This window comes from Haemaphysalis longicornis, unplaced genomic scaffold, assembly GCF_048455015.1.
Source record: "Haemaphysalis longicornis isolate Haplotype H1 unplaced genomic scaffold, Haemaphysalis longicornis Haplotype H1 scaffold_10, whole genome shotgun sequence".
Lineage (NCBI taxonomy): Eukaryota > Metazoa > Arthropoda > Arachnida > Ixodida > Ixodidae > Haemaphysalis > Haemaphysalis longicornis.
In genome coordinates this window covers 74,966,325-75,213,949 of record NW_027526204.1, presented here as the reverse complement: position 1 = coordinate 75,213,949, position 247,625 = coordinate 74,966,325, and the positions used below count along the sequence as shown (strand labels likewise).

Here is a 247,625-nt window from a genome sequence, read left to right as displayed (position 1 = left end):
AACGAAAGCCTTAACGGTCTAGTTTTCTTATTTTTGAAATATATCACTTCTGCACTGAAAAAATAAAACTCGAAGCAAGCACCATCTAATGCAAACTGGCTGAACTAAAGTGTGTTTCTTGTTTCACTACAAATGGGCTATATTTAAAAAAAGCAAGTTAGGCAGTTGGGGACATTGTCATGTCATAAATCTAACGTTTTGGATTGGCACACGATGGTTTTTAAGTCCTATATGGATGCGGGGAGATGAGTCCCCCTTAATCAAGAAAATTGAGAGATTACGGTTTTGTACTTGTGCATCCTACCAGTCAGAAACAACTCTGGTAGATAAGCATGAATCCACACACCCTGAAAAAATACAAATGCAAGAACAGAAGATAAAAAGCAGAAGAGACTACTTGGCAAGGTCCCATGCATGCCATGACTATTCATTCTGATTTTGATGTGGACTTTTTTCTTATATTTGTGTACAAGCAACTTATTTGCCTGCATGTATGGGTGTCCTAACATCTCTTCCTAAATGCCAGTCCTTTCAAGGGACATGGTTTGGAAATTTTTTCTTGTGTAGTTTTGAAGGGGCCATGCAGACAAAACACAAGTTTGGTTCGCTCAAAAAGTTGCCTCTTTAGAATCATACTGACACCACTTTAAACGCACACTTTGCTAAAATAAGATGTATAATTAGGAGAAAAGGGGAATGGCCATGCGACCCATTAGCTCATTTCCTGCAACAGAACCTATGATGTAATATGTACCCAGCTGTACGGTTGGTTGAGGCTGGCAAAAGCATACACAAACTAGGCAAGGCTTATTTATAAGCTTGCCTAACGAGTTATTTCCACTTAAATGTAATGCATATTCATTTTACAGAAGTAAGAAAGGTGGGATAAACAAGGAAAGTTATGAAAATATATGTAAACATAGTACCGATGCGCTCTGCTATTGGTACTGGGTGTGCTATGCTTGTTTTAGCAGCCCAGCAGCACGGCCGCTGGATGAGAGCGCACGCAAGGTGCGGCCTGCCGCGTCGCCCGGATTTCAACGGGCGAGGGCGTGAGTGGCGGTGGTTACGTTTGCCGCCGCTTGACTCCCTCGCGGCGCTAGCGTTCGGGGACTGGTTTCGGGACGGAGCGGGGCGGTCCCCGTAGGCGAGCGCTTGCACCGCCTGAGAGAGACAGCCAGCGCACGGGTTTTAAAGATGTGGTTGTCCTTCCTGGGCTACTCAACCGCGAAAACTGTCTGTCCGTATGTATGTAAGTGTGCCAGTCTGTCGCTCGATCCAGCCGCCCGGCCGTGACTGAAGCAGCCAGAAGCTAAAATAATTCTTGAATGAGATATAGGCAATACATTTTAAATCTAACAAATCTATAAAGATGCTCCATATTCGACAACATTGTTAAAAAAAGATAATATTCAACAAAAAGATAATAACCACCGGTTAGCTTTGTACAAAGCGTCTCACACACAGCACGTAAACCGCGTTGCACAGTTTAAAGCCGCAAGTTGATTAGTTACAGTTCAAGCGGCAGGTATTTGGTGGGACTTTATTCGTCCGAAATTTCAAAAATGTCACCTTTTCTCGGGAAACGCGGTGTCGACACACGGGAGAGCGATGAATATTTGCCGGCGACGGATTAAAGATTGCCTAAAGACACTTCTTTGCAAAAACATGTTGGCCTGGCGGAATGCGCACCTCATAAAACGAGGACAGGTGATAGGATGGTCGAAAAAGGATTTGAAAAGACTAGACATTTTGCTATGCGTGTCTTTTTTTTTTTTTTATACTCTTATACTGGCCCGATCATGTCTTGCCGCGCATAGAGATTTGGGTTGTTTTATTTTCGCAGGCACGACAATGCCTTTAAACGCGCTATGAAAACTTGATTACAGCTCGAGGTTGTATAGAAAGAAAAATAAATGCACCGTGCTGTGTTCAAGAAACAGTGCGTACGCGGTTCACGTTGCTAAGCATTTTTCAAACTTTGCGATGAGAACAAGCGCTATATCCTCCGTTATTTCACCGCCGATTTAAACCCATACGCATTTATCCCTGAAGCTAACGGCCGGCCTCCTGGAGCAGCACCAGTATGCGCTCAAATTAGCGCGCTCTAAAGACGTTGCGCTAGTTTTGATCTGTGAACATATTGCGCTTCAATTCGAATTAATTTTCGTAGCGTAAGAAAATTTTCACATACGTTGTTATTACGTCAGCTTTCTTTTTTGAGTACCCTAGCATAATCTCTACGTAATGCAACAAGTGCAATGCCTTGTATCTGCACAAATAATGTGTAATTCACGCAGTTAGAACAATTAATAATTATGATATTCAAGATGTACAATTGCTGGTTTGAAATAGCAAAGAAAACAAGAAAACGTGAAGTGGAAAAGCGGTGTTCGAATGCTTACGCATTATTAGGCAATTTTAGGAATTTCTGTACCATTTCGCTTTTTTCTTTCGTGTCCGGGCAAAAATTTAGCTTGCCAAGCTCGCCAAATATTTTTTTTAAGTTTTTTGTCGACCCGAAAATCCCATCTGCTCTTCTTAATTTTTTTGGAGGCTACAGGGAAGAAGTAAAAATATCAGGTAGAAACTGGAATCGCTTTTCATTCAACTGTATATATATATATATATATATATATATTATCAAAATAAAAAAGGGCCGACATGATATTAGTATTACTTCATAACTAAATAACGTGTAATCAAGTCATATGTGCCGTGAGATTAATACGAATTGGGGTGTTTTATTTAGTGCACGAGGAAAAACCTACATAAAAGTTGGTTACGTCTTAAACATTGAGAAGTGTTGGCACTCATAAATAACAAGCGCCGCCACAAAAACATTGTTTCTGCTTGTCGGGAATTTTAATATATTCTCTGCAGTCGCAGCTTGCAGACAAAACGTAAATCTCTGCCGTGCGTGAGGTCACAAAGAGCATGCCGGGCGACGTGAGACACAACGACACAGCAATGCAAGACAGAAGGCACACTATCAACGCGTAATGCTGCTGCTGTGAACGGAATTTAACTTCCACCTTGACCAAATTAAGCTCGGCCGCCGCTAATCGTCTTTGTCTTTTAACAGGCGTAACATTAGTGCTGGTAAATGCCTTATGCGGAGCGTGGAACGCCGATGATAAGCCCACACTTCGAAATAAGCGGCCCAAGAGCCGGCGTCCCGCGGGCTGCGCTCACCGCAACCAGTCCCGGAACGGTGGCGCCGCCGCGGCAGCGATGGGTACTAGGCACCCTCACGCACGGCCGGACTGGAGCAGCGGCGAGCGCGCACTTTCATACGGCCTGCGCACCCAAGAAGGAACCAATACAGCAGATTCTTTACAGTGGGGGCGCTTCGAACCAACCCTCTGCCCTTCCATCCCGCCTTTCTGTTAGTCGACGCATCGCCTCTGGCCGAGCAGCTGTGTGTTTTTGACAGTGCGCTTCGCTGCCGGCGGGCCGCTCAGCCCGACCGGAGCGTGAATAGCAGAATCACGCTTAGCTAAGCGATAACCCTATCTCCCTCGACGGGAAATCATTCGCGTCACTGGTCGTGTCCTGTGCGTGTGCAAACCAAGACATCATCCGAAAGGAAAAATAAAAAATAAGAAATGATATTTCAGTCACGGAAAGTGCCGTGTTTATTTGCCTGTCTCACCATTTTCATATAATACAGTCGCTGATAAGATATGAAGGCCTCGCATATTTTTCTTCATGTGCCCCGAGTTAAAATGTTTCTTTCAATTTTTTGATTAGGCGCTTCCGAGTGATAATGTTAGGCTGTTTGACCCAATTAGACCGAAAATTCAGAAGGGGGGAGGAGTCGCCTATTTTAATGACGCACATGTAAATTTACACGGACAGGTATCGCGTGTAGCCACGGCAGGGCTAGAGCTGTGGCAAGTGCGCGCGCGCCGCCGCTCTACCTACCCCGCGCGTGCTGTAGGTCAACCGGCGAGGGTTGGTCCGCAGCGACACGAACTAGCGGCGGTCAAAGGTGGGAACTATACCCGAAGCGCAGGCCGTATGAAAGTGCGCGCCCGCCGCTCCTCCAGCCCGGCCGTGCCTCACGCCGGTTTGGGAGCACGCGGCAGGCCGCACGTCAGTGCGCCTCTCATCCAGCGGCCGTGCCAGCAGTCCGCCGCTTTGAAGTTGTCTTACACAACACTGGCAGATTGGCGCAAGCAGTGTCTTGCGGGACCCTGAAACGGTTATTTTCTACCATAGCAAAAACAAGCCAGGTGTGAATACGGTCAAACAGCAACGACGGACAATGGTTCGCGGCTGACTATGGTAGCGCCATCTGGGAGGACTGACGGTAAGCAAGGCTGTAGAGCCACGGCCTCCGCGATCGGCTGCCGGCGGCGCGCCGTTGCTCCGGCCGTCCCATTCGGCGCGTCCCCCAGCAAAAACATGTAATGCGGCTAACGCCTGAACGCGCCGCGAGATGGCGGTGTTAGCCGATGGTTGGGAAGCTTGCACCGGCTCCCCTGGACGACTTTGCGGAGCCTTTGTTGCTGCGTTTCTTCGCTGCCGGGATCAGGCAGAACTGTGTAGCAGCTTTATTTTTGTTAAGCTGACCAACCGAACGACCAGGTCATGAAGTCCGCTTGTCTAGGAGCTTCGAGGAACAGCACTGAAACCCAGGTATGTCACTGTGCCGTGAAAAGTTAATCGCGCTGTGATTTTTGCGCTGTGATCAGTGCATGACATTTCGGTGCGGGGACATTTGGGGACGAGAACTTTTCGGCGAGCGAATTATCGGGTGCCTGCCTGCTGGAATAGCCGTTATATTTTTATTTCCGCGTAGGGTGGGTTATGGACAACAATCAAGCGCAGTGATTGCATTTTTATACAGGTGCCGTGTTTGATTTTCGGCAGTTATTTTTAGAAATTTAATTTTTGTATATTTCGTGTTTGAAGCCTCGTTCACGGAACACGTGTGCTTTTTTTTTATTTACGACAAGATATTTATATTCGTTGTTTGCGGCATGCAGCTATTTGCGGCGCGTTGTAAGTCATTTGAAGAACCCGCGCATGTAAGCAGCTGTAAAGGCTGGCCTGAATATTACACTGCTGAAATGGCGTGCAAAATATTGTGAAGCTTTCGGCGCTCTAGCCTGCGAGCACTCGTTGCTCGCAGGCTGGAGCGTGATCTAGATTTATGTGATCGAGAAAAACGACAGCGATGGGCTGAGAAAAAGCTTCGAATAGCTTTCGAATATCCCGAATAGCATTCATTGAAGCGCCGCATCCGACTTTAAAAAAAGGATTCAATGCAACTGGCGTTGGTGCAAAATATGGATTTTTTTTTTACCGAAATCTCGGCATAAACCATCGTTTGACTTTTACACTTTTTTTTCAGCCACTGCTTGCCAATGTTGGTGCAACTGTCACGGACAAAGCCGCGTACCGCAAAAAAACTGGTGCCCAAGCCCCTGCATCGCAAAGTGCTTCGTGTGTGAACTGTTCCGTTTTTGAAGACATGCAGATGCCTTGAAAGTGTAGATTTGTGAATGTAAGTGCAATATAGTTTGTAAATAACTGTTTAATAAACTATGCAGCTCTTGAACGAGTGTGCAGTACACATTTGGTTTTCAACTTTTAGTGTGTACATAAGTGGCAATGTCCAAAACAAACATGAAAGCTGTCATCATTGCTTAGCACATAGACGTGCTTTGAAATCAGTAATTGAAAATTTAAATGTGCCGGGTATTCATTCCAAAATAGGAAAAATGGGCTTGCCTGTGGCCACCGAAATACGTTTAAGAATACAATTAAATCAGAGTGCACCTGACTAAGTTTTTTAAATTTGTTGCGACTGAAATTGAAGCCATTACTTGCTTAACGCGCATGTGTAGAGCAGATTGCCGCATCCTTGAGGCTCTCGCTCAACGTAATCTCCTTAAACGCGTTAATTCTAAAAATAAGACGGGTGCTTTTCTGCCAAACAGGCATTAATTCGAAGGCTAGATAAGAGCACAGCCATCTGTCGTGGGTACGACGCGATCGCGCCCCACGCTCTATTGAACTGCATTATCCATGCAGGCTATATAAAATGCATAAGCCGGGATAAGAAATACCCGAAAAAATAATGACATTTTAGCGAACCGAACGTTATTTCGGCGCCAGAAATTTCCCATCGGTGGTAGCGAATATTGTCCGTGCGTCGTGGGCATAAAGCGGCACAGCCCATGTTAAATAAGTCGCATTGCTGCCATCGCAGCTAAAATAAATGCATTTTCAGGTTCTATGAGCCGCTTTGCACCCATAAAATCAGCTATGCTTTCTTTTTATTGTGATAGGAAGCGCGAAAGTTGACGAAAAGCCATTTCGATGAGCGTTCCAGCATACATGGCTTTCGTTCCAACCATCGGCTGCGCGCGCCGCGGTGCGGCCGCATACGCGGCCACGCCCCCTTTTCAACTTACGCTCTCTCCGGGCGATTGGGACGGCCGGAGCAACGGCGCGCCGCCGGACGCCGATCGCGGAGGCCGTGGTAGAGCCACGGCCTCCGCGATCGGCGTCCGGCGGCGCGCCGGACGGCAGCCGATCGCGGAGGCCGTGGTAGAGCCTAATGACGCACTGGAAGTTCGTTTGAATACCCGCCTTTGTGACTTCATAGCAGGCATCGTGAAAACGCGCGATTTGGTGGTAGAATCAAAATTTGAACCTAAATTGATTAATTTCCTAGTAAATACGGCATCTTTTGCTGCTGTACAAGCGTTGGGGGCACTTATAACACAAGAAAACTTTTGAATGAAACGAACTTGTATTTTGTCTGCAAGGCCCCTTTGAGTACAGACTGCCGAGTCCAGCCATCCGATTTCTGTTTGTGCTTGTGTAGATGTGATATTAATGCAGGAGCATTAACTATGTTGGTTGAAAATTTGGTATCCACAGTGCACAAAATGGCTGACTGCTCAAAGGATAAAAAACGATCAATAAACACTCGGTGTGATGCCACATTTCCCAGATAAGCTCCTGTAAACAAATTAATTTGAAAAGAAAAGTACATTTTTGGCTAGATGGGATTCAAACCAGGGTCCCCTGGAATGGGTGACAAGCATAGAACCTCAAAACCGCTGCTGCTTTTTTTGTCTTTATTGCCTGTTTTCACGTACAAGTCACGGGAAGGGTGTATTAACAACCGTCATCCGAACTTAGGCTGGTGCAAAAGCTTAAACATCAAACATAAATATGTCTTCTAGTACTGGTAACCATTCCAAATCAGGGTTTTGCGACTTAAAGACTTATGAGAGCAAACTGATACTGTGTGTCAGTGGTGCACCCACGGGAGGGGCTTTGGGGGTTGTAACCCCCCCCCCCCCCCCAAATGTCCATCGACCCAAACCCCATCCGCACGCCTCTCCCACCAAACCGAAACCAAAGTTCACCGATCGAAGTGTGTAGTTTCGGAAGCTTTTATTATTGGACATTCGCATTTAAATCTCGAAGAAGAATATTGTATGACCGGCAATAAAACTAGAGCACGAGTTTTTAGGTTTGTGTTTTTAAGACTGTGCGGACCAACTTGCGTACAATGGGAACGAGAAAGAACGAGAAGACATTTTTCGCGTCTGCTTCTGACATACACGAACTGTATGTAATAATGCAGTCGTATCTGAATACTTTAGATTCCTGGTTAGACAGCATCTCTCTCACTATATGCCAGGAAATGCTCTGTGCTAGCTTTTCAGTCCACTTTTTCCTTTAATATCACTCTGTTACCGTCAGCACATCATACCCCAGGTTGATTCTTTAAAATACCTTGGTGTAGTATACACCAGCCAACTTGACTGGAGTCCACATATAGAGCGTATAGCTACTAAAGAAGCACGTGCTGTTGGCATATTGAGGCGCCTCAGTCATAGAAAGAGGGGAATGCGCCGTGAATCTCTTCTGATGATATACCATATGTACGTGCGGCCTATTTTAGAGTTCGGGTGTGCTCTATTCTCGGGTGCTGCTACGTATAAGCTCCATCGCCTAGTTCTTCTGGAACGCCAGGCTCTGCGCTGCTGTTTAGGGCTACCTAAACATGCAGCTAATGTGTTACTTTATTTGGAAGCCCGAGTTCCCCCTCTGATACACCGATTTTGAATACTTACTGTGGAGACTTTCTTGAGAGCCTATGGCGCGGGGGTTAGCAGGGCACAATTTATCTTTTTAGCTGAGCCAGCTGTGTTTCTGGCAGCCCAGTGGCCCAGGTCCTATCGACCGCAAGTTACTCTAGCACAAAGCTTGGTGTCTCCATTAGGGGTTGCGCTCAATAACATACTTCCATCTCTTGATAGGGCTCATACGATAACGGCCAACTTTCGGAACATCTTTCCCCAAAATGCTCAAATGCTACCTGCCAGACTGCTCAATGGTATACTAGAAGATCATTTGGCCTCAATTCAGCAAGGTACTATCATTTATACAGATGCTTCTCAACGAGATGAAAAATCCGGAATAGGTATAGTTTCCCCTTCCCTAAATTGGTACTTTTCGGTTCGTCTGGTGGATTTTACCCCAATATTCTATGCGGAATTCTTGGCAGTTGTGTTGGCACTACGGAAGCTTGACATATCGGTATCGTCTCCACTCATAATTACAGATTCCCTATCCGTAGGCTTAGCCCTTTCTTCTCCGACAGACTCACCTCTTCTACGGACGTTTCGATCACTTCTGCCACCTCATATTACTGAAGTTGACCTTCTTTGGGTCCCTGGGCATGCGGGAATCACCTTTAATGAAACCGCAGATTCTCTGGCAAGGGTAGCACTCTCCGGGCCTGTTGTCGATGTCATTGAGACAACGCCTCTATTAGCTGCCGCAAGGTTCCGTAGATTGTTGAAACTGCAAAGGCAGCACGAATCAGTCCTATTGTCGTTGCGAGATTTTTGTCATCTAAAATTCTCCTGGAAACCGAATTGGTACCCCTCACGCGACCTGGAGGTGATAGTAACGAGCCTTCGATGTCGTGTGCCCCAGTTGAATTAGATACCTCCACAGGTCTCGTCTGGCGCAGTCTGCCATGTGCAGTTACTGTAATGAAGAAGTCTGTCGACCATTTCCTTTTGTCCTGTCGACGATTTTCAAACCTCAGACGTCAGCTCCTTGAGGTGCCGCTTCATCGCCTGGGGTTGGAATTATCAGTGCCGGCTCTTTTATCATTTGGGGCTTCAGAAACTGGATAAGGCCGCCGGGATGTTTGTTCTGCTCTTCTGCGCTTCATAGAAAATTCCAAAAGATTCACAACCTGATTCGTATCTTATTCTGGAACCTCACCAGACCCCTCCAAACGTATCCATTGCCGTTTTTTTTTTGTTATTATTACTATTCTCCCCCTCCTCCTACTCCTCCTTCTTCTTCTTTCTTTCTTTCTTTATTTATTTATTTTGTTTCAATATTGACTAATTTCCAATCTCGATTCCTCAAACACAAGGAGAAAAAAGCTTCCAAAATTTTCTAACTTTTCCTCGAATCATCCACCTAGGCAGCAATCTCATTCGAATTAGCGACTGATGTTTGGCCGATCCCCTGATTGGGTATGCGCCAATATAGTGAAGGAACAACAACAACAACAAAGCTGCGAAGAGGAGGGCGTGTACATTGCCCTCAGCCGGTGCACCAATGTCAACAACCTTTACCTCACCAAAGCTGACGGAGACTACCGATTCTACCACAGAGACAACATCGACAAGAACATGATGGACGGGTTTCGGCGCCTCGAGAACCACCGCCTACTCACCGTAACACAACAGCACTTGCGTGCCTTTGCCACCGGTGTGGACCCGGACGCGGAATTCCCTCTGGCGCTAGTAAAAACCAGCTCACTCAACATAACGGCAACACAATGGAACCACACGGAACCGCCACGATGCTTCGCATCCTCATCAGGGTTCCCCACGGGAAGATGGTGTAATTTTTTTTTTTTTTTCAGCATGTGCCCAGCGCTTTAATTTTTATGCACCGTCACAAACGTCTTATTAGGAGTGCTGGGGATGGTTGGGAGGCTCACAAAGTTCGTGCATGTGAATATTTTCTTCTGGCTTTATGTCATAACTTCTCTTTTTCACAAATTAACTGTTGTTATGGCTACGTGCAAGAAGGGGCATATCCGCAGCGTGCGTTGTTTATTCACATGCAAATACACCAGGAAGGTTTGTGCTATACCACCGTGAAACGGCGCAGATAACGTCCAGAGTACTCGAAGGCGGCTTTTGTTCTCCAAAATTCTATCGTTACCATCGCTATCATAACATACTGACTATCAACCCGAACGGTGATGACATGATTGTATACGGTATTGAACGATTTATATGCTTGCTAACGAATACAATAAATAGTATACGTGCCGGTTTCCAGTACAACATGAATCGAAACCGATGAATATGTCCAAGCAGCTCTTTACTGTTTTCTAACCCCTTCAGGAATAAAGAACAAATCCTGGCCTACTCAAGATGACGTTGAATTGAAGAAAATTGTTCTTGCTCTCTTCAGTGCAGTTTTGCTATAACGCATATCTGAATATGATGGAGATGTACCGTAACGCATATCGGATAGGGTAAATGTACCGTAAATATAATTTCAGGTAGGAACAAGCGTAGTATTTATTTATTTATTTATTTATTTATTTATTTATTTATTTATTTATTTATTTATTTATTATTTGTGTTACTGTATTTTAACAGCGGAGCTGTTTAGGCCGACACGAATCCGTCCGGCGGAGACAGAAAACCCCGAGCGTAAGTGAACAACGTACCTCGCGGCGACGGCCCGGCGTCGTCCAGGCTTGCGCGTGGCATACCTCGGCAAAACTGGCCGCCACTCAGGGAGGTGAGAAGATCAAAATCACAGACTGGGACCAGTTCAGGAAGCTTAGAGCAGCCGAAAGGGATTCGCACGAAGATAGAGCGGAGACGCACGAAATCGAGGGCATTAAATCTTGGATCGAACAGCTTCACACCCGTGTGGAGAAAGCTACAAAGACAGAGGAAGCCGGAATGCATCAGGCAGACTCGAAACTCCTACACATGTGGGAAGCGAAGCGTAGCTTGGAGAAACGACTCGGCTAACAAAAACTCAACCGTCCACTCCGTCCACTCTCAATAAGCCAATAGTGGCAAAACTGGCGCCAAAACTGGCACAACACCTGCGATGGCATGGAACGACAGATAGGCCTGGCTAAAACGTGGAATATCCTTCGATACCTCATTTACCCAACCGGCAGCAAGACTGAGCAAAGGCAAAACCTAAGCAACATTTTGCACACTTACAAGGGCACGGGCGATGCCCTAATCAAAGAAATCCGGGACTGACATATCGGGACAAATCCTAAAGAAAAAATTGGGCCCATCTCCCCGCGAGGGGGACTCGAGTAAATGCGTCGCATAGGGGGTGGGTGTATTGCGTTAACGTTTAGTGTTTGGGGAGTTGGTGGTAATGAATGCGTTGTATCAGCAGCTTCTTGACGTAGTTTGAATGAGTCAAGGATATAAGGCGCGTTTGTAGCCTCCCATTCTGTGTCGGCTTTGTGGCGCAGTGGGTAGAGCACCGTGTTCATTGCGTTCCGCCCGCAGGGTCGAGGGATCGAAACCAGGCGCCGGATAGTATTTTTTTTATATAGTGTAGGGGGAGGGGTGCGGACAACGACGGTGCGGACTACGACGGACGTCAACGCGGGTGACATCGTGAGTTACTGAAATGCTCTGCATTTAAAATCTTAAACCGTACGCTGGAGCTACAAACCCAACTCTGGACCGCCTCTTCACGACGGCGGAGGTGCGGGGGGCCATACACGATCTCCGTACCAGGTCTGCCCCGGGACCGGACGGTGTTACAAATAAAATGTTGAGAAATGTTGAGCACATGGTTTGGTCGTGTCCCATCAAAAACAGGTCTATCAGAAAGGACGCCCTTTCTTAGACATTAGAACCATGGAGCAGTGGGAGACCGCGCTGCTCAGCTCCGATCCAGAAGTGCAAGTGGAACTCGCCCGTCCAGATGGCTGAAGACGCCGCCGGGGTCCAAGGACTCCTAGCTGCCGCCTAAAAGGGGAAAGAGGACCGAGGAGGATCTCCAACCGCTTCCTTTTCCAACCAGGCACACAATAAAGATATCTCTCTTTCTCTCTCTGGGCGCCACTCACTCAGACTCACACAGAAAAAATATTTTCCCTTGCGCACTCACTCACACTTACGCTCACCAGTCGCCCTCATCACTAGCACTCACTCGCACTCACGCTCATTAACCGCCCTCAAACATTAGCACCCACCCGCGCTCACGCTCACCACTCGCCGTAACTACTCGCACTCACTCGCACTCGCCACTCGTCGTCTCCCTTCGCATTCGGGTGTATGCAGCAGACCCTCCATGAGGGATGAAACCGAACAGTATTAGTGCATTACGGCGTCAGAAGGGCATCCAAATCATATTCCTAAATCAACACGTCACCAGAGAATTCATTCTAGGGAGCCCCATGGCAGGAACTTAGTGACAACATGTTTCCGAAGCTAAAAGCAATCCCGCCATTAACACCCATCACAGCTAGCGGCTCCTGCGACGAATAGCCAACAGCAAGTACAAGCGCAATAGTGGCTCTCACCGCAGTAAGCCCCGCAAATGGCGCAAGTAGCGCAAGTGCACTCGCGAGGGGCTCGCACTCTGTCGCACTCACACTCGCCAGTCCAAAACGATGGCGAGACTCAGTCATCACTCACCCATGAGTGGTGAGCGGGGGGTGTGTGAGTGCACTCGTGAGTGAGCCTGCCTACCTATGGCGCGTGGGCTTACGCCCCATGAGGAGCTCCCGCCTCCGCCGTCGTCGTCGTGTAGCGACCAGTGCGCCACGGGTCCGCCGCGACAAAGACGACGACAACGAATGTGTCAAGCCATCCCTTCACAATCCACACGCGGAGGCGGCCACCGGACCAGCTGACGAGGTGGAGGTCTACGGGGGCGAGGACGCGCTACAAGAGGATTTGCCCTGCGCGGCTGTGCCGTCGGAAGACGACGACGAAAGGGATGACGACGATTGCTACTGAATGGAACACCGTACATACTTTAATGGTATTTGCTTTACAGAGCGCTGTCCAAAAGGTCATTACACTGCTGTGGTCCGGCTGTCTGGTATCCGATGTCATTGTTGGTAAGCTACGGCGACCACCAGCTCTGCTGTTTCTCCAGCCTTGCAGCAGGAATGTTAGCTGCGCCAATTTGTGTGTGTGCGTGCGTGCGTGTGTGTTAATGCGGCGCACCTACAGAAATGATGGAAGCCGACTGGCACTGGTTCCTAACCGCACTGACTTTTTATAAGGGCAGAAAAGCAGTAGCAAAAATGGGTGTGTCATTCGTAAGACTCTCTGATTTGGTTTACACCTGCAAATATCAGATGAGGTTGACACCACGATTTGTATCGTGAATGAAGCGGTTATGACGCCGTGCCTGTATACGAGCACAGCCTCCGAGCTTCAAACGATTGGTATCGTGCTCAGTTGCTAACGTTTTGCTAAATAAAGCTCCGGCCGTATACTGGTTAGAAGCCTGGTATAAAACCAGCAGGTTCTTATTCATGCAGTGGGTTATTTGGAAATCAACCTACAGTATTGCGCTCATCCCAAGCAACCACGGGCGTCCGAAATACAGCCGAACATCCAATGCCCAGTTTGGACGGCCACTACGTCTATGTTTGGATGTACATTTTCGGACGTGCAGTGGACATCAAGAAACGAATGTACACGTCCGAATGACATCCGTCAGTGGACGTACAAAGTTACTACGAAGCATCAAATAATGACTTAAATTAACTACAAAAGCAAAAACGAAACAGCTACTTCGCTTTTCAATTCAAAAGATTTTGTACATCAACTTGCAACTTGCAAACTTGCAATATGCAGATGAAACTTGCATATTGCAAGTTTCATCTGCATATTTCTAAAATTAAGCGTAATGTTTTTTACTGTCCTAACGCACCTCACCGTCTCCAATTATGATATCTTTGGGGAAGGATATATAAGAATTGAGAACCGTTAACAAAATATGTGATTGAAGTTCACTGTGTTTGCCTGTCTGCTCGGTAGTGCGTTGATATTGGGCGTTGTAGTATTAGTTGTAGGAACATAAGCGTCCCGTTATGTGATTCTGGAAATTTTCGCTGAACATCCAAAATACATCCAATTTCGGACGTCCGACTGGACGTACGAAAGTGTTAAATTCGGACTTCCCACGAACGTACAAGGTGCGTCTATCGGCCCTGAAACGGACATCCTATGGACGTCCGCTAGAGCCGGAATGGACGAACGGTGGACAGCCGACGGACGTCCGATGGTTGCTTGGGATATTGCATGTCGGCACATTATCATGCCATGACAGCGTAAAGCGATGTGAAACAATACTTTCAAGCGCTCGGAAAGGTCAAATCGTAATACCTTCTGCCAAAGGCGACAGCCGCTATGGCCTGGAATCTGTTTTTGTCTTGCATTTTCGCTGTTGTCGTTTTTAGCAGCTGGCTGTTTCCTTTGTTCGAAAGATTACTTGATGCAGAGGCTGGCGCCTAGCTCCGACTCTTCGCCCTCCGCAAAGAGCCGTCTTCGAAATGATTGGGGCAATGCCGGCTGTTTCTTACGGAGCGGTATCAAAAACTGCACTTTAAATCACGCCTTGAGCTAGTGTATGTGATTCTAAGTTTGTTATTATAATCAGTTATGCACACGCAAAATCTTGTGCGGGCAAGCATCAAGTCAACCCAACGCAAATAAACAGCAGAGATAGCGAGCCCGAGTGAAGCAGACGAGAAATTCGAGAGTCCCTAAACCGACTTCACGAAGACGTAATACGGAGACAGGGTTCGCAGCGCCACCCGTGGTCGCGCTCAGCGCCAACTTGGGTGGAAAAGCACGGTCCCGCTGGCGCCACATGATCATCGTTATACTGTCCTTTGGAATCTGATGAGTTAACACTTCAAATAAAAAGGTTTGGTGCGATGCACACTGTTCTGCTTTTCTGCTCGCGTGGGCTTGGCAGGACACGGCGGATACAACAGGCTGTTCCCTGACTTTTGTCTTGCACAACTTTGCACTCGCATGCCACGACCCAAATCAACGAGTCGCACGGTACAGGCCGAAGCAGAGTGGAAAGCCGAGCTAGTTAAAAATGGTTCATGACTGGAACTGCGCACACACACAAAAAAAAAACGGGACCAGGGAAGAGAACACACACAACGCCGGTTATTGTGTGTGTGTGTGTGTGTGTGTGTGTGTGTGTGTGTGTGTGTGTGTGTGTGTGTGCGTGTGTGTGCGTGCTTGTGCGCGCACGTGTGTGTGTGCGCGTGTGTGGGCGTGTGTGTGCGCGTGTGTGCGTGTGTGTGCGCGTGTGTGCGTGTGTGAGCGCGTTGTGTGCGTTCTCTTCCCTGGTCCCGTTTTTTTTGTGCGTGGTTCCAGTGAAGGTACAGGTCGGGTTGGGATTTGGTCTCGGCTACAAAGCGAATGCCACTACCATTAGTGCAAAGTACTTTTAAAACACTGCATGTCTCCATGAGCAGGTGCAGTGGATTTGCAACAACTTCTCTGGACATCCACTTTTGCAGTATAGGGATGACATATCAGCTCTTGTAGGAGGTTTGGGAATGGCCTATAAAAGCACCGTTCAGACCACAGCACGGTGTGTAACCTTTCTGAAATTTTGACCCCTGCCGTGATCTTGAAAATGGCAAATTGGTGGCTTCACGCGAGCCGGGGCAAGTTAAAGCGCGAATTGCATGTCCTGTCGCAAAGTAGATTAAAAAAAACGTAAATTTGATTAATGTTACACAATGTTTATACTGCTACGTAGCCTTCAACTAAATGTTTTAACCAATTCCCCAACTGAACAACCCACTGAAGCGTAAACAGTTAATTTGTTTGTCCAGCTACCCTCAAGGCCTGAGGGCATTACAGGGGGGAGTGGGTTCGGGTAGTAACAGTTTCGAAGGTAACAGTTTCGGATGTCTGTCCAGGCTTCTCAGCACAGGGGTTGTTGCGGAACAGTCAATGGCGCTTTTAACTTCCCCAGAGCCACAAAATGTTCGCACTTTGGTTACAAGCGATGCCGGCTGACGGAACAAGTCGAGGTTCATATCTCGTCTTCCACTGGGAGCACTACCCTGTCCTCCGGGTCTGTCGTTATGGCCCGCGCCCGTCCAGCAGCTTTGGTGGCGGGGTGCTGTAGTTGGGCTGCCGCCGAGGCCGCGCCCGCCTGCCGGTGCTCGTGGGTTGTCACTGCCGCGTCGGGCTTGGCGCTGTAGTTGGAGCCCTGGGCGACAGCCCGGCGGTACGAAGGGAGCGACAGGGCCACGGACACGGCGACCGCCACCAGGAAGCCGATCGCCCCGCCCCCCACTACGAGGAACTGCGTCTTGTCCGGTGGCTGGAGCCTGGCCCATAGGGACTGCGGAGCACGCCTTCCGCGACGCTGGTGGCGCCTGGACGACGGAGCCTCGGTATCCATTGCTGTGTCTCGTTCTTCCACTTCTTCGGTTTTATGGTTTGGTTGGTTGGTTGGACCCTTGAATTATGGCGCATACCCACGCGGGGGATTGGCCCAGAATCTGCCTGTAATGATTTGGCTGTAACCCGGTTTATTTTAGAGAAAAAAAAAATAGTGTAAGGAGAAAAAAGATTGAGACAAGTAAAAAGAAATCATGGTATATAAAAATAGCCAGGGGAAAAATCACAAATGAAGAAATAGCTGTCTAGCAGGGCAGCCGGCCTGTCGCCGCAGCAAAGGAGTTAAAGGTGAGCACATTATCTCTGTGGCAAACTCCTATGACCGGAGCACCCAGGGAAAGAACAACGGTGGAAGATAAGGGGAGATTAGGCCGATTAAACGTGTATTCAAGGTGCTTGTCTACAGTGACCAAAGCGACGACGACGACGATGATGATGATGATGATTATATTTCCTTTTTGGAAGCGGAGTTACCGGAGGGGTAGTGTCGACCGGGAGAGAGAGAGAGAGAGAGAGAGAGAGAGAGAGAGAGAGAGAGAGAGAGAGAGAGAGAGAGAGAGAGAGAGAGAGGGAGAGAGAACAGACATTTATTCGAGCAAACTGTGTTGGTTGAGCCGTCACTCGGCGGGGTGGGTTGGCCCCAGGTACCCTTTCCCAGCCGAAAAAAACATTTGACCTGCCGACGACACAATTGGACCATTTGGAACCAATGTGCCTTTTTCAGTGCCAGTCCTCCTAGCGGCCGCCGCGGCCAAATAAGAATGGCAGTAAGGCACGACCCCCCAAAAAGTTTGGATTGCGGAAAATATTGGCTCTGCACAAAATATTCTCGTACTGCCTGCAGTTCCTGCCGCGCCCACCCGTCACACGTACTTTTCACATGAATGTCACGGTAGCAGGCGCACGTTTCCGTGACTAATGTGCAGTGGTCGAAGCGCCCCTTCTTTTATTTATTTTCGTTACTCCTTCACTGGTAGCCATGTGCTCGCAGCGTGGTCAGCCGCCTCAAATGTATTTGCCCCTTTCCTTTGAAAATGTTTTTTTTTTTCCTGCACGTACCAACTCACCACGAGCTGTCGAAAAAGAAGAAATAAGAACGTGCAGCGCTAGGACGCATAGCCGCTCCCGAAGCATCAAGCCTTTTGTTTATTTTGCCCTGAGCTGCTGTCAAAAATGGCGGACCGGCAGCCCCGCGCATCCGCAGACCGCTACGGGATAAAGGTCCATCGCATTGCCGATTGGCTCTAAATGTCCCAATGGTGTTTTCGGCGGGTCCAATTGAACTTCCGATCTTTTATTTTATTATTTTCGCCTGGGTTGGCCTTGGCTGCAGCCCTGGCACCAGCGACCGCAGAGATTTATTGTGTCAGCGTGGCAGTCGCATGTCAAGTGCCATTCCTGACCGGGTGAAAGAAGAGGCAGAAATTAAAGTTCCGTCTGATCACAGGAAAAATGAGTTTGTCGCGTAGTGCATCCGTTTCGGCGACAAGATGTCCCAACGTGGCGTTGCGGATGGTTTCCATGGCTGCGGATCTCATTTGATTATCAATGGACCTCTCCCGGGGTACGTCACATGGTGACCGTGACGTCACGGCCAGCGCACGTGCTCGCTGCAGCCGAGCGGGTGGATGGCAAAAAAAAAAAATAATAACAACATTCCCACGGACCCGCGGCTGTGTTGGCGCGCGCAGAAGTGCATTTCTTGTCGTGTGTTGGCTTTTCTGATGCCGGTGGGGTGTTGTGCTTTCGGCCACGCAAATTGTGCGAGCAACGGCAGTGGCATCACTCTTTCGCATCCCCAAAAAGTTAAATTGGGCTGACATTGTGGGTGCGCGCAATGCATCGAAGAGGCTGCCAGCCAAAGCAGCGACATGGTCTGCTCTTGCTCATAGCAACATTTCCTATTTTAGAACTTTTGCTGTTTCTCAAACCGCAGCCGCACTGTCGACATTGGCAGTACACGCCGGTTAGTGCCGTAAAACGATGCTGTTTGTCAATCTTTTGCAATCATCCGGGACAAGCAGAAAGTTTGTCCGCTGGAATAGTACCTAGGGGAATTTTGAAGCTGCGAAATATTGTCATGTTTTGAAGAAGCAGAGTACAGTATTAAAAAGTTAGGGAATGTCTGAACTGCTTCGGAGACACGGGATACACGTTTCGAGGAGCGATCCTCGATGGCCCCTACCGCCAGATCGACAACGGCAAGTTTCCTCGTATGGGAAGCGGAAGTTCAAGAGAAGCGCTTGCTTGTAATTGCAGTAGATTTATAACTTGATCAATTATATTATGCCTTGAGGCTGCGGCAAAACAGATGCCGTGCCTGCATTTAGCCTCGTGCCTTAGCCGCGAGATTGGCCGGTCTGTGTGGCTGCACATCGAACTCGAAAAATCAGTTTGCTCTAAGCGAGCGAACTCGGTGAATGTTTTCTTTTGTTCCGGCCTCCCGACACTGGAGTATGCAGCGGAGAGTACAGGACCTCTAACTCTGACTATCATGAAATAATGACTACCGATAATTATTTTAGTGCTACTGTCGCAAGCCAGAGTTACTGGATATATACCAGTCGCGAAACTGCCCATAGGCCCCATGTATCAAAAGCCGGTCTTCGGTTGCCCCCATATGCTGGGGTAAGCACGGGGCAAGGGGCCAGGGGCAAGTTGACTAGCCCGTCGTCTGTCGGCAGACAAAGTACTACACAAAAGCTTACACGGCTGCTGCTGTAATTCATAAAAAGAAAAACCATAAAAATATAAGTATATTTTAACTAATTAATTTCTTCTAATTTAAAAACGAGATTTATTTTACAAAAAATTGTGATTAAGTAATAGTTTTTTGAAGTTCAGTTTTTGTCCCCTAGGGGCGCGCCTGTACACTTGCCCCTAAGACCCCTAAAATTAGGGGCCTTACTTGCCCCTTACTTGACCCTCAGCTTGAACGGAGCAGGGGGGCGCGCGCCGCCTGGATTCTGAAGGGGAGTTTTGCTACTGGTATATATTGAACAACTCTGGTCGCAAGCTACGCACTAACCATATGTGGCTGCTATGTGCACTCTCACCATTTCGCTATTTCACTGGGGAAAAAATTAACTAAATAATCGGTAAGTTATGTACAGCAGGACATCATCCCGATAATTTTTGTTGGAATAATTTTTGGATTTGGCGTTTTATATTTCTATTTTGTTTGTGTTCGTGTTTATTTTACTCCTTCCTCCGTTCATGCTTCCCTTTTTCCCTTCCACATGAAATCACGCGTGCGCCACTGTCTCCGGGCGACGCAAGAAGACCCAAAAACAGGCACCGCTCTGCGAAAGCGGACCTCGAAAACAAAAATGAATGAGTTTTTCTTGGTATGGAGCACACAAGCATCCTCAAAAACATTCTTGAAACACGTAAGTCACTAGAATAAATGGGTGTACATGTCCGGGCAGCATAATCTTTCTCGAAACGCTTGTGAAGGTAAGTTGCGCTTGTTGGGGTCACAGAAACGGACACAAAGAATTCACGGCACCCCAAAAAGTTACCCACGCGCACTTCATTGTGGTAGCGTGCTCCACTCGACGAAAAAGTGCATGTTCCTTTCAATCGCAAAGCAGTGTGCGGGACTGCATTCCTCATTCGCTGTCGCATGCGCAGCAGAAAACTGTCACATTATGATTGGTGGCGTCACTGTTCGCCACTAACATCCACTAGTTCTCTCTGCCCAAGAGGAGTATAGAGGGTCGCGGGTAATTTTAACTTGCCGCGGCCTGTGCAATTCATGCACACGCACAAGCAAACAAAGCTGAGGAAAGGAGGGGATGTCACGCATTAAGTGCAACATTCTTTCAAAAAGCGCGCACGCGTTGATGTCGCCGTTTATAGGGTGATGTCACTGTGGATGTGATATTACCGTTTTCAACTTGTATACAGCTCAAGAACAAAAATTATAGACACAAGGTGGAGACAGACCCCGAGCACCAGCCAGACCAGTATAGAGAATATATTTCCATTTACTGCTCTATGTTTCCTTTAAAATGCACAGCCCAAGCCGCCACTTTAAGATATGATCTAGTATAATGTGCAGCGCATAACAACGCGTCGCACGGCCATCTGCATGGCGGTCTCCCCGCGCTCAACACATCCGGCGTACGGCACGCGTACGTACGCATCGTATACGTAGTATGTGTCGTCCACAAACCAGATCGTCTTATTTGGAAGTTTACAACTCAGGGTAATGAACTTATGCGGTGCATGCTACCCGGTCTAAATCAGAGAGGAACATTTAAATTCCTTTTATTTCTGGCGCTTCGGTCTAACGACGCCACGACCAGACCAATGAACCCTCGCTGGCCTGGCGTTTGATATTAGCCTGCTGCGACAAAATGAGGTGCCCTAAGCCTGTGCGAATTCCGCAAGCGAGTCTGCACGTGTTTATGTACGAGAAGCTATTCGTCGGCACTGCTACTTGTGGTTGAGCCGGTTGAGCCTCTAGCAGCCGTCCGCACGCCGGCGGTCGGTCGTGTTTCGTCGCTACAGGCGATTCATCTTGCGTCGCGGTGAGGACCGTTCGTCGCAGTGGTCTGCGCACAAAGGAGTCGCGATAATAATCACGCCGTCTGTATACAGCGGCCGTACGGAGGGACGAGCAGTTGAGTTGTAATGAGCACACACGGCCATCGAGACGGCCTTTTAACCGGACGCCAGTGTACCAAATGGCGCCCTGCGAGCTTCAAAACGGCCTTGGAAGCAGGGCTGCACGCTGGGACTGACCCGCTTTGGCTTGTCCCGGTGTCGTCAGTCAGTGTGTTTCGTCAATTATCTTCCGTGCCTCTCTCGCCGAAGACTGCCGAGAGACACGACAAGCCGACGCTAGTTAGCGATAGTCTTTCTTGGCCTATGGGTAAACGACAAAATCTTGGTCTGTCTGTCTGTCTGTCTGTCTGTCTGTCTGTCTGTCCGTCCGTCCGTCCGTTCGTCTGTCCGCCTGTCTGCCTGTCTGTCTGTCCGCCAGTCTGTCTGTCCGCCAGTCTGTCTGTCCGTCTGTCCGTCTGTCTGTCCGTCCATCCGTCCGTCCGTCCGTCCGTCTGTCTGTCTGTCTGTCTGTCTGTCTGTCTGTCTGTCTGTCTGTCCGTCCGTCTGTCCGTCCGTCCGTCCGTCCGTCCGTCCGCCAGTCTGTCTGTCTGTCTGTCTGTCTGTCGTTCTGTCTCAAGTGGATCATCCACAACAGAGCGGCCGCCCTTAGCTGTTTTTCAAGGCCTAGAAACCAACCTGTGATCCAGTGATGACTCACCATGTGACGACCTACAGCTGTGTCCCTTAGTGCGCAACCACTGGGGCGCGAGTTCTCTGCGTACTGTGCAGTGGTGTCACATGGGCCTCCGGGATCAGATTTCTTGGACCGTCTGCTAAGTACGAAACCACAACCTGATTAAGCGACACCGTTGTTACCGGCGTCAGCAGAAACGCTGCCATCTTTCAACGCCATTTGCAGCAAAGCAACCCCATGCTGAGAGTAAATTTCTTTTTCATGTGTTCAGAGCTTTAAAAAGTCGATTCCCTTCGGGAGGAATGTTTGAGTATCGCTGCACTTCCAAGTTGTCATACGTTTGAAAAGCTGCAGTAAGGGCTAGTTGAAGGTGAGAAATTGAACCAGTCCCGCTCTTTATCCTGAAATGCTGCCGAAAACATATATTGAATCGATATACGCCTCGAGATTCGCGATCGCTGCGCCGCCTGCCGCAGCTTCTCCGCGGCGTTAGCGGGATTAGCGCTGCGTGGATGATAGGTGGTCATGCAGTGTTTTGGTTCTCTTTCGCTTCTCTGTGCCTTTCCGCGCACTAAACAACTTGTTATGGTGGCGTCTGTAAGCTAACTGCATGTTTAGGGCACTTAAAAAAAAACAGCTGCGTCTTGGTAGAGCGCTCTAACGCCAACAAGAGCTACCCGGGGAGGCGGATCTGCGCGCTTCTTGGCCGCTCTTGCGGGCGTCGGCGACAGCAGCAGCATATCACCGCCGTCGCCTCCGAACACGTCAGCACAAGTGAATTCTCGTCTCGTTTAGACCTGATATTGGCACTGTAAGAGGTTGGTTCGTTTTGCAGCGCAGACAACAAATGCGGCTTTGCTTCGAATATGTACGTCGTAGAAAAATATGTTTAGGGGATGTGATAACCCAATAGCTGACAAAAACTTGTGCCTTTTATGGGAATATAAGCCACGCGAAAATGTTAGGTACACTCAAAGGCTGTGCATTGTCAGATATGTGCCCACTCATGCCTTATAGTAAGAACCAAGGTATATGTTAATGAAACCATAGGAAAATGAATGGTCTGCAAGTCAGGAATAAATAGAATAGTCGTACGGGAATGAAAAAAAAACCGAGTGCAGCTTCTGAAATGCTAAAGACGTTTGTTTGAGCAAGGTAGTATTAACCAGACTAACTAGATGCAAAATGCACTGATATTTCGCTAGACATGGGGGGGGGGGGGTGAGGAGGAGGACGCTCAACTATCCTTGTTTACAAATGTGGAGCGAAATCAACGAATGAACGTTTTAGTAATCACACACACAAGCTGCGTGTTCACTTTTCGTTTGTTTTTCGCCTTCAACGAACGCCTGATCGCTCAGCGGACGCATTTTTTGAAGAATACTGGGTAGGCAGTTCACAAGCGATACGAGGTGTCGTTGGAAGAGTTGATTGATTGATTGCAGGGTTTAACGCGCCGACGCAACGGAGACGATGAGGCACGCCGTAGTGGAGGGCTCCGGATTAATTTTGGCCACCTGGAGATCTAGTACACACGGGCTTGTTGGAAGAGTGTCGCATCTGATAAGGGTCTCTGATTTCGGTTCATGCTAGATTCTGCAGTCTCCCTCTGCCATATGACGATGTTTCGAAGAAGAGTTTGGTCACGGACACGGATTACTCTATAAGTCCATCTTCGCGCTTCTCGTGGAGGATAAATGTAACAGATCAATCTTTGCGAGCGCTCACCTCGAGACAAGACGACCCAGCATTAAATTTGTCGTTGTGTGCTGACTCCGGGGTGTAATTTTGCATTATCCATCGTGCTTCTTTGGTACAATGTTTGTGAAATTTATGCCGCATTGGCTTGTTCATGGTACTGATCAATATCTGATATGTGATATTGGCAGGCGTAACTTACGTGCTGTCAGGTATGAGTGCTCCGCTGTATTTTGTAAGTGCACAAAGTCGATTTACATCATAGTGTGTATGGCCGCATACGGAGACACTGCCACTAAATTTCAGGGCAGCGGAATTGATGATGGTTGGATGTTAATGGCGCAAGGCCAACTAGGGCAAAGAGCGCCAAAACAGTGGTTAAATATGAGAGGTGAGAACTTAGACACTGATATCAGTAAGCAAGAACAAAAGTAAAATCAATAAAAGACAGTGAGGATGGCTGGTGTAAAGGGCCAGGTTGTGATGGTGCGTGGCATGAAATAAAGCTTTAAAAAACTACGCGTGATAGGAAATGAGATGTAAAAACTTGATGTCACTGAGGAACTTAAAAGTGCGTTGCACAGGAATCACGGGATCATCCGCTAGAAAGAGTGCTGGGTGTAGTGGAATGTGTTGTCTGTAGAGTTGAGGGAAGTGCTTGCGTCTTGTTGTCTGGAGTGCTTTGCATGTAATGAGGATGTGAAGTACGGATAGGCCCTCCCCACACCTGCTACACAGGGGTCTTGGAGATCCGGTGAGCAGATGGGAGTGTGTCGCGTGTGTGTGGCCTATCCGTAATCTACCTAGGGCAACTTCGATGAATCTGTTGTGTGAGTCACTAGTGTATTGTCCTAAGTGTGGCTTTACTATGTGTAACTTGTTGTCTGTCTGTGTATTCCAGTCGGCTTGCCATGTTTTGCGAAGGTGTTGTCGGATGTGTGGCTTGAGGTCAGTGTAGGGTATTGTTGTTATGTCCACTGTGCTTGCAAGTGCAGCAGTGGCGGCCATTTCATCAGCGGTCTCATTCCCCGCGATTCCAGCATGGCCTGGAACCCAGCACAGGATTAGTTGAAAATTATTTGCATATATAGACATTATGAAATTAAAGACAAGATTGACAATGAGGTTTTTCTTGGGTCTGTGTGAAGACAATGCACGTACAATGCTCAAAGAGTCTGTGAAGATGACGGACTCAGGAATTCGTTTTTTAAGAATGTGCTGAACGATGAGTAAAATGCCATATGCTTCTGCAGAGAAAATAGTGGTGTGTACACTCATGGTTCTGCAAGCAATAAAGTTGGGGCCATGAGCGGCGCACGACACTGTAATTGAAGTTTTCGAGGCATCGCTATAGAATTCGGCACATTTATATTTATCCTGAAACGACAAGAAATGCTGCAGAATCGCAGCTCTCGGAACCCTGTTTTTATCTATTTTCATAAATGAAACATCACAACAAACAGGCTGCAGTTGCCATGGTGGTATAACGTCAGAAAATGATGAAGATGTACAGACATCTAAAAACCCAACGGAAAGACCTGAAGCTTCCTCTCTCACCCTCAGAGAGTAGGGCAAAGGAACAGATGGACGATTTGAGAATAGCTGGGTTGTAGATGTATCGTTGAGGACAGGTTTAAAAGGATGGTTATTGAATGACGAGACCTTAAAAGCATATAATAAATCTATGTACATTCGTTGATGTTCCAGGCACCATTTGTTACTTTCAGCGTACAGACTCTGGGCCGGGCTAGTGCGGAAAGCCCCACACGCAAGGCGCAGGCCCAAATGGAGAACTGGGTCAAGCATTTTTAGTGCTGTTTTTGATGCCGACCCATACACAAGACTACCGTAGTCTAGCCGAGACCCGACTAAGGCGGTAAAAACGCGAAGAAGGAGTTCTTTGCCTGCACCATAGGACTGGTGGGAGAGGACTTTGAGAATGTTTAGTGTTTTCAGGCATTTATGTTTAAGTTGTTTGATTTGTTAAATGAACGTGAGTTTTTCATCAAATATGACACCTAAAAACTTGTGCTCCTTTTTTACAGGGATAGAAGCGCGATGAAGGGTGATCTCCGGGTCTGCCTTAATCCCGCGCTTGCGGGAGAACACAACACAAGTACTCTTTCCAGGGTTCAGTTTAAAACCGTTTGTGTCCGCCCAGCCAGCAAGTTGGTTCACCCCAAGCTGGACTTGGCGTTCACAAACTGAAAAGTTACAGGACTTAAAAGATATTTGAATGTCATCTACATATATAGAACAGGAAATGGTTGGTGGCAGTGCCTTCCGAAGTGAGTTCATCTTAACAATAAACAGTGTGCAGCTCAAGACACCGCCTTGAGGGACGCCATTTTCCTGCACGTATACATTCGAAAGGGCACTGCCAACCCTCACTCGAAAGGTCCTTTCCGACATGTAGCTACTGAGCGTGTTCAGCATGTTGCCGGAAACACCAAACGACTTGAGGTCACACAAGATGCCGTACCGCCAGGCCGTGTCATAGGCCTTCTCCATATCGAAGAAGACTGTTATACAATACTGCTTATGAATGAAGGCATCTTTTATATATGTTTCCAATGCAACCAGTTGATCATTGGTGGATCTCCCAGCCCTGAAGCCAGCCTGGCAGCTGTCGAGAAGACCATTGTACTCTAAGAAGTACATGAGTCTCCTATTGATCATCTTCTCGAACAGCTTACACAGACAGCTTGTGAGGGCGATGGGACGATAACTTGCGGGAGAGGAAGGGTCCTTCCCTTCTTTCAGAAAGGCCACTACAATGGCCTCCCTCCATGACCCTGGGAGGTGCCCCGAAAGAAATATTTTGTTGTAGAGGTGAAGGAGGGTTTCAAGTGTGTCTGTGTGCAAGTGTTGAATCATAGTGTATGTAATGTTGTCTGCGCCTGGAGCTGAAGGTTTACAAGTACTAAGTGCGATCTTCAGCTCATGCAGTGAGAAGGGGGTGTTATAAGATGAGGTCAACTTATTACTGTCTCGTAAGGACTTCTTCTCACAGGATGTTTTGTGTTTTATGAAAGTGTTGGTGTAGTGCGCTGAACTGGACACATGTTGGAAGTGTTGTGCGAGCGCGTCAGCCTGGTCTTCCAGTGTGTCCCCTGTTGTACTAACCAGGGGCAGGCTGTGTGTCTGTTGTCCTTTTAGTTTATGTATTCGTGTCCATACTTTTCGCGTGTCAGTGTAGGAGTTGATGGAAGTGAAGAAGGTGCGCCAACTCTCCCTTTTCGCCTCACGGCGCACTCGCTTCCCAAAAGCCTTGGCCCGTTTAAACGAAATGAGATTATCTGATGTGGGGTACCGGCGAAGGACACCCCACGCCTTGTTCTGGGCCTCTCGCGCCCGCCTACAGTCCTCATTCCACCACGGCCTCCTTTGGTTGCGCGGAGCGCTGGAGGCGTGGGGAATGGATTTTTCGGCAGCGTCGCGGATGTGTGCCGTGATAAGTTGGGATGCTTCCTCCACGTGTAGGTGTTCTATGGTTGTGTGGTGTAGTTTAGATGTTTCTGTGAATATACTCCAGTTTGCTTTTGATTCATTAAACCTGTAATGGGAAGATGGACTGCATGGGCCTTTACCTATATATGTTAGGGAAGTGGGGAAATGATCACTACCATATGGGTCTGTGCCCACACCCCACTCAAGACATGGAAAGAGAACTGCGGAACCAATAGCCAAGTCGAGATGTGAGTATGTATTATGTCCTAAGTTATGGTATGTAGGCTGCTTTTTGTTGAAAAGGCATGCTCCTGAAGATGTAAGAAATTTCTCTATCAGGCGACCTCGGGCATCCGTTCTGGAGGAGCCCCAAAGAGAGTTGTGTGCATTAAGGTCGCCTGTTAGGATGTACGGTTCGGGCAGCTGGTCGACCAGCGCCTCGAAGTCAGAGCTGGAAAGTGCATAATCAGGACGAATGTAAATTGAGCATACCGTTACCAACCTATTAAAAATTATTGTGCGTATTGCTACAGCCTCAAGGACGGTGTTGAGAGTGATAGGGTGGCATGCTAGGGATTTCCGGGCTATTATGGCTACACCGCCCGAAGAGTGTGTGCAGCTAACCCTATCCTTTCTGAATACCATGTACCTATTTAAGAAATTTGTGTGATTGGGATTCAAATGCGTCTCCTGAAGACACATCACACTTGGCTGGTTCGAATGCAATATCTCATGGACATCATCAAGATTTTTAATGAGGCCTCTACAGTTCCATTGACTAATATTTTCTCTTCCCATTATGGAGATTTAGAAGCTACTGAAGTCTGTGTGTATTTGTGTTCATGTGTCTTTCGGGGCTGTTACTCTAGGATTTGGCTTTTTGGGCCTTTCTGCTGCTGGCTTGGGCGTCGGAGGCCGCTCCTTGCGCTGCGTTGCAGGCAGGAACGGCCCGACATCCATCTCGTCGTCGGATGTCCGAGGGGTGCCCGACGGACCGGGCCCCCCAGACTTGGCCCCCATTCGGGAGCCCTTCGTTTGAGCCGCCACCGCCGCGGGCGTCGGGGACGCCAAAAGTGGCACGGGCGGTGCGGTGGCGGTGGGAGCCGATGCGGGGCCCGTGGTGTCCATCACCTCGGTAGCCTCCAACGCACTGGAGGACGGGGAGGCGGAGGCGGGAGCGGCACCGGTCCCTACAGAAGAGGTTGTCACCACAACCGCTGCTGCCTCAGCAAGCGGCGTGGTGGCGGGTTGGGCTGCCTGAGGCACCCCAGGGGGGGGCGGTGGAGGGACCAGGTCAGACTCGCTGAACTGGGTCCCTGTAGACACCAGACGCCGCTCCGCCCCCCGGCGAGCCGCGTCGGCGTACCTCCCCAGGGGGAAAGAGGCGAACCTCTTTCGCGCCTCTGGGAAGGTGATGTTCTCAGTTATCTTGATGTTGATGATCTTTTTCTCTGTGTGAAATTTTTCACATTTGCGGGAGTACGCTGCATGCGGCCCCCCGCAGTTCACACACGTGAGGGTGTTGGATGGGCAGTTGTCACTGGGGTGATCGTACGCGGCGCATTTTGCACAAGTCATTCGGCCACGGCAAGAGTTTGTACTGTGCCCGAACCGCTGGCACTTGAAGCAGCGGCGCGGGTTCGGAATGTAAGGTCGAATGGAGCATCGGATGAAGCCTGCATTTATATATTGTGGAAGTGCCGAGCGGTCAAAGGTCAGGATGATGTGTTTGGTGGGGATTATCTTGTCGTCCCTGCGCATCGTGATGCGCCGCACAGCTGTGACGCCCTGATCCTTTAAACCTTCGAGAAGGTCGGCATCTGTTTCCGTCAGGAGATCTGTCTCAGAAATCACACCCTGAGAGCTGTTCAGGCTCCTGTGTGGCGTGACCCTGATGTCGAGATCATGGATGCGGGTTTGTGCAAGAAGAGTGCGGGCTTGTTGTTCAACATTGACTTCTACCAGGATTTCTCCGGTCCTGAGCTTTTTAGCTTGATATTTGCCACCTATGGTGCTTTGCAGAAATTTAGAGATCAAGAATACGGACATGGATGCGACAGGTCGTGCTGAGTCAGCAGACTCAATCACAAGAAAGCGAGCATAGTTATTTGCGGTTGTTGACAAGACAGTTGTTGAAAGAGGTGGGTACGAAACTTCGGTGCGGCCCCTTTTCGGGGGCCGATCACGTTTGGGGGGGGTTTGGAAAATGCCATATGACACATTGGAAAGCAGGGAGACGGGGGTACTTTCTCCTTTGACCTTACCCTGGTAGCCAAAGAGGTCCCGGAGCTCCCTGCCTGGTGAACAGACAGGGAGCCCATCCGCCGGAGCTTGACCTGGGCTCCGACGGCCACCGTTCACGGCTTCTAACCCTCCACCTATAAACACATTGCCACGGTTGGATCCAGCGTATGTTTGGGGGCTCGGGGTCCGCGGTATCGCCAGTACCGTCACCAAAGGGGCAGCGGAATTGCAATCAGCTGCATGCAAATGCTGGCTTCGGGACGGCGGCCTGTGGCACACGTCCGGCGCTCATATAGATCTCACTAAGATCGCGTCATAAACGTTTATACTCTCGTGAACACACCACGCTTGCAAACATCATGCCTGCTCCACGTTATTCGGTATTTCGAACGCGGATAAACGGTAAATCGCTGTCTTGAACGAGCCCCAAAAGCAACGGCGACAGGGCGGAGCAGGCCGGGGACTCCCGCTCCTGCTTTCGAAACGGGCCGCTAGGGGGATTTCAGTGGCGCCCCTGCAGGCCGCGCTCGAGGCGTATAGCCCTTCAGTGCGGCAATAACTTAATTCTGAGTGATTCAAGATACAGCCTAAGCTGTTTCCAGCGGCGCCCGGGAACCGTGGCCTAGTCCTCTAGTCCTCGAGTGAAAGTACCGTCAGTGGACAATAACTAAAGTCTAATTATCACTAATTTCGTTTTTAAGCGGGGAGAAGTTTTACACGGAAGTCTTGTAGTTTCTTCAGTCGAACATGGAATCGCGGGAACGTGACCACGAATCGCATCATGTTAGAAAATAGTCGCATAATTATCTTCGTCCATCCTATTCGCTTACACCGCATGCATGTTTTGCACTCCTGTTACACAGGCTGCGTCTTGGAGTATGTAGCATTGACCCGGAAGTATCTCCACACAATCGGACGGGAGGACAGCCTGGACTGCCTTCTGTGCGGTTGTCCTGAGACTATCGAACATTTGCTTAGCGCTTGTCCAAAGTATACTGTAGTGAGCGAAAGAACCCCGAGGCAGCATTACTACGCTTGGACACTCGCCCTCTGTCCGAACAAAAGATTTTGGGCATCTGGGCTGACAACAGGAAACAAAGCCTAGCCGTTAAAGTCCTGCTTATATTTCTTAGTGACTCCTCTGTGGATTCTCGGCTCTTGGATGCGACAAAATTTAACAGACAGCGAAATAATGTCTCAATGGCATTTTTTTATGGACGACAATCATATGGTGAAAAGTGGACTGTAATAATTTGATTCAGCGCTCCGTTGTACATGAGACGTTTATTGGTTTTACTGCTTCTACATATTTCATTTGTCGATTTCATTGTCATTGCCCATACCTTCCGTATTCATTACTTTCTCTTTTTATCCCTAGTACCCTCCCCCCGAGGGAAGTAGCAGGCCAAAGATCACTTTCTTAGGCCGACCTCTTCTCCTTTTCAATAAAAATTCTCTCTCTCTCTCTCTCTCTCTTGCTCTCGCTCTCTCTCTTTCCATCTTCCGCCCTATGCTATTTGTGCTCTAAGCCAGGCATGCTAGCCCACATTTAAAAAGTATGCACATAACCCTCACCTCACCTCCTTTCCTCTTATCCCCCCCCCCCTCCTACTTAGCTGGGGCAGACCGCCTGGACGTCCAGCAACTCCTGGCATTCAGGACATCGGCCCTTCGGTCACCACCTTGATCCCCGGACTAGAGAACCACTCCTACTTCAGTACTCAATAAAAGCATTCTACTACTACGAATACTGAGGGAATCACGCGACTCCTAATTGCCACAACAACGAAACCAATAGATTGTCCTCAAATAAATTGCCCACAGACCGTCGGGTTCGTTTCAGTTTCAGTTTATTAGTTATTCCAAAAAAAGTAGCACAGTAATAATATTATACAGACGAGGTTCCCAAAGTTAAAAACTGTAACGGGACCCTCGATTAATGCTAACAAACAATGAATTAGGCCAAGCAACACGTAATACGAATGAATGGCAATCAATTGTACAATATTTTGTGGTGAGTAATCAATATTAGCTAAGTGGCACAACTGGAAACGAAAAGCAACGCAAACAAAGAAGAAAAAATAAAAGAAAAAAAAAACTTATCATAGTAGACATTGTCAATCAAAATGCGATTATCTGGATTATATAACAAAAAAATTTGGCCCATCTCGCCGCGAGGGGGACTCGAGTAAATGCGTCGCATAGGGGGTGGGTGTATTGCGTTAACGTTTAGTGTTTGGGGAGTTGGTGGTAGTGAATGCGTTGTATCAGCAGCTTCTTGACGTAGTTTGAATGAGTCAAGGGTATAAGACGCGTTCGTAGCCTCCCATTCTGTGTCGGCTTTGTGGCGCAGTGGGTAGGGCACCATGTACATTGCGTTTCGCCCGCAGGGTCGAGGGATCGAAACCAGGCGCCGGATAGTATTTTTTTTTTATATAGTGTAGGGGGAGGGCTGCGGACAACGACGGTGCGGAGTACGACTACGGACGTCAACGCGGGTGACATCGTGGGTTACTGAAATGCTCTGCATTTAAAAAACCAGAAAAAGGCAGTTAATAATTTAACAGAAAAAAATGAGGTGATTTTTTGGGTGCTGGCGATGGAGACATAGATTTAGAAAGAGGCTGGTCTTTTCATTAAGAAATGGCCGCGAAGGCAGAGGTCATTTTTCCATAATTTTTGAGCGATGCAGGTAGAAAGAAGTTCAGGTTGGTTCCAAATCTGGTCACATTATTGTTTCGTAAAAACGTGGATTACTACAATCAAACAGTAGCTGCGCACTTCGCAATTGATACCCCAAAAAACGGTTATGCTATCAACAAATATCTTACGAACAGGTAGGATTTTATTGTCATGGAGTATATCGCTTGCACTGGTGTAAGGTAAGCTGTTTGTAACAATACGGATCGCTTCATTTTTTATGCTCTCAATGGGTAATAGATAAGTCATACGTGCTTCCCCAAGCAGCAATACCGTACATGATATGAGTGGAATGAAAGCGAAATACAGGGAAAGAGCTACATTTATAAGAAGAACTTGACGAGGTTTTATTACAGCCTGAATTCCGAAGGCCGTTTTTCTTTCTCTCATCTATGTGATAAGAAGTGATATCACATAGATGAGAAAAAAGCTATAAGTGGTAGGAAGCGTATTAAGGTGTTTCTTGCAAATTGCTCCTGAAGGGGTACTTAAGTGAGCAGTAAACTGGCAATAAACATTACCAGATAAATCATAGAATGCCTAGGCCATGTTCTGTTTCTGCTGGCGAGTTACATGCTTTTTTAACAAAGTGTTCGACAGTACCGCTTTCCTCACAACATCTTCCCCGTCGGTTTGCTAACGTTGGCTGTGACGACACACTGCGAAGTTGTGGGGGTAAATTTAGCGGATTTCCAGCATGTTTACCCTGTTAAACTTGCTGAGTGGATGCGATAGATGAGAGAGGTTGCGCCTTATAGATACCAAGTTGGGTGTACCTCAAGGACGCTTCCTGGGCCCTCTTCTTTTCTCCGCCCTCATTTCTAAAAGTTAACAGATTGATGTGCAGAGGAGCCTCCTCGAGAGTAAGTAGTAGTCCACATTAAAAAAAAAAATTGGGATGGGGCAGAAAATGGCCACTTAAACAAACAAGACCGCCCTGTATATAATTTGCTATTTGTATATGGTCAATGTGGAGATGTGCCGGAAGCACTTCATCGTGTACAATCAATAAAAGAGAGTAAGGCCAACTTTCAATCTCTGCAGCTTTACGAACGTTAAAACGTTTAAGCATGGCACCGAAGCTCGTAGCCTCTCAAAAAGGACAACGAGCTGCATTGATGGGACAAAAGGCGAACCACAACCTCGGAGGTGAACTAATAAACGATTTGAGCTCCTACAGCCCCTCAAAGAGCAGGCACAGTAGCCTGCTGACACAGCAATAGCAACATTTAACAAGGAGCGAGTACACAACGTCGTTAGTTCCGTGAATGTGTACAAAGACCCCAGGGCTCGCAGTATTTCAACCACACAGCCAGGTCAATCAAAACATCTCCGCATGCCGCCTTGGCTCTTCCTTCCCGTTGACAGCCGCGGCACAGTTCTTTTCATAGACTCGTCGTCGCATACGCGTTTGGGCATGTTTACTTATCGACGTGAATAGGCCCATTTACATCACCACATTTGGAGGCAACAAGAAGCCGTTTCCGGACGGCATCTAGCGTTCGGGAAGCTATTGTTTCCGTCAATCCTCGCGCCACTTCCGCCTCAAGGAATGCTTATCCGTCCCGTCGTCTGCAGCACGCGGAACTCCTTTCGCGCGCTCGGGGCAGCAGACGACACGCATTTGCAGCGGAACAACCTACGGGTGATCGTCTGCTACGAACGTACGATCGGCGTGTCAATCGTCTGCTCACTTTTGATTTGCCGGAAACAATTTCGCCGCTTCGCCCGAGTCACGCCGGCTGCCACGCGTCTGTCACGGCGAGCTCTTTGAAGCCGCTGATTCCCGGGTCTTTATGGAATTTAGTCACGCTTTCCTTCGGTACACCGCCCAGACGCTTTCAGTCAACAGGGCTTGACGCGCGCGGGCGCCTTTGCTTTCACGAAGTGTCGTCTGCTAACCGGTTCCGTCGACCTTTGCAGGGCGAGTGCGGAGTTCGGAGCAGGCTGCGTTGCATTGCGCTGACGTAATTCGCCCCCGGTCCCTGTGAGGTCCGGCTTTGCATCTCCAGACGCCCCGTCGTTGCATTTCTTCCTTGTTTCACTGCGAGGACCTGTTGTGCAGTGAGTGCAAATGCATCAACGTGTCCCTTATTCGTCTCGTGGAAGCCACTATACACGACCGTGTGCAGTACAGTAGTGCTGGGTATGACCTAATATGCTTGTAGGATTTCAGGTGATAGCCTCCGCGGTGGCTGAGTGGCTAAGGCGTAGTGCGGCCGAGCCCAAGGACGCGGATTCGATCCCGGCCTCGTTTGGCTGCTTTTCTGGTGGAGGCAAAGCGCGAAAACGCCTGTGCGTTGAGATTTTGGCGCACGTTAAAGATCCGGTGAAAATTAATCCGGAGCCCTCAACTTCGGCGCGCCTTACAGAACAGGTGCAGCTTCGGCGCGTTAAACCTCACAAACTGAATCAGAGTTAAGGTAATAACAGTGTCAAAATTACGACATGTAACAAACGTTAGGATGAAGTGTGACGCATTGTGACGTGACGTACCCAACATCTTGTTGTTATTTAGTCACAATGTTAAGTGAGGATTGTATAACGCAATGGACACTAACGTACGAATGGTCATACTCAGATCGACTGTGCAGGTCGATGCTGCTAACAGTATGAAGTACAGCATATAAGTGCTCAAGCGCTGAGGGGGTCGGTACAACAGCTTTCGAATCTCTCATTTGATTGATTGATTGATTGATTGATTGATTGATTGATTGTAGGGCTTAACGTGCCGCCTCAACGCAGGTGATGTGACGCGCCGTATATTGGAGGGCTGTTCCGGATTAATTTTGACCACCTGGGGATATTTAACGTGCGCCGATATCTCGTACACACGGGCGTTTTTGCGTTTCGCCTCCACCAGAAAAGCGGCCGCCGCGGCCGGGAATCCACCCGCGTCCTCGTGCTCAGCAGCACAACGCCTGAGCCACTGAGCCACCGCGGCGGGTGCTTTTGAAGCTATCCTACATTATTAAAGGCTTCCAGTGAGTGCGAAGGCCGGCGTCACCTTCTACACGTTTCAAGGTGGACACCGCACTAAGCGCCTATTTGTCGTTAGGTGGTACGGGTAAAGGTCGCCGAAACGAATAGCTTTACTGCAGGTTCATCGGCGTATAATCTGCTAACATACGCAAGGCATGTGTGACTACCACATTTCGTGATGCGGTGCAGTAAGGGAAAATTGATTAAGAATATAGTTTTCATAACTGGTACATTGACTATACAAAGGAAATCGTCATCTTAAAGCCGGCGTCCTTCATAGTCGGCGTTCGCGATCTGGTCTTTCCAGGCACATCATATGAGCTAGGTGGCGACCGGCGCTGCTGGGACTCCAAGCAAGCAAACAGCTCGAACAATTTTTACCCCCGCCCCCCCCCCCCCTCCGAATTCTGGGGCTCACCCACCATACCGAAAGATGGATTGGTTGTCCAAGCAATCCTCCCGCTCTGACTTGCTATCTCGCAATTAATGCAACTAATCTATCGAGTCTGTCACCGAAGATTTCGCGTCCAAGAAAAATCCAAGCCATCGTTATCAGCCGGATTTCATACAGTATGCCGTACCTAGCCATAAAACCCTCCGAACAGGTCAAACTGAAACCGCAGTTAAATTGATCCCCAAAACGCAAATACAAAATTGCTACTACTGAGTGTCCACATTACGTGGGGATAAATCCAAAAAGCGCATCAAATATCACAAGTTACACGCCTCCGACCTCCACTAAGGTAAGAACCACCCTACGCCGGATAGGGTACTGGACCCAACAACAGCAAGACCAGAAGACACGCATTCCCTTAGCCATTCGACAATACATCATAGCCGCGCCAATCCCACGTAACATGCACCCGACCTACTACAAGTATCGACAAGCAGCAAGGACGCGAGCAATCCATGCGCAGTATGATCACCTCCCCTTCACTCGCTATGCAGACGCCTCTCCATACCCCCACAAATCTGTCCACGCTTCCAGTGTGATTGATGCCAACGGAAAACTAACAGCAGTCACAACCCTTACAACACCCACTGAAACAGCCGAAAGAGTGCTATCGCCATAGCCGCCACCACTTCCGAATAATGATGCTCACTGACTCCCAAGCTGCATGCCACAATTTTCTGATCGGTCGAGTATCCCTACCAGCACTGGCTATTCTAAAATAGGTTAAATTCGAGAACTACCGATTTCCTGGTCACCTGGCCACGGATCCCTCAAAGGAAATGAGTCTGAACATGCCGCTGACCACGCCCATACAAACCGGGCCGTTTATTAAGAGAGTGATAACCTACAAGCTGACGACATCCTAAAGCCTAGGCCCCTGCGAAAATACGCCGACATACTCGCCGACAGCGGGCAGGGCCGCCAACAATAGCCAGCACCCACACTGTATCGTATCTTGGGCACCCAACTCTAATGTGCCGCGCACGCGCAGTTTCTCTGGCATCAAGCGCACGTGTCGAAGATTGTCACTCCAACAGCATATCTGTTAGAAGGTGAAAGACACGCCCTCTTCCAAATACTATATATTGCCGCGAACCATACATTGGGTTTGTTTATTTGTGTTTTGCTTTTACCGCCCGGCTGCGCCGGTCTGTGTTATCTCTGCGCCAAGGGAAGCGCGTATTCCATTCTTTCTTTCTGTGCCGCATGTGTTATTTGTTGTGATAGGGAGAGCATTGCGATCTAACGTGAACAGCCCAGAATAATCTTCTTGGATCTACTATGTTCTCGATGCGAATCGACGTTTCGAGAACCACGCGCGCCAAAAGATAAAAAGCCTGCAGTGCGGTCGCCGGGGCATTCGATTCGACGACACTCGCCTGTGCAAGTCACTTTGTTGACCGCTGCTTCGCCGCCTCTGTATTCTTTTGAGTTGTTAGGGGAGCACAAGTTCGCTCCAATAAACGTGTTTCTCATTTAAGACAACTGCATCGTCCTTGTCTTCGTGACATCTGGTGGAGGTGCTGGGTACGCACCCTTCATGCCCACTACAACCTCGAAAAGCCGTCAAGCCAGTCCAACAAGAGCCAGCCCCCGCCTGCAAGATTTACCACCCGAGTTCGGTTTGATGCCAGAAGGGCCCAAGAAAAGGAACGCTGCAACCAACACCATGGTGCAAGAAACAACGTCGCCAATCGTCCTGCAGCAGCCCCGGGAACCGCCATCGTTCCGGGGAGCCCCCGCTGAAGACCCCGAAGAATGGTTGGAGAAGCTGGAGCGCGTCCGCATCTTCAACAGGTGGGACGACGAAGAAACTTTCCGGCATGTCTTCTTTTACTTAGAAGATGCTGCTCGAACTTGGTTCGAGAACCATGAGAGTTCTTTGACCGACTGGACTCACTTCAAAAGGGAGTTCCTGAAGACATTCACTACCGTTGTGAGAAAAGAGCGAGCTGCGCTTTTGCTTGAAACTCGGACACAACACCCCAACGAAGGGGTCGTGATCTTCGTTGAGGAGATGAAGCAATTATTTCGCCGCGCGGACCCCGACATGACGGAAGAAAAGAAGTTACGCTTCTTGATGCGCGGTGTGAAGGAGGAGCTGTTTGCTGGACTTGTCCGCAACCCGCCCAAAACCATCGCTGAATTCGTGACCGAAGCCAGCACGATTGAGAAGGCTCTCGAAATGCGTGCTAAGCAGTATGACCGGAACTTTGTTGGCGCGGCCAGTGCGAACTACATCGACAACATGCGGATTCCGGCTGATAGCCTACGCGAGACCATCCGCGCAGTAGTGAGAGAGGAGCTGCGGAAACTTTTCCCGACGACGCCGCAACCCCAAGTCGCTTGCCTAACTGACGTGATCCGGGAAGAAGTTCAAAACGCTTTGGGAACTTCTGTGGCATCCTAAGTACACTGCGAGCCTCAAGCTATGACGTACTCCGCGGCTGTTCACCGACCCCGCCCTGCTCCAACACGTCGTCAAGAGGCACGTCGTCAAGAGGCCCCGCCCTACCGCCGCCCACTGTCGCCCGCCCGACCCCCGGTAGCACGAACCCAGACGCCGAGGAAGACAGACGTATGGTGAACACCGGATAATCGTCCTCTGTGCTACCACTGCGGAGAGGCCGACCACGTCTACCGTCGCTGCCCATACAAGAGACTCGGACTACGTGGTTTCTCCGTCGACGCACCTCGCCCTCTCCCTGGCCAACGACCACGTGAGATCGACGAGTATCTATCTGAAACCAGCCGTGGCCCAGCGCGTTTCAACCGTTCGCCGTCGCCCTACCCCTACCAATCGCCGAACCGCCGTAGCAACGCTGACTTCGCCCGTGGAAGGTCCCCCAGCCCACGCGGGGGAAACTAAAGGCGGCAACTTCTGGAGGTGAAGTTGCTCTACGGCGAAAAACTGGAAACCCTCCAACGACGCAAGGACGCGCTGAAGACAGTGATTCACGACATGCCCTCATCCCGACGACCCGACCTAACCCTGACGAGACTCCCGAACACGACGACAGCTACACGGCGCGACGCGTACCCGACCTGACCGAGACGTCCGTTGAGAAGACGACGACAACGACGATGCACAGTGCCCGACCATCAACACGTACAAGCAGAGATACGACGCCCCGACGAACCCGGAACTCGAGGAAGACTGCATCTGACGTCAAGGTGTTCATCGACGGCTTTGACGTAGTCGCCCTCGTAGACACGGGAGCTGACTATTCGGTAATGAGCGGACCATTTGCGTCTAAACTGAAGAAAGTTATGACCAGATGGGACGGTCCGCACATACGCACAGCAGGAGGCCACCTCGTGACGCCAAGTGGAACGTGCACATCGCGCGTCACCATAGACGGCACAACGTACCCTGCGGCGTTCGTCGTTCTGCCTAACTGCTCCCGCGACGTGATTCTCGGAATGGACTTTTTGACGGACAACGGCGCAATAATTGATTTGCAGACCAAGTCGATAACATTTTCCTCCAATCACTCCACGACGCCGCAGCCGAACCCCGATCACCGTGCTGCTGTCAGGATCGCCGACGATCATATCAGCCTGCCACCCCGCGCAAGCTTGATGATCGCCGTCTACTGTGAGGATGCTGCTTCTGACATCGACGCTATCGTAGAGAGTGATCGAAGGTTGCTTCTCGACCGTGGTGTCTCCGTCGCAAGAGGCATTGCGCACTTTAAGCAACGCCAATCTCACGTCTTGGTAACTAATTTCACCGAAGAATACCAGCATTTAAACAAGGGAGCTGCAATTGCGTTCCTCGAAGAAACGCAAGAAGCAAGTGATGTGATCGCAGTCGCCGACTTTGAACGCACACCCGTAGAAACCTTCAAGCTCCCGCAGCCATTCGACGTGAATCCGGTGCTACCGCAAGAACAACGGAAAAAATTATTGGCTTTGCTGCGTCGCTATAGCGAATGTTTTTCGTCGAGCGCAAAACTACGTCAGACCCCTCTAGCGAAGCACCGAATAATAACCGAAGATGGAGCCCGACCTACCCGACAGTCACCGTACCGCGTCTCTTCACACGAACGGGAAGCCATCCGGACTCAAGTCGACGACATGCTGAGCGATGACATTATACAGCCATCGAAAAGCCCCTGGGCTGCGCCCGTCGTACTCGTAAAGAAAAAAGACGGCACATTAAGGTTTTGCGTTGACTACCGGCGACTGAACAAAATCACGAAAAAGGACGTGTACCCCCTCCCCCGAATCGACGACGCCCTCGACCACCTCTGCCACGCGAAGTACTTCTCATCGATGGACCTGAAGACCGGCTACTGGCAAATTGAAGTGGACGAGAGAGACCGAGAGAAGACTGCATTTATAACCCCAGACGGCCTATACGAGTTCAAGGTGATGCCGTTTGGGCTATGCACAGCACCAGCGACGTTTCAAAGAGTCATGGACACTGTGCTAGCTGGCCTTAAGTGGCACACCTGCCTCGTATACCTCGACGACGTAGTGGTATTCGCCCGGACTTTCGACGAACACCTTGCAAGGTTGGAGTCTGTACTCGAGGCCATTCGTACGTCGGGGTTGACGCTGAAGCCTGAAAAGTGCCGTTTCGCATACGGGGAACTCAAGTTCTTGGGCCACGTCGTCAACGCCGCGGGAGTCCTACCTGACCCGGCAAAAACTTCAGCCATTGCGAACTTCCCAAGGCCGAAAGACAAGAAGGGCGTGCGAAGATTTCTCGGGCTGTGCGCATACTACCGGCGCTTCGTCGCAAACTTCGCACGCATTGCAGAGCCACTCACGCGCTTGACGAAAGATAGCACCCCTTTCAGCTGGGAAAACGACCAAGAAAAAGCATTCCGCGAGCTGCAAAAACGCCTGCAAAGCCCGCCCGTGCTCGCTCATTTCGACGAAAATGCCGAAACGGAAATGCATACGGACGCCAGTGATATAGGCTTGGGTGCCGTCCTTGTCCAAAAGCAAAGCGGCTGCGAAAGGGTAATCGCCTATGGAGGAGGAGAAAAACTATTCTGCCTCTGAGAAAGAGTGCCTGGCTATTATATGGGCGATTTCAAAATTTCGCCCATACGTGTATGGAAGGCCATTCAAGGTTGTAACAGACCACCATGCGCTGTGTTGGCTCGCCAATTTGAAGGACCCCTCTGGCCGTCTTGGGCGGTGGAGCTTGCGCCTGCAGGAGTTCGACGTTACAGTCGTTTATAAATCCGGCAGGAAACACTCCGACGCCGACTGCCTGTCCCGCGCCCCCGTCGACCCACCACCACAAGACTCTGATGAAGACAGCGCATTCTTCGGGATCATGACGGAGAGCGACCTAGCCGCCCAGCAGCGTGCCGACCCCGACTTACGCGTCATAATCGAGTACCTCGAGGGATGCAACGTTGCCGTTCCTAGGACCTTCAAACGCAGCTTACCAGCATTCAGCCTGAGAAACTCCGTCCTTGTGAAGAAGAATTTCAGCCCCGGAACAAGAGCGAATTACCTTCTCGTCATCCCCGCGGACCTTCGTGACGAAATTTTGGAAGCGTGCCACGACGACGCGTCTTCCGGACATCTGGGCACAGCCCGCACTATTGGAAAAATCAAGGCGAGGTACTACTGGTCCGGCCTTACCTCTGACGTCACCCACTACGTCCGGAGCTGCCGTGACTGCCAGCGACGAAAAACGCCGCCGACAAGACCCGCCGGACTTCTGCAACCGATCGCAGTCCCATCGAGACCATTCCAACAGATTGGAATGGACCTTTTAGGCCCGTTCCCTACGTCACGATCACAGAACAAGTGGATTGTCGTAGCGACCGACTACATGACGCGCTACGCAGAGACCGCCGCTCTTCCGAGGGGGACTGCACAAGAAGTGGCGAAGTTCTTTATAAGCCAAGTTGTGCTGCGACATGGAGCCCCGGAAGTCCTAATCACAGACCGCGGAACGGCATTTACTGCGGAGCTGATGCAAGGAGTGTTACGCTACAGCAACACGGATCACCGAAGAACGACGCCGTACCACCCCCAAACGAACGGACTAACAGAACGTCTGAACAAGACAATCGCAGATATGCTATCAATGTACGTTGACGTTGAACATAAGACTTGGGACGAATGCTCCCGTATGTCACGTTTGCGTACAACACGGCTATCCAGGAGACGACACAGCTGACGCCGTTCGAGCTTGTCTACGGTAGAAGGCCGACTACGATGCTCGACGCCATGCTTCCGCACGTAGAAGACGACGACCTCAACGCCGACGTCCACGGATATCTTCAACGTGCGGAGGAGGCCCGCCAGCTCGCTCGTGTTCGTATAACGGACCAGCAGCTGGTGGATGCGGGCCGCTACAACCTCCGACGCCGAGACGCCGAGTACCAACCAGGGGATCGTGTGTGGGTTTGGACTCCCATCCGACGACGCGGACTCAGTGAGAAGCTCCTGCGACGGTATTTCGGACCCTTCCAGATTCTACGACGTGTTGGCCAACTTACCTACGAAGTGATCCCCGATGGTGACTCCGGCACATCACGACGACGCACGCGGCCTGAAGTCGTCCACGTGGTTCGCTTAAAACCTTTCTACGGACGATGACGAACTTTTATTTTCATTTGTTCGGACTGTCGCTTATGTTAGCATCGGGTCGATGCACTCTTAGAGGGGGGGTAATGCCGCGAACCATACATTGGGTTTGTTTATTTGTGTTTTGCTTTTACCGCCCGGCTGCGCCGGTCTGTGTTATCTCTGCGCCAAGGGAAGCGCGTGTTCCATTCTTTCTTTCTGTGCCGCATGTGTTATCTGTTGTGATAGGGAGAGCATTCCGATCTAACGTGAACAGCCCAGAATAATCTTCTTGGATCTACTATGTTCTCGATGCGAATCGACGTTTCGAGAACCACGCGCGCCAAAAGATAAAAAGCCTGCAGTGCGGTCGCCGGGGCATTCGATTCGACGACACTCGCCTGTGCAAGTCACTTTGTTGACCGCTGCTTCGCCGCCTCTGTATTCTTTTGAGTTGTTAGGGGAGCACAAGTTCGCTCCAATAAACGTGTTTCTCATTTAAGACAACTGCATCGTCCTTGTCTTCGTGACAATATGCAGTATGTGTTTAATAAACGTGGTTCTTTTCCCCCACTGCACCGGCGTGGCATGTTTGGCGTTATACACAAAACGATACATGGTGCCAGAAGTGGGGTGCGGATCCATGCACGGTTTTGAACTTCGACGGGCAGCAAAGACGACGCAATGGATTCATTGAGGCCGCCTGGCCCGTTGAGCACGACAGGAGAAGCCGGCAAGAATTGGCAGACGTTCAAGCAGAGATTCGAGCTTTTCCTGGCGGCATCGGAACCGAATGAGAAGCAGCGATCTGTGTCGTCGAAGACAGCGCTCCTTCTTAGTGTCGCCGGTGAGGACGCCATCGAGATATTCAACACGCTGAGCTTCGCAGAAGGCGAGGACAAGACCGACTACACGACGGTCATCAAGAAGTTGGACGACTACTTCGCGCTGCAGACCAACGAAGTGCATGAGCGCTACATTTTTCGGAAGAGAGTTCAGAGCCAAGGGGAGCCATTTGAACACTTCTTGAGAGACCTGAAGAAACAGGCGCGGGCGTGCAACTTTGGCGCGCTTCTCGATTCCATGGTCCGAGACCAAATTGTGTACGGAACCAACGATGACAAGGTGCGGGAAAAGCTGCTCAGAGACTGTGAGCTGACTTTGCAGAAGGCTGAGCACGTCTGTAAGGCAGCCGAAACATCGGCTCTACACCAAGAAGACTGGGCACGAGACCAACAGGAAGTACACGCCGTCCGTAAGGTAATCCCGACACCCGAGACAGGACAATCCAAGGTCTACAAATGCTCCAAGTGCGGACGCACGCATCAGCCAAGAAGCTGTCCCGCCTTCGGACGAACGTGCAGGAAATGCCAAAGAAGAAACCACTTTGCCATTTGTTGCAGGGCCGCTGCAATGGTGGGTGAAATTCAAGATCGCGAAGACGACTTCAGCGTTCTAGAGGTGTCTGCAAGAGGCGTAATAAGCCAACGGGACTGGATGGTTCGAGCTCAAGTCAACAACGTGTCTGTCGAGCTAAAGATCGACACTGGATCTCAGGCTAACTTGCTTCCCTTTGGAATATACGGCCGAATTCGCCCCAGTCCTGAAATGAAGCCAAGCAGCGCGGTGCTTCACTCGTACGGTGGAGGCACAATCAAGCACCTCGGAATCATCAGAACGGAAGTTAGGCTAGGGGATCGAACTGCTCCTGTCGAATTTTTTGTGGTACGTAAAGGTGGTCAGGCAATCCTGGGCCTTCAAGCAACCGAACACCTTGGGCTGCTGTCACGCGTTCACAGCGTATCACACGACGCCTGCGAAGAACTTGTGAAGGACTTTCGTCACCTTTTCAGCGGGACCGGCTGCGTTCAAAGAGCATATCACATGGTTCTTCGAGACGACGCCGTGCCAGTCATTCAACCTGTCCGTCGCGTGCCATTGGCCCTGACAGAACCATTACGAGGAGAACTCGAGAGGAAGGAGCGTGCTGGCATCGTTACAAGAGTCACCGAGCCTACTGACTGGGTGAGTCCTCTGGTGATAGTTCGGAAAAAGAACGGGAAAATTCGTCTCTGCATTGACCCTAGGAGAATAAACGAGTGCATAAAGAGAGAGCACTACATGATGCCGCGGCGAGAAGACATAGAAGCCGAGTTAGCTGGTGCTACAGTGTTCACCCGCTTAGACACTAACTCTGGATTCCACCAAATCCCTTTGGATGACGCCACATCGCGGATTTGCACTTTTTCCACCCCGTTCGGTCGCTACCGCTTTTTGCGATTGCCCTTCGGCATATCGTCCGCCTCGGAGGTCTTCCAAAAAACGCTGAATGAAATTTTCGAAGGTCTTCCCGGCGTGAAGATATACGTAGACGACATTCTGGTATGGGGCTCGTCAGTTGAAGAGCACAATGAGCGTCTTAAATCTGTGTTGCTAGCAGCAGAACGCGGCGGATTAACCTTCAACCCTGATAAGTGCAGTATCGGCGCGCACCAAATCGAGTTTCTTGGAGATGTGGTCGATAAAGCAGGCATCAGGCCAAGCTCGGCACTGATAAACTGCATGCTGCACATGCCGACCCCAGGGGACAAGCTGGCGGTGCAAAGGATGTTAGGCGTCGTCAATTATTTCAGCAAGTTTCTGCCTTCGTTAGCTCAGAGAACAGCTGAAACATGTGCTGAGCGATCTAGTAGCTGGAAAACGGTTGGAGGGGCCATGGAAACCATTCGAGGGAGAGCTATCGCATGTAAAAGGAGTACTGCTGAAAGACTGCAAAGTGGTTATTCCGGCTAGCATGAAACGTGAGACACTGGAAAGGATTCACCAAGGGCACCTAGGAATTAACAAGAGCAAAGCGAGAGCACGACGCCTTGTGTTTTGGCCGGGAATAAACTCGGACATAGAATCGTTCGTCCGGACGTGTTCTATCTGCAAAAAGTATGCGTACAGCCAGCCTCGGGAGCCTTTACTGATGCGCCCTGTGCCCGACCAACCATGGTATCGCGTCGGCATGGACATATTCGAGTACGGCGGGAAGTCGTACCTATGTTTTTATGACGCCATGTCAAACTTTCCCGAAGCTGAACTGCTGAAAGACACCTCGGCCAAAACGGTAGTAGACGTAGCAAGTTCAGTCTTTGCCAGGTACGGCATACCCATAGAAGTTTGTTCTGACAATGGTCCTCAATTTTCCAGTCGTGAATTCGCATTGTTCTCACGACTGTACGACTTTAAGCATGTCACGTCTAGTCCAGGATACCCCCGTTCTAACGGACTGGCTGAAAAGGGCGTCCAGATAACTAAACGCATCCTGAAGAAAACTACAGAGGCGAAACAAGATTTCTGGTTGGGACTTCTTGCTTTCAGGACCACTCCACTTGAGTCAGGCCCCTCGCCTGCTGAGCTGCTGATGGGGCGACGGCTCCGCACGACCATTCCCGACGTTCAAGGCAACCCCAGTCGCGAGGTGATCAGGCGCCTCCAGACGGACCATTCTAGAGGACCAATGGCACCTCTGAACCCAGGAGACTCGGTCCGGATCAAGAAGGGTGCATGGGCGACGAAAGCGCAAGTCCTCGGACATTCCGGTCACCCCAGGTCGTATACAGTCGTCACGGACAACGGCAGGGTGTTGAGACGCAACCGCCAGCACCTACTACTGACCAGGGAGCCCTTTCGACGCGACGACCAGGACGACAATGAAGATGACATCGAGGCAGGTCCCGCAGCCGCGACAATGCCTGCTGAGCCTGCTGCCCCCACCAGTGTCTCATCCACACTGGCAGTGAGAAGGTCCCTGAGACAACGTCGACCGCCTGAACGTTTGGCCTACGACCAGAACTTCGTGCAAGTGCCTTGAACTAGTGCCTCAAAAATTTCATTGGTGTTATCTATAGTTTCTTTGTTATTTCTTGTTTTTGTAACGAAGGAAGATGTATCGTATCTTGGGCACCCAACTCTAATGTGCCGCGCACGCGCAGTTTCTCTGGCAGCAAGCGCACGTGTCGAAGATAGTCACTCCAACAGCATATCTGTTAGAAGGTGAAAGACACGCCCTCTTCCAAATACTATATATGCAGTATGTGTTTAATAAACGTGGTTCTTTTCCCCCACTGCACCGGCGTGGCATGTTTGGCGTTATACACAAAACGATACACACACCTATTCAGAAACGAAGTTTTCATATTCCGACAACTACAAACATAACTCTTGCCCCCAATACCCTATGCATGAATCTACCCCACCCTCTACCCCGCCTTTTGCAAATACTGCCCCAACCCTGACATCCTACACCATCTGGTATGGGGGTGCCAACAAACCTCATCCCTTAATCCTAATTCCCAACCCACATAGGAGCAATGGGTGGCACAGTTTACCAGCCCCGACCTCCCTCCCAGCGTAGTCCGGTGGAAAAGGCCCGGGTGGCTAGCGCAGGCCAGGGCACCCCGGAATAGAGGTAATCCCCCCACTGGCGGGTGCTCAGACATCAGCTCCTGAGGCTCGTATCAATAACATAGCATAACTAAACTTTATTACAGAATGTGGACACGTCGGTCGGCTTGGGGAAGAAAGGAAGGTTGGGGGGGTGGGGGTGGGGGGGGGGAGTTTATTGGTTACATTCGGTGGTCGACGCCTGAGGAGCGCGCGAATTCCCACAGAGAAAGCAGCATCTGCCGTGTAGTGGTGGGTTCCAGCGGCGTTGTCCAGTCCACAAGCCGCTGGACACCGGATGGGAGACACTTTGCACGGAGCGTTTGAGTCCTCCTCCTACTCCTCCTCTGTAAATGACCCGAAAAAGAAATAGCCTTGGACACGTCGTTTGCCCGTTCTGCCAGTTTTTTAAAGGGTCTGGATGCGTTCAGTGACCATAGAACATCGTTACTTAAGAAGATGCCCAACCAGTCATACATGCAGATCGCCGTATGCTTCACTTATTGCATCATCCTCTGCAGAGATAGCTATCTCGCGTAGGCTATAAAAGCAAGCAGAAATAATGCAGACAAAAGCGGCATATTTGTGATTATTATTATGCACTTCTAACTGTAGATATGCCGCAATCCCTCGTTAACTCGAAGTCGCAAAGTCCGCTGAAAATTTCCAGATAAGCGTAGTTTCGAGTTAACCAAAATACCTAAAATATGTGACCAGTGCACTGAAATAAGAGCTAATTCTGGTAACAAAAGCTTCATTGCACAGTGGAGCTCAAAGTCTGAAAAGTTCGCAGGAAAAACGAATTTTTATTATTGAAGAAGAAAGAACCACGCATGTTTCGCGTTCGTATCTGATTCCATAAAAGCACTCTCGAGCTGCTAAATGCATCGCATGAATTGTTGGTCGCCACGGCTACATTCTACCTTGTTGCGAAGAAGGCGTTTCTGTCGTTGTAGGCACTTCTCGAGGCTCCTCGTCATCCCCGTGATCAGCTGCATCGTCAACAGCTTCCTTAACGATGGAGGCGCCGGACAGCGTTCCGGTAACGGGAACATCAGCTTCGTACAGCGTGAACTTGCCGTTCACGACCGCGTTCGGCACATAATGGGAGCTAAGCGTCAGAACTGAGACCTTATCAGGTGCCTGTGACGGACTTTTCCTTGTGTCCTATCTGTCAACATTTCAGGATAGCCGCGGTTCCCTGAAAAAAAAAAAAAAAAACGTTTGGATATAAAGGGGGGCAATCGCGCCTAGGGGAGGTAAATTGATGGTGAAAAAAGTTTCAACTTAACCGATATTTCGAGATATCCGAGGTCGAGTTAAGGAGGGATTACTGTGCATAGCTCTACACCGCTTAAGCGCTTTGTGGTTGAGTGCAAAACAGGCAGCTATAACAGATAGAAGTGCACAAGCAAGTTGCGGAGAAAAAAGAACAGGAGTGTGCAACTCAGCCTAAGCCAAATCTGACAGCAAGGCAAACAGTATGACAAAAATAAGTACTGCTGAAAATACGCTATACAAACATACTGGCGATTTCATGTCAGCAAATGAAACAAAAAGAGCTCGGAACAACAACTATTAGTTTACAAAATTTCCTCTACATCAGCATTTTAGTGTTCCTAGACACACACCTTTAATATCTTATTTCACATTTTCACGCCATTTTACTTTTGCACATTTTCTAAAAATAGGGGGAGAGGGTAAAAAGAGTGAGGGGAGGATACTTTCAATGATAAGGAGAGGATAGCCTGGCTTGCTTATTGTATAATAAAAGGATATAACACAAGCGATTTTTTCATCGTACTTTGTACGTATTATCAGCGTAGCTGTTGTACAAGCGGCAAGTTCGATGTTGAAGGAAAAAATTAGCAGTAACTTAGCTCGGCTATGCCAGGATATGCGTAGCGTGAGCTAAGGTTGAGCTGGTTATTCTTATGTTTCCTGGGTGTCTATAGGATTAGCTGATTATCATGCTTGCTGCTGCTAAAACGATTTCCAGTCCAACCCAGTCCAATCCAATCCAATCCAATCCAGTCCAATCCAGTCCAGTCCAGTCCAGTCCAGTCCAGTCCAGTCCAGTCCAGTCCAGTCCAGCCCAGTCCAGTTCAGTCCAGTCACTGCTCCTCGCGCATGCGCAGCACGGCTCTCCAGGAGCCACCCGAAACGGCTATCAAGCGGCTCCGGCGCACCGTCAGACTTGGCTACTGCGCAACGGAGGCGTACAGCTGGGCACACGCCGGCGCCAGAGCGTCTGCCGCGTCTATGACGTCACTGCTCTCGAATGCGCAGACCGGCGAATGTGCAGACCTAATTCTCTACACACCGGTACTCCAATTGGACTGGATTTCCAATCCTATATAATACAATCCAATTTAATCCAATCCAATACAATCCAATCCAAATCCAATCCAATCCAATGCTCCTCGCCCTTGCGCAGCACGGCCCTTCAAGGTCCACGCGAAACTGCTCAACCTCGGCCAGTGTAGCTTACGCTACAAAAATACCAAGAAAATGGGAAGCGCTGGTAAACGCGTGCCTCGCGGCGACCGCCGAGTCCAGGCTGGCGCGTGCGGCTTTAGCAGAAAAAAACTCCACCGCTGTTGTGAAGCGCTACCGCGCATGTATTGCTTGGCACGAGTAACACGACGATATCGATGCATATGCCGACCACTACTACTAGCACAGTGCAAAGCGACGACGCAACATGTAACTAAACAACTTCAAACTTTACAAATGCCTGGTGATGTGTTCACGAATTAAGAAATCTTGCAGCTTCGCTATGGTTCGAGCATTGCTCGACTTAGTACAAGCTTCGCCGGTTGAGCTGGTGCAAGTCTACAGTGCTGAGAATGGTCCACTCACCGCGAAGAAGACGATGACTTCTTCTACGCATATGACGACGGTTATTAGCACCCCAACAATGCAAATAAGCAACGATACTGAAACTTAACTAAGTGTCCGGCAATGCTCCCCCCCTACAACAGCTTCGCCATTAAAGTCTTGCGCCTGAGTGCAATCATCCCTGTTTTTTTCTCCGGTACACTATAGCGCTCATGTTTATCCTATAGCACATTTTCTTTCCAATTTTCGTACTCTGAACCTACTATTGAAAAAAGGCGGCGGGCATATGTAACATTATCACGAAATTTACCTAAGGCCACGAGAAAAAACAGGTTTATGTCCTTGCACAAATTCTCTGCGAAATTTATGTGCTATGTTTTGTGTGTTAATATTGGGGCATTCAGTTGACTTCAAAATAGCATAAACAGGCATATGAATCACTCGAACTTACATGTACAGTGAACTTGAAGCGAACTGTTACTTTATTATCACATGTACATTTTATGGCAGGAATTACGATTGCGTTTTTCTTAACTGAAGTTGCGTTCTATATCGGCATGTCCAATACGAACTACCTGTAACGGAACAAAGTCGACGCAAGAAAGTGCGCGTTCTAGTCATCGATCCAACTTCAACCTCAATTACACCGTCCCCCTCACTAAAGGTCTAACTCGTCATCTGAGGTGCAGTGCTCTCAGACTCAGCAGGTTGTAGCTTTTGACATCATTCAACCCCGTCAAGGTCACACAGAGGTCACAAAACCCTCCCTCTCCCCCACATTTCCCACTTAGGTATGTTTCGGCAGCAACGCAACGGGGGCCTATTCTTCTCACGCGGTCTCACACGACTGGCTGCGCGCGCAAAAACGTCAGTTGCAGAGCCAATCACGGGAGACCGCGTAGAATTCAGCCCCGCCGGAATAGTTCCGGCGCCCCCTAGGACTATCACCTCGTCCCAAGTTAAGCGAACTTTCGCCTTTCTACGAAGCACAGATACCTTCCCGGAACGTGCGTTTAGTTTAAAAGGGACGTTATACCTTCACACGCCACGACTGTCTTCGCCCAAACCAAACAGGCGTTTTCCGGAACACGCGACACATTTTGGGCGGGGCAATTTAAACGCCCAGCAGTGAACTTGGCGCATACGTAAGTAACCGATGCCCACGGGGATGTTCAAGCAAGGCAAAGTTTTGGGGCCACAGTAAAAAAAAACTAAAGCGAACAGTGAAGGACGACGCCCGCGAGTGGTTCTATAAAGAAGACGGCGACTCGCCTCGCGAGTGGTGACGACTCTTTCGCAGGCGTCTTCGTGTGAACTTGACCCGAGATATGCAGATGGGATACATCATCCCCCGCCGCCCGCGCAAGAGAAATACATTACGCGTGCGCATACGACGACTCCGCATGTTGACGGATCTTGCCGGAGGCGCGTAACAGGCACGACACGAAAAAGAAAAAAACACTGTCGAGGGCACGAAAGAGAACATCATGGCCGCCCCTCCGGGCGTCTGAGGCAGCTTAGTGGCGTGTTGTAATGAGGGACACTCGGGGGCGTTGGGTTCACGGGGTTGGGGTGGTTTGAGGGGCCGAAAATGTATTCGCGTGTTTTACGGGCGCGGCTCGGCGGGGTTGCGCTTCGGATTGCCTGCACTGCGAGCACAGTTTCAGGCGTAATGACTGTTTTGTTAAGGGGGACTGACCTGTTAACATTCCTATAGGACGTAATACATCATGACCCACGAACTTAGAAACCATAGTGCATCGATATCAAAAGCTTTACAAGTTCATATCAATGTTTAAAACAGCCCAGCTCGCTTATTTTATAGATATTATTATTATTATAATTCTTTATTCAGAAGGGGGGTCTCAAGGTCTAGTCAGGGATGGGACCGTAAAGGAGGTGAGGGCGTCTACATCCTCTTGTGTATCCCTGTAGTACTTGCGAAAGTCCACTTGGACATGACAGTCTCTTTTGGTTGAGTCCGGTACCTGAAATAAAAAAAAAAAAAAACTAGAACTCTTTCTTGCTAAACAGCTAGTGCCATCTGGTGAAAACAGCATCGGTAAACAGGAAAACAGGAAAACAGGATCGCGGGGTCGGGATTGAGCCTGGGTCCCTCGTGTTGTGAAGCCCACGTATATCGGATTGCGTCATTCCGACACGGTCGATGCAGCTGCGCGTTTTCACCATCTTTTTCTGAAGACAGGGGCTTCGATTTATTTGACTACTCCGAGTCTCAATGCCCATCGCAGTGTTTCGTACCTACGGCGGAGCACTTGCCTACGGAGGAGAATTAACCAGCGCTTTCATTGGGATTTACAGCTCCGCGCGGGTACTCCCACAATGAGACTAACGTGGCACTGAGCGCATATTCTTGCTAATGCTGGAGCCGCAGACTAATATACCACCGACTGTGCGTACGTGTTTCACAGTCCCCTGGAAAACCTAGAAGAAACATCGGCGTTTTCATGCATAAGCACTTCGCGCCGGTGAGAGGAGAACGAGACACACCAGTAGTTGTAGTTCTTGTCTTTGATACTGACGTTTCAAACAACGACAAGAACTGGCTCTTGGCGTTTGCCATTTATCCATCCATCCAGATATCTATACATCCATCCAACCATCCATCCACTCGTCCATCCATCCATCCATCCGTCTGTCTGTCTGTCTGTCTGTCTGTCTGTCTGTCTGTCTGTCTGTCTGTTTGTCTGTCTGTCTGTCTGTCTGTCTGTCTGTCTGTCTGTCTGTCTGTCTGTCTGTCTGTCTGTCTGTCTGTCTGTCTGTCTGTCTGTCTCACTGATTCACTGGCTCGCTACTTCACATCTCCTCTTTTCGGCATGCCTGCAAGTGGTGATGCAGGCACTGTTCATCGTTTTTAAGAGGTGCTGACAAAGTCTGAATAGGAGCGACGAAATGGCGCTGGTACTTTTCCCGGGAATTGCTGATACAAAAGACAGAAGGCATGCAGGACACCAGGCTTCTGTGGTCGCGGTCTCGTATTAATTTCCTCAGGCCCTTTACGGTTTGCTCCGAATATCGATGCCTTGTTAACGGCCAGTTGCGGAGTTTCTCGGAAGTTTCAATTCCTGAATAACCGGAAATTGCAGTTTTTGCAAATAAGATATTCGAAACCGCATACTATGTTTGACGGATTTTTTTCCCGTTAGTGAGAAAAACTTTGCAGCAGGCAAGCACGTAGATGCGAAACACGTGCGAATTGACTCCGTTCGTCGTCTAAGCAACACGCGAGCTGCATTTTGAAAACAAAATCCCGTATCCCTTACTGCATCCGGTAGCTCTACCAGTGTGATCTTGATCTTTCGTCTGATCAATACCGCCTCCATCTCTTACGTGACTCATGCTACTATTCAACCTCTTTGCGGTATTTCTTAGGTTTTCGATTTAGATTTTTGTCTTTCTTTTACGCACTGGCGTATTTTTTATCTTTATTAACACAGCGTGGTGGCAGCGACATGCCGTACGTGTGCCGCCGGGTGCAAGCTTTTTCTGCCTCCGCACTGCGTCGTCTGTTGCCTCTCCGTGTCGTCTGCGCCTCCTCTCTCACGGATGTGCGCTGTGTTACTCTGGCAGTGAATCACCAATGCAACAACGCGCGAAAGTGCCTGGCACCCCGCTGTTGCAGCGCGTCGCATTTTATGCATGCAGTCGTGTCGTAATGCGTACGAAGTCGTTGTCATGCATGGGTTAGATAGTATCTTAGGACTCAATTTTGATCGTCTTGTATCGATGTCAAATGGGCCAAGAAAGATATGTCATATTATCTCTACGTAAGGTATTATTTCCGCGGCATCTTCTGTTTTAAGGTACCCGGCACTTTACTTAAACTCGCGCTTATCCTTTCTGTATGTGAGTAGAAACTCTAGGTTCGCGTAAAGTCCCTCTTTTGTTCTTTTAGCTCACTAGTGCGCGTGTCGTTTGCTAAGCCTAACAAAAAGGGCGCCGTTTTCATTATGATACTTGAAGATATGGGTAATCACTGCCAGGTATGCAATGTTCGTACTTCAGAGAAACTCCACGCGCTTCTTGAGGAAGGAGTTCTTATTCTTAGTTGTACTGGTGTTAAACGTTAAAATAATTTAGTATGTGGAACACAGTGAGTTCTCGTTGGTATTAAATAAGGGTATGGAACACGTAGTATTAAAGATACAGTGAAGTGTTATAAACTTTGTCTAATTACTTGATTAAAATAATGTCAGCAGCGCGTAGGCCATGCTGTTTTTCTGTTTGCTGATTTACGTGGGTGCGCGTGAGAGATAAGTGGCTTTATTGGCACCCTCAGATTACATGACGGGGGTAAAGGGTTTTCTGCCCGCACCCCTGAACATCCTCCCTCAACGTCAACCGGGATCCTTTGAGACGCGGCTGACAGGGCGATACCGATGACTCGACGTGGAGAATCTTGTTCCTGGTTGAGTAGCAAGGACTCCCAGGATTCTGTACATATACCACGCGGAGTAAGTTCGCTATACCCTTACAGTGATATACACCGAGGCCTATACACCTCGGGGTGCCTTTGCTAAGCACTTGCCGGTTCAGAAACGCCCCGGGTTGCAGCTTCCTCCACATAGCTTCCACGCTTTTAGTAAGGTTCTTGCCTGCTCTCAGATAAGTCTTACGTACCAGCTTATAATGGTTGAGAATTTCGTGAAAAGGGCTCAGTTCGCCGACGGATTGTAGGCGCTCCCCGCTTGGGGGAGTAGTTGAGACAGCGCTGCATGGGATCCGCGCGGGAATTGTTTTTTAAAGCCAGTGTACTTCAGTTGAGATTCTGGCTCACAGAGCAGCCTGCACACTACGGGCGGATACACTTACGGTGATAGGGTCAGGGGAAACGGACCCCACCAGCATAAACGTGGGCGCGCTTGATATAGCAGTGAAATATGTGCTGAAGGGCGAAGTAGGTCAAGGACGGCGGAGGCAGTGCTGACTTTTTGCCGGCGCTCGCCCTGTTTTTATTACAAACCAGGTAATTGTGTATGCATGGTACAGCAGTCAATTTGGTACAACAGTCATGGTGGTAGCTCGGGTCACAGAGACGATAGTTAAACGGCCTTCAGGACTCGTATAATGAAGCTAGCGAAAAGAGCTAGGCAAACGGGCAGCCTAGCTGGTAGAGGCAAGTGCGGATGCCTCCTTTTCCTAGCAGCACAGTGGCTGAGGTCCATCTCGGTTCCAAAAGAGAGAGAGGGAGAGAGAGAGAGGGGGGGAGAGAATAAACTTTATTGAAAAACCACGGAAGAGAAATCCGGTGCAGAACAGGTATGGGCTGGGGAGCACTCGGCCAGCCCTCGTAAATAATGAAAAGTAAGCTACCTCTGTCACTCAAAAGAAAAATCTACAACCAGTGCATACTGCCGGTGATGACATACGGAGCTGAAACTTGGCGCCCTACTAAACAACTAGAAAGCAAACTTAGGTTGGCTCAATGGGCCATAGGACGAATAATATTAGGAATAACACTCAAGGGCAGGAAACGACCTACCTGAATTAGAGAACAATATCATACTTCATATGAAGAGAAAGAAATGGACTTGGGTTGGCCATGCAGTGAGACGAACCGACAACCGGTGTACAATTAGGCTAACGAACTATATACGAAGAGATGGGTCTTCGGAAGAAGGGGAAAGCCGATAGCACGATGGAGAGATGAAATACGGAACTTCGGGGGTAAACTGTGGACTCGAGTGGCGCAGGACAGGAGCCGTTGGAGGTCAGTGGGAGAGGCCTTCCTCCTGCAGCGGAACTGCGCAGGCTGCTGCTGCTTCTTCTTCTGCTGATGATGATGATGAATGAGAAAAAAATCAATTGTAGTATTCAGGGTGGCTTCCTTAGTCCAGGACGCCTTGAACCCGGGCCGCGTAAACAGCCCCCTCGGCCAGCTGACGCTGATCCTTGAGTATGGAGCTGACCAAGGCTTTCTCCCAAAGCTCAGAGGTAGAATTCCCATGCTCGAGGCGAATTTGCAAATTCTAGGAAAACTCGCCGTGCTTGGGCCTGAAATGCCTCCAGTTTGCTAACGTTTCTTCGGGAGAGGGACACCAAGGGCAGGACGCTGTAATGAGGGAGGAGAGAGAGAGAGAGAGAGATAGAGAGAGAGAGAAAGGAGGAGAGAGATAATGCTTATTGAGGGTATTTATGGTGCTCTTGTAGGAGTGGTTACCTCTGAGCAGGTTAACAAACAGCTCCCTGTAGTCGTAGAATTCGAAATGGGATGCGCTAAGCTGTGCCTTCAAACATCCGTAAGATAAAAAAATCAATACCCCTTTCTTAAGAAAGAGAGAGAGAGAGAGAGAGAGAGAGAGAGAGAGAGAGAGAGAGAGAGAGAGAGAGAGAGAGAGAGAGAGAGAGAACAGTTTAATGTGCGCAGGCGAGGTCAGCTCTGCTAGCGGCAGTGCTTGCTACGCCAGATGGGGGTGATTACAATTCAGTGAAGTGAATGTGAGAGATCGGGAAACCAACAAGCGAGAGCAAACAAAAGTTAAAGAAAAAATGGCACGCAATAAAATTCAGGAAAGAAAACTGAAAATAAAGGTTAATAAAAGAAAAAAAGCAGAGTGAGTGGAGCCCAGGAAGCGCAGAGCGCCTAACAAGAAAAAAGAGTCAAAGCGTACATGACGACGCAAACGCGTACAGACGTAGCCATGCACACAATGGAAGAATTACAAAGTTTTGTCTAGTCCTGAATCTCGCAAAAAACGCAGAAGAATTTTCGTCCCTAAAGATGAGTCATTGTTGTTGTCGCAGGGTCCAAGAAAGTGACAAGAGCAAGATGGTTAAAACCAGTAGCTTTCTTTCTATGCAACCTGAGTCGAAGTTAAAGTTTGAAATCCGTACTGCTTCGACCGCGTTGGTATTGGGCAATTGAATAAACTTCGGCTACACAACGGGAAGGACCCAGGTTCGGTTCTGACCACAGGGACTGTTTTTCTCTTGAGGGGGTTTATGTACCTTCATTTATCATCATCACCGTTTTGTGAAACACATTGCGTAAAGTTGGCTTTCCTGGCGTGCGTTTATCGCCACGATCGACGCAATCAGCGAGACATAGAAAAAAGCCCCGCTTTAAAAACTGCAGTTATTCCAGGCAGCGGGTATATGAGTGGTCCACGACATAAACGTCAACGCGTTTCATTTCTTTAGTAGAGTGAACCACCTGCCGCGGTGGCTCGCGAGGACGCGGGCTCGATTCCTGGCCGCGGCGGCTGCTTTTCTGATGGAGGCGAAAAGCAAAAACGCGCGTGTGTACGAGATTTCGGCGCACGTTGAAGATTCCTTGGAGGTGGTCAAAATTAATCCGGAGCCCTGCACTACGGCGCGCCTCATCGCCTGCATCACGTCGGCGCGTTGAATCCTACAATCACTCAATAAAGCGAACCAAGCCGCAGTTCAGCAGGTTCTGGGCCAATTTTCTGATTGCGAACTGTAGCTTTGCTCGCATGTTTTGGCGGTTTTCCCCGGCAACCACACGCAGGTATCGTCGGCATCTGAGAGATGACATTTACACCAATCTGACGTTTGCCGTCGGAAAGAAGACAACCCCAAGTGTCACTCCTACACACTGCGGGCAGTAATGCGTTTATTTTTTGTAACTTAGTAACGTACTCACTAAAGTTTCAAAATAGTAACGGGTAGTGTACTTAGCTTAATATTCGACAACTCCAACTGGCTCCACCAGTTTGATTCGCTCTCTCTTTCATAACCCTGCCTTTCTCTATCAGTTCCGTCGGTTTCTGAGATTGTGCACGAGTTTCTTTAGGTTCCCTTCCTATATAACTGTGTATTCTTTTCTTATAGTGACGAGAGCAAAAGGAAGGAAGGTAAAGTTTACGACTGACGCCTGCAAAACGTCTGTAAAAATCGGACGAACTTATTCGCATTGGGGAAGCTTAAAGGGTCCGGGAAAAGAAAATACAACTTAGTTTAACTTTAAAGAGTTAAGCTTCAGTATCTCACTCAGCTGAATTCCGGCCACGAAAGACGTTTTTTAACCAATAAAAACGCAAGAAATAGTTAAGAACTTTCAAATTTCGCGCCACAGTGACCTGTTATCGGCGCGAGTGATGTCATATGGGCCCGCACTAAAAACATAATTTTCAGTGGGTTAGGTGCACGTTAGCATTCGAGTGATTCTATCCAACGGAACTAGCGGCCCCACTACAATCGTCCAGTCATGTGTGCTGGCGATTGATTAGTTCGGCCGCCGTCAATCACCCAAACAAGATTCTATGACGTCATAGAAAAGTTTCTGGAAACTGGCTACCGAGTCGCCACAGCTCCACGCGTTTTCTTTAATACCTTCGTTATTTTTTGGAAGTTTGCGATGAAATCGGTATCATTGTTATCAGGACAAAGCAGTCTTTCTAATGAACCGAACTTGTATTTTGTCTTCATGGCTCCTTTAAAGGGACCCAGCAAAACTTTTTCCAGATTTTTCGAAATCGTAAATGCTTGCAGAAAGTAGTCACCCAACACACCCAGTACTTAGATTAGGGGGTCTCAAGTACCTCAGCCAAAAATTACTGCTCTATGCCCATCAGATAACTTGTAAACTCGCTCAAAAGATTTTTCTCTCTTTCCCGGTCTTGACGTTCTTCGACGGCTCGAATTAGTAACTGAGGCCATGTAGCGGCTATTGGCCGGTCTTCCTTCAGTTGCCGCAATGAACGCTTTTCGATAGCGACTTAAAAAAAAAAAAAAAGACACGAAAACAAAGCAGAAATGGAAGACGTATCTGGTGCGACGAGCAAATCACGCAGTGCCGCTCCGTGCTGGCGGTAACTATAGCTTTTGCAGTGGTTCCAGACGCGAATGAAAGAGTGAAAGCGCTTATCGAAAGTGTTGCAGGGTCCCTTCAAGTTCGTCGTAACCTACTTTATCATGCGGTGCGCCCGACACTCCCTCTTCATATCTTTCGCCTACGTAGCCTGTGCTTCTCCATTTATTCGTTAAAGTGAAGCATTAGTGTCCTCACTTATGCCATTGTACGCCAATGCGCCGGAAGGAAAGCCAACTTTCTCTGACGATGATGATGAATGATCGTGGGTGAGGTAAAAAATTACACCATCTCCCCGTAGGGGAACCCTGAGTAGTATGCGAAGCAGCCATGGGGTCGATTCAAGTGCCCATTAGTTTTCAGTTCGTCGTTTCCGTTGACGCTCAGGTTCGCGTGCCTTCGTTGTATCAGTAGCTTCTTGACGTAGTTTGAATGAGGCAAGGACATAAGGCGCGTTCGCAGCTCATGCTCCCGTTTCGGTTTGTAGCGCAGTGGCAAGAGTGCCACGTACCTCCCGTTGCGGTCAGTGAGTCGTAGGATCGAGACTGGGCTCCGCCTGAGTATTTCTTTTTATAGTGGACTGCGCTGACGTCAGCCCAAATGCTGACGGGGTTGAAGAGACGCGCATGCGCAGTAGAGTGCGGACGGCGGACAACAAGGGAGGGAGGGACACAGCCCCGAGCATGAGATGCTTCGCATCTAAAAAAAAAAAAAGGCTTCCCGTGGCGGGAATGGAGCTTGGGTATCTCCAAGGAGGTTGTATTGGGTCTCTCGCGTTATGAAGCCGGTGTCTATCCGATTGCTCCGTATCGATCGAAGCGAACGCCAAGCAGCAGGAACCGATTCGCACCGTACAGCCCAAGCCCAAATGTTAGGCCTACGGAGTGCACACCCAAGAGTTGCCGTGGGTGTTCTAGAAATCTGTACGTTTCTCCAGAGTAGCACATACTCTCAGTGTGGAATAAATCAACCAAAGAATGCATCACGAGAAAGTTTCGCGTTCAACCATCGTCGTCGTTTGATGGAGGGGTGCCAGATTATTTATTTATTTATTTATTTATTTACTTATTTTCGTCGTCAATTGATTCATTATGAGGTTTACTACACCGACGCTACGCAGGGGATAAGACGCGCCGTACTGGAGGGCTCCGGGTTAATTTAGGCCACCTGGGGATTTTTAACGTACCCCGAAATCTCGAACACAGGGGCGTTTCCACTTTTCGCCTCCATCGGATAGCGGTCGCCACGCCCGGGAATCGAACCCGCATCCTTGGGATCAGCAGCACAATTACCTTCCTTCCTTCCTTCCTTCCTTCCTTCCTTCCTTCCTTCCTTCCTTCCTTCCTTTGCATTCTTTCCTTCATCCGTCCTTCCGTCCTTCCGACCGTCTGTCTGTCTGTCTGTCTGTCTGTCTGTCTGTCTGTCTGTCTGTCTGTCTGTCTGTCTGTCTAATGTCTCTCCCCCTCCCTCCCATGAGCGTTTCTTTTTCTTTCACCGCGATCGCATGGAAAGCGTGTTCCCGTAACGAGCTCCTAGGACGTCTCTCTCCATCCGGCGGGGCAGACTTTCAGTTCCGGGCTAATCGGTATGTATGTGGCCCATCACCCCCGGCCGCGGCGGGAAGTGCGTTCCGAGCCGACTACGTGCACACCACGATCGGTGCGCGACGTCTTCCATTGCCAGCAGTGACGTCAGCGTCGTTTATATATACGCTCCGCCGAGAACGCCGCTGAGTCCCCGTAGCGAAGAATGGGCTTCCTGGCTCGACGGAACGGCACGTCTCTTTCCTCCGGTCGAAGCGGAACACGCTGATGAGTTGAAGCTCCGTACAGCGGTGACGTTATCGTTTAGAGAAGGTTTCGCGTCTTTGTGTGGGCTACGGTGGTGCGTGTTGAAATAAGTTATTGATGTTAGCAGACCTTGTATACATTAATGCTCGTCCTCGGCGTCGGTGCGTGTAGTCACCGCATCAGTGTTTTTCCTCTTGTAACGATAATGACGGCCGTTTCTGTACTTTACAGCCGAACCGGAACTTCCGCTGCGGTGAGATGAGGTCTATGAAATCAAAGAGAGTCAAATACAAACTTCCCGGAGGACGTAGCAATGGGCTTCTCCGGAAGGAGAGTGTCTGCTTGCCTGAAATTGCCGTACTGAGTGGTGCACATATAACGCTTAAAAGTGACTGAAACAATGGTCGTTTCCTGCGTAACCCCTGAGTGCCTCCCCGAGACCTCAGACGAAGATCATCTTAAGTGTTTTGTAAAAATTTCGAGGATGATCAGGAGAAGGTAACGCGACGGTTAGCGTTAAAAAACGCTATACAACATGGTTTTCTCGTATTTAATCCGCAGTGAGATGATATTGCAAATGCTTTTACCACGCTTTACACGATTTTCAACACGTCTTGCACTCAGTGGCGCAAACGGTGCGGCCTTGCTAAACCTCGACATGTCGCACACGTCACATTTTTTTTTTTAGCTGCTGAAAAAGCGTATCTGCGACGAAGAGCTCCTATTTCTGTTGGTGACACCGCCTTCGCTCCCGCTATTACTCACGACCGTGCCGGATCCTGTTGACAGAGTCTTTTGAAACCTACTTTCGTATTCCCGCTATTGGCATACAAGGATGTACCCGACCCGGCGCACTGCGCTGCTGAGATACACCACCAAAGAAGGAACAAGTGGGCGAACTGACAAGCTGCCGTGTCATAACAAAACGCACTGAAAAAAAGGACTTAAATGAGAGAGAGAGAGAGAGAGAGAGAGAGAGAGAGAGAGAGAGAGAGAGAGAGAGAGAGAGAGAGAGAGAGAGAGAGAGAGAGAGAGAGAGAGAGAGAGAGAGATGAAACATTATTGTTTAAAGAGCCCTAGCCCCGGGCTGTCGTGTTGCAGCCTGTTGGTTAGACAACGGCCGGTCCATAGCTGTTCCAGAGTCTGTCTGTACCTGTAGGTAGTGGGCCGCCAGGAGTTCTTGCGTAAAAACCTACCAGAAGACCGGAGCTGAAGCTTCTACATAGCGCCGGTCTTTTGTCTTCTATTTTGATCGAGTACTACCTCCTTTTAGCCTTTTTTAGGGGCGAAGCCCCTTAGTGTGTAGGGCTGTGGGCGTCTCCTGTCGTCGTCGTCGTCGTTGTAATAGCCGTCTCATGCAGTCACGGCACTAAAACACCGGGAAACTTACTTACGCTTCGCGCTAGAACGTAACGCGTACTTAAAAAAAAAAAAAAAGACATCGGGGAACTCGTTTACACCTTGCGCTGCAACTTAACGTGTGTTAAAAAAAAAAACACCGGGACACTCTCCCCCTCAGCGGTTTCATCTCCATTGGCAAAAACGCCAAGGTGCCAAGAATACACTTATACACTGCATGCTTCGCCCCTCCCCAGGTTTCACGTTAGTGGAGATGGGCCGAGAGTTTTTTTAACGCTATGGTTTACGCAACGCTCCTCAGTATCTATGCTCTCGTAAGTATAGCCGAAGGATTTTTTGATGAGATCCCAAAGCTGCGTTTTCGTTGAGAGGTGATTCTACGTGTATCATCGAGTCTGTAGTGCCTTGGATACTTTTAGCAGAGACCGCACAACGGCATCACAGGCAAAAATGTAATTAAGAATGACCCCATGCCTCACATAAACAACACACTATCAGCTTGAAGGTGCACATGTCAGAAACAGCTGGTTTCAAGAAATAGGAAGTGGAAAACAACAATACATTAGATTTTGAAAATGCAGTGTTTATCCCAATTGCTAGAGTGTATACACGAAATATTCTTCCCTATGGGACGCAATAAATAAATCCATGAAGCCATCATTTCACCGTGCCGCGTATACCTCAAGGGTTCGTTCGATCGTGCTGAAAATAATGGCCGTAGGAGACATCCGACTTCACCGTATACGTTAGATACGGCGAGGACGCAGAAGGCGTATTCCGCAACACGTTGCGACTAATGGGGAAAAGAAACAAGACGGCGCGGAGTGCATAGGAAGGACGAAATTAAGGCCACCATCACTACGGCCTTAAAAGCCATATACGCGAACGCTCGGCACTGTCAACACCGATCCGAGCGCTCACGACGAAGCCGCCTCGAAACACAAAGCGACGCCCCACGCAAACGGTGGCCGAAAAAAAGGGAGGGAGTGCATGTAATATGTATATACCTACACACACGCTCGCAGCACGGGCGCTGAAGAATCCTTCACGTCGCGCAACTAAGAACAACGACCTCGTGCATTGTCGAACACTTTCCTCCCACCAACGCATGTGTATACCGTCAGTCGCGGGAGTTCCTCCGCTGCAGGGTGCGTTTAGTTGTTTCTTTAAATTTTAACGGTGACGGTCGGAGTGCTTTGGTTGGGCGTTGTGTTGTTTTTCGCGTACCGCGCGTGCTGTTTTGGGTGTGTTCGTATTTGTACGTGCTGTGCGCCAGGAGGTGACTCATTGCGGTGGGCGCACGCGGGGCCCGTCAAATTTTGACGTTGCGTCGTGTACAAACAGGCCCTCACAATTGAAAAGAGCCTTCGCGCGGGGTTCGGGGAAAGTGCTGCAACGGTTTTACAATGAGTGCTGCATGAGAGACACCTTGTAGGAAAAAAAAATAGCAGTGGCTTAGCTCGGCTATGCCAGGATATACGTAGAGTGAGCTAAGGTTCAGCAATCCAATCCAATCCAATCCAATCCAATCCAATCCAATCCCGTCCAGTCCAGTCCAGTCCTGTCTAGTCCAGTTCAATCCAATCCAATCCAATCCAGTCCAGTACAGTCACTGCTCCTCGCGCATGCGTAGCACGGCTCTCCAGGAGCCATGCGAAACGGCTATCAAGCGTCAGACGTGGCTACTGCGCAACGGAGGCGCACGCGCCGGCGCCAGTGCGTCTGCCACGGCTATGACGTCACTCCTCTAGAATGAGCAGACCGGCGAATGTGCAGACCCAATTCTCTACACACCCGCACTCGTAGGAAATCAATCCAATACAATCCAATTTAATCCAATCCAATCCAATCCAATCCAATGCTCCTCGCGCTTGCGCAGCATGGCCCTTCAGGGTCCACGCGAAACTGTTCAGCCTCGGCCAGTGTAGCTTACGCTACAAAAACGGGGATTTTGGTTGAAAGGCTGACAGCCGGTGTCCTATCCGAATAGCAAAGCGACTTCCGAAGGATGCGACTGAATTTCAGGAGGATCATAAATTCGATGGATGTATGACAGCGGAAAATTCGAAGGCAAAGAATAGAGTAGAACATCGCGAGGCAAGGAATCGCTAGAGGAAGGTGGGAAAGGAGTTCGTCCTGCACTGGACAGAAGCAGGCTGATGATGATGACGATGGTGATGAGGGAGCGGTGAGGCTAGAAGATGCGAGTAGACGGAGAAGGAAAACGCAGGTTGCAAGCATGTACGGCATCTAAAGGCTTGCGTCTATAAGCAAAATTGGCTCGCTTTTAGAGGCTCGGCATTATCATCTAAAGGCTCGCACCTACAACCAGCATTGGTGATAGCGGGGAGTGAGCAATAGAAAAAAAAAGAACGCAGATAACGATCATGCAAATGAGAGGTGGTGATCAGTTCGCAAGCCTATGTCAGCCCACCATCATCGTCACCACCATGTGCTAAATGCGTAGGGGGTAAATAAGAATTCAAAACTCTTGCGGAGAGTCCCTGTTTGCAGTTTAGAAATACCAGCACCATTCAAGGAGTACCAGCTGACTTACCTCTTTCTTGCTCTGAGCGGGAGTGCAAGGGTGTGGGGGAATTGCGTACTTGTTTCTACGGCTTTTCAAGCTTTCTTATCCGGATTTGTGCCAGTTTTTGCAATGGCTACCTGGCACAGGGCTTCTTTGCAGTCGGAATAGAATCTATAAACCACGAGTCTTTTTTGCGCGGATATTTCTTCATCTGTGAGAGCCAGGCAGGCTTTCTGCTAAAGCCAGGCTACTCCCACCAGGCTCCCGCCAAATGGCTGGTCTCCTATTTAGGCTCACTAACAGGCCCGATATCCCTATGGAGCTTAGGGTACTCGCCATTTTAATCTCCTCTTTAGGCTCACTAACAGGCCCCATATCCTTATGGAGCATGGGGTACTCGCCATTTTATTCTCCTGTTTATTGACAGCGTGGGGAATGGCTGTTTTTGTTTTATTGCAGCGACGATTGTTAAGCCCATGTGCCAAGTTTTAAACAGTCCCATCTAACAAATTGTGGAAGATGTTAAAATCCACCGCCGTATATGCTTTTGAAGCAGCAAAGCCTCCTTCATTTTTGAGTAAAATTGTTGGTATGGCGTTAACAGTTGTTACGCAATAATTATACAACACACCATTCTCTGGCAGCCCCTGAAATTTATATTATTGCTAGTGCTGATGGAACCTGAAAATTGTGTCGTAAGTCAAACAGAATGGAACATGGAACACGTTTTTTGCATATTGTATATATGGTTGCTCCTCTCAAATGAGTTTCTTTTGAAAGGTACACGAAAATAATGCCCTGAATGCGCATACTTGATCCTTAGCACCCTTTAATACTCTCCGAAAGCTGGGAAAAGTGTTGTTAGGTGCTTTTGCGGCTGAACGCGCTTTTGCAGATTGTCTGGGTACACCAATGCCCTAAAAGGTGTTGTATAGGTGGGATGAAGGTGTTAATAGGTGGTTACATCCCTTTTCTTCGTGCCCCAACACCCTTGTTTTAGTTATGGGTGCAATCACAGCCACTCTCTGTAGCAAAAAGGGTGGTGGCCGACGAAACACCCACGTTTTTTTGTTGGGTGTTGCAAGGGTGTGATATAGGTTTTCAGCTGTAAATAATTAAGCCCATATATATATATATATATATATATATATATATATATATATATATATATATATATATATATATATATATATATATATATATATATATATATATATATATATATATATATATATATATATATATATATATAGTAGCTCCTCATTCGAGTAGTACAGCTGCCTACAAATCTGGATAAAAGAATCGCTTTTCTGTCAACAGTTGCTGCGTGATAATTGAACAACTCCCCAATCAGTGTTAGTTGCCGAAATATTATTTCATTGATAGTATGTAGTAACGAGACTAAAAATTGTCGTAAATCAAGTAGACTGATAACACTATAATTAAACAATCTATTAATGGTTTGCTCGTATCATAAAATAGAATTTTTGAAACGTATTGAGAAATTGGCACCCTTAATGCACACACTAAACTTTTAGCATTCCAGCCCTCTCCAAAAACTGTGAAGTTTTGCAAGGTGGTCACACCTGTTTTAGGGACGAAGCACCTTAGGAGCTCGGGCTGTCAGCGTCTCCTGTCGTCGTCTCATATCGTCACGGTAAATCAAGTTGTCAAACGACGATAAAAAAAAACAAGTTTGTAATGAATAAAACCGGGTTCAAAATAAACTAACATGACTTAAACTAATATAAAATACAGCAATAATCAGTATTTAATTGCAATATTCACAGAAATTTGTAAAATTTCGTCTCGAAACTGGTTTCAAACGCCAGGTTTTCTCTTGTAAAGCATCCTTCTTAGCATGCGGCGGTGTGTGACACGAAGACAACTTACAGCCAGTCTGTCTTTCATTTAATTGCTTAAATCCGGTTCAACTCATGAGAGGGCGCCACTGCCCCAGCAAGCGCACGATTGCTCCTCCCACCGGCGGTTCTCCAGCGCCCAATCTGCGCGCGTCGTTTGGCAAAGAGAGATTTACAATGTGTGAGTAAACTTGTACACTGCATGCTTCGCCCCTCCGCAGGTATCACATTAGTGGAGATGGCCCGGGATTTTTTTGTTGTGCCAACACCGCTTTACACAAAGAAAATGGTGGTGAAAAAAATCACAGCCTCTTCCGTCTAATGAGGAACATGGTTGAAATGCATAGAGTTTCATACTAATATATACTAGAGGGAGATCTGACGCCACTGTCTAGGGGCAGCGCGCTTCAGCAAGCGTTCCGTCCTGTACCGGGCAGGCACGTTCCACTTGTCCTTGGCATAGTTCAAGAACAGGCAGAAAAGTTGGCTCTGGCTGCAAAAAAATAACAATATTACTGCTAAAGATTATTCAAATGTGTTTTGTTATTATAAAATTGAAGCTCCAAAAAGGTTTATTTGCCAGTAATTATAGAAGTTTCACGAGCGATGAAAAAGAAAAAGGTGCATCATATTTTGTTGATTATGGCTTCAAGATAAAAAAGAAGCCATATGGGTAGGTAAGCGCTAGCTGGAATGACGCTGCCGACGGCGGACCGTGATCGGAGTGCCAGAATTCCTTCTAGTATATATATTAGTATGAAAATATATGTTGAAATGTAAAGCCTTCGTCGCGCGAAATTAAGGAAGTGAAAGTTCGCGATGGCCTTGTTTGAATTTGATTTATTTGGAAATTGGAACAGCAGGGTGACGTTCAAATTCAAATATCTTAATGTCATAATGTCGCAGTCGGATAGACGCCGTCTTCATGACTCTAGGAACCCAGGTTCGATTGCTATCACGGGAAGCGGTTTCTCATTGTTTTATGTGCAGTCATCATCATCATCATCATCATCATCATCATCATCATCATCATATGTGTCCTCCCGTTGTGTAAAGTTGGCTTTCCTGGAGTGCATTTTGGTTACATAACTGCCGTTAGTCAGACGAAGAAAGATTCGCTTTAATAATGAACACCCTTCTTTGAGGGTTTGAAAGGGTGTGAAATAGGTGTTTGGCAGGTAACGAAATTTCATGAGCTATTGATCATAATAACTACAGCAGTGTCCCCAGTACACATCACGATCAAAATGATTTTGCAAATCTGCGTGCTGACTTGTATATGCTGACATTAAAATGGCTAATTCAAAAATTGGCGCTGAAGTATTAGATTTTTGCGACAAGCCCACCGACTCTAGAGGAAAGTCATTTGACTGCCTTCCGCTGGCTATAAAAGCAAGAAGAGCTGACGTATTTGTGAGCTAACGTAAGTGCCTGTTTCTGCTCGCCATCTTCGAGCATACAGTTGGGTTTCTTGCTCAATTAATTTGTGGTCCAAGTTTTGTCACTGTGCATGTTGACTGTATCCGTCTACCGTGTTACACCCGCAGCCTTTTCCCATTGCCACGAGTGACTGCGCTGTCGACACCCTTATTTTAGGGTGATAAGTAGCCTTACACCCTTATTGTAGGGTGTTCAGAAGCACAACCTCTTTTTTTCTTTTTACACCTTTTTTAGTGAAAACCTTTCAAAGGTGTGTGCAATGGGACAATATTTTTACACCCTTTTCCATTCCAAACTTCCTAGCTCAAAATTACGACCTCTCAGGAACTTAGCAAAACCACTTCAGGAGAGTGGTATTTTGCATAAAGCAAGAAGTAAACGTGAAGATGAGAACACTAATAGAACATTCCAGGATTCTGAATATTTTATGTGTAATTCGCTGTCAAATTTTACTCCCCGTGCATTTCTATGGGATAGTTTTCATGACTCAGGAACCTAGTCGCGCAATGTGCGAGACCTGAAACTGTACACAAAGTAAGTTTTCACCCCAAATATTAGCTGCGCAAAAACTTTACATTTCGCTAAATAACTACAGAGCAATCACTGTTGAAAGCACTGCCATGAGCGGGTAAGCTTCACATGGGCCAAAATAGGTATTAAAAATCTTAGTGTGAAGGGTGCAAAAGAAATCCCACAGTTTCCCTGGAGACATGAGATTGGTCTGTATCTGCAGTGAAATCTTCCGCAGCAGGAAAAAATGGAAATGAGTCATTGTTGTTTGAAATTGCGTAAACAAAAAAGTAAAACCAAGCGGCGCGTTTCCATGGAAACCAACCAGAAAAGTCAATTAAGTCAATTAGCGTTTGCATGGTCCTGAAAAGCAGACTTAAGTGTAGGTTTGTCAATCTTTTATTAGTGACAATACTGTGTAGAATGAAGTCTTCTATTTTGGTGACGTCTGGTGCCTTAGTTTATTTGCAAATACCGTAAGAGAGGACATCAGGACCCCGTCAAAGCCACCACACACGATGCCTCAATGTCTTCACACCGGTTTGCGCTGTAGTTTTAAACCATTTTATAGACTACGCAATTTAAATTTCCTGCCAATATCGAATCACAAATCACGCAGAAATAATGGCGAATTAAAGGGTCCGCGACTCGCTGAATTGCAGTCTGCCTAGCATTCCTAGTGTGTCGTCACTGCCAGCCTCAAAATATGGGTAAGAAGCACGATGAGGGAATAAGGTCATTTCTGAGGGAACTTTTCTCGCGAAAGATATTGAGCGTAGATTGGCTGCTAAACCATGACACGGCTTGCAAGCTCTACACCTCAGTCTTGCAAAGTAATACGACAACGTTTATAACTTCGTTCGGTGCACCTTCAATGAACCTAAATGAGGGCACTCTCCGAAACAATAGAAGCAAATCTCCAACCTTCGGAGCCGTCGAATAGAGCCAGCCTTTTCCCGGGAGTATAGTCCCTAGTAAATCGGCTAGTGTGCAGTCCGAAACACTAAGCACGGTCTTTTTTTGGGAAGCCATCATGCGACCAGCGCCATTACACTCACCATGTATCTTCCTGGGACATTTGTGGAATACATTGCGATGCAATTATTTGATTTCCGAGTTTTTTTTTTGCTTGAAAAGGTTTTTATAGGCACTAAAAACGAAAAAAAATTTACCATTCACTCCAAAAGAAAGTTGAAAGGAGTGCGATATGTACTAGTGCGTCCAACCTCCGCTGTAAGTGCGTCCAACCGATCGGAAAACCTCCAAAGACATAAATCGCGAACGAAGAACAAAACCACGGGACAATTTTTTGGCCACTTGGTAAACACATGTACGAACGATCTAAATGTATACCGATACGTGGTTTAAGAGATAAAGGTATACTATTGTTCTCCATCTTAATGGTCAATGCGTGTATTGTCTTATAAAAAAGCGTTCCTTTTTCGAGATCTTCAAGTAACCGTTTCGGCCCGATGAAACCCCGTTTCACGCACGCGCCGTGTGTCCGGAGATCTTATCAAAGCTTTTCGGTCGACCAACAGGTCTACGGGGAAATGCATTAGTTCTTTGACAGAACGCGATCGGTCGCACCAAGAAAGCTTTCGCTTTAAAAAGTCGCGTCGTCTTCTTGCACGCGACTGCTCAATGTGTGCGTCTACAACTTGTGTGCGCAGACGATCGGATGCGGACATAGTGCTGTTCGCACATTTAAAATGCATAGAAAAACTGATTTAACACCATTACACGAGAAAAGCACTATCAAAACATGAATTTTTTTCTGAGAAAAACGTGTTGCCCACATGGTCCGTGCACTTAGAGGGCGCAGTCAACCGGTGTGGTGAATGGGCACGTTTTCATCGCTGCCACAACACGCCGTTGTAAGGAAAACTGGCCCTCAGGGCAGACGAGCTCAATTTCTAGAGGTTACACCGGAGCCCTGCCCTTCCCCCATTGCACACATTACACCAGTGACCAGTGTGCGCCAGTGCGAGCCGCGCATCCGCCATGACAGTTTCGTATCGCATTAGGGCCGGAATAACAAGAGCGCCTCCTCGGTGACTTACGTCGCTCGCTGTGAGCCCGCAGCAATTCAAAACAAGCCGAATCGGGACCACCGCTCGCGCAACGATTATTCCACTGCAGAAGCCCACCGGCGGGCGGGAAGTCGACCTCTCGCGTTGTACGCGAGCTCGAGGAACACTGACCTCGGACCTCTCGTAATCACAGCTTCGGAACAGCACCACTGCGCCGTAATTCCGCGCACTCTCGAGTCGGAGCGAAGCGACAAAGTGCTCGCGCATTACGGACAAGTGCGTATCGTTCTCTTCTCTTCTTTTTCTTTCTTTCTTTCAATAACGGGCGATCACCGCGTTCTTCGTCGCGTTGTAAAGCGGGTCAGGACGAATGCAAAAAGAAATACAAGCTCGGCGCAAACAGACAGCGCCACCTGCGTCTGTAGCCAACACGAGGCTTAAGCCACTCCGCTTCACGGTCCGTACTTTCGACGCGCACACCGACGCACTCTACGGGACAGGTAATAAAGCTCGTGCATGGGGGGATGGAAAAGGCAGGAGCCATTTTCCTTCCACGAGTAGATGGTTAGCCAAGATATTATGCGGCCGTCTTTATTCGCACTTCATTTGATGTTTTTCCTTCCCGACCCGGCCTTGCGCGGCCCTGAGAAAGGGCGAGTCCCCCTTTAACCCCCCTTCGGGGGCCCTGTACTACGCTGAGTGAGTTACGAAGGCGGCTACCGTAAATTATTGCGCCAGTTTTTTGCGCGCCGAACCATGCCCGCCATCTGCCGCAAGTGGTGCATGAAAAGCGCGGGAAGCAGCCTGGGAGGGGAAAAAATGAAGAAAACGTGTCAGCAGTCATGTGTGCCGCGCAACGTACGCGGCGAATGTGTGCCGAACGTCGCGTATGCGTAACGTTCTGCTGCTGTGAGTCATTGGGGGAGGCTTTGAGCAACGGCTTCTTGGAGAGCTGAAAGCCCCAGAGCATCATCACCTTCCTTCTTGCATGCGTTCGTTTTCTCTGATTTGCTCTTTGGTGATGGCTTGATAACCCCGGTGATTGTCAACTGCCAGACGCAATATCTGGTTCATAATATAAGTGCGAAATGCAGAGGCTTTTCGGTCACGTGGAAGGCGTTGCTCCAAGCCTACCCCTTGGAAAATAAATAATGCGTTTTTCTTCATCCGTCGTTATGACTGTTCTATTAGGCACTATCCCTGGCTCATCTTAAGCTGCTAGTCTTCTCGTTCCTCGTCGCTAATTCCTCCCCCTTTCCACCGCCTTCCTTGGGGGACAAAGCAAAGCAGGAAGAAAAAACAAGCATTTTTAATAAGAAAATCATACGTGCCCTTAACAAGACACATTTAAGAGTAATGTGTCCGGTCGCACGTATACACTCATACGTCCCTGCATCGCAATCGTCGTCATTAGGGGCGGTATTCTCGAGTTTTGTCCGTTTTGTGTCCGTTTCAAAAGTGTCCGCTTTGAGCAAGCCCTGATTGGTTAAAAGCGAATACCCGGATGTGACGCCATGCAAGCACGGCGGAGCTATGTTACAGTGTACTACTAGTACACTGTAGCTATGTGCCGCGGCTTCTCGGAGCAGACGATTGGCAGCAGACGATTTTTCGTCACCTTGTTGTTGATTCGCTGGCGGAACAATAAACAAGTAAAATATAGTTTAACATAGGTTTAATCGCTCAAAATGTGTTTACAGAAATAGCTGCGCAAAAGTCAACCTAAAGCCCGCCTACAACTGGAAGTACGTCACAGTAAAACGGACAGAAAACGGACGTTTTCAAAACAAACACGAGAATACCCCCCAAGGATCATTCTGAGCTCATCCTCTCTACCGTGGCAGGCATGCGGGTATATAGTTAGGCAGGGGGGTTGCCCCATTCCTTGCGAGAGTCCTGGATTGGCAACTCCGGACGAAATTGGCACGCGGTTGTCCGTTTTTGGGGAGCAAGATCATAATTATCACCGCTCCCGAGGACGCAGTGATGTCTATCCCAGAGTAATGAAGAGCGGCAGGAGCTTGAAGTAGGCGAGGTGGTGTAACATACTTACGAAAACACAGCGAAAAGAACAAGTTGAAAAAGCACAACGGACGTGTGTTAACTTCTAACTAAAAGTTACTTGAGAAACATTTTCTTGTTTCTTAAGAAACGTGTTACAAACGCTAGAGATCACGTGAAACGGGAACCCTAGAACGAGAAAAAACAAGCAGTGAACTAAGAAAATGTGTTGATAGGAGGAGGGTGCATGTGATCTCTCATTGGCACAGAGTTTCTCATAACCTTAAAAGGGTTGCACAAAGGCCTGATGTTAATGTTGCATTCACTCCACTGTGCAAAATGGCATAGATATGCCCGATGCTGACGAAGGCGGAGCCTGGCCCTTGCTCTCAGAAACAAGCAGAACAGTACACGCAATGCACAATGACTACTGTCTACGTAATTGAGTTTATATCGAACAAACTGGCCATTGCTACAAAAAAGCGTACAAAAACGTGTAATAATAACGCTTGCGGGAAATTTGTCTTACCATTGCAAGCGTTGCAATTGCCATCCAGATCTTGGTCACTCCAAGTTTCCGGCACGTTCCGCAGGTGACAATCTGAAAAGAGAGATACTGCAATCCTTTCAAAATTGCGAGGGCTGGGGAGACACGCATTAGCTTTCTCTCAGTGGAACTTGCCGATAAGGAAGCAGCCGTTCTGATGCGATGGAAAATTGTGCAGTGCCTTTGTCATGTATATAAACCTTTGTTTTATCAAATAAGATTCAGCTGGAAGTTACGCCCGTTCATAGTACTGTCCTGTTCTATTGTTCCTGTGTCCTGCTCTTTGCGCTGTATGTGTGAAGTGATGAAGAGTGGAATGAACACACGAGAATAAAGGGAGTTCGTTAAGATCCTCCTGGGAGTCATTCATTTGGCACAAAATTGACACCCTCTTTACTCAATAAGTGTCACCAGACTGTTTTTTTAAGTCGAGGAGCTTCCCTCACACCAAGAGTCAATAGGAAGTATGCATGACTGGCTAGGACGTAGCCACAATGACTCAAAATCTGCGAGCAAAGAGTCCATTGTAACAATGTGTAACAATTACAGCAGGAGAACTATGTGGACGTGTGTGCGAGTACACCTGGGGTCGCCGCTTTTTCACTGGGGGCCAAGAAGGGAAGAAGGGAGAATATTCTGTGCAAGCACTTGTCGTCACTGGTTGGGTCCTCCTAAACAGTGGAGAACTAGGAACTGATCCGAGCACCAGCCACACTTCATGGGTCACCAAGCCATCAAACTACCACCATTCCGGTCAAAGCCTCCAGACCTTTTTTGCGTGCCGTCTCTATACCGATCAGTACACAATGTACACAATCACTACAGACTGTCCAGAGCTTGCTTCCCACCGCCCGACCCTATCCCGCCGCCACGCTGTAGTATGGCGCCAACTTCAAATATCCACCTTTCCTACCCCTGCCCTCCTATCACTCTACTATCCCGAGCTGCACTCTAACCAATGCCCTCTTTGCCATCAATACGCCGACCTACCACATGTAGTTTGGTTCTGAGAAGAAAAATTCCTACAAACTCTAAAAAAGCACCCCATTTTATTCCAAATTACGAAGGAGGAGCAGTTGGAGGTCGCGGTGCTCAAGCACAGACTTGACCCAGGCCCAGGTGGCCGGCGACGCCGCAGAAAACTATGTGAATCCTGCCGTCACCGGAAGGGCACTAAAGTCGACCTGAAAACGGTCTTACCCCGGGGAACTATAAAATTTTATCTGATCTTATCTGCGTGCATTAGCTTTCTGTCAGTTGCACTTGCCGATAACGAGATAGCCTTTCTGGTGCGGTAGAAAAATCATCCTACCTCCATTGCACTGCAGTACGTTTTTCATGTATACAAACCTTTCTTTCATCATCATCATCTGTCTTCATCAAATAAATTGCCGCAGGAAGTTGCGCGCTTTCATTGTACTTGTGTTCCCTTGTCCTTCTTTTTAGCTCTGTATTTTCTCTTAAGCGATGAGCGGAATGCATACATTGAGAAAAAAGGAGTCCATAGTGATTATTTTGACAGAGTCACTTGTTTGACATTGAACTTACCTCTTCTTGACTTGTTTAGAGTCATCACTCCTTTCTAAAACTAAAAAAAGAAGCCTCGTAGAGTCCCTCAGACCAAGAGTAAACAAGGAGTATGCTCATATGATTCCATACGAAGTAGTCACAATGACTCCCAATCTGCGAGCAAAGGGTGTCCATTGAATTTAAAGAGACTCTAAAGGTTGAGTAAAATTTTCTTCAAACTGAAATATCGCGCGTTCCGTAGCCCTCTAAGCTTTTGTTAGACAGCCTACTGAGACAGCTTTAGACAGCCTAAGCTTTCGTTAGACAGCCTACTCTTTGCTGAGGAATAAATAATTAGAGACGGCATTCCCCTCTGCCGTTTCCCTTCCATTTTCTCTCGACGTTTCCTAGCGTGTCACAAAGCGGTCGGAGTGAGCTGGGCCCGGTATTACTTGATCCTCGCCATCTTCCTCAAAGTCTCTCCCTACAGGTTGTTAATTTCGTCACAGTCAATCGGGAAAGGTTTATTTTATGCCGTCTAGTTGTGGCGGCGTACAACAAATTTATCCGCCAAGCTTCCACTCTTTATTTGCGGGAACTATGACGTCGGCGAAGCTTTCTTATAAATACCCAGGACAGACCTCAGCAAGTATTGAAAATACATTTCGAGTTGATCAAACAATTACAAGGCGTTCTCGTTTCTGGTCGGTCGCGCAAATAATATTTGCTTTTGCCGCTGGCTGTGTCAAGTATACGTGCGTTAGTGGTCAATAGGTGCGGTAGGTTGTCGCAGCCACCCGCATACATGCATCTTTTGAGTGTGCTTGCACGCAAAGCGAAACATTTCAATGAAAATGGAAACTAAAACACAGCCTACCGCCTTGGGTGCGGCACCATATACATAGTTTGAACGGAAGTCACTGTAGCGGCCATCTTAGAGCACTGCTTGCGCGGCGGAATACTTTTAACTTATCTGCCGCTGTTATCTATTGCGCTGTGAAAGCTGACAGCAGTGCTCCAGAGAGGGCTGTGGTTACGTCAAATGCAAGCTATATATATTGTGATGTGTGCTTGCTATATGCGTATTTTCAAAAACGCGTGACCATCGAAAGTTCCCGAATACATTTATTTTACATTTGTAAATCCCTGCTTCCTCCGTGTTTGTTTCAGGCAACGCTTAGGCGAGCTCCACGAATCCAGTTTTACAATGCGTTCGCAGTTTGCGACATCACAACGTGTATTGCGGGAAACTGCAAGCGTCGACACCTGCTTATACGTTTTTGGCACTTTCTGAGTTAGTAAGCAATTTCTGCCGCTGCGAGTGGTATATTTGTGTTCACAATACTCTAATCTAATGATATGAAAACTTGCTTTTACACTTCGGTGTCTCTTTAATCTGTAAAAACCACAGCAGAAGTATGTTGACACATCTGCGAATACGGTTGTAGTCGGCGCTTTTTCTCGGGACGCCAATAAAGGAAGAAGGGAGGAGTCTGAGTGACCACGTTGTAGTAACTAATTGTGTCTGCTTTATCAGTGAAGAACTAAACGATGACCCCGAGCACCAGCCACCTCCCATGAGGCACTACGATGTCAAGTTACCACCATTTCGCTTACAGCATCCAAAGCGCGGGTTCCTGTAGGTATATAGAAACCATCTTCCAAAAAGGCCACAAGGTCTTGGAGCAAACCAAGTAGTGACAGTTTCTTGGCGCATTTCCTACTGAAACATATTTGCCGAGACTTCCGCCATCTTGATGGCACAGTGCATTGACACGCCATACGACACACTAAACAAAAATATATTATCGAACACGCGGTGCCTTTCGACAGAAAACAACTGTGAAAGCTTCTATCTACCCACAAAGTTGGAGATCACAGCACGCCCAACTGGGCAGATGCAAGTTGCTCTCGGACCAATAGCGGCATCAGCCTGCGATGGCTTTCTCAAGGAACTGTTTTTACTGCGCCTCCTACCCTCTGGAAAATTCTCCCTCTCATCAGAATACCTGCAAAGCCTGTCTACCCTGCTCACGCTTGCTGACAAAGTTCGATCCCTGGGCCACACGGCCCGATCTCCGTCCATCCGCGATCACCAATGACCACGTCGCAGCCTCGTTATCGTGAATACGAGATGACCGAGGTGCGGAAATGCCACGGTCACATCACGTTGTCGTTGTAGCGCTAGACGTGCCAGCTGTACCGAACTCATGGACATAACCATCCGTCATAGGCGGCGGTCTGTTCGCAGTCTGTAGTTCTTTCAGCTTTAATCGGTCATTCCCAGCTAGGTTTCGTCGTGGCATCATCTGGCTTGCTGGTTCAGTCGTCGGTTTGGCAGGGTCCCAGAAGGGCGCCTACTAATACCAATATGTAATTGACCATGCATTTCAGCTTTAAGAGCACTGTTTCGTAGGTACCACAAACAGTGCATCGATGACGAGTGCTATCGATTCTGTCCCAAAATAACGTTTATTCTGTTACAGGGACCATCCTTTATTATACACCCAGGTCAGGAATCCGGCCTGATCCGGTAATGAATCACACTACCAGATACTAGGGACGTGGCGCAGCCATACTAGAGGGCTTCCTGGGACGCAAACAGCATTTACCCATCAGAACACTATTTTACCACCCTCGTGTAAACTTCCCATGCTTTGAAAAGCTTCGGTCATGCAGTGGACATAAATAGGTTCCTGATGATGATCAATCTGAACGTCCCAGGAAGTCGTCAGGTATGTGGCAACTCCAAGGATGTTCGGAGTGTTAATGGCAAGACGTTTATCCCATAATTTTCTCTCGCGTGTAGCTGTTATCTCTACGAGACGTGGTTGCACGGCCACTGCGCTAAAATGAAATTTGTACAGCGCCGTTCACAGCGGTTGTTGTGTTTGCGTTTATTTAATAACCTCAAGTCTTAGTAGACATTAAGGCGAATCAAGGAAACTAGGTTAGCTTCCCGGATAAAGTCCAACAAAGAACGGTAGACAGGGCCATGGAGCCACCAATGGTGGTGGGCGTCTTGCCGCAAATTTAGGCCCGCTGCCATCAGACATTTTTTTCTACTGTCCTTAGTTCTAATGTCCTTAGCATGTCCATAATAAATGGTCAAGGTCTGCCGGAACCGTTTCATCATCACAGGCAGGTTCACACCCAAGTAAGCCGTAGAATGCTAATATTTGATCATGCTTGAGCTCTAGGAGCTCTTAGGAGTTTGGAGCTTTAAAGCGACCCTGCAACACTCTTTGCGCAGTGAAAATAAACCTACGCGACGTTTAGATTACACTGTCAGGAATACCTGAGCCAAATATTACACGTGCACGTAAAGCAGTTAGCCCGCAAATCGCTGTGAAAGACGCAGAAAAACCAACTGCGCTCCCTCCAATTCTCCTCATTATGCACCCCTGGCATGACATAAACGACGTCACTGAGGTCATGGCTGTCCTATTGGCTGTCGCTGGTCAACTTCGAGGCTTATTTCTCATTTCCTGTGACGATCCGCCGTCGTTGGTGTTGTGTACCAGCCTGTTCTATACCTGAACCTGTACTCATAGTTTTTCTGTTTCTTTTGTGTTTTGAGTGCACGCGGAGTTTGAGTGACGGACTCAATACTTCCCTTTCAACGGGACCACTCGACTACAAACGTTTATTGCTTCGAAAACACCCTGCCAGTCTGAGAGCGCGCTTGCGAGCAGGCAGCCATGCCTGCTTTTTTGTGGCACCTAACCGGAAATAGACCCCTCCATGTTGCGGAGAAAAGGAGAAAACTCCCCGGCATGGGATATATCGATGGCCCCCGAAGAGAGCGCTGCGAGCCATCCCCCTCTCCGGGAACGAGCACGCAGCTTTTGTCGCGTTGTACGCGGTCGAGTTGAGAGGGAACAATTATGCGCGATTTCTCATCACGCGTAGTTTCGGTAATAGTGAACGGATTTTCATAATTCTTGTGGGAGAATCTATTGTGGGAAGTCTATTGCTGGCGCAATAGACTTCACCCCAAAATACATTCCGAGTAGTCGATGGTAAATGTTGCAGAGTCCCTTTAAGGACGTGCGATATGGTTCGCGGAGAACGGAGAGACAAAAAGGGGGCGTGACCGGGGGACATCGCCGGGCGCTCTCCACAGTCAATGCCCTAGCTGAGGTGGTCAGCGATTCTGAGGTGGTCACCGATTCCACCAGTATCGCGCAGCTACCACATGTACCGTCTATTTTTTCGAGCCCATCGAGTGCTTCATCGCAGCAGCGGCATGAAGCAGTAGCCAAAGAACAAAACACGTCGCTTCAGTCCGTCAAGCTGCGGGTACCTGCTGACGACGTTAGACCTCGAAGCATAACGTTAGGCCTAACGCCTGGCCGTCGCATACCCTCGTTCGCAACAACATTAAATATTGCAGCCAATGCCATCGCATACACCCATTCACAGCCATTAGGGACTCCCGGCCATAAAGCGAAACGAAGCAGGAAGGAGTAGCGTGCGCGTCGAGTTCAACCACGTGTCATAGGCTTAGGCATCGGTTCTCCTGCACGCAATATTCCAATTCCGCAAAAGTGAGGAAACTTCTCAGGTTACTTCGAGCCAGGGAATAAGGGCCCACGATCGCTCACACATGACGGGACACGAAGGCAAGTTCTTTATTAAGCGCCCATCTAGCCGTATGTCCCACCCACGCCTCCTTTTCCGTTCCACCCGAATCGCGGTTATATAGCCGTGGGAACTGTTACGGCTGCCTTCAATGCGTCTGCGGTCACTTCTCACGCACACTTGGCGTGCGACTCACTTTCGACGACGCGCGCGCCGTTGTAAGGCGAGCCCATATATTTAAACTTCACGCTTGCTGGCTTCGGCTCACACTGCCTGCGTGCCTACACGTTTCGTGTAACCATACGACACATTATACCGTGGCTCTCGTGGTGCCTGCATGTATGCATGAATCGGTCGGCACGAGACTGTTTCAGCAGTTTTTTTTTTCTCTCTCCTCCCTCGGTGTGGGTATCATGCACAACCGAAAGGGAGTCGAAAGCAGTCATTGCACGCAAGCGGCAATGACTCCCTTTCGGCTCGCTCTTTTTTAACACCCTTCTTTTATTCTCTTCACTCGGTCAGAGTAGGCATAAAGTGAGGAAGAGAATGGAAAACGCGATAAAAGAACCGCGCTCTGCCATGCGTAGTGACCTCTCCCCAATAAACGCTTCCACGGAGCTGGCGCGCATGGGTTCCTCCGTGTGGGCGCAGTCCTGCGGATGACTGCGTGCGTTGCACGGGTTGCTTCTGTTTGCCTCGCTTACGCAGCCGCTTGCTTCAGTTTTCTTCTTATTTTCCTTTATTTTTTTCTTTCTGCGCCTACACCTCAAGATTGAGTTTCGCTGAAGGGGCCAGCGTGTTTATGAGCCATGGGTGCTTTCACGCCAGTGAACGCAGCCGCTGGGTCACTTTCTCTGCCCGCTCTTCATCGTTTGAAGTTTGCTTGCACGGGCTTGGTGTCCTTGGAAGATTCCACATAGGTTGCATGTGTAGATTGGACTAGTTCACATTACAAGATGCCTTGCCTTAGCAGTAGGTTCTTGGGGTACACGTCGTGCGTGGGTTTGTCTGCATTCGCCTTTGAACCGCGAGAACTCAACGTCCCCCCTTCAATGGTTTGCGTATATTGAAACTCATGGTGGAGGCCAAGTTACAAAACTGGTTGAAATCAAGTGACTGCATCATTCGTACTCCAGAACTTATTATATAGTAAATAGCATTTATTGGTCATTGTGAGCTAGCTTAACAGGACACTATTGCTCCTACTTGGGTCCTGTATAGTGGATGTATGGCTATCCATGCAGGTCCAGTATACCACCTATCCTATGTAACTCCTACTTACCCCCGCCCTGTAGAACGCCCCCCTTTATGGCCATACTTCGGTATAATCCCCTTCTGCATAACCCCCCCTTGTATAACTCCTATGCTTCATAACCTCATATGTTTCGATGATTTTTCCGCAGGTGACACTACAGTCTTAAATGGTGCACGTTACAATACTGCCTGCTTAGAAGGCAATCAGTAGCATTTGTCATGGCATGCTTCGCCAGATCGAAATCGTGAAATCACAGAACAGAAAGCGCGATGACACGCGTGGCAACATTCACGCTTCCGTGTCATCCAAATTTATGCCTAACACGTACATGGCTGACGGAAGGGTTTTCTAACGTTTGCGGCAGAAACTGACGGGTAAAGTCCTTGACATTTCTTGAAAAACTCTGGGAAATCGATGTCGCGGAAGGCCTCTGGCTGAGGGTTTCTGGCACAGCAGATTTATCGCATCCGCATCTGTAAGAATCAACTTTACTGGTACCCCGTATAACCAACGCATGGATGTTCTGTTCCCTTGCATGGTAATATTGCGTGAGTTATTACATATTAGTTACCTCTATAACAAAGCTACCCCAGTGCCACTGCATTTGGAACCTATGGAGTGCAAATCAATCGGCTAGGTTCCTGTGGCCAAGCCCTGCAAATCGAACTTGCAGTGCTTGTTGCATCGTACAGACCCGTTGCACTGGTAAGCTGCAGGCTGTGGCGAAGTTGTGCACGAAAAAACAATCATTCTCGCGAGAAGCAGCACCCCTAACGCTACAACATCTACACTGAGTTTGTATTCATTTATTTATTTAACAACTTTTGTCAGGGCCTGGTTGAAGCATTAAGAAACTAGTGGGTTGTGCAAGGTGTAAGCAAACAATTGTAAGACAGCACGTATTTAAGTATACCAGATTCAGTAGCAACAAAATATCAAATGGGGAGAGGGAGAGAGAACTTTATTCAAAAGCCAGCAATTAGGTGACGGATGAATATGGGTGAATATGGTGCAGTATGGAGTGACGTGGCAGTGTGTTCGTCTGTAGTAGGCGCCACAGGCGTTCTTCGGCGTTAGTGAGATATCAAATGGGGAAAAGTTATACATAGCAAGTTAACAGTTTCAAGGGCAAAATCATAGTTCTTAGGTCTGTAGCAGCTCACTTAGTTGATAATGCCCGTAGACAGTTGCTTTCTTTTTGTGTGTCGGTGATATCGGCGTAGTTTTGTACGAGATGTACGAAGTGCAGCTGTAGGATCCTTTCGCTAGTCATTATGTTTCCTTGGAAGGCAAGGATGTCGCGGCCATCTATGCTCGGGATGAGAGAAGGGGGGTGGGCCGCAGCGGTAGAGCAGTCAGCAAAGAGCTTTGGTGCAGAGGAATCGTAGGTTTTCATCTGTGTCCTTAATGGAACTTGCGCAGCGCCTCGCCTTGCCTGTCTCGTGGTCGGAGAGGGGGAGGGTGTTCGATCATTCGTGTGAACGCCTACCTGAGGGAGTCGAGAATAGCCTTTCGGGCGAAGGAAGGTGGTGGTGCGTCGGATATTGTTCCGGGCGATTTCCTGCATCACCGAATGGGCCAGAATCGAACGTGAATCCTTGCTTCCTTGCAGCCAATCTTTTTCCTCAACGTAATCATCATCAGCATGCTCTTGCTTACTGCAGGACTAAGCCTCTACCAATTTGCTCCAGGCGTTCCTTGTCAATTACTTGTCCATTCTTTGCCTCATCATTTTCTGATTTCACCCCTCCATCATGTATGGCCTTCCTTTTCTTCTAGTTCCATCCACTCTTTTCCCCGCTTTGCATTCCCAGTTCAGGCGCGGAATTATGAGTTGTGTCCGTTTAAAAAAATTACACCATCTTCCCGTAGGGGAACCCTGAGTAGTATGCGAAGCAGCCATGGGCTCGACTGAAGTTCCCATTAGTTTTCAGTTCGTTTCCGTGATGTTCAGCTTCGCGTGCCTTCGTTGTATCAGTTGCTTCTTAACGTAGTTTGAATGAGCCAAGGACATAAGGCGCGTTCGTAGCAATTGCTCCCGTCTCGGTTTTGTAGCGCAGTGGGAAGAGCGCCCCGTACCTCCCGTCGCGGCCAGAGAGTCGTGGGATCAAAACCGGGTGCCGCCTAAACATTTATTTTTATAGTGGACTGCGCTGACGTCAGCCCAAACGCTGACGGGGCTGAAGAGACGCGCATGCGCCGTAGAGTGCGGACGGCGGACAAGGGAGGGAGGGACACAGCCCCGAGCATGAGATGCTCCGCATCTAAAATGCCCATTTCGCGTCTGTTTCAGTCGTGACGCAGTTGCTCTTTCGAGGCCTCTGACCAACGGGTGTGCTGCGTCACACCCAGCCGCCTGCTTTCATTCAATGAGGTCTCGGTGGAAACGTACATGAAATGCACAAATCTGAGAATTCGCCCCAGGTCCACTTGTTCGTTACTTCCAGCTATGCTGTCTTCCACCCAAGTTTCTCCTCTTATACAGGACACTCGTTTTCTTTCGTAACACTTATTTTAGCCGTCATTTTTTTTTTCATCGCCCGGTCGAACAGGGGTGCGGCCCACGACGCCGAGTTCACCATCGGCAGTACACATTGGCTGTGTATCTTTCCTTTCAGGTACATGGTGGTGGTGATGATGTTTACTAACGGGTCGATCTAGCCTTGCGTGATATGCCGGCAATTGCTCCCCCCATCAACACCTTCTTGCCGCTATGCGCGGGAAATCACCAGGAGGCACTGAGGCGTGTCGCACTTAAAAACCCGAGGATCAGGTGCAAAATGTCTCTCCTGGCTATCCAATGTCCTATAGGAAAAATTATATCATCCAAAAAGTCATGCGGAGCGGCTTTCCTTCGAAGTTCCTTAAACAAGGCTAACTTCTCCGTCGCGAGCTCTCGGCAGCCCGTAAGAAAATGTTCGATATCACCTGTTACACAACACGTTGCGCACAGAGGTGAGGAGATAGAGGAAGCCTACTGTCGGTGGTTTGAGTTTGTGCGACGGCGTTGTGTGTTGCCTGCGTTGTGCTCTGGTGTATTTCGTCATTCTCTAGAATCTGCTTCATTTTCATAGGACAGGACAGAGGAGCGGACACCACGCACGCACAAAGTAGAACGCCGGAGTTTTAAAATACTCCGCACGAAAGCGAAAGCACCGCGCGAGCGCGTCCACGCGCCATAAGAGGCGAGAATGGTCCCATTGTTGTCGTAGCGCACCGCTGGTGCCGCCATGTTTCGGTCGACTGTTACGAGCTGTCCGTGAGGGGCGCACCTTTCGGCGCCGCCGACGGGGACTCGTTTGCGGCGGCGAAAAGGAGGCGAGGGTCGTGCGCGCCCGGAAACGAAAATGCAAAGAGGAGGGCGGAAGAACGGACAAGCAAGCGAAAAGCAGTCGAACGAGAGCAAGGAGAGCGGCGGTGGGCGAGGGAATGACCGCTTAACGCTGCCTCTGCTAGAGAGGGAGTTTATAAGCCCCGTCGCGATATATTCGCTCAACGCCAATGCATGGAAGTCACCTTGCGACGCTTGAAAATGAAGTTTTGCCAGGAGGTGTATAATGGAGTCGCAAAACATTTTATAAAGAGACGCACTTACGTCTGTGGAGCTTATGTTAGCGGCAATGTTTGCTGCAATACTGTTACTTTGGGTGACATTTGTGGTGACTCTGGATGACCTTTTTAAGATATCGATGTCTTCCTCTCACTCCCTAGATCTCAATTTTTATTTCTGAAAACAAGTGGTTCTGCACGGCCTCTCCTGTTTTAAGTTCACCCATCTTGCGTTATCTTGGGACCTGACGTAATACCGTAATGATAGTGCTGTTATGCATGGGGTCAGGAAATGCCGATATCTGTCTCGGATAATTGACAATGCAGAAGTATTCCACATATTAGCCACCGTTCTGACACCTAGCCAACGTTTATGCGTTGGCAAGGGACATTCAGCCAAGATATTAGTGTAAAAGCGAGTTGTTCAGCCAGCTTTTTGGTAGTAAACCCTCATTTGATATATATATATATATATATATATATATAAACATACATATACGGAGCAATGAAGCTTGGAAGACGGTAGAGAACGCAAGAAAACTTTGAGGAAGCTGGCGACCACGATAGTTGCCAACGTTTTAGCAAAGCTACTTTCCTTCTTGCCTTCCTGAGGGGCTCGGTGAATGAAGACAAAATAAGGGTTGGCAGTCAAGAAAACCTCGGAAAGCAAAGGACGGAACCCTGTAGGTCATAGAAATAGATGAAGAAGTTTTTGAGTCAGAAAGAAAGTGGTGAAAAATTGCCCGCTAGGTGGGATCCGAACCCACGACCTTCAGAATACCGGTCTGGTGCAATGACCACTACGCTAGCGGCGGTGCTGTTTCCAGGGTTCAACGCTAGTCGACCACTCTCGACATGTCGTAGACACTCGAGTCACTGTCCGGGGGTTAAAAAGAAGGTCCCCTTCACCCCGACTAGTCCGAGTGGCGCTGGCTACCACCCCCAAGTGCAGGAAAAATACCGCAACATAAATGTCCGAGAAAGTGGTGGGGAAACGGCCCCGCCAGTAGCGTAGTGGTCATCGCACCAGACCGCTACTCTGGAGGTCGTGGGTTCGGATCCCACCCGGCGGGCAATTTTTCGCCACTTTCTTTTTGACTCAAAAAATAACTCATCTGTTTCTATGGCCCACCGCATTCCCCCCTTTGCTTTCCGAGGTTTTCTTGACTGCAAACCCTTAGTCTCTCTCTCTCTCTCTCTCTCTCTCTCTCTCTCTCTCTCTCTCCCCTTCTCTCTCTCTCTACATATGTATATATATATATATATATATATATATATATATATATATATATATATATATATATATATATATATATATATATATATATAGCGAATCAGAATAGGAAATGAGGGGCTCGTAGAATTAACAGAGAAATAAGGGTTGGCAGCCAAGAAAACCTCGGAAAGCACGACCTACCACAACCTCCCCTTTGCTTTCCGAGGATTTCTCGGCTGCCAACCCTTATTTCTATATATATATATATATATATATATATATATATATATATATATATATATATATATATATATATATATATATATATATATATATATATATATATATATATATATATATACATATATATATATATATCATCATCATCATCACCAGCCTGTCTACTCCCACTGCAGGGCAAAGGCCTCTCCCATTATTCTCCAAATACCTCGGTCCTGTGCCAACTGTCACCAATTTATCCCCGCAAACTTCTTGATCTCATCTGCCCATCTAACTTTCTGCCGCCCCCTGCAGCGCTTGCCTTCTCTAGGGATCCACTCTGTTACCCTTAATGACCAGCGGTTATCTTGCCTTCGCATTACATGCTCTGCCCACGTCCATTTCTTCTTCTTAATTTCTACTAATATGTCTTTAACACCAGTTTGCTCCCTGACCCACTCCGCTCTCTTCTTGTCCCTTAATGTTACACCTATCATCTTTCGTTCCATTGCCCGCTGAGTCGTTCTCAATTTAAGTTGAACCCTCTTAGTGAGCCTCCAAGTTTCTGCCCCGTAGGTGTGTACCGGTAAGATGCAGCTGTCATACACTTTCTTCTTCAGCGACAATGGTAGGCTGCTATTCATTATCTGAGAATGCCTGTCATATGCACCCCACCCCATTCTGATCCTTCTAATTATATATATATATAGGTAAAAGATAACAACAACTGTGCGGTTAACTTTTCTATTATAAATTAGTCCAGCAGCTTCGGAAGTGGAACTTCCTTCCTCACGGACAATTGTGAGGTTGTCCCTGAGGAAGGAAGTTAGACTTCCGAAACTGTTGGAATAACTTATAATAAACAAGTTAACCGCAAAGTTGTTCTTATCTTTTACCTGAACGTTTCTTCTGGCTCGTTGCAAAACTAATCGAAATCTATCTATCTATCTATCTATCTATCTATCTATCTATCTATCTATCTATCTATCTATCTATCTATCTATCTATCTATCTATCTATCTATCTATCTATCTATCTATCTATCTATCTATCTATCTATCTCTCTCTCTCTCTCTCTCTCTCTCTCTCTCTCTCTCTATATATATATATATATATATATATATATATATATATATATATATATATGCAAGGTAAGTAAAGATAGAGACAAACGAGAAAAACTAAAAAACAAAAGATAACTAATGTTTTAGTAAGAGGACTTCCTTCTTTCAAAAGTCCTAGATCACCAAGCTCGTTTTCTGGCACATGCACCTCTTAGGGTTCATCGTCTTCCCTGACACCTCTTTGGCGCATATCCCCGTGTGTGAATTGGTGGACATAATCCTTCATGGTCAATACTGCTGAGGCGCATACCCCGATCAACAATATATATATATATATATAGCGAATCAGAATAGGCAATGAGGGGCTCGTTGAAAATAAGACATAAATAAGAATTGGCAGTCAAGAAAACCTCGGAAAGAAAAGGGGAGGATGTAGTTGGTGAAGATATATATATATATATATATATATATATATATATATATATATATATGAAAAAATGGTTGACTCAGGATTAAAAACAAAAACAGTGGTTTACTGACGTTTCGACGGGAGGACCAGTCTTCATCTCAGTAACATACAACCTAGATGCACGCACGCTTATATAGGTGCAGAAGGTGTGCTGCAGTGCACCCTTGTTAAGAACATAAGTTGGTGGGTATAGGCGTGGGAAAAGGGAAAGAGGGAGGGCACTGTAGCACACCCTCTGCACCTATTAAGCATGCGTGCTTCTAGGTTGCATGTTACTCAGTTGAAGACTGATCCTCAGGTCGAAATGTAAGTAAACCACTGTTTTTGTTTTTAATCGTGAGTCAACAATTTTCTCAAATATTTCTTCTGGCTCCTCGAGAAGTTTCTTCGAGTGTTTATATCATCATGCCCTTTGCTTTCCTTGGCATTCTTGGCTGCAAATCCTTATTTCTGTGTTATTTCAATGAGCCCCTTATTTCCCATGCTAATTCGCTATATATATATATATATATGTGTGTGTGTGCGTATGTATGTGTATAACTTTCTTTCTCTCCCTATACATATGTAGGAAGAGAAAGAGAGAGAGGTAGAATGAAGAGAAAGTAACAAAGCAAACATGTATGTCTGCTGGACAGACAAATGTTTCCTCAATATGTCTTAGGACAAAATAAGCCAATCTTCACAAGCTTGTTCTGTATCTCACTCATTTTTTTTCACGTTTCACCTTGCCTCGACACAAAACGTGGTATAACGAAGCGTACAGCTTTCTCCTTTCCTTTGCTGCGACGCACAGCACCCTCGAGAGTGGGTTCGAGCACGAGACCGGACGCAGGAGGACGAACCGCATCGTTGATCCGCACGCGAACTAGCAGAAAACCGGACGCAGATGGGAGCCACCAACCTGTCCGCTACAGAGGCGCCGCAGCGACCCCGTGCGTGCCGTGTTTGCACTAGAGGGGGGCTGCTCTCTCCGCTCTCTCTCTCTCTCTCCTCTCGCCGCTGCTGGACGCTCTTTTGGCTCTCTTTTCTTGCCCCGCCGCTGCCGCCGGAGATGCCGCGGAGGAACGGGTCGGTCCACTCGACGGCATGTTTGCGCTGAGCTTACAGCGCCTATCCCGAGCTCCGCCGCCACCATCCGTCGCTGCTGTGAACTCGCGGCAGCGAGTGTCATGACCCAGCGGCGGACTGCCGCCGCCGTGGACTTCCCTCCTGGCCTTCCGCTGATGATATTTCTCCTGCTGTCGCCACCAACACCTAGTGTCGTGTCGTACGAAACAAGTGTCTCCTGACCGGACCTTGTGTGTGTCTGTGTGTGCGCGCTGCCGACACGTAACGACGTGACAGTCGCCGGTCTACCGTCCGGTCATCATCTGACAGTGATTTCTTTAAACCGTTCGCGCAAAGTTCCCGTCGACCGGCCGTTTTTTTAATCTTGTCAAAAGTGCGTTAGTTACCCGACGTTTCTGTGCCTGGTTTACACTCCTCCGGTGTCGTCTGCTACGAGAGAAAGCAGATTTTCGTTTATTTTCGCTTTCTTCTGCAACTACAGCCTGCAACGCAGTGGGATAATCCTGTGCTCAAAACTTCATCACTCACTGCATCTTCCCGTTCTTCTCAGCTGAGAAAGTTTTCTTCTGTTGCTGTCCCAACGAACGCAGGCGCAACAAAGTTGAGTTTTTTTTTTCAATTTCTTTTATCTCGTCTGACATCTGGTTGTGCCTTAACGTGCCCGGAGGAGGATTCGTGCACCGCATCGGCGAGCCGATAGTTCTTCAAGTCCGGCGGTGGTGAGAGTCATCTTCGTGGTCGCCGGCGAACGACATCGGAAGTTTCACCGTGGTCGACCTGTTGGATATTGAACGTCGCCTCGGATCCCGCTGGCGCACCTGTCCGACCAAGACGCAGCGTGAGTGGAGCCGATTTTATGATTAGTTGCGTGCTCATGCCGCCCGGCGGACCGGTTTCAGTCCTCCGTGGGATAGCCGGCTGGGGCCCCCCTCCTGCCTATCCCGTCTCGGCTAGCTGGGCTCGCCGCAGCCTCGCCGAAGGCCCTCGTCGCCGCCGTGTGCCTGCATTACAGTCTCTTTTGTTGAGGTCTTGGTTTGCGAGCACGCAGACGACGCCTGGCGTAGATAGATTGGCTTGGCTTTGGCTGTGCCGTATATGCGCCAATTATTAAGAGATGTAGTCTGCAACGGCTTAAGAGGACGCCCTTAAGCTTCCGAAGCATTTTAATTTCTTCGAATCGATGCAAATACTTTGGTGCACCCTTGTATCTGTCCCTCCTTTTTCCGATCAGTAAACCCTTTCCTTGCTTTCAGTCTCAGAAGTTTTGATTTTTTTGACGCCGTCTGAAAGAGTTGCGGGTTGTATCGCCTGCTACCGCGGCGGGCTTGTAACTTCTTTGTTGCTGACTGGTACAGGCTCGCTAACTCTTTGATGTCGACGTGAACACCGGCGGACACATGGCAGGACGTGAGATGCGGGTTCTTTTGACTTTCTTTGCTGGAGGGATACTGGCAGTGCACGCGGTTGGATGGGGCTGTCGGGTTGAGGGGGTGCCGCAGGGTGGCGTACTTCACCCGTTACTTTGCTTTCACCGTGATGCGGGAACGATAGCCGCTCACGGGTTTCTCTGGAGGCACAGGAAACAAACTATAGACCTGTCGGTTGTGTATCTTCTTGTAACTGTTGCGACAGGCCCGTAAGGGTCTAAACGTGATCAACCGTTCAGGCACGCCAGGAACACGTCTCATGTTTTCGGGACGTGTGGCGGTAGAGCGTTATGGCAAGGAAGAACTACCGCAGGCAGCTTGTTTCGGAAAAGCAGTTCTTGGCGTTGTTGTTTGTTGGGCTCACATGATTGCTTCAAACCCCCCACCCCGCCGCCTCCCTCCACCACTGGGTGGAATGTTCTACCGAATATTCGCTCGCTGTAGATTTCTACCGAAGAAGCCTGTGCCGCCCTATGCTTGTATGAATGTGGTATGCCTGCTATGACAGGGATGCGGTGAAGTCAAGTTCGGTCATATGCCGGAGCTGACCTCGAATTGACGGCAAACTTCTTTAGGCTTTGTTTTGTCAGACTAACATGGTTGACAAATTGTTTTGAGCAATGACTGGAGTCCTGTACAAAAGAGGAAACGACTGGCGTCTCGATATTTCTTTAGTGGAGGCAATACATACTGGCCTTCCCAAGCATAATTTCGTTAACCGCTTTTTGTTTACATTTTTAATTATGGTAGCTGTGACTCTTACAAAACACAAATAACTTGATGCACAGAAGAATTAGGAAATTCTTTCGCTGTTCACGGTGCCCTGAAATAACTGAGGTGGGGTGATATCGCATCAAATCTTTTTTTTTATTTTCTAAGTTTACGGCATAGTAAAAAGGTTTACCCAATTTCGTGCATTAAGCTCCATTTTTCACATTTCTGGGAGAACCAGTCGCCGTAGTAGTAAAAGCCACTAGATTTTCTAGAGAAATCGTTTCTCTAGAAAATCTAGTGGCTCTGCCGGTGCGAGCTTGCAATATTATTTACTACAACAGTATCAGTCGCATAGCAGTGGAGGTAGGGATATAACCAGGGCTACTTTCGTACACAGCTTAGTAGCAGGTTACAGCTTACAACAGCGCGAATACCGATTAAAAAAACGACTCATTTATGTTAGCCTACCTTTCTTTACTCAGGTACTAAAATATTGCGAGCGATCAACAGATTTATGTCGTTACATACACTTCAGTGAGTGTACACTGAGATTGACTTAAAAAGGCTATGAAAACAAAATAAAACTTTGTTTAATGTGAAAGAACTTGCCCTTGGCAAATCACCCAATTCCAGCCCCGAATGGCGGCTTTTAAGCATGAAAGATGAAAAATTAAGCTTTGGGTGGCTTTTGTTGGCGGCCGCCAACTGCATAAACAAGTCCGCTTTTTTTTTACATTTAAATAATTTGCTGTAAGTTGGAATGACTACTTTCAAGGTTTTCACAAATAACTATCGTCACATTGCTTACTTACGTACTGAACAATAAAGCTAAGGCGGGTTAGATGGGGCATGGTGCTACTTGGAAAAGACAGCGCCAAGAGCAAGACGAGTGGAGCACAAAAATATACACTGCGTTGACTGCCACCTGATTTTATTTTGATTACGGCTTGAGATTATTAATTACACCACGATCGATATGCAAAGCCATTTGCTCTGGGACGGGGATCATGAGGGAAGAGCTGTAAATTATCGCAGTCAAGAGAGCGGGCTGATCCGTACAGTAAAGGGTTTTTGTTTTTTTAATTTGAAGGATATTTTTAAAGACGTCTTTTTTGGCTAAGCATGGAAATGTCTGTCTGTCTGTCTGTCTGTTGCAAATTCAGCCTTTAGGCGCTGACCCAAAAGTTGAAGGAATGTCTCAAGAAGAAGGATATATGTACGAAATAGTTGCAAACTACTAAAACTGGCGGGGTGCATCACACGTATCAACACGCTCAGCAAAAACAATACATTAGGCATACTTGAAAATATAAGTATTAGATAACTGACCGTAGCAGCGTTTCTTTATATTAAAACCAGTCACGAACAAAAACACGGTAAAAAGCGGTCTCGGAGACAGGCGAGATGTGAAAAAAATGTCCGTTACTTCCGTAGAGTTCGAAATAAGATTGGTGTCATTGCTATCGGGAAATACCAGTCTTTTTAATGAAGCAAACTTGTATTTGTCTACATGGCCCCGTTAAGAAGGCACATATATTGAAAATTCGATGTACAAAAGTTACCGCGAGCCTACTGCCGGTTTCAGCGCAGTTTGTCTCTACGGCCTTTGGCGTTTCCTTCAGAGAAAGTTGTTCCCCGGCCGTGGGGCTCAACCGCAGAGATCCAGTTAGCTGTAACCCGCAATGTGGAGAGGCCAATGAGGTTTCGCGAGCGCGTACAATGGGCCATTGGGCATATACGCCGGCCCGGGCCGCGTCCCTATGGGCCAGGCTTGCCATTCTTTCGCGGGTGACCTGTCCTAGTCGGAACTCACGCTGCGCAATACGGCGAGCACGTAATGTTATCTCACCGCGAGATTCAAATAGCTTTTTTTTTCTTTTCCGAAGTTCGGCGCAACGACCCTTGTTACCGCCCCGAACGCAAAGCTGGCAAACACAAATTCAAGAAATAAACTTACCTGCAATACGCCACGTGAAACGTTTTGCGCGTAAGTGCTGCAACAATCCCATTTTTCAACGACCTGGACTTCGGAAAGTTACGGGGAACCACCAGGGAAAGCCCTTAATTTTCACAGACACTACACATACGATTGCAAGTGTCGAAGGAAGCAAAATTCAAGCGGAGGGATTACGTAAGGGCATTGTTGAGCCGTTCCTCTGTTACGGGGAGGGTCTTTCGTCCAGGAGGTCCTGGCCACGTGCGGCCAGTCGTGCCCGGAATATCATGAGGTCGACCTGGTCACCCAGGTCGCTGCTAGCCAGTTGGCCCTTCCACTGCTGAGGGGTGAGGTTGGGGCAGTTGTGGGTAGATTTGGGGTGAGGTGGCCCTCCCATATCACGTTCTTTAGGACGGAGGGGATGCGCAGAGTTGGCAGTCCGAGGGTTACATGTTAGGGTGGATCGCTTGAAGTCGGGCGCTGTGAGGAAATGTTTTGATGTGGAGTCGTCGTAAGATAGCCTGAATATATCTTTAGTGCATCAGCTCCGAAGACCACTATTCACGCGCTTTCCTCCACCTGTCGGTTGGGCGTTGTCGTCTCGCGGCGTGGTGCCGAAGAAAGCGATCGTAAAGTTTTCCTTTCTATTTTGGACGGACATCCAGCGGTGATGGTGAAGATCGTGGCCATTTCGCGTTCCCTCCTGCGCGCTGTTTCGCGTTTGCGACTTCCCTCATTCGCATATAAAAGACCCCGACGGGGTTGCTTTGCAGCATGCACGCGTGCACCGTAGACGTGTCTACCAAAGCGTACAGGACTGGCGCAACACCTCACACGTAATGCGAAAGTCATAGATCAACGTTCATCGACGAGTGACAGAAAACGCGATTCCGTTTTCTCCCGCTTCAGAAACGGAGAGTCCTTACACATTAAGGCGTCCTAAACATTCATTGAATGCGTGGAGACAAGCACTGAAGAAGACACTCCGAGGCCTTCCCTCTGGTCTTGGAGGTGAGCGGCCCGTCCGCCGTGGTTATGGGACGTGGGCGTGCGTGTCTTTTGCTTCTTCTCTTTCGATACGGCTGCCCACTCCCCGGCGGCTCGACCGCCCTTGGCGTTTATATGCGCGCCGTAGTCATTAGGCTTCGAACAGCCGAGCGATCATGATCGCAGCACTGAGACTGCGAAGGCCGCCGCAGAAACCGTCCACCCCTTCCCTCTTTCCCCTCCCCCATCCCAACCCTTCTCGCATATTACATTTTCCGCCAGGAGACATCAGGTAATGTAGCCCTTCGTGAATAGGGGGCCCTTGCTACTTTCTTGAGTCCCGTGTACAGCAGTAAAAGCGTCTGCCGGATGGTCGTTTCGACGGCCCGCCGTAGTTAGTCCGCGGCCATGACCACTAGTTTAACATCGGTGGCCGTCTTCTGAGTCCCTTCTTCGTCCACTTCCTCTCTCTCTTTCTCTCTCTTATCGCATTTTTTTTCTCCGAGACAAGTGAGGGAGTAACCCCTCCAGGAGTAGGCACCTCTTATTACTCCTCTCCTCCAAAGGGTCGAAGGGTCATTTAGGTGGCCCCAGTTCCTTTCCTGACCATGACCACTGGTCTACTAGACGCCTGGTTGAGGACATGCATTGAGCACGGAAGTGCCTTGTTCTCTTTTTACAGCAGTGAATGCGATGTCGTTTGTGGAAGAACAGCAGTTGCTGAGAAGTTTGCACGCGCGAGCCTTGAAGCAATGACCCCTGCTGGTTCGGTTAAGGTTTATCTTTGGCTCCTCCGGTACAGGAAGCTCTTGCTGGGATGATTTAACGGCACAGTTTGCGCTGTGTACTGCGTGACCTCTAACTGGTTCCCTGTGGCGGCAGTTGAAAGCAACGGTTTATCCTCCGGCTCTGGACAAGCGGCTTTGTTTCTTGAACTTTCTAAGCCGGTATTACAAAACCTTCGCGCAAACCGTGGATGAATGCAATGTGCTTGTTAGGTTCGTGCATCCAGCTCCGTTCTCCAAACAAACAAAAAAGTTTCACAAAATGATCATGTTGGAGTCCGAAACAAGCTACAGCCATTTGGGACGCAGCTAGAGGGCAGGTACAGGTTATAGCGGTCACCTGTGATGATAGTTAGGGTTTATTTTTACACCACGACCCTCTGCGGTGGCTCAGTGGCTAAGGCGTCGTGCTGCTGAGCACGAAGACACGGGTTCGATTCGCGGCCGCGGCTGCCGCTTTTCTGATGGGGGCGAAAAGCAAAAACGCCCGTGTGTACGAGATTTCGGAGCACGTTAAAGATCCCCAGGTGGTCAAAATTAATCTGGAACCCTCCGCTACGGCGCGCCTCAGCGCGTGCGTTGCGTCGGCGCCTTAAAAAAATAATTCACACCACTGGACTATGAATAATTTTAGTGGATTTGTTAGCGAACTCTGCATAAATGCGGGGCTTTACTGTTAATATTTTGCACTTAATTTGCATTACACTTAGGTTAACGTTTACACACTGAATGCTTCCCTCTGTAGGTGCTTTTCAACTATTGGCCACAAGCGCTGAAAAATCGCGCCTTTTTTGTTTGTTTGGTCCCAGATTCCATGATTCTGATATTTCGATTTATGAAGCCATGAAATGCCTACCCGCAAATTTTTTTGGCACAATAACAAGCAAAATACGGCAGAAGAGATGGCAACACTAGCGCTTATTATCCTCTCTTTATAAAAATAAGCAGGAGAAATAATGCCATCATAACGCTTTCAGCAATAAGAAACGCCAGTCAGCACGAAGCTTTGGGAGTTTTTACTATCGATTGCTTCATGAATTTCCGACGAGTACAAATAACTGACCTTGGGTTTATTTTGGTACGAGAAAGGTGTGGCATTATCTGCGTCATACGTGTTTTCCTCTTCTGTCATGCTCAAAGGCGTACTTCCGTAATTTCATAGTATCAGTTTAATTCACGACCGTAGAGACAGGAAAAGCGCGTACATGCAACGGAATACAGCTGCAGATTGCACATACTCGTTTCTGCAGCTTTCCCTCTAAAAATAACCTGGAAAGCTTTGAGAACCCTCAATTTACTTGTTTTTAGTTCATTCTCCCCCACAGGCCTCTATAATGTCAGCGTTGTCAAACTGGCAGGCATTTTATTTTACTGTTTGGCAGAAAAGAGGGTTTTATGCAAACACTGACACCTGCATCATTCAAGGGTCCTCGTTTCCTCCTTTAATTCACGGAACCTATCGTGGGTTTTTGTACGCCATGTGTAACACACGTAACGTTTATGACATCACTATTTATTATGCTCAAGTAAAAACCAGGGATTAGAAGCCGAGTTAATATGGTGGTGTAATGCCAACTCGATAAGCTTCGAACTAAAAACATATGACGCTAAAGACGTGGCCATCTCTCGTTTTTGTTTTCTGTGTGTTTGCATGCGTGCATACCTGCGTGCAAAAGGATGAATAGGATCAGCATGATACCGTTCCTCACATCTACAACAATCAGGCGAAATACCACTAAGTTTCAGTTTATTTCGTCTTAGTTGTATTCGAAGCGACGCTTCGAAGCGTGCGCCAGTATGTTAGGGTGCTCAGTTTCAACGCCCATGAAATAAACGACGGCGCGTCGAGAAGTAGCGTCAAATGCATTCGCAAGACCCGTGTCGCCGAGACATAAGTCGCGACAAAGGATTTGGCTTCGCAGCATGTCTTGAAAGACCTTGTCCGATCAGGGCGCATTTTGATCCTACGCAACCCCGCTAGTGAAGGTGAAGAACTGGGCTTGGACTTGGACATCTTTACGGACGATGAAACGACCGGCAAGATGCCATTGTACAGTCCAAGCCTGCGCATGGACTGTACAAGGACCACCGGGACAGACCGTAGAATCGTCATCAGGCGGTACCTCGGTGGTCCTGCAAGATGAGGAATGATCGCCGTGGCCTTCCGGGAGTCTGACAGCTGGCGAGTTTTCGTTGGCTTTGCTTCAACTCGTGTACGTCCGTAAGCTGGTTTTAAGACGTCGAGGACGTGAAGAGGTATAGGGGCAGTTCAGTCACATAATATATGTTGAAGCTTTGAAAGGTATAGACAGATCAAAGGTCCGGCTTCCGCGGTAGGTAACGAACGCGTGGACCAGGAGGAAGGCCGCGTGCGAAAGAGAGACAACCAGAAGCTGGGCGCTGTGTATAATCCGCCTCGCGTGTGGTCTTCGAATATTCAAGAGAAACGCAACAGGGAAGTTCAATATTGTACGTTCGTCCTTTGCGCACGTACGCTGAGAAAGAAGAAAAAGCGGGAATGTAGGAAGTGAATTAACGAAGGTCCACGCTGTGGGCTCCCGGTGATCGAACGGGCTGAACTTGAATTTGAGTGCTCATAAGAAGGAAGGTTTTTGAAGTTACAGCGCTTGGGCATCGATGCATCTTGACGTTGTATAAGGGATACTTGTATAGCTTCCTCTTCCGTGAAGTTGAATCGATCGCTGTTTGCAGAAGCCAGTATCGTTCTCTCTGAAGGCTAAGGTGGAAACGATACACGGCGGAGAATAGAAGCTAGGGACACCGACCTGCAAGGTATATTCCGGAGGCTGGGTATATCCGTGTGAATACGGCCTACCTAATCAACAATCATTCAAGTAAAGGAATAAAGGAAACGAAAAGAAGCCTCCAGGGCAGCGGAACAATTCCAGGCGTATGCGTCCTTCGCAGCTTGAAATTTTCAAAGGTTAATGCTTGTTTTCTGCTCTCGCAAACTGTATAAATCCTTGTTATTAATACGCTCATGGTTAGGTAATCGAAAGAAGAGATTTTGATGCCCCAAAGAATGTTCCCTTATCCATAATCCACGCCATAGTTAAAGTGGCTGCTTCGGTTCCACCATGCCTTTCATCGTTTCGGCAAGGACATAAAAGCTCAAAATCAGGCTTATGGGTTTATCAGCATCATGTGGACTTTTACCGATTTAATCGTTTCCCTCATATTTTCTGTTAAGCGAAGGATTATATCTGTGAGTTAGAAAAAGACCCAGATACTAGGTACGTAGAAGATGGGTATAGAGTCTCAAGACACCCATTGTGCGAAGAGTGGTTGTGTCGGCAGGAGACGAGGCGTTACGCGTTTTGTTTGCGGACGCGGTGTCGGATTCGGCTATATCTCAAATCTTCCCTCCGTAAGCCGAGATGCCACTCAGCGTTTGGCAGCCGCCAGGAAGCTTGCGGTCTATTTTGCTTGCAACTGTGTCCGTCACGTGCCCCTAGGCAATCGTCGATCTTTATACCTTCCGCGTCGTTCGTGTCGTGGCCCTTGTTTTATTTTTCCAATCTTGCTTATCCCCGCGCAACAGGTCTCCTTGAGACGGTAGCTGACCGTGAGCTCCATACCAGATCGACAACATTTTTGTTTCTGTGAGTTTGCTTTTTTCGTGTCTTTCCTTCGTAGTCCCCCGTCACATTTCACACACTCCCAAACTCCTTAAGCTCCACTTGGCGCGTTATCTCGTCCTGTGCGTCGGTCGGTCACGATGTAGAACGTTGGCTTCGGCTGACTCAGCAACCAAGTTATTTTTGTTTTATAGTCTGCTGCCTTTTTCTCTGTCGTCTGCGGTGATCGCTTCCGTCCTGCAGCTTGGCATCCGAACAAGGCGTTTACGCTTTTGCCGAAGCGGTGGTTTGCCGCTTTGTGCCTTTAGTAGTCTCTTCTGCTGTTTGTCTTGTTGTTTTCGTCAGCTGCGGTTTGTCTAGTCTCCTGATAGTCACGGTGTGGCGCCATATTTATTCCCTTCCTCCCTTCCCCCTATTGCTATCTATCTATCTATCTATCTATCTATCTATCTATCTATCTATCTATCTATCTATCTATCTATCTATCTATCTATCTATCTATCTATCTATCTATCTATCTGTCTGTCTGTCTGTCTGTCTGTCTGTCTGTCTGTCCGTCCGTCCGTCCGTTAGTCCGTCCGTCCGTATGTCTATCTATCTATCTATCTATCTATCTATCTATCTATCTATCTATCTATCTATCTATCTATCTATCTATCTATCTATCTATCTATCTATCTATCTATCTATCTATCTATCTATCTATCTATCTATCTATTTATCTATCTATCTATCTATGTATCTATCTATCTGTCTGTCTGTGTCTGTCTGTCTGTCACCCGCCGCGGTGGCTCAGTGGCTAAGGCGTTGCGCTGCTGAGCACGAGGTCGCGGGTTCGATTCCCGGCCGCGGCTGCCGCTTTTCTGATGGAGGCGAAGAGCAAAAACGCCCGTGTGTACGACATTTCGGCGCACGCTAAAGACCCCAGGTGGTCAAAATTAATCCGGAGCCCTCCACTACGGCGCGCCTCATCGCCTGCGTTGCGTCGGCGCGTTAAACCCTACAATCAATCAAACAATCTGTCTGTCTGTCTGTCTGTCTGTCTGTACGCACGTCTGATCCTTCCACCTCGCATGGGGACGCGCCCTTCGTAGCTAGGTCGTCGGCTCAATGCCCTTCTCTTTCATGTCATCCTTATCCACGTGACTTCGCCTTGTTATTCTTTACGATGTTCTTAACATTCTACCTCCTTTCCTTTGCCCTTCCAATTGGAACGATTTCGTAATACAAGTCGTGGTGATTTTGCTGTTTATTCCTTTTTTGTTCCTCTCGCTCCCTTTGTATCTCTCTCAGTTTCAAGGTCGCCCAAACGCGGTTTGGCGTTTGGGTTCGCGGCGACCCACTTGAATATGCGCATTGATAACAGACAGGTCCGCCGCGTTGCTGCCATGAAGCCGACGAGGTGGGCTCGGTTAGCCTCTTTATTTTCCTCCCCTGGCACCCCTGCAGCTTGCACTTTTCTTTCCGTGCATTCATTTATTGCTTCCTTCATTCGTTCTCTCCCCACACTGCTTGTTTGTTCCAACCAAACATGCCCAGTCGAAGTTGACTCTCTTGGTAGTGTGTGCTTTCGCAAGCTTCTGTGTTTGTGTGCCCGTGTTGCAAGCAGTGCTAAGTTGTGCTTGTAACGGCGTGACACTCCACGAACAAACTCGACGCACAAATGTCGATGCAGCAATCAATGGCGTTCACTTCGTTATTGATTGATTGATTGCGGGGTTTAACGCGCCAACGCAACGCAGGCGATGAGGCGCGCCGTAGTGGAGGGCTCCGGATTAATTTTGACCACCTGGGGATCTTTAACGTGTGCGGAAATCTCGTACACACGGGCGTTTTTGCTTTTCGTCTCCATCAGAAAAGCGGCCGCCGAGGTCTCCGACAGGATTCCCCGTACATGGGCTCGCACTTTGAATCTGACAAGCATAACCTCGAAGAAGTACGGCGCCAAGCATGAAATCCTAAGAAGTGCATTGTACCAGGCTGCTGTCGAAGACAACTGTCGCGTTCGGTGACTGCTGCAGGATAACGTCGACATTCGCTAGCTGCCGGAACAGACCGACCACTTATTCTAAGGTGGAACGGCGAGTAAGGCGGGAAGATGGCGACCATAAACGTCACGTCCAACGAACCCCCCATTTCGTATTCTTCTGTTTCCTGCCATTTCCACCGTCATCTTGTAATCCCCAGACTTATTGTCCAGGAGCGCGTGCGCTGAGCCCTGTCATGTTCGACCCCGAGACAAAGACAATAAGCACTCATCCGCGGTCGCTTCGGCGTCTGAATCGCACTACCGCAGCGGTGCGTTTGATAAGTATACCCTTCGTTCTTTCATACAGGCATCGTCGCACAAGCTGCCATTGATGCGTTGAATCCTCTCAAGTTTTTTAACGTTTTGCTCAGTATGGGAGTCTCACACGATACTTGCGTATTCAAATTTCAGCCTAACGAAGGGAAAGTAGCTAAGAAGCTTAACGTTTCGAGGGTTAACGGATGCTGTGGCACACGTCTCTGCACCATCTGCGTCCTCCACGTCGTGCTTACCCAACGGATCAAGTAAATTAGCGAAAAAAAAAGGTAGAATGACGTCAATGGCAGGGACGAGGATGAACGCAAGAGTGCCTTTCCGCCTGTAGGTGGCGTTGCTTCACGACTGACATATTATGCAGCCGCCAGACCAAAAGACCTCCGAAGCTACGCCGTAGCCTCCTTATGCGCTCTTGATGACCTGTCTGTCCGGATGGCTCGGTGAACGCGCGACCTCAAACTTCCACCGTCGTCCCCCCATCGTGGTCAGCCGGCTTCTCCGTCTGGGCTTGTTTTTGATTTTGTTTCGTCTTTAGGCGTTTTTCGGCTTTTGAGAAAACTTGAAGCGCTCTTGCAAAGTGGCGTGCCCGTCTTCGTGACGCGCCTTCACTTTCTCCTCCGCCCGTCAGACTTTAGAGTGGAGCACGGCCCGGTTTGGGCTTTCGGCGTAACAGCACGAAGGTGCTTGAGAAGGCCAAACTTTTACGTCGCCAGACTGGCGGCCGATGGTGCCTTGGTTCCCGGCACTTGAAAATTATTTTGCAGCAGAGATTTGCAGAAATCTTCTTTCTGATATCCGTATAACAGATATCGTCTACTGGCGTGAAATATCGACCACTTTTTGCAGCAAGAAATACCGAGCAGGTTCTGAAAATACTGAGGCATTTGATTAGTACAATGCGTTCATTGCTTTTCGAGGAACAAGCACAAGCCGCGAAGATTGTTGTGCAGGTATTGGACATTGTGGAGCCCCTGCTTGAAGTTATTATGTAAGGTTTCAAATTCCATATTGGCCCATGTCGGACGCCCCTCCTGGGCAGTGGAATGGAACTGTGGAGACGTTCCAAATCCATGTCATTATCCACCATAATCGTCTCACATCTCTCCGCCACTTCGTCCGCTGTCCCTCTTCCAAGGCTGAGTAACTAGCCATAGACCTTTCTCAGGACGACATCTCCATGTTTCCTTTCATTAATGCTTCCTTCTCTCGACGCAATTCAATAGTTCAGTCTTCGCTTTCATTTCTTTTAATTACAGATGAATCCGCGGCGGCCATAGGAACATTTGACAAAACCTACTGCATATCAATGGACATGTATTCCCCCGTGGGAAGAGACCCCGACATTCGTTTTAAAGTTCTTCGCGGCATCCCCATTGGATATACCGAACCCTGCTGCTAGACTGACGCTGTCGCCCTTCATCATTTTCTTGCTACACTTACGCGTTATACACGTCGCGTGAGTGCTTTGTTACAACAAACATTACCGCCTGGGAGGAGACAGATGTCATCCGGGACGTACGGCGCTCGACCGTATCACGGTCGCCGGCGATGGATGACAGACATCAGGGACGGATGTCATCGGAATCATCCGACACGGTTGCCACCACTGTAACAGGTGCCGGACGTCCTGAACGGATATCATTAGGAGGTCTTAGCTGGACGTGACCGTGTCGACTCGGGACCGTGACCGTAGTTCCGTTGGAACAACTGCGAGCTTAATGGCCTCTGTATAGACTACTGTGCATGTGCGGTCGTGTGGATGAGACCTTAAAGGTGACCCCACAGCTACGACGGCGCCCAGGTAGAAATATGCTAATGACGTTATCTGGCCTGACTTGCGTGGCTGTTACATTAAACGGACCATGGCGCTTACGGTCGCCAACAGTTCAATCTCAAAACGTGAAGTGCCCTTCCAGGAGCACGCGTATGCCATGGCATCATGACATCGACGGCGAGAGATTGCGGTTAGGCAGCAATGACTAAAGGCTGTATTCGCACCTTATCAGTCTACTATTACCAACGATGATTGGTTTTTATGAGATATTATGGTTCAGAACTCCTTCACTTCTCGCAGGAAGGTTAAAAAAGCCGTAGGACGCCGTTGCAACCCGATCAGATCATGCGAACAGAAACCGTGAGGCGGTCACGGCACGCTTGAAAGCGGCCGTAGGAATAGGCCCGCAATGTTTCAGCTCATTTTCTCCAAAATTCCGCAGATATTCTTCAAGTACGCGTAGTACAAACATAGCCCACCAAAACTGGCTGCAGTTATTCTTTCATATGCCACACAGCTTCAGTGCAGTTGGCCGGCAAGAACAGTCACACCGTTTATAGCTCTATAGGAGCTTCTCAAGAAACGAACTGCGCGCAAATTAACAGGGACAGGAACACATTAAAGGGACCCTGCAACCCTTTTTCAACTTTTTTGAAATCTTAAATGCTTGCAGAACGCAGTCACCCAACACACCCAGTACCTAGATTCGGGGGGTCGCAAAGTACCTCAGCCAAAAATTACTCCTCTATGCCCATCAGATCACTTGTAAACTTGCTCAAATGATTTTTCTCTCTTTTCTGGTCTTGACGTTCTTCGACGGCACGGATTACGTCAATGAGGCCGTGTAGCGGTTGTTGGCCGGTTTTCCTTCAGTTGTAGCAATGAACGCTTCTCGATAGCAACTTTTAAAATAAAGCCGCAGAAACAAAGCAGAAATGGAAGGCGTATCCGCTGCGACGAGCAAATCACGCAGTGCCGCCCCGTGCTGGCGATAACGATAGCTTTCGCAGTGGTTCCAGACACGAAGGAAAGAGTGAAAGCGCTTATCGAAATTGTTGCAGGGTCCCTTTAAGACAGCACAAGCGCAAGCACGTATCTGCGCTTGTGCTGTCTTCGTGTGTTTCTGTCCCCGTTAATTTCCGCGCGCAGTTTGTTTTTTGAAATGCAACACTACCAACTCGCCCAACTTTCAACCCTTCTAAGGAGCTGCCGGGGCTACCTGTTGTTTATTACAAGCCCCATATAATGGACGATGTAGGCTGATCTATCGACAACAAGGTTAAGAAATCTAGGATACTGGGCTAAAGATAGAATAGCGCACCTCTACCTTCACGACGTCTTCCCTGCTTGCCTCTCTCCTATCTATCTATCTATCTATCTATCTATCTATCTATCTATCTATCTATCTATCTATCTATCTATCTATCTATCTATCTATCTATCTATCTATCTATCTATCTATCTATCTATCTATCTATCTATCTATCTGTATATCTGTCTGTATATCTGTCTGTCTGTCTGTCTGTCTGTCTGTCTGTCTATCTATCTATCTATCTATCTATCTATCTATCTATCTATCTATCTATCTATCTATCTATCTATCTATCTATCTATCTATCTATCTATCTATCTATCTATCTATCTATCTATCTATCTGTCTGTCTGTCTGTCTGTCTGTCTGTCTGTCTGTCTGTCTGTCTGTCTCTATCTATCTATCTATCTATCTATCTATCTATCTATCTATCTATCTATCTATCTATCTATCTATCTATCTGTCTGTCTGTCTGTCTGTCTGTCTGTCTGTCTGTCTGTCTGTATCTATCTATCTATCTATCTATCTATCTATCTATCTATCTATCTATCTATCTATCTATCTATCTATCTATCTATCTATCTATCTATCTATCTATCTATCTATCTATCTATCTATCTATCTATCTATCTATCTATCTATCTATCTATCTAATCTGTCTCTCTCTGTCTCTCTGCTATTCTGTTTCTCTGTCCGTCCGTCTGCCCGTGCGTCCGCCCGTCTCTGTTCTCTATACTTTAAACTGTGGATGGTTCCATAGAGACTCCTCGTCACTGCATTCGTCCAAACAATGTTGTCGGTTGATTGACGGCTGTGTTTTGCACGCTGTCCTCATCTCGACGAGCGTGGTGAATCCACACTCGGCCATTCCGTTCGCAGACGTTAGCGCGACCATAAGCCGTGACGCCCTTCTTACAGGCTGTGTGCGCGTGTTCGACCGGAACGTGCGGACGGTTTGCTCACGGCGGTGTGCGACCGAATGCACTCACTCTCATCTGGTGCTCGGCTTCCCGATGCAGGCTAATCGAATTGTTTTTCCTCGCTCGTCCGCTTCCTAGCTCGCTGGTGCGTGGTAGGCACGCGTTGGCGTGCAGGTTTTCCGGTTTTCGGGTCCCCACCCCTTTGACTTAAGAGAATGGCCGCAGAAGGAGGAAGAAGAAGAAGAAGCGAAAAACACTTTCGCGGGGCAGCCGCGCCAGCGCCGCCGACGGCGTCCCGACTGCCGCTTGCCCGGCGCCTGATGTCAACGACCCATCAAGTTCCAGTGCCTCTACGTCCGCCCGAGCCGTGAGCTGCTGTGCAGCCTGGAACAACGCCGCCGCACCCGCCTTCGCCTCCTCTCCTGCCTGGTCTACCTGCTTACATTTCTTCTCTTTACATTTTTCTTTTTTTCGTTCGTTCCTCCTTTCTTCCCTCCTTCTTCGTTTCATCATTTATGCACATCCTCCTGTTCTTCTTTGCTTCCTTCGTCTTTTATTTTCCCACCTTCTTTGTTGCTTCCTTAGGCAGGTTCTTCCTAGTTCTCGCCTCCTGGATGCTGCATATTGCATAAAAAGTGGAGGGTTTCCCCTCTACCGGTACTGTGCTCCTCCTGCTCCCCTAATTTTTATGATACAGCTTCGTTGATGCGGCGTTATTATGCTATTGAGGAACTGCGCCTTAACCCCCTCGATCCCTGCGGCACCGTGGATTCCTGAGCGCGGCTCCGTCGCCACACTCTTCCATCTTACCGGTCTTCGAACGATGTCCGTCTCAGCGCTTCACTTCGTGGAGTGAAGAATCTTGGAGGTTCAGTTCCCTAAGTGGCTCCCGGAAGCGTTAGATCCATTTAAGAAGTCATGCGTCTTATTTTAACGTCGACGTCAGCAGAGGCCACTTGACGGATGCATCTTCATCAGCATGTGTTGGTCCTCCGAGATGAAGGTTTCTCTTAATTACTCCCTACGACTCCGGTGTCTTCCGTTGGTAAAAGACATTCCTTTCGGCTGGAACTTTGCCTCTACTCTTTTCTTCTACGTGTCCTCCGCAGAATAGTATGTTGTTGGGCGAGTTGATAGCCGTCCAGAGAAGACAAAACCGCGCGAAGAGTGAAAGTATTACAAATACACACAGAACAGACGCTTGTCTTACGTTTCTTTCAAAGTCTTCGTCGTCCTTTGATGCTGTTATGTCTTGTGTGTCCTCCCCATCACATTTCCAGTACAACGGTTCCCTGACTATTCCAGCAAGAACACGCTCCTTCCGAGTTTGTTTCTCGAGTCTGTGGTGCTCGGTTTTGACCCCGTATTGTAGCGCCCATCACCTCCCATTACATCATTATCCTTCACATACTCGTCCTTGTTTCTAAATTCAGCGTCCCTGCATGTTTACTCGGGCAATCTTCCGTCATTTATAATACTTATCATCGCCGGTTTGACATTTACCCGTAACAAAATACGTCGTGCTTTCGCGAATTTCTGTGTAACGATTACGGGCATAAGTCGGGAGCAGGCGAAGCCAGTGGCTGACTTAATACCGTCTACTATGTAAAAAGGCGGTAGAAGCCGTTGTCCTGTGTCTCCGAAGCGTGGAGGTGACGAGAAGGTCGTTTACTTGCGAAGGGGACGCTGGCCTCGCGACGTGCTCTTCGGTAAGTCCAGCTTTGAGACTTTTTTTGTCTTCGAGGGGCTGAAAGACTTCTCGAGAAGGAGGTGGGGGAGGGGGAGGGGGGGCTATACAGCTTCTGTTTAAAACCAAGTCTCCATCGCTTATTCTACCTGGCCTCGAGGGACATCCCGCTGTCTTCGCAACAAATGTCTCAAGATGATTGAGAGCCAAGTACTCGCGAAATTCGCTACGAGGAATTTTTTTGAACGCATATACCGGGGCAAAAAAAGCAAGAGCGGGCAGCCCAGCCCCTTCGGACAGGTTGCATTAACCCTTTGCTTTGTGCCGCCGCCGTCGAAGAACTGTGCGGTAGGGCGGCCGGATAATCGATGCCCAGGTTGTTTCAATCGGTGCTGCAGGGGAAGGGTCCGCCGACTGAATGCGACGCATTAGCGCTAACGACCTCCGCAAGACAGACTGTCTTCCGATCCCGCCGAGCGGGAGAGCCGCTACGGGCGGCCACTTGAGGCCAGCCTTGATCGCTTTCCGCCTTCGTCGCCATCGCTCCTTTCCCCGTCGTTGATCGTCCTTTTGTGTCCGCAATGAACCGTCGCTCGGAAAAAGAGTAGATAGCGTGGTTGACATTTCAACTAATGGATCGTCGCTACAAATTACGTCCGGGTTGCCGTGTTTTGATGTTGGCCGCGGCGGCATAGTCACCGAGCCGTCCTGGTGCCCTGCATGACGTTCTGGGGTGTATTCCCAACCGCGGGGACCTTCTTACTGACTGAAAAAAGGTGTAAAAAACTTACTTTTGTATGAACTCTTTCCGAAAGTTGAGGAAGCTTAATAAAGTTGCATAAATTATTGGCGCAGATCACGTCTCGTTTGACTTGGTCCAGGCACGCTACTGGTTACGCATCGTTTGAACAGTGTGTGGTATGAGTCGGGAAACCATCCCTCGAAGTGAATGATCTCCTTGGTGCCTGCAGCACGATGTGAAAGCTCATATACGTGCTGGCGTAGTAATTGCGACCCTGCAGACACCGCAGCGGGAAGTCCAACTCAGGGCATTGTAGAAACTGAATTGCTCACATATTGAGCGTGTGCGGAAGGCTTGATGCGGGACCGCGTGCAAAGAGGCACGGATGAACGGACACACGGAAATTTTAAACCTCGGCCCCGTGAGACCGAGCTTCAGGCTTATGACCCTGGTCCATTGCTGTGAGAACTAATGTCATGGTACTATAGCAGCTGACGTTTAGTCCCATCTGCCAAGAAAATTCGATCCTATCATGTTTCCTTATGGAGTGAAGAAAACCCACGAGAGGCCCGTAGTGTTCAAAACGCATTGTAAATACTGGGGTGGAAAAGTGAGGTTTTCTTAGAGAGGCTTAGAGACAGTGTTGCTTGATTTCGATGCCTACGGCGGCTAAATGTAGCTAAATGCCACGTACCATGTTTACGGCGCCTTGACAGAGCTATGGATGGGTGTGAATGGAATTAGCGGCAAGCAAGTCGAGTACGGCTGGCTTGCAACAGATTTCGCTTCGGTAGCAGGTTTGTTAGGTGTTCGCCTACCCCAGCGGACCCGATCAGTTGCTGTTATAGCGGAAGCAGCGGCGGAGAAGGCGAGGCGCAGAAGACGTTAATGGGAAAGGGTATAGGGCTCTGTGAACATGCCGATGTGGCGCGAACGGCTTCACAAAAAGTGACGTCAGGCGCTCTCCTGAGTATCCCAGGAACAACAGCGCACACAACAGACAGGACAAGAAGAAAAGAAGCCACAACAAGCGCTTTGTCCCATAGCGTTTCCTAATAGTGTATACTAGGGGGAAATATGGCGCTGCAGTCGCAGGCCGCCGTGGGCGGCGCTATTGCAGCTAGTGACGTTCCTCGCCTGCTTGGTATAGCTAGCCATATGGCTTCCTTTCTGTCCCAAAGCCAAATCAACAAAAAAAGGTGGTGGAAGTAAAATATTTATTTGAGCTTGAGGGGAAAGGGAAGGGGAAGTGGTCAGCCTCCCAAGTCCGGGAGGCCGCGAGCCCGTGCCGATTCCAGAGCTTGTTTCACCAGGACGAGTTGCTGCTCCGGTGCCGAACAAATGTAACATTTTTTTTGTTCATCGTGCATCAAGCTTCTAAATAACCACTGACAATTAGATTTTTTGCAGCCTCAATTTTATAATAACAAAAACAAAGTTGAATAATCTTTTGCAGTAATATAGTTGCTTTTTGGGAGCCAAAGCCAACTTTCAAGCCTGTTCATGAGCCATGCCAAGGTCAAGTGGAACGTGGCTGCCCGGTACATGACGGAATGCTCGCTCAAGCGCGACTTCGCTAGACAGTGGCGCCAGATTTCCCACGAGTATATATTAGTATGAAACTATATGCTGTGTCCAGCTAGCCAAACTCAACACAACTAGCTCAAATTTCATCACTTTTACGCTCTTCCGAGTACTTATTCCGTCATGCTTCTGCCATTATTACTAGTCGACCGATATGCCAAGTTACGCCGGTCACGACTCAGGAAACGGGGCAGTCTTGTTTCGCGAAGCTGTAGTAATTGACTAACTCAATTTCCTTTCGGGCGTGAACGAACCGCCTGTGGTTAATCTACTTTTTCTTCGAGCACGTACGCTAGGGCATTCCTGGTCAGCGGATGTAGAGTGGGTCGTAGCCCCTCCTAGTTTCGTATTCCAGCGCGGCTGGCTCCTTTTGTCTTCGTCTTTAGGTGGCTTCTACGGCGCATAGCCAGCCGTTTCCGATTTATGCTGTTCTCCGGGCATTGCATAGAGTTTCACAGTAATATACACTATCTAGAAATCTGGCGCAGGTGTCTAGGCGAGCCGCGCGTCATTGAGTGGGCCGTCATGTACCGCGTAGGAACGTAGCAACGTCCCCCTTGTCCATAACATGGCTCGCCAAGAAGCTTAAGCTAGAGTCACTAAACAAGCTCTGCTTAAGAAAACCACCACTTCGTGCACCCAGAAGCGTCTGGGGGCCATTTTGTTTCTGGCTTGCAGGGTTACCATCTCTCCCAACGAAACCGCCGCCGGTTGTGACGGGCAGAGGGTGACCAGCCGCTCTAGCGTCCGCGCAGCAGAGAGAGAGAGAGAGAGAGAGATAGGAAGTGAGGGGCAGAAACAAAATGGCTGCGCTCATATCTAAACAAATATCACGTGGTGCCGACCGACCAATGAAAATACCGGCTGCAGATAACAGTGAGAGAAAAGAGTGCCGATACTCTAAAAGCCTTTTTTTAGTGACGCAAGCTTAAGCGTGACATGTGGCTGCAAAAACGCACACAATATTATTGCAAACGATTATTTGAAGTAGTTTGGTTAATATAAAAGTGGAGATCCGACACAGTTATTCGCCAGGAATAATTTAGAAAGTACAAACAAGGCGTAGACGAAGAAAAGTAACCACTTTTTGCTGATTTTGGCTTCAAGAGTGAAAAGAAGCCACATGGCTAGCCGAGCCAAGTATAGGAGAGGAACGTTGCAAGCCGCTACGGCGGCGCCCACGAAGGTACTCGACTGCAGCGACAGATTTCCCTCTAGTATATATTAGTACGAAGTTTTATGGTCCATATGTCACCCTCCTTGCGGAACAGCTAGCTGTGTTACTCGTTCACGCACGGCGGCAGCTGGATCCGGCTGGGTAGATTGATGAAGGAAGTCAAGTGGAGTGTGTCGCCCCCTGCCGACTACTATTTGAAATCGCCGCATCCCGTCTACAAGGCACACCACGTGCAACGCGTTCGCCTCCTGCTGGCTGCAACGAATGTAGATCCTCAGGGCGGAGATCCCCTACACGTCGTATGCCGCTCCTTGCTCCCACGAACTGACACGATCAATACGCGGCATCATTACCCGTGTTCGATTGAAAGTGAACGGGAAGATAAACGCGCGGGTGGAAATGTATTGGGCTAAGCTCAGAGGCGAATGGCAGACAAGGAGAGAAGGTAATGGCGGAATGGTCCGGAAAAACTCGTATCAGACCAGTTTTCCGGTTGCCTAGGTGTCTTGTACATCTCCTTCTTTTGCTTTTCCCACAAATCGAGAATAAATTCGAAAGGGGACGGGTTAGGTAGAGGGTACGTCTAACAGGCGGCCGAACTAGACGTCGAGTAGGCTTCCAGGCGGTAGACGTGTCGGTTTACTTCTCGGTCCCGCCTGCAGGATGCCGACAAGCTCTCTTCTTGCTCGTTCTCTTCCTTCGCCGTTCGCTCAGGGAGACGGCGGGTTCATGACGTGTCGATAACCTCCACGCCTTGCCGTCGCACCCTGCCCTTTGTTTTCCTTCGAGGCGGCGTCGTTGAGCGGATATACTGTCGTCGTCAAGTCGAGGCGATGTGTCAGTGTCCGGAGGCGAGTGACGGCCGGATATTGGATGTTTCGAGAAGGGAAGCCTGTGGGGGAGCGGGGCGAGGAGGAGGGGTTCGTTGCCCGTCAAGTCTTCGCCCCGCACTCGGGCATGCCATGCTCGCTCGCCTTGCTGGGAATCCCATGTTGGACGACTGGGACCGCGCCCACGGGAACGACGCCGCGAAGAAAACACTCAGAAAGTAAGGAAAAAAAGTAAAGACAGAAAAGTATGATGGATCGCGGAGTTTTCACAAAGCCTTCTGCGGTGTTTGCAGTGGCGTCTTGCACGTTTCGGGAAAATTCTTTCTCGATGGGTGTGCTGCCATGCCCTGCAATGGTACGCGCAACGCAGAGCTGCTACGAAGGATGGGCTTGATTACTGCTTGAGGCTATTGTCCATCATTCGTTACCGATGAATGATCACCGGGCTGTCTTCGAAGATGTTCCTTACGGGTGTGGATCGTAGTCGCCCCCCTTTCAATACATTGCAGTACCAAGGGCTTCCTGGACTAAGCAGGTCTCTCACCTGGCGGTCAACCAACAACATTGACTGCTCCATTAAACGTTTATTCCTCCTCCTCCCGTTGTAGTAATAATTGCCATGGTACCTGTGATGCCATCGAAGCTCGTTGGCAGTACATGCGCTGGCAGAGATGTTTCTCTCTTCTCCCTTCCCTCTCTTATAGTCAGTGTAACATGTGAAACGAAATCACTGGTAGGTGTAGGCCACCCATAGGCTAAAGTAGACCGGAACGCTCGCCCGTGACAGTGTTGCCCGCCAGCCAGTTTGCTGCACCACCTTCACAGCCATCAGAGGAACAGCGCATGCGCAGTGCTGCATGCCGTGGCAAACGCGATCGACCAGTGACTACGTGACTGTTGTAGGTTGCTGCCACGCAGTTTGGATGAACAACTATAAGAGGCACTGCACTACAGGAATGCAATTCATGGAGCAAATTTGTAGAGGGTCACGATGTTTAATAATAGCTAGGCTAGCCGGATGTCCGTTATTTGATTTGAGCAGCGCTCGCTTGCTAATACAGACAGGGTTAGGAAGTTTGAATGCTATTCAGCCACAATGAAATTAAGTTCATGTTAAAAAGAAAGAACACGCACTTATCGAGTATAACGGATTGGCGGGCACTGGAGCGGAAGTTCGAAAGCCGTTGACACAGGGTTAACACAGTTTCAGTAACACAGAATGACTCGATGGCGCAAAACGAGAATAACAATACTGTGAACAATGCAAGAATAATCCATCTTTCACGGGGAGTGAAAGATGGATTTCATGTGTTTGCGCTTCTACACGGAGCGTGGCCGCAAAGGCACACGTCAAATAGTTTAACGAATACCACAGCAATGACTGTAGCTACCAAATAAAAACAATTCCCGTCTTCCCCACGTTGCTACGGGGTCTACGAGCCACCCGTGGTGCCGGCCTGCGGCGGCGTGGTCGCGCAAAAAAAAAGACAAAAAGAAAACAGAGAGGAAAAGAGAAATGGCCTCGAAGAGAGTTCGCACCTTCTCTTCAGCTCGTTTCTCGGCCTCCTTTTTTCTCTTCCAATTCTTTCTGCTTCTTCCTGAGCGCCTCTGCGTACACTGAGTGAACGACGCCCCGATAACAAGGCCGTATACAATGACTGCCTTATCGGTGCTGAGACGCCTGAGTAAACTCGCCTTATTGAGGACACCGCTTTCGGGATCTGTGGGGCGTATTTTTCTTGAAGCTTATGTGCTCTCCTTACGAGTGGTGGACGCGCGAATGATTGCCCGGGGGGCCTTCTCTTTGCCTAGGGGGTGTTGCGTAAGACATCATCAGTTTCCTCTCACCTCGTCCACCTCCTCCTCATCCTCTTCCGCATCCCTGCGGGATGCCGGCCGCCTGCTCTGATATGTCGGGGCTGCGGTCTGGGCGGAACGAGAGAAAAAAGAGCGCTAGGGGGTCTCTCGGGGCGCAGCGGGAGAGGGCTACAGGGGCACGCAGTATGGGTTTCCTGATTCTTGCGGCTAGTCACTCGGTCAGCGCTGGATGTTGGGGGTGGAGGGGGAAGGGCACGCCAGTTGGAAACTGCAAAGAAGGCCGACAGCGCCGGGTGAAAAAGAGAAGGAAAAGGCTGGAAGGGTTGTCCGATCGCGGTCGCGGCGAGTTCCGTGGTTTCGCGTCTGGATGCCGCGGACTATGGTGCGCGGTTGAAGTTTGATCTCGCTCGCTGCGTGGGTGATGGGCAGCTTCGAACTACATCCGTCTTAGTTTAGATGCTTCAAGAAAATAATCGCCCCTAGAAATAGGTACGTAGAGTTATGCATCTCCCTCTCTCCCCCTCCAGAGGGAGGGAGATAGGAATAGAGGATGATAGACAGAGGTAGATGAGTAGTTGAGCCTTGCATTCGGTAAGCGTATTGCCAAAAGCGAAGGTGGACACTCTCTCTTTATCTAATGGCGTAAGCAAGCGATACCCGAGGGTGTCTTGCGTTGAATCCGCAATTTTTAAAGCGAAAGCTGTCTTCGTGGGAGCGATGACGTTCTGTCAGACAACTAATGCATTTTCCCATAGACCGATTGGTCGACCGAGAAGCTCAGATAACATATCTGCACACAGGGCGCGTGCGTGAAACCCCCGGGCTTCCATTGTGTCCCAACGGCTACTTGAAAGTTGCGAGAAAGCAGTGGTTTTGTATGAAGCAATAGACGCATCCAACATGAAGAAGGAGTACAATAGTGTAGCTTTATTTCATAAACCACTTGTCGGTGCACATTGAGATCGTATACGTAGATGCGTTTGCTTCATTCGCGAAAAATCGTCGCAGTGTTCGTTCTTCGTTTGTGATTCGGTTCTGAAGGTTTGACGATCGATTGAGAGAAAAAGGTTGGACGCACTTTTAGCCTTTGCGCTTTCCTCAACTTTCGTTAGCAAGGGATAGCGAATTTTTTTGTCAATTCGATGGTGCAAGCAAGCGATACCCGGAGATGTCTTGCGCAATTCTTAGTTCTTTCACTGGGATAACCCTACAAATAGTCATTCTAGGTAGTTACCCTTAACGGTTGATTATTAACGCGGACCGCTTGGGGTATAGTAGAACTTTTAGTACGTGGGCTGCTACTTATTTCCATGCATCCTTTTCTCCTGGGAGGGGGTGGGCGGTAATGAGGTGTGAATTGTTCCCTAGAGGTGCGCTGTATAGCCCGGAAAACACGAGAACTCCGCAAGAGGCCTTCCAAGCAGGCAGCCTGTAGCGCTGCCCTCAGAGGCGAAAGCCAACGTTCACCTTTTCTGACGTCGGCGCCTTCTTGGCGGCCAACACCACGTAAGCGAGAAAGCCTTAACAGATGTGATTATTACAGCAAGACGCTTAGAAATTGTGTATTCTTGTTCGTTAGCAGATCGGCAAGTTGCTGCAATTAGTGTGTGATCTAGTTCTGAAATCATCTCACGAAAAAAGAAAAAAAGTGAGCAAGAAGTAGGATGAGGCTTTCTCATCTCACAGGTGTCGCCTTGAAGTTCCGGCGGCGCGTGAGCAGTCCGCGGCGCCCCTCACTCACTGCCGATCCACTTTCGCCGCACGAACTTACCCACCGTCTCTCTTTTCTTATCCTCTCCTTCCATCTCTTCCTTATGAATTTTTCGTCTCGTTTTCCTATTTTTCCGGCGCTCGTTCAATTCTCTTTTGTTTTGGGTCGAATTCTGTGCATCAAAGGGTGCTGCTTGGTTCTGCAATCGCGTCCCGAGCTACTCTCGTGAGGATGTGGATGCGCAGTGCGTGAATGGTGTGCTTATACTCGTGTGGGTGGTTTGTCATGCGCGACACTTATTACTATTTGTCTATTTCATTCGCCTGTCCTGAACAGTTCGGTCCAGTTTGTTGGCAGTCCAGGACTGCTCTGGAGCCTTTCCGGGCCGACGGAAATGACAAATCGAATGGACCTGACAACCCTGGTAGTGGCCCCATGAAGTAACTCGGGGCAATTTGGGGCGCGAAAAGTGAGAAATTTGCAATATTTTCGTCAAGACAAACCTCCTTCGGGGCCGTTACTTTAGTTGGGTGACGTAGTTGATAAGAAAGGCTAGTTTTCTTTTTAGAATAAAACAAGGATCCCAATGGAACGTGTCGTATTACGGAATTATGGCAATACGGAATTCATTACGAGTATTGTGTGGCCACGCGAAAGTAATACAGATAGTCTTTCCAAAAAACAAAAGCATGAAATGATTTCTGACAACAGAAACGTTTCACACAGTTTTCCTGTTTGTGTCTTAATTACAGCGCGAAAAATGGCCCCATATGTTTTCCGAATGTTTCCCGTGTGCTCCGTATATACGGAGTTCATACGGACCATGATTTGGCGTTTCTGGCAGTGTTACAGAGGTAACAATGGTGTCAAAAGTTTGCAACATAACGCCCTACTTTTATTACTGCCTGTTGCGGAAACATATCTCCGTGTTGTTCTTGTAGCGCTGTGTTAGCAAAAGTAGGAATTTCGTATTCCCATAATTCCGTATATACCGAATATTTCAGAACGGATGTAAATGTTGTCTTCATGATTCTGTAGGGGCTCACGTGACCCCGAAAAGCTGTCTCCTCTCGCTTCAGGCTTCCAGCGTGCTCGGCTCTCACAAAGATCCACCTGACTCCGCTCCTGGCGCCAACATCTATCCCACATTGTTGCTGCGGGCTCGCAGTAAACTTTCTCTCTTTCCGGCTGCCCGAGATGACGACGGGCCGTGATCGTTTGCGGCCTCCATTGTTACCGAACGGAGCGACAGCCAGCACCGTCGACGCCGGTGAAAAGACGAAGGCCTTCCCTTCGCCTTGCTCTCTCTCTCGACGCGGCGCGACTAGGCTTGTGCAAAGCGGCGCGCTAATAATTCTTGTCGATCAAACGTCTTCCCCTTCGAGCAGGCGTGTCGAATTGGATCGTGAGCGGCGTACGGCTGCGGCTGCTCCTTGTTGGTGGCGCTGACCGCGATGCTCACGTACAAGAGCTCTGAGGCGAGGCCGGCCGATATATCACAGTCGCTTTCCGGCCGCCCAACGCACCTGCCGGGAAAGGCTCGACATTTTGAAATGGACGAAACGTCGCCGAGGTAACGCTCGTGTGTGAAGCGAAGGCCGTCCTTCGAGGGAAATGTAGGCCGCCGCAGAGCGGGTAATTAAAATCGAAATGCGGTTTTAGTTTACAGTGTCATAGCAAAAACGAGCACTGCAGGAGCTTCACTACACTGAACTACATAAAGGCACATGTAGGGTGTCCTCCCGGGTATAGCATACAAAGCGGCAGAGAAGAAAGTACACAGCAAAACAGAGTTATAAAACTCTTCCAAGTGCAGCGAAAAAGTTACCGTGAACAATTGTTGTCCCAACATTATCACATAGAAATAAGGCTAAAAAATTCGGATTGAATTACGTTTCATTAATTAAATTAAAATTAAATTAAAATTTAATTACGATTTTATAGCGGAACATGTTCGGCATTAAAAATGGGCTCAACGTGTCATCGCGGTGACGTTCGCGTTAAAAGCGAAGGCCGTCGTTCGAGGGAAATGTAGGCCGCCGCAGCGTGAGTAAGTAAAAGCAAAATGCGCTTTTAGTTTACAGTGCCACAGCCAAAATGAGCACTGCAGGAGCTTCACTAAACTGAACTGCACAAAGCCCCATGTAGGGTGTCCTCCTGGATGTATCATACAAAGCGCCACAGAAGAAGGTATACAAGGTAAAACACAGTCATAAAACTCTTCGGAGTCCAGCGAAAAACTTATCGTGAACAATTATTGGCCCAACTTTGTTATGTAGAAGTATAAAAGCTTGAGATGTTAATTCAACTACGTTTTAATGGCGGGAAGTGTGTAGCATTACAAACGAGCCAAAACTCGCTGCGGTAATGTTCGGGTAAGAATCGAAGACTGTATTTCGAGCCAAATATAGGTCCCGACGGGTGGGTAATTAAAAGCGAAATGCGCGTTTACTCTGCAGTGTTTATGTGTAAAAAATGTGCAGAGAAAAGCTTTACTTGCAGAGATCTACATAACGGATTATGTAGATGATCCTCCCCGATATAGCATACAGAGCGGCAGAGAACAGAGTACACAGCCATACACAGTATTTAAACGGTTCGAACCTCACCAAAAAAGTTATCACAAACAATTATTGTCCTAACTTTCTTAAGTAGAAATAGGGTTAAGGAAATTTCGGATGTTTAATTACGTTTTAGTAACGGAAAAAGTTTGCATTACAAATTGCATAAACGTCGCCGCGGTAACGCTCGCGTAATAAGCGAAGGCCGTTTTTCGACCGAAATGTAGGCCGCCGCAGCATTAGGAGTTTCTCTTGGTAATTAAAACGCGGAATGGGCGGAAAGTCAAGCTGTACGCCCACATTTCTCGCGACCGTAAATGTCTGATTGTGAACGCTCAATGGTAACCTTGGAAGCAGGCGTATGCTGCAGTACATACCGTATTTACTCGCATAATGGCCGCACTCACCAAATGATCGCACCCCTTAAGTTTGTCGCCAAAGTTCGATTTTTTTTATTTCCCGCGCAATGAACTTACCCTGAACTAGCCGCAGTAATATGTCGTATGTGTCAAATCTTGATAGTCGTGCGTACCTCTTTCTTTCCCTTTCAAAGGGGACATGGCTACATTATTGCGGCAGACGTGCCGATAATAGCGATATCGGCAAGCATGCGTTCAATATTGATGAGGAAGAAACTCTCACTAAATGCACTTAATCTAATCACGAGACAAAGAAACAAAAGCGCTCAGGTTGCTGCGTCGGCAGCCATGTATATTTTGATGTTCCGCACTGTGACAGTGGCAGCCACTTATTGGCCGGACAGTTGTCACCTCGCAGCAGGCTCGTTCCGGCGCGTTCCGTAATTCATGAAAACGCTGCATTTTGAATCATTTTGCAAAGCGGCTGGCGGTGCTGTGGGGAGTTTATATATTTTTTATTATTTTTATTTTAATTTTGACCCACAACTTGCTTGCGTTTTTTTCTGCTCAAAACTTCTTCGCGAAAAATTTACCCCGCGTACTAAACGCACCCATAAATTCCATCAATTTTTTTGAAAAAGCAAAAAAGTGCGATCATTATGCGAGTAAATGCGATATTCCATCCGCTGTGGTTAAGTCGAAAGTACGTGCTTCTATACAGAGCACTAAGTCGTAGGGACACGGCGGCTGCTGATCGGATGACGGAAATGAAAAAAAAAAAAAAATACACACCCGCGTGCATTTGGTATTTCCACAAACATTGATGATATGAAGGGACGGACAGCCAATTTTTGTCGCGTATATTTTCTGTATCCCAAATAAAAAGGCATCACTTAAAACACCGAAACCCGAAATGGTTTTGCTGATAGCGCCCTAGAACTCTTCAAAACGGAAGGTTTTGACCGGCCATATACGTTCCGGCCATATACGTTCCCCGCCAAAAGGAGTGCCGACAACCATTGCAGTAAGCACTGGCACCATACTTTTAACCGCACGTCCGATTAAAAGAGGCATTTAAAAATTGCCCCCGGGAAAACCAACAATAATGTGCAACCTTTCCCATTCCTTCATGTGTTTTTTTAATTACGCAGTGAAATTAATGGTGTTGCTTGGGCACGTGCGGCAGTGTTGCGTTTCGACACTATGTGTCGCCACCTTTCAAACTTCAAAAATGTTTGCGCAAGATTAAAATTATTTCCGCCTGTTTATTTAGAAATTCCTTGCGGCTGCCCCAGTATTTAAAACGCTGGCTTCATGCGAGCTCGACGACATGCACTCCACAAAAATCGGTTGTCCGCCTCTTTAAGACTTTTAAAGCCCCTACATCGCGCTTTATAGCTAAGCTAGGTAGTGTTTCAGCGCAAAAAAACATCAATTTGAATCCCTGTTGAGAAAAGCAGGGCTTTCAGGTCCGTCTTCTCTCATTTACTAAGTTTACATCTCAACTTGGGTAACCGTGAATTTGAAGACCAATTTTTATGGTGATACGAGTATGGACGACGTTCTGTGGCATCGGCGATGGTGCAGTCACGCACGTCTTGCGCTCCCGTGGTAGGAACTATCCATGAAGAACGCGCGTAACAAGCTTCGACGCGGTATTTGTGATGCATTTCCAGACCACTCAGGATGAAGTATAGGAAACACGCGAACCATAAAACAAGAGTTACTGTATACTATACAGTGGCTTGTGTTATGGCTCTTGTGTTTTGTGCGTTTTAGTTCTTGTTTTCTTTTTTATGCGTTCTTGTGTTTTACATTGTTATGGTTGTGTTTATGGTTCTTGTGATTTATGGTCCTAGTGGCAGAAGCGGTGAGGCGATATATGGTTGATAAAAAGTGGTCTATGTACGAATAGATGCGGTGGATGTATTTGCAGAATGTACATGGCGGCCATATAGATAGTGCGCGCAAGCACTGCCGCTTCGTCGTCCTCGTCGTTGTCTGTCTTGAGCCATGGCAGTATAAGGCATTGCCAAATTAGGCATGTTTTATTTGCTTGCTTTACACAAGTGTATATGTGTTAACGTTGCCGCCAATCGCAATGTCGTCGTACTCCCTTGCTGATGTTATTAACATTTCGACGCTGTAACCACGCTTCTTATTTTTCACGATTCTTTGGCGGTGTTTACGGCCATCATACTGGACATCGCAGAGTATGACGACAACCAACAGGCAATCACTAGAAAATGCTAAGCTTCATTTACATGACTTACAAAAAACTTCCTGCGTATTTTTCTTCTTCTTTTTTTTTTTTTGCAAAAATGGGGCAGGTGTAATACTCCTAAACTTCGCCATCACGAGCGAATGGTCGGTTTGGTTTGGCTTTCCAAAGACTGTGCCCGCAGAATTTTATGAAAGTTACGCTACTGGATATTTTGATGTCGCTTGTGCTGAAGCGTACCGAGCCGGCGCGCCATCCACGACGAGATCGAGCGACCAAGCGCCGCCAAAGCAGCGTTATTAAACCCTCGCTGAGCCGCGTCTTGCCGCAGCGGCGAGGCTCCGAGCAAGCGCGGCTGCGACGTTTCTCCGCTGTGGATCATGTGACGTGACATCACAGCGGGCACATTTGCACCTCGGCGGCTCAAGGTCATTGCAACGTGATGAATGACCTTGCGCTAGAGCTTCGTGTCTAATATTGGTGTGTTTGAGGCGGAATGCCGGGAGCGGAAAGAAGTTTTCCGGGAAGGCAGTAGCAGATTTAGGGTGGAAATCAAGCGCCCCGTGCCCTCAACGAGAGCACATGCGCCTGAAATTCACCCTCCACCTGCCGCCCTCCCCTGCGGAGCGGTGGGCCCCGAAATTCCTGCTCCCGGCTGACTGAACGCCCGATGGTGGCTTCTACTTGAAGGGGTCCCGGAGTTACACTTTTGCCGGTGTCTTCTGGTTTCGGGCGCGCGCAAGTCAATGCCGGGCCGCTTGTTTTCAAACGCTTCGCTGCCGCCCCACGTGGCATGTGTGCTGCCACTGCGCGTGCTATTCTATTCAGCTACTGCCTAAACGATCCCGGCGTTCGGGCTCCGTGTCCTCGAGGTGGAGTTCTGGATCATTGCACTGACGCCGTGGGTTCGAACCTCAGCGAATCTGCTTTATTTTTTTTTACTGCGAATTCTCTTCTCTAAACTCAATTATTATTATTATTATTTTTTGCGGAAGAACGCAATTCGTCGTGTTATTTTTGTCATAGATTGTGATTTGGTATATTTTAGGGCGCTTTAGGTTCGGGGCGCAGCCTATGATCACTTTTAATTAACGTTCTGTATCGCGTGAAGACACATGTCAAGTGGGGCGCTGTGCAGGGAGGTGTTTGGAAATACGCTGCCGGGCCGAGTGCATACGCGGCTAAAACAACGATGCATGGCGGATCGGGGAACCGTAGAACGGGCAGCGAACGGTGCCTACGAACCAGGCGCAGCTGCTACAGAATGCCACGTATCCCCTCCTGATACATTTAATATATGTATGGGATTATGGAAATACGAGATATTTACTTTTGTGGCTACAGCTCGGTAATGAAAACAGGGATGTGTTTCGGCAACACATGACCACGGGGTGCGGTGTCATATTGAAGGATTTCCATACCGGTTTTATTTATGTACGACCGACAAAAAGCTGGTCATCGATTTTTGTACACATCCTCGTTTACGTACATTATCATCTGTATGCGCAACATGTGGGTTTCCATTCGAGACCTGTCCGATCTTTGAACGTATCTTAGCCGGGAGAAAGCCCTCTCGACGTCACAGCTTGGATTAGCTAAACACAACAATGTCAGTGCAGTATTTGCCAGCCTGGAGCAGCGAGCGGCAGAGTCATGCCAATACTCAATGCGTTTGAAAGCTGCGTTTGTGGGGCTTGCTTCCAGCAAGTACTGGTTCAGAACGGCGGATTGCAGCCCACGACTGTGCAGATCACTAGAACTTTGAAGAGTCCCGTTCACAGAGAAATCGGGTTTAACCCGATTCTCCTGAAACTTGTTCGGGGTGTAAAATAGTGGGAGATCGGGTTTTACCCGAAAACAAACGACCCTAAATATGGTGCGTGCCTGATGATGATGTTGACTTAGACATATGCACGCACGTAAGCGCGCTCGCACGTCACTAAGCCCCTTCAGCGCAACTTTATTTGATGTAATGTTTGATATGATATAGTGTGTTTGAGCGTTTGAGATCCTGCAATCTGGTTTGAACAAGTATGTTGCCCTAATGTTGTCTCCTGCGTGTACTGTCTGGTGTCGAAGGCCCAGTCAGGTGGCTTTCAGTGCTGCCTCTTGCCTTGGCACCAAGAGAGACCACTATTGAACATTGTTTTTGTCAATAAACGATAAAACAATGTTTTTGTCAATAAACAAACAAACAAACAAACAAACAAACTGCACTCCTTTAGGGTGTACCCTCCAATTTGGTGTATAATGGCGACAAAAGGTGCTTGAAAAGTGTTCACATCTTACGCTTCGGCGTAGGTTTCCAGTCAGTCTCGCTTATTCCGTTAATGTACGTGTCCTGCATGGACAGTGTGTGAGAAGGAGAAGGGACTCCCAGCCTGCACCACCGAAGTTTCGCAGGAAGTCCTGCATTAACAGAAAGTTACCTGAAAGTGTGGTGTATTCCCGGTCCATTTCTCCAAAAAAATTATCCCTAAAAACTTATCTACGTCACAAAGCATCGCCATTGTAATCATTATAGCAGAGAGTCGACGCCACCTGCAGCGCGAAATATTGCGTGGAATCAAAAGGCTGCTTATAAGAGGCCCGTAGTTTCGTTTCTCACTAACGTTGGAAAGGCCCGAAGGGTGGATGCGTAGTCCCGTGCCGCATGAGGGACGGGAAGGCGTGAGGGCGCAAGGGTAGGACCGTCACGCTTGAGGTGCTGGATATCATGGTACCCCTTCTCGTACCCCTGGACAGCACGTCACGTGGGTGTCGCACTATCTTCGAAGAAAACGGCGCGAAATACAGGACAGAGTAAAGAAAAGACATGCACAAGTGCTTGTGTACGTCGTGTCTTTACGCAGTCTGTTTTACGGTGTACTACAAGATAGACGTGTCTCCTGTTGCAGCCAGCGCCACCTATTTTTTTTTTTTTTTTTGACCACCAGCTTTCGAACTGACGATTTATTTAAGGTGTTTTGTAAAACTTTATGCCATAAAATAGATAAATAAGACTGTTTAATGCGCTAAATAATGGTGAATTTAACAAAAAAAGCCTGTAAAGCTGACTGGTGAGCCAGGGGTGCTGCTTACCGTGGGAGCTCCCCAGCAGAACTTTTCATCGCGCCCTGATTGAGCGCGCCATGATTTGCTGGATGGGAGCGACACGGATGTGACGAAAAACAATTGGAGCATGGATTTAAGTGAACACGTCCTTGCAACAGTAACTACGTTACGGTTTGACATAGACGCGAAACTGACGCCTTCGAAACGGACGCCTCTCAGGATTGCGCTCCAGGTCTGAAGAGATTGCTTACAGTGTGGGCTTACGCACATTCGCACTCAAATTCACACAATCGTACACTCACGCTTATGGGTTCGTGCTCACACTGCAACTCCCACTTTCACACCCACATTATATCCACACTCTCATACTCACACTCATATTCACACTCACACTGACACTTACAAAGTCATACTGAAACTCACAGGCTCGTACTCACTCACACACTCCCACCAATATATCTGTACACACACACACCCACGTAGTAAACAAACGTGCGTGGATGCACCAATGTGGAGCCGATTCGCGCTCTTTTGGCGTGCACTAATCTCGCCAATTGGCCCCGAGAACAAAGCACCCATGGAGAGCGGCGCATGCGCACAAGTACATCGCGAGCAGTATAATCGTATCCGCAGGAACCGCTCCCCTGCACACGTAACACACCCGGGACGATAATAACGGTGACCTCCCGCGTGTAATACCGAACATCGCTCGCTTGCGCCTCCCTCAGCCGCGTAAGCACCGTAAGCAGCGGCTGTTGCGTAACAATAGCCCTACCCTAGCTGGCTCCTGCTGCCGCGTATATTTCTTCTCTCCGGACAATATACGAGTTGTGTGGCCGGGGTACATTTTAGCTTTCATTAAAGCTTTCCCTCTTAAACCGTTCCTCTCTCACTCGGTGCACGACCGGCCGATCTCCTCAACTGGAAATCATGATATCGTGCGCGCCCCCCAGCGGAGACCGAGGGCGCTGCCGGCGTTTAAGTGCCGCCGCGCTATTACGCTAGCCCGCGTACACAACGGTTTCGCCCGTATTTAAACGCATTTCTTAAAGTTGTTCCGAATTATGCGAGAGATACATGGCCAGTCTGACCGCTCGACTCGTGCGGGGGGAGGAGGACGTGCTCTTTTTATCAATTGTTTCTTTTTCTCCGTCGTTCTCTTCGGGTTCATTTTATACAGCTCGTCCACAGCGCGTACAGTTAGTTCTTCAAGGTCGGACGCGTGCGGTCCCGTTTCGTTGCACACTGGCTCTTTCGCCGTGAGGGGGGCTCAAGATCGCCGCCGCTTTCGTCATGCGCCTTATACTGCTGCCACTCACGCGCTCCTGTTGTGCGCCAGCTGCACTGAGAAAGCGACGCCGTTGCCGCTAGTGTCAGTCACGAGTGCCGCTGTCCGAAAGCGTGCGCCCATTCCACTGGGATGCAGTTATATATTCCTTGGCTCGTAGTGGTTAAGTGGGCAGTACAAAACGTGCTGGGGCGAAGTCGTGGGTGAGAACCACTTATACACCGGTGGCTGGTAAGGTGGTTCGTTAACACGAGCATTGTGCTGGGAACCTTGAGTTGAGTCGGGGAATGGAGTCGGGAATTTCAGTAGGGTCGGGAATTGAGTGGAGTTCGGGAGTTTTAGTGGAGCCTGGAACTTGAGTCGGGGGATTGAATGGAGTTGGGAACTTGAGAAGGGTCGGAAGCTGTAGTGGAGTCGGGGGCTTGAGTGGAGTTCGGGCCTGATTGGAGTTTCAAAGTATTAGTGGAGTCTTGAACTTGTGTAGAGTCTGGGGGTTGAGTGGAGTTGGGAACATGAGTGTAACCGGGTAATTTAGCGGAGTGGAGTACTTGAGTAGGTTAGGGAGCTTTGGATGAGTCTGGGGCTTGATTGGAGTCGCGAGTTTTAGAAATTCGAGATTAGAAGGGAGGATAATTTTTTGAGCTGTATACGGAAAGTGGCCTGTCACTTTCCACTTGGGTGAGCAGAATACTGCTCTGCAGTGTGCTCTCCACGCTTTATAAGTTGTCTGCCCTCAGTTAGCTAGAGTGGGTCATGACGATTAAGATCGGTCTTTGTACATCGTCACCACGTGATCATACGTCATGTTTTATTGGTGCGCGTAGTGCTTACTTTATGTATCCCGTTTCGGTGACAGTGCATGCTGTGGAGCATCGGGAAAAACCTCGTCTAAACTTTCTTCAAACGGTGTCGTCCGCGCTGCGATGCCGATCGGGTGAGGCCTTGGCAACGACGATCCTGGTTCACATAAAGGAGAATAAAAAAACACGTTTCTGTAAATATAGGACATACGTACGGCAGCACCACCTCGGCCACGGTGCTCGCCTCGCGAGCGGGTGCTAGGGTGCAGAAAGAAACGCTGCGGGCCGATCGGGAAACGAAACATAAAGAACACCGATTTACGCAGAGAAGCAGAAGCTAAACAGCGCCGACTCGCTCAAACAACGAGACAGGAAGAATGAATACTAGTGCGTGAAAAAATACGTGCTTTAATGCAAAGTCCCACCTGTGGTTGCAAGTTCTTGAAGTATGAATTATACATTACACGCTTTGGGCCTCCCCCGGAAACCGAGAAATGTGGCCAATTTTCAATCGTACTTAATTTGAAAGCGTACAGTCAGCCTAACAATTGGGTGCTCGAGAGAAACCCGCTTGTTCTTCTTTACGAAGATGCGGGGCTTCTAATTTGCTCTGCTAACTAATAACAGAAGCAAGGAGAAAGCTTCCGGTTCGACCAACACTCCTCGGCTGCTCGCTCGCGGAATGGGCGCCAGTTGTGGGCCTGCTCTCGACGGCATGCCAAGGAACGGGGCACACCGACCGCGGTTGAGTGAAAGAACTCTTAACTCACATCATGCCTGAATTTAGCCACACCGTCCGGTCATACACCACCATCGCCGGCGTTACAAAATGGTCGCAACGCACAGCCTACGAGAAGCGTGAATTTTCGGCACAATTTCAAGTAAAACGAGGAAATAAATGGTCTCTAAAACTTCTTTGAAGGGGCCACGAGGGCAAAATACAAGTTCAGTTAATTAGAGATACTGCTTTGTCCCGATAACGATGATACCAATTTTATCAGAAACTTCAAACAAATAGTGCAGATATTAAAGAAAACATGGGAAGCAGTGGCGACTCTGCAGCTAGTTTTCTGCAACTTTTCTATGACGTCACAGAATATTGTTTGTACGAGTGGTGGCCGACCAACATACCCATCGCTCACAAACATGATCGGACGATTGTAGTGGGGCTGCTAGCTTTGTTTAATCGCATCACTTGAATGCTAATGTGCAGTTAACACGGAGTGGAAATTATGTTTTTAGCATAGTTTCATACACTAGAGGGAAATCTGGCGCGGCAGTCACGGGCCGTCGTGGGCGCCGCCATTGCAACTAGCGACGTTCCTCGCCTACTTGGATCAGTTAGCCACTTCTTTTTAAGTGCGAATGCACTTTATAAGCGACCCTGAATTCCGTTGACCGCCGTCCGTCCACATAGCAACAGCTGCGGGTGCGCGCACTCCTCGTCTTCCTTGGCAACGGGGGGAGATGGGCGACATGGCACATACCCCCGTGGGGGATTGGCCAGGAATCTCCTCGTCTTCCTTGGCAACGGGGGGAGATGGGAGCGCGCTGCCTGGCCGCTGACATGGCACATACCCACGTGGGGGATTGGCCAGGAATCGGGCGTGAGAAGGGCTAATGCACCCGCTTAAAGGAGTACTGACACGAAATTTCAAAGCTGAGATCCGCTCTAGCAATCAAGTACAACGACAACACAAATAGGTGTCTGTGAATAAATGCATCTTTCTTTCTTTGTAGTTGTGTGTGTGTGTGTGCGATCTCTCTTTCGCGAACATTACCGAACCGCGCAAATTCAACTCCTGCATTCGCACTTTCACATTCTTCCCCTCGGGGAAATGCGGGGAAATTTTTTGTCTCGTAGTCAAGTTAACGAAAAAGGGTAACGCTTTTTGTTAAGCTTCGAGATAATCCCTAACAAACAAATGTTTTCGGAGCTTCAACTTTATAGTAACGAAACAAATTTAAATAATCTTCTAGAGTAAAATTGTTGCTTTTGTGCAGACAGAGGCAGCTTCTAAGCCCTCCCATCAGCCATGCCAAGGACGAATGGAACGTGCCTGCCCGGTACATGACGGAACGCTCGTTGAAGCGCTCGCTCCCCTAAGCGGTGGCGCCAGATTTTCCTCTTGCTTATATTAGTATGAAACTCTATGGTTATTAGGGCTGGCCCATATGACGTCATCCCTGCCAAACACACGTCCCCGTAGCGCGAAATTTGAATGTTTTTCAATACTTCATCCGTTTTCTTTCGTTCGAAAACATTTTTCGTGGCTTGAATGGAGCTGAGTGACATGCTGAAATTTGATTCTTTCTAATTGAAAAACGTTGTATTTTGCCTTCGAGGCGCCTTTAAATCTTGCCAAGGAGGAGGTGTTCGGTTTGAGCAGGTCCGTTCCAACCTACTCGGAAGTTTTGCGCATGCGCGAATAGCGCCTCGTCTTCGCGATGCTATCTGAGCCCGAGAAAATAAGTCGGCGCACACCCGAGTTTAAAGCGCCCTTTTCTTTGTTTCTGGGGCGTCCGGAAAAAGTGGGGCACAAGCTGCACAGAGTGAGAGGGTACGAGACCGCGAGACTCACAGCCTGCCGACCGCGATCACATGTGCCACGGGCGTGTTTGCTCTGACGCCCCTCGTACTCCGCCGCCATCACTAATTCCGCGCAGTGCTGGCACAATCGATCTGCCGCGAAGCCTGCACGAGAAGCGAGCATGTCTAAAAAGAGTTGTGAAAACAGTGAGATACGAATCAATATCAATAAGATGACAGCCCACTCTGTCAGTGGCTCGGCGTCTGTCATTGCCTTATAGGATGCAAATATTGCAACTGCTCACTTACAGTTTTGCATGTTTGATGAAGGGCTACCATTAAAACACCAATAAGTTCATGGAAAGTATAAATGGAATGGGCGTTTGTAACGCGCCGAAGAAACACGCGACCTGTCGCGCGTGTTATTCTGTGAAGCCTGGGTCAACTTCACGTTTCGACAAACTTTGCTTTGCTACACCTTCTCTGAAGCCTGGGATAAACTTTAAGCTTAGATAAACTTTACAAGCGTGCATTGTCTATACCTTCTGTGAAGCCTGGGAACGACTTGAAGTTTATATAAACTTTACAAGCGGGAAAAATTTTAGGTTTAGGTAAATTTTACAAGCACACGTTTTCTGCACCTTCTGTGGAACCTGGGATCCAATATTATCATCATCATTATCACCAGCCTATCTACGCCCACTGTAGGGCAAAGGCCTCTCCAATTATTCTCCAATTACCTCGGTCCTGTGCCAACTGTGACCAGTTTATCCCCGCAAACTTCTTGATCTCATCTGCCCATCTAACTTTCGGCCGCCCCCTGCAACGCTTGCCTTCTCTAGGGATCCACTCTGCTACCCTTAATGACCAGCGGTTATCTTGCCTTCGCATTACATGCCCTGCCCACGTCCATTTCTTCTTCTTAATTTCTACTAATATGTCTTTAACACCAGTTTGCTCCCTGACCCACTCCGCTCTCTTCTTGTCCCTTAATGTTACACCTATCATTTTCCGCTCCATTGCCCAATATATCCAATATACGTTTAATATACGTTTACAATCCAATATACGTTTAGATAAACTTAAGCATGCGTTGTCTGCACCAGGGGTCCTGTTTACACCTTTACCACCACGAGTGACCGAAATCGTGACCATGTACTTAGCGCAAGAATAATTTAGCCCCTAACGCCTCAATGGCGCGTTGGCACTGTACACCGAAAACAGGCACTAGAGCGGAACTTCGCTTTCAGGAATAAATCCCTTAACGCACGTGCGCTGTTTCGATTAGCCGCGAGACTTTCTCTTGTTTGCGTACCGCTGCACCGTATTAGCCCCGGAGAAAGCGAGCGAGTTCTCGTTTAAGCGGGTATACGAGAACCTTGGATCTTGTCGGAGTTTTCGTAAAGGATTTCGCTTCGAATCCGCCGCGCCGCGGTGGGGGCACTAGGCCGCCTAACGGAGGGCCTTATCTCACCGCGGATAATACGTCCGCGACTGCTGACGTCGCCGCTCGCCGTGGAGCGCAATCTATTAACTGCTTTCCCCCTCGCCTTTGAAACGGCCGCACCTGCTTCACATTAGCCGAATCCGCTGCTTTTGATGGGAGATCGTGTGGGGGGCCTTTGTTGCTTAGCGGTATACTCTTCGCTTTGTTTTGCGGCTTGCTTGTGCGACTGGCTTGGGCGAAACCGCCTTGTTTATTATTCCGAGGTTTATCTCTTATCTTGAGGAAGAGGGAACTGCGATCTTTTCAGACCCAGTTCCCGCCGTATGTACGGGTAACTACGGAACTGTTTCTACCGTGATGCAACAAAGGCGACACATGGAAAGCCCGTAGGAGTGCCGCGCATTGAAGGACGATTTTCGTTCACACAATGTGTCTGTAGCTTCGTCCTAAACTTTCAACGCCTCCCCTCTTAATTCCTTGTCTTTTGTTCCCAGGTGAACGCGGATTGAGCCTTGACCCCTTTTTTGTCTGAGCAACGCCTACCGCCCAACTTGTGTGTAATATGGAACCTTGCGGCCTCCTGTGTAAGGGGAGTTGATTGATTGTGGGATTTAACTCGCCGACGCAACGCAGGCGATGAGGCGCGCCGTAGTGAGGGCTGTTTCGGATTAATTTTGACCACCTGGGGATCTTTAATGTGCGTCGGAATCTCGTACACACGGGCGTTTTTTGCTTTTCGTCTCCATCAGAAAAGCGGCCGCCGCGGTCGGGATTCGAACCCGCGACCTCGTGCTCAGTAGCGCAACGCTTTAGCCACTGAGCCACCGCGGCGGGTAAGGGGAGTTGTAGAGTGCGTCGAGGCTGATTAATTGGTTATGTGTCACGTCTAACGTCAAAATCTCTGGCGTAACTAAACGGTACAATGGAATGAAATTGGCGCGACTAGACACACACCAGCTGCCAAGGTTGTACCTTTCTGGTCACTAATATACTTGGCGTAGAAACTAACGCTGTTCGGTGAAGACGGCAGGTGTCAAAAAAAAAGTTTAGCGCAGCCCTTCGATGTGTAAAAAAAACAAATGTCTAAATGCTTGTCTGCGTTATTTTGGATTGAAAGCCGGAAAGACTCGCTCCTAATTAATGAAAAATGCCGGACACTCATCTCTGATCAGATTATTGTCCAACTAACCTGGATGTCATTGGATCTCATTATCGCAATAATCCAAAGAAAAAAAACTATAAAAGGCAGTGACGATCATCCTGCACTTCACTAACGTCCTTTTAAAGCGAAGCTCTCTATGTATCACTGATAGCGTAAGTCGCGTTGCAAAACGCACTGCAGGAAAGCCAACTTTCTTTGACGATAATGATGATCGTAGGCAAAGTGAAAGCTGTTGTTGTTGTAATGTGGGTCCTTGAACGCCTTAGAAGAGATCACTGCCGTCAGCGGAGCCAGGCTAGGGTTTCTGGGATCATGTGAGTGCAGTCAAGTCAACTTTTACGACCAGGGTAGGCCCCGGTTTACACTTCCTGTGGTCAGAATGGAACCTCGGTCCCTGGCGTTGTAGAGCCAACGTCTATCCGTTTGTGGCATTCCGGCATTATCGAAGAAGGTTGGATTGGAGAGGGGTGCATGGGCGTGCAAAATAAGACGAAAAATCATGCATCCCTCCTACTAACGATGACAATGGCTGAACGCGAAGCTTTCCTGTGGAGAAATCAAGTGGGAAAGGGTCAAAGTCAAAGCTGCTGCGATCAGATCCGAGTCAAAGTCAAAGCTAAACGAGTCAAAGTCCAAACTCAGACGACAGCAAAGAAATACCTCACGAGAAAGCTTCCCGTTCAACCATCGTCGTCGTCAGACGGAGGGGTGCATTACTTTTACTCCCATGCTCCGGAGGAGAGTAATCTCAACGCATCATTTGCTCTGCATCAGAGGTGGTCTGAGGATCGATCCCAGTCGAAAAAGACGGCAAGGAAAATTTTTGTACTTTTTCCGTGTTTTTGCGCCTCGTACTGTCATTTTGTGGTATTCTTGCCATGTCGTGATTCTGATGCCAAGACCTGTGTGGTATTCCTGTCCTGATCTTGGTGTTCCTTCGTTCCTACTTCCTGTCTTGTCGTGTTCCTGATGTTCCATCAGTAGTTGCACATGGTTTGAATCTTATTGCCCATCATGAATAGTAATGTAAGTGGCAGTTCTTTTGTGACTACAGAAATGTTTGTGGTTGAGAAAATCGAGTTTGTCGTTGCGACAGAAATGTGTATCGTAACAACAGATGGCTTTGTCGTAACAACACGACTTCTGTTGTGACAGCAAAGTTATTTTTTCGTGCTGCAGGAATCCTTGTTAGGTTTTAGCGGTATTCCTGTAGTGATTTTAGACTGCGGAGGAGCACACTTTAATGTTTTCTTGTACATCAGCGAGAATAACTGTTGCTCTGCCTACGCCGGCGATGATGACGATGACGGACGTGAAAGGTTCCTGCCGAGGCGCCATCAGAAACTTCCCCCTAAGAGCTTTTCCCTGACAGTAATTGTGCAAAGGGGCCGGTTGTGACTTTCTCCTCAACTACCAGATAAAAGAAGACAGCTTCAGCCGATCCACTGCGTAACGACACCTTTAACCAGTTCCCAGAATTCAGTGGAACGTGATCGTGTAGTTCCGGTCCATTGTTCCGTCGAATAGTTTTTGAGCGACGTTTATGCGATACTCGTTAGCAAGGGCCGCGATGGAGCCCCGTCTCCTACACAGCTCTTACATACTGCCTTTCCAGATTAGCTTCCCCGATAAGGCCAGGCGTGTTCTCAAGGCGAGCAAAGCGAACTAAATGAAGAAGACAATCTCGTAAGGGCAGGAGGGATAACGAGCGAGTGTTTAGATGACGCAAAAGAAACGATAAAAATTAGATCCTTGGGGCCCGCCGCAGCCGCCTCTACCTCGGGTCTTTGTTCTCGAGCGCGTATAACGTATTATGGGGGTGTGTATACACGGGGTATACCTGCGCGGGCCGAGCGAGCACGCGCGCAGCGAGGCAGGGTGGTGGCGCAACAACAACTGCAGCCGTAGCAGCAGCAGCAAGAAGTAAGCGCGTGACGCGTTGACAGGGCGAGGCTCCCGTGCGCGCACTGGGGACGAACAATTCCCTTTGTTCGTGGCGCCCTCACTTTGTCTCGCCGCGGTTGGGAGAGCGGGAGTGAGGGGGAGATTATTCGACCTGATGGCTACGCGGGCCAATATCCGCTTCCCCAGAAGTCATTTCTCCGATCTTCGACAGGCCTTTCCAGCTTCCTCGAGTGGGAGCAGCCATTGCTGCGGCCGCATTTCTAATGGAGGCGACAAGCAAAACGGCCCGTGTGTACGAGATTTCGGCGCACGTTAAAGAACCGCAGGTGGTCAAAATTAATCCGGAGCCCTCCACTGCGGCGCGCCTCATCGCCTGCGCTGCGTCGGCGCGTTAAACATTGTATAACTGAGTTAGGCTAGCCGCGCTATAACTGGCGCAGTCGACAGGACCATCTCACTGCACATGCGCCGAAAAGTGCAGAGCAGGCCAAGATGTTAGCAATGCTTTAAGAAGGAAGTGGTCTTCTCAATTCCTTTATATAACTTTGCAACCTGTTCCTCCTGGAGAGAGGAGGGATGGGGAGAGAGAGAGAGCGAGAGAGAGATACACTTTATTGAGAGTTCTGTGCTCTAAGGGTATGTAGTGGCCCACAGCTTGTGCCGAGTGGCGACTTCGGTAGCTCTGTTGACTATAGCGGTTTGCACATCTGGGTCTGAGCTCCCCAGCATCTCCCACTGCTCTTCACAAGTAATTGGATGAAACGGGTCTTTATGACATCTCCACAGGATGTTAGGAAGGGTGGCGAGGGCACCGCATGTAGGGCATTCTGGGAAGGGGTATGGAGAAGGGCGGATAAGGTTGAGTTTTGCGGGATTAGGAAAGGTGTTCGTCTGGAGAAGCCACCACGAGTGTTTTTTGGGAAAGGCCGACGTGGATGTAGAAGCCGCTATTGTGTCATATGGCTGTGATAGTACCGATATAATTGGCGCAGTCGACAGGACCATCTCACGGCGCATGCGCAGAATGGTACAGGGCATTCCAAGATGTTAGCAATGGTTTAAGAATGAAAAGGTCCAGGTGCCTTCCCTGGGTGAATCTGGAGGGAGCGGATTCGTGAGAATAGCGATGAATGCTTGCTTTTTCGGGGCTAACGCGTGTGTTCTGTAAAGCGTCGTAACCGAAGCTGAAACCTCCGCCACAACGCACCCGAAAGACAAGCCATGAAAAACAAGTGAGAGAGAGAGAGAAAGAGAGAGAGCAACGACAATAGAATATACTACACGAATGTAACAGCATGAAAGAGCTGAGTGCCAGCGATTCGGCCATACCCGGTATGCGCGTTCTGGCGCCCGAGGCGAGAGCAGCAGGTGTTGTCGTCTAACGAGCCACTGCGGACGGCAGGTGCTGACGCGAAGCTGGAAGCTGAAGGAAACACTACGCGGGGGAGCGATACGTTGATTTCATGCGAAGGCGTCTCTGGAGCGGTGCAGAGCAGCGTTGTTGTTGATGAGTAACGTTTATTAGAGCGCAAAAAATCCGAAGGAAACAACGAGACCTGAGCGATTTCCTGAACGGGTCCCACATTTTGGCAGCGCATTTTGATTTATTGTGCAGACGACCAAAAAAGCTACGGATATTTTTTCTCCTTATCGGATCCACCAATCTGTTGCCGTGCATGCAGGTTGTAGCCATGTCATCTTTGTCATGGGCATGTCATGGTGGGCCTTGTCATGGTGGGCGTATCCATGTCATTTTTCAAGAGATTAAAATATGTATAATAAATACATAACTATTACTTGCTAATATGCAAAAATATAAACTAAAATTTATAGCTATAAAATGAAAATACATAAATATTTACTGTCAAGAACGAAACAAATGAAATATTTAATAAAAATTTATTCGCACGTTATGAGAATTGCGGCAGAATTGCTAACACTGCTTCGAATTTTCGGTTATGGCTACATAACAATATAGAGCACTTAAGGAAATACGGGAATGTAGAAACATAAACACATGCTTACAAACATGGAAGTAAAAAACTCATTACTCTAAAACTAACAAAGCACGCAGGGTCCGCCGCGGTGGCTCAGTGGCGAAGGCTGCTGAGCCCAAGAACGTGGGTGGGATTCCCGGCTGCGGCCGCCGCTTTCTGATGGATGCGAAAAGCGAAAACGGCCGTGCGTTCGACATTACGGTGCAGGTTCAAGATCCCCAGGTGGTCAAAATTAATCCACAGCCCTCCACTACGGCGTGCCTTATCGCCTAGTTTGTTCTGAGTTATCTCTCCTAGTTTGTTCTAAGCAGCGAATCTCCGTCGCGTAGCGGAGCGTGAGCTCGCAGAACACCCCCGCCTTGCACAAGAGTTAGGAATGCCACGAGGGAAATGGGACACCACGGGAGAGAGAGTAGGTGCGCTTTCGGGACAGGATTCCTGGGGTTCCAGACAAAATATCAGGATGGTTTCCGTCGCTGGTGGTTGCCTTTGGTCGCCGTGATAGACAGCGCGACAAAATTTCGGGCGGGGAAGGGGGGAGAGCTGAATAATCCTCCCCCCTCCTTCCTACGCCATTCAACGGATTTCCTCTCCTACCCGAACCTAATCCTTTCTCTTTCCCCAAATTTCCTTATTTTACAAGTCATCACTCCACCAAAGTGTCTACCTTCCTAGATTCCTATAACCTGAAGAAATCGTTGAACGGCAACTTAAAGACCCCGAAAAAACCCCTTAAAGGAGCCATGAAGAGAAAATACAACTTCGTTTAATTGTAAAGAACTAGTGTTCAGTATCTCACTCAGCTCCATTAGAGCCAGAAAAGATGCTTTTTTAACGAAAAAAAGCAAGAAGTATTTAAAAACTTTCAAATTTCGCGCCACAGTGACGTGTTATGGGCAAGAATGACGTCATATGGGCCAACAATAAAACATAATTTTCAGTGCGTTAACTGCACGTTAGCATTCAAGTGATGCGGTCAAATGGAACTAGAGGCCCCATTACAGATGTCCAGTCATGTGTCGTCGCGACAGGTCAGTTAGGCGGCCGCCAATCGCACAAACAAGGTTCCGTGACGTCATAGAAAACTTGCGGGAAATTGGCTAGGGGGTCGCGACTGCTTCACACGTTTTCTTTAATATCTCCGTTATTTCTTCGAAGATTGCGATGACATTGGTATCATTGTTATCGGGACTAAGCAGTCTTTCTAATAAACCCAACTTGTAGTTTGTCTTCATGGCTCCTTTAAAGCTTTAGTCTCCTAACGCTGCGTGCTCAGGCGTGTCCGCGATGAGTCTTACGCGCTGAGTCCTTTTACAGAAGTGTGACTGTCTCGCGAAGGCGCGCCCGACGAGCGGGTGGCTGATGATTCAAGTAGCGTACCAATGTTACGGCGGAGTTGAGCAGGGGCGTAAAAGCTTTCGCCATTTTTGTTGTTGTTGGTTCCCCGTTTTTGTCGCTTTCCTTTGCTCGACACTTTCCGTTGCGTCATCGCGTCATCCATCCACCCATGGCGTGGGCATAACAGGGGCGCATGCGTGCGCTTCCCTCACCGACCTTGCCAACGACGAGGGCACGTGGTCTCCGATGACTCAACGGCCGCTGGTGCCTTGTACGTAACGCGACACTTTATTCTGAGCCTTGTTTCCGTACGCAAATCGGAATGCGTATACGGGCCGCGCTTGACAGAAAACTCCGATATTGTTTGGCACACTGGCTCGCCGCAAAGCGATGTTTAATTATTTATCAGGTATGTGATGCCGAACTTATTTTGGATATTTTGTCTGTGTTCTCGCACAGACCTGAAGAGGACACACGTCGGTCACGAATGGGAATCAAGTCCGGGCTCCAAGGGTTTTGGAAACAGACAAAATTTAATTGAATTGAATGGAGTTTTTTTACAACTATGTTGCAGGAATGCCAGGAAAAAAAGGCTGTTGAAGCAGCGTGAAGGGAAATGGCTTCCTCACACATAGAGCAGCAGGAAACATCGTGAGAAATGCTAACACCGAGGTATTTTCTAAGAGCTGGCTTGTTTAAGTAAGCAGTTATTGAAAACAAAGCTGCAATAATAGCCTAGACGTAGCCATAGCCTGCAGCTAGTCGCCTGACAGTTTGTTCATTTCCCGACAATCAAACTAATATGAAGCGTCTAAGCCACAACGTGGGCTCAGTTGTTCAGTAAGAGCCCTAACTGCACGTAAATAGCGCAATGAGAAGCAAAAAAATATCTGTAAATAAATGTTTGATGGTAAGTCGTAAATCTAGATGAGAAACAGTAATGGGGATACAATGAATCCTTGAGGGACTCCCGAGCTTGCAGGAGAAAGGATTAGTGCTGCAGACATGAACTCCTACAAACTGGGATCCGCTAGTCAGAAAACATTCGATTCGGATCAGAATGCTCCCATCAAGGTTAAGTTTTCTTCGTTTTAACAATGTCAGCTTATGGCACATCTTCAGCAAGCCGATAAAATAGAGAAAACACGAGAGAACTCATCAGTAGAAAATAGTTGAGAAACAGATAAGCTATAGGTTGTTGCACCAGTCGCTTTACGAATATACAATCATAATGGAAAAAAAATTCTTAGAAAGATGACCATGCGAAACTACGTGACACGTTTTGCAAGCTTTAAATGAAGGCTTTACAGGTATGACTTTATCGTGTGTAAGGCCGGGTCTTACTTGATGTGTAAAGAGCCCGCCTTCCGGAAGGCTACGACATTTCAGCGACTGTCGGAGAAATATCTGTGAAATTACGGAGGAATAAACTTAGGCGTGTCTAAAAAGTTTGTAACAAACACCTTCTTTAAGTAAGGTGAACAATTTAACTGAAGCTCTGGAAGGAGTTATCCGCGCTGTCAAATGTAGCCTAATTACACCAGCAGCTCATAAATTCGTGATAGTTTCGCCGCGGCGTAGAGCTTTGCCTCCAGACGGCCAATATTGTAGTTTGTACTAAATTGGTTTGTAGTAGATACCGGACTATAGTAGCGCCCAGAAAGCCACTCTCTTGGATTACAGCAAACACTCGTTATTAAAAAATCGCTTTAGTCAAAATCTCGCTTTACATCAAGTGCTTTATGGTTCAAAATGCAATGCATTCGCAGCGAGTTTCCTCTAATTTTACCGAAGTACCGTTTAAAACAGAGGCTGCTTCCTGTCGCGGTGTCTTCGTTATTACGAGGATTTACTGTACCTCTATTCACAGACCGTTGTTCTCGTTAATCCCTGGAGCTTAACCGCACGTGTTGTGCGATTTTCTGATTTCGTACGCTTCGTGTTTAGTCGCTGCGCACCCTGGCTGCTGACGAACCGTTGTTGGTTTAACACACCTATTTGAAATTGTCATCAAAAGCGCACACGTTAGCCGAGCATTTTTAGAAAGAAAAAAGCGTGCGTTTATCTCCCGACTACATTAATTCTCGATGCATTACACTGTGGCCTCCGTGCTTGCGCCTATTCAAGCGAAAGTTTTCTTAGTGAGAGTGATGGCGTTCTGTCAAAAAACTAATGCATTGCCCGGTAGACCGATTGGTCGACCGAGAAGATCTGATAAGATCTCTGGATACACGACACCTACGTGAAACCGGGCGTCCATTGTGTTAAAAAGGTTGCTTCAAATTCCTGAGTGGAGTGGTGTGGAAAACGTTTTTTTATTATTATCGCGTACATTTTAGACAATACACGCATCGCTCATGAAGCAGAAGGAGTACAATGGTATACCTTCATCTCATAAACCACGCATCAATATACATTTGGATCGTACGCAGGTGTGTTTACTTCGTGCGCGAAGAAGAATCGTCGCCTGGGTTGTTCGTTCTTCGTCTGCGACTCGGGTCCTTGAAGGAATGACGATAGATTGGAAGCGCTTTCAGTGAAGGTTGGGAGCAGCTTTCACGCCTGTCTCAACTTTCTGTAGGAAGGGACGCTAAAGTTTCGTCCCGAGTCGTCGTAAAAACGAGTTATCCAGTCCGTCGCACGTGGCAAGGAAGAATGAACGATGGCAATAACGACCGGTTCGAGAAAATATTACAGTGACAAATCGTCGCGCTGTGCGGCTCCCGTCGTATATACGTCGCGGTGTTCCTTATCGCGTGCCGGCAGTCGAAGTTTCTGCGTGCGCGCGTTTCGCAAGCCGGCTTATGTAGAGAAATTACACGGGCCGAGTTATGCCCAAACACCAGAACGACGTTCTATGCCGGTTGTTTCCTTGAACTCGGCTTACGTTGCGCATACAACCGATTTTCGCGTGTAACTTTGTACTTCGATCCCGAAATTCAGAGAAGCCCAAGACGCTTCTGTTTTCTTTCTCCCAACGCCGCCACCGCGTCGAGATCTTATCCGCGAAAGAGGCAGGGGCCTTCGCGTCAACCAACCAACCAAACAGAAAAACGGTTTGACAAATGACTGTGCAGGCACAGAAACAACGCCTTTTGGAGATCGTTTTCTCTGTTCTTTTTCGTCCTTCTTGTCTGAACAGCCACATTCGTATTCACGATGCGTACGCAAGCAGAGGGCGTGCGGTTCGGTTCGCCGCGACCACCACCACCACCGCAACAACCTCCGGCGTCGCCGCACACGCCTATTTTTGGTGTCGCGGAGACGTCGACGGCGACCGGCATTGAGCGCGTGAGACAACGGTGGAAGGCGTCCTCGTCGTCGGTCGACCTTGCCCTCCGACCGCGCCCGCCTTCACCTTCGCCTTCGCACACCGTCGCGTATCCTGCCTCTCCTTCCCTCCACCACCTTTTGTCTCTCCGGGCGTATTGTTCTCCGCGCAGCCGAAACGTCGTTGTCGTTCGCTGTCCTCCTCCGACGCCCACCGCACTCGGCTCCGACGTCGTTGCGCGCCGTGTGAATTCGCCGTGAAAAGAAGAGAGCTGGAAAAAAAGCGTTGCTCGGAGCTTGTTTCTCCGTCGTTTCCCTTTTCGGCGAGCTTGTTCACGTCGAACAATGGACGATAGCGTCGTCGCACTGTGAACCACTGTTTCGTCCTCAAGAGGCCGCCTCGGAATGAAATGGAATGCAGACCGGTAGATCCACGCAGAAATGTGGAACTGAACATCCTGACGCAAAAAAAAAAAAAAAAGTTCCGTTAGGTTAAAATCACCTTGTTGGAGTGGGCTTGGCAAGGAGAGTGATAGATAGATAGATAGATAGATAGAGAGAGAGAGAGAGAGAGAGAGAGAGAGAAGGGTGAGGGGGGGAGTTTGGGGTCTCATCACCTGACCAGTATACGCCTTTCCTATTTTTCTCAAGCAATGCGTCCCGATACACTGAAGCAAACAGGCTTCCTGTACGTTACACTGAGGCGAACAGGCTTTTGTAGATCCCAGGGCATTTTACTTTAAAAATGCATTTCTTGCCACTGGCTAAAGCAGAGAAACGTTTGTGGTCTCTGCCTGACTGCCTGTCGGTCTGTCTGTCTGTCCGTCCGTCCGTCCGTCCGTCTGTCTGTCTGTCTGTCTGTCTGTCTGTCCGTCTGTCTGTCTGTCTGTCTGTCTTTGTGACGTTCGCTCGCTCGCTCGCTCGCTCGCTACGTCCCTCACTTGCTGGCTATATCCCTTACGTCTTTTGTGTCCGACGGACCGAAGATACTCATTCAGGAGGTTTGTGTACAAACGCGATTTATGTCTAACAACAACAGCACCACCAACAACAAAATATACCGAAAGGAAAATACCACTCCACTCTTCTCAATTTTATGCACAATTTTGTGGAGCAGTGAGAAGCTCTTCATGGGCAATTGACTTACTAAAGGAGGTTAACTTTTCAGGGCTCCTTAGGGTTCCGTAAACAGCCCCGTGGAATGCGGAATAAGCTCTAGAGACACGTTTGCAAGAGGAAGTTTAAAGTCCGACATTAGTTCCATACCCATTTTAACGATGCTATTGGCATTACGGCACAAAAAAAGCAAAGCAAACCTACCGCCCTTTTTCGGTTGGTGCCGCGCGCGCTCTCGCAGTAAATATAACGCCCTTCACTTCACTGCCTCGCTTCCGTTTTTTTTTTTATTCCCTTCGAACTAAAGTCTGCTCCGGTATCCGGCCACTTACCCTGCACCCATAAAAGCTCGCGGGAAGGAATAAGAAAAGGGCCAGCACCGCACGCAACGGGAAAGCGGCGCCTACCGGGCCTAGCACCGATTGACGCGGCGATAGCGACACGCAATCGGACAACCTAGCGCAGGCATTCCTGGGCGGCCCACCACAAGCGCGCGCTAATAGCGGGCGCGGTTATTTGGTTGCGCCCTACTCGTTGCTTTTGTTTCCTCTGGTATTCTTGAACTCCGCGCGCGCCACCTAACGGTACCGGCTATGCGAACTGTTTTTGCGGCGGCGTGCGGGTCTGGATTGATGACAGCCAGCCCGCGCGTGAACGGCTATCACCGCTAATCCGTTTCCCTAATCCCCTTCTCGGTCCGTCGGTAACGCCCTAATTGTTCGAGGAGGTATACACGGTGAATAGGTCGGCATACCGCTGACTAACCACGTCTTCGCGCCGGTGGCTGCGGCGCGAAAGTGAATGGTGCAGCACTGACCGCAATCGGCGTGAAATATGACTTTCCCGTACGTCGTGCGCAATTTAGCGGGCACGTGTTCGCGACTTCGTTTGGACCGGCTGCTGGTGCATTTCTTGCCGGCACGTTCCTTGCTTGATTCGCCGTTGCTGACGCCACCACGCTGGAAGGAATTAGTTTCTGTCCATCGAAATCCTGGCACTTCGTTATAGGCGATATTTCATTAAAAGCAGGGATGATTTGCTTGCCTTGCTCTGCAGGGACGATCAAGGTAACCTAGGTGTAAACCTATAATTCGAGCAAAGCGATGTCGTTATTACGATGCAACGCATCGTACAAAACAAAATGCTGAGCAATCGATGCTGAACACGTGGGAACTACGACCACAGTGGTTTTTCACATCCGGGGAACCCTGAGTGCGCACGACAAGGGACTATGACGTGTGAGTGTCAATTTTATTTAGCACTGAGGAGATGTGCTTTTTGTTTCAATGCTAGTGTAGAGTCTTTTTTTGTTGTTGTTACACTCGGCTTCTCGGCCCATCACCTTGGGGGAGTAGTTACATCGTTGGAATTGTAAAAGCGCTGGAACATTTTGTTGTTTTATATCGTTTAAATACAGAACCTTATATGTATAGCCCTGAAAGAAGGTGGAACTTCAGTTATAACATATTTGCGAACAACCATGACAGGGTATTGTGGGGAAAAACTCCCTTATTGGACTTCCTTTCCGCTTACACTATTACCCACCATGTCCTACTAACTTAAGTTGGCTTCTCATCACTATGCACGTATTTGCGGTGAAGTATTCTTTACAGGCATGAACGAAAGTGTTTTCGGCGCGCACATCTTACGGTGGTGATGCCTGGATAGCCTGCCGCTAATGGCTATCACTTAAAAATCGCCTAATATTGTTGAAATAATGTCATACCTTTAAATCGTCTAATATTAGCAAGATCATTTATATCGTCAAATCTGCCTATAACCGTGATTGTGAAAAAAAAAGTGAACCCCCGATAGAGTAATTACTTTTTTTGCCTTCTTAAAAGTTATACAAAATTTCAGCTGTATTGTTGCTTTCTGCGCTGCAAGTAATGCAAGGATGCCGAGCACTATGTAGCGAGTTAGGACAGTCGGTTGACTTATCGAGGTACCTCCCGAAGTGGCATTATCATACGACGTGAGTCCATGGCATCATAAATCACTTGTGGGGGAGGGGGTAAGGGGCTGAAGTGTTTAACCGTCAGCGTGTGTTCAGAGCCATAGTTGAATTTGTGGTCTAGCGTACCAAAGCGGTGCCTAAGCGTTTGCAGGAGAGGCTTGCCGTTGCAAGTTGCTGCGAATGTGTTCTGGAAGTACGTCGCCACGCCGCTCACTGTCATGGCTGCCAGCATTACTTTTGGCGGGATACGCATGGCTGGAAGATCCAAAAACTGCGATTTGAAAAGTTCTGGGGCGCTATCAGCAAAATCGTTTTGGGATAAGATGTTTCAAGCGATGCCCTTTCATTTGACATACAGAAAATACACTCGACAAAAATCGGTTGTCTGTCCTTTAACGCTGGCGTTTTCGGTTCTCGCCTCCATCTGAAAAGCAGTCACCGTGGCCGGGATCGTACCTGTGTCCTTGGAGGGAACAGCGCAATGCCTCAGCCACTGTGCCACCGCGGCGGGTATACGAAGGAGTTTAGACGACCTGAATTCCGCCCCGCGACACCTCCAAGCCTTTGCATACAGTGCCGTGAAAATGAACGCTAACCGATTCCTGGGAATGTTAAGCGAATTTTCCCTACGTTGTTAAGCCTTCCCTATTGGCTGGCAATATCAGTCAGAAGGCCATCTTAGAAGAAAACTTCGCTTGCGTTCAGGAATCCTTGTTCATGAATCATGGTTGAAGGCGCGTGTAATCTCCCCCCCCCCCCCCCCCGTGACAAATCAGCGCTGTTTGCGAGCCTGGTTGCGGAAATTGGACCCAAAACCTTGCCCCTACAGCAATGACGTCTTGCAGCGGGGCCACGTGTATTCCAAACGAGTGCTAGTGAGTTTTTCAACGATGCTGAGGTAACAGAAATTGCCCACTCCTTGAACGGAAACGGCCGACCCCAAAAGGCTTCGTCTGAGCCCGCCCTTTTCACTTTCGTTCTTTTTTTGCTTCGCTGCAAAGACGGCACCACGGCAATTTCTTTTCCGCGCGATGATTAATGCGGCCAATTTCCTGTCTTTCCTTTTCCCCGACCCCAATTTGTATTGCGCGCGCGAGAGAGCAAGGTTGTTTATTGGTTGCGTGGTGATCACGCATGCATAGTACGCGGTTTGGGGAATACAACTCCAGTGTTAGGGGCTTGCACACTTTTTCACTGTTTATTGCACCGCGCTTGAGCCACTTGCATAGAAATAAGACTAAAACGAACTCATTTGTTCATGCGTACAATTTTCTTCCTTCCACGTCAACGCAACCATGGTCCTAACGAAGTCCTCGGGTCAAGAAGCTAACCCGCCGCAGTGGCTCAGTGGCTAAGGAGTTGCGCTTCTGAGCACGAGGTCGAGGGTTCGATTCTCGGTGGCGGCGACTGCTTTTCTGATGGAGGCGAAAAGCAAGAACGCCTCTATGTACGAGATTTCGGCGCACGTTAAAGGTCCCCCGGGGGTCGAAATTAATCTGGAGCCCTCCACTACGGCGCGCCTCATCGCCTGCGTTGCGTCGGTGCGTAAACCTTGCAATCAATCAATCAATCAATCAATCAATCAATCAATCAATCAATCAATCAATCAATCAATCAATCAATCAATCAATCAATCAATCAATCAATCAATCAATCAATCAATCAATCAATCAATCAATCAATCAATCAATCAAACTAAATTTGTTATAAGCGGGTATGGTATGTTTTCATGCTCTAAAGGGTGGGCCATAAATAGGATGAAATAACGTGAAAATTTGTTATGGCCGCAATTTATTAAATTTGGGTGTGATTTATCTCGGTTCACCGTATATAGTGGGAGCCACGAAAAGCTTCGAATAAAGCGATAATTTGTTACAAGAGTCATTTTGTTTGACTACTGCCCATGCACTCCAGTGAAGGCCATAAAAAAACTTCAAATGAAGCAGGAATTTGTTACGAGATGCATTTTGTTAAACTCAGGTGTGTCTTTCTTCTGTACACTACAGTGGGGACTATAAAAGCTTTAATTAAAGTGGAAATTTGTTGTAGTAAATGTTTTGTTAAAACGGGTATGATTTATACCGGTGCTGTAGAGTGGGGGGCCACTAAACATCAAATTATGCAAGAATTCGTTTTAAGACACGTTGTGTTAAGATCGGGGGAGGGGGAGATTTCCCATCATAAACTTTAGGGGGGGTTATAAGTAGCTTCAAAGAGAGAAAGAATTCGTCATAAGAGGCATTTTGTTAAAATGGGGCGTGATTTAATTCTCGCCATGGACCGCAGCGGGCGGCCATGAAAAAACTTCGAATAGCGCTAGAATTCGTTATAAGAGAAATTTTGTTGTAATTGGGGATAATTCCCCTCCAAGCACTACAATAGGCGCACCACAAAAAAAAATGAAATAAAGCCAGAATTCGTTATATGAGGCATTTCGGTAAAATCTGGTACGTTTTCTCACCATGCGCTGCAAGGGGGCGGGCCTAATAAACGTCGAATAAGACCAGAATTTGTTATAAGCGGAGATTCGTAAAATAGGGTGGACCACTCTCCATGCACTGGAGTAGCGGCCATGGAAAATCTTCGAATAAAGCGAAAATTTGTTAATCGGGCATGATATTTTTCTATTAATGCAGTGGGAACCGTAAAAAGCTTCAAATAAATTGAGAATTAGTGTAAATGGATTTTAAAATGACTTGTATCACCTGTACATCTGTAAAGCCAGACTTTTTCAAGCTTGATCTTCACGAGTAAACGGCCACATCAGCATCGCCGCACCCGTTTGCACAGCCACAGGCGTTCTTGTTTTGTACGGCGTGTAAGGTTTGTCATCCAAGAAAGGCGTGTTCGTGGAATATGCCGCACCTATGGCCTGGGGCGGTTTGGCGCTCCGAGTGCATTCCAGGTATTAAGCCTGCGTATTAATGACGGGTCCAGAGAATAACGCACCAATGGCTTGGCACAGGCGCGGTCATCGGGTGACCGTGAATTTTCCCCTCTTTTCGTTATTGGAAGCGGCCGCACCCCGCAAGAAGTTGCCACAAAGACAACACAGCGTCACACCGTTTTATACGCCGCACAAAAAAGGAGAGGTGAAGAAAGGAAAGGGAGAACGCACTTGGCACAGGAAGAGCGCTCATGTGGTCGTTCCTTCCTTTGTCCTCCGTCCGTTCGTAGAGCGTTACGGATGAATTTAGAACACCTGTGGTTGAGTCGCTACCAAGGGACGGCACTAGATGTGAAAGAAGATCATTAACTTATAGAGTGATGAAATCAGAAAATTCGGATGCGAAGAATCACTAAAGCGTAGCGAGACAGGAACAGCTGGCGGAACATGAAGGAAGCATTCTTCCTGCAGAAACGAACGGCATGATGATGAATACGACCGTTCTTTGGGACGCCATGGGACTCTCGGCTACGACTTACAATACTAGAGTGTTCTTGGCAGCTGGTGCATTGAGGCTTAGTGTGAAGCGCTGCTTTTATCGGGCCCTTGGCAAAGGCAAGATCTCTGCTTGGCAGCGGTCAGGGACAGTGTCAAAGATTCAGCGAAGCGGATTCATGTGTACGTTTTGACAGCAGAGCACTTTAAGCTTTTAGTTCCGGCGTTTTTTATTGACCAGTCAATGCCGCCAACAACGCGAATGACGTTGACTAAGCTACGATTTGACTGGTAACTTCGGTCTGAGCTGTGGCATAGCGGAATGCAAGCATAACCTTCTGCATTGCACACTGTCAGTGCGGAGACCATAATTTTGAGCCAAATAATACTCATGTTGCTGTCATTTGTAAAATTTGCTTGGGTGGCGGCATGAATGGGTCAACCGAGCGCATTGTGGTCAAGCTGAACGTTAGGGTCTTCTTAGAGCATAGAGGCAAGGTATCGTTTTGCGGACTCAAATTGCAACAAATGAGAGCAAAGCGTAACCAAAAAGAAATTGTAACGCATGACGTATAAAGCTCAAACTGCTCTTTGTCGTGAAATTTCAAACAAAAACCTGCTGTGGAAAAACTGAGGTACTAAGCCTCACGAAGGTACTCTTCCCTGGAGCCGTGACCGTCTCGTGACCCGCGTGGGGTCAGCTCGGCTGTTGTTATTATTTTTCTTTTCACTGCGGTGCTTTATGTCTGGCCTGCTCTCCCGCCTGGCCTCGCACTTCTTTTTCACGCTTTCGGCCCAAATGTGCACCACCGCTGTCTCGAGGTAATGCGGCCAGCGTGTACAGCATGCCTCAGGCTTCTCCTTCTTTCTCTTATCCTCTTTCTCTTTCACTGAAAGAGAAAACCAGCGGCCTCCTGGCAGGACAGGCATGGCTTCACGCTTTTCGCTTTCTGCGTCCGGAGTGCACGTTCCATGACGTGACCCTTCCTGCCTCTCCCGCGATGCTCTCACCTCGCGGTGTGCGGCCTCTGCCATATATGTACGCGTCCTCTGCCATATATGTACGCTACGAGAAGACTAATGCGTCCGGGATGTGAGTGTCCTGCCGTGGCGGCCCACAGAACTCACGCAAGGAAGTCCCGCAAATGGTTTGCCGCCGAAAGTTAGCAGATTCAAACGCACCGTAATGCGGTGCGTGACATGAAACTGTAGACGTGCCTGGAAGCCATTGCCGTTGTTGCCGTAGTAATATAATAAAAGTAATAATAATCATAGTAGTTTTTGTAGTAGTACAGACGCAGTGCTAGCTAGCACCGGTAGTTATTGTAGTAGTGGTCATGTTGGTCGTGGTATTGTCGGAGGGGTATCTCCAGTAGTGCGGGGGGTAGTGTAGTAGTGATAAAATTATTAGCGATAGCAGTAGTTGTATTTCAAACTGCAGCAGTACTCATAACTGTAGTAGTAGCATTAGCCGCAGCCATGTGTTTAAGTACCAATACCGACGTCTGCGTTACCTTCAAACTGTAGCTGTACTCATAACCGTAGTAGTAGCATTAGCCGCAGCCATGTGTTTAAGTACCAATACCGACGTCTGCGTTACCTTCAAACTGTAGCTGTACTCATAACCGTAGTAGTAGCATTAGCCGCAGCCATGTGTTTAAGTACCAATACCGACGTCTGCGTCACCAGGGGGGGGGGGGGGGGGGTAGGCGCTGTGCCTGGTAATAAAACGCAATCTCCTGCGTACACGTACTCTCTTTGTGAAAATTTTCTAGGCCAGCCGAAAGTTCGCAGGTCGCAATAAATTCAATATACAAGCTTACGTCCCGAGTGAGGCCGAAACGTTTTATGCCGGAAAGATGGAGAGAACACCTTTCTTTATTCCAGTTATAAAATAATTTTGTCACATATAAAGCTAAAGCTTATGCTTTGAATTCTTTGGGGTTCAGTAGGCTTAGTTTTGGCCTAGAAAAGTTTGACAACGGGTGTGCATTTGCACACGCCGCGGTCGGAATGCCTGGTACTAAGTGATTAAAAGGGCTTTTCCGCACGAAAGTATCCTTAGATTCTATTTTTTTGTGTGCCCGTTGGTCTGGTGAGGTTTTCTGTTTTCTTACATAGGTTACCATACCATTTCGTAACACACACACTGTCGGCCGACTTTGTTGACATGCGCAAGATTAAAAAAAAAAAAGACACAGAAAGAAATAGAGAGAGGCGATTTAGAGAGAGAGGGAGAGGTACCAAAATTTAACGGACATAAAATCATTATGTGGGAGCAGTCTGTATTCCATGACCCTGTTGAATCTTGCTGCCACAGCCGCGTGCACAATCAGCCGAATCGGGTTTTGAGGATCGGAACTGTGGCGGTATTCTCGAGTTTTGTCCCTTTTGCGTCCCTTTCAGAAGTGCCCCTTTTGGCGAGCCCTGATTGGCTAAAAGCAAACAACAGGAAGTGACGTAACGCAAGTGCGGCAACCCTACTGCCAAAGCCCACTGCTTAACAAGAAGTACGTCACGATAAAAGGGACGTTTTCAAAAGGGACGTTTTCAAAAGGGACGGTTACGAGAATACCGGCCCTGGTCAGTTCCTCCTTCATTTGCTCAACCGATGAATTGGCCATTGGGTTTGAGTCTGGATTAATTGTCTCGGCAGGCCTATACCACATGAAAGAGAGTACATGGCGTGCAGAGTGCAGCAGAACAACAGAATTGACACGTGGAGTAGTTGGTAAAGATTCATGTCGGCTAACAGCGCGAAAAGACGACGGTCATGAACGGAAACACGACACAGGACGTGCTCTTTCCGTGGTCACGTTCTCTCGCGCCCTCGCCCTGTTCCTTCATGTTGTCTTCTTTGCCCGCCGTCAGTGCGCACGAAATACAATAGTGATTTGAATTCAGTACATCTTTTATCTGATGCTAGTGAAACCCTGAGCTTTCCACGCAACCCCCGTGTTCCGCGGACGCAAATAAAAAGAAACTGAGCATCTGGGCGCCGCACAAAAAAGAATTAAATCCGGGAGGCTGCTAGCACGGAGGAAAAAGAACGGATGAGGTCGAGGTCGACTAACGGCGCCGGTCTTGTCGGGGTACGACGACGCCGACGACGCGCCAGCAGCTTATCGGCAGTAGCGGCGCGACGTCGTCGGTCGCCTCCCCCCCACGACGCGCAGCCAGCCGCGCGCTCTGCATGGCAATGCCGTCCTCGGCGCTGGCCGGCCAAGCGGCAGCAATGCCGCACGCATTACACGTAGGCGAACCGGGTTGTATAGGTGCCGAGTTGTAATTCCGTGCAGTGGGAGCCGCGCTCACACCACAGCCGGAAATTTCTTTCTCTGTCTTTGTAAGCTTTTCCTAATTAAGTGGGACGGTTTCGACTTCCTTCTTCTCAACAGTTGAGTTCCAGCTCCTGGCCTATTTCCTCCACGTATGTGCCAACAGTGAAATTTTCGAATCGTTCCGAGTACGGACCGTTACAAAACTACTTCATATTGAGTCAGAAACTGCATATCATTTTTGGTGCAATATCATATCCTTAAAATGATATAGGGGTGCTAAGAAGTCTGCGCGCACCCAAGCGTCTCGTCCGAGTTTTGAATGAGAAAGCATTAGTAGGTAATCGAATGCTCTGGGCACGACATAGCGCCGAAGGGTGCCAATATCGTGGGCCTCGCTATGGAGCAGAAGTGCCCGCAGCGCCGACATTGCGGGCGGTGTTTCGCCGTCCAGAGCGCCCTGGCTACATGGCAACTGCTGCGCCGCTGGAAGAGGCAAGGCGATTGTTCCCCATCCTTCCCCGCTGCACCGCCGGCAGTTAGGGGGCCCTTAGCAACGATGACGCCGTTGCGCGTAACGTCTGAAACCATCTCCAAGTCCTTAGATCCATTCAAGTGACGAGAGACCTTTTTAAAGCGCAAACTTTCCTATCAGGACCGACAACGTTCTGTCAAAAAACTAATGCATGTTTTCAAACTTTCCTATCAGGACCGATAACGTTCTGTCAAAAAACTAATGCATGTTTTCGTGGACCGCTTGCTTAACAGGAAAGCTCTGCTACGGTCTCTGGACACACTGTGCGTGCGGGGAACCGGTCTTCCATTGTGTCAAAAAGGTCACTTGAAAGTCGCGAAAAAGGAGCGGTTCTAGATAAGACAATACACGTATATGGATCACGAAGAGGGAGTGCAACAGTACACTTTTAACTCATAAACCACGCATCGGTATACCTTTAGATCTTTCGTAGATGCGTTCACTTAGTGCGCAAAAAATGGTCCCATGGGGTCGTTCTTCGTTTGCGATTTCGGTCTTTGAAGGTACGACGTTCGATTGGTCGCACTTTCGGCTGAAGTTGGACGCCCTTTTAGCTTTCGCGCTTCTCTAAACTTTCTTTAGGAAGGGATGGTGAAGTGTTTCACCCCTCTCACCGCCCCCCCCCCCCCCAAAAAAAAAAAATTACTCCCACCTCCCCTCGCGGGAACCCCTGTGTAGATGCGACGCATAGGGGGTTCCGTTGTTGTTTCCGTTAGGTTGATTCTCCCATCGCGTGAAACGTGCCGTGAACCCCCTGCCGCGGCTATGACGCAACGTGGCGCGCCTATGATGCAACACAATCCAACACAATCCACTTTAATCCAATCCAAATCCAATCCAATTCAATCCAATCCAATGCCCCTCGCGAGAGAGTGTTCGCTATCGGAGAGGAGAGGGGGTGAGCGACGGAGAGCGCAGCTCGTGCGGCGAGGAGAATGGGTGAGGGGTGTGGACGGACAACGACAACGCCGTATGGAGGTTCAAGGCGAGTGAATGAGATGCAGTCGCATCTAAAAAAAAAAAAAAACAAAGGTAGGAAAGTTCGAAAACTTCAAAATTTCCCCACTAGAATGCATCTGACGCATCACGAGCATGAGTGACGCAATAGAGGTCAGCCCAAAAGAATAATTATCAGTTTGTTGACTGCACGTTAGCATTCCAGAGATAAGATAGAACAGAACTATAGAGGCCCCACTATAATAGCCGAGTCATGTTTCGAGGCGTTGGCTTAGGTGTGCAGCTGCCAATCGCACAAACCAGTTTCTGTGACGTCACAGAATAAAAAGTGCCTCGGCAGTCGACGTTGCTCTGCTGCTTTCTTTACTGTCTAGGTTATTTGTTTAAATTTTGCGATAAAAAGTGGCATCATTGTTATCAAAATAAAGCAATCTTTTTAACGAATCAAACTTGTATTTTGCCTTCATGGCCCTTTAAGGCACGAATAGAGTACCGGATAACGGGATGGCACAGGAAATATGATCTGCAGTAGCTATCCGCTGCTGCCTCGCAGGTACTTTGTCGTCGCGTATGCGGATTCGATGCACGATGAGCCAGCCCGCCTGACGCTTCGCGCGGCCGTATCTCTGCAGTCAAGTGCAAACTCGGCGTGGGCCTTTTAGCGCATTCAGCGGTTGGCGGTGCTGCATGCAATTAGGCTGAGACGCAGTGCTGTGCAGCCTTCTAATCAACCTGATTCCGGTGCGGCCGCAGATGGTTTTAGCATGCATAGACGATTACAGGGAAGATTGAGAAAAGCGGATCTGGCTTACTTGCCGCCAGTATACTGGCGAGGGCAGTTCGTGTAGAAGGCGGTAGCAACAGTGGTGTACTGCTATTTTGCCGGTATCACGAAAGTGTTTCATAGTTGTGTACTGTTTAAGGATTCACTTCATCTTCCCGGACTCCTAATAAGCGCCACCCACTGTACCTCCGTCCGTCTAGAACAGGTGCTCTCTCTGCCTCATAAGTGGGTCCTCGCAAACAGGTCTTATGCGGTGTGTTTTTTTTAACCACGTGAGCAACAGATCGCTTATGGGGGCAGAAGTTTAAATCTTAATAAATTTATATTTATTTAGACAGCTTCTGTCGGCAAGGCAACAAAAATTTGGTATAGAGGCGGCACGGTGAGTGGAGTAAGACTATTAACTCGATGGAAATATGAGATGGGAAAATTCGGAGGCAGAGAACAGACTAAGGCATTACAAGCTAAGAACGGCTGCAGGAACCAGAAAAGGCCTTTACCCTGCACTGAGCACGAAAAGGAGGATGATGATGATGGTGATGGTGGTGGTGGTGGTGGTGGCTCTCGAAAATGCTATTTTGGACGACTTTCTTGTTGTATTAGACAATCAGTTAATTGCCCAGAATTACTCACGTTCACTTACGACACCTTACCGGCCGTCATGGACCATAACAACGTCGCGTGAATGTTGGAAGTCCAAATGAAACGCTCCGGTAGTGGAAAGATGGCATTGCAACACACCTCTCCGAATGGGACACGTAGCGATACAAGCAGCCCGCGCACGTCGTTCTTTACTAGTACGCAACTACAGGCGACGTACGTACTTCACGGCCACGGGTGAGGAATGTGAACGCAGCGTGTCGCTCATCTTACCACACTGATTCCGTGTACTACGAAAGAGCCGAGCAATCGGCGCGACGTAGTGCGAAGTTTTCCCCAAAGGTTGCGTGGTGCCATAGGCATCTGCCGGTGCATTAGTCGGCCCCCTTCCGTAATCCGGAACACCTACTGGCGTGAAATCCCCACCCGTACTCATGAGCACGTGCGCTGCTCTGAAGGGCCGTTGCAAGGTCTTGAGTATACTCATCCGTCCGGATGGAAAATTAAATTCCCCAGAGCCGGCAAAAAAGGAAGTGTTTCCATTCAAGGGTGCTACTAAGTCGGCAGGCATGCAATAACGTTTAAAATTAGTATCGCCGGTCGACGTAGCTTTCCCTACCCCCTATGAATCATTAAAGCATCTCCATTAAGCCTTTTGCCGCTTTACAGGGTAGAACTTGGTTTCGCTGTTTTGTACCTTTCCCAGTGATAACTTATGGGGCATAAACTTGGCGCCTTATGAAACAAATGCAAAGCAAAATTATGCCCATTTAACGGGCCATGGAAGCATAGAGTTTCATACTAATATACACTAGAGGGAAATCTCGTGGCGTCACTGTGTAGGGGAGCCGCGCTTCAGTGAGCGTTCCGTCATGTACCGGGCAGACACATTCCACTTGTCCTTGGCATGGCTCATGGACAGGCTGAAAAGTTGTCTCTGGCTGCAAGAAGGCAACAATATCACTGTACACAATTATTCAAATTTGTTTTGTTATTACAAACTCGAACTTCCGAAATATTTATTTGTCAGCAATTATTTAGAAGCTTCATGAAAGATGCCCTTAATTTCTTGTTGAATTCGGCTTCCGGACAAAAAAGAAGCCTTGAGGCTAGCCAATCCAAGTAGGCGAGGAATGTAGCTAGCTTCAATGGCTGCGCCCACAGCGGCTCGCGACTGCAGCGCCAGATTTCCCTCTAGTGTCTATTGCTATGAAACTCTATGCACGGAACGAAGAATGATAGTAGTAACTCTTAGGGGCAGGAGACGAGCGGCCTAGATCAAGGAAGAAACCCAAGTAGAATATATCATAGTTCAAACTAAGAAAAAAAGAAATGGACTTGGGCTGACCATGTGGTGAGACGAAATGAAAACCATTGGGCCACCAGAGTAGCAGAATGGCTCCCAAGAGAGTTTTTTTTTTCTTTTATCATAAGATGCTACAATAGTGTTCTCACGGTAACGGCGTAATCAGAAAGTCATGAGAGATGCCTAGGAGCTTCTTACAACCCTGCCCTGCACGCACATGCATATTTCCCTGATGAGGAATCGCATTCTACTATAACGAGCTTGACCTGCGGTGTCACACTCACTACTACACACACTTTAGCAAAGCCTCATGTCGGCTACTAAGAATATGCAATTACTTAGTACTTGCGGCAATGTGAGGTACACAGATCCCGGCATGTATACTTACCACTCGAACTCAGTCTCAGCTTCAAGCGCTGGTGGCCCGGAACGCATCGTGACGTCACAAGCCGGTGCGCGTGCACAGCACCGATACTTATCGAGTCCGATTTGGCGCGAAGCGCGGTTGATCGGGCGACATATATCAAATTCGTGACGCCGTAACTGCCGCGTCGTGTCTTCTCCATCTCTAGCCTCCTCCTGTGCCGGGTTCAACGCCCCTTTGCGAATGTGCCACTGCAACGCGCCAAACGTTTTTCTCGGGGCGTCAAGACTAATCGGCGACGGCGATAAGACTGCAATTGGACACGCTTGGACGCGCCGACCACCAAAAATGGCGATGGCGTGCGTTGAAGGTGCCGATCACGTTCGATGCGTGGTTATGGCGCGTAATGCGATGTTCACCCACCAGGTTTGGAAATCTGGCTTCTATTGCTTTTAAAAGGCAGCGTTTGTATCGTTCGTAGAGAAGAACAGAAAACGTAAACACAGGGCCGCATTCCTGGACAATTCCATGGTGCTAACAAAACAGGATTCCTGGTAATGAAGGAGCCATCGCGGCTGTCTCGGCAAACAATAGGCAAAGCAGAGGCGGTGCGGAGTAGGGAGTGCCGCTGAAACCGGGGCTGTTTCCGCACCTCTCCTCTCTTACCAACCCAATATTACCGAACCACTAGACAGACCTTCCCCAGTCCTTACTCATCTTTGACCAAAAGCCAAGAAATCACACTCAGACAAGTTCAAGGTGGTGCTTTTCCCCACCCCATCCGTATGCATTTCCTCTTTCCTACACAGTACTCTGATAAGTGTAAATTCTGTCAGGAACCAGGAACTTTGACACACATAATATTCTACTGCGCAAAAAAACTCAGACCTTCCGCCCCTGAACCCGTCTCCTTCCCTTGAGCAGTGGGAGATACTGCTGTCCAGCTGTCGACCTGAGACCAGCTCCTGCTTGTGACTAGGACTACGGCAGCCTGGACAACACATAGGCTGCTGGACTGAGGAACCACTCTCATATTATTGCGTAATAAAGCTCTCTCTCTCTCTCTCTCTCTCTCTCTCTCTCTCACTCGATCATACTTCAGTGTGCTCATGAAAGAGTGAGAGAGGGTAGTAATAGCAGAGAACTTAGTCTCAGAGAGAAATAGATGTGGTTCCTCAGTCCAGGAGCCCAAGTGACAATTTGGCAATGTCTGGCGTGGATACCAGTAGCTGCTGGGCGTACAGGCCAGTGCTGGTCACCAGGTTCACCCACAGATCGGGAAAGGGAAGGAGGAGAAATAGGTGGGAGGGCTGAATAGCGAGCACACCCAATGTGGATGTGGGTTAGGGTGTCCGGTTGAGAGCAAAATTTACATGATGCGGGATATTGGGTTCGGTAGAAGCGGTGTTTACCCAGGTGGAGTGAGGGAGTGTGTTCGTGTGAATACTACGGAGAGACGTTCGCTCGTGTTTGAGTAGGTTAGATTGAAGAGGCGGAAGGGATTGTCCACGGGGCTGAAAGGTTCAAATCATCCTCTTTAGCTTGGTGGAAAAGGGGTCAGGCTCGTTGATGGACATAGATGGAGTCCAGACAAGGCCAATGACCGGGTGGGAATGACGCTGGCTGAGTAGAGAGAAAGAGGGTACTTGTTAGTGAACAGGAGGACCTAGCCTTGCAGTGAGTGCCAGTAATTACCGCTCCCTATGTGCACCTTCTAAAATCTCCCTGCGGCCATTCAAAACCAGGAGGAACATGCTCAAGATGTCTAGCCTAGTGGTCCAGTGTCCGTTCCGGAAAGAGCGTGCTCCGAAGAGTCGTACGGGCCGCTCCATCGCATGTTCTGGACAGGCCATGACAAAATGTCTTATGTCACCTGTACAGCACACGTTCAACGCATGGACGATAAGTTAAGCACTCACAGGCACATGCGTTCACACTATGACTGCCGTGTCAGTATGATGCCGAGTAAGTACAGGCTCAGCTTAAAGATGTTCATCTGACGAATAAGTGAGCCCACAGGGATAACTACAAGATCACTCACGAGTACCAGGTCACTCGTGAGTACGTATACAGGCTCATGAGTATGCACTCGTGAGCATGCATCATCACTCGTGACTAAACCCACCGATAATGCTGCTTCGTGCTGGAAGAATATTTTAAGACATTATTCGGAGAAGGGAGAGAGGCAAAACCGAAACACCCGTAACGCGTTCCCCAACATGAAGGTTGGCTATGAAAGCAAACGTCCCCTACGCAAGCGCGACGCTTTAACGCGTTTACACTATGAGTCTCAACAAAATCTCGAACGATATCTTTTGCAAGACGACCAGTTCCTTGTTCGCAATGCTGCACGTCGCCTTTCGCAGTATTCTGTGCTGGGTAAGATTAAAAGTGTCCGAAACAGATGCCAAGGTGGACCATAAGAAGGACTACGAGGACAAGCTACCGGAAGTAGTTAGGAACAGCCAGCCAGTACACGTACGCAGTGTTAGGCTCCATTGCACAGCAAACAACTCGAGCGAAAGCGAACCGGGGCGTGGCTCATATGCATGCCTACATTTCCTCTTCATACACCAAGCCGCTTCCTCCTGGCGCCTCTTCCTTCCGCGTCGCCCTGCTCACCCTCTCGCCGAGTATGTACTCTCGATTAGTTACACCTTTGCATTCTGAAACAATTACGTACGCGTACCCTGAGGCGTGCGTGCGTGAGTTCGTACACGCACGCACAGAAAAGCGCGGACGCAGGCAGGTCGGGTAGCGTTTATGAGCGTCCACAGGAGGAAACCGCCGCGCCGGGATCTGCTAGCGGAGCGGTCAAGGGTCGCCGATGTAATGCGCTAAGTGCGCGCTGGGCGCGCCTCGGCGTGAATGCACACCGCGAGCGTTTCTGTAACGATGCGGATGCCCGTGGTGGAGTGAAGCCAGCTTCCTTATGCGTGAAAGCGCGCCAAGCGGTGCGAGTGTACGATATACACAACGCGCTCCGTGGCGTTGTTGTTCTGCCTCGTGGCCCTTTCGCACGTTCCTGTTTTACAAAGCCGAAGCCGGGTGCGATGCTCTCGCATGGGCGTGTGTGGATGGTCTTGATGAAGGAGGATCGGTTGCTTCCACCGGGAGATCCACTTCCGGCCGCCTGAGGACAGCTAGGCACGAGGTGCCTTGGGCGAAAGCGGAACCAATTGTTGATTTATCGAGCGCGCGTTGGTCCGTCGGACATTTTGAGCAGAGACGTAAAGTGCCCAGAGTTGTCAGTTGCTGGATTCAAACCCGAAAACTTCGTGGTGTTTGAAGCGGGAATCCTGGCTGCTAATCTGGGAAAGAGAGAGAGAGAGAGAGAGAGAGAGAGAGAGAGAGAGAGAGAGAGAGAGAGAGAGAGAGAGAGAGAGAGAGAGAGAGAGCTTTAATAAGAGCTGGGATTGGTACTGCATGGGGAATAGGTGGGGCATGTCGGGAAAACATTTTCGCTGTCGATCCGCGGTAACACCGATACAAGAAAAAAAATCACGCCATATCCACGGAATGAATGATGATAAGTGGGGCGAAGCTCGAGAGGGGGAGATCATCGGTAACCGTAACTCTCCCGTGAAAGTTAGCCCATTACATCATTAAGAAAGACGTAAGACTGTGTGCGTACATTGTACAAATCAACTTTTATTTTGTTCTTTTATTTTGTTCTTGTTCGTTTGTTGTTTCGTTTCTTCGTTTGTTCTTTTCATTTCGTCGTTGTCATGACTGGATTGCGAGGTCCCTTCATTACGACGGCTTTATGATCTGTGAAATGAAGCGAGAGAGGTTCTTGTACTGGCTGCAATGGGAAGTTTGCAAACACTAAGTCTATACACGTTCCTCGGATCGTGGAAGGGTTCATATGGATACATCTGAGTGCGTATTTGAAGAAAGAACTTTTATTTAGGGCGAACTTGTGCCCGAACAAGACGAGAGGAAACGAGCAAAGGTCCTTGCGTCTCGTTCGATCTCCGAGAACGACTGCCTGCGTTCGTGGCGCGATCTCTTGCGTGATCTCCCCCTCGCAGTGCACGTGCGCTCGCGCCTCCGTTGGCGAACACAGACAAGCTCGCGCTCCCGGTGCCGAGTTTGCGCTGCCGGTTGCAGCCGGTTCTTGCGCGTGCAACGCGGCCCACTTTGCGACATCTCCGAAAGCATGCGGTGGTCACGTACCACGAGACACAAGGGATGGACAGACCCATGGCTTTAGGAGCTTCGCCCCTAAAAAGAACGAGAGAGCGCATGGCTGCGGAGGTGCTTCTTTAGCACCGCTTCTTCGTTACTGGGGAGACGTCAAGCCGAAGCGCGGCTCGTCACGTGCCTCTGCCGATACTCATGTCGCACGCCGTCCAGGCGGGTCCCGTGAGAGAGAGAGAGAGAGAGAGAGAGAGAGAGAGAGAGAGAGAGAGAGAGAGAGAGAGAGAGAGAGAGAGAGACCTTAATCAGAGTTTAAGCGAGCATATTTGTGGTCGGGGTTTTCTGTCCAAGACTCCGCTCGTACGGCCGGCTGTCTGCGCCCTTCCCGCTAGCAAAAGCTGCATTTCAGGACAGTATAGTTGGCCAGCGTGCTCTCCACTGCTGGCGTGAGAGGATGGGGGGAAGGTCTGGCTTTAGTTGACATTCCCAGGCAATATGTTGCAGTGTGCATGGGGCCCGAGAAAGCAAGACACGGTTCCCGTGACTCGCGTTACAGCCTGTACGTGGGATAACATGGAGTGTGCAGCCAGGGCACGACAGCAAAAGAGGAACTAAGGGGGACGAAAACAAAACAAAAAAAAAATGCCTGTACTGGTTGACCACAAAAGGGGCGACAGGCGGCCCATACAGCTGCAAAGCGGGCCAATCAGCAGCCACTGGGTCGGTTGGAGTGTATAGCACAATTGACACGTTGCGCCAGGTGCGTGCGAGAAACGTCGTTTTGCTAACTACGAAAGCCGAGCGACCCGCGTGCATCGGGCGGAGCCTCGCGTTTGCGAGAAAGAGGCCCCAGAGGCTCCCGCTCTTTTGAAGGATTCACCAATGGATCCCCCATTAGATTTTAATGGGAAGCTTTCTTGGCCTCACACATGGAGACCCCGCAGGAAAGCCAACTTTCTCTGACCATGTTGATGATCGTGGATGAAGTGAAAGATGGTTAAAACGCGAAGCTTTCTCTGTTAAAAACCAAAATCGTTACGCCCAAAACGCACTCCAGGAACGCCAACTTACACGATGGGATTCCAACAAGGTACACGAAGCGCCCCAAGAAAAAAAAAAAAAAACGCTTCCCGTGTTAGCAATCAAACCTGGGTGTCTCGCATTATGAAGCCGACATCTATCCGACTGCGCCATTCCGACACGGTCGAATCATTTTGGATTTTGAACTTTGACTCTGGTTGCAAAGGAGAAAGCTTCATATTTTAACCATCTCTTTCTCAAACAGGGGGCTTTCATTTTCTGTGTTTTGTTTCTGTAATGGTTATACACAGCGTTTCAGAGTAACTGTCCATTCACTTTTCAGTCCAACACTTATGCGCATAAGAGTTGGCCTGTGAGGATTCGGGGAGGGCAGGCCAGTTTTAAGCCCACCTGTCTATGATACTGATGCGGTTTCTATTAGCGCGGCCGACGCTGCCATGCCTCATTATGCATACACGGAGCCAGTGGAAGTTAGAAGCGCTTTTGGAGTATAAAGAGGAACTGCATTGTCACACTCCAATGTAGTTCACATTACATCGGAGGAGGGACATGTTACAAATGAATAAGAATCTGAAGTGGTAAAAGGCGCTGGCAGGAATGCTGTGCAGGAATGCCCCCGTTGAACCCCTGGATGCATGTAATGGTCTTGGGAAAGACGGGAAAGGGGTAGAGCACCGTATTAACATCTTTTAGACAGAAACGCTCTTTTATACCCTCCTCCTCTCCGTTCTTGACCCCCTCCGCGTCTACGTGGAGTACGGCGAGCGTTCCTGTTGCACGTATACACGTCCCGGCCCTAGCACCGCAGACGCACCACGTCTAAACCGCGCCGTGCTGCACGATTTAACCCATTGACGGAATACAAAAGTGCGGTGGCGTCCAGACCTTTCACAAAAGCTGTAACGTCTGAGCGAAGTGTCTGGGGCCGCAATGTGTAAGAGGGAGAGAGTGAGAGAGAGCTGGAGAGAGTTCAGACGGCTGCGACGGGCCTGTCTGCTGGCTGCCAGCGCGCGGAACGGCGTGATTGAGACGTGGCGGCGGACGTCGCTTATGGCGTGCCAGGGGGGCGTAACCGTGAACCCAGCTTGTTCGAAACGGCGGTGCCAGCACCGCAGATCGACGATGACGACGACGAGGACCGTAGCTCCAGTTTTCTTCGCCCCTCGATCAGATCGCGCGCGCGCATTTTCGTTCCCCGGGCAAACAAAAAAGAACGCGCCGCTGGCCGGTCGGCGACGGAGCAATCACGCCATTCGTGTGTACATCTGTGCGGCTCCGGCGCCAGCGTGCGTGGTGGCGCTGCCCTACTAACATTCGTTGCTTTTCTTTTTCGAAATTCGCGCTCTCAGCCCGTGTTGTACCAAACAACTGGGCCCGCGCGCTGTTCGACTTTCGACTGTGAATGCTGTGCAATCGGGCCGATCGCCGATGCATCTGCGGAGACGTCGTCCTGCTGTGTGTGTAGCCCGGCGCCGACTTGCTGCCCTGCATAATGGCTGCCGCTACAGCGCGTGTTGAGTCTCAACACCTTCTAGGTTAGGAAGCCGTTTGCTGCTTGTGGACCGATAACAAGCGCCGTTTTTGTACGTCTGAGCACCACTGGCGAGATCCTGCTAAAGGACGACCAAGCTTAGCCAATCACCACCCTAAGAGGAGTAGAATAATCGAGGAAGTGACGAGGAGGCCTTCTGTCTCATCTAAGAGGTGTTGGCCGAATCCGCTGCGGCGGCTTCTTGTCGACGCCGGACGCGTATGTGCAAACCGGAGGGAGATGTCGTCGGCGTCGTCGACGACAACGCGCGGTAGCTAGCGTAGCTGTCAAGACTCCGACCCAGCTTCACCATTCAAATCGATACTTTCTCTGCGTGGCAGCACGACCCACCGCTTCCCCCCGATACCATTGTGCGATTCATCTGAGGCCGTGCGTGTCACACCACCGGAGGTTGTCGGCCCGGTCACGACGGCTCGCCTGCTCTGGATGTAACCGAAAGCCACGAACTGATATTGTTCCGGAAAGCGTGCATTATCGGAGGCAAAAATCGGGAAGACGCGGCTTATAAGCTATCAAACTTTTACAGCATCATCTGAGTATCTCTCACCCCCGACTGTTTCATATCCGTGGGCGAAAACGTCAAGGCCTAAGACACCGAGCGCATGCGTCAGGCTAATCAAGCATGCAGCATGGAGCTCAGAATTCGTTTGAGGAAACCGCAAAACAATCATCGAAACCACTTTATGAGTTACAAGGCGCCTACGAAGAATGGGATCCCCCTCACCCCCACCATGTGTTCCTGGCAAAGATTGTTTGCAAATTATCTTTGAAGGCTAGGCAGGACTAGCGTCACTAAATAGAGCACTACTTGCCCAAGACGCCGAGCGCATGAGTCAGGCTAGGCAGGACCCAGCATTAGCCGCCAGAGAAGCCGAGCATAGTGTCAGTAGTTGAGGTATTAGAGTACCGTCACTATAAGGCACGCAAGTCAGCAACGGCGGCCTGTCCTCTAGCAGAGTTGCGAGACTGCCGCATCGACGGCCCCGCCGTTAACTTTGACCGAGTCGTTTGTCAGGCTATGTTCAGACTGGCGACGTAAAATCCATATCGTAATCTATGGACTTAAGAAAAACGGCGTGTCACACAGTACGGTTGGCTGAGACGTAAAATGACGCCATTCTTTAAAGTTATTACGCAGTCGCGGCAACAGTACGAACTCGGCCTTAAAAACATTACAGAAGATGCAGCAAAACGGCATTTTTAGACACACTTCTGCTGCTGAAATGCTGTTACACGCGTTATTTTTGATTTGCATTCGGAACGACGTCCGTCGCGCGCAGCCGCAGAGCAGGGAGGAGGAGACTACCAGGATTGACCGACCAAAAGCATAAACAACAAAATAGCGGCGCACGTGAACCGTCGCAGTGTAAACAAATGTCACGTAATGCGAACTGACCAATGATCACGGCGGCGGCACGTCACAATAAGAGAACACAGTGCCGATACTCTGCACACTTATCTATAGTGACACTAGCCAAGCGCAAGTGATAAGCCCCCGTCGAGACGACGAGAAACGTTTCATACCCTCCTCCATCAACATATGTAGTGGTTTACAACAGCTTTGCTCGACATCCTCTTTCGGAAGGCGGGATGGAGACCGGTTACTTTTTTTAGGGCGAAGCTCCTCTTGCTCGGGCCCTGTCCCGTCCGTCGTTGCTGCCAAGCACGGCGGAATTATGATGATTGTGGCAGGATGCCCCTAGGGATTGGCCAACCAACCAAAGATTGGCCGAAGAGGTCAAAATGTTCAATGCGTTTTTTGCTACCCAACAAGGAGGAGAGGAAGAAGAGGTTGTCGTTCGTCGCCTGCGAGCTGAAGACATGTACATGTACGCGACACAAGACGCTCTGCAGAAGGCGACGGCCAAGGTGGCTAAAATGTCACACACCGGATTCGCCAACTTACCCATGGAGATTCTCATCGTCCCAAACAAGCCCTACATAATCTCCACAAGCATCGACGTCGTCGACGGGTTTGTCAACGGAGCGGTGGAAAGCTTGACGTGTCGAGTCTTTATATGATGTGTGGGCAAATGTTTCACGTTGTTACCGATAAGCATTTGAGCTTCGCCCCTGTCATCATCATTTACTTCGTGGAGATGGCGGGATTTTTTTCTCTGCCTTGTGACACCAACATCTGCGACGCATATAAGAGCGATACTCTGAGGAGTGTTACATCGGTCACGAACACCCATACAGCGGCGAAATACCGCGTGGCGGCTGAAACTACGTGCCACAGTCTTTTGTACCTAATTGTAACTGCGTGTACGAAGCCGACCCGGGTTCGAAACTTCGTTCGATACGATCCAGACCGCGTTCACCTGTGGGCATCCCCGTCCGTCAGGGTTGGCTCAGCCGTCGTGGCCGCCGCCATAGCACATAGAAACGTTCCTCTCCTACTCGGCTCGGCTATCCAGATGGCTTCTTTTCGCTCTTGAAGCCAAAATCAACAAAGGGCGATGTCTTTCCTTGTTCTCCTTGCATAAAGCTTCTAAATAATCCCTCACAAACAAATTTTGCGGAGCTGCATTTATCTATTGATTAAGAAACTTAAATAACCCTTTACAATAATATTGTTGTAGTTTTTTTTTTTTTTTTTTGCAGTCGCAGGCAACCATTCAGCATGTTGGCGAGCCAGGCATACAGGACAAGTGGAACGTTTGTATGCGCTACATGACGGCACTCTATCAGAAGCGCGGTTCCCCCATACACTATACGTTCTCGCGAACAAGTTAAGAACGCAATAGCTCATGTAGGTATCACTCCGCCTAAGCGACGGACCCGGATGTCAACGGGCACGCGCGTTTTGAAAGGAGGCTGCTATGAATGCGTGGTATCATCCGCCCTTTCTCACGTAGTTTGTTTGTCGTCGCTGCTGTTCTTTTAAGCATAGTAAGTCCAAAAAAAAAAAAAAACACGGAAACCGCTCGTGCCATGTTACAAATATTCCCAGTAACGCACTACTTGCGCCACGCGGAGTAACATCCGGCTGTGGTGATGAGGAACAGCGGCCACTTCCTTTGCCGTTCTTAACTTGCACCTGAGTATAGTGCCACATTTCCGCTGGTATAAATAATATTAAACTATGCCACAGGGGAGGCAGACCCGATGGCGCGACCTGGCGGCGTTTGGCATCCCTGATTCCACTCGCGACCTGCCCGCTCAACGGTCAATGCACAACGCCGGTCCGGCGTGCCGAAGAAAGAGCGAGCTTGTTCTGTGTTCACTCCATACTTTGTCTCGGGTGGACTGAGTGCACCCCGAGGATGCTAGCAGCGACGCCAATCTGAGGGGGAGCGAGTGTGGCCGATGCGAAGGGGGAAGAAGTGCGCGTTGAAATTGCGCGGGCCTCCTGAACGCCGGTTCGGTTTTCCGGAAGGTGTGTCCGCAGCGGCGGCACGGTGCGATTACGACGGCATCCCCCCGCGAAGGTGATACGTTGTGCGCAGCGTATATACGTGATAGATACGTGCACTCGGCGTCTAGCGGAACCTCGCCGGCTTGTGAGAAAGAAATTGCAAGGAAAGGTTACATCGTAGTATGCTCTTATTTGGCCTAAGCTGCGTCGTCTGTATTCTATACGGTCATCTCCCGTGTCGGCAGTGCACGCTATGAAGTGTGAAGCTGATCTCTTCCGCGTTTTCGCAAAAAATTATAATTTATGCTAAAATTTACGACCCATTGCTCTCTCTCTCTCTCTCTCTCTCTCTCTCTCTCTCTGTCTCTCTCTCTCTCTCTCTCTCTCTGTCTCTCTCTCTCTCTCTGTCTCTCTCTCTCTCTCTCTGTCTCTCTCTCTCTCTCTGTCGCACAGGACACTCCACTTGAATTCATGTGCTAATTACTGTAACCTTATTTCACCACTGATTAGTCGGGCCAATGCTTCATGCTCACAGCCCGCAGCAGACAGTATAAGATGCATATCTTCAAGCACGTAGTGCGGCAGTGGTCTGGTTTGCATCGCCGTTCTAAACAAAATGATTTATGTCTCCATACGGAGCTTGGTCTAGTGCTAGCATTTCGTACGAGCTGGTGCAAAATTTGTACGATGAAGCTGCGCAGTGGTCATGTCTCGAGTTTCTGTGACCGCTATATGTATCATAGAGAAAATATATAGCGCTGATGATTAAACTGTGTTAACCGTGCACCCCGCAGTGTCGCCTTGTTGTGCAGCGAAGCAATATGGCGATTCAATATAACGAAAGCTAACCGTGTTAAGAAGGCAGCAGTGTCTGGCCGGCGATGCAAATGATGCCTTAACCTGCAGGTCCTCGTCTACGCATCCGTAGGCCACATGAACCTCACGTGACACCGTAGAGCACACAGAGAACATTTTAAAAAAGGCTTGCGTAGGGGCTAGTTGGTACAGTATTGACTTCAAATTGAGCGCTCGATGCATACTTAGACGAGTTACAGAGACAGCGATACAGACAAACGATACGTTGCGCACCAACGTATGGTTTAGCTGTTCCACATTTCGTGGCGCTCGTCTACGTGTGCAGCGCACTCTAAATTTGAAGTCAATACCATCAAAGTCCACGCTGAAGGTGCAGTGAGGCTCAAAAGAATCAACAGTCTGTTTGATAAGCAAGCGGACCTTTTAGGGGCTAAGCCCCTTGGAGGCTGGGACTGTTGGCGTCTCCTGTCGTCGTCGTAATCGTCGTCTCATTTAGTCACGGTACTAAAACACCGGGAAACTCGTTTACGCCTCACGGTAACGCATAGTAAAAAAACACCGGGACACTCGTTTACACCTCGCACTAGGGAGCTTCGTGCTTAAAAAAAAGACACTTTTACAGCAAAGATGTATACCAAGGCGCCAAGGCGCCAAGAATACAAGAAAACCAAGAAAACGCCAAGACAATGCCAAGAAAACGCCAAGGCGCCAAGAATACACTTACACACTGAATGCTTCGCCCCTCCCCTGGTGGAGATGGCTCGGGATTTTTTAAAGGGCAGCTGGGGTCGCAGTATTGTTGCGCACTACATTTAGCGGTGATGCGTGTTCTTTCTGTACCTGACGCAGCAATGAGACAGAACGCACGAGAAAATTTGCGAGCAGCTGTCGGCATAGAGCTGACTTTAGATGCGTTTATGTTTGAGGGTGCTCGCGGAAACCACTGGTCAAGGGTACAACGTAACAGGAAGTGACATCTTCAGCGGTATCTTGACGGAGGAGGTGATGTCAAATGTGGTTATGACGTCACAGATCTCTTCCCGACGTCATCTATCACCCCTAGCGTCCGGGCGTTTCAGCAGCAGTGCGCGTGCAATTGTGGAACCCGTCACCGAAGGCTGAGTGAAACGAGCTCAGTGCTCGCTCAGATCGCTCTCACTGGTAACTCATCTGTGCCCCTGGCCAGACTCGCAGTGTCCAAACAAGGCATTCAAGGCAGTGTTGAGATTGTTGCAAAGGAGCTATAAATTACAGTTCAGGCTGCGCCGTGGAAAACCGTTGTTTACGAACGGCGTACACAGTACAGGCATTCGTGTTTCGTAGAGACTCTCTGTCATAATCATCATACCTAGCTGCCACCCCTTATCCACGGTATTTTTCTATTAGGGGCGAAGCCCTTAGAGGCTATAGGGCTGTCTTCGCAATCACCGTCTCATGTAGTCACACTATACTAACACACCTGGAAACTCGTTTACACCTCACGCTAGAACGTAACACGTAAAAAAAAAAAAAAAAAAAACACCGGGACACTCGTTCACGCCTCGGGCTAGATAGCTTCGTGCTTCAAAGGCAAGAGACTTTTACAGCAAAACTGCATACCTCTACCCCCCAACAGTTTCGTTTCCGTTGGCAAAAACGCCAAGGCGCCAAGAATACACCGATAAGAATAAACCTCCCCAGGTTTCACGTTAGTCGAGATGGCCCGGGATTTTTTTCCCCTTCCGGCTCGCACACACAGAGTCCAGAGCTTGTACCGTGAGGTCGACCTCCCCTTGTTTTTACTCCTCTCATTAAAACTACTTTCTCTATTCCAGCAGAACACAGCCTCGCTGATCATTCAGTTGTATCATTCTCAAGAATGAAATCGAGGGTTGGACGGAAGCCCGTCTGGTCAGGAAAACACATGACAATAAAAACTGGCACCGACCAAGCATGTTTAAAATCCAAATAGACGTTTCGGCACCCGTACGGGAGTCGAAACGTCTTTTTTGGATTTTAAACATTCTTGGTCGGTGCCAGTTTTTGAACAAGGCACCCGTACGGGAGCCGAAACGTCTTTTTTGGTTAAAGTTGATGCTTGGGCGAGTTGGGGTTCCATAATCTTGAATTCACAGCGCAAAGAAACGAGGACGATAGGGAGGGCACGACACACAGGCGCTGCTAGGAACTGAAGTTTATTGCTGTGACGTCTGGCATATTTGGATTTTAAACATTCTTGGTCGGTGCCAGTTTTTATTGTCACATTCTCAGGAATGTGTTCAAAAATTCTTTTATCGCTGAAATATTCACCTAAAAACACGGTTCCGGCTTCTGGGAGCTTCCGTACGGCGCCGACATTAAATGCGGCGCAACAACACCCCCAAGGAATTCGGACTTACCGTCGCGGACACAGCAAGGTCCGCGACGGCAAAGCACCGTCGTGCCGTGCACTGCACAACGCGGCGTCGTCCCGTTAAGCGTCGTCGGCGCACAAAATCGCCGGTCGTGCCTGTCGCGACCCGCGGCCGCCGGGGGCCTTCCCCCGCGGCTGTGCAACACGAGGAAATCGAGGCCGTTGCATCCTTGAGTCGAATTTCTCGCCTCCGGAGCCGCGATTTTTTTTGCTGCCTTCCTCGCCGCCGCCGCCGCGCATACCCGTTATCCACCGCTCCTCTCCCCCTCTCCCTCTTCTGGCCTCTCTCCTTCGACTTTCATACCCTTCATTCGCCGCTCATGTCGCCCTCCCCTTCTCCCCTGTCCTCTCTCTCTCTCTCTCTCTCTCTCTCTCTCCTTCGACGTTTCTCGACGTTTTGCTCGCTTTGTTTATTGCTCGTATGGCGAGCGAGCGCGCGCGCGTATCACGCGCGGGTTTTTTTGAATTCGAAGTGCCCGCGCAAAGAAAGGTTGCGCGTTCCGAGAGATGAGGCAGCGAGGAAGGAAGGAAGGAAGGTCGTAGTGAAACTCGCGAGGTTAAGATATTGTAAAATGCAGGGCTGCACACCGGCGGCGCGGAAGGGGCGAAGCGATGGGAGAACTTCGAGGATACGCGAGAAAAAAAGAAGCAATAAAAGAGAAAAAAAAGACGCACCTGGGGCGATTAGAGGGAGATACGACACAAAGTAAGGGAGGTGAGGCCGAAGAGAGGCCCGGCGTTTAACCTCGACGGAACAGATCTTCGACCGCCTGAACCGATGGGTCTCACCGTGGGTACGTGCTTACGGATGTACGAACTGTGCGCACGTAGATACCGTATTTGCGCGAATCTAACGGGCACTTTTTTTTGCGACATGCCGGTCTAATATTTTTACGCGTTTACAGTCGGAAAAGCGAAATCGGCATCACAGCGTAATCCAACTTAATCTAGTATAAAACAATCCGCCAACATCACGTAAGTAAATTTTGGTGTACCTAAACTGTCTTCTAAAATAAAATGTCTTCTATCAGATACCGGTGCCGTCAGAAGTAATTGAAACAAAGATGTGTGATCATCACAAAACATTGCTCTTACTCGCTTAATTACAGCCATTACCAGTTTACAAGAAGGTTTTTCTATTAAGGAGGACTCCTTTAAACATGCACAAAGGCAGTCAGGTAGTTTCTGGAAGAACAAATTTCTGTAAATTTACGAGTCATCCAATTACTTTTTACTGAATCTCTACGTGGCTCAACGTGGTGTAGTGTTTTTACATCTGCGCGGTAGAATCGGCGGTAAATTGTATATTTGAATTTCCCCAAGTAGGATAACCTGCGCGTTAAGATCAGGGGTGCATTAGAATCGTGTGAATACGGTAAGTCCGTGTGCTTGTGCGTCCGCTCATGCATGTGTGGAGGTATGCGTGTCTGTGAGTGCACTTCGTTAATAGCGGAAAGAACGCTTTGTTTGCTGTTCATGCGATGCGGCTGGAACAGTAAAAAGCGTCGAGTTAATCGGGGATTGGAATGAAGCGATTGCGTTATAACTATGTTTGCGGTATGTGCATAAAAATGTGCGTGTATGAGAGGGGGAGCGCTACCATTTTGTAGTCCGAACTACGATGGTGACCGTAACATCGCCCACGGACGATATTGTTCCGTCTTGTCTATTTTATAACATGGTTGTTAAATGAAATGAAATGACTTTTATTTCCCATAAAGTATGTGCAAAACTTCGTGAAGGGAAATTGGGAAGAAAGTTGCATGTTAAATTCAATTTAATATTACTGGAACACTAGCGTTTGTCGAGTCTTCAAGTCTATTGCGCAGCGGAAAGGGAGTTGCAGTGTAGAAGGTAATATAGAGGCATTTTAAATGACAGCCATGCCTTTGCTCGGCTGTCACGGCTGCAACACGCCGCAAGTATTGACGAAATTCTACGTGGAAACTGTAAGGGGGCAATGCTCGTGGCTTTGCAATGCTTGCCTCGGTCAACGGTAAAACGGACGGCGTGGGTATTGCGCTAAACACGCTGGAAAAGTTCGGAATAACAGGTCCCTGAGGCGTCCCGGGAAAACGTCGCGGAGATACATCAAAGGAAGGCTGCAAGACGTCTCCTGGACGTTTCAGAGGAACAGATGTCTTCGAGGAATGACGGGCGTCTCATGAGTGGTGTAACAATTTGCATGATGGATATACAGTCTGAAATAAAAACAAGGGAAAGGGAAAAATAAGGAATAACAGGGGAAATCGTTTTGACGCATGTGTCGAGAGATACTGACCACTGTGAATTTGAGTAGATATAAAGTATTTCTTTATGATGAACTCGGTTGGTACTGGTCACATTTGATTTGGGTAGGTATTACGGCATTTCTTTATCACGAGTCCGGTTCGTCTAGAGCCAAGGGAAACATCGGGGTTAAGTGGAGAATAGAGGTACTTCATACAGCAAGATTCGAGTCTCAGTCAACAGTGCGTTGGCTCCTGGGTGCACGGGATTAATTCAACTCATTCCTGTCCATCCAATACCACTTCCATCCCTTTTTCTTTCTGTTCCTCACGCTGTGGCCAAGAGGGCACCAATGAGGAAGGTCCTGACAGTCGTGACAGAACAACAGCCCTCGCACTGAGAGGGCACCTTTCCTCTCATGTAATCGTGGCTGCTTAGTATCAGTTCGTTTTAAAGCTGAAGTGCAAAGAGAAAAGTTTTTAAATCCATTCACCAACCGTTGGCCGAGTTGTGTGCGCCAAGACACCCGTTGCGAGGGGTGGGAAAGCGTTGCGTGTGCGAAAGCTGATCTACGCAACGATGTCGATGACGATAATTTCGCCGCATAAACATCCCCACTGTTTCCCTCTCTTTAGAGTGTACGTTTTAGAAGGAGAGCCAAAATATTTCGCGAACCCACCGTAACGAATACCATTCAGGACATTTATTTCGCCGTAAGATAACCGCTATACACGTATACGGTCAGGGGCGCCCTAACGTGCGGTTGACTGTATCCTGCAGCGCTCTCAGTCGGCACGCCCTCCGGACGGCGGCCCGCAGGGCAGCAAACTTGTACCGCCGCTCTTCTTTTTCTCGCCCCTCGTCCATCGTCCATCTTCGTGCGACCACGTTCCCGATTCGAGATTCCCATCTAGCGCGGCGGCGGCAGCGAGGGGGCAATGTGCTCCCGGAAGTACGGCATGAAGCACCCTCGGGTCGCCTGCGTACGTGTGTGTACACAGGCGGCGACCACGACGACCGCTGTGCGAGCACCCAGCTGGGTGCTTAATCCCAGAACTTTCTTTTTCTCTCCCTTCGCCGGGGTTTTCCACCTCTAACTGCGGTTTTCAGGCCCATTTTTCGTGTGTGTATTTCTCTCCCCTGTTACGTTCTCCCGTGTTTGCGGGCAACAAGTATCTCTCTCTCTCTCTCTCCCTCTCTCTCTCTCGGACTCTGTCTACACTGGCAGACTCCTCTCTCGCTCTCTCCCTCTCACTACTACACATCTGAGCTCCTCTCTCTCTCTCTCTCTCTCTCTCTCTCTCTCTCTCTCTCTCTCTCTCTCTCTCTCTTTTACACTGGCGACCGCCTCTTCTCTCTCGGTCTCTCTACTGGCGAACTCGCTGTTATGCTCTGGGTTTGCAAGATACACAACAATAGCGGTGACACAGTACATACACGCGCATGCGCAGCGCATCACAGAAAGGAAGGCGAATGCGCAGTTGAGCAATAGCAGTGAAAGTAGCGAACATCCACGCATGTAGCGTGTGCGGCAGCGATGTAGCTCGTACAAAGGGGCCACCCTTCCGTGAGCGGCGGCCAAAGCGCCAGCGCGCGCATTTCGTGACGATATGCGTGCACCGAATACGCTGCGTTCGCCGCACTTTCGTTGTCCCTTTCTCCACTCGTCGTTTCTCCTTTCTTTTCTTTTGGTTCGAACGGGAAGGCCTGGAGCTAAGCGGTGCACGACAAGTAAGGGACGACAAGATGGTGCAGGTCGAAGACAATTGATTGATGCCTTATCGACTGCTTCCCGCCGGTAGAAAAAAAGAACGCGCCGTTAACAACTGGTGCGTTGGCCTGTTCGCGTGATGACGTGAGCGTTGTTTCCCGCGGGTTCCCGTTGGTGGCTGATTTTACGCTCGTTTTGCGCGCTAGCTCCAGAGATTGGCAGCGGGAGGAATCTAGATGTCACGCATCCGACGTAAAGTAAAATCTCGTTATACCAGAAATCTTCTTATACCGAATTTTTTTTATTGTTTTGAAATCGTCTCCTTTGAAATCGCTCCTACCCGGTCCGTCTTAGTAAATATGAGTTGACGTCGCAACCGCTCGTAACAAATTTTATCCCTTCGTGCTGGTTATGACTTTGATATAACGAGGGTACATTGTACGTTACTGAGCTACATACATCGTCAATGTATGTTATAAAGTACACCAAATTTACTGCGCATAGACGCCGCTCTTGTTCTGGTACATCGACCTTTGTACACCGTGGGACTGCTTGGGTAAGCATGAAATATTGTCACAACAATGCAAAAAATACGCTTGACAGACGGGTTTTGAGCTCAGTAATCGATTTTTACGCGAAAGAGTTATGAAAGCTGTGCCAAATTCACTCATGTACTGTCTCATCGAATAGTTTAGACGGAAAATCCCCAAGATGGAGTAAGTTCATGCGAAGGAAAGTTTTACATCCACTTGAAATGCAGCATGCAAAAGAAAGCTATACAGCGTTCTCGGAAACATCGCAGTTGAAGAAAAAATTTTCCGGGTTCAGAGTTCAAGCCCATGGCCACCGCCTATCTATGGCAGTTACTATACAAACTGAGCTAACCTCTTGTAGCGTGAGGGCATATTGATCAACAACTCGAACTGAGAGACAAGTGTTGCTCGATTTAGGGGAAACCCCACGGTGGAGTAAGGATCTGCGAAGGAAAGGCCTTGGTCCAAGGTTCGAATCGTGGGCCAGGACAAATTTTTAATAAACTGCGAAGTTTCTGGAAAAGTTGTATAGCTTTCCTGTGTAGCCGTACTTCTCCATTTCTGGTGGATGTCAAATCATCTCCAGTATGTGTGTCAAAGAGAAAACAAGAACAAGAACAACAACAACAACAAAAAACAAAGCCGAAATCAGCATGTATGTCGTGTGATTATATCTTTCCTTGCGCACGCCTTTCCGGAATGTGTGGACAGCAACCGCGTGCAAGCACCATTCGAAACACCGGCCCAGTCTAAAATAACAGGAATATCGCAAAAACCTAACAAGCATTTCTGTTGTACGACAAAAAAACGTTGTTGTGACAATTTGTTGTGACAACAGAAGTCCCGTTGTTACGACAAAACCATCTGTTGTTACGACACACATGTATTTCTGTCGTAACGACAAAGTGAATTTTCTCAACGACAAACATTTCTGTAGTCGCAACAGAACTGCCATTCACGCTGCTCTTCACAACGGCCAATAAAATTAAAACCATGTGCAACTACTGATGCAACATCAGGAGCACGACAAGACATCAAATAGGCCTGGCGGTACATCAAAATCGGGACAGGAACACGGCACGCGACAGAACATCAGAATCACGACGCAACACGAATAGGACAAGACATGCGAAAATACAACAAAACTACAGACATTTTTTTAACAAGAAAGTGTTTTATTCCAGGACACACGAAGATTTCGCTGACGTCATATCCGTCCCGGAAGTGACGCCAGTACAACAAAGCAAGCGGCCTGTAAAGGCCGCTTGCTTTGTTGTAAAGGGTGCACCCCTGCACACGGGGTGCACCCTTTACACTTTTCATGAGGGGAAGCAACCTTTAGTACTAAAGAGTATGTTATACTTAGGGTTGTTCCTTTTCGGGTTTTATATTTTAACACGAAAGTGTTTCATGCCGTGTTACCGCAAGGTTCCACAGACGTCATATCTGTCACGGAAATGACGCCAGGCACTTTTGCCGAAGCAACCCGCCAGCAGGACGTTGCTCGCCAAGCACACCCACAAGACAGCCGCCGACCCGCAAATCATGCTCAGCTGCAGATTTCGCTGCACATTTCACTTTCGTGGTTTACTGTTTCCTATGACAGAGGATTCAACCACAGTTTTATTCTGTCGTCATTTTCGACTGGGGCGCGGGTACATAATACTTTTGAGCGAGTAGTAGTAACTGTTGCTCGCAGGAAAGGAAAATGAAAGGATGTGCACTGGGGATGTTTTTGGGCTCGGCATGGACCTTACGTGCCTACGTACAGCCCAGTGTGGGGGAAGGGAAGGAGAGAGGGAGTGAAATGATAAAGTAGAGTGCTAGAGAGATAGAGCGAGAGAAAGAGAGGCGAAAGAATAAGAGATAAGGCTAAGTAAGGTTAGCACATATCAGTGAGCCCGGGCACGTCAGTCAGTAGGCCGTCCGTTCGGGTTACTTTCCCCTGCGCGTGGCCGGTCGTCTCCAGGTGCTAAAGCTACTGCACGACAAGCAGAGGGGTAGCGTGACTAGGCACAGAAGAGTTGAGAGAGAGAGAGAGAGAGAGAGAGAGAGAGAGAGAGAGAGAGAGAGAGAGAGAGAGAGAGAGAGAGAGAGAGAGAGAGAGAGAGAGAGAGAGAGAGAGAGAGAGAGAGAACGTTCATCTTTACACATCACTTTCACCTTGCCGTGCCTTCAAATTTTAGAAGTGGAACACGCCCAAGTAACGCCTGGGCTATAAGGCACGCCATATCGGAGGTCTTGAAATAATGTTGACTACCTGGATATCTCTAACGCTGGTCAGAAATGTCCACACACTTGCGTCTTTGCTCTGCCCCATGCCGTCTTAGGGACCCAATCTATTCATTCATTTCTTTACTGCTTATTTATTTATTTATTATTAATATTGTACACTGAGGGTAAAATACGTTGTAGATGGGAGGGGCAATAGAAGTCGAGAATGAAACTCTGCGAGCACAAAACAAATTCAAATAGAACATAAGTGAAAAATATAAAGTTTGTTAGGGCTAACCTGACTACTTCAGTGCACAGTTGACATGTAAAAAAAATAGTACTGACAGACAGATAGAAGCCATTATACATCACATACCAACACGCTGTCCAAGTATACACAAAAACAAACCTGTGGCTTTTAAAAGCTTTTCTACCGACAGTGGCACAAGGGCTAGAAGACCTCACCGCAGGCCCATCTCCCTGACTGAGTCGACCTCGAAAGCTGCTATGAAAAAGAAGAAGAAAAAGATAAAAATGTGAGAGTAAGCAGAGGGCGAGACGAGCGTCTTGAAAAGTGTCACGAGGGGAGAAAACGGGTACGCGGCGGACAGCGCAGCGGGAGCGCTTAACGAGAAAGTGTAACGCGGTTTTGAAGGAGAACTGTACGCCAACAAGTGAGGTAAGAGCGACAACAAGAAAAATAAAAAGCGATAGAGAGACAGAAACTGTAAAGTGGGGGAAAGTAAAAAAAAAAGGTCTATACTCGGTGACAACTTAAGAACGGCACCGGAAGTTGCCGCTGTGCCTTATCATCGTAGCCGGATGTTTCTCCGCGCTGCGCAAGTAGGGCATTACTGGGAATATTTTGAACATGGCGTGAGCCGTTCCCGTGATTTTGTGGACTTCATATGCTTATAAACGACTCCAGTGACGACAAACAAACTGCGTGAGACAAGGCAGACGATATCACACATTCTTAGCAAACCCCTTTCAAAACGCGCGCGCACTGACGTCACGGGTCCGGCGCTTTGGCGGAGTGATACACTACATGAAGTGGTGCCGTTCTTGAGTTGTAACCGAGTATACATGGTGTATAATCGGCAGGGCAATGAGTCGTTTAGGAGACGCTTTTGCGACAAGGCATACAAGTGCCTGTTAGTGTGATATGTGAATGATTCGAGGGTTGCAGTGAAAAAAGAAAGGAGGGGAAGTCATATTAGTCAGTATCTAAAGCACTCTAAAGGACAAACGTAACTAAATGAAAATACCGGATTTGCACGATTCTATCGTGCTCCCGATCGTAATGCGCAGGTAAGCTTACTTGCGAACATCCGAAAAAATAATTTGAAGCCGATCCTACATACTGCGACGAAGTAAAAGACATGACGCCAGGTACCTGGTACAATACATTTTATTTGGCGCACGCACTGTGCCAGCAAAATCTCTTGTGGTTCATAAGCTTGCTTATCCAGCTCCTGCTGGCATCAAAACGAAAGAGGCAGTATTGAAAGCGGACTTCGGATTTGAGCCCGATTGTAACGCGCACGCATAACGCCCAGCACATTGAAAGAACTAGACGACGAGGACGCACTGTTCAATTCATGGCTGGGTGGACAAGAACCAACCTCTTTTATTGATGTCCTTTTCGCATGTTGAAATTGTTTAGGGTAGTATGAACAGTTCGGCAGTAATGTATACACTGCGGTAAGCCGCACAAATGTCGGTCAAGAAAACTGGTTAAAGGAGCCATGAAGACAAAATACAAGTTGGGTTTATTAGAAAGACTGCTTAGTCCCGATAACAATGATACCAATATCATCGCAATCTTCGAACAAATAACGGAGATATTAGAGAAAACGTGTGAAGCAGTCGCGACTCCCTAGCCAATTTCCCGCAACTTTTCTATGACGTCACGGAACAAAGTTTGTGCGCTTGGCGGCCGCCTAACTCACCTGTCGTGACGACACATGACTGGACATCTGTAATGGGGCCTCTAGTTCCATTTGACCGCATCACTTGAATGCTAACGTGCAGTTAACGCACCGAAAATTATGTTTTATTGTTGGCCCGTATGACGTCATTCTTGCTCATAACACGTCACTGTGGCGCAAAACTTGAAAGTTTTTAAATACTTCTTGCTTTTTTTTCGTTAAAAAAACATCGTTTGTGGCTGTAATGGAGCTGAGTGAGATATTAAATCCTAGTTCTTTCAAATTAAACGAAGTTGTATTTTCTCTTCATGGCTCCTTTAAGAATATATCCATACTCATGATTGGGCTTCCATGCGGCTACTGTGAAAAACAGCGTCAACGTGTTTTTGGAACGTCATACTTCGCGCACGTCAAGCTTTTCACCATCCGTAAGAGTACGAGACTAACCTGCAAAACACTATAATATAGTGCAGATCAATTTATGTCCAGTCAGTTCCTAAACCAATTCGAAACGCTGCCGCATTTTTTCATCCCAACGCTCCTGACACCAGGGTGGCGCACATAATACAGCCGGTAGTGGCAACGATGATGGCAATTAAGATTATTACCATGGATATGGTGCGAAGTCATAGAAGCGACTACGTTTCAAAGAACAAACGAGGCGACCCACTTCTTATCTTCATGTTCTGGCTTCGAACAACCGCCCACGGCTGTTACAACTTCTCTTCTGTCTACACAAAGTTCGTCTGATAAGCTGAAACTCGGTTAACTGCACATTGTCTCCGCTTCCCTGCCGCCCTCTTAACGTGAAATTTTTTTAACTGTTAGTTGATTAAAACCGAAAACGCAGTCTTATCAGAAGTATGCCTTCTCGTGTTTTCTGGCCAGCATCGTTAAGTAATGAGTGCGCTGTACTAGGTCGGTCCTTTGTCTCGAGAAGTGGTTCATCTCATTCTTTGCGACCCCAAGATTTCTTCGATAGCGCTAAGCCGCTATCGTCTACGCGTTCGAAGCGCGCGCGCATTCATTGCTTGCATCGGGTACAGACGAGCGGAATCGGACGTGCGGGTTGGTTGAAATCCGGGTCGACTTATGAAATTCCCCCGACGCGGGGAAAAAGGAGACTACCGGGGGGGAAGTTGGAAGAGAACGGGCGAAATAAAAACGAACGCAGCAACAACAAAAGTTAGGCGAGGTCATCGCGTCGAAGATTCTCCCGGTTGATCTCTCGACTGTAGCGTGCCCGACTTTCCGAAGCTTAACTGGAGCGCCCGCGCTCACGTTCGGTACGGCCTTCGTTCCGGATTTCGCTTCTCGCAAACTTTCTTCGCCGAATCCACCGCGATTTCGGTTGATGGCGACGAGATCGAGAGACTCCGCTCGTTGTACTGTATTTTTTTTTCTTTTTTCCGCCGTGGCCTTCGTAGTTCCGTTTGTTCTTGGTTTTCTACGTCCGTGTGCGTCTTTTCACTTATTCAGCCCGTAAACAGCTGTTCTGTGCATCTTTCCAACTAGTATTCGTTACCAGGCCTACGAAATCTGATGCGGTCATCAACAGTACAAGTGTAAAGGTAGGTTACGGCATCCAGCGTTTCTACAATGGAGACGCCCTGCTGCGTTTAGTTTTCATTGCGATAGCATTAAATGGCCCATTGAACGAAAAAGCCGTCGTCCGTGTCTGCCGCGAGAGGAAAAGATAACAGGCCTTTTTGGTTGCAGTTATCACGCATGAAGCAGTTGATGTGATTGAGGGACAAGTGCAAAGCAGAAAACTGGAGGGGCTCAATGCAGACATCTATGGCGTCAATTATGATGATGATGATGATGTTAAGTATAGTATTCAAATAAAAAGTTTATGGTGTAGGGGGTAAAGAAAAAAAAAGTGGACACGTATCTGCTCATTTTGCAGCAAATGTCGTCTGAAAGACGATAGTCGTCTGCCGCGTCTGCCACGCACTCAAATGCCCGTCCGCTCTTTCCCGCCCACCTGTCGCGCTCTTCCCTTCATGTTCCGCTCCTGCCACGATAAACGCAGTATTCAATTTTCCCGCGTTCACTGCTCTCGCCATCTTCTGGAACCTTTTGTTACTGTTGAACTTGGAACACTGCCACCAGAGGGCGCTGCGAGCGCTTTATTTATTCATTTATTCAAATACCTACATTTCGCCCAGAGGGCTTTACACTAGGGGGGTAAAAACACATTTTCACCCACGAAATGTGCCAACAAAAAATAAAGGAATAACGAATAACAAGAAAGAAAACGGGAAATAAACAGAGAAAAACATACATTTACAAACATACAAAATATGCATAATATACCAAAAATATGCAGCACTGCAAGTAAGAAACGTATGCAGAAACATGTGTATAAACACGCACACAAAAGAAAACAAGTATGCAATAAGCAGACATGCGCACTAGGAAAAATAGGGTAGAAATTTAGCTTTGAAGATAATTGCGCAAATGTACAAGGAATTCGCTGTCGCCTGCGCCTTGAATGATTTCCCGGGGGAGCTGATTCCAGGATTTTATTGTGCGGGGAAAAAAGGAATTCATAAAAGCAGTTGTACGAGCGTGGATTTCTTTAATCTTAAGCGCGTGGTCAAGACGGTATTTTGTATTTTGAGGTCAGAACATTTTTAAATGCAGAGCATTTCTTTAACTCACTATGTCACCTGGCGTTGTCAGCGTGCCTCGGCGTCCGCCACAGCCGTTCCAGGTGCGCCCTCTCCCCCACTCCTCCTCTCCCGCATCACGCTACCATCCTCGCTTTCAACAACAGGTCCGCACCCCTCCCCCTACACAATATAAAAAATAATACTTACCGGCGCCTGGTTTCGATCCCACGACCCTGCGGGCGGAACGCAAGGTACATGGTGCTCTACCCACTGCGCCACAAAGCCGACACAGAATGGAAGGCTACGAACGCGCCTTATATCCTTGACTCATTCAAACTACGTCAAGAAGCTGCTGATACAACGCATTCACTGCCTGTGGGCGGAACGCGAGGTACATGGTGCTCTTGCCACTGCGCCACAAAACCGACACACAATGAAAGGCTACGAACGCGCCTTATATCCTTGACTCATTCAAACTACGTCAAGAAGCTGCTGATACAACGCATTCACTACCACCAACTCCCCAAACACTAAACGTTAACGCAATACACCCACCCCCTATGCGACGCATTTACTCGAGTCCCCCTCGCGGGGAGATGGGCCCTTTTTATAAAGCGTATATTTTATTTGCTATCGCAAAAAAAGAAGGCATGTACTTTTAATTAATATAATACAACAAATGTCGCTTATGTATTGATGCCTTGCCTCAAATATGACTAATGTTTTGCTTTCGCTCAAAAATGTTGACAAGGATGAACACTGCCGCCAGATTTACTGGTTTTAAATACTTTGCCTTATAATCATCTGGTTTAACAATTCTTTTCTGTTGGCCCAGACGGACAGACATACATGCAGACCAAAATTTTTGCGTTGAGGTAGCCAAAGAAAGGATATCGTCTTCAAAAAATGGTAGAAGACGAACAGCGGCGAAGAAAACAATGACCGGACGGTCGCCTCGCTAAGCCTAACCAACGTTGTTGCGACAGCGCGAAGTCCTTTCACAGCAACAGCGCGAAAGCTTTCGAAAAACGCCAGCTGCTGCAGTTCTTCCCCCTAATGGGCTGCCGGGTGTCAATGAAAGGCGCGCTGCGTGTCTCGCTTCGATGCACCGACAAGGTCGCTAACGCCGCTCCGGCAACAGGAAGCCGAACGACGCCGCGTGTGTACACGCGCGCTTCTTGCTGCCGAGAGGACGGAGCAGGGAGGCGGAGGAGGAGGATGATTAGAGGGCATGAGACGGTGAGTACACGATGCAGCACATCCACTGTGATTCGGGCACACACGTATAATACTGTTTCAGTCCGTCCGTGCAGCGCTGCGGAAGCTGCAAGGTGTGAGAAGGCGCGAAGAACAATGCGTGGAAGAAAGTAGTCCCATAATAGCGTCGTCTGCTTCTGTTTAACAACACGTGGGTTCGAGCTTGTTCGTATGTTTAACACCTTAAGTGCCTATCGTTAACGTTCACGGCATACGTTTTGAAAATTTTCACGCTTCAAGGCGTTGGCCTGTTTCTGAGAACGAAAGATGCTGTACTCGGGTGCAACTTAAAAACGACAATAAAAGTTGCTCCTGCGCCTCTTCACCGAAGTTCTCCGCGTGCCGCAAAGAGTGCGTGGCAGGGAGTATTTTGAGCCTGACACTTGTCGTTGCCGCAACTTTTCAGACTTAATCTCCGTCTAAGTTACTGCAGCGACGACAAAGAAACTACTTGAGAAAAACCAGATGGTGTCACGCATTAGACGTCACATCCTTTCAAAACAGGCACGCGTTTACATCCGGGTCCGTAGCTTCGGCGAAGCGATACCTTACATGACTTATTTTGCCGCTCTTAACTTGTACCCGGGTTCAGAGCGCGGACGCTGCGAAGGGGCATCGAACTGTCTGCGCATGCGCGGCCTTCTCAACGGCTAATGTCTGCATCAGGTGTTCCGATTGGCCGAAGATCGCTTCAGCTTTGGTAACGCTGCGCAACTTTAGTGAAACGGAGTATGGCTACACTTTTGGCCACGCGTAGCCTGGTTGTTGACTAACGCCTGAAATCCGCGTATTCGCTGCAGGGCTGCCAATGCTAAGTTGCGTGCAAAGCACGCTCCCCTGAGCAATGGGGAGGAGTCTGACCACCATGCGCAGTAATTGCACTAGGGGTGACGAACCGAAGGAAAAAAATGGCAGCATCTCCACTCCGTGAATGATGGCGAGAGTGCGGAGTACGGGGAGTCGAAATGACATCCATATTGCACCCCGAGTGACATCCGATTTGCGCCCCGACCGTCACTCGATTTGAGCCGTGAGTTGCACCTTGATTATTTCCTAAATGAAACTGCATCATACGGCTGGACGCGGATGGAAATTGGGAGGTCCTTATAAGGTATTCCGCACCGTTACAGGCGAGGGAGTAAGCCGTTTCACTCACGGGTACTAACTCACGGTCGTAGCCCAATGGGTAAGACATCTGACACTGACTCTGTAGACACAGGCTCGAATCCTGCCGGTGCCTGTGTGATTTTTTGCGATTTTAAATGCTTTGCGCACGGACGCGGACGGACACTGTGCGGTCCTAATGTACTCCGCACCTAAAAAAAAAAAAATGTCGCGTCGGCCAGTGCCACTGAAACATCACTGGATTAATCATCTGAGCTCCGACGAAGCTCGAGGAATAGCCCGAGGACGTCGGTGCGAATGCTTTCAGTGCGTTTGCTGCCAAAATTAATATGAAGCTCCCAAAATAAAGCAACTGCATCTTCCATTAGAATTATTGAATATTTTTATAAGCGGGCTCTAGCTCTCCTCACCAATGCCTACATAAGGCGTGCGAAGGATGACCGCTGTTGCCCTAATGAAGACAGATCAAGTTGTCGGAACGTTGGCAGCGGCTTGAGCTTTGCCTCTTGTAAACCTCTTGCCTCTTGTTCCGGAGACGGCGTATATTCTATTGCGGCAATTCCGGCACGGTCGAAACCGTTTGGATTCTTGACTTTTAATGAGGTTGATGGGGGCAGGCTTCACGCTTTAAGCATATTTTTCTTATACCAGGCTTAATACGCCGGTTCTCTCTCTCTCTCTCCCTCTCTGATGGGCTGGTCCGACCTCGAACACACTGCCTCCCTGAAATCCGCACCCGCAGATTCCACGACGCCGTAACGAATTATTAACGCCACCAGGTGCGTGTTTTCTCGCTTCCCGTGGGGCTTCCGTTGCCGCGGTGCGTACAACGTTGTCCGCGCGGAGTGCTTTACGCGGAAAGTGACGTAAATTCGCGCGCTCAGACGTATAATTCGGATGTAGCGGCGTCGTTCCTGCGCATCGATGCGCGTCTAATCTCGGCTTCCGACGGCGTTGCTGTTTTCGCCGCACCTTCATCGACCACAGCGTGCAAGAAGAGTTCGTACGCACTTCTGGGGACTTGAAGGAGGCGGTCGAGTCAAGACTGACGCTGAGTCATTGAACGGTGACCCCGCTTTTAAGAGGCTTTCGAACCGGATCGACCCAACCTTGAGGCAAAGAGCGCTGCCTTGGCGCGTGCCGGAGACGATAGCGCCTCACCGTTTCTTCTGTCTGTGTAAAGTTGGCTGCGAGCCTGCGACCGCTCCAGACCAGGTTGGAAGGCACTGAAAGAGGTAGCCTTGCGATGTGACCGTTTTGTCTGCAACCGAGCGGTCTATTCGTTTCAGTTTAGCAGATACAGGTAATGAGATCGCCAATAGTTTTACAGGCTTTGCGTAAGAAGAAAAAAATGGCGCGTTCGAAATGCCGCAAAACAGCTCCGGCATACGAAATTAGAGGAAGCACAACAAGAACGGAACTCCCCCCTGGCGCACTTTCAGGCACGGGAGCGCGGGCAGAGTGAAGGCGGGAAATTTGAAATGCATTGGGTGGCAGCAGTGAGCGGATAACGGCGCTGCAGCCCATTATGGCGAATCACTGCTCTTCACTTCCGACAGCTTTCACATTGAGTGGAACGGCTTTCATTTTTTCATGATGCCCTGTGTTGAGCTGACCACATTTATGTGGTCACGCATTCTGTTTCGAAGCTAAGCAAATGGCAGTCAGCGCCATTTCGAACTGGCATCTTACGCTCCGAAGTTTTACACCTTGGCTACAGGGCGCCACATAGTGCAGGGTTGCGGACAAACTCCGCCGTGGGATGTTTAACGAGAGCTGAAATAATTCTCACGCGGGCGTTTTTTTTTACAGCAAAGCTGTTTAAGCCGAGCGTTATCCGCCCGTCGCACCAAAAAACCTCGCAAGGCGATGACGTCACCTCGCGTTGCCTAGCAACCCCTGGCGCAGCTGTGCATTGCTTCGTGCTCGCTTGGCTAGCCTAAACACGGCTCCGCCGAGCGTCACCGGCGTCCGCAATCAAGCCGAGACGTCACTGCGGAACACACGGTATGGAGGCTCGTGTACGGCGTCGTCGTGTTAGCTTGCGTGTGTGCTTGCGCCACGTGAGGAGCTCGCAAAAAAAAAAGAATGTACCCAGCGCGTGTGAGCATGCGCCTCGAGAGGAGCCCCCGGCGTCGGCCAGCTGGACCTTCGAGAACACTCTGCCGAGGGTTCGTGGGGGGACCACTGGCTTGCTGTTCTCCTCGCCAGTTCACGTGCGTTCACTCCTGAAGTTGGAAGCTTCGACGCCGAGTTCGCGCTAAAGAGGCCGAGCTCGCCAAGCCGGTTGCCGCGAGTTCTAGCGCGTGCTACCGCTGTGTACTTTGGGAAAGGTATGAACGGCTGAGGACTTTTAAACATCTGGGCTTAAATTGCGAAATCTATGCTATGTGCAACAACCGGGTCTCCGACGACAGGAGAGGGGTCGCCAGCTTTGCTGCTTCTCCAGCGTTGCACCACTAGTGCAAGCTGCGGCAATTTTTTTCGAGTCATTCCAATTTTGAACTTTAAGAACCCGGCAAACCACGTAACGTGCGGCAGATATCCGGAAGATGTAAGCAATCGACATTACAGATGTCCAGGAGACGTGCAGTTGGAGTCGAAATTACATATATTCAGCGTTGCTACAACTACAACAAACCCATCCAAATCACACAAAGGATTACGTAGAATCTGCCTCTCAGGGTACTGTTATATGCTGTTTATTAGATGTTACCTTAGTGGTACAGCTTCTGGATAATGTAGTGGTACGCATGCCAGACGTATATGTACGTCTATTCTACATTGTTTTGCTGTCTTTGGCACAAACATATATCAACTGGACGTGCGATGACGCTAACGCCGAGAGTTCGTATTCTGAATCCCTCCTCCACCCGAGCCTCCAGTCGAGGAGATCCTTGAAAACAATTTTCCCATGTAAAGGCGTGGGGGAATCCTCCACTGAGCCGACTCGAGGAAACACGGCGAGTGGAGAACTGACTAAGAGATGGCTAGGCACTAGTCATAATTCTTGACGACGTAGAGCGGTTTGTCTTTACATGAAAAAAGAAAACGTAAAACAGCTGACAGGGTAACGCAGAAGACTTGCCGAGGAAGCCAGAAGCGGGAGACCACCGGCGCATGGTGAACGACGTTTCTTGAAAAAAAAAAAAAAAAAAAAAGAAAACGTTTCGGCAGAATACGCAGTGAGCGCAAAAAAATGAAAACAATGATTGCGTGCAACGTGTTGGGGCGTCAACGACCGCCCAGGACCTCCCCTGCGCTTTAGTTCGACAGGAGGCGCTCCGGTCGTCGTCATCTCGTGGCCACGCCCAGGACATTAATGCGCAGCTCCGCAGCCCACATGTAAACGCAGCCGAGGGGAACTAACTGTCCACGACCACACGGACGCTGCGCGTGCACTTACGCCCGGGCGAGCTCTCGGTTATAACGAAAACGTTGCGTTTCATAAAACGCCGCTGCTGCCATCTAAGAAGACCGCTCACACGGTACAGAGATTCCCGCAAAAAGCTACGCCCATTTGGTAACGCAACATTTATTCCGCGTCCGCGTTCCACTCCGAAGACGTCGGGACTGTAAGCCCCGTCGAGCCGAGATGAAGTTTCGAGGGGTCAACGGTTTTTAGGTATACGCCCCGAAATTGTTGAACATAATGTCACGGCCCGGAGTCGTGCCTGTGAAAGATATCATTGTGAATCGGGCTACGGCAGGCATTATGGGCTGACCGTTGAGATACAATGCTTGGGCACAACTAAAGAACGGCAAATGAAGTTGCCGCTGTGCCTCATCACCGCAGCCGGATGTTACTCCGTGCGGTGCAAGTAGTGCGTTACTGGGAATATTTCGAACATGGCATAAGCCGCTTCCGTGATTTTTTTGGACTTAATAAGCTTATAACGCACTGCAGCGACGACAAAGAAACTACGTGAGAAAAGACAGACGATATCACGCATTTATATCAATATCCTTTCAAAACGCGCGCGCCTGTTCACATCCGGGTCCGTCGCTTAGGCGGAGTGATACCGTAAATGAGCTATTGCCGTTCTTGCCTTGTTCCCGAGTATACAAAGTGATGATGATGATGATGATGATCGACAGTGGTATTGCCTTTGTAGCGAGGTGATGACGTGCCATCTTAACAAGAGAAAAAGGCTAATATACCTATGTTTTACGTACTTCGTTTATTACTAGCGCTGCTCTTTGGGCAGGTACAAAAGACTTATTTGGAACAGAATACTTACTTTTTCTGTTACAGGTGGTAGCTGTCCTAGGGAAGATTTCCCTCTCTGCTTTTCGTCCACCCGCATTCTAATCTTCTAACGGAAGTTGCCCCTGCGCTTCATCACCGCAGGTGGCTGTTCCTCCGCGAGGTGCAAAGAGTGCGCTACTGCGAGTATTTTGAACGGGACACGAATCGTTTCCGGGGTGTTTTCGGCCCTAATCTGCTGATAAACTACTGCGACGACGAAAAACAAACTTCTTGAGAAAAAGCAGACGATGTCAAGTATTAAGCGCAATCCTCTTTCGCCGCTTCGGCGGTGCGATACACTATATGAGCTATTGCCGATCTGAACTTGTATCCGAGTATAGCACTACACAAGACGATATTTCAACAGAGCTTGTTGAAATATCGGGTGCTAGTTGGTAGCGCTTGGCCTGTCTTCTTTCTTGTGTATCGCCTTTGGTGTTTCGCTAAACACATTTAAGAAAGGCGATAATTGTTTCAGGGAACTGCGCACAAAATTTCCGGAATACTGACATCGCGTCACGTGCTGCAGCGTGGTACCGTAATGAATTGGCGGGAATTTCGTACATGAAGCTTGTGCACGTGGGGGGTCAATGTCGTGTAGCAACGCTCCTGGAATACTCGGATAGAGGTGCAAAGACCCCGGGGGAAACCGGAAGGCACTCCACGAAGCTCCGTTCTCTTTCTCCCAAATTTTGGCTGCAGTCCAGAAAGTTGGTTTTGCTGAATGATTTGTACTTTCTTCGCGCGGTGTGCGGTTGTTTGGCTTTTCTGCTAAGCAGGAGTGCACCGCGGAAAAGCTAGACGCACAAACAGCGAGTCTAAAACAGGGGTACGGCAGGCGTGCGGACAGATTTTTTTTAGGATACGTCACCTGTCAGCTTCGTCTTTCCCCTTCACCGCGGGGTTCCAGTTACCCATAATACAAGATCAAAACGCGTTTCCTGAACATTCATCACAGCAAACCGCTATGATCACAGCGAACCGCTGTGATAAATGCTTAAGCCCGCTTTTTGTGCATCTAGCTTTCCCGCAGTGCGCTCTTGCTGAGCAAAAAAGCCAAGAAAACACACCCCGCTTGAAGAATGTACAAGTCATTCGACAAAACCAAGTTTCCGGACTGCGGCCTAAATTTGGGAGTAGCCCTGACGCTAACTGTCTGGATGATTCGCTGTCGTAGAAATGCTCCTTACGGCATCGAACCAAGTCGTCGACGGTGAGCTGGGACATCATAGTGACGTTTTTATCTACCGGTATCTATCTAGCTTTAGTTCGTAGGCTGAACAAGAGGTTTGGATGTAATAGGATGCTCAAATCGGCAACTATATATACCGGTCGCCACTTGTGGAATATGATTCTCATCATATGTAAATGCGAAAAAAAAAAACGTTTGCAGCGAGAGCTTTCTTAGTGGGAGGGATGACGTCCTGTCAAAAAACAAATTAATTTCCCCAAAGACCGGTTGGTAGACCGAAAAGCTCTGATAAGATATCTGGACACACGGGGCGTGCGTAAACCACGGGGTTACATTGTGGCAAAACGGCTACATAAAACTCGCGAAAAAGGAACGTTTCTAGACAAGACAATACACGCATCGATCATAAAGGAGGAGTGCAATAGCATACCTTTATCTCATACACTATGCATTTCTTCGTTGGTAGATATACCTTTACTTAGTGAACAAAAACAAAACGCACTGCCGATTACTATACTCAGTAATGCGAAGTTAGTGCGTGGCGCGAACTGCAGTCTTCTAGGTTGCTGCATCTTAGGAAGTGATCGCGTGATCAGTGAACCCACGGCGGTGGGCCCTACTCTGCGGTTATCTCGACGGCGTCGCCGCCGCCGGCGAGTGTGTTTTTTGTAATTCGTGTTTGAACCTCCCGCGCAAATTTCACGCGGTTCGAAAGAGCCATGAACGGAGGAGGAGCGTCGGGAGAAAGTGTGTGGGGGAGGCAGTGAAAGAGACGACGCCATAGCAGCACGTGCCACCCTCCCCCTCACACTTTCGCTGGCCGCTCCGACGAGCGACTCCTGTCGGCCCAGCATACTGCCCTCACCCTCATACTTTCGTTACACTTTCTTCCGCCGTTTGCTTTCTGTCCTCGCTCGCTCGGTTACAACGCCGTCGCAATCGCCGCCGTCAAACCACGGTAGCGGCCTCAAAAGTGCTTGCGCACTAAAATTGAAGCATGGGTTCGTTGTTCGTTTGTGATTTGGGACTTTAAAGTATTGGACGCACTTTCTGCGACGGTTGGACGCACTTTTAAAGCAAAGCTTTCTACCTCTACCAGCCAACGGTCCTTCGTGGCGTGCGGGACAAGAAATTCCCGACGCGGCTGAGGAGGGAGAGGGCGGTTTTTAATTACGGAGCAGAGTGTAGATGTTGCGGCGAATGGTCACCCAGCATTCCCCGCCCGCTGCTCACACCGCCGGGCGTGTTGGCGGAACGGCTTTGTCGTCTGCTTTGGCGACGGTGTTTTTGGGCCTGTTTTGGCGCAGCTTCGCATCCATTTTGCGCTTCCTTTGCACGACTTGATTAACTTGTTAGACAGCACCTCCTGGGTAACCCGGACCCGAGGGAACGAAGTCGTCGTGCGGTAAAGATACGTTAAGGATTGGTTTGCAGGGCGGGAAAACAAAATGTAGAGGCAACATGCCGACATCTTGTTGCTAGAGAAACGCTACCTTTTGCGCACTGCTTGCCACGATAGACACTCCATTTTATAAATTGGTGAATATTGATTCGGTTGTGTTTTAAGAAATATTACAAAAGAGGAATCGAGCAACTCGTTTTGATAAATAGCGATTAGTTAAGTTCCCTCAGCTTTGTCGCCATTCTCAAACTTACTAAACTAGTTTGAATCGGTATAAATGTGAATCACTAAGCTCACATGCCGAATTGTTTCGGTGTCTGCGCTTGTGTCACGCGGTGGTGGAGCCCCAAGCTAGCACATCAGGATGGCTAGGTTTCGCTGTCTCACCACCCTTCGAAAGACGCTCCTCTCCGTTTTCTTTCTGCCGATGCGCGGCTGGGCTACAGCGGTGGCGTCCTCCGCTCTAGCCCCGCCGTGGATGACGCTGCTGCTGCGTTCAGGATGCTACCCCCGCGAATGCTAGGCAACGGCTGGCGGAATCTCTGGTTACACTCTTTGTAGAGCCACGTGTGTGAATTCAAGTGTCGTCGCATGGGGAATTGTTGTGGGTGTCGTTTAAAACTTTGCTTTCCACCCACCTTCCCAGCGTTGATTGGAGCCAATTTTTTACTTTCACGCTAAATTTTTGCTTTGCTTCATACTTGTTCGCATGTGATTTTGTGTTCATTGTGTTCCCTGTGCGCTTGATTTTTTGTATTGTGTAACGTTCTCAGGCGGCCAGCAGGGTCGTCGCCCCAAAATAATCGCGCGTGCCTAACACTCTCTCTTTTGTTTTCGCAGGTGTATGGATCCGCTAAATCGGTACCACCGCCTCCTCGGAGCTGCCTCCTGAACAGGTGAGCGAATTCCGCCGAAGGTGGATATAGCCCGACTCGCCGAAGTGACACCGTCGCACTGTACTGTAATAACGAAGTACAATAGGGACAGCAAATTAGTTCGTTATAACCGATATTCGTTCTAACAGTAAAGATAAGAATCGCCTATAACAAATCGACAACCTGGCTTGCGGAAAAAGTCTTCATACAAAAATGCGCTGTTTAAGGCTTCGAACCCACTATAAACAAATTAACCTTCACCTTTCTTCTTGATGCATTTTAAGCTCAATGAACCGGAACACGAGTACGTGAAACTACAACAGAACAGAGTTCACTTGACAAGACAGGACTGCGTCCTTATATGTTTGATGAAGGATGTGATCTTCTTCTGGTAGATACTGACAGCAGTGAGAAGCATGAAGTTTTCCGCAGTGTCCGCGAACAAAAGCGCGTTTATACTTGAGATGTTTCGCCCGACGGGGGGTTTTTCCAAGTAGCTTCTCAGCCTTTTGATAAAATATTTCTTCGTTACATCTGATATCGCGCTCGGCTCTCACGGTTTCAGCTTCGTTATAAGATAGTAAGTGTCATTAAAATAAAGCGTGACCAACCAAACTTTGTATTTAGTTCGCTATAGCCGATAATTTGCTATATCCGTGTTCGTTATAACGAGGTTCAACTGAACACCTGTTTTGTCACTACGTTCGCGTCAATTCAGGATTTCGCTGTGGGTTCACCCGCGGCAAGGCGGTTACTGCGGCCAAGCAACTTAGGGACGGTAGCTGTCGTGATCGTGTAGTTCCGGTTACTGGCAGCTTTTTACAGCTCAGCATACTCCCTCTTAGCGTTGCCCCGCACACATTTGTACTAAATCTCACTGAGTGGTACACTGCGAGTGAGTACAATCCAGGGTTAGAAACGCGAATTCGATTACGCGTACAGGGCCGACTACGTGTTAAGATACCGAAGGAACCTCCTTCATGTGCGAGCGGTTCGCGACCCTGACCCCACCCGACGAAGTGAGGCCAACACGAAAGAAACAGAAGTCACCGGTTTGTTCCGGGACGGCAAAACAAAAATGACATGAGTAGAAACAGCAGCTCGTAACACATACGGTCATGTAAACAACGCTGCACGGAAAAAACGTGCTGCACCGATTGTACAGAAAAATAATACAACGCTTCGCTCTACACTCACGACAACATTCGAATCGTTGTACCAAGCCAATCCGTGTGCGCCCACCACATGGGCTGGTTAGCCCTAGCTGGCCAGGGGTCGTCGGTCCGGTTGTCTGCCCCTTGCTGCCCCCATCCTGGTTCTGCTGCCGCCGAGCTGTACCGTCCAACTCCCCCCTACCGCACCCGTGAGGGCAGTCTTTATACCAGACCAGGCCGCTGTGCGCATTTTCCAGGCTTTGTTCGCACCACACGTGTTGCTTGTCCGCTAACTGTTTATCGCACACACACGCACAAGCACATGACGCACTGACGTCACTATCGGGGTTCGACGCGCGTTCGCTGCGCGGTAATCACCATACGCGGGCGCACGCAGGGGCTGCGTCCCTACCATACGTACTCATACATCCAAAAATAAGCTAACGAGTACGTAACCGTGACTTCGGGAACGTACTTTCAAGCTTGTGTGCGCACTCGTGGGCACTCGTCGGTACGTGCTCACGATTGTGTGTACTCGGAAGTTCGGTATTCATGCTCACGAGGGGCTCGTACAAAAGTGGACCTGGTTTACCGCGAAGAGACTTGGCGAAGCGTAAAGTGTGTTAGCTGGCACAAATGCCTACGACTATGTGCATTCACGTTGTCGATAGCAACATTTAATGAGTCCTCTTCGGTTTAATTACTCTCCAGATCGTTTCCCCTCGGAAAACGTTTAGATACACCAAGAATGTCTCAAAATAAGTGTCTCTGCGATGTTTTTACTGTTGCGTAGCAACTCGCTTACCGGGATGTTATAGCTACGAATCAGTGGAGGTACACAGAGTGGGCGGCTCGCTACCACATTCAGTCCCCGCTACGATGATGATGATGATGATGCTGTGGTGATCTGGATGTTTATGACGCCGATGGCGGTAATAATTATCTAAACGTGACCACGATTATATGCAGGTGAAGAGTTTTGTCTTCCGTTTTCATTTCCACGCGATTTCTGAATACGCCTTGCAGCAGAAATTGGGAGTTTGAGGGCGATATCACGGATGTCGCCTAGGATTCAATAAGTCAGAATGATAGGGTGACTCCGCTTCGGTGAAGTGCTTTGCCCGGAAAAGGAGACGGCAAGTAAGTTCAGGAAAGTACTCCAAAACTTTTCTGCGTCCTCATCGGTCGCAGAGGGTGGTCAATTAAACCAAGCTCGCAAGATGAGCGGGCGCAGTCTTTCCAATCTCTGGCGTCCATCCTCTGCTATAGTACAAGGACCCCTTTTTGAAGGCCGGTTCCGTTGACTGGCAATACAGGGCGGACGATATGTCGTATCAACGCGAATAAGCCAAGTCGGGGCACCTCACCTCCGTTCTCATGAAAGTTAAGTCCGGTAACACTAATTGTAATGGTTGTGCAGATAAATGTTTCATGTACTCGCCGGTACAGCAAGAAAAACAAGGAAAACCGTTTACGGAATCGCTGAAACCGAAATCTGAAATCTCTCTTTCTTCGAAGTGTTGCACTCTCTTCACTCGAGTGCATAGAAAAGACGCCGCAACCGCTTTTAAGAAAGTATCGCTTATAGCGAAGCCAGTTTCCTGTGCAGGGGACATTGTTACAACGAGGTTTTAACCCTTTCAAACCTGGTGTCCCTCACTGAGGACATTACGCGAAATTCCCATACCGCGTCGAAAACAAAATGAAAGCGGCTAGTTTTCTGGGAAATAGTTGTTCAAGGATGCCTCGTGCGATAGGTATCAGCAGTCTTCCTTTTATTTTTTTACAGCTGATCACTAGAAAGGAGGGCGTTGCAGTGAAGACGAGGTTGACGTCGGGGTGACCCTACGGGCCGAGGTCCTACTTTGACGACATGGCTGTAAATGTAAAAATACGTGCACTACCACCCTTAGTTTTTGTATGTGGGAACAGTGGTTTATAAAATTTGAGGAAACAAGCAATGGAATGGAATATATGACTTTATTAGGAGGAGGCCAATAGACCCTGTTGTGGCACATGGTAAAAAGGTACGGGAAGATGGTTCATATGAATCTTTTCAGTGCACTGAGAACGTTCATTTAGCACGTTATGTCTGGCTACGCCCACAGGGGTACCATATGGTAGTGGCGAGGACACTGTAATACGACGATCATTTGGAAATCGAAAAGGACCCGTTCTGAAGCCGCAAAGGGTGTTTTTGGGGGATCATCTAGAGTGGGGGTGACGATCCGCCATCATACCCCTTAAAATTTTATCGCGTCCTAATTAGATGTCATGCCTGTAAATTGTTAATTACCAGCACCAGAAGCTCAATTTTGTTAGCAAGCTCATACAAGTTCACGAAAAGCACACAGAAAGAAAGTTTTTGCTTGCACTAAAAAATTAAGGGCCGAAAAGGTTAGCGTAGATGTGCAGCCGCGCCACCCAGCGCTACTCGTTCGACGTACCGGGAAAAGGAAGCAGAAAAGAGTCCGAGACACCGACGACAGACACGGCGCTTAGGCGAGCTGGGTCGGCGAAAATCTTCGTCGCGAACAAAATGGATCGTCCACGGAGAGCAGCAGCAGCGGCCCACGCGAGGTGTTCGTTTACACGCCCGTTTCTCGCCGTTCCTCTCTGTTGTGTGCTCACGAGGCGAGAGAAGTCGTTAGCCAGCGAGAACCCGTGAAAGTGAACCTAGCGTATGCACACAAAGGAGTAACGAGAACGCGAGAAGTGCGGCTGTTTACGGGGAGCTGTTGTTGCGCCTTTACTCTCGCCGCCGCTGCGGGGATTCAAGAAAGTGAGGGAATGCGCATGCGCGCAGCGGTGAAATGGACGATGAGCCGAAATCTGTGTCAGTGGAGCGACCCGGCCGCGGCGAATGTCGGGTCGCACTACGGCAGGAAGTGCATGAATGTCGCGCGCGTAAGGATTAAAAAAAAAGGGGGGGATGAGAAAGCAGGAAGTTGTTCTGTTTTCTCTTACTCTGGAACTCAGTGTCTTAAATGTGTGTAACCTGTTCAGTTGGTGTCACTTCCCGTCAACAGGGCGGTCCTGGCGAGACTTGTGTTCATGTATATTTGATTAAAAGTGACAGGAAAAAAACGTGGCAAGGTTTATTCTGACGTTTCGGCCAGAGGACCGGCCTTTCTTTGAGAAGGCAGGCCGGGCAATGGCCTAAATAGTGTTGCATCATGGTTGCCATGGCAGCAGTCATAGTTGGTTTCACCCACTCAGCCAAAGCGCTTCCGCTTGGTCACTGCTAATTTTTGATGTGAGGCTGGCTAGTCAGTAAGGGGAAGTGGATTTGCCAATTGTAAAAAACCAAAACAGACCGCTCCCATCCAGTACATTAATCAAAGCTGGTCTCGTTGCGCATCTGCAAGTGATAACTTAGTATTGATTTATACCCAATCGGGCAAACCGCTTCATTTCACTGATTAGTCGGAGTGACTATCAATAAAACAGTGACTCTAGCTAGTGAGGCAGCGGAAGCGGCTGGGCAGGTTGGGTGAAATCAACTATGACTGCACCCATGGCGGCCATGATGCAACACTAATGAGACCACTGCCGGCCGGTCCTCAGGCGACACGTGAGAGTAAACCTTGCCACGTTTTTCATTGTGAATTTTTAGTCGTGTAGTTATTCTGACAGCCAAGAGCAGTTTTTTTAAGTATATGGAACCTCGACTGCCCCTTTAAAAACCATTCTCTCTCTCTTTCTTCATCATCATCGAGATATATGTCTGGCGTGCAATCACGTTGTAACTGTTTCGGTGGTGTTGGCTAGTGCCTACCTCATTGCTGGCCGTGCATCACTGATGCCAGTCGTGCGCTAAAACCCACTACGGGAAAGCCAACTTTACGCAGTGGGAGGCACCGGGGTGATGATGATGATACACAGAAAAAAACGCTTCCCATGGTTTTTTTCTTTTAATTGCGATAGCTTGCCCTACGGTATAACAAGAAGTTTTAAAGGTACAATATTGCACCAGTTTCGCGCAAAAATTCAAGAGACCGGTACTGGGGTCCCCATAACCAACGCTTAAAATTTGAGGGTCTCCAAGGATGGTGAACTGTGTCTCGAAGGTGTTTAATTCGGGAGTTTCTGAGACCTGAGCAAGTCCACAACGGGTGTTCAACGTCAGCTTCTGGCGCAGGAGTCACACAGAAGGGACAGGTGCCCGCAGACAGGGCGTGGTATCGGGCAGGCCAAGCGTGAGTAACTGCCGGGGATAGTGCCACACCAACTCGAATGCTCCGCAGCAAGACCTCCTCCCAGCGAGCGAGTCAGTTCCACACGGTGGAAGTAAAGCACGCGTGGCGCGGCGGAGGTTCTCTTTTTCCACCAACAGTTCTAGCGCAGATACTAAAAGAAGTGGTAGTGGCCGCGGGAGGTCTCTTCCGTGGCAGGCGCGATCTGCCGCAGTGTGGGCAGGAAGCATGTCCAGGCGAATCCACAACACACGGACAGGGCATGGGCAGGTGTCCATAATCGCGTGAATGCATGCAGCCAGGCTTGTACACCACGTAATGCGACGTTGAGTCTGGGAAAATTTCCAGCTTCACCTCACTAGTCACAGTCAATGCAAGCACCTGCAGGTCCCCCCCCCTACCCCCCCCCCCCCCCCGTTATGGAGCAGACGTGTTTCCGATTATGCCATTCCGACACGGTTCGAAACAGTTTGGATTTTTTACTTTGACATTGGCTCAGGCTTGAATGGGCGAAAGCTTCACGGTTTAACCAGGTTTCTCTTAAGAAAGGGCTTTGATTTTCTTTGTGTTCCCTTGCATCTTATTCTGAGGCGCACTTTCGTGGGCCTCCACGTCCCCTGGCTGCGGCTGCAGTAGGCGCTCAAGAGTACATCGCAGTAGAGACATCTCTACAGACATGCACAAATACGTCCTGTGTTGCGATTGTGTCCAGCTATCGTTACCATAGAGATGACCCTTCTCCCACTGGGCCGTTATGTTATCTCTCTTACTGGCTTAGCCAATCGCCCATTGTATGCCTTACGCTGTTAGTCCAAACATTTTTCGCTGCTTTTCTAATCAGCATGCTCCGACTACTCCTGTAGACCCATCAGTGGTGTGGTTGTGTGCTCTCACGTATACCGTCGTCATTATCCTGTCCCGTTGCGTCATTCTCTTCTTCACCTTTGATAGCCCTACATTAACGTAATGAGCGTAAACGTGCTTCTTCTGTAATTAGCTTGCTAAAGTTATTCCTTTAGGCCAAAGTGCACGTCTCTAATACGCGTCTAAGTAGGTCGGAGGCCACGAAGCATTTTCCAGGTCCTTCTTCAGCTAGGTAGAGCCTATACTCGGCCGTTGTGTAGGCGATGCGTGTTGGACTCGCATTCCATGGTCCCTGGGTCGAATCCCAGACGCCCATTTGAGCCAGCTTTCTTTACTTTTCTCCTCTTTGCGTTGTCGGCCATTTTTGGGACAATCGCTGGGTGACGCCAGCGCTGGATGACAGATTATCGCGTAATGAGGAATTTAATGGCTTCTCTATAATAACAGACCTGTCCGGCTTCAGTTTACCCTGTGTCTAATTGACCTTGGCGTCTTCGTCTCTCGCGACCTTGAGAGGAGGGAGAAGGTTTTAAAGACTCACTTTCTCCGCTCCGCAAGCAGCGCCTCCAGGCGAGTTTGTCCAAGCTAGCTATTCCTTCATGTTAGGGCTTCTTGGACGCCTTCCATAATCAGCGTCCTCAACGCCGCGGCCGCCGGTCAAGCGGAAGGTGGAGGGTAAACAAGAGGACGAGCGTGTCTCTATTTACCTGCAGACGTCCCTTCACCCGCCGCGTTGACCGCACTCTCATCGTGTTATGGGGGTCTTCGCGTGCCGCCTATGATTAGACCGAGCGAATCCTTTGTTTGGCGAGGGGACGGTAACACAGCGCGCTGCATGTTGCGCAATCGCCCATTACGAGGGAACGACTACGTTCCGGGCTCGGCTTGGCTTATTAAAGGCGCGCTGCGTCGTCGTGTGTTTTCTGCATTCGTGTTGCGTATTTGCTCGTCGGAGCTGTCGTTTTGTGCGCACGCTTTGGCGGCCGCAGCGGGGTGTTGGGGTGAGATGAGCTGTTTGGCAGGTGTGGGTGAATAGATGGGGAAGGCTGGAGGGGTTTGTCGCGCCGTCAACGTCTCATCGTCGGCGGTAATAACGAGATGGGACGGCGGGACTCGATTATGTGCTTTCGGAGTTGTGGCTCCTTCTCGTCTCTTTACGGTGATGGTTGAAACACGCGAAAGCGATAACGAGTTGAGAGAAGGGACGTTTCTGGGCTCAGAGTGAGAGGCTATTTATGGCTGTCTTCTCTGTGTGAATCACGGCTGGCTTGGAACCCTGTATAGAGAATAAACCATCACTTTGTGAGAAGTTCTGGAGGAAACGGCCTTGGCAACCAGTTCCTGCGTACACGTTGGACGCGTGGTCATTTTTTTTTCACCGTTGTGTTTTATTTTTGGCGTTGGGAATGTTGATGGCGAAATTCCGACAATTTTGTGGCAGTCTTTTCCTGTGGGCATAAACACAGCCACGTCCGGCAGGCTCTGGACAAAAAGTTTGAAGCAATGGTCTATAGCAAACTTCGCTCTTACCGTGAGGATTTCCTCGGTTTGTATTCAGTCGGACGCAATAGAATCTGTAAAGTCGTTGAATAAGAGTTCCGACAAGGCTATCAAAAATTATCTGCTTCAAAGTTGGCATCCATGCTTATGGCACTCGTTGTTGATGCAGGAAGCTACCTGCGACTTTTTCGCCGAATGAGCAGAATGTACAGTGGTATTCCAGGCCAATGGCACGTTCCGCGCCTATAGCATGAAAAGTTCCTTGATGTAGATTCAACTGAACACTACAGTCTCTGTTATAGGTTCGTTCAAGTAAAGATTCGACATCGAGTAGAAATGGTGTGCGTCAAACTTAACACACATGCCTCTTACACCCGAAGTTCAATTCAAGCTACCTACCAACCTGTCGCGGTGGCTCAGTGGCTAAGGCGTTGTGCTGCTGAGCCCAAGGACGCGGTGGCGATTCCGGGACGCGGCGCTCGCTTTTCTGCTGGAGGCGCAAAGCGATAACGCCCGTGTGTTCGAGATTTCGGCACACGTTAAAGACCCCCAGGTGGTCAAAATTAATCCGGAGCCCTCCACTACGGCGGGCCTCATCGCCCGTGTAGCGTCGGTGCGTTAAACCTGATAACCAATCATCGAATTCAAGCTACCTGCGACTTTCGTGCCAGACGATGAGATTTAGGCTGTTAAAAATACTGATGCACGTAAACACTGCCTTATATTTCGTGGCTGCGAAAAGGCAAGCACCGAAATGACTACGCGAAACAGAAAAAGAAAGTGATGGCTTCTGGTTAAAAAAACCTATTTGCACTATATGCACTCAACTGACTGATTAGCAAAGTTAATTAAACCGATCAATCCCTTGAAGATTGGGCCAATTCATAAAAGAGTCGTTGTTACTTGCTTTCGATTCAATTAAACGATTGCTATCTTAGGTTCTCTGCCTAATGATTATGTTGGTGCTGCAGTGTATGGGAAATGTTCTGTCTGAGCCACAGCGACCTTGATAAACCGAAATTAAAGCGCAGAAACTGCAGCAGGTGAATACATGATATGGTCTATGTAAGGGGGCAAAGTTTTGAAATAGTGGACGGGCATAGAGCGAGTTTGCGGGTAGGTAATGTCAGTAATGTTAAAGACATATTAGTCGAAATTAAGAAGACGAAATGGGTGTAAGCAGGGCATGTAATGCGAAGCAAGACAACCGCCGGTCAGTAGGGGTAACAGAGTGGATCCCGAGAGAAGGCAAGCGTGACAGGGGACGGCAGAAAGTTAGGTGGCCCGATGAGATAAAGAAGTTTGCGGGGATAAATTGGTCGCAGTTAGCACAGGAACGGGATAATGGGAGATCTATGGGAGAGGCCTTTGCCCTGCAGTGGGCGTAGATAGGCTGGTGATGATGATGAATGTCAGCACAGCATCGCTTCCGTGGTGCAGTGAAACTTATAAATAAATAAAAAAAACGAATGCTTACAAAAACTCGCCACTAGGAATTGTCTGAGAATGCGGAAGCATAAACCGTTCTGTTATACACCGGTCCCTTTTAAAATAGGCGTCTCTACTGTATAAAGCTCATTGATGGAAATACATTTTCTCAGGGGTAACATATATAGTCTAACATCAAAGTGAAAGGCCCTACAGGGCCTTCCATTAAAAAAAAACACACACACCTGTATACCTCGGGATCCTGTAAAGTAGGCTTCCCTGCTGAAGACACGTGCATTGCCCGGGAAATAAATTGAAGGGGCTCTATAAGCTGATCTTGTGCGGGGAAAGCGTGACATTTCAGCGTCACCGACGCACAAGCTACTTTCCTCGTAGAGTTTACATAGAAATGCTCGTGCAGTTAAAAAAAAAAAAAAGAAAGAACTACAGCTCGTTTTCCTGCACAGCTTTAATTCCAGTCTTTCTTTGCCTTCACGGCAGCAAGCAAGCCCCGTTTCTCTCAATTAGGAGACAGCGCCAGCGAGCGAAACTGCTCAGGACACGCACACGCACTCGTAGCAGTTGTTTCGATACGTTGCACGCGCACAGATTGCGCTCGTCGGTTCTATTTCAAGCGGCTCAGGCAGCTCAACGTTGGGGGTCGTGGCCCGAGAAAGAGCAACAGCTTCACGCTATCTACGATGGGGTCTCGGACAAGCATCCTCGCGCTGTCTCGAGTATACACGCTGGAGGCTGAAGTTGATGGCATTACTCGCCGCCTAAGTGTTTTGTCTTTCCGTACACGTGCGGGTTGACTGCGCCAAAATTCGCGCCGTGTGAGTCGCTGCATATGCGCGTGAGAGAATGGTATACGGATGACGTGGTGTGTATACGTTAATCCGGCTTGTATGTGTTTGTAATGCGCGGAGAGCGTGCATCGAGGGGCATGCGGATGGCCTTTGGGAACCCGTCCAGGATCGCGAGCCGGACGCGTTGAAGGAGAAAGTGCACGGAGGAGGATGTTCGCGTGTAACTGGACGCGTGTAGCGAAGTGTGAGTCAGCGCCGCTAAAATATCGGAGATTAGCTGTTACATCGACCTCTCCGGAAGCGTTATCGTCAGAGGGTTACACTCTGCATGGCGGTAGCAGAATGACCCACACACGCAGAAAACGATGCGCGACGCAGAAGCTGAACTTCCAAGAAAACTATCCTTTTAAAAGCAAAAGCCCGTGTTTCTAATACGCCTTAGAAGAACGACAAACTGAGCGAGTTGGTGCTGTTTCATTGTGAAAAACTGTGCAGATACGCACACAAAACAGATTTGTGTCGTTCGTACGTTTCTTTTGTTGTGTGTGTATTTCTGCACACCCCAAAATGCAGAATGTGTGAGGCTGAAAAAGCCGACCTAGCCCACATCTTATGTGGGCTAGCCCACATCTTATGTGGGCTAAGCCCAAAGGCGAATGACATCTGTCTAACCAAATAGAATGGGAGACTACGCTGACCAGCTCTGATCCTGAGACCCAAAATCAGGTCGTGGACTGGGCTTTGGAAGTCGCCATGAAGCAAGGTCTTCTGGCCACCTCACGGAGTCAAGAAGAAGCCCATCATTGATCAAACTCAAAGATTGTTGTCTAAATGAAGTTGTTCCTCCTCCTCTGCGCAGTTTCTAATATGCGTCTAATATGTGTCTAATATTCGTTCCTAATGTGTCTAATATGCGTCTAAGGCCGGGTTCATACTGTCGTCCCAAATGTCGTAATATCTTTAAGTAATGACGTCATGACGTCTCAGCCAACCGAACTGCGTGAAACGTCGCCTTTTATGTCCATAACGCACGACATGGCTGTTACGTCGGTAGTCTGAACATAGCCTAAGGCCGGGCTCACACTATTGCCGTAACTGTCGTAATAACTTTAAAGAATGGCGTAATTTCACGTCTCAGCAACCGAACTGCGTGACACGCCGTTTCTTTTCGTCCACAGATCACGACATGGCTTTTACGTCGATAGTCTGAACATAGCCTAATATGTGTTTCTAACATGCGTCTAAGCGCATAAGCTCCAGTAACTCCTGATTGAAGCTGCCGAACTTGTCATTCTTTTTAGTTCAATTCCGGTGGCGGCAGGTGCGTGTCAACTGTCCTTATCTCTCTCGAACGTGCGTAACGACCGACTGTATAACGTCCTTTTCAACGATATAGCGTTCGAACGCGTATAACACGAATAAATGGTCTTCAATATGCTTTTGTTTTGCCGGCCTGTATTTATGTACCTGTAACTCCCTGCTACAGTGACTCAGAGGTGCTCTTCGAGGTTTGCTAATAAAAATGAAATAAAAGTTCTTGCGGCGTCGAATGGACGGACACTGAAAATGATGTGAGGTCCAATAGCAAGCAATCCCCGTTTTACAACCTAGAGAAGAATACCATGGTCTGGCTGCCTCCCTGACCTTCTGCTTTCGCCGCAAATACAAACGACTACTCATGTCCTTGCGTCACCAAGTTAAAAATGGCGCCGGAAACCGCGCCCACCATTACCGCGCCAATGTGCTCGTCGCCGGTTTATAATGACACCTGCTTTACGAACTCTCTTTTTCCTTGGTGAAGTTTTATTTTTGCTTCTTTCTCTCTATTGCGCTTCATAAGAGAGGCTATGATTTCGCAGTTTGTGCCGTTCGCGGGGCGATTCTCGCTGAGCAATTTCCTTTCTCCCCCGGAAATTTAAAGTGCGGCAATATCTTTCTAACCGCACACATCATGCGAAGCCGTTTGAGACCGAGTAAGGAGAAGAAAAGGTGACTACGTTTGTTCTTTAGTTTGCTCTTTATTTTTCTCCCTTCGTAAAAGACGCTATTTCTCTGTGTGTATAAGTCGCGGCCGATTCCACTGCGACGGCATGGAAAGGAGATGTGGTGCTTATGCATGGTATAGCCCGTGATGGCCGAACGCCTCGCCGGTAGGTCTTCGTGCAAGGTCACGTATTTTAAGCCACTCTTCTCAAGGTGTTATTGGTGCAGAAATATCATTACGTAGTTGGCGAACCCTACTACGGTGGTTAGCAGCACCGCTCAGTTACTGTACACGTCCAAATCAGGCAAGCCGCCACGAGAGTGGTCCTTCTTGTGTAAGTTTCTGTGCCTTGATTAATCCTTGGTAAGTTTCGGTCATGTGCGGGACTGTGCTGGGCATTCGCAGTTAGATTATCTTGTCAACTGCGCCAATCATCGCCACAATGTCCAATGATAAAATGGCTGTTAAGCACAGGCTGTCTCAGTATGGAAGCAACTGGACAGTTCAGAGACATCATCGTTCAAGCCATCGGGCTGGGTAATATGTACCAGTTTTCAGGACCTGCGACTGAGCTCGGGTAATATTGTCGCATACGTTTGGAATTCTGTGCATTACCGTGGTTTGGAATTAATGTTCGTTAAACATTCTCTATACGGATGTAGACGTCTCGCACCGGCGACGAAGTTCCCGTCTGCATTCCATTGCTGTTTATGGTTATGGGACAAGGCGGCACGCTTTTCAAGGCATATCGCATGTTACCATCGACTGCGTCTGCACTGCCGCCCGCGTCTCAGCGTGTCTATCGCCTGCAATGTGCGTCGGCGGTGCGCCGGAGGGGCGTTGGCACGACAGAACTGCAGGGCTGCTGCGGCGGTCGTTTTTGTCCCCGCGGGCAGAGGTCTTGGCCAAACACCTTCAACATGATAGAAGTGTCTCTACATCGTCTTCTCGCGGCGGTTTCTTTTTTATATATAAATTAGTACTGTTTCTTCGCGGCACCTTAGTGCCGCTACTCGATGTAGACTACCAACAAGAGCGCATAGACGGTCACCGGTCTGGTTGTGAAGGCAACGTTAGAGACAGGGCCTTCTTCGTACCGACTTGAAAGTCTACTTTCCAGTCGATTGTCAGGAAACGCCCTTTCGGAGCAGATTCCAGCGGGAGCGTAGAGTGGGAGGGGACCAAGCGGCCCTTGGCGAACCTGGCGCACAGCTGATAGCGTAGATGCATCCCCAGCGGCGGAGTGTCTGTGCCGCGTGCACGTACCAAAACCAGCGACCTCGACACATTCCGTCGCCCATTGCCATATCAATGGGGGCATCCGGTCGGGACGAGACGATCGCCTTTCTCGGTGATAGCTGTGGAATTCTACCTTCTGCATTATGTCTCCTGTTGGTTCTCAGTCAGCCAGCATGCAATCTGAAACATAATCCGTGGATGTATGGTGGGTTGGGTTTTGAAAATGTATCAATGGCATATACGATCCATCGCTTTGAACTCCTTTCTTCACTTTAACTCGAGAGCTTACGAGCCGAAGGAATTTCAGTCGCGCTTTCTCATAATCGACCGCGTGTCTTCAAGTTTTCATCTAAGTTAAAATAGCCATGCATGGTCAAGGTTCTCTGGGACGAAAACAGAGTTTCGCCACCAGAACAAAGTTAGTTCCTCTGGTGTAGTATTTGGCGATATCCACACATTTCGGAAGATGCCTTCGTCCTACTCGGGAAATAAATTGGCTGAAGATAATTGTGATGAACAAACAGAACGTGCCAGCATAGCCATACATCCCCGTGACAGATAAGAACCGGAAACCACCAGGAAGTACGTCTGGCGCTTAATCTCGCCCTAGCCCTACACCCTTTGTGGCCGTTGTTCATCACTGCCAGAGCAGGGCACAACGCTGTCTGTGTGCCGGTATACGCGCGCACACACGCACACAACCGCGGGGCCTCGGCGTGGAGGCTTCCCAGCGCTCGCACGTTTCGTGGGCGTGCTGCAGGCTGGCGTGCTGGCGCCGCTCTTGTTGCCGGCCGCGGGTGGGCGCGTTCGGCGTGCGCTGCAGCTGTTTCGTGGCCGTGTCCGGGCAGCTCGCCCGTACGTGTTTTAAACGCGCCGCTAACGTGTAACCTACATCCAGCGGCCATCGATGCAGAGGCCGGCGAGGCTGTGTGCGCCGATTGGAAAACCCACGCACTCGGACACCCCGCCGCGGAGGGCGCCCTCTCTCCCCGTCCCACCGATGCGTGTGGATTGGCGAACACGGACGTGAACAACAACAACCCGCCTGCACACACTGCGCCCGGATTCTTACGTTTTTGCTTATCCGCCGACTCTCGCTGCGAGCTCATTTAAATATCAACGGCGGAAATTGCCGACGCGCCGCATGGCTGACCCGAAGCCCTGTGGACGACGCAGGGCGTCGCCACTTGTATTCCGGAAGCTTCTGAAATTGGTTTGTGGCATCGTGAGAACATACGCGGCAGCGTGATACGGGGCTATATACATGGGCAGCTGTCAAGCACATAAAATGCAAGTTAGAATATAGGGGTACGTGTGCCAAATTTTCGGCGCACGATAAGATACCCACGCGGTCAAAATTTACCTGTAGCCCTCCGCTACGGCGCGCGCGCTTCATAGCCTAGAGATGTAGGCCCCAAATTTTGAGTAGAGTATGAGACCATGAACACTCCAGCTTCAGAGTTTCTTTTAGAGGGCTAATGGCACGTATCCTACATTAAATACAGCATCGCACTTGAAGATAGCAGAGGCACTCGGTTTAAGCATGATTGTACGAAATTTCGAACATTTTAAACGAACGATTTTCTCTTTTTAACAGCAAAACTGTGTAACCTTTTAATCCCGCCGTCAAGGGTTACGAAAAAACGCACCCAAGCCAAGCGTACGTGAACGTGCGCCTCGTGAGGAGCGCCCGGCGTCGTCCAGGCTTGCGCGTGAGCTTGCGCTACGCGTGGAGCTCGCTTAAAATACAAAGAAGAAATACCGAGCTCACGTGAGCATGCCCGTCGTGAGGAGCGCCTGGCGTCGGCCAGCTCGACCTTGGAGAACACTGTGACCAGCGTTCGTGGCGCGATCTCTCGCGTGCTGTTCTCGTCCCCGGTTCACGTGCGTTCGCCCCTGAAGTAGGGAGCCCAGACGGCGAGTTCGCGAAGCCGGCGGCCGCGAGTTCTGGAGCGTGTTAACGCAGTACACATTTGGAGAGATGAGGAATCCTACGGTCAAAAACAACCCAGGCGAGCCAGTCATCGAGAATTTCCAGCGGCACGTTGGGAAATTCATGTGAGGCGCAACAGCCGGGTCTCCGGAGACGACGGGAGAGGGGCCGCCAGCTCTGCCGCTTCTCCAGCCTTGAACCACTAGTGCTAGCTGCGCCCATTTATTGTAACTGTCTATATGTTGAAAAATGTTCGTATTAGGCGAAGCTTTGAGAAGGCGCCGGCATTTTCCGGGTCTCTTCGAGTTCATCTTACGACACCTCGCAGGCCTGTTAGTGCGTGCATGTGTAAAGTAGAAAAAAAGAAAGAATTGCATAATTCGGCAGTCTCCCAATAACACGTCTACTGCCTCCAGATTTTATTTTTGGGTGAAGATACCCAGGTGGTCAAAATAATACCTGAGCCCTCCACTACGGCGTGCCTCACCTCCTGTGTAGCGTGCGCGTGTTAAACCCCACAATAAATAAATAAATAAATAAATAAATAAATAAATAAATAAATAAATAAATAAATAAATAAATAAATAAATAAATAGTTTTGCGTGTGCGTGTAGAAGCAATGACGTGCTTTTGTCAACCCGTCGTCCCGACCTCCGAATAGCGTTAGGACAGTAATCAAGACTGAAAACCAATGCCGCTCCGCATTACGACAAGGGACGCAGCCTCGCGCTATTTGCCAAAGCAAAGAGCGTAATGAAGGACGCGGGGTTTCTTGTACCAGTGCAGAAATAGCGCGACTATGCCCACCTTCACAGCCAAGCGGTGTTGGGGTAAGAACATTATTACCGGTTTGCACGGATTCGCAAGATCATCCGCGAACCGACGCGAGCAATCGTTAAAAAAACCGGATGCTCCCATAACATGCATCATCGTTTAGTGACAGTGGAAGGGTGTTTGTTCGGTGCATGACGCAACATCACTGTGTGCGCCTGAGTGCACGAGTGGTAATCGACTGTAGCATGGAACAGCCGAGTGCGGAAGCCCTACCCCTCATGTCGTCTGCCCCAGTGATTTATACACCCCCCCCTTACACACACACATCCCAGAAGGATTTCGACACCTCGAAAAGATTCCACAACCACAAACACCCAACCTAGGGATTTATACACCCCCCAATAGCCCCCCAACACCCCTCCAGAAGGATTTCAACCTTCCCCCTCCGAAAAAATTGAAACTCGCGATAAACCCCCTGGTCTACCCCGTCCATGTTGTTCGACTACTATGCTGATCGGTGTTACGAACAGTGGGCAGTTGCACTTACACTGCCCGGGCTACCGTAGCACGAGTTTTAAAGTTTACCCGTAGATTTGGCAAACCCTTGACGAAGCGAGGGAGCGCGCGAGTTTATACTCTCGATAACAGACGGGTTCCTTGGCCTAGTTGGTTCATGTAGGGGCATTGTAACGTAGTGGCACCGCAAAACACTTCAGCAATCTATGAAAGAGGGAGAGATAACTTGCTTTTATTGCAGACAGAGAGCGTAGTATAGCGACAGCTTAATGGCTTCTGCGTGCACGCTAACGAGAGAAATAAAAGGAGAGGATAATACTTGCGAAGACGTCGCTTAAACAGCGTTTACGAGAGCAGTTTGTTCGCGAAGGAGAAATTACTCCGTTTTTGCAAGAATTACTTCCTCGTGCTTTCTGGCGCTGATCCGCATCTGGTGGTTCTATTCTGGTGCTGCTGTTTATCCTGTTTATCCTTATGTAAGGAGCTTTAGCCGTTACTAATTGGTATAGCCGGTAGTGCTTTTTTGTAACCACCCCAGATACTTCTGGATATTTCCTTATGACAGTAAGGCCATGACGTCGTTAACGATGCCAGTCGGACTTTTGAATCCTACCTTCACTGTCAGGAAGCCATAACAGTCTTACGTTTTGATCTCTTGTTGTCGGTAATACCATGCTAGTCTTGCTTAACCATCCCAATCGTACTTGTGTATCTTTACTGTCAGAAAACTATACCAGTTTTACTTACAATGCCAGTCGTGCCAGGATCTTACCTTCACCGACAGTAGCTATGGAAGTCTTGCTTAGCCATAGCAGTGTTACTTTCGGCCCTTGCCTTCACTGTGAGGAAATCACGACAGTCTTACTTAACCATGGCAGCCTTACCTTTAAAAATTATCTTCTTTGTCGGCACATGTAGCCTTCACAGTTCCTTAGATGCGATCTTTCCAGACTTCGTATTGCCATGTCGCGCAGAATGTCAAACAGAGCATCATCATTTCAGCAGTGCGTTATTCCTTTTTGCAGGGCTCCCTCTCGTGAATTGTTTTAGTCGCACACAGTAGTGTGGTCCCTGTGCTTTAGGCCTGTCCCTTCAGCTTGATTGGAACCTTCCTGTCATGCAGCAACTCGTGAAACGCCTTTTGTGATTTATTTAGGCTGCGTCTAATCTCACGGCAGGCGTGAGATTTACCTCCTGGAAATTCTCACGGCAGTTTCCATAAAAGCTGGCTGGCCGAAAAATTTCAGAATAATATTACAACCCAACGTAACCTAACTTAACCACACCGAACCTAACGTAACCTAACCTAACCGAACGCGTCATAACCTACCCAAGTTCCGCTCAACTGCAACAAATCTAATCTAACCCAGCCCAACTACAGTGAACGCAACCTATAGTAAACGTAGTTTAAACCATTATAGAAGACTTGTGCGTCCATCTATTGATATATTAAAAACCGGAGCAAAAAAGCATTAACAAAATCATGATGACCGAAAAATTCCGAAAGCTGAAAAAAAGAACATCGTTATGTCGGACTTGAACCTGAGCCTTCGCGTTTAAATCCAAGTACTATACCACAGCGATACACGGGCAGCTGCAAACACGACTTTTTAGGTAATATTTATCCCACAAAATCTCCGCGTAGCGTGCTTAGCGAATGAGAAGCGACTGCCATGAGAAATAGCTGACGGTAATTCTCACGGTTGCCGTGATTTATTTATGCCCATCTGCTGCTGGGTATATCATTTTGTGCATCTATGAGTAGTGTTTGGTCATTTTGACTGCCGAAGAATGCAGAGTGAAGTCTCTACAGTTCCAGTTGCATGCACCGCAGACTTTATACTCATTTTGATACCAGTAATTTTCGAATTCAACATTTAGCCGATCGCTAACTTTAGGGAGCGCAAGAAAGATAGACAGGCTGCCACTCAGCTTTTCTCTAGCGGGAAAACAAGTTCGTTTGACCGCTGTAAAAAAAATTGGGTGAACTCCTATCGCTGTTGATGTGGTTTTAGCTAAAGTGTGCTTTCTTTCATACTAATCAAGCGATTGCTGGAAATATTCCTTGTAAAAATGGGAACAGGCCATGCTTGAAGTGCTCTGTGGGCCTAGATAACACTAGACCTGCTCACCGGTAAGGTAGGACAATGAAGTTGGGCGTTACTCATGGGGAAGGAACGGTAGCTAATTGTATGACACGTGACTCACTACACCCTGCAAGCTTATACGCGACCCGCTACATACAAGGAGCCGTCTCTCATTGAAATCTGTTCAATGAGACAAAATGTCGGCTGTCTCTGATCGCCCAAGGAGTCCAACAGAAGGCGGTGACGTGGTTGTGTTTAAGCGAAGCGGCGAAAACAACTTAACCGCTACTTTTACTCTATGCGGTTGCGTACCCTCAATTCCAGCAGCGCGCCTTCAGAGGCGGAGGTGTACTATCTTTCTTGGCGTCGGCTTCGACCTTCGTATTTTCTTCCCTTGTCTCTTTTAGCGGTGTGAGTCATGCGTGCCATCGAAATGTGCCCTGCTCAGTTATCTTTCTACAGAAGATTGTCGTTGGCCAAGTTAGCTTCGCACTTGCGTGTTCCATCTGCCTTGCTCAGGAGCGAATATCCATGTTTGCAACAAAAGTTCGAACTTGGCAGGAATGACACGCGTTGGGTAGGCAAGACTAACGTTTAGCTCGTATCCGCTGTGGAGGCCATCGATTCCTGCAGCTTTTGACAAGTTTATTCCTGAATGTCGTACGGAGTGCCTCACCCTGCATATTCTTCTGCATCGCGTTGTTTTTGATTTGAGGTACAGTCGTGGACATCCTAAGCTGAAACGTAAGAATGGCGGTGAAGAGGTGTTTTATTTAGTAATTGGACAAGAACAACAACAAGAACAAGACGAATACAAATGCCCTCTCGTAACTGTACTTCGGTGGTACTTGGGGCATTCATTTGGGCCCTGCTGTCTTTTTTTCGTGTCCAATTGCTAAAGTACCTCTCGACCGCCGTTGTGTCATCTTAGCTTAGGTTGTCCATGACTGTGCGCAGTGCCGGAACAGGGATGAAAAGTAAAGAGGCAGACCCATTCACCTGCACTACAGGAAGCGATTAATCCAAACGTCCTAGCTCACTGATTTTTCATGGCTTTTCTCTACGTGCCTCAACGCGAACGCATACTTGCCAAGACATTTCGAAGCACATCCCTGGGCTTTCTTCGCTACAGGGCCCCTTTGAGGATGCTTTGCGGTGCGCCAATATAACCGATACTGCCTTTTTAAAGAGCCTGACCTTCTACGTGGTCGCAATCCCCAAACCCTCCTAGAAGTGTCCTTGCAAGCACTTTGCCGATGATTGGAAAGGCACAGACGTCGCCACAGGACGTCCCCAGCGTCACTTTCCGTAAGCAATCAAACCGTCCACACATCACCGAATGCCTCCCAGAGTCCGAGGTCGCCATATGCAACGGTCGCGATGGTGTCGTAACCAGCGGCTCCGAGTGACCCCAAAGTCGGTGCGCGAAGGTCTACACCCACGCACGCGTCAAGTAACCTGGCCCACCACGTTACTCCGGCACCGCTGTGCACCCTTGAGCGCACGCCTCGAGCAGCGGCAGCAGCCACCGGTCTACAATAACGTGTACTCCTCGTCGCCGCACCTCGAAAGCTCTTAAGTCGCGGCGGCGGTGCGCCCGGAGTCGTGGGCGTGTCCGGCGGCCTCTCCCGCCGTTTCGGGTCGACCCTTTTCTTCCATCCGCATCCTTTTTTCTTCGTATATTTAATTCACAAAGTGAGCGCCGCTAGTTGGTTCATCAAGAGTGCGAAAGGCTGCGCCGTTTTCATCTCCCTGATCTAAACCCCGAAGCCTTCGAGGAGACGGCGAAGAAAGAAACTGGCTATAGGCCTCGTGCTGTGCTGGCCGTCTGTCTGGCGGATCCATCGTTCCATCTGGCGCCGTGGCGCGCAGGCGTTCGCTCTTCGAGGGGTCACCGTCCAAGGCCGGACACGCCCCCTTTTTCTTTCCTCTCACATATAGCGGTTCTTTGTCGGCAGCTGACTTTGTTCTCTACGACCGCGCTGTTCCTCTTCCTAGCTTTTGTGTGCGAGACAACGGCCTTTCAGGTTTCGGCGCTCGAACCGAGTTCGGCGCTTTCCCTTTTCGATTCCACGGTACTGATTAAAGTGGTTCGGGCGCCTGTCGTGGTGCCCCAGAAGCGGAGACGACGGCGCTCGTCTGAACTCGAGGCCGCAGATTCGATTCCAGGCCACGGCATTCGTATTTTCGATGAAATGGGTACAGATTTATAAGTGTGTGGCCTCTAGTGGAGGTACAAAGCAAGTTCTTCGGTTCAGATCAATCCACCGCCTTCTGCTACAATGTAAAGAGATTTACACCCTTAACGGTGTAAATCTAAAGTGTAAATGTAAGAAGGGTGTAAATTTACACCTTCTATGGTGTACATTTACTCTTATGAGTGTAAATCAGTGTTTTTAACTAAAACCCTCACACCCTACCAGAAAAACAATGGAATACACCCTTAAAGGGGCTTTGTCGTTCATAAAGCACTTATACCCTAGCAATAACGCAAGAACACACCAGTTTGAAGGGTGTTTTATTGTCAGTTAGACGCTTTCAAATGGTGTCTTTCTTTGTTTTGCGATAGAGTGTACGGGTGTTAGTTTTAGACAAAAAGGGTGTAAATCAATTTGCAGAGTACGGTGCGTTCAGTCCCACCTGCTGAAGTATTGTTTCTCGGCGTAAAAGATCTATTTGTAATCTCTTGAAAGGGCGCGTGAAAAGGGTAGACAATAAGACGTATAGGCATACTAACGCTACAAAAGCTGGAAACATGTTCTTGGCTAGGGTTTATTAGAACTTCGGACCTTCGATAGTGCGGGCTTACCATGCGGGAGTGTAGTACGTGTTCTTACTGTATGCATTGCTTAGTTTTCTATGGGGTTCAGCTTATTAGCGTGATGTTCTTCTATAGATTAAAATGTTCGTTCCTGCTTAGCTTTCATAAGACGTGCAGTCTAGATCTGCAAAGCCTTATCGGTGCGTTAGTTAGCGCGCGAGAGCTTCTGCGTGCGTTTACGCCTTTACATGCAGATTTAAGCCGCATGCAAACCCATGCGAATACTCAGAATTCAACGCAGTCACCTCGTCAGCTCTTCTGTTTTGGTGCTTGAGATGGTGGAACTTCATGAGGCCGGAAATGAGTGCTGCACCAAGTCTCCACTTCTGTCGTGCTTTGGGTGCCTGTCGATGTTTGGTTCCGTAATTTGTCACAAAATGTCACAAAATTTGTCACCGTATATGAGTTATTGCCGTTCTTAACTTGTTACCGAGTATGGTGCAAGATGCGCATTTTTTTTATGTGTGTGGTATGAGTTCCTGCTAGCCAAGAAACATAATGCATGAATGACCGACCAACCGGCTCCCGGTAATGAATTACAACGCCGGTCATGTCATCGGGGTGGTCGGTTTGAACCGCTGAGAGCCCGGGACCAGGTTCGGGGGCTCAATACAGCCTATTGTGAACGCAATCTTTTTTTTTCTGTCCGAGCACGACGCCAACCTTGCCGATGGCTTCAAAAGCGTCCAAGGCCAACTTGCACGGCCACGTATACTTAACTTCCCGCATCCCAATTAAAGATTAGTCCCGCCGCATCCGCGGCAGGTGTGAAAACGCCAAGGGGTGGGGATGGTACACAAGGAAGAGGGCACCAAAGACACCACACGCCACGCCAGAACGCTTATTTTGCAAGGTTATTTGTTTTCGTGCACGGACTTGTTGGTTTCGCTCCCGACTAATACGCGTGTCAATGCTAAGGAAGACGCAGAGTGCTTCGACTTTGACCACCTGGTATTTTCTATGTCGCACACGTTCGTCATGTGGCAGACAGCTTGTTTGACGCCACAGTGGGACGGAACCTCCGTTTTCTGGCCATTAGAAATAGCGCCGATAATATAGCTTTCGAACTGATTCCAAAGCAACATTTGACGCCCATAGTTTTAGGAACGCATCTTGGCATCTGGTACAAGAACCGCCGCGACTGTGTTCCCAAGCCCAGGGGGCTACCAGACCTGATAGATATTACATTTTCGCACAAAAGGAAGGCTAAACTAGACATGTGCAACCATACTAAGGAACTTCCTTCGGACACAAGCAGTACACCTTTAAAGAAACAGATTTGGCTGCCGTAGTATTCGGCCTAGACCTCCAAATCAACTGAAGAAGTCTTCCTATTACAGGGAAGACGAATCTGTTGTTGCTGCTGCCGATGGTGATAATGCTGAAGTTCTTTGTATCTTCATAATGCGTGCCTCCCAGCGCTTCGCTGGCGAGCGCCCCCGCATAAAATGTGTAACGTTACTTCATGCGATATTCTGTTGCGCAGCTGCTAAGCCAAGCCTGCCGTTCGGCCTCTGTTGCCTCTAAGTACAGTTCTTTGCACTGGCATTCAAAGCCTGACTTAGAGTCCCAGCGGGTCGAACGATTGTCTGCATTTTTGAATTGTAAATACGTTTTCATAAATTCTGAGAGCTGTTTTCTTTATTAATTGTGATTCGGGATCCTTTAGGTTGCTTTAGTTTCAGGCAGCAGGCTTTGACTACATTTAATTAAAGTCCTGTATTGTGCGATGTGGCGGGGAGTAGGGGGCGCTGGGCAGTGGAGCGTTTGGAAACACGGCTTCATAAAGCGAACTATACTAGTTTGTAGAAATCTCAGATTGCTGCCGCTGTAATATAGTTTACCCGGTTATAAGCATTTTTACAGCGAAATCTTTCTTAGTGGGACTAATGCATCTCCCCATAGACTGATTGGTAGACCGAAAAGCTCTGATAAGATCTCTGGAGACACAGCGCGTGCGTGAAACCCGCCTTCCACTCTGTCAAACGATTACTTGAAAATCATGACAACAGGAACGATTCTTGATAGACAATGCACGCATCGATCATGAAGCAGGAGTACAAAAGTATTCCTTTACCTCATAAACCCCGTATCGGTATACATTTTCATCGTTCGTACCTGTCTACGTATTTCGCGAAAAATCGTCTCTCATCAGTCCGTTCTTTGTTTGCAATTTGGGTCTTCGGAGGCTTGACGATCGATTGGACGCATTTTCAGCGAAGGTTGGGCGCACTTTTAGCTTTCGCGATTCTCTCAACTTTCTTGAGGAAGGGATGGTGAATTTTTGTTGATGATTGGCACCAGTAATCGAATACTCGTGTTGCATCTTGTCTACAGATAATTTGGAAATGCGGTTAGCAAACGCCTTCCTGTGACTGCCGTTTCCCACCATTTTTTTACACAAAATTTCTCTAGCAACCTGCTCTCTACACCCGGTTGCCACTGAGTTGCCACTGAGATTACTGCAGTCGTCACGAACAGGATTCACGAGAAACAACTCGCAAGCGAAAGGCGCCTTGCGAGTGCTTCCTGTCTGCCTCGGCGGGCTGTCTTCACGAAGATGACGACAGGGAAGAGAGGAGGAACGGAAGGAAGACAGGCACGTCCTAACGGCGCTCGCCCAGTCGATTTCGGCTGCCTGACGTCGTCTGCCAGGAAAAGCGACTGAAAGCCGAAAGCTCAAAGGCGCGCGGTGACGTAACGGGCCAAAAGCCAGCTGGGAGAGGAAGAAGAGCCTTCACCTTGGCACGGCGGCGGCGGCGGCGACCAAGGGGCGAAGACGTGCACACACAACGAGCCGCTCTGCGTTCGCTGCCGGTGTTGTTGTAGCAGCTACACGATGATGACGACGCCCCGGCGGAGAAGGAGCGAGAGGGGACGACGCGAGGTCAGAGGTCACCGCGGCCGTTCGACCCGGCTTGGAACAAAGGACGCCCGGGCACACCCGCCGCCTGGCACGCACGCTGCGAGGGTGCGATGACGACGTAGTTGGCCCGACGGTCAAGCCCGGCCAACCTGGGCCGGCGCCCAAAAGGCAACGGCTGAACAACAAGGAGCAGCAGCAGCGACACCTCAGGATGGGCCGGAGCTGCACTTCCTCGTGTTGCGTTGCACGCTTGTTGTCTGATGGCTCGGCTTCGTCTTCCTGGAGAGAGACGCGTCCCAAGGTTGCCGCGATCATCGGTGCGAAAATGCCGCTGATGCTGCGTCCCTGCTTGCACCGCCGTTTCTCTCCTTTCGTCTTTCTTGTAGCTCTGTAATTTACGCCCGGACAAGGCGCGCCGCGTGTCCTCTGCTCTCGGCAGTCTCCGCACGTGCATCGCGGTGAAGGGGTTCTCCTCTCGAAGAAGGCGGGAGTGTCTCCCTGCCTTTAAACGCGCGAGTTTTGCGCGCGCCAAACGACGCCGCTGCGCAGACGACGAAGACGAAAAGAGGAAGAAACAAACCGCGGGTTGTTGTTTCTTTGCAGACGAACGCGCACGCAGGTGACCCTTCTCTGTGCGCTGCCGTCTGCACGCCCGACCTTTCGTCGGAATCGTCGTCTTCCTTTTTGTTGGTTCTTTCGGCGCCCGCTTTTACCTTCCCGTTCGTTTCCGTCGCTGGGGCGTCTTCGGCGATGACTTCCTCTTAGAAAGAAACGTCCTCCTTTGTTTATGCTTCTTTTGCCGTTGCTTCATTGCTCCGCGCTACGGCGGGATACCGGACACCGCCTTTTTAACGGCTTCTAAATCTTTCCTCCGTTCGACCTGGGCATCCGGAAAACGCTGTATATTTATGGTCGGTGCCTGTCCCAAGCGTGTACCTGCCTTTCTTGCCTTTGAGAGGCCAACGGTGGAGGTCAAATAGGCCGTATTGGAAGCCGAAATCATGGCGGCCAGTACAGGCGCGCTCGCCCGTTGGCTTCAGCATCCGTTTCCCTCTGCGCCTTGGCTTTAAATTAAGGCAGCCGTGAACCGATCATGCGCGTCCACTAATTGTCACTACCAGTTTAATGTTGCCCTACAGGTATCGTGCATATATGTTTAGTTTCGTATACAGCTATGGGCGTTTCACTGTCAACGAGGAAGACGGCTTACGTATGTATATCATGAGGTTTCTTTGAATTGCTTTTATTTGCTACCGCACGTTTGTGGATCGGTGGTGTGATCAAATGGCTGTAATAATCATACTTATTGTGTTGGAGAAAACCGCACTTCTTCCCGGCACTATTGGGTCAGGACAAAAAACAAAAAATAACACATACCGTTTTGGCGCTCTTTGCCCTCGTTGGCCTTGCGCCATAAAACACCAACCATCATCATCATCAAAAATAACACAGAAAGCACCGCACATAACTTGACCACTATACTTTAAAGGTTAATACGGCGTATTCATAATAAAAATACGACTGACCCTTTTTTTAGATTACTAGCATCCCAAATGGACAGATTTAAGCCTTACCATCTGCTGAAATGGGAGTTTTTCGCATGTCGCTTGTGCGGTACGGCCCCTTCGAGTCCGAACAAATAGGTGCGGAACAGCAGAATTATCTCGCGAGCCATGTCCGCGCTGATAATAGCCTAACGACTACACGTACACCTGTTCACAGTAAAGCTGCTTTTTGTCCAATGGTTTAACGACCGGCGAAATGAGTCGTTGTTGACTTCACCTTCGTCTTGTGACGGTCGTGTCGTGGCTTCCGATTATGAGGTCGCAGCTGTTTCTGGCGACGTGTGACGTCATACAGCGCAGTGCTTGCAGGACTAGTTAATCGTGAAGACGAAAGGAGGCTGCAATGGGAACATCAGTTGGGACTAAAACCTTTTTTATCAGCCAGCGTAATTAAACACAAAACAAATAGCTTGGATCGCCATTAACTTTGCACGGAGTGTTCGCGTCTGATTTCTTTTAAATGCTCAAGCATTTATACGTGGACTCAAAGGAGGAACCGGCTTGTTCGTTTGTAGCGCCTGGTGTGTTACAGTTTTGCACTCACGAAAATGTTGTAAATAAAAAGGGCTTCTTGCTTGGATAACCGACTCCAAATATTGACCTAAAAAGTCTTTCCAGCGAAGCATTTGTGTATAGTGTTGGAGCCGACGTAATAGGAACTTGTTGTATATTGCGCTTCATAGCAATACACGAGGCTTCGGAAGGGTTCTGAAGGTAGGTGGGGGTAGCGGCTCACGACATTCAGTGACGATGCGGACGATGACGACGACGATGATGATGATGATGATTTTGCTGTACAAAAACAGAGTGCGCTTTTCGTCGTCTGAAATGGATAGTTTTTTTCCCAAGGTCGGGCCTAGCTTTTCGAACAGAATCTTTAATCACCATTTGTATTCAAAGAACAGCTCTTTATTCACACCGCAATTATACATAATATAGGTAGGAAGGAGCATTGATATTTTCTGCGTGGAACTGGAATGCAGTTTTCCGCGCCTTCCCGCGTGATACCATCGACATTGGGAATAAATTTATGGAAAGGAAATCATTTACACCCCTCTGCACAAACAGTCAAACTATTACAAATGTAATGTGTCAGTAACAAGTTAGAAGAAAGGTAACAGGGGAAATTAAAAATTAATTATGATTAGCCTTGGAACCTGGGTCGTTTATGATCTGGAAAAATGACTCATCCGTATTAGGACTCGCGCTCTGGAGCACTCTAGTCTGTTTTTTCGATTGCAGAGCCATGATTTGTCAAGTTGTGACAAAATTAGAGCTCGAGCCGCCCTCACACCCCATTTCAGAGCCCGTGGAGGTACATGGGGGATTTATGGAGGTATTTAACATGTTAGACCTTCACCTAGACCTTGTTATTTTCCTATACCTAGACATTGTTATTAACCTAGACCTAGACTTCGTTATTTTCACAAAAGACACCTGAATTTCTTCTGGAAAATGTCCTCACAAATTCTCAGCACACCAACCGTGTGTTGTAGTGACGCAGGCTTGGTTTATAGCATTTTGTATGGATACTGGGGGTCCTGCGAACGAATTTTATAACGGGCTGTACAACCTTCCTGCATTGGGATTATACGGCGTATATCGCTCATGTCTTCCTAGCATTTCGTATGTCCGTGGTACCGCAGCCGACTTTACGGCGCTCCAATCCATTTCAAATCAATTCATTTTTACTCCACCATTCAGTATTTCAGGCGGGGTTGCTGAGCTCTTTTAAAGCTGCAGTAGGAGCTTGACGGCGTCCAGCAAACCGTTACATGGCAGCAACGTCAACGACAACGCCAACACGTCACGAAGTCTCGCGAAAATAACAGAATGAAAAAAAAAATGTGCGCACCCAATATACGAAAATTGCAAACAACAGAAACGCAAATCTTATTGAACCGTCTTTCAATGCAATACGGTTCGTATACTTCTGAAATCCTTTAGAAGGTGAGGCTCCTACATCTTAGAGGAGTGGTGGTTGGATCGCAACCATACCTCAGTATAGACAAACAAACAGGCGAAGTCCACAATAGTAAAAGGAAACGGACAAAAGGGGGGGGGGGGGGGTTGGGGGGGGGGGACGAGCAGGCTTAACGCCACTCCTTGCCTTCTGCACCCCGGAAATAGGAACGTAGCACAAGTGCCGTTGCTTGTCCCCCGCGACCGCTCGGGCAACGTGTGACCGGTCCCCATTCATTTCACGCGACGCGCCCGCTTTATGTGGTAGGCCAGCGGGCCGCGTGCAAGTGAATAGCCGTTCTTCTGCGGACGCACGCGAGCCAATAGGTGCGGAGATTCTCCTCGCTCTGGTTCTTTAAATTCTGTCTTCCTTTAGACCCAGCCTTCTGCTGATCATTTTGCTGAGGCCGTGAAAGGCAGCCTGTTTGAACGGGCTTCTTCTTCCACAGACCTCTGGGCGTGTGTTTTTTTTGGCTCGATTAGCGGTTCTTAATTTTGAACTGTGAAGGTCCGCTGGACCTTTCGAAATTGGCGCCCTCGCGGAAAGAATTTTTATTGCGGGAGCAGTTTGGAATGCGCACAAACGGCTCAGAACTAACTGCTCTGGACAGGCAAAAAAAAAAAAAAAAGAGAGACCGAAGAAATAAAGTAGCTGTATACCGAGCTCTTTCGCTCTTCGAATGGTAGTTTCCGATGGCCAAAACCAGAAGCGCCCACGGACCATTTCGTATTATTCTGCCGCTCCAGCACACTGGGACTGTTTACAGCATTTAAAGTATCGCTACGCTTTATGACCAGGTAGAGAAGAAGCGCAGAGCACTTCCAACGATAAAATGAATTGAAATTGGTTCGCCTTGTTTCCACCCTTTTAGTCGCTCCTGGCGGGTCGTACGACGAAATTTGGCGGATCCGCAAGATCTGAATGCTCCTGAGTGGGTGCGCCTTTACAGACACCAACGGTAACACCAACCAGGCTGCTGTCGTTCCAAGAAATCTATTTCTTCTTGCTCCATGCTATACTCGATGACAACTTAAGAACGGCACCGGAAGTTGCCGCTGTGCCTTATCACCGTAGCCGGATGCTTCTCCGCGCGGCGCAAGTAAGGCGTTACTGGGAATATTTTGAACATGGCGTGAGCCGTTCCCGTGATTTTTTGGACTTAATATGCTTATAAACGACTCCAGTGACGACAAACAAACTGCGTGAGACAAGGCAGACGATATCACGCATTCATACCAACCCCCTTTCAAAACGCGTTCGCACTGACGTCACGGGTCCGGCGCTTTGGCGGAGTGATACACTACATGAGGTGGTGCCGTTCTTGAGTTGTAACCGAGTATAGCAACGTGGTGCTGCAGCCGCAGAAGCGTAATTTCACTTTGCACTTCTTTTATTCACCAGCAATTCATCAAAAATACATACCACAAACTGTTGGACCAATAGCTGAAGGTAGTTGAGGCCCATTACGTACATATTGTCACGGGACGGGTGAACGACGACCCGCGACATCACGTCCCGTAACGTCCCGTGATACAAAGTACACTACAAAGTACAGCGGCGAGATAAAGTACAGCAGCAAACAATATACAGGTGAGTCGAAAGATGTTAAATACATACAATGCACTAAAATCAAAGGAATTACACAAAACTCAACAGAACAAAAATGCTGCCTAATCTGTTCATCGATAACTCGCTGTCACACCTGGCTTATCCTCCTGTTCATAAAGCCTTTCTTGCTCCGTGCCCACAGCAGCGGAAGGGAAGTAATACATTTAAGCTGGCTTGGCCTGATGCCCAGATACCGAAGCACTCTTTTTAGTTTCTTCCGTCATTCGGTCCTTCGTACCAGAGGTAAGTGTTGGTTATACGAGACGCCTACGAGACGTAACTAAATCGTTCGATTCCCTGCCGCGCTCTCTCACCCGTCTCTTCCCGGGCCATCATAAGCCTCTCCTGCTGAACGTTCCCTGCGTTTTGAAAGGCGCCCACCGGTGCACCGCGACTGACAGACCTTGGGCGATGATTAATGGGTGCACGCGGTTCGCTTTCGGTCCCTGATTGCCGTCGCGATCGACGATATCTGCCCGACGACAGTCGTACACGCAAGCGCCGCGAAGCAAGGGCTCCCCAGTCACGACCGAGCAACCGCTGACGACGACGTCGCGTTGCCAGTGGTTCAGAGACTCTCGCTTTCCCCTCCACTTTACTTTTTTTTGCCTCAGTTTTCGCGCCCCCTTAACGAAACCTTGATATAATTTCCACGCTCACCTCGAGTTAGGGCGTGTGTGGGTTTCCACAGGGTGGCTGGAGCGCAACTGGTTCGCTGTCTAAGTGTACACGTCGATGATTTGGCTGTGCACGAGCTACGGCGGCCCTGGGGTTAGGGTTCGAGTGCTACGCTTTGAGATATATACATGCCAGTAATGTGAGCGCACACGCACGGCCGGTTATGGGTGTTCGGAGCCCCAATTATGCTTAACTGATCCATTTGGGTATTCAGTTGGGCCGCAAAGTGACTGTGACGAGCTTGCCGCCATGAGGCGAGGGAGTTCTAACCGCTCCTAAATATACTTTTCGTTCCCAGTCAGGCCACGTGACAGACGTTTCCGAACGCTCTACTATTTTACCATTACCGAGAGAGGGCTTCGTTCTGCATACCGCTTGTAGCAAAAGGCACACTGATTCGGTATACGTGGCTGAATATCATTATCCATCTACATTCAACGGTGAGCTTGATCGAAGATGCAGGGCATTCCATGATTGTCGAACTTCCTTCAGCATCGGTGAAGAGAACTTTATATTTTCCCGCGTTGCCTTTTATAGGTTTTGTTAATTTTGATACTGCATATAAAGTGTTCAGCCTACGAAATACGAAAATTGCGCTAAATGGGCAAACAGAGGAAGGAAGACAGACAATGCGCATTGCCTGTCTTCCTTCCTTTGTTTGTCCATTCAGCGCGATTTTCGTATTTCATAACGCACCAACTAGCCCAACAGCACATTGTACTGATGTTCAGCATACCTCTGACAGAACCTTATACACCCGATGTACGCTAAGTGAGGAGAAATAATTTTACCACCCGTCCCTAAGCTTGAGAGAGCCGCGAAAGCTTCCTGACATCAGAACTTCGTCAAAAGTGCACCAAAATCTTCACTAAAAGTGCGTCGGACCTTCGCTGAAAGTGCTTCAAATCGTTCGAAAATCCTTTAAAGACCCAGAACGCAAACGTAGAACGAACCCATGGGACGATTCCCTGCGCTCTCAGTAAACGCATCTACGAACGATCTCAATGTATACCGATACGTGGTTTTTGAGATAAAGGTATACACTGTGGTACTCTTTCTACATGACCGATGTTGGTATTGTCGTATCTCCGTTCCTTTTTCGCTATTTCCAAGTAACCGTTTTGACGAAATGGAAGCCTGGTTTCACGCACGCGCTGTGCGTCCAGAAATTTTCAAAGAGCTTTTCGGTCGACCAACCGGTCAATGGTTAAATGCATTATATTTTTTTACCGGACGCCATCGGCCGACTAAGAAAGGTTTTGCTTTTCAAAGCGCATAAACAAAGTGATGCACACGCTTTAGGGGCTGCTGTTATCGGCCTGGAAAAGGTTGGAATGAAAACACCATTGTACATACTGAGCATCGAAATACCAGGCAGCGCAAAGGATGTAAGAAAGGAATCCAACTACAGAGACTCAAGGTCCAGCAAAAGTCATGGCACCGTTGTGTTATTGATTAACAAAGAAGTCAAGAACATCGCGAAAATGACTGCTTTTGCTTTCGAATGTCTGTGTTCATGCGTAACACATCTTCTGAAAGCCAAATGGTTACCCGGTTATACGCTCATAGAGTGGCGACTGCTTCGTGTTAAACAAATCAAATGAGAGAAACTCTAACCAATTCAAAACTTTTGTAGGAATGTTTATTTCACATTCTAGTATTTCAGTTGCACCCCAAGTCTGCTTCCTTCCCTTTTATCTGCCGTATGCGTGGCGCTATGAAAACTGGGGATGTCTGGTCGACGCCCTTAGTCTTCTGCAAGACCGTCGCGCTTCTGTGGAGTAGAACGCGCGCTACTTTTCATCGCCCTCAGCGTAAAGAAGCGATCAGCGGCTGCATCCGAGAGCACCAAGGGTTTGCCACGGCCCAAGAAGATTTCGGTAGTATGCCCGGCACGTCCTACGGACGGAAGATTCGCTTGTATACCCGTGCCCGCATCGCTCCGAGCATCGTCCGTCCGGCCTACGAAGACGTATTGCAGCAACTCCGCTCGTGGTCGTTAGGCGGCACGGCCAACGCTGCGTACGCCACAAGCTCGCGTTCTCGTGCCGCTCTCGTTCAATCGAGACCGAGATCGCACCGACCGCCCGGGGGCACGCGCGCTAATTTAACGCCCCGGCTGTATCGTCGAACACGGCACGTTCGGATGCTTCAGCGGCCCGCTTTGTCGTCGCACCCGCGTTCATCGGTGGCGAAACACGGTCACCCGTGGGGTAATTACTCGGCTCGAGCGCCGCGCCTTCATCGAGAAGGTTTATGGACGCACGTTGTTATTCTCGATGCGGAGAGGAAGTGACCGCTCTTAGCGAGTCTCTACAGTGGATATACTTCGGCTTGGTTGTATACCGGGTTCACGCGAATACAACTCTCCGTTTAATATTCTCACGATTATTTGCCACACGAGAATTCAAGCAACGCTATATCCAGAGCGCATGATACAAATATAGCCCGAGCTTCTCTAATTCTCATGCTTATCCTAGCATAAAGCCCGGGCAACTACGCACGATGCGTGAAAACTGCAACGATCCGATGTCCACTACGGTTTAAATGGTCCCAAGTACACTAATGGTTGCGCGGGTCTCGATGGGACAAATGATCTATTTGGAGTGTAGCGCAACTAAATTTCGAAGAACAGTGGAACTACACAGCGGAAGAAACGCTTGCTAACAGGGTGAACGTAGAAATTTCCAAATTTCTTTCAGCAAGTGGGTGTACAGGGCCATACTCCGCAATCCCCTCTCGTTAAGATGTTCTACCCAGCATGGATCGCCGTTCTATTGAGCCGACCGTGGAACACTACCGGGAAAGTTGCTCATATGCCCCGAGAAATAGCGGCAAAGTCTAGGGGCATAAAATAAATGGACGTACTTCGGCTCTTCCTTACCTTGGTGATATCCCACCTTGCTTATCCCACGGAATAAGCGGGCAAGACTGGAATAAACAAATTGGGCGCCTTAATTAGAAAGGTATACAAGAAGGCTCTAATTAACCCAGTGAGAACTTCGAATAACAAACGTTTAAACATGGGTTCCTACAACACAGTGGACCAGATAGCAAACGCTGTTCTGATAAGTTTGGGCCAACAGTCACTGGAAGATACGTGTTGGACAGGCTGGGATGATGTCCACTAAAGAAATGCAATTTTTGGTTGTTCCACCCGCCCTAAGTTCGAGGGAAACTTGAAGTAGCGCCATGACCGCGCAACATGAGTCCGATCACTAAGGCAAGAATAGAAGAGGCAAGGGACCTTGGAAAAGTCAACGACGACCACTGCTGGAGCGGCAGATTACGCCGGAAAGGAAGCCTTGGCGGGTATCGCCACAACTGTCAGTTTGAAAATCAGCGGCATAAACTGGTATGCACGACTACTGCCCAAGCAGAAGAAGCAGCATTGCATGGCCATATCTCTCAGACAAACGCGGAGATGATTCTAACATATTTGCTGGAAACACGCCGGAACAACCTTCACAGAAGAACACCCCGACTCTACACTCAACATTCTCCTTCTATGTCCGCTCGATCGACAAGCAAAAGTATAAAAGTACTTGGGACTCCGGCCGACTGAGTCCTCAAGGGAAAAAAAAAAAAAAAAAAAACAAACGCCGTCCATAAGAACGCTGCTTGTAGAGGTAACCCGCCGGGCACGCCGAAGGATTGAGGCTGCAAGACCGCCGCCGACATACCAAAAAGATTATTCGCTATTGCAGAGTTCGGAGGGGGAGGGGTTACCCACCTGCGCACAAATCCCCGTCGAAGGCTCAGGATTGCCCACTTAGGCTGTTGCAATCCATCTTAAGCGGCGTTTCTTCACCGACTATGTCGCTAATATGCGACCGACCGCCTCGCCTGTGTCAATTTTGCAACAACCGTGGCGCCCTATAATGCATTGTTTGAAAGTGCCAACAAAACCCCAATGCAGACAGCATTACAAGCCCGGCTCGTAAAAGACACACACACACACACCACATACATGTGTGTGTGTGTCTACTTCGTCTCCGTCTGCTTCGCGCCCCATTTATTCTTTCCAATAAGCATGAACCAACTAGCTCAACAAGTTTTGTTAAGACCAGCTTCGTTCGTTGGAACAGGCAGTCGCAGCTGGCAACACCAAAAGGATTCCCAAATGACGACCCCACCCTGCTAATTTTCTTTCAATAAAGCAGTTCATTCTCACGCATTTCTGTGTCTCTCGTGACGTTTTAATAGTGGTAGCATAAAATGTAATTTTACGTTTTCGTCGTCTCTCTCATCGCGTTATTCGCAGCAGGGTGTTATTTGCGCGCAACTACGGTATACCTTTACTCCTCGTGCGGGCTTATTAGAAGTAGGAAGACACGTCGTATACAGCGGCGACCGATCGGGGCGTGCCTGTCGGTGCAAGTCGTGCTGGAGATGAACGCAGGGCTAGACGCTTCGGCCGATGTTCCTTTTGTAGCAGTTCTTTTCGTACCGGGTCGGGCGCCTCGTGCAGAGGACACGGGCCCTTCTTTTCGCAGCGCGTCGAGCCGACCTTGCGGGCCGCGTTCACAATGGACCCGCTTGGCGCCACCGGGGCGTCTGATTTTGACCACGCACGCGCACGCCTGGCCGTGATGAAAAGCTAGGGAACTGGGTCTTGGTTACCGCGCTGGGGAACAGAGCACAAAGGGGGAAGAAATCACGCATGGTAATTCAGTTAGCCGTTCGCGACCTGGGGTTCGTGTGCGGCATACATCGCCCGGTCATTAAATGGCGGCGCACTGTGCGAATTTCTCGCACAAAATGAACGGCCAATCAGAGAAGGCTTGTCTGTGTAAACGCGCGCCTAGATGTACGGACCTTTTTGGTAATATCCCTGACGACCAGCGCTGACCTGGACGCCCAACAACTAATGGTCTACAGGGTGAAGACCGTAAAGTCGTCACTTGGGCTCCTGGACTAAAGAACCACATTCACTTCTGCGCTAATTAAAGTTATTTAACACTGCTGGTACTACTACTAATACTACTACTAATGAATTCTAGCTCGACAAGTGGATTATCCTTCGTAACAAAGTTGCTAGCATTGCAGCGTTATTAAGGAGAGCTGGATTCTGTGGGACCAAAAGGAAAATTTAACCATTCTTACTAACGTATATGCTGCGTTTTTTACAACAAAGCTGCATACCTCTACCCCCAATGGTTTCATCGCAATGGGCAAAAATGATCTCTGTAAGCGCCAAGGCGCGAAGGCCTAAGACCCCAAGTACACTCGTCAGACCAATCAGGCATACATCACAGAGCTCAGATTTCGTTTCAGAAAACCACAATTCAAGCATCGAAACCACATTATGGGTTATAAGGCGCCTGTGAACAATGGGAACTCATGTGTTCCTGGTAAAGATTATGTTTGCAGATTATCTTTGAAGGCTAGACAGTACTAGTGTCGCTAAATAGAACAGTTATTGCCCTAGACGCTGAGCGCATGCGTCCGGCTAGGCAGAACCCAGCATTTGCCGCCAGAGGATCCGAGCGTATATTGTGTCAGTATGTATTAGAGTACCTCCACTGAGGTTCGCAAGTTTGCAATGCCGGCCATTTTGGCGTTTACCAGTGTTGCGAGATTACCGCAACTACGGCCTCGCCATTAACTTTGACCGGGTCTTTTGTTAACAGCACTACCGAAGATGCAGCAAAACAGCATCTTTGGGCACACTTCTTCTGCCGAAATGGTAGTACATGAGTTGTCTTCGATTCGCATTCGGAACGACGACGCCGAGTTCTCGGAGGACAAGCTAATAGTTACCAGAGTTGACCTACTAAAACGCATAAACAACAAAATGGCAGCGCCCATGAACCATCGCAGTGTAAACAAATGCCTCGTCGTGTGAACTCACCGATGATCATGGCGGCGGCACGAAACCATAGGAGAAAAGAGTGCCGATACTTCGAACTCTTACCCGGTGATACTAGCCGAGTGCCAGCGACAAGCCCGCCGAGACGACAAACATTTCATACCCTCCTTCATTACCATTTGCAGGGGTTAACACTTTTGCTGGACATCCATTTCGCAGTGCGGAATGGCGACCACTTTTTTTCCTTTTTTGAAGCAAAGGGATGAAATGTGAGAAGAGGGATTTTGATGTTCCTGGCATAAAACCCTAAGCTGTAGTTTTGCTTTTTGGTATAGTGGAAATAAGTTTACGGAATGCTACAAGAAATTCACCGTCGAGCGCAGGCCACCTATATACGCACGTCAGCTGGCCGGTGCGCCAACAGATCTGCACACATGGTAAACGTAAGGTTAATAGATAGTCTACACACTTTTGTAGGTCGCTGCATAACAGAAGTTATCGGAGACTGCGACCTATGAGATCTGCGAAATCAGGCACGAAGTTTTATTATCCAGCGCGCAGGCCTGCTAGCCGAGACAGTGTTGCTTCTACAGGGAGGAGGGCTTCTTAAGTATCCATTAACGACTTAGCGCATTCCAGTCATTCCCAGAATTGAATCGTCTTGCCTACACGTAGCACCTCTTCGAGGCCGGCAGCGTGTGCAGTGGCGGGCGAAAGTGAAAAACGCTTCGAGTCCATTTACATTAACAGTGGGGGCGTGGTTACTTCTTCTCCGTGCGTCTGTAGCCTTCCAGAGTCGGCGCTAACCGACGACCTCGCTTGTTAGGCGCCGCTAATTCTCAGCCCCCGCTGCGGCCTTCACCTTCCCTCCTCTCTAACCCACTTTCGCTTTCAGCTGCTTCATATCTCGAAATACGCTGTTGCGTCTACGCAGTCCTTCGTTCGGCATTACTTCGTTGTTCCTTTTGTTGCGTTTATCACTGTCGAAGAAGCGCCGATCCGCCCACCAACCACCGTTAATTTATTGCGAGGCGTTATATGGGGATGGCGACGGACAAAGATGGGCGGCTAACTCCGGTGTCTCTCGTCTGCGTTTTATATGCACGACGTGCGTTCGAGAAAAGCGACTATCTGAGCAGCATCGAGGCCGTGGCGCGACCTTGTGGGACACTGCGTTCTTGTTCCGTCTGCTTCTTGAGCGCGGACGCCTGCTACAATAGGGCCCCGCTCAGCCTTTGCTCGACAAATGGGAAGACATCGCTCGCTGGGTGATTAGAGCATCCGCCCTCGGCGTTTGACGATAGGCTGCGTTTTATCGCGACGCCTCGAGGGTCTGGCTCCTCTTATCGGAAGGGGGGGGGGGGGGTGTAGGCGTGGTCTCTTGTCTTTCGAGGAGTGGGTGGAAGCTGTATCTGCGATATCACTGCCAGTGCCTTATTCGCCGCCTGTCGTTTCTGCCGCCCTTCTTCAAGGGCTCTCTCTAACACTGCTGATAAGATAAACGCTTTCACTCTTTCCTTTGTGCCTAGAGTCACGTCGAGCACCGTAGTTATTGCTAGGGCGCCTCGATTCACGCGTCCGTCGTACTGGGTGGAGACAGGTATACGCTGGCGCCGCCATTTCAGGTCACTCGCTGGCCGGGCTAAATTTATCGCCGGGCCAAAATTATCGCCGCAACGCGGTTTATTGGCGAATATTGGATCGTCTTAACTGTTTTACGTTGCTGGGTCTTGTGAGAAACGAAAAGAACAACGCGTTGAGCACTTTGTCCCAATTACGGCGGCGCGGGACCGTTCAAAGGGTGTCTCCACCCTGTACGGCGGCGCTGGCATCGAGGCACCCTGCCAGCACAGAGCGACACTGCGTGATTGGCTGGTCGCAGCAGACAGCTCTTCTATTGTCTCCTTCGATTTTGCTGGGATTTTCTTTGAACCGGCTCTTGTATGCGTTTATTGCTGCCACGATAAAGATTAACATTGTTCAAACACGGGTGCTTCGTGGCACTTTACGTATAGTGGGCACGGTTTGTTGGCTACTTTCGAAAGCATTTCAGATTTTGAGTTCAGGTGGACGATCTTCGGTACGTAAGTATGTGCGGACAGATTTTCTGCTGAAGCCGTTATTCTGTCCCATCCCGTGCAAAAAGAGACATACATCAGAACTTACATCACGCACGAAACCTGCGTACGAAGTAAGTGTGAACCTTGGATATCATCGACCAGGCTAGCGCTGGTACAGAAGGACGTTCAGCCGGGTCAAAAGTTTACACGACACGATTTCTACTACCAATGTTAATTTCTCTGCTCTCTGAGGGCTAAGCTCCATTTATCGTTGATACCCCCAAGTGTAATGCATCGCTTAAAAATTGAAATTATGTGCTGGGCCCCCAGAGAGCATAGAATTCACGGCCTGTAAACTTTTCACCCCGGGTGTACGTATTCAAAAAAATTAAAAAGATCGCAATGGACGAGGACAGAGAAACACAGTAGATTGGACGAGCGCTCACTAACAACTAGTTTATTTGGAAACCCTTCTCAGCCTATAAACATCAACACACTAGAAGCGCGCCTGCGCACACGTACACCACCTGAAGAGCAAGCCACATGCGCTGCTACTGATTACGGCATAATAGGCGAAACTCGCTCTCCCGCAAACACACCGATGTCTGAAGGACGCAATCTGTGCCCCCTTTTTTAATATCGTATGGCTCCAAAAGTTGGCGTGCCACCGTGTGTCTGCTGCGGCCCAGCACCTTCAACTCAGAAAATAAAGGCACACATTTACACCCGGCGCACGTCGATCACTTGTGAGTGATATCTCATGCTCACGGGTCCGGTCGTTGACACACCGGCCGGTTTTTCCTATATGGGACTTTTAATTTGTTTGAAGCCATGCACCAACTCGCCCAACAGATCATTCTATTATGTACGTATTCAGACAGGCATATGTGTACGTACTGCAGGGAACAAGTGTATTAAAAGAGACATCTGACCAGTCAAAAACACGTCTACCAAATCTAAAGAACCTCCCCACCCCTACGTTACAGCAAGAACTCTGGGCTCTTAACACACGGCCGCCATAAGGAGACAGCGTCTCCAATCTGCCCCGCAGACGACCTGTCCTTCCGCGCCTTTTTTTCGACAACGGTTTCGTCGCGCTCGCGTAGCACTGCACCGCCGCTTAAACATTTAAAAAACAAATAGAATCAAAACAAGAATAGGAAGGAGGCCGCGCGCTGCACGCCCATAGCCGCCGAGGGCAGCGCGTCGTCCTCCGGTCTTCTAGCCGTGCACTGTGTGGCGGCGATCGTCGTCGTGCGCGCGAGACCTTGACCCAATTTCGCGGCCATTTGCATCCCATTTACAGCAGCCTCCTCTCATTCTCCTCTCCCCCTTCTTAGGCACCGCCCCAGCTTACACGAAATTCGACCGGCATGTAATACCGTGGGATTGGTATCCTCGGCTGCAACTGTCAAGAGGCAGGTACATCCGCTATCGTGAAAAGGGACATGCCCGGGTTGATACCCTGGCTCTCCTTGCCTGCGCCAACGCTGCCGCACAAGAACACTGCCTGTTTCCGAAGCCTGTACTTTGGCGATGTGGGTCTCGCCTGAAGGCGACGTGGTCGGTCTGGTTTTGCATTGTAGTTTCAACTGGCGCGGTCGTGATTTTCCCCGCCTCGCCCGGCAAGTTTCGTGGAAGTACAAACGGTGCCCGCGCGGGTAACGGGTGGAGTAAAAAAAAAGAACGGATGTGCGTTAATAATAGTGATGATATTACGTAGCGTCTTGTCGTCGCAGACAGAGAAGCTGGCCGGTTTCCTTTCATCTTGTTTTTTCCTGCACGCGTAAGTGCCTAAACAAGCGCCGCGTTTTTTTTAAGCCAGAATCGTTCCAGACATTGCTGAAACTGCCCAGCGTATGTTCTATTCGCTCGACCGCGAATGCAACGGGAATATGGTTCAGCCCCAAGTTTACAATAGGATTATAACCATAAACGAACGAGTTACATCAGTCCTAAGTGTTATCTAATAAAATTGCCGACTCAGAAATCACCATGGTAACCCGCAATCGCGTGCGATTACGCGTCGCCATTTTCTATGCGCCTTTTTGCTTCAGCGACACGGAAGCACGGCTTTCTCTAGTCGGCGCATGCGCTGTCAGAGTCTGAAGAAATATCAGAGACTCTGGGGGCCCGTGCTGTCCTGTTATCAACGAGTACCCATAAGACTTGCACGTAATTCGATTGTATACCAAGCGGGTAATTTGAAATATGTCCCTCCCGATGCAAATTACCCCGTAACGAGAACCCTTTTCCGGAAAATACAAAATTGTAGCAACTTGGGGACTTTAGGATAAAGCAAAGTTGTAGGTTGTCCTCTTGGTGTCTTCAACAGACAGTCACACCGAGTTCCAGTCAGCTGGAAGTATCCAGGAGTAAAGATATGGGCACAAACGTTTGGGGCCTAATTACACTAAATGTTTTCAAGCGTTCCACAAACGGCTTCTGCTCTACTAGTCTTCAAGGCCGAAAGCTGGCTGCATGCGAAACATTGCCTTTGTAAAACCTTCCTACAAGGTACCCGCGCAGCACACCTTCGTGCACAAAATTGCTGGGCAAAAAATATGAGGCGTGTTTTATATAGCTGGCGGCGGCGTACTGAATCCAGGGGGATCGTGCGGCAAAACACGACCTTATACGTGGACTCGTGTGTAGGAAGCTGGTCCGTCCTCGCGCTCCCAGCACACACACCATGATCAAGGTCAATTCTCTCTGTTGTGTGCTTGGGTTGAATAACATAGCTATTCCAGGTCAGGGCGGGTCGGTCCCTTGTTGCGGCGGCCACACAACACGACTTCCCTTCCGACTGCGCTTGAGATAGATGCCTCATTTCCAGACAAAAACAAAGAAAATAAAGATAAACTGTTGTCAGGAGTCTGGACCACGCTTTATGCGCGTTAGCTGTAGTAAATAGGAGACGTGGAAGATACAACACACTCGGTATTGGGTGAATACTCAAACGCCCACCTCGCGTGTTGCAGCGTAATTTTGGACTCGAAGGTGCTACGTCTTGGAGGCATCACCTCTCATCTTTTCGGCAGAGCTCGGGCAATCGTGTAACAACACACTTTGCCGTACCCTTCCGTTGTCGACGGTATACGCTCGAGCGTCTGCTTCCTTGTCTTGTTATGCAAGGGGCGTGTTTTCGAAGATGTGCATGCCCCGCCATGTGGTTGTCGATCTTGGAGGTTTGACAAGTGCTTCTTCTGTTAGGGACGGTGCCGAAGAGGCGGTCGAGGGTGTGCGGCCAAGGCTGTTTTCGCGACGTCCATGTGTAGTTGTTCAGCTGAGCCACTTCAACCTGGTTGTGTGTTTTTTGCGAGCGACCGCAGCACCGTTACCCGGGTTTGTATGCTGTTTAAGGATATTTGGGAACCGGACTTGCTGCTGTTATTTACAGTATGCACGTGCGACTATGAAGTGTTATCTGTATGTTCTGGAAGCACCCTTTTTGTAGTGTGTTATCGTCCTCCCCAGTGCTCAGTCACAGCATTTATTAGTTTCTTTGAATCTCTTCTTTCATACTCACGCGAAAAGCGATTAGACCTAGTGTGTGGAGGGTACATCAACATTAATATTTTAAGTAATCTTGTTTCGAAAAGAAATTTTGACTTCTTATTACAGGGAAATGGGTTTTTAAATGTCATTGATTTACAAACTCGCATTACGCAAAATTCTTCCACGTAACTATATTTGTTTATTACGAACATAGACAGCGCAGGGATAGAATCTGGAGTAATTAGTGCTGATATTAGCTACCACTTGCTGATTTATTTATGTTTTACGAAAGAGTCCAGAAAACATATTAGCAATACCCGTTTTTTTCAACCTATAACTCAGAATACCCTTTCTATATTAGGCAAAATGTAGCGCAAGGAAACTGGGATTTTATTCTGGAAGAAAATAATCCTGAAATAACGTACCACAATGTGGAAAAGGCTAAACGTTCTTCGAGGGAAACAAAGTTGTGATAAAGAGGTTTCCACGCTCTTACTGAACGGGGAAGCTATATCTGACCAGGAACTTGCCAATGCGTTTAATCGCCACTTTGTAAGCGGTTTTAGTGAATCGAAAGTGTTCAATGTCCTTCGAAACATTACTTCGATTGGAGATGCTCTATTTCTTAGCCCGGTTGATGAAGCTGAGGCGGTGGGCGCATTCAACACGCTAAACAAAACGACATCTTGCGGCATTGACGGATTCCAAGTCAAACGAATTAAGTTTATTTTTGACATTATTTCCCCACACATAACGCACATTCTCAACAAATGTATCACTAATGCAGTGTTTCCTCGTGTTATGCAACTTGCGCGTGTATCAGTAATTTATAAAAAGGGTGATAGAGATCAACTGGCAAAGTACAGGCCAATATCTATACTACCAATATTTTCAAAGTTGTTTGAAAAAGTTATTTATAGGCGCTTCGTGAACTTTGAATCTAAGCATCCCCTAATTTCGACACGCAATTTGGTTTCAGAAAACACTGTTCGACAGAGCTTGCATTACTGGAACAAAAAGAACACATTCTAAAGGAGCGTGACAAAAAGAACGTTATTGGCATCTATGTGCACTTTACGAATGCTTTTGACATCATAAACCATGATTGACTGCTGCGCAAGTTAGGTCATTGCGGATTTCGTTGACCTGCATACGTACTTGTAAAATCTTATCTTGAATTATCTTATCATATCGCAACCCTCTTATCTTGAATTATCTTATCTTCTTATCTTGAAAAACGGATTCTTATCGGATACACGGCCTGTTCAGTGTGGCGTCCCACAAGGCAGCATTTTGGGCCCGTTCATGGGTTTCACTTCGGGGGCAGCTTCTCACCAAGCTTCGCATTCCCTTTAAATATTAAAAGGCAGTGCAAAATCGACCAAGGGCCGCGACGTCCCGGTGGTTCTACAGTAGTGGTACGGTGGTGGTTCCATTTACACAAGATGGCGTTGCGAGAAAGACGACGCAGCTTGAGCTAAAGCTGCTCACGCGAGTACTATGTGAACCGATGATACAGTGTACTAGAAGGTAGAGGAGTGTCTTGCGGGGAAAAAACCGATGTGGAGAGCGGGTCCGTTTCGCGACGAAAAAAATGTATGGAGCGCAGGCGTTCCGTACATAACTGCAGTTGCAGTCAGCGCCACCTAGAAGTTTTTAAATCAAACTGACATTTATTGAACGGCTTTTATAACGCTTTATACCGTAAAAAAGAAATAAAGAGTATTTAGGGCAATAAAAAAGGACTAATGTAACAAACACAACTTCTGAAATCAACTGGTAAGCAACGGCCGCCAGAGGTGCTGCTTACAGCAGGAGTTCCTCAGCAGAAACTTTCATCGCAAAAGGGGCCGCCCTAATCGGCCCCGAACGACACACCTCTCACTTCTACTGCACTGTACCGATGATGATCTCATCGGTGCAGCGATGATGATGATACATCAAAAGATTCTTCAGTGGACAGGACTGTAATTGTAAAGTGCCTCATCTTATCAGCCAAAATGTTCGCCAGCACTGCTCTTGCTCGCCGCGGCCATGGTCCGGGAAGCGCTCAGTTATTATTACGGCGTTCGTTGACACCGCCGCGCAGTGGCGGCTGGGAGGTAGTGCGGACGCTTATTTTTTTTCCCCGCCAAACAAAGGGAGGTGTTCTTCGCGTACCCCGCTTCCGTCCGTCCGCCGAGAAGCCGCTGTGTTGTTGGGCACACAGAGCCGAGTGCTGCCTCCGCTGTTTGCTCTTAAAGGGGCCTTCTCCGTGCCTTCCTCGCCGTTTGTGAATTAAGGCGGCGTGAGAGAGAAAGTAAGGAATGAAAAATGTGGCGACGCGAACGTTACCCGTAAGGACGTGGCGGTACCTTAGAAGAAGACAGGGCGAGTTTAGATGCAGTGTTTGGAGGGAGGGCGGGATTCACTTTAAGTGTATATATACACGTACGCACCGATTTCCTCAAGGTCAGATGGTGCGCCTCCACGCAGGGTTTAGTGCACTCATGGTGGGCGGTGTCTGGTAAAGAGGTGTTATTTCAGGGCGGCTACGTAGCCATTTCAATTTCGCTGGGTCGTTCACCCGCGGTGAGAAGCGTGGAGTGTGTTATGGCGAGGTTATTAGGCAACTAACTCTGTCCACACAGTTTCTCTCTCTCTCTCTCTGTATGTCTTCCCTGCATCCGTTTCCTGTTCTCTCCGAGAGCCGGAGGTTTAGAAGAAACCTGTGTACCCTGTCCAACGGTGCAGAATATATATACTATACGGGGCGATTGAATTGCTCAGTATTTCGATGTGGCAAAAGCAGTGACTCGTTGAATATTACCTCAAGATTCAGCGATTTCCGGTAAATGAAGCCGCTTTATAAAATTGAAGGATAATTGTGGGAAGATATTTTGGCTCAAAAAGGTGTTACTTTTCATTTACAGATCAATTATATCGGTGTTCAAAGAAGAAAGTGAGTGTACACCGTTTTGATATATCTTCGCTGACATGTATTAAAAAAATTAACGCATGGAGGAAAAAATTGCGAGTCGCGTTCTTTTCTATACATATAGAACTCGGAGTTCATCCTAATGGCATAAAAATCTTCGCAAGAAAAAAAAACGAAGTAGAGATTCTAGAATTGACGACGTCACTACAACTTCTACCTTTTGGCAATATCGTCTTGTGTAAATAAAAATACGTGAAATAAGCGAACACGACATCCCTCCTATACAATATTTAAAAATGCGATTGAATGCTTGCGGATTTCCTCACCGTCTCCTCTTCCCATACGTTTCTCCGTATACCATGGAGCCTATAAAATGTTGCCTGCGGCCAATGGAGATAGCACAGGCGATAAATCCTGCAGTTTATTTGCAAAACAGGCCGGTTAAAGCTTTACACACAATTACGGGGGTCCACCTCAGGCTGCCTCTCCAACAAATCACCTTTTTTCTTTCATCCACCTTATCCCAAGCTTTCCTTCGCTCTTCTTAATGGATCCCGTTCCCCATATACGGCGCGTTCGCCCTATCTTCGCGCGGTCGGTGGTCTCCGTTTGAGCGTCCATTAATCCGGACCTCACGCAACAGCCTCCCGCGCCGACTCCTTCTCTGGTCTGTCTTTTATTAGGCCTTTTTACGCGCTCGAAAAACGATCGGACGTTAAGGCAGCCGCCACCACCGGGCGCGTTCCGAACACGGATCGTCGCATGCCGTTTTCAGCGATGTAAAACTTTCGTTCATTCGGTGTCCCGCTGGCCAACGTTCGTTTCGCCGCGTTCCGCTCACCATCCATCTTGTGATGAGGATGGAGAGGGAGCAAAATGAGGAGGAAGAGGTTGGAGAGGTGGACGTATGGAGAAAGCCAATTAGCTACGGGTGAAATTTTCTTTTTCCGTAGCTCATTTCCGGCTGCTTCTAGCTTGTGCCCGCTGGGCGGTTTCTATGATTGTCATTTAAGAGAAAAACAAGCTCCCTCGTGCGCTTTCGCCTAGGTCATCTCTCTTACCGCCCTCTCCCGACCGCCTTTTTAAGGACCTCCGGCGTGGTTGCGTGCGTCGAATTGAGCGGGAATAAACGGGCGCGCGCGCGCGCGCGCGTTTTTCAAATCCGAAAGTGGCTGCTCGAATGCGGGTGGCATCGGGCCGTGTACAGTGGGCATGCTTCGCGGGCGCATGTATGGACTGCTGGGTGGAGTGGCGACTGGCTGCCTCTTCCCACGAGCGATGAATGCGAAGCGAGGGCGGAATATATGAACTGCTGTTGGCTGCGTTTTGAATTAAACTCGAATCTCTGCCCGCGAGTACCGTTCGGCCGTTGACCTTTCCATTGTTTCGTAATCGCGCGCTTCTTGGGCTGGAAAGGTGATTACTTGGACGCTCGTCAGCAGTTTTAAATGTGATGGCTTTTGTAGAGCGAGCTCACCGAGGCCGTCGTGTGCGTCCGTACGTCTGTAACTCTTGCACTCTCTCCTCCTTACCACTCTACGTTCATGGCAATGATCGATTGCAGTCGCATCCTGGGGCGATGTAGCTGTTGGCCGTATTTCCTCTTCCGCCCTCCGCTTCCACCTTGCAGTGGTTGCTCCTCCGCAATGCTCCGCTGCCAGAGGGGATGTTTCAGGAAATTAGGATAATGTAATAATATATATATTCAACATATTCAACAAAAAAAGTTGGGCGCACAAAAAGTATACAGAATGTTGTTGTTTATATGTTGTATTCTCAATAAAAAAATCACTTGATAGTAAGTACTCATCCCGTGATGTTCTCCCGTTTGTCCTGTGTAATTACGCGCCTTTTATTTCGGTATGTCACCATCTCCTTTCGCCCACCTCTCGTTACTTCTGGGAGAATAACAACACTGCGACTTTAATCCATCCGAGGCTTCTGTGTGGGCCGTGTGCCCGTGCAGTATTCTCCGCAACATTTGCGGGTGCCAGCGCGTAAACGTGGCTCTACGTGGAAATTACTGTCGAGTAATTAAAAAAAAGGACGAGGCTGAAAAAGAAAGCAAGTTTCTTGCACTTTTGCGTGTGTCTACGTTTTTGCGTATCCGCTTTTGGTGATGCCACTCCAAAGAATTTCTGGTTGGACCTCCATTGATAACCTCATCTTCTGATCGTGTGTATTTTCATATCGTCTCCCCTTTGCAAGATGTTTTGGGTGGTAGAAAGTGGTTTTATTTTTCTTCGGGTATTTTGCTTTTACTGTTCAGAAGCAGAGACATAGAGAAAGATCTTTAAATAAACTGGCGATGTCGGCCGAGCTAAGATGCCCGGCTTGGTACGTCAGGCGAAAGCGGCGACGATGACCATTATCATGATGATGAAGTGCACATATGCTTTGAACTATTTAGAGGGCCTGATCAAGACGGGCTTTTAGGTTGGGCAGTAGAGATGTTGCAGCGGGAGAGACACGTTTCGAACTAATCCATGGACCTATATAAATACGTCCCTCAGTTCTAGTCCTACTAAAAGCGGCCAGCGAAGAGACGCTGGGAGGGACGCTCTTTGTTCAATAAATTGCTCGAAATCAGAAATCACGTAATTCAGACAATCGCGTACGCCGCACTGTCGGCACAGTGCAAACTGGATTGATTTGGCTTGTAACGGAAGCACCACGTGTAGGCGACAGTCAGTACCATTCGGTGGCGTACTACTTCGCCGTTAGGAGAATCCAGGTTGCATGTTAAATTCGCAATACCAAGAAGGTTGAATGTACGGTGTAGTATCGGCAAACATTGACCACCATATACAGACATTAACGATCGCCGTTCAGGTTGAGATACGGACAACAACGAATCAAGCATTCCAAGATAGTATTCCGCTAGGTCGTGCGGAGTATGCTGCCCAATTATTTTCACGCTGGAGGCAACACTGGGTTATTTGTCATGTATAGAATTCTGGAACAGCGTTTGGCTCTGCTTCCTGAGTGAAGAGCGCTGTTCCAACACCCCGCCTCTTCAACCCATACAGTTCCATGGTAACATATACTATAGGAGAATCTGGCGGCATTGTCTAGGCGACCCGCACTTCAGCGAGCGTTCCGTCATACCTGGCAGGCACGTTCCCTTTGTCCTTGGATTGGCTCATGAACAGGCTTGAAAGTTGCCCCCGGATGTAAGAAAGCAGCAATATAATTGTAAAACATTATTCAAATTTGTTTTGTTATTATAGAAATGAAGCTCCAAAAAGATTTATACGTCAGTGATTACTCAAAAGCTTCTTGAAGGGTGAACAACAAAGAACTGTGACCCTTTTCTGTTGATTTTTGCTTCGAGGCAAAACAGAAGCCATGGGGCTAGCTAAGCCAAGTAGGCGAGGAACGCCACTAGCTGCAATGGCGGCGTCCACGGCGGCGCGCGATTGCAGCGCCAGATTTACCTCTAGTATATATTAGTATAAAATTCTATGCCTCAACCAGCTTTTCATGCCACCCAAACAGGAAGTTACGTTATGACGTTATAACGAACACGCCTTTTACCGAACTTACATAACATCGGTGAAAGTTCCTGAAAAAAAAAGCCTTCCCGAGTAAAGAGTGTAATTCCAATTTCACACCTCCTCATCCGGCTTCACTAAAAACCCACAAGCGGTGCTTAGGCGTCTTTAGAGGTTTCGCCAATGAAGCATGGGGCACAATAATGGCATGCTCGCTACATGTCATGCGTAAGTGCACATGTGCCACACTTTTGTTATTTTTAACACTCCAAATTGCTGTCAGTCAGAAAATTTGGCGCGGTTTTCTGCCACGAAGGCCAACGCCTGAGAAATAAGGAAACACTGCCTCTGGCTGCACGGCTTTTGGAACAAAAGAATTACATACTCAGAACAGGCTGCTGCACATTTGTTGCCATCGCTTTGCGTTAAGAGGCCGTTTTGAGCGCTTGAGCACGCACGCGGATCATTTGCAGCAGACAACCGGTTTTTAACGCTGTTGTTGGAGGTGGCGGGCTACTAAATGCAGAGAGTGTATGTGCTTGTGAACATCCTACGCTCTCGTCTTGGCGCGCGTGACAGTTTCTCTACTGCTAACCGGTATGTTCTTCAAGCCCCAAGACGCAGTGCACTCCACTATTCACTGTTGCAGTGCTTAGGGCTGTGCCAATGAGATTTGCGCCATTAAATAACCTAAGCCAAGTCTTTCATAGGAAAGCCGAAACCAGTGTTAAGTGATACGCAGTTGACCGCCGTATCGCAGAGCAGGTGTGCCCGGGTGCATCAAGCGTTGCACACTGGCTTCCTTAGATTGAAAGTAAGCGCGAAAACCCGCTTTTAACGGTGTAAGTACCCGATTCTTTAGGTGTCCATCAATGGGCTCGGTGTGTGCGAAGAGTTGGAGCTCGTACGGCCAACATATGCTTCGATATCGCGAATGTGTGCCTTTTACCCTCGATGATCGCCCCCGCAAGACCACTGACACGTGTCGACATCATTTTCTTTTCGCTTTGCAGGAAGGCGGAGGGTAGCTGGTGAGGCGGGAGTGTGCATCTCCGTCGTTTGAGCTCTCCAACCCCGCGACTCAAGCCATGTCGGGCAGCGACGCCAGCGTCTACCTGTCGGCCGTCCGCTGGGACGACACCGGCGTCCCGCTGCAGGAGTTCGTGCAGAAGTTTCCTGAACCGCAGGTGAGTTTCGGCTAGAACTGACCTCGACGACATCATGTGGGGCTGTGTTTAACACCTCCTGGGAAGGTCCCTCAGTAAAAATTGTAAAGAACAGTGGGGGGCGGTCTTGTGCACCCCGATATCTATATAAGATCCTGGACTGGGCTTAGAGGGTGTATGGCAGACGGCCTACCCTGCATAAGACTCCGCTACTATTTTCCACAATTTTCTTTCCTTTTGGAATGAATAAAATTGTTACTCACTCGCTCCTGGAACGCGGTTTTCCTTGGAGTTGGGTTAAACCTCCTACAAAACTAGGGAAAGGTGCTAGTGGTAGTCCTATTGGTGGTGAGAAGGTGAAGGGCAGAGAGCGAAGGTGAGTGTTTCTGCTCTCTTCTTCTGTACGCTTTTATACGCCCCCTTCTCTTTAAATGAAATTAATTTAGTCACTGGTTGTTTCTGCTCAACAATTCTCCTTTTTCATACGGCAGCATTCTATAGATCGGGCCTCCATCCGGTCTTTCCTCTCCATCCGGCCTTAGGTATTCTGATGCCTGGTGCGCTATCCAGGCTGTCAGTTGGGTCATGGTACAGAAAAGATGATGGAAGAATGGAGGAAGAACTAGTAGAAGTCATCACATTTAGCACCTACCAATGGCACAGCTGGGGTAGGTGCCACTTGTATTTGTCTGCGTACCTCAGCCATTCCTTCGTTTTCTCTGTTCACTTGCATGGCCAGGTTGCTCGCGTGGTTCGAGGTCAGCATCGGCACGTGGGCGTACCCTCGCTGTCGTCGCCCGGTCTGAGCAGCGTTGTGTTCCTGTCGCCCCTGGGTCCGCGGCTGCGCATCAGCGCACAGTGCGTCAAGTTCAAGGAGAACCGGCAGCGGGTGGTGGCCATCGGCCCGAGGCTTGCCATCCCGGATGGCTACCGAGGCTGGTTCGAGATCCTCTCCGAAGACGGCCGGGCGTCGCGGTGCTACGAGAGCGTGGCTGAGCTGCTAAGGCGCTCGCCGGACACCTGTCTCGTGAGGGAACCGTGCAAGGCGCACCTGGCCCATCCTGACGACCCGGAGACGGTGACGGACAAAACAAGGACGCTGGCCGTGGGAGAGACGCTCGTCGTAGTCCGGGAGGTGAGTTGTGAGAGACGACGGTGGCCCTGCTTTTAAATACTCTGTAAAAATTCTTGAGCATTGCGGACGTTAGCTACCAAATCTGAAGGCAGTCGAGAAAAATGCAGCAAGTAATTTTGCAGCTGTTGCTGTTTCGACAAAAGTTGCTAAATTTGCCAGCGCTGCCACAACTTTGCGATGACACGTTGTGAAGCAGGCGTGTACAGGATAGGTGTAATGGGGCTATCTCACGCTCCATACTTGATTGATTGTAGACTTTAACGCGCCGACGCAACGCAGGCGATGAGGCGCCCCGTAGTGGAGGGCTCCGGATTAATTTTGACCACCTGGGGATCTTTAACATGCGCCGAAATATCGTACACGCGGGTGTTTTTGCTTTTCGCCTCCATCAGATAAGCGGCCGCCGCGGCCGGGAATTGAACCCGCGACCGCAGCGCAGCGCCTTAGCCACTGAGCCACCGCGGCGTGTCACGGTCCATACGTAGTGCTTGAGCGCTGATGCAAGAGATTCCAGAAAAGAGGGTTAGTTTCGTCTTCTGCCAAAGCCAGCCCTTTGTTCATGCTTGGGTCTCATCGAACAGTCCCTGTCTCTGTGTATCTGCCATAAGCAGCGGTTGAGGAATAACTAATTGAGGAGTAACTAATAACTAGTACTTGCGACACGTTTGACTAACTAGTTGATTTGGCATAATTAGTTGTGCGGATTAGGGAAAATATCTTAACTGACTACAAACGTCGGCCTGACAGAAAACTTAGCATCACTCGGCTAAATGGCAGTCATGAAGGAGGGTGATAATCGATCAAGAAATATGGATGCATGATGGCAAAAGTGAGAAGCAGACAGACTGTTCTAAGTACCGATTTTACTTGTTCGCCTATGCTAACTGCGATATACTTATACTGTGTTGACGCGGTTTAGGATTTGCGCCATCAGTGCATGCGACTGGTTCACGTGCAACAAGTTCACCCGAAGGTGCTCCCAAGCAGGAACTGGTTTAGTGTTCGAAAGCTTTAAGAGCTGAATATGAGACAAAGATTAGGTCTTCTGATTCTAGCACAGGTTTGTTCGCTCCATTCTAATCTATACAGAGGGAGTAGATCGTTTCGACGCGAGTCTCAAGTCATATTGGTACGCACTGAGTAGTCATGACTAAGACAGGAAACTGTGGCTAGAGAGAATACATTTTTTCTGGCTTCACCGCAGCACACGTCTCCAATGGTTCGAGCCTCGTTGGCTCGCTTGCGGTCATCGGCACCCCCGCAAGGCCGCTACCTGCGCTGCCTGACGTCCGCCGGGGAGACGGTGTACCTGTCGGCCGAGTCCCGGGGAAAGTTCTCGCCCATCGCCAAGGAGGGCAACATCTCGGGCGTGCACTCTGTGAAGACGCTGCTGTGCAAGCGTTTCCCACTCATGGTCCGCCTGGTGCACGGCCGGCCCGCGCCGTCGGGGCTCAAGACCACGGAGCTGCGACTGTATGGCGTGGAGCGAGAGGAGTGCGTCCTGGCTCTACCTCTCGTCAAGGACGCGCCGCCGCTGGCCGTGCCGCAGTCGGCGCCGCTGCGGCTTCAGCCGCCGAAGAACGGCGAGGCCCTCGTCCAGATGCCCGAGCATGCAAGACTTGCTGAGAAGTACGTAATCTACGCTTTATACAACTACATTCAGTTCCTACCACGAACTCTATCTACCGTGATGCTTCTCCATATTGCATAATTCTATCTGACGCCCTTCAACACATATCGCTGTCATGCAAATCCATACCCTCGAATTGAAAGCGGCTCGAAACTAATGCGGAATGAGGGGAAACCGCCCACAGGGTGACACCCTTAGTGGGCCACCAGGGCAGAGAACCTCGCAGTTAAAGGGACTCTGCAACACTTCCGATAAACGATTCCACTCTTTCATTCGCGTCTGGAAGCATTGATAAAGCTATAGTTATCGCCATCGTCGCAGCAGATACGCCTTCCGTTTCTGCTTTGCTTTTGCGGCTGTCTTTTTAAAGTGGCTATCAATGCCCTTATAGTTGCAACTCAAAGGAAGCCAGCCAATAGCAGTTACACCGCTCTAATGCTGTCATTCGAGTGCTCAAAGGGCGCCAAGACCGGGAAAGGGAGAAAAATTTTTTGAGCAAGTTTCAAAGTTATCCGATGGGCTTAGAGCAGAAATTTCTGGCAGAGGTAATTTGTGACCACCTATTGTAAGTACTAATTGTGTCTGTTCTGAAAGCATTTTAGTCATAGAAGAATAGTTGAAGAACGTTGAGAAGGGTCACTTTAGGCGTGCTGGTCCGTGTATTCAATTTCCCGGTGGTGGAATACAACAACCACAACATGTATCGTGCTCTCACGGCCCCCATAAGAATTGTGCACATAATAGACATCCCGGATGGCTATCACTATCCAAAAGCCATAAACCACGCTTTGAAGACCAGAAAACGCATGCAGCGAAGTTATTCAGTACTTCTAGCCTACCTTCACGCGAAGCTTTAAGAAAAGCTTGTGTAAGGAAGTGACGTCACGCTTTTTGCACGTGCTTGTGCTGCTGACTATGGAGCGTGTGGCAGTGGCACGAGGAGCCTATGGTATTCGAATTGATATCCCCAATTGTCTTTCACCATTGGAGGTAACAAATGGTGAAACATAGCTTAATAATTAATATTTTTACCTTAACCGTTGAATTTCATGGGAAGTGTGAGTGGCAAAGTTTTTCTTTCATACTACCTGTATATTCATTTCCAAAGATAAGAAAATGTACTTGTGATGGCGTGCAACAAAACATCTTTATTTTGTCCCTGCATTCTTTTATTATTTTTTGTTAACCTTGTAACAAGTGCAATATGTTGTCTTACCTCATGACAAACAATGACCTTTTCGTCCACAGGTGCAAAAGGCTACTGGACCGAATGGATGCCATAGAAGTGTTGGAGACGACGCGGAGCAGCAGCGATTTCTTCTCGTCCAAGACTCCACCGCAAAGGAGCCAGTCGGAACCGAACTCGAAGCCTCCGCAGAGTCCCCCAGCCGTTCCAACCAACCCCGGAGTGGAAAGGGTGCAGTCCACGCCCGCGCCAGACGACTACCGGTACGAAGAGATCGACCAGATCTACGACTACGTACGAGGATTCGCGCCTCTACCGGAGAAGATAAAGACCGAGCTGATTCAGGGCGTCGGTGACGCTAGCTGTGAAAAGCCGCCCACCTCACCACCTTCCACGGTGCCCTCGTCTTCTCCTCGGGACAGGCCGTTGCCTCCTCCCATAGAGACAATTCCCGCGCGTCGTTACTCGCTAGCCACCGATCCGGGGCCTAACTCTCCGGCAACCGCAGTGGCTAAGTCTCCTACGCGAGCTAAGGACACAGACTCGCACGTCTACGAGGCCGTCATGAGGCGCACGGATGAACCCAGGCCAAAGGGCGGCAGCGTCAACCCTGCCTCCCGAACCGGCGGCCCAAGGTCTGGAGTGCCCAAGCCGCCCAACAACAAGCTCTTCGTCAAGAGTTCGCACCCGGTTCGAAACGGGAGTGCCAAACCCCGGATGTACCGCCACACTGGCCGTATTCCCGTTCCCTGTGGGAAGGACATGCCGATGCACCACCCACACCCGCACCCGCATCACCACCAACACCACCCACCATGCCCGGCTCACCACCACTGTCCAAACGGCATCGTCGGCACCGTTAGCTCGTCTGCGGCGCCCCCGACGCTTTTTCAGAAGGCGTCACGGGCAAGGACCTGCCGCAGCAGCAAACCCAACAACGGCACCATCACGACGTCGCCGCTCTTCAACATCCGCTACAAGTCACTCACCAACCTGGCTGTCGACTTCAACGATACGTTGGACTCAAGCAATTCAGGCGGAGGCGCGTCCTCTGGTGGCTCCAAGGGATCCGGCTCTAAAGGTTCCGGTTCGAAAGGTTCCAAGCACGACAAGACGTGTTCAGTGCCGCCACACAAGCTGTCGCGGCCCAAGTCGCTGAGTAATCTCTTCTGGGACGTGGAAGCCAACAACCGGTACAACCTGCTGCTCCACAACGAGCTCAAGGCGAACCAGTTCATTTACGCGGATCTGCCCGCGAAGATTGCAGCCGCCGCCGAGCGCTCGGGCAAGAAGGTCGGCACGTTGTACCTGTGAAAACCGACATATATTTCTTGCAAGCTTGTTCTCACTCTGTAAATAGGCTTAACTGCCAACTCGAAGCTGTCTGCTGTTCCGCTTGTAACGGATGGTCTTTGTTGGCTGACACGCGGGACAGTCTGAAACAGAACTTTGTCTTGGAGCTTTGAAGTGTGTCTAGCGGTTTTTCTGCTTTCTTGAACAAGTGGCAATCTGAATCTAAAAATTACAGCCTAGAATTCAGTTCGAATAATGTCGTAGAGAGCACTCAAAAAGTGACAGGTACCTGAAGCATCCTCCCCTCGCCTGTAACCGGTCTGCAGGTGTTGTCGGCTGAGGGAAGTCGTTATATTGGGTACTCAAAAGCTAGCGACTATTTTAGGATCCAACTCGCTTCAAATTCCCTGCGCATACACAATAGCGGAATAGGCCAGGTTGTGAGTGTTCTCGTAGTCTAGCGAACTTGTGACTCTGCGTTCCATCCTGAAAAATGGTGGCGCGTTACCGCACCTGCTGAATGCTCGTTTACATCGTTTCTGTCTTCCCGCGGAAACACAGCTTCCTTTCACAAAATTTTAGCAGTCAGTCCAAGAGTTCAAAAGTGCCTGATGTAAATCGACTGCACTGTTTGTCTATCTCGACTAGTGTCGCTGGGAACTTTCGTTAAGCACCATCTCCAACATGTGTTAGGTACATCTACGAGATACATGCACCTCGTAGTTACTAAAGCTCGCATTGGTTGGAGAACAGGGAGATACACCTAAATAACACGTGCAGAGTTCCTTGGTAAATGTGTTCCGTTCAGAAGCGCCCCGGTGTTGAGGCCAATGCGTACCGCCAACGCTGTATACGCCGTCCTTACTTAGTCACATGGAGGAGCTACAACTGCCAGACGGACGCTTTGGTGTCGCTCGCTTTTGAAGCTTGTCATCGATGATATTGATGATGATTACGATGTATCTTCTGGTCGTTCGCACTGTGAGACTTACCGCGTGCGTGTGTGGTTCTAACTCAAAGGAGTGTAGTTTTCGAGGATGTTCGAATGCCTTGTGTGATTGTGCAAGCGGATCCGTGGGTGCTGCCAACAAAGGGCGACAGTGCTGCCCAGTGCTTCTCGGTGACTTTCAATGAGTGGTGTAAACAAAAATGAGTGCGCCAGTGTTTGTGCTGGGAAGACGTCTACCAGGACCCTTGAAACCGGAGAAACTGGCTTCGCAACATTTTTGGACGTGTGGTGACGCGGTGTGCCAGCCACAAGACTTGACGGGCTTGTGCCGCCTAACAAGTGAAATGATGCAGTTGTCAGCGAACAGTTGATGATTTGTGGCGGAGTTTGTCGTTCAGCATAGCGTTCCGAGACAAAGTGGGGAACCTCGTAGGGGGTGGCGTCGTCTGTGTTCACAGGGAAACAGTGCAGCTTGGTGGACGGTGACGTTGCTTGCAGCGACTTTTGTTTTTAAAACCTGCCGAGCAATTCTGGTGGTCGTTTAAGTTTCCGTGCCCTGTTCTTTTTTTTTAAACAACACGTCCTGTATTTAATCGAGCATGCTCCATGACGTCACTGAACAGCCATGACGGAGCTATTTCCCATCGAAATCTGTACGTTCCGCAATCCCTTGTCGGTTTTACTCAACCAGGCAGTGTCGTGAAAGATATAGTTGGGAAATGATACATATGATGCCGCCAGATGGTGTGTGCTGACATCGGCCTTTTTTGTCGCAGCCACGTCACCGTCCCCTGGTTCCGCGACGCTACCTTCTCCACATGGTACGCAAAGTGTTTCTCGTGGACACGGCAAGATTTAAGCGTATAGTTTTGAGGGAATCGCGCTGGCCATACTTCTCGCTTGTCTTTCCGAGAACGGTGCACGTATATGGTGCTATTCCTTTCATGAGCGCCGCGCGCACTACCAGCCAGTAATGGCGACGTCATAGGTCGTGTTGACGTTGATCGGTTTGCGTACCTGTGGGTGGGCAGTACTACGGGCAACCCAGCCGTGACATGTGCCGTATACTCTTTCAACTGCCCGCTCATTGCGTCATATGATAGATCTCCAATACGCGTCGCTGAAGGCAAAGTCAAAAGAGCGGCACGTTTACAACTCTCGTTGTGCTACTAGAAGCTGTGGTCGGAGGTCTTCCCGCCAAAACCTCGTCGCGTTCGCCGTTGACCTAGCTGTCATGAAAGAGTGTCGATTTGTATAAGTGCTGCTGTGTAATGTCTGGGGCTTTCGTGTTGTAGAAAAAGCAAAAAAAAATTGTCCTGATACTAGTATTGGGGATATAGAACTAGCCGCAAAGGCCAGTTTTACTTTTTTGTGTTTTTTTATAATCAGCCGGCTGCTTCTTGTTTGTTTATTTGCGTTTTGTTCTGTGTAGTTGTCGTGCGCCAATCTGAGTTTCGGTCATGTTAGTTTTCTCAGTGACACCACTAACTCTTTTTTTGCAAGTTTACTTGTTTCGTTCATGAAAGCGTACACATGAACTCTTACGCAGACGAACCTTTCAATGTAAAGTCTGTACCAGGCTTGTTTTGTAGACATGAGAAAATGAAACAAAAAATGGAAAGGTCTGCTTTGTGATATTTTAATGCTGAGTAACCCACAGTTCACGTCGCCGCAACAACAGCAGTGGCCTACACTCATACGGGAGGCAAGCGTGGAAACATTGCGTCATATTAGGGCTACGTAGCAGGTCTGTGGTTGACAAACCGGTAGTTCGGTGGCTTGTTATTTTGTGCAGTTGTTAAAATGCTGGCGAACAAAACTGCCTCAGACAACTGCTTTGGTTCGTTTGGCTGTCAGAACTTTGGAGGTCTCAACAAAGACCAAGGACCGATGTTAATAGGCGTCGCTTTTGACAGCAATGTGGCGGGTCTATAATTTGGTGTTATACTTGGAAGGAAGAAAGGAAGGAAGAAACCTTTATTTTCCTAAGCACCCTTAACCCAGGCCGCCGTCTTGGGAAGCCGTGGCCATGGCCTCCTCCGCTATGGACGTCAGCAGGAGCTGTGTCGCAGCGCTGGGGTCAGCCAGACTTGCCTCCCAGGATGCCAGAGTTGGATTCGGGATGCGGGTCAACTTTGGATGTCGATGCGCTGGCGTGCTGTAAAGCTGTAACAGCGCATGCAGATATAAACATTTTGGTTCATACCACAACAAGTCGGATTCTTACTGTGACGTCGCATACTAGGTAGATAAAAACTTAGCCGATGATCACGTCATTCGAACGATTCCTGGCGCTGCATTCCCTGCTTTATGCTTGTTTCCTTTTCGCACCAAGCTGTAAAACGCGTCTCAGATAAAGGGGTTGAGCAAAAAGGCGCCACTAGAGCGAAATCTTGTTCTCTTCTTCTTAACCGGTATTTGTGAGCACGGAACCACTTCCGTGTACTCCCGTTTTTGCAACACGGCGACGCAAGAAAACAGGCTTTAGGTGGACGTCGTCTCCATAGTTTACGCGTTTACCCGACACCTCGCAACAAAGTTCTACCCGGTATGTTGACCAAATCCAGTAGTCCTCAGAAACTTAGAATTGCTCGTAAAAGTAATTTACAAATACGAAAACGTCGTTAAAATGCATTTCTTCTTATGTAGTTAGATTCAAACATCTAACAAAGGTCAAAAGTGAACATGAGTTCAAGGTATAGACATTGCTGCGGGTATGCTCGTTTGGGGTCTCAGTGTGCTAGGAATTCGTTTGTGTATATGCGTCGACGATACGTGGGAATTTTACTGGCTGTTTTTGTACCGCTTACTTAAACACTAGTTTTTACGTGTTTACATCTTTGAAGCTTTGGGTCGATTATTGAAGCAAGAGCGAACCTGACTTACCAGTCAATCATCCACTGAACTCAACGAGGGCCTGGAGCCCAGTGATGTCTGAAGGAACGTTTTACTCCAGAGCAGGCACTTCTAGGCTTAGATCAGCCGGGTTTTGCATTTGCTCCACTTTCACTCTCAATGCGCGCGCTTCGTTTCCATGTGCCATGGCGCTCCGTGCGGTAACGGCGACGGACGTCCGCCACTGAGTGTCGCTGCTCGTGCAACTGACTCATGTTTTTTCTGTGTCCTAGTGTATAGTAAACAACAAAAAGATCAATAAATTGTTAAAAACCCGTCAGTCCAGTTGTCTCGTTTTTTACCTGTGATGGTGGTGGTGTAAACGTTTCATTTGAGATAAAACGAGGATGGTTGAGCCGTTCCTCTCTTGCTGGGGCCGTCGTCAGTCCAGGAAGCCCTGGGTGCGTGCGGCGAGTTGCGCCTGGGATATCAGCTCGAGCTGGTCACCCAGGTCGCTGTCAGCCAGCTGACCGTTCCTCTGCTCATGCAAGTGTTGGGAAGGGGGTTATAATTGGGTGAATTGCCATTTCATACTATGTGGTATAGGGTGCATGGGGATAGACAGTGTTTGCACTTGGGAGAGTACTGGGTTGGGTAGGTAGCATGAAGGTGGGTGCCATGGGGAAAGGTCTTGGTATGATACGGCGTAATACCAATTGTTAAGTATTTGGAAGGATTGTACTTGGGGAGGGCGTGAAATAAACATCTATTTCAGCAAAAAGGAGCATTGGAACGTAGATGTGGTCAGTATCAGATGTTCAGGAAGCCACGAGCCCAGGCCCAGTTCAAGGCTCGTTGTACCACACCTTCTTAAATATCTGGTGCCGAAGTGGTCAGCGCAGACTCCCACTGCTGAGTATGGGTTGTTAGGACGTTTACATAATGTGGACAGGAGGTAGGAGATAACGAGGCAATACATCGTAAGAGGTGACTTGCAGTGAGGGCAGTCTGGAGAGAATTGGGATGAGGATAATTTCTAGATGACTGTAGGATTGTAAAATGTTTCTGTTTGCAGTCTTCGGAGTATGTAATGCAGAAGTGTTGCTAGCCGGTATAGTCCGAGGGACATTTCTTGGGTGTGAGCAGAACAAACGAGACGAAGACAAGAACATAAGGACCCAGAGGCTGCCCTTGTGTTCCATCCTGTGTCTTCGTTTCGTTCGCGTTGGCTTCAGCAAATTAGTGTACAGGCTTAATAAATTGATAGTGAAGGTGTGGAGGAGGATATGTTCTTGCACGTTCTTTTCTCAAACAGCCCTGTTAAGCACACTCTAATACTTTGCTGCTGACTGTAGCATTTCGATGTTACAGGAGCGACATCTGCTTGTCAGTGCAAAATCAGTTATGTTAATATCACCGGCGCAACAGCACTGAAAAAGTTTGAAGGATTGCAGTTCCTGGGCGGGAACGGTTATCAAAATGTGATAAAAATTTTTGAAACTCCCCAGTGAGTTGCAGGCGTTGTGGGTATTCCGACTGTCTACCCTTACTCGTACCCTTAAGGGGGCAGCAAACCACTGCGTAGAGAAATAAAATAAACGTAACTGCTTACACTTACTTTAATTATAAAGTGCCAGTGTACGAGTAGTGGAAAACGCCACTACAGCACATGAACATTGCCCGAGTTCTGCGTTCTCTCTGGGATTTCGAACACTAGGCTGACATTGTGAGCCTCCCTCCAATCCTTATAGGTCGCTGTGGCAGCCCCTTTCCTAATAAACTTACACGTATCTAGCTATCATAAATTAAACGTAACTACTTATGAAACGTAACCATAAAATAAACGTAATTATTTATGGTTACGGGTATTTCCAATCTTTAGGCAAGTGTTTGGTGCTTCTTCAGGACTACTAGTACGGGTCGCCATCCTCAAGACTACTAGTACGGGTCGTAATTCCCAAAACGCCTACACTTGGGGAAGCGCAGGACGCCCGCGGTTTAATGATATGTCGGTATGCACGTTAAAGATGCTTTCCGGCAGCCGGCGAATGATGGGAACACCTCAATGCGCGTTGCTAGGTGCATGCAATCTTCGTGTGCTTAATTCGAGTGCAATACGAAAATATACTGTAGAATATCACCCCAGAATATAGAATGTAGAATATACTGTAGAATATCAGCCCAGCCTTACGTATGGGTAATACGGGAAAACGGAAAATGCAGTTGTTGTGGGGAAATAGCCCCAACAAGTGTGACTAATTTTCATGATTAATGAGCTTCCCGCTCAAGAAAAGGGCAGAGAAGCCGCAAAAGTACACTTAGGCAAATCTTGCGCCATGAATACGCCTTCAGTCGCCTTAGGCCACAAGCCGGAAACAGGACCGGAATTCTGGAAACGCAGAACTGTGGTTCTTCGTGTTAGCTCGAGGCCAGGCTTCAATTGAAAACGAAAAAGGCAACGTGAAAAAGCTACGCTCTCCTGTATTGCGCAACCAACTGGCCGCCCGAAGGCAGTAATTGTCTCTCGCTCACTGAACTTGTTCTCTCGTGGCCGCCTTTCAGTGCATGCTAATTAACCGGCCGGTCGCGCCCCGTCGTTCCAATCCTCCGCGCGTGCCCTTTTGCAGGAAACGGCCTAAAGCGGCGAGCGGCGGTCCCAGGCATTCTGCCACGGTGGGATAATTGCTGGCGCCCGTGACGAATTAAAACGTGCGCGCACGGCAGTAATTTGGTCGTAGCCCACGCTGTATCTGCGGGGCGAACATGACTGGTGTGCCGCAAGGAGCTGTTCTGTCCCCACTTTGCTTGCCAGAAGGCCTTTTATTGTCTCCGCAGCCTGGGTGACCACAGTAATGCGGGGAACACGAGTATAGTCGTGTGTGCGTACCGAGGTGCCTGTACGGGGTTTCTGTTAGGGGAATGACGGCTTTTCTGGACCTTATGATGGTGTATACGGTGAAAGGGAGTTTTCTGCCTTGATAAACAGATAATGCGCGCCTCAATGGCGGACGAACGGATGCGCAGCCATGGGTCAAAATCAAGCAACTGTACTTCTAAACCATACCGAAAATTTACCACGTAACCTGCTCATAATTCTTCATAACTTTCCCAAATGTGGTTGGTAACATAGAAAAATAGATCGGTCAGCTCTGTCACAGGGAATCTTTAGGTTTAATGAAGATTTACAAGTTGCTTTAAATTGCCTGAGGCGGCTCAACAGTGACTGTGGCGAGGGACGTGTTATCTAAGACTGTACGAATACTCCACTCAGTTCTAGCATCGGTTTTTGCGGTCGGTTTCTGCTATGCTAATTGAAGAGGCCCTCGTGGTATGTATTTTGTAAGAATTATTTAACTCTTTCTCACCATAACACAACACATTGAAGACTTAATCGCAGTATACGGCGCTTTGCCCTTGAGAATTGCTGGGAATATGCTCGCACGGCATATAATAGAAGCTGAGATATTAGACGTCTGTAGAGATTTTAAAACACTGCTTAAATATTACGACGTAGTTATGTAAGAAACCACCACACAAGACTTGCAGCGAACCTCACTACCTAAGCTACGTAAGCAAGTGCACACTCATGGGGGCTTTGCACTGCCGATTATTCTAAAATTAGAAGCTGAAATTGGATGTGGAAATTTTCAAGACTGCTGCTTTGCAAAAGGCACGGACTTGCGAAAGCCTTAGCTGCAAATTATTCTGTATTCATGACCCTGAGCATAAACTAAGTGTTATCAGCCGGGCTGAGTCTGTGAAGCCAATATAAAAATATATCATGAGGTTGTACACACGCATTGGCACCTCAAGGGTGCCTCTTGATTTGGTCATTCAATGCAAGAAAGCAGTTCTGCAGTAGCGTGTTCCATTAGTTCTAGACAGCCGCGTCGGTCCAGTGTAAAGTCCTGAACATACTAACTTGCGTTTAGAGAGAAATTGAGCTCCACTGTGTTGACTAAAGTGCTGAAGGCTGCTGTTAAACAGTCCAAACAACTCTAGCATGCTTATGATTTTTTCTGTCCGGGAGTAGTTTTCGTCGCGGATACCGACCTGCGAAATCCTGCGACCTTCCTGCAAACCGGCTGACGCTCAACATACATGTAATCTGCATATATGCGCTTAGCACTTGTTCTTCCCTCTTTAGTCACAGCCACGGCAAGAGGCATCTATGCTGCTTCACTGCAGTGCACGGAGTTATGACTTCAGCTGAACTTAAGTGACATGAGAAACGGAAGTGACGTAATTACTTTGGTTGACGGCACTGCTAATTTTCCGCCCGGTTGTGACGCCACCGTGCCATTGCAGTGGCCTCTGTCCGCGTAGGCAGTGGCTAGGCTAACAGGTAGGCAGCAAGACCACGCGGTGAAATCGGGATTTACGTGACCGAGTAATGTTAGCTTTGTTTGGTTAGCTTTCAGCAGAAAGTTGGTTTTGCCGCAAGTCCATTTCTAGAAAATGGTAGAAAGTGCTTCGTAAGCAACTCAGCGGTAAAAAGCAACAGGAATCAATGCAACGGCCATCGCTCGACGAGCGCACGTCAACTATCGGTTAAAAAATCCTGGGCCATCTCCAGTGACGCGAAACTTGAGGAGGAGCGTAGCATGCAGGGTGTAAGTGTATTCTTGGCGCCTTGGCATTTCTGCCCACGG

At 48.7% G+C, this 247,625-nt stretch overlaps 1 protein-coding gene and 1 non-coding gene across 2 annotated transcripts; both read left to right on the top strand.

Annotated features, from left to right (window-relative positions):
- The first annotated feature begins 83,820 nt into the window (after positions 1-83,820).
- Positions 83,821-83,893, top strand: Trnas-gcu (transfer RNA serine (anticodon GCU)). The gene has a single exon. It is a non-coding gene; the product is annotated as a tRNA-Ser (tRNA).
- Positions 83,894-86,712: 2,819 nt separating this feature from the next.
- LOC144158791 (uncharacterized) lies at positions 86,713-243,309 on the top strand. The gene is made up of 6 exons (XM_077689927.1): positions 86,713-87,694; positions 184,979-185,034; positions 233,793-233,966; positions 234,685-235,080; positions 236,285-236,709; positions 237,959-243,309. Exons 3-6 carry the CDS (start codon positions 233,868-233,870, stop codon positions 239,208-239,210), a joined length of 2,172 nt encoding a protein of 723 aa, XP_077546053.1. The 5' UTR covers positions 86,713-87,694; positions 184,979-185,034; positions 233,793-233,867; the 3' UTR covers positions 239,211-243,309.
- Positions 243,310-247,625: the final 4,316 nt, after the last annotated feature.

What these genes read in the sequence shown, in the direction of transcription:
- LOC144158791 (XM_077689927.1), top strand. Translation starts at nt 233,868, where the DNA reads ATGTCGGGCAGCGACGCCAGCGTCTACCTGTCGGCCGTCCGCTGGGAC. An exon ending in AGAAGTTTCCTGAACCGCAG is followed by an intron (nt 233,967 to 234,684) that starts GTGAGTTTCGGC and finishes TTGCATGGCCAG; the next exon opens with GTTGCTCGCGTGGTTCGAGG. An exon ending in CATGCAAGACTTGCTGAGAA is followed by an intron (nt 236,710 to 237,958) that starts GTACGTAATCTA and finishes TTTCGTCCACAG; the next exon opens with GTGCAAAAGGCTACTGGACC.